Genomic DNA, 288,358 nt, shown 5'->3' with positions numbered 1-288,358 from the left:
TTTTTTTATGTTATTTTATCACATTGCCATGGCAACATCATTTGATATATAAAAAATCAGTTAGCAATTTAGCATCATCAATGTCTTGGCATTATATTGCCCACATTTGGTACCTGTAACATGAAAACCCTGGGAGGAATATTTCAAATTCCAGAGCATGCATTTTCCAAACAATCCATAATGGCCAACTTCCTGTTTGGCAGAGCTTATGACTGTCAGTGTGAAAGTTGTCCGGCTTGATGAGATGTGCTACAGAGCACCCGCTAATGCCCATCTTCTAGATGGTGGTACAGAGCCTCCCCTGCATGCACTTCCTGTTGCCAGTTGGTGGCGCTATGACCGTGACCCACAATAGCTACGTCCATTTGATTAGCCCCCAAGAAAAAACATCCAACAAATTTTTATCTAAATCACACAATGCAGCAGAATATATGAGACACTACCTGTTTGCCTATTTTTGCCAATAATTTAGTGAATTGCCATGGCAACACCATTCGATAATTAAAAATCTGTTCGCAATTTAGCATCTTCAATGTCTTGGCATAATGTTGTCTAAATGTGGTGACAGTCTCATGAATCACCTAGGAGTTTTTAAAAGATCAGGGAATTCAGAGAATACAGTATGTCTGTCTGTCTGTCTGTCTGTCTGTCTGTCTGTCTGTCTGTCTGTCTATCTATCTATCTATCTATCTATCTATCTATCTATCTATCTATCAATTTTAATTGCAATTTTACATTTTTTGCTAATAATTATTTATTGAAAAAATATGTAGATTGAAAGATTATATTGTAATTAAGTTAGTTACCATTTTTATTTATCCATAATCTGGCTTTAAATTAAATTAACAAATGTAAGTCATGGCATTTGGTGTTAAAATAGTCTAAGTGGATTTTGATATAAGCACAGAAGTCATTTAGGCTAATTTCATTGCAATTCTGTTGTTGCATTTTTTTCTCTGTTCACTGTCAAAATAAATAAAGTAAATTAACTTTGCGTCTGCAATCGCACAACTGTTTAAATAGCCTCTAAATTAATGTTGGGCAAATGAGGACATAAATTAAGTTAGAATACTGCATGTTCGACCATAGAATAATAAAAAATTACCAACTGGTTACCAACAAACAACTATTTGTCATGGTTCCGGTATTTGTGCCAGCTCATACTGTTGTTTGTTTTTCTCTCTCCTTCGTGTCTCACTGTGGAGCCGGCACGCGATCAGCATTTACATGGGAAGTGTGATCGATCTCGGGGAGATGCTGATCACAGCAATGATTTATATGCCCTTTACCATCTGCTTCACTCTGATTGCACGCCCTACTTATTCCTTGTGTGTCACCTCTTTATTTGCCCATTTATTGTTCACTGTCATGTTAATTGTGCTCTCTTGTGTAGTTGGAGCATGCTTGTCTGTCTGTTGGTTGCCCCTCTGTAGAGGTGCGGTTACATTTCTTTTTATCATCACCCTCGCCAGTTCTGTGCCCAGTTCATGTGGAGGAGGATTCCTTGGTCTCTGCCTGCGTCTCAGGGACTATATCATCTGGGCTTTGCTTTGCAACACACCAGCTTCAACAGACTCTCTTTGGATTGTTCCTGACTTTCACAAAGCACACACTTATCATATGAACACAACCTTCACTAGCCCATTGCGGTTCGCTGGATTTCAGCCCTCTGTAGCCGGCACCAGGTGTGCCTTATCTTGACATTGAGAACTTTGTTAATAAAACCATTGAACCGTCATCTCTGCTTTTGGGTCCTTGTCCCACCCATGACAGTATTAATCCACAATCATGCTACAACGTCGTCATGACAGACTGGCACTGTTCCGAAGTTACATTGTGGCAATGAATACAGGAATTTCACTTTTCACTAAAGTTTGGTCATCAAATTACGCTGTAGTTTTTTTGGCTATTGGCTAGCTGGAATAACAAAATGGCTGAATTTGCTGCAACTTTTCTAAAATTTTGCAATGTAATATGCTGCATTTCTTGGGGTTTTTTGCACAAGTCATCATTATATACCTCTGTATTTGTGTTAATTCATTTTAAATGCAATTACATGTAAATATTTTAGTGCATAAGATCTGAATATGTATTCAGACCCCCAAAAAAAGCTCTTAAAAATAGCATACATTTAGGTGAAAGCTGTGGGTATTGAAAGACCCTTAATAATTTTTGTATAATAATTTTCTGCCTCAGAGAATTCAGTAAAACTTATCTAAGTTTCAAATAGACATACAATAAATCTGTAAGCTAAAACCACAAATGAGGATTGAATAATTAGGCCTGTTGCCATTATTACATTGTCTGATATTTAAATCTGGTATATGGCCATATACAGCCGCGGCCTGTGCATTTTAAGTCTAGGTCTTCAGTGCGATTCTTGCCATTAATAAAACAGTTTCACAAGGAATAAGATGCCATATTCCTATCATACAAAAGCACAGAACCAAGGAGGTCTAATACCAAGGAAAAGATCTGGCTGTAGATGCCTATTCACTGCAGTGTCGAGGAATTATGTGGAAATTCTGAAGGCTTGACGGGGTGGAGCTCAGACTCATGTGCAGCTTCGACTAAGGAGCATGGCTTCGGGCATGCTGTTTGTGAAACAGTTGTCACACTTTGCTTGTAAGCATTAAGGAATAAATTCTGATTGGAATTTTTTTTTGTTTTTTGCCATTCGTTTGTAGATTACTTAGGAGTTGAAAGCGATTTGAAATACATAAGCAAAAAGGGTCAATGAGAATGAAAGGATGAAAAAATATTTATTTATTAGGCTTGTTATGCCCACAGAGAAGGCTTTGCTGGCCCTGAGAAATCGCCACTGGCCGTATATGAAAAAATATAATTACAGTTCATATATTTGAGCATTTATGTACACATTTAAATTTCACAAGTGTTTAAAAAACATGTTGATATATGAAAATGGACATTTTTTTTCACTGTATATAATTTAAATTTTTATATCAGTAAAAACATTTATAAAAATGTACAGCATACAATTGTTCAGCATATATTACCATTTTCAGATTCGTAGCCTATTGTATTAATAGAACTTCAAATTCTAATCACATTATTTTACACAACTAATGGGGATTTTAAGTGAATGTTCGGGATTCTTCACCTCAGTGGATGTATATATTGAGTGGGGAACAATTGTTTGCATTTTTCTATGGGATTCGACTGGAAAAGAGCTCAAACTCATGAACTCGCAGCAACAAGGAGCACTCACTGCCCATTCACGACTGAGAATTGTTAGTTTGGGAATCATTCAACAATGGAGCACTTTAAATGTGTAATAATAATAATAATAATCCTTAGAAGAACAAAATGGTCTCCGCACTTTCTGTGCTTGGGCCCTAAATATAGCTGCAAGCAGCAATGATGGGCCAAAGCACTATGGCACCATCGCCACTAGGTGGCTCTAGGAAAACAAAGAATGGTGGATTTGAGAGGGTAAATATATGAGGTCTATTTCAAATTCACACAAAATATCACACTTCCTGTTGTCACTTGGGGCGCTACAACCGCATCCCGAAATAGCCACATAAATGCGATTAGCTGACATGGCCAAAGATACTGCTCAAGTTTGATCAAAATTTGTCAATGCACACAGAAGAAATTAACTTTTTTCACCATAAATCTATTGCCTCGCCATGGCTACACCATTCGATATATCAAAAATATGTTCTCAATTTAGCATCTTCAATGCAAGTTCTGAGCGTATCCGATCACCGGTGATCACGGAGAGGTGCATGCCGGTTAGAAATCTGTCTGACTTGGTGTGATATCATGATTACTTATGTCAAAATGTAATCCCAAAAGAGCAAGGCGGCCGCAGTTGTAGCAGGCAGGTGGCGCAGTTGCTTTTTCCAAGCTATGCGAACTGCAAGCACGATGGAAAACTACATGCCGATGACACGGCTTAATGCTCATTGGCTTAAACAACTGTGATGTATTGATCTCTTTTAAAATGTTAGAATTGTTTTATTTCTAATATCATTATTTTATGTGCATAAATTATAAATCATAAATTATGCTAAATTACATGTGAATATTCCCAACATTCTCATTGGATATGTGATTGGAATCATATTTCTGAAATATATAAAATACATGTCTTTATTCAATAAAACATTTATGGAAAGACATGTCTTATGGTGGAATTAAATAACAGGTACATTGAGTATCTTGTTCATCATTTTTATTTTTATTTAAAAGCAACATAATTTAAATTGCATCCACTTTATTAACAACAAAGCACTTGAACGTGAATCATGTGATATCTGCCTTTGATCTCATTGCGGCTAATCCACTATGAGAAGTGAAAACTGTCTGGCTTGACAGCTCTTATTTCACTCCTCCCCTGACTGCACCAGCCTGCTCTCTCTTTTTTAATGCTTTATTATAACAGTTCATATAACAGCAGTAAAGGAAACAAGCATGAAAGAGAAAAACAAAAACATATAAATAACTATGTCAAAGGTGTATTAGAATATTCAAGAGCCGTAGATGCAGGGGTGTCTAAGATGGGTAAAGTTCAAGGCTCTACAGCAGTCCAGAGACTTTGTACGTATCAAGATACTGATAGAGCTCAAATTTAAATTTCCAGATTGTGCTATCTTCTTTGACAATCTACATTTATGTATATAGTTCTTTTTCTTAACATAATATATAGGTTAAAACCCTTTTCCAAAGGTTTATCATAAAAAATAAAACATAAAACTATAAAAAATAAAACATCCAAAGTCATTTCAATCCCAGTGATCTCCTGCACCAACCTGCTCTCATCTACTTTCAAGGCGAGGCATTTGGCATCTCAAACGAGCCTTACGTGGGGTTATCTGATGAAAATGGACTCAACCATTTTATCCAAAACATGGAAAATAGGGGGTAAATGTGGAACATAACCCTGACTGATCCTCTATTTTTATGCTATTGTGTAGCTATTGTGATATGTCAAAAATATCTAATTTCAATAAAATATTGATACTAATGGATTTTTATGCTATCAAAATTGGTGTCTACCCTATCCTGTGGACACATTGTGGACAGTATTTTGACCCCACCCACAAAGCTCTGGCTTTGAATTTGTGATTCAAAGCCAGAGCTCTAATTCAACACAGATCAGACACACAGTGGTATTATCAAATGCGCATTGGATATTTATCTAGATCAATCAGGCCATTAGACCTCTAGTAATGGGTTGACTGGCAGGTCATGTAGGCAGTAGAGTTAGGTTTTCATAGTTACATAAGCTGGCCATTCTCAGTTTCTTTTAAGCGATCCAGAGGAATTATCTTGTATAATTTATGGCAGAAAAATGTAATATGTTTGTTGAAAATGAAAATAGTTTCTGGCTCCCACTGCTAACAGCACTTACATTGTAATAGGGCTAGGCGATATGGACCAAAATTCAGCCTACACTTCTAAGAAACAAGATCTACTTTTCCATCATGTTATTGCAGCAAGATACCATGCAAAGTATTTACCAAAATACCAAAATGTAATTAGTTTGTAGTGAAATGTGATGATTTTTTAAACCAGCTTCAATACCACAACAAATAATAGCCTAACAATAATTATCTTAATTATAAAATAATTAAGTTCTCAAGTTATTATTTAAGAGTAATAAACAGTCAGTAATAAAATAACAAAAGAAAAGCAATGAATAGACCAAACAAAAATGCAAATTAAGAAAACAGTGCTTTTTAACAGCTTCAAGAACAGTATCAAGCATTCAATTAAACATTCAGAATGGATTTGACAAACTATTACTGGTCTTCCCTAAATGAATAATACTTTAATACTTTTATACTACAGTTATACACACGCATGCAAAGTGCGCATCACACACAAGCCTGTCACTCAAACTGCATGCAGCTGTTTTGCTGCTCATCTGATCTTTTATTTCCAAACCATTTCCAAATAAATGAACCATTGTTTTTCTTTTCACTAACCAGGGATGTATTCCAGAAAGCAGGGTTAATTTACCATCACATATACCCTGAACTTTCGGTTGATTAACCCATTCCTTGCTTACTCTGGGTATGTCAGTTCCAAAACACCTGTGAATGGTTAGTTCAATCAACCTCCTATTGGTAACCCAGAATTAACGTGCACATGCGGTGAGTACTTAAAATACATTTTCAATGGATCGCCGATTTCAGGAGTCAACATGGAAACCCGAGGAGAAAAAAAGGAGCTGCATACTTCAACGAATCGGAGTTGGAGGTTTTAATGCATGCTTATGAAGAACATAAGCCAATTATATATATATAAAAAAAAGGTTATACTGCTGCTTGGCTATTTTATTGCTATAACATAGATAGAGTAAATGCATGAGTTTATAAAATTATAAATAACATTTTCTCTTTCATTAAGATGCAGAATTGAACATTGATCCTATTTGGCATGTTGTAAATTCCAACATTGAATAGATAAACATTTACTTTTTGCCCTCCATCAATTGGTTTAGTAATTGGTAGTATTATATTGCCTTATTTTATCAGATGTAATCTTTCTGAAGCCAAAAGAACTCAAAAGTTAAAGTCAAAATTAAACATAAAAACATTCCCCTAAAAGGTGATATTTCCTAAACTATGTAACATATGTACTAATTGGCCAACTTTTATAGTAAGTTTTCTTTCTATTCTATGTAGCCAATAGAAAGAAGGCTGAGGCCCATAAAAAAAAATGGGTGGCGGACCACCACCACCTTCACTCACTCCAGCAGAGGAGCTGGCACTGTCCCTTAATCAAGGGCGACCTGAGGTCGATGGGATTCCAGGTGGCAGTTCATCAGAGTCAGCTACCTCTCATTATATATTGGCTTAGTAAAATGTAGGTGTTGCATATTAGTACTTACAAACTAAGTATTCAGTGTTGTTCTTTTTTTATCCTTAAACCATCAACACTGTCACTATTTAAAAAACAAAGCATTCTGAATGCATTTACTGTCACTGTTTCACTTGTGCGTTGTGCATTATTTATTTTACTGCATATGGTGTATACTGTAATATTCTTAATTGTTTATTAGTTGTATTTGTGTGAGAATATACATTAACTATCTGTAACACAGTTCAATGCAAAGCAGAAGGTGAGAACCAGCTTGACAATAAATAATATTTTAATAACAAACTGAACCAAAAGGACACACACAGGTGTCAGGCAGCTGCCCGTAACTCACTCTCTCTCTCTCTCTCTCTCTCTCTCTCTCTCTCACACGCACTGCCATCTCCAGTCGGTCTTGTCTCTCTCGGGCTTAATCAGCCTTATTAGGGGCCGGGTGTGCAGAATCACGACCTGGCCCCGCCCTCTGCCCTGCCTCATTCCTCTCTCGTTCTCTCAAGCGGGGGAGTCCAGGGAGCTGCCTTCTGCTCCATCTGCCGGCAGGTCATCCATCTACCTGGATCAGGGAGGGGACAAGTGGAGGGAAACAATAAAAAAAAAAAAACGTGCAAACACACCATAATGGTGATGATACCAACTTAAATTATTATATAAATAATATTTTAAAAAAGAGGGAAATGCCAACGCGTGGCGGCAGCAGGAGAGAGAGAGGAGAGAGAGTAAAAATAAAACAATTTACTCCCGGTTCTCTGATACGCTGTAGCTTGGTCCTCGGCCACTCCGCCACCCTCTAGTGGAAGACAACCGTGCCTCCCTGGGAGGATGGCTGGGTGTTCAGAATCACGACCCCACCCTCCACCCTGCCACACTATCTTACTGGTTTCATTTTCTTGCAATCGCTGATTGCAACACATTGTCTTTATATATTGTTTCTGTTTGCTAGACTAAACATCCTTAATAATTAGCACTGTAGGATGAAAATGAAGAGACCACTTGAAAATGCTGGGAGGACAAGACAGGTATAATCATATAATGCATTCCCTTTTGTTAACAAAAGAGATTAAAACTTTGTCAATGTCCTGTTACAGAATATGGCTGGGGATTCCTATACAGAGGATATCTACCTCTACACAGTATTAAAATAATTGGTCTTTATATGTATTACAGACTTTAGCAATCATATTGAATTATTATTTGGTGTTCCGAGTTGCCTGCAATGAGCTTTATAAGGTCCATCTTCAAAGGCAAATAAAAAAAAGTTACATGGAGATGGACCTTATACAGCTTCAAATGGAGGAGTAAAGGCTGAAAATAAAAAAGGCCAGACTTGAAATTGAATTACTGAAGCATCGTCGAAAGGTGGAAATTGTATTTGCCTAGTGATGATTGATCTGTCATTTGTTGTTGAATGGTAAATCAACATATACAAATGTCTTTTTATTACAGGAAATAAAGAAACAATATAAACACTTGACTGTTCACTTTGTGCATTACACATTTATTTTAAAAGTGATTTTGGCAGATCACATCCTGTACAACCCTTCCATCTATTTGGTCCACTGGGTTCACTGGGGTTCCTCTTGACCATCTTCATCAAGAGAAGGGGGGGACTCACGTCTATTATTGTGGCAATGATGTGAAGAACCACACATGCCACTGTGTTGTCACATTCCCTTTCTGGACTGACCCTGAGCCCACGCAGGCACTGAAACCTGGCCTTCAGGATGCCAGTGGTCATCTCCACCTTGGCCTGTGTTCTGCTGTGGGCCAGGTTAAATCGTGTCTGTCGTCCAGTCTCAGGTTCAGGGTAGGGGGTCATCATATAGAGCAGACAGGGGTTCCCTCTATCCCCCAGCAAGTAACCACTGAATATTCTGTTGTTACCTGCACATTGATGCTATGGAATGACTTCCACTTAACATAGTCTCCTTCAATGTCTGAAGGAGCATTAATAGGAATGTGGGTTCCATCACTGCATCCAATGACATTTGGGAACCCTGAAATTGAAAGTTAGATTAGATATATTTTAAAATGATTGTGGATGTGTACATATGTGCAGAATGGATGGAGAGATGAAGTAGTGCTATATGTAACTAAAAAGGTCTCTCATAGAATATCATAGAAATGACGAACATGCCACTCTGTGGAATTCCTCTTTAATGTATTTCCCACATGCTCAGCATCACCCACATCATGGCTGGACTGGGAAGATAAAACGGCCTGGGATTTTACATGGCAACCAGCCCAAAACTTGTTGAGCGGGGGTGGGGGGTGTTCGCTGTCCTTATCGCTGCTCTGTTTTGTAATCCGTTCTGCATAATACGGCGGGTCATTTAAGCTTATCGTGGCCAATTCGGCATGTTTCGCGGACAACCCACCGGCCCTCTCGGTTCTCCCTATGGACAGTCCGCCGGCCCACAGGGAAAATGCCCGGAATGCCAGATTACCAGTCCAGCCCTGACCCACATTATACAAAAAACTCCCTGTGGCAAAAAACTCTGTGTTAAGCGCCAATCCGCAATGTGTCATGTTGGATATGAAAGGTTTCTAAAGATTTGTTAAATAAATTAACGATTCTTGTGAAATATGGTAACAGCTCCCGCAAATATTCATTTTGATACGAAAACACATCTATACGTGGTCTTATCACCCTCTCATGGCGGAAAAGATTTCATATAATCTGTGCTTCCATGTCCACTGGATCTTCTTCAAAAGGGCACACCATACCATAACCTGCTCCTGAGCTGGTTATGTTCATGGAGTAAATTGCTATGGCTACTAACATACCCTGAAAGTTACCTCGTTTTTGGAACCAAAAGCTGAGGATATCCGTTAACTTATCCGTAAATTTACCCAGGTATGTCGCATAACCTGAACACACCCCTGATCTTCTTCGGCAGTGTAAACTAGCCCTATGTCTCCATTCATGTTGCAGGAGAACTTGTGAGCGAGTGGCAGGGCTGGGTTTCTGCACAGCAGAAAGAGAGGGAGAGTATGAGATTGGAGAGATGCAAACACGGTATGGCTTTAGGGAAGAAAAGGGTTGTGTAATGCAGCATCAAACTATATCAATTTAAATGGTATTGTCTCATCCTAGATCGAATATTGCTCGTTTTTGCTTCTAATCAACAGCAAATTAATATGATGCAAATCAAATAAACAAATATAGTTTTATTTTAAACGTGTTAACACTGAATTAAAATAGTAACATCCCTTAGCTTGTTAAAAGATGATTGTTCATACTGGCTATTTATACACCACTAAGCACATTTTACACACATTAAATATACTAACTGCTTAAAAATGTATACTAATCACAAAATACATTTAGCTTTTAGATCACGTGCTAAAAATAATTGAAGCTCTGCAACAAACACAAATATAGAGCATGCATATTTCATGAAATAATAACAAAATATTTGCGCATCTGTATTCTAACATCCATAAAAAATTTATATATGTATTTTCATAAATTCAGATATAAACAACGTCAATTTTACCAAAGACAACATGAGCGCTAAAAAACAATAACAGTTCATCGGTGCCATTGAGTTAGCGCATGCATGGTCACACAATAATGAGGTCACCAAAATCCACTCTGGTGCATGCCCATTATAACATTCAGTATATACTGGATCTAATCCAGTATGTAATTGCGCTACAGGCTGCAGTGAGTACCTCTTGGAAGTCATTCACCAATGGAGCTTGGCTGTAATCTATTGTACATTTCTGGTACTGCTTCTGATCAAGTTCCACAAAGAACTAGGTTAGACATAGACATGGCTTTGATTTTCTAGTATTTTTATATTTTAGTTGATATTTTTATTATATTGTATTTATATAAAAAAATATATTGTTTAGTACATTTTCATTACAATAAATTAAACTTCTATAGCTTGTTTTATTTCACTTTAAAAACTGCTTTCACTTGGACAATAAACTGCCATGGCAACAGTATATAAAATATCAAATATCCCTTTACAGTTTTACATCAGCAGTGTCTTGACATTATTCTAAATAATTTTGAAGCAATTCATGTAAATACAAGATGGCTGTTTCAAAGTTTCAAAAATTGCCATACTTCCTGCTGACAGTTGGTGGTGCTATGACCGTGACCAATATTAGCCACATAAATGTGATCAGCTCCCATTACCAAACATATTGCTGAATTTTAATCAAAATCATACAATGCACACAGAAGTTATAAGGAACTTATTTTTGCCCTTAATTTATTGCGTTGCCAAGGCAACACCATTCAAATCTGTTCGCAATTTACCATCTTTAATGTCTTTGGCATAATATTGCCAAAGAGTGGCAGTCACATGAATAGGAGGACTAGAAAAGGCGATGGACTATTAGTAAGCAGCAAGGGTTAAAAGTGTTTTATTGTTTTATTGTGACCTAGGCAATGTCATTGCTGTTGATTTTATGGTCAGTAATTTTTGTCAATTTTATTATCGTTTTATGCTGATTTTATGGTCATTAATGTTTGAAATGCTGCTATTGTTTTATGCACTTAAAATGAACTTGAAGTCGCAGTGTTTTGAATTATAAACTCTGGCCATGAACTGTCATTGCTGTTAATTTAATATTTATTTAATTCATGTAATGATTAATGCACTTATATCATAAGCTCTTTTTGTTAGTAATAAAGAATGTAATATTTTATTTTTCCTCTTTGTACTTTTATGTTAAAATGATTATCCTACTCAAATGCATGTAACATAAAATAAAATAGATTTAGGTTGAAAGTTATACAAAAGTAATCGGATTAGGTTACCCCCAAAAATGTAATCTATGAGATTACGTTACTGATTGCATTTTTTGTTATGTAATTTGGTACAAATGAAAGAAACTGCAATAGACGAGTCTATAGTAGTCAGTGCTGGGCATATTACTTGTGAATTGTAATCAGGACGAGTCTATTGTAGTCAGTGCTGGGCATATTACTTGTGAATTGTAATCAGGACGAGTCTATAGTAGTCAGTGCTGGGCGTATTACTTGTGAATTGTAATCAGGACCGAGTCTATTGTAGTCAGTGCTGGGCATATTACTTGTGAATTGTAATCAGGACCGAGTCTATAGTAGTCAGTGCTGGGCATATTACTTGTGAATTGTAATCAGGCCGAGTCTATAGTAGTCAGTGCTGGGCGTATTACTTGTGAATTGTAATCAGGACGAGTCTATAGTAGTCAGTGCTGGGCGTATTACTTGTGAATTGTAATCAGGACGAGTCTATAGTAGTCAGTGCTGGGCATATTACTTGTGAATTGTAATCAGGACGAGTCTATAGTAGTCAGTGCTGGGCGTATTACTTGTGAATTGTAATCAGGACGAGTCTATAGTAGTCAGTGCTGGGCGTATTACTTGTGAATTGCTGGGCATATTACTTGTGAATTGTAATCAGGACGAGTCTATAGTAGTCAGTGCTGGGCATATTACTTGTGAATTGTAATCAGGACGAGTCTATAGTAGTCAGTGCTGGGCGTATTACTTGTGAATTGTAATCAGGCCGAGTCTATAGTAGTCAGTGCTGGGCGTGTTACTTGTGAATTGTAATCAGGACGAGTCTATAGTAGTCAGTGCTGGGCGTGTTACTTGTGAATTGTAATCAGGCCGAGTCTATAGTAGTCAGTGCTGGGCGTATTACTTGTGAATTGTAATCAGGACGAGTCTATAGTAGTCAGTGCTGGGCATATTACTTGTGAATTGTAATCAGGCCGAGTCTATAGTAGTCAGTGCTGGGCATGTTACTTGTGAATTGTAATCAGGCCGAGTCTATAGTAGTCAGTGCTGGGCTGTTACTTGTGAATTGTAATCAGGCCGAGTCTATAGTAGTCAGTGCTGGGCGTGTTACTTGTGAATTGTAATCAGGCCGAGTCTATAGTAGTCAGTGCTGGGCGTGTTACTTGTGAATTGTAATCAGGCCGAGTCTATAGTAGTCAGTGCTGGGCGTGTTACTTGTGAATTGTAATCAGGCCGAGTCTATAGTAGTCAGTGCTGGGCGTGTTACTTGTGAATTGTAATCAGGCCGAGTCTATAGTAGTCAGTGCTGGGCGTGTTACTTGTGAATTGTAATCAGGCCGAGTCTATAGTAGTCAGTGCTGGGCGTGTTACTTGTGAATTGTAATCAGGCCGAGTCTATAGTAGTCAGTGCTGGGCGTGTTACTTGTGAATTGTAATCAGGACGAGTCTATAGTAGTCAGTGCTGGGCGTATTACTTGTGAATTGCTGGGCATATTACTTGTGAATTGTAATCAGGCCGAGTCTATAGTAGTCAGTGCTGGGCTTATTACTTGTGAATTGTAATCAGGACAAGTCTATAGTTGTCAGTGCTGGGCATATTACTTGTGAATTGTAATAAGGACGAGTCTATGGTAGTCAGTGCTGGGTGGCACTGACTACTATAGACTCGTCTATTGTAATTGAGCAGTTTCTTTCATCTACATTCATAATGTACATACATTATAACTTAAGAACCTACATAAGTACTAGATAGCACAAAAGTACCACTCTTTACCCTCAATATGAATAAATTACACAATATTTTACGCCGTATTATTCCCATTGCAAGATAAATGCATGAGAGACAATTTCCTCAAAATTATTATAACTAAGCTCAATAACTCAATCTGCATATACCACATTTATAATGTGTAATATATTACTGGTTTTATTACACATTATATATGGCATATTATTCTCAAAATGATGTACTTCCCAATATTAATACTTGCAGTTTTCTTAGTTTTCATTGTGTTTTTGTGAATACACCTGTATGTGGAGTAAATGCGTTTTCATTGCGGGATTGGAACCTCTAGCTCAAGGGGTCTTGTACAGTATAAATTATGTACTGTATAGGTGAATTTTGGCATAGCAGGCAGTTAGCAAGACTAAAGAGAAGATAGAGAGAGAAAATCATATTTTACCATAAAACACTGAGCTTTAAAATGGACACAATGATATGTACTATTACTGACTAATCATCATGAATGATCACCGTTATTCAAATCTGGGCTGGTGGCATTGCATTTGAGTGCTAGCAACGACAATGCTGGTTAGCACAAGCTCATTCCTTACTATAGCCACTATTTAAATAGAAATGCATTTACTTTTTTTACACATATTTTTTTTTCTTTGTTGATTGTCATGTTGAAACAAATTGCCATAGTTGTAATTAAATCATACTTAAATAACTTCAATAGGCCTCACAATTTTAAAGAGTGGACAGCCACTGTTGCAGAGATTACTGTTTCCACAGTGGCAACATTTCTACTAACTTTTCAGCTGATCACACTTCAAGTTGTTGATAGTGTAAAGAGGATAACTTGGGATTTCAGAGGTCTCCAAAATTTTGTGAAAATCATTTATTTTATTATGTCCATATTACTAGCAATCAAAAAATCATTTAAAACTTAAGAAAATCTGGAATGTGTTGGTTATAATTTATATGATTATTGCAACTGATGTGAGATACTACTCTGTATCAGTGGGTGTAGATTTTAAACAGTGGTGTCCTGACCATTGTCCGCCACTGACTAAGAAAATAAAATGTAACAGAAAAAAAACAACAAAAAAAACATGAACATGCAGAAAATAAAATATGTACTGAAAAACAAACTGCTGATATTTATTATTATTTAAAAATGTTGTTCTGAATCAAAGATGCTGGAGTGCTGTCTAGGATCATTCCGGCCCAAGTTAACCTCTGGTAGAGTAGTGGAGACTGATATGTAGATATCATATGATGACTGTGTCTGTTCCCCAATCTACCATAGAAAAATCATTTGTCATGTAGAAAAATATTTATTGATATCAAACTACAAAATTACATGAACACTGAAGATAAACATCTAATAAAGTTTGGGCTACAAAACATTAGAACTCTTTCATCCAAAACATTAATTGTAAATGAAACTATTACAGATCATAGTTTGGATGTGCTCTGTTTGACAGAAACCTGCCTTAAATTGGATGACTATATTAGGTTTAAATGAGTCCACTCCTCAAGGTTATTGTTATAAACATGAGCCTTGCCTGAAGTGTCGAGGAAGAGGTGTTGCTACAATTTACAGTGATGTTTTTGGTGTTACTCAGAGGTCAGGATATAAGTTTAATTATTTTATATTCATAAGTTATAGTGCTTAATGTGACATTGTCTGATATAAGTGGGAAAAAAAATCTCTGTCGCCTTTTGTTCTTGCTATTGTATACAGACCCTCAGGGCCCTATACAGATGTCCTGAGAGAATTTGCTGATTTTCTGTCAGTAGTCACTGTGGATAGAGATTTTATTGTAGGTGATATCAACATTCAAAAAGATTATGAAAATTATACATTGGGTTTAGCATTCATAAATGTTCTCAACTCTGTTGGGGTTAGACAAAACTCTTTGCCATAACCAAATGCTAGATTTAATACTTCTGGAGTTAATGTTGATAATTTTGCAATTCTGCCTCAGAGCAATGATATCTAAGATCATTACCTCATCTCTGGAAAATTGCGCTTAGCAGTTGAGGTCACTCAATCTACAACATGTTACTGATCGTGAAAAAATATTCTTTTGACCACTAAAGATTCACTAATAATCTTCCATATTTGTCTCAAATACTCAGTGTCATACATTTCAGAAAATATTTATGCAGTCCCAGAAAATATAGATACAGTCTTCTCTAGCACTCAATATATTGCCACACCCCTTTGATTGAAGAAAGTTAAAGAGAAAAGCCCTGCACCATTGTGCAGTTATAACACTCAAGTTCTTCAATGAGCAGCTCATATGGAACGCAAGTGGAATAGTTCAAAATTAGAGCTGTGCATGGAAGGATGGTGTCTCCAACTCTATTTAGGACATGTCCCCAGAATTTTCAAGCTGGCAGTTATCAAACTGCTTATCAAGAAACCACAGCTTTATCCAGGAGAGTTGGCTAATTAAAGACCAATCTCAAATCTTCTAAAAATCAAATCTAAAAAATTTAGTGTTCTCCCATATGGAGTGAAAACAGTCTCGAAACCCCCAAAAATACATGTAACAGATCCGCACACAGCAATCTACAAATGCACGGATTAGATTCACACACACACACACACACACACACACACACACACACACACACACACACACACACAAACACACACAGCGATCCACAAATGCACGCAACAGTTACACACACACATCCATCCACAAATGCACAAAACAAATCCACACACAGCGATGCACAAATGCACGAAACAAATCCACATACAGCGATCCACAAATGCACCCAACAGATCCACACACACAAACAGCCATCCACAAATGCACACAACAGTTACACAAACACATCCATCCACAAATGCATGAAACAAATCCTCACACAGCCATTCAAAAATGCACGTAACATCCACAACACACAGCGATCCACAAATGCATTCAACTGATCCACTCACAATAGCTGCCGTCACCAGTATTACTAAGGCAATATTACTTTTCTCCATTCGTCCAGCTTCATTAAAAATGTTTAGCTCTGGTAGGCACTAACGCCTCTCTCTCTCTCTCTCTCTCTCTCTCTCTCTCATGCAGCATTCCGCAGCTCATTTGACGCTTGTTGTGTTTAGTGTGAGTGCACAGTGAGCAAAGGAAGTGCATTGTTGCGTATTGCTGAAATTTTAAATTAAATGTACGCCTGTTAATTCGACATGAAAATGCCATTATACCGCATCGCTGCAAGCGAGCGACATGTAAAAACTATCGTTACTGTTCATAATCAACAAGAATATCACTTCAAGCTTGAAGAGATCTAGTTTTGTCTCAACTCGTGCTGCTCACTCATAATACAGCACCTTTGACAGGAAAGTAAAAATTATATTTGTGTAATGCTAACACAATTACACAGCTGCAGGGTGAAGGGAAGCTTCCTGTAACACCTCTCATCTCCATCTCTCTAGAGTTTTGCGTAAAGAGAATGTAATTTCTCTGCCATCTGAATCAGTTAGTTTTAAATATAAAATTAGGCCATATGTAGAATTAATAATGTACATATTAATAATATAAATACCATAATATTAATAGTATACATGCATAATATTCTAAATATAATTGTATTATCTGGAAAAAAGATGCAGTGAAAGTGAATGGTGACTTAGACTAACATTCTGCCTAACAGAATGAGATTTATGTGGAAAGAAATATATGTGGGTACAACATGAGGTTGAGTAGAATGACAGAAATAACATTATTGGGTGAACTACCCTTTTAACTACCTGATTCCATTTTTGATAAAGGTATTTTCCAAGAACAACAATATACAAGTTAGCACATGACTGCATTACGTCTTGCTGGGAAACAAGCGACTGAAGGCAAGGGCCATAATGTAGGCTGTACACTTATAAGTCCTCCTTATTTTTTCCCCCACCCAAATAATTCTTCCCCATGACCTTGACCCTTTAGGGGCTCAGTATGAAGGCAATGCACCTTAATTTTGGACTGGACTGCTCTGCATTTTACGATAAACTCTTGAAAGACATGCACACACTGAGAAATATTGCTGCCAGCGAAAAGTACAAGATGACAACTGTTACAGATGCAGATGCACCCTCTACTTTGCATTGATCTGCGCCTAGGAAAGGATACGTCAGTTTCATTTTTGCTGGGAGGGGACTGTCCCGTTTTCCACAAGCATGAATCTGGTCACCCTATGTATATGTGAAACATAAAAAAAACTTATATACAGTATATTTGCAGTGAAAATATGCTTCCGTAAATAAAACATAATGAAAAAAAAACCACATTTTGACCAGGTAGTCCACTTTATTAACAGTATATATGCCATGGCATTAAAATTTAGCAATACTGCTTTGACACATGTGATGGCACTCTAGCCACACACACACACACACACACATGCATGCATGCAATAGATCCACATGCGCTAATTTCTGAAATACACGTAACAGAATGCACAAGTATTCTTTTTTCTATGGTCACAACAACACCATCCACAAATTGTTCTATTGGTGTTGAGATGCCAATATATAAGGATCTTCCTCTACATTTATGGCTCTGCATCAGCCAAGGACGGACCAGGTTGGGGAGCAGCCACGGTGGCTCCTTGCTTCATGAAGAAGGAAGTTAGCCACGTCCGCAACATTCTCATGGACATGTTCTTGCAATGAGAACATGACCCTTCCACGAAAGCTTCCTCTGTGTTCTGGCACCCCAAGCACTCCAGACAGATTTCATGGCTATCTGGAGGGGAGATATAACAGCCACATCCAGTAGCACAAATGCAGAAGGACAGCTTTAAAAAGACACTAGGCATTTGCGCAAGCTCTTTTGGAAGGAAATATACTCTTTTTAATATACTCTTTTTGCACCTGTAGACTCAGCCGCCAAAGCACCATGGGAAACCGCTGACTCACTGTTTAGGGATGCTAGTCTCTCCCTCAGTGGACCTGCTCTGCATGGTGGGATGATCGTCTCTCCTTCAGTTTCTGATAGAGGGTGATATCATAGGAAGTGTCTGATTATTTTCTTGCTGACTTCAGGCCTAAAAATTAGCTAATTGCAAGCTTTAGTAATTCCAGCAGGTTGCAATATAATTGCCTTGTAAGTATGGATGGGTATCGTTAGGAATTTCTCAATACTATTACTCAGATTTTTTTTATCAATTGTTAAATAACTGATAAAAATATATAATTTTTAAATAATTTATACAAATATAAATAAATGTAATTTTTTTTAAAAGAATGTTGTTTCTAGATCAAGGGACTGTGTTTGATGTCAATCAAACTGCGCACATGTGGGTCAAGTGAAGACATGTCACCGTCTTTGCTGCCTGCATAGTGCTGGAGAAAATTGTGATGTTTATTTTTTTATTTAGATGGACTTCTCAGCATTGGTAACGTGTCCCACATTAACATAGCCACTCTTTGTCCCACATATGGTTTATTGGGATCTGGTTACCCCTGGTGTGTGTGTGTGTGTGTGTGTGTGTGTGTGTGTGTGTGTGTGTGTGTGTGTGTGTGTGTGTGTGTGTGTGTGTGTGTGTGTGTGTGTGCGTGCGCGTGTTTTTGTGATTTATGAGGACAATTTTGTAAGTTACAAACTGGTAATTACAAGGTTATTATGCTATAAATGTGATTTATGAGGACATTTATAGTGTCCCCATAATTCAAATCGCTTAAAAATCATACTAAACAATGTTTTATTGAAAATGTAAAAATGCAGAAGGTTTTCTGTGAGGGTTAGGTTTAGGGGTTGTGTTAGGTTTAGAGGATAGAATCTATAGTTTATACAGTATAAAAGTCATTATGTCTATGGAAAGTCCTCATAATGATAGGTAGACCAACATGAGTGTGTGTGTGTGTGTGTGTGTGTGTGTGTGTGTGTGTGTGTGTGTGTGTGTGTGTGTGTGTGTGTGTGTGTGTGTGTGTGAGCATGTATTTATCACTTTGTGGGGACCAAATGTCCCCATAAGGATAGTAAAACCTGAAATTTTTGACCTTGTGGGGACATTTTGTCGGTCCCCATGAGGAAAACAGCTTATAAATCATACTAAATTATGTTTTTTGAAAAGGTAAAAATGCAGAATGTTTTCTGTGAGGGTTAGGTTTAGGGGTAGGGTTAGGTTTAGGGGATAGAATATAAAGTTTGTACAGTATAAAAACCATGTCTATGGAAAGTCCCCATAAAACATGGAAACACAACGTGTGTGTGTGTGTGTGTGTGTGTGTGTGTGTGTGTGTGTGTGTGTGTGTGTGTGTGTGTGTCGCGCAGCTCCGAAATGGAGTAGAGAGGCTGCAGTAGCGTGATTATAAATTACACCAAAACATTAAAAAGAACTGTAATGTTGGAGCTTATCAATACTACAGTCTTTAATAATTTAGCACAGGGGCCCGTTTAATACCAGGTTTTGGTACCCATCCCTACTTATAAGGGCATTTATATCTATCTATTATATTTATATCTTTTCTAGCTAAGTGAACGTACTAACGTTATTTAAAGGTTAAGCTAGCTAGCTGCAGGTTTATTTGCTAGTCTACACTAGCTCCTCTCTATCCACATTCATCTTCGCCTGTCTGCTTCTTTCGTTCACTTTTGCTCTCTTTTCTATATTTTGTGCCCCTGATTTTAAACTTTGGGCATTTAGACTCTCTAGTCAGTCCCTGCTTTGCACAGTGCACATCGTGTGTGTTCCGCATATCTGATTGGCCAGGTGTTTTGACCGAAACATTTTCAAAATAACAGTGGGGGGATGGTGTATCAGAATCAGATGAAAATTTGAAATGTGTATTAATGATAAAAATGAATGTATTTATCATGTAAATACATATACATTCTATTTTTGGTGATATAAGTCCGTAAGTAAATTGTTGTGCTTGACCCCATTAAGGGTGAACTATAGACATCTGCATGGGCCCCCCTTGGGCACGGGGTCATCTGTACCTTTTGACTCCTCGACTGCGGGCCTGACCATATGTCCGGGGTGGAGAGTGGCATGCAAATTCCACTCGCCAACTCTTATTGGCCTGTTCTATTATAAGCAAAGGTGATTGGGGCTCTCAAGATCGAACCCCTAGTTTCACTACATCGACACAATGTTGAGTGAGTGACAGACAGGGAACAGGTATTCCATCAAAAACCGTAAGTAAAAAGATTAGCTAATTTTTGGACTAGCACACTAACTTCCTCCAGTGCCATAATAGAAGTGACATGCTGATATGTACAGTACTTTATGCTGTTACAGCAGTACACTTCTACAACTCTTGGTAACAAAGATTTTGCTTTCCCTCTCTTTTTAGGCAGCGTTTTCTTATTCAGTCAGCCTTTTCACACAGACTCATTAATGTAATGGAGGGATACATTTCATAAAATATTTGAAAGATATAAGTTTTGACCTTTTTTAGGCATAACTCAACTTCCTTAACCATTAATTAACTAAAACACTCATATTTTAAGAGAGCGACAATAAATTGACTGATGCTGTGAATTGTTTTACACTATGCAGCCTCTGCAAATCATGCAAATTTCAATAGGCTTAATAAATCCCTTGGTAGAGGTTTCCATCAGTTTAAATGCATAATATTCATTAGTTGATTTTTTTTTATGGCAGAGCTTGATATTACTGGATGTCTGGCTCTGAATAAGCACTGACTGTACACAGATGAAAAACAATCTGACAAAGGCAAAATTATATTAAAACTTTATAAAAACCATATTGATAAGCATTTTCATATTGGTACTAAGATTATAAAAACAAAAGTGCTGATAGTGGTTTATTTTGATAAATTAACTACTTTCTTAAAGTTCTATTAAATCATTTCTATGAAAGGAATCAGTGTATCAGTTTTTTTTCACATATTCTGATTGACTGTTTGTGTTCATTTATTTTTGCAGAAGTACTCAACTCAACTCACATAGTTCATAGAAACTTTCAAGTGAATATGTATTTATCAGTGGTAATATGGTTATATAAAATTGTAATAAATGTGTTATTACAATGTTACAATGAAAACAAATTTCATCCATTTACAATTAGTTATATCAGGAACAAAACAACAACATTTGTAGTATCACAATGTACTAGATTAAAATATAGTAGAATAAAAATGGTCTGCAAGTTATCTCCAACACAGTGCCTGTTCTGAGTCTCTCTTATTTTCTCTTTGGCTAGACAGGACGATTATCGGTCAACACCTACAATATAAGGGAGCCATTAACCACGATGCAGTCAACACAACGAGCACCCCGACCCATGTCTCTGATTGAAAACTTGAGCCTCAGCTGACATTTGCTTTCTCTACCGGCGCTTGAGGTACCGAGCCACTGGAGAAAGCCGCCGGACCTCTGAGCTGCAGCGGCCACTGGCTCCTGAACCTACCTGAAGCAAACGCTTCTCTGTACATGATTTATGAATGCAAAATGTTATTTTAAATATTATTAAACTTTTAAATTTGAATTAAATAAACACATTTAAATGTGGCTAATTATTTGTGCTTTTATAAACTGGTTTATTCATCCAAAATTTTATTTACAAATTAATATAATTATTTATTTCTTTAATCAGCACTCCGTGGCTTCCATAACATTCACCCCACACAGTGATGGTGCCGTTTTTCTAGTAAGATGCCTACCAGTGTGCCCATTGATGAACTGCCTGGATTTGAGAACATAGTCCTGACTGCCTGAGGCTCAATGTTGCATGAATTTCAACTAAGGATGTGTACACAGAGAACACACAAATACATTGCGACTGCTCCCTAAAAAGCTGTAGCCTACCTGTACTTTGCATTCTAAGTACAGTATGTGTAAAGGGCTGCAGTAAGCCCATAAATCATCAACTCAATAAACAGCCTGTACTGTCTCAGTGGAACCAGTAATTTTTCTGCAGCACACAAACAAAGATCCACACACACACACAAAAAGGCAGCTGTGTCTCACTGGATCATTGTTTGCTGTATATGGAATGTGCATGCATCTTAATGGTGGGTTGTGAGCAGAGGAGGAAAGTAAAAAATTACAACTACTCTCGTTACAGTACTTATGTAATTTTTTCTACTTTTTAAATATAAATAAATAATATTACTTTTACTTTTTACATTTGAGTTGATTACAAATTAAGTATTCAACTTCGCTACAGTTATTTTACACTACAATTCCAAAGTCCAAAAAAAAATCCATATTTCTGAATGTTTGGAAAGAAGAAAGTTCTAATCGCTAAATCTGTTTATAAACTAAAACATGCTGTGTGCGGCACCACGGAAGCCTGCAGGGCACAGTATCGTGAGCAAAGCTTGTAGAAAATGCCGCCAGTGTCCGCTCTTCTCTAGCTTCTTCAAGACTTTCTGCCCTGTCAATAATACAAGAACTGTAATACTGTGATATTCGGCATATATCATATTATTCTGGAAAGGAGCCGTTCATTCAGGAATGAGGGAACTGTCTGAACATGTTTAACCACTGATCAAACTTCACTTGCTTTTAAGGTTGGCAATGTTTTAACAGTATCAAACATTAACACAATGTAGTTTGACATGTAAATGTATGTGGGGATATTTTGTTTATGTGCTACTATACTGTTTGTCTAAAACAAACGTTTAAATACCTTAGACAAATACAATTATATTAGTTTTGTGCAGTATGTTAACTTAATAGCCAAAATACTTGGACACACATGAATGAGAATAAACCTGAAATTGGAATGTGTTTGTCACATTGCACATGATGTAGTTTAGAGACATTTATAATGTTACACATGACTAATTCTATTGTAATAAATGTTGTATTCTTAAAAGTTTACATTGCTCCAAGAATCCTCTTGCAGCAATGCAGGTCTTTGGCATTTAGAAGCTGCTAGTTTAGGACCTGTGAGGAGTCTGTTTCTCAAACTAGAGACTGTGATTTACTTGTCTTTTTATTGTGCATCTGGGCTGTCCACTTCCATCTCTATCCTGGTTAGAGATAATTCTTTCAAAACAGTAAGAAAACAGAATTTTAGAAGAAATTTGTTTCTTTTTGTCTATTTTTAATACCAAAAATTGACTTGCAAGTGTAAAGCAACTTGGAAGAATTCAATACCTCATCAAATGAGGCAAAATACACTGTACTGTGAATTCTGCATGGTAGCGCAACCATTTTCAATTGTTCTAATAATAAGAACATTTTCTTGAGTACCAAAATAGCACTTTAGAATGATTTTTTAAGGAATAGATGACACAGTATATGTTTTCCATCATGGGCGAAGAATTATTTAAAACAATTATTTCAACCTGTAATAATAATTAGTAATTAATGAATTTGACCGTATTTGTTATCAATTTAATGCATCCTTGGTGAAAGAATGTATCAATTTCTTTCAAGAACAAAAATGTTTTTGTGTTCTAAAAATGGAAGCATATATACTATATATATAATATCATTTTCATAAAGTAACTTGAAACTTAATTACTTCATTAGTTGTTTTGGAAAACTACTTATTTATTCTTACTTGAGTCATAATATTTCTCAGTACTTCTAGTTATTCTCAGCAGTAATTATCCTTATATATATATATATATATATATATATATATATATATATATATATATATATATATATATATATATATATATGTGTAATAAAATCTCTTTCTACCACTGGTTGTGTTTAGAGGGTGGGTTTGAGTGTAAAGTTTTGTCTACATTGTGGGCAAAAATGGAACTAAATGTCCCCATAATGATAGTAAAACCTCAGATCACAAGGAAAACAGCTTAATCAATATCTTAAATAAGGAGTACGCATTTACAACAAAATATTGATAACTTTTTAAAATTGGCACATGATAAAAACCAGTCGACTAAATAAAATCACTATAAAACAATTTGGAATTTTCAATTTTTTCTCTGGTTATGACATCAAAACTTAAACATGACGTGCATATTGAATAAGCCAAAAGAACGTCAGGAAAGGTGTTTACATGCAGAGAGAATATGGATATTAATTAATAATCAATTATTAATGATTTTTATTTAATGATTTGATCAATTAAGCTTATCATTCGTCGATTAATCAATTTAGCACAAGTGCGTTCAGTAAACATGACAGTATTTAGAGAAAAGACTGTCTATGCAGTCATCGGCCGCTAGAGGGCACACTGCCGCTTGCACGCTGCTTGTCACATCCAGTCAGCAACACGGAATAAAAAAAATCCATATCAACAGATTATTTCAATTTATCATCAAAATGGTGTTTTAATTAATTAAAACTTTATTTAAATGAAAATATAACTATTAATTTTCAACATAATTTTGCATTATTTTTATAAAATTAAGTGCTAGTATACAGAACCTCACAGCACAATCCAAAATATGGCATTGGAGTTATATTTTGTCAATTAAAGTGCTGCATAAAAGAGCATGACAGATGTGAGATATTGCTTACAATTTCCATTGGTTTATTATTAGTAGTAGTAGTAGAAGTTGTAGTAGTAGTAGTAGTAGTAAAAGAGTGAATATTACGTAACTTTACAATAGTGATTATTTATGTCATACTTTTTATTATTATTAAATTGAGCTTTTTTTTAAGTGTTTCTGTGTGATAACTTCTGCAAGTTGCTTTGGAAGTGTCTGCCAAATGTACAATGTAAGAAATGGAGTCAGGCTTTGTAGTAATACACTACAAATTACTAATTACTTCACAAAAATTGTAATCGGTTTACTGATTGATTTGTAGAAAAGGTAATCACGTTACTAATTCATTTACTTTTAAGTTACTTTCTAAAACACTTTTCGTCTCAATTAATTCAAAACAATGTCTAAATGTCCTCCTTGTTCAGAGTTGCACACAAGTCATACACTCAACACCAAATGTTTCTCCCTTACAATGACTCATAAGTGACTATTCAGCTGTCATGTAAATGCAAATAGATGTACAGTACGTATGGGCATTTCATGTTTTAAATGTATTCTACAAACAATATTATTTAAGAAATATGCTTGACCCGGTGCCTGGGGATCTCACCGAGTAAAGACGCTGACTTCCACCCCTGGAGTCATGAGTTCAAATCCAGGGTGTGCTGAGTGACTCCAGCCAGGTCTCCTAAGCAACCAGATTGGCCTGGTTGCTAGGGTGGGTAGAGTCACATTGGGTAAACCTCCTCGTGGTCGCTATTATGTGGTTCTCGCTCTTGGTGAGTTGTGTGTGGATGCCGTGGAGAATAGCGGAAAGCCTCTACACTCGCTATGTCTCCACGGTAATGCACTCATTAAGCCATGTGATAAAATGCGCGGATTGACGGTCTTAGACGTGGAGACAACTGCGTTTCATCCTTCACTCTGTATGTGCTTCATGCTACAAAGTTAATTTGCACTCCGTTCGCAGTCATCTATAACTAACAGAGTGCTGGATGCTGATAATGGTGTTTTCCCTATATGAGCCAAGGAGTAGCTTTAAGATCCATGCAGTGCAGTCGGTGTCAGCACAACACTGTCTCCACACATTCACTAGAGCTCTGCTCACATTTGATGCACGCTGCACATGCAAAGTAATCTATATATTTATCACATTAAATTGCAGCTTTTGCAGTTAAATACTCTCACTAGGACCCATCGTAATTAAAATTTGTATGCTTATTGTTTATGTAATGACATTCATTCGTCAGATGGTCTCAGTTTTTGGTATTGGGCATTTTTACAAGCTGGAGTACGACTACATGAGTGTGGTATCGGATACCAATATCGGTATCGGGACATCCCTAATTTGAACCTACATGTGTATTATTGCAATTACATACAGTATGATCATCCTCATATGCATCATCATAGCTGATCATATGATCAGACTAAACATATGACCAACTGCTTCCCTTTTCACAAACAGAACTATTTGCCACAGTGACATAAAGGTTAAACAGACATAATGCATATAGACACAAATGAAGTGCTTTTATTCTATATCACTTTCTGGGGAACCTCACTCTCTATGAGTCCCAGGTATTTATTTTAACTGATGTCCAATTAATAGGAGGTAATCAAGCATTTAATTAAAAATCCAAATGATGTACAACCTTGAATCATCTAGTGGTTGTGTTTTTCCCTCCTCCCTTTGACTGAGCAGAGCAATAAGTAGGTTTTCTGTCCTTTCACATAAATTAATTCATTTTAACTACCCAGAAAGCCTGGAGAGAAATTTGGCTTGATCTGTAGGTAATTTGTTCCACTAGCAAAACCCATTTCCACCTTAATCTCTCAAAAATAACACAAAATATGTTCTTTTTCTCTGTTAAATGATATTCATGCTTCATTGGTATGATAATAACTTCTAATTTTAAAGCAAATATTGTAATGTTCCAAATTGAGAGTTAAAGTTATATCTGTATCACATCTGAAGGAAAACTAGGCATATTGTCAAACAAATGTGCTCATGTAGCTAAACTGGTGGAGCATGCTGAAAGTGACTCCATGGGTTCGATTAACAAACACATGGGCTGATGAGCTGATCAAATGTATAGCCTGAATGCACTGCACGTTGCTTTGGAAGTGTCTGCCAAATGCAACAATTTAAAATGGAACAAATGGAGTCAGGGTTTGTAGTAATCCACTACAAATTACTAATTACTTCTCAAAAATTATAATCTGATTACTGACTGATTTGTAGAAAAGGTAATCACATTACTAATTTATTTAATTTTAAGTTACTTTCTAAAACACTTTTTGTCTCAATTAATTTAAAACAATGTCCTCTTTGTTCAGTGTTGCACACAAGTCATACACTCAACACCAAACGTTTCTCCCTTACAATGACTCGTAAGTGACTTCAGCTGTCATGTAAATGCAAACAGTATGGACAGTTAATTTTATAAATGTATTCTACATAAATAATATTATTTAAGAAATATGAGTAACCCTCGTAATGTACTTAAAAGTCATTAAATTTGTCAGTAACTTTAATCTGATTTAACTTTCAAAGTAATTTTGATTTGATACACTGTTCCTAAATTGGAAGTCTTATTTAAAGTGACATTCGACTGCAAATATAAGTAGTTCAATATTAAATTCCCATGCTTAGGTTGAATTTGTCTTGTAGTTTGGGGAAAAGACCTTGCTCCATCATAAAATAATTTAAGAGGTCCTAAAACCATGATTTGCAACATTATCGAGAATCCCAGCATGGTGGAGCTAAAACACTAATTATCAAAGATGTGCAGGTTTTATTATACATTTACATTTATGCATTTGGCAGATGCTTTTATCCAAAGCAACTTACAGTGCACTTATTACAGGGACAATCCCCCCGGAACAACCTGGAGTTAAGAGCCTTGCTCAAGGTCACAATGGTGGTGGCTGTGGGGCTCAAACCAGCATCCTTCTGATTACCAGATTACCAGTTATGTGCTTAGACCACTACTCCACCATCACACCACATTATAATGTCAAAGGTGGTAAGCCGTCTCCAAGACAAAATGTTATTTTTACAAGAGCTGGATCTTTTCATTGTGAAGATCAAGAGATAAAAAACATACAGCACTTTCTAACCTCACATCTACAGCCTCAAACAGGGAATCTTTGAGGAAATTGCCAGATGGATGCAACTTTTTTTGAAAGTTTTCGGGATTTTCAGAAAATTCAAAAGATAAAAGTAAGCTTATTGCCAGACCAATGGTAGATGGGGTGAGTGTTTTGCAAACCTGTTTAAAAACAGTAATTTCTTAATTTCCAGTAGAAAAATCATAGTTTACCTTCAAAGGGAACATAAAATTTAATTCGCTGTTGGGAAAAAATGGCTTGCTAAACTAGCTTGCTAACTTTAGGTTAATGAGTATTCAATATTCATAGTGGTGTGTACATTACGTAATCATATTTTCCATCATATTTTGTCTTTATTGAGATAAAATATAAATTAAAGTGGAATTTATTTATATAAATATAGTGCAATTTTACTGTTAAAGCAAAACATTTCACAAAAAGAAGAAAAAAATTAACTTAAAATGGTAATAATATGAGGGATAAAATTTTCCTTGATCCTTTGACATACTGTATAAGAAGTCATTGTACTATAAAAACATACTGTAAGTTTCAGAACTCAAAACTTCCTCCTCACTGCAAAATGCGCATTTGTTGAAACCAAGCTGCCAAAATGGCTAATTTTCTACTTCCTCCACAACGTGATGTTACATTGTGGTAGATCAATGCCCACTTTACATTTAATCAATTCCGTAGCCCACCCAGTAGCGGTGAGCAGTGAGATGGCAAGGAGAGACAGTCATAACTTGGGGTGGTTTGTTAGTACTCTGTGGGTGAGAGAGATGGGTTCAGTGGCAGATACGCTGTACAGTTTAATTGGGTAGCGCAGTTTCGTCACACTATGAGTATTTTAAGTGGCCCACTACTCGGTCAGCCTCCTGGGAAAAGTCCCGGTGCTCCTGATGGCCCTTTCATCCTTGTCTAGCATAATTTGTTTTTCACTTGTTGCCACTTTTCAGACATTCAATTCAGACAGCGTGATTTAAATGTCCAGAAGTGTTCATATACTTTTTTGGGGACATTGCATACATAAATGTAGCACATACATACAAAGACACACTGGTCATATCAACAGTGGGTTCTGTCAGCTAGACACTTGGAATGATACCATACAGTATCTTATACTCTCACTCTAATGCCTCCATTGTTACCCATAAGGCAACAGGAGCACCGATTGTCATACATTAAGGTGCAGCTAAGGAAAATGGGAATCACTCCCTTTAGTCCTGCCCCAGTGCTGAGTTTTGGCACTTCCAAAGTGTCTGCGGATATTTACATTACTTTGCACAGGATGTGTGTGGCTGAAAATAATTGAAGTAAATCCGGATTCAGGGGACCAGAGCAGGATTCTCAAAGCTCAGAGTTAATTCTTTTAAAGCCTGACTTGGACAGTCATGTGTCTGGTAAGAACAGCTTAACATAACTTCATCGTTAACTGTACTATAGACATCAGAGGGCAACTAAAGAAAATCACTGACTAAGTGGACAAAACTAAATTTTTGTCTTGTTTTCTAGTAAAAAATATCAAAACATTCTAAAAACAATACAAGAAAAACCTACTTTAAAACCAGTTTATTTTCTTACCCCATTAGCATTTTTTATTCTTTTCTGTTTTAAGTATGAACCTCACAATTGTTTTTGAAATTCCATAAAAACAAGACTTAATATCTTATGGGATTCTGCTTCTCAAGTAAATCTTATCTTAAGGATGTTTCACTACTTTTACTGGAAAACAAGACAAAAATAATTAAATTATTCTTTGCAATGTTGTTGTTTTCACCAAATGTATTATTAATCCCTCTTAAAGAGAAATACATGTAAAGATACTTTGATTATAGCAAATATGAAAATGTAATCCTTTGGATATTTTTCTGTATCACCATCATAAAGTGGACTTGTAATATCTGCACAGCCACTGACATTTTCTTTACCTAGATAAGGTCCAAAGAGCCAGTGATGTTAATTACATTTAATGCAGAAATGGGAGAATGAGAAATCTTATCTTTTTAATTGTAATTACACTTCCCGTCTCATCTCTTCGACCATTGTGGCCAGTTTGATTAATATTTTTTTATGTAAAAAGTCAAACAATATTTGGCTGAATCTATTGACTATTGTGATGAGGCAGATGAGGAATGAGGACCTAAACGCATATTTTAATAAAACAAAGATGAAAAAGGTAACTCAGGAAACACAGAAACAAAACACAGGGAACCAGGCACAGAATGTGACAACACATGATAAGACTGACAAAGAAACCAGGGCAAACAAGGGCTTAAATACACAAGGGAAAACAAGGGAATGAGGAAAACCTGGGGAAACAATCAGGGGAAAACCAATTACAAATTGAAACTACAAAAGACTACAAAACTAACAGGAACAGGAACGGGGAACTAAACAAGGATTTCAAAATAAAAGTCTAAGCACAACAACAGGGTATACATGAGTTACATATTAGTATCTCTCTTTCCCATTGTGCATCTGCTCTTCAATGCACCTTCTTATAACGTATTCATGTTGTGGTTAATATTCAGATGAGACGCTGTGTAAGTAATTTTATCTAACAGGGGTATGCTCAGTGAGGCTGAAGTCAAGTAATTTTTTTTTATTTTCCTCCACACAGAGTACCATTTGTTAAGGACCCTTGGAAAGGCCCCCATGGAAAGTAAGCAAGACACAATATGTTTATCTTGTGAAAATATATGCATGGACAACACATGGGACCTCTCAGTTTCCATGTTGTGAGGCAATGTCATTTAGTTGTTTAGGAATCATCTCTTGTTAGATGATTGAATTGTTTGTACTTGATGTGTAGAAATATGTGGAGTACAAATCTTTCCTCTTTTCCAAAGATTTGCCTTCCACTCACTGAGACCGACTGGTCATTTATTCTTTAGTCAGCAGCCATATCACCATGCAGCTCTCACCTGGTTGGCCATTAAAGCTAAGCATGGTTGAGCCTGACCAGTACCTGGAGACATCCTGGGGAAAAATAAGATTGCTGCTGGAAGTGGTATTAGGGGGCCAGCAGGTGGTGCTCACCCTGCAGTCTGTGTGGGTCTTAATGCCCCAGTGTAGTGATGGGGACAGTATACTGTAAATAAAGCACTGTCTTTTGGATGGTCATTAAAAATCCCAGGGCACTTCTTGTAAAGAATAGGGGTGTAACCCAGGTGTTCTGGCCAAATTCCCCATTGGCCCTTATCTATCATGGCCTCCTAATAATCTCCATTCCTGAATATGCTACATCACTCTTCTCTACTCACCATCAATAGCTAGTGTATGGTGGGCATTCTGGAGCACTATGGGTGCTGTTGCATCATCCAGGTGGATGCTGCGCACTAGTGGTGGTTTAGGAGATTCCCCCTATACTACACATTAAAACACTTTTGGGTTGAAAATAACCCAATTTGGGTGGTTTTGTTTGTGGTCAAATATGGGCAAACCCAACAGTGGGTTATTTTGACCTAGCATGTTGGGTTGTACAACCAACCCAACTCTATGGGTATGGGTAGTGATTATTTTTTGCTGGGTTGCAACAACCCATTGTGTAGGTAATGTGTTTTAGGCTGTGTATGATGGGTTTGAAAGAACTGTATTCTGCAGTTTTTCTAAATTTATAAAACTAAAACTAAAAAGGTTTACATTGCATTACAGCAGAGTATGTCACAGTTTCATATTTAACTACCTTCCATTATTGTAACTATATACAGTCAAAAAATAGAAAGTGTATTTCATAGATAAAGCATATAATTATATTTTAATTTCATTAATAGCTTTGTTTCAAAAGTACATTTACATTACTACAATTGCACAAGAACACAGTGGCACAAATATAAAAATGTATTATCCGCTTGGTCAAATTAAAGTCTGCAACCAGCTGGTGAAGATAGTGGAGCATAAAACAACTAAAAAGACTAAGATATATATAAACATTATTATGGTAGGTTTGACAACTTTCTTCTTCGTACAAACAAACATAACAAATGTAAGTGCTGTTTAGCATGACAACTAACCATGCAGCAGTCTTATTGAAGGGGATTATGTTCCAGGGAGTTTGTAGACAACAGTGTTCAGAAACTCCCACATTGGTGCGAACTGCTTTGGGAAACAACAAAGTCTTGATGGCACTGACTGTTGTCTCTGAGGCCAAGGACAAAGGGGAAGGGTTTAGCAATCTCAGCCTCCCCCAAGTATTCAACCGTGTTGGTTCCAACCTGTTAGAAACAGAAGAAAAACTTACAAGAATGCATTAGAAGAACATACAACACATTATACATGCATAATGCAGCATTATACAACATCAATCATCATCATTTTATATATCACGCAGCTGACTCAAATTACCTTCTTCTATGCATAAGCATAGACTTTTAAGTCACAAAATTAGTAATGTCACAATGTCCAAAGCCAGATAGTCATTTCATTACTTGTCCGTCATTCCATATACCCTGTCTCTTCATGCCATTATCTCCCTCATGTAACTAAAGTGTTGAGTTGATTTGAGATAAGAGTTGAGCTGATGCATCGAGGGGGAGGGGGGTGCACTGTTTCAAATTGCCCAACCTCTAACCCAGCGACTGGGTTACACAAAAACTACCCAACACTGAGAAAATAACCCAATAAAATGACCCAAACAGCTCAACCCATCATTTGTGTAGAAAAAACCCCCCAGCATTTTTTAGAGTGTATGTAAAGCGCATTGAGTGCTTAGAAAAGTGCTATATAAATGTAAGGAATTATTATTTATTATTATTACATGTAGATGTGAACCAGGTAGTTGTAAATGTTTAATTAGATGTATGTTTGGTTTCTGACATTGTTTACCTCTCAATATTGCTGCTCCATTCTTCCTGTCTTAATTATTTCCTTCCCTGCTGAAAAGACCAGCATAGTCTACGCAATAACTACAGAACATATGGAAGAATGGGTTTATGTTCGTCCAGATTTTGCTGGTTTGATGCTGGTCTAGCTGGTAGTTTTCCTGTTTAACAGCATACTATATACAGTAGCTGCTGAAGTTGGTCGACAAGCATGTTTCTCTCCTGTGATCCTGGTTGACCATGAAACATCAACTTGCTTGTTCAAAGAAACATAAACAATTAATGAACATGCACCTGTGAAACAGTCATTAAGACACTAACAGCTTACAGATGGTAGGCAATTAAGGTCACAGTTATAAAAAACATTAAAAAAAAAGATGCCCAGGGTCCCTGCTCATCTACGTGAAAGTGCTTTAGGTATGCTGCATGGAGGCATGAGGACTGCAGATGTGGACAGGGCAATAAATTGCAATGTCTGTACTGTGAGACGCCTAAGACAGCGCTACAGGGAGACAGGAAGGACAGCTGATTGTCCTCGCAGTGGCAGACCATGTGTAACAACACCTGCACAGGATCGGTACATCTGAATATCACACTTGCGGGAAAGTAGGCTTGTAGGCCTGTTGTAAGGCAGGTCCTTACCAGACATCACCTGCAACAATATCACCTATGGGCACAAACCCACATTCGCTGGATCAGACAGGACTGGCCAAAAGTGCTCTTCACTGACGAGTCATGGTTCTGTCTCACCAGGGGTGATGTTCAGACTCGTGTTTATCGTTGCAGGATTGAGTGTTACCCCGAGGCTTGTACTCTGGAGCAGGATCGATTTGGAGGTGGAGGTGGAGGCACGGTTTGGAGAGGTGTGTCACAGCATCATCGGACTGAGCTTGTTGTCATTGCAGGCAATCTCAACACTGTACATTACTGGGAAGACATCCTCCTACCTCATGTGGTACCCTTCCTGCAGGCTCATCCTGACATGACCATCCAGCATGACAATGCAACCAGCCATACTTCTCATTCTGTTTGTGATTTCCTGCAAGACTGGAATGTCAGTGTTCTGCCATTGCAAGCAAAGAGCCCGGATCTCAATCCCATTGAGCACGTCTGAGACCTGTTGGATCAGAGGGTGAGGGCTAGGGCCATTCCCACAGAAATGTCTGGGAAATTGAAAGTGTCTTTGTGGAAGAGTGAGGTAACATCTCACAGCAAGAACTGGCAAATCTGGTGCAGTCCATGAGGAGGAGATGCACTGCAGTACTTAATGCAGCTGGTTGCCTCACCAGATACTGACTGTTACTTTTTTTTTTGTTCAGGGACACATTATACAATTTCTGTTAGTCACATATCTGTGAAACTTGTTCAGTTTATGTCTTAGTTGTTGAATCTTTTTATGTTCATACAAAGATTTACACTGTAGATAATGTCAACAATCTTGAAATAATGAAAAGTTATTTTTAAAATGTAAATTAAATCACATTTTCTTTAAAGATGAACTAGTAGGTGAATAGAAAACCATTTGCTCTCTCTATGCATCAATGTAAGCAAATTTCACCCAAAGTACTTCAGAAAAGTGTTGCAAATGGAAGCTTGCAGTGGTTCCAGAAAGTCTAGAAAATTAAAAAAGAAAACCTTAACTGTAACACATTTGATTTGCTTGATGACTTTTGAACCCCACTGTATTAGATGACGACATTCACCGACAGTCCACTGCAAATTTACGGAATGGGGAGTGGTTATATGAGTGATTTTCTCCAGATATTTCTAAACATAGCTACTCTTGCATTTGCTCATCCATTGTTTCTCAGACAAATATTTTGGATGTTGCTCAGCCGATCGACACTCTAGAACCAACCTACGTCAAGAATATGTTGGGCTTTTGTTTGATGGAAATTACAAATTAGTACGCTGCTGCCTGTAAAGCTTCCCTCTCCCTTTCTCTCTCAGGGATTCTAATCCAGCGTTTAAAATTCACAGCCATTCATAGTGATCCTAACAGAAAGAGAGCCAGATGGAAGTGGGAGAGGCAGCCAGGCCCAGCAGAACAAATGAAGCTGGAACCACAGCAAAACCAACAAAGGCTATGGTGAAAAACCCATCTCATCAGGCTTCACGGCAACATTCATGCTTATTATACAGCCTCTGCAGCCTGTTAATTTAGAATGTATGTTGTTTTTCAATATATGTAACCATGGGAACGCTTAATATTTACAAATTGATAAAGGGGCCTAAGTTTGGTACATGAACACTTCTGATTTGAATCCAGATGGAACTGAGTTCAAATACTTTATTTCCAAAATACTGCAAAAAATATAGTTGAAGCAAGGAAAATTTACCTTTTTACAAAGGAGTTAACTTGTTCAAAATGGCTTATATTTAGTGATCTAGAAATAGTGCAGAATAATATTTCTTATGCATTTTGTCTTTTTTTTTTTTTTTACATTTTTACAAATACATTTTATATTTTGGTTTAAATTAGATTTTGAATATCAGATGAACAATGTGCACTTTTCATTTACAAATTACTGAGTGAAAGAACAGGATGTTGAGACAAGGACTTGTACTGTATTAGTGGTAAACAACGGAAGTTCTCGGATGAGCACACAAGCCATTGTGACAAGCAACAGACATCAAGATTTTCACAGAAAAATTACTTAAACTTTTTGTTGTTTCTCACCAAAAATTATATGTCTTCAAAAGACTTGGAACATGATGCAAGTGTCTGAACATGGACTACTTTTATATACTTGTTGTTCCTGTTGTAAGCTTTAAAGTGAGGCACTATCTACTGCCATTGTATTCAAAAAGACGGTCTGCGATATTTATTGTGTTCCACATAAGAAAGAAAGTCATGTGGGTTTGGAATAACATGAGAGTGGTTAAATGATGACAGAATTTACATTTTTGGGTTAATTCTTTCTTTAAGATATTACAGACTTTAGTTGTGTGTAATCAAATGCAAAAGCAGGATCAATATCAGTTGCTTTAGTGTAGGCTGCTTTCATTCTTAGTGCTTATCCATCAGTAATTGCTTCAATTGTAGTGCATCATGTTGTCATCAACTCAACTGCCTACAGCAGTGAACTGATGATTCCACACACAAATTGTTCAGACACAGGGGTTGCATTTGCATTAGGGCCAGACTGAAACTGGGAGCAAAATATAAATAAAGGCTTGTGAGAATTCAGGATGGTTAACCAAGGCCATGAAATACCTATTAGTGTTTGTCATTTTCTGGTTTAGATTGCAGCCTGAAAATCGATATGTGCCACATGTGATGTATTAACTACAATTGGTGATGTTACTATTGCACAATTTCCAAGACATTATCTAGTCCATAATCATACCCAGGAACAGGAATAGCAAAGTTCAGCTGAGGTCCTGGTTTGTAATGGAATATAACTCTGATCTGTTTCTATTCTTCATAGACCATGTCTGAAAATGGTCAAATGCAGAGATACAGCCAAAACAAATGGACTGACTAAACCAGGAATTACTGGAAATGCACCTGAAAAGACAGGCAGTGTGACAGCATTCTTCTTAATACACCCTGACTGTTGCAATCATTTGCAAGGTGATCCAGTCTGCATATTTACATTTACATATGGCAAATAACACTCATCATATAAACCAGGTCTGCCAAATAACATATTTGTAGACACTTAAGGTGATTTTCGATTGTGGAAATTACAAATTGCCACCAAATATATAGTCCAATACATGCAATTATAATCATTATAAACATATTATTATTATTATTGTATTTGAAAATTATAATAATAATAATCATAATTAAATAATTTGGTAAATTGGTAAATTAACAAAGGCACACTAGGATAGTTTTACTCTAATTTTAAAGAAATTGTTCACTCAAAAAAAAATGATGTCATAATTTACTCACCTAAACCTGTATGACTTTCTTCCTTCTGTGCAAAACAAAAGGAAAATTTTGAAGCATGTACTGGTCACACTTCCATTCAATTAAAGTGAAATGGGACTGGATCTGTTAATCTCCAAGTTGCCATAAACTATAGGAGTATTCATTAAAATAGTCCATATGGTCATCCCTCATGCATTATCTTCTGAAGCCATACAATAGGTTTGTGTGAGGAACAGACTGAAATTACAGTAATCATTTAATGATAATCTTCCACTTCGCTGAAGCGTTTACGACTCTAATAGTCGTATGGACTATAAAAATTATGAAGGTAATTCAGTAGCAAAACTCGAGAGCTTGCATATTTGGATTTAAGAACTTGTACAATAAATATGTGTATACGTAAATTTAAACTTACACTTACAGCACCGATGTGAAAATGTGAATCATGTTAACTGGGCATGTGTGCGTGCATGCAAATAATTTCACTTGCCTTTTCAGCAGATTCATTCAATGTGAATTACCAAGGAGCAAAGAAAAGACATTTTGCACATTATAAAACAAATTTGGTAACATTATTAACCCGCTTTGTTTCATTTATGTCTGTTCTAATTAATTTGACATAGTTTTCTTTTTTTTTGTGGAGAGCAAGTACAAATGCCAATTTGACCAATGAGTGAGAAAAAATTTGAATAAACTCTGTGAAAGCATGAGAAATTTCTTCAGAAACTTAAGAATTCTGTTTGTTTGCCAAAATTTTAAGATTTTCAATCTTAAATCGGTTTAACATCCAATAGTTAAGCCTTTTAACTATGTATGGAAAACGTAATAAAAAAAATGTTTTCCTCATTAATTCAAACATTCTCAGAAATTTCAACAGATTCAACAGATTCAGTTAAAAATGTTATTTATTTCTTCAAAAACAAATTTTTAAATGGTTTGTCTGTGTATCTGTGTTGTAGTAATCGAGTGTAGTAGTCTTGGTCTCGAGATCACTTTTTGAAGGTCTCGGTCTAGACTTGGAATCGACTGCATTTTTACTCGGTCTTGTCTCGGTCTCAGACAAAGACGACTCTGGATTTTATTTCAAGACCAGTCAAGATCACAACTGCGGGGACATCACTAAATTGCCTGTGCATTGTCTGATTTATTTTTAACAACATAACTGTGATTGGATGTAAAACTCCCTGATTCAAATACAAGCAATAACTTAACTCATTTCTAATTGACATTTTTGTTACTGTTAATGGCTGTCACCCATCCCCGCCCCCCTTCGCACACACTCCAAGAAAGTGAATGTGGGTGACAGGAGAAGAAACTGTCTTTCTGAGAGATGTCAGACAAATCTTCTGTAATATAATTTGGCTACCTAAACCAGTGTTTCCCAGCCACTGTATCCACTTCAATGCCGTGAAAGATTGTCAGGTGTGCCATGGAAAATGATCAAATTCCTCAAAATAAATAAATAAAAGGTTTCCCGGTATTTTAGTGAAGGCATGGAGACGGTAGAACAGTTCTAAAGATTCCAATTCAGTATATTTTTCACTACAAAGTATTTTATGCAACCACTGTCAAACGCAACTTCTCACATGCCCACAAAATTATGCTTCATCATCATAATTGTATTAAAAACTTTCAGTCAGTGAGCCAAATGAATGAATAGAATACAACAGGTGTATTGTTTTACTCAAAAACTAAAAGCTGTTTATTTGTGCAGAGCATAGATTTTTTGATGTTATGAACAGATGTGGCTTACTTGTCACATTTACATTTACATTTATGCATTTGGCAGACGCTTTTATCCAAAGCGACTTACAGTGCAATTATTACAGGGACAATCCCCCCAGAGCAACCTGGAGTTAAGTGCCTTGCTCAAGGGCCCAATGGTGGTTGCCGTGGGGTTCGAACCAGCGACCATCTGATTAACAGCCCTGTGCTTTAGCCACTATGCCACCACCATCTCTCAAGAAGCATAAAAAGAATATGAGAAACTGTTACATACGATTACTAAAAGCAAATTCTCCTGTTTTAAACAAGTCCAAAAACACGGTGATACGATGTGTAGATTCTGAGGTACTGTGATCTTCACCAAGCGCATTTGACATCTGAACTGGTGAATGGAGGCCAGGTGGCTGCTTTCGGGTCATAGTGCCAGCCGTATCCAACCTCTGTTAGTGCGACTTACGTGTTTTTTTCGATTTTGACCTGGTGCAACTTATAGTCAGGTGCAACTATATTTCTGGGGGAAGAGACTCCACTCTCCGCTGAGCGTAACCTGTCGCGACAGCACGTCTGCCATCATGTGGTGGTCACCCGGGATGTGAGAGGCATGCAGCAACCTGAGACTGCAAAGGAGAAGATGGCAATTTATGTACGCTACTGTTGTGGTGCTGTCTGAATGGATCAAGACGTGCTTGGCCCAAACTAGCGGGAGAAATAATGGTAATAATGGTAATAATGCGTCGGTAGGCAGAAGCGAATCCCGAGGCTTGGGTGCTGAGAAAAACTCAAAGCACTAACCTACCTCCGTGCACCCAGCAGGGGGCGGATTAGAGACTAAGGAGGAGGTCCTGTAGGGATGTCTTCAGAACTCATCAGCACTGACCTGCTGGGGCTGGACAGTTGCGGGTCAAATGACTGCCAAATGACAATTTTTTTTCCCGAATCTGTACCATTGTGCGCTGAATACACAACCTGGAAAGTTCAACAAAACACTGCCTTTAACATTGAACCCACCTCAATCCCTGGTTGGCCTTTTCTGGCCCTGAGGAGGCACGATGAAGCCCTGGAAGTTACAGTGGGAATGCAACTGGCACGCATTAGCGGGCCCTCATTTGGTCTGATAGTGGAAATGTGGCTAATGTTTCTGATTAGGAATGTTCAGGATGTTTAAACAAACAGATAGCACCACATGTTTTGATAGCATCACATAAAAACAGTGTTACACTTTTCAGGGAATCAACATACAAATTGCTTACTGTATAACTGTCTCTGCTATGACACTAAAGATAAAAGAAAATATTTTAACAAAAGAAAACATTACACACATCACTTTTAATGGACTCATGTATTAGATGGGCATAATGAACCACAACATCTTGATCTTGTTTTGTCCTTGAGAATATAAAGCAGCAGTGTCCCAAGTACTGTAATTGCTTTCATGAACCATAAGACTTCTTGCTCTCATGTACACTTACTGATCATTGAGTAGGTGTTATTTTGAAGTTTCATATAGTTTTGCTATTCTATTCATACACACAAAACATGTAAAAACAAATCAATCACATGATTTATATCACCTCCAAAGGCAGCACTCAGACGAACTCTTGAGAGCTGGTAAGACTGCAGACTCTGCTTATTGGCAGTTCGGGGCCTGAGCCTAATCTGATGCTATCTGCCAAAACTTTGCTTAAAGGCGTACAATATAAGAGCATCAGCATCTGTCAGATCAATTTACTGGTTCAATGAGTAGGTTACTACAAACACTTACAAGCAGAAAATATGGCAGTGCTGGGCCAAAGCAGCCTCCAAGCATTAATAATACAAGTGGAGAGCAGAGAACGCTATTGACAAGAATGAAATCAATCCACTGAAGCCAAAATAATAAGCTGTTTTATCTCAAACTGAAACTGTCCGAGGTAGACACCTCTTCAATGTACACTTTAGCTGTCAGTGTTGAATTCCACTTTGATTTAGTTCACCGCAAACAAATGTTTTCTGATTTTTTTGTGAATTTTATGATTTTTGGTTTGTGAAAGCCAAAATATTATGGGTGCTACCAAAAATAAACATAAAAGTGCATCTAAATTGAACAACAAAAAAGTTTTTTAAAAAAATCTAAAAACACAATACACATTAAAGGGAATGAAAATCACATAAACTGAAAATGTTTTACTCATGTGCAAAACCCAAATAACTTTCTTATGTGGAACAAATAAGGATACACTGTATTTAAAGAATGTTGTGATTCCAGACTCACTTTAAAGCTTAAATATACACCCAAGTGTCATGCAACTCATGTATCATATTCCAATGTCTCCTGAAGGCATACAACAAACTGAAATGCAAGTTTCTTAAATAGCTCTCCCATATACATTCATGAATGTATGAGAGAAGGCTTACTTGAGAACAACAAGCATCTCTAATATAAAATCATTTTCGGGTAGAACGTTTTGTGTTGTTTCTCAATGAAAACGTTCAGACCCCAAAAAAAGTAGTCCATGCTACTTGTGCATAATTTGTCAATTGTCACTCAGTTTGCTGTTGCACTAAATGACATTAGACCGTTACAGTTTATCATGTTTTCATCTCAATCTGTGTCACGTCATCTGGGTAATCATACAAAGACATACTGAATGTTTTGGTGAAAAACAACCTAAAATGTAAGTTAATTTAAGTAATTAAATCTTAACTTCCTCTAAAGCGCTGCTTTACACATTCGCAAATGCATGAAAGAAGCTTGTTCATAATGGCTCGCACTTAAACCTTGCGAAAGCAAAACAGCTCAAATTCTTGAATGAACAACCCAACAAGACTACAAGATCTATAGTCCACAAGTCCAAACAGTTCCTGTTACAGAGCTACAAACAACTCCACACCCTGAGACAGGGAGGGAGCCAGTGACAGGCCAGTTGAAAGCAGGTGTTTGCACACAAGAAGGAACCACAATCAATGTGTGAAACTTTGATGGGATTGAATACAAAAATGTCCATTTTATTGATGTGTGGTGTGAGACAAAATCAGCAAAGAGGAACAACACAAAAGACAAACTTTGGTGTAAAATGACTTAAAGTGCTTTTATGGTGTGTGTGTTTATTACAGTGGGACCTTTCTTTAACTACTGTGTGCTAACATTAAAATACATACGATACAATGTACTGATTGTGTAACTAAAGGGTTAGATTAGGTTTTGGGTTTAGTTTAGGGTTAGGTTTTAGGGTTGGGTAGGGTTAGGATAAGGGGTAAGGTTAACAATGTAACTACAGATGTAAATTCTACAACACTTATGTACATAATTAGCACACTGTACCAAATGCTTAAGTGCATAGTAGTTAAAGACACCTAATATAAAGTGGGTCCTTTAAAGGAGCTTTCAGCCCCTGGTCACAATGAACTCCAACATAAACTCCCACTGTTCTGATTGGCTAATATCCTGCAGCCCCTAAAATTCAGGAAACACAATCGGACAAACATTATAAAACAAAATTCCAGGGTGTACACATAATGCACATCCAATACATTTCATCTGAATATATTAAACTGTTCATCTCAAGCACAACTGTTAACACTCAGCACCATAAACTATCAAACTGTCATGTAATTTGAAATATTCATGAATTAAATAGTTTACTTAAGTTTTTGAAGTGTTTTAACTGCCTCATCCTTCAATAACAGTTCCTTTGTAAAGCTTGAATCATGTTTTGGCTGTTCACGAGTAATCCATGCTGACATGAGTCGAAAACCCCCATGCACACATCAGTTCAAAGAACGGTGAAATTCTGCACACACATACTGAGGTGCAGATCACTGGAAACACACCGAAATGGTCGAAGACATACATCGTCAAAGACATCCATTGTCAAATACGTATGTTTACATACACCAACAATTAAAAATAGTGCAGATTGGTGAAAGAATGCATTAATGACGTGTTTGTGCTCAAAGCAACACAGGCAACAGCTGAATAAAAGAGAATTGCTTCTCCTTTTCAGAGTTGTAATTTTACACCTCGTCTTTTAACCCTCTACCGCACAGTGTAGCCATATGGCAACATTGTCTTTGTGTTATTTTTTTGGGGGGAAAAAGAAGACTTTAGTTTAGCCAACAATGTGCTTTGGTTAAGTCACATGACATGCAGTACTTTTCTGTGGCGCGATTTCTGACAACCTGCCGGTCTTTAAATTGAAGTTGCTTAAAGCTGACTAAAACGTCAGTAAGAAAGAAAGACCAGACGATTTCACCTAAGTAAACATCATGTCAGGTAAGCTATGATGGCCTATACATCGCTCAAAAATGTTTTTATGAAATTAGTTTTTGGTAAATCGATCAAATTTACAGTATGTTTTTATAGTACAGTAACCTCTAATATGTTTAAATATCAAGGAAAATTTTGTTCTCAATTTCATGACCCCTTTAATAAACAAACTTTATTCATGCACACCATCAGGTTCCATTATATTAGTCCAATAACATTGGGATGTTTTAGAATCAGTGAAAAAGTTCTGCATCTTTAAAAATGTTATGTAACTATTATATTAACCTTGGATAACCAACAAAAAGTATTGATTAGGCATGAAGTTAAAATGGGTGAGCAATGTGGTTAATCAGTCAATATGTGATTGACCTCTCTGAAGTTACATAATTCTACTACGTAGGTACATTGTTCTCTGTCATTATATTACAAAGATGGCATGTGTTATAATCAAGACATCTCCTTTTGAGTTCTGCATAAGAAAGTCACAGGTTTGACTGAATTAATAATGACAGAATTGTCAATTTTGGGTGAACTATTCATTTAATTGTATAGTTGTCTCTGCATATTAAGCTGGGATTGGTAAAGCTGGGAAGCTTTTTTTCTCCTGCATAATTACATGGTTTCATTGTATTTGCTTATTCTATTTTACTTCTATCTTTCTTTTTCTACCCTTTCTAAAATCTCTGGTGGTCCATTTAAGACCTTCTCTTTCTCGCTGCTCAAATTCTTCTGCATTTATTTTATTCCTGTGCTGCTGCTGCTGACAATCTACCTGCATTTGCCTCACTCCCTTTCACACACCCACACACCCCCAACACACCCACACAATCACGCACACACCCACCCACCCACACACACACACACACACGCACACACACACAGACACTGGCAGGTGGTGCCATGCCTTTTCATTTCTACAAGCAGGTGATTAGATTTACTGTAGCCCTTTGGGATTGTCCACTGTATTGCTGACTGTAATTCAATCAAACTCACTTGGTGCCACCTAGATTGTGAAATTGCAGTGCTTGTCAGAGCAGCCTGAGGGCGAAATCAGCAGCATTTCACAAGAACAAGCGGAAGATTTGGCAGTCCATGCGATTCGGATAAAATATTTTGATGTTTTTTAAATATTTTTTATTTAATTAAAAACAGAGGAATTGGTGACATCAGCCAAAAAGGAAAGTCATTCCAGTGGTGGGAGCAAGTTATTATATTTTGCAGATTTTTTATTTCCTTTGAATACTGTGCACCAATGAATTGAGCACAATATGACAAGTAACGTGTATTAAGAAAGTAAATAGGTTCAGTTCTGATTTTATTTTGATTTTAAAGAAAAGAGATGCATTTGTGCATACTTTTTAGCAAGGGGAAAGCAAAATGTATAATTAATCCCATAATAGTTTACACAGTGCTTATTGAGATCATTTTGTGAAAGAGTTCAGAGCAATGAGACAAAACATAGAAATAAAAGTACAATTTGTTCTGAAACTGCCTTACTTTCATCAGCAACCATAGCTCAGTTTAGCTCATCGAGTTTTCCCTCAGCATAATGTCTCTAGTGGGAGTCGCTTTCACAGATAAACATTCACTGTTCCCTCTCGTAACACAAGCTTATTTCATTCAGCAAGATAAGTTTGCTTCTCAAATGCAATCCACAATGGCATGCTTGCAGGGAAGGACATGGGTCTGCCAATAATGAATAAAACCTTTTGTAGAGAATTCCAGAGGCCTGTAATAGTGTGCGTGTTTGAGAGAGCCAGTAAAAATTACAGTTAGAGTTATGAGAAGTAACACATTATGCAGAACAGGGTAAAATCAAAATAGCATAAAAATGTAATATGCATATGAATGTGAGATAGTGTGCACATTATATACAATACCACCTCATGGTGGTGTAAATTGTGATTGATTATTAGCGTACAGTATGACAGTTTGTGTAGCAGAAGGATAATTGCTTGTTTAATGTATTCTGCTATGCATAAACATTAAAGTTAAAAGCTCTCTTTGCATCTGAACACTTGTGTTTTTATTCAACACTATTTCACCGTTTATTTCTTTTCATTGTTTAATGCATGAGATTAGTTGAGTTAGCGATAAACATATATATGATCAACTTAGAGTAAATTTGAACAAGTGATTTTATAAACTGGAAATGCACTGACGAATCAGCCACCAATATTTATAGGCTAATTATTGATCAAATAAATCATTGCATATCAGCCTTAAATGGACTCCAGTGGTTTAATCCATGACTTCAGAAGTGATATTATTGGTGTGGGTGAGAAACAGATCAACATTTAAGTCAGTTTGTACCATAAATTATCCTCCCCGCTCATTAGGTGGCAATATGCATGAATTGTACAAATCGACAAAAACTAAAAAGAAGAATGTGAAAGTTAAATTGGAGCCTGATAGAAAAGAATTACTTAAATAAACTATCATATTGATTCTGAAGATATGGATTAAATCACTGGAGTCTTATAGATTACTTATGCTTCCTTTATGTCCTCTTGGAGATTAAAAATGTTGGTACCCATTCACTTGCATTGTATGGACATACAGAGTTGAGATATTCTTCTAAAAATCTTTGTTTGTGTTCAGCAGAAGAAAGAAAGTCATACACCTCTACGATGGCATTAGGGTGAATAAATGATGAGAGAATTAAATTGATTGGGTGAACTATACCTTTAAGAATTAATTATGGCTAATGGTTTTTGTATACATATTTTGAAATATACATTTAGATACATAATTTGATTAAATTATTATTTGTTAATAATTAATGTTGTATGTATAGTGTCTACAGATAGCAGTTTTCTACATGTAACATTATCCATATACCTCCCAAAATGAATGAAATCTGGAAAATATAAAGAAATGTTCAGTGGAAATACTGAATATTCCTACAATTATAAAAGTAGCTCATGTACCTCTTTGTAGAGGTGGAATTTAATTGTATTCTGGTAACACTTTACAATAAGGTTCCATTCGTTAACATTAGTTAATACATTAGGTATCATGAACAAAGAAAGAAAAATATATTTTTACAGCATTTATTAACCTTTGTTAATGTTATTTAATAAAAAATACAATTGTTAATTTTTAGTTCATAGTGCATACATTTATGTAAACATATACAACCTTTGATTTAAAAATTATTACTATAAATTGAATTTAACATTAATCAAGATTAACAAATCCTGTAAAAGTATTGTTCATTGTTAGTATAAGTAAACCAACATTGTTATCTTATGATAACAAATGGACCTTTATTGTAAATCGTTACCTACATTCCTTTGAAAGCATAATTCTAAAACATAATAATGATTTAATGATGAAAGTTAAAATCGGTTCATATGTTTTCCTGAAAAATTACTTACATTTCTGGTTGTGTCTCACCAAAATCTATCGTTTGTCGCTTGGAATATGATGCATGAGTCGCATGGACTGCTTTTATGTTACTTTTGAGTTTTTTGAGCTTTAAAGTAACGCACTATCCATTTGCATTGAAAAGATGTAAAATAGTGTGTTCCTAGTTTTAACCTGCTATGCATATTCTTCCTTGTATTAGTAGATACTGAAAGACATCAATGCTACATTTTACCATTTCTAACAGCTGTTTCTTGTTACTCTGATGGGGAGAAAGTCGGGTGAGAGTGTGGAGTGCACGGGGATATTCACACGTATCTGGTGGTTACCATTGAATACTATAATACTATAGAATACTATAGAATACTAGATACTATTCAGCATAGAGTAGAAGCCTCGGTTAATTCCCGCCTCACCCATTCACTAATTTTGGGGACGAACTGGCCTGATTTTAAGAATTTATTAAAGGAAATATGTGTGGATGGGTCCTGTGAAATAATGTCTCAGTGTGTGATGTGCGATGCTATGGCTGGTGAGGCAGTGCCAGGGCCATCTAAGTCTGCTCTGCATCAATACGATGCAAGGGAGAGAGGCCCCGCCCAGAAGGAATTCCCTGAGGGGGATTACCCTCTAGTACAGTCACGTGAGGAGTCCCTCAAACACTCGATGGTCAACAGCTCTGCCCTAACGTCGCACTCGCATACCCATACTTTTCAGTTATTAAAGATCGGTTGTATCGAGTGACACAGGACACTCAAACAAAAGAAAATGCAACATAGTTATTAGTACAGAAGAGCCATCGGGAAATATTTTACAGGAAGTTCACCATAATCCGATGGCTGGTCATTTAGGACAAGAAAAAACACTAAACCGTATAATGGCCCATTTTGTTTTGGATGGGCATTCACAGAGACGTTCGCAGATGATGTGCGCATTCCAAGAATATCAGTTGGTGAATCCACCGGCCACCCCAAAAGCACTGTTGCGCCCTCTACCGCTAATCAAGGTCCCCTTTGAAAGCTTTGGCATGGGCCTCATTGGGCCATTAGAAAGGTCGGCACATGGATATTACTTTGTATTAGTCCTAGTGGATTATGCAAAATGATATCAGGAAGCGGTGCCCCTGCGTAACATCTCAGCACGTAGTGTAGTGGAGGCATTCTTCAAAATCATCTCCTGGGTGGTGATTCCGAAAGAAATCCTCACCAATCAGGGCACTACCTTTATGTCACATTCACTACACTAGCTGTACAAATTATTGGGCATTAAATCAATTTGGACAAATGTGTATCACCTGCAAATGGACGGCTTGGTCAAACGGTTTAATAAAACATGATTCGTAAGTTCATGCACGATGGGGTGAGGGATTGGGATAAGTTGTTGGAACCTCTATTATTTGTGGTTTGGGAGGTCCCGCAAGCCTCCACATGCTTCGCGCTCCAGTCTGGGCGTAGGCCACGTGGCCTGCTTGGTAGGAGGGGCCTTCACAAAGCAATTTTGTATGCTCTTGACCTTAGAGCAAACTACACACACTGGGGCAGTTAACACAAAATAATTTGCTCCAAGCTCTAGAATGGCAAAGCCGGCTCTATAATAGGGGAACCCAATTACAAGAATTTGTACCTGGATATAAAGTCCATATATTATAGCCCACCTCAAGCTCTAAAGTACTCATCAAGTAGCAAGGGCCCTTTGAGGTTACACGGCAGGCCGGAGATCACGATTATGAGGTTAAGCAAATAGATAGAGGTGGGACTCACCAAATTTACCACCTCAACCTCCTAAAATCTTGGAGGGAGGCGGTCCCTGTGGCCTTGGTGACAGTAGTCTCATAGAAGGCAGAGCTTGGTCCGGAGGTGACTCTCAAACCTAATCCATTCACCCTGGAACCGTGTGGAGACCACCTCTCACTGTGGCAGCTCACAGACCAAGTGGCCAAGTTGCAAGCAGAATTCAAGGATGTGCTCTCACCTCTACCCGGTCATACAAACCTCATAGAGCACGATATCGAGATCACCTTGGGGGTGATGGTTCTTAGTCAACCCTGTTGGCTTCCTTAGCACAAAAAAAGGCTGTTCAGGAAGAGTTAGAGTCAATGCTTGAGATGTCCGTAATAGAAGAGTTACACAGCAATTGGGCCAGCCCAATGGTTCTGGTACCTAAGAGCAACGGAATGGTCCCATTCTGTGTGGACTATCGAAAAGTGAACGTGGTATCCAAATTTGATGCATACCCAATGCCCTGGATTGATGAATTGCTCGATCGGCTGGTCGTGGCTCAATTTTATTTGACACTGGGGTTATTGGCAGATCCCCTTAACTCCTATCTCCTGAGAAGAAATCTGCATTTTCAACACTGTTCAGCCTACACCAATTTGTGACTCTTCTGTTCGGTTTGTTCGGTGCCCATGTCACGTTCCAGCATCTCATGTATAACATTCTCAGGCCACATACAGCATATGCCAGTACTAATTTGGAAGATATCATAATTTATAGTAATTATTGCCGGTGGCACATGCAACATCTGAGAGCTGTCCTGAGGTCACTGCGACCGGCGAGGCTCATGGCCAACCTGAAGAAGTGAACAATTGGACAGGTGGAAATTTGGTCTCTCAGGTTCAACTTGGTTCATGAGCAGGTGCAACCCCAAGTTAAAAAACTGCCCAAAGCCAAAAACCAAAAAGGAGGTGAGACAGTTCCTGGGGCTTGCTGGCTACTACCGAAGGTTTGTGCCTAGTTACTCTGACGTCACCAGCCCGCTGACTGATCTCACTAGAAAGGGGGCTCCCGATCTGGTCCAGTGGATGGAATCGTGCCAACAGCCTTTTCAAAAATCTGAAGGCTGTTGCCCCGGCCTGAGATGGGCGATGGGGTATGTAGGCATGGGAGTATGGTCATGTGTCTGTTTGTGGGAGAGAGGGAGGTGTTCCTCGTCATGCTGGTTGGCGTAATCTCTAACAGCTGTTTCTTGATACAGTGATGGCAGAGAGAGTCCTTAAAAGCAGCCAAGCATGCCAGAGAAAGCTGAGCGAGAATGACATGAGTGTGCAGCTTTGGCGTCTGTGGTATCTAGTGAGTGTTTTGATATCTCCTGAGTGTTTTTAAGAAGTTTATGTTTATTTTGGAAGTGACTTTAATTAAACTGAGCAAACAAAAAAGCACCGAGAAGAGTGCAACAGCTGTGCAGAGAGTCATAGAAATAAAGAGCCTTGCCTGAACTGTGTTACTGCTCCTCATCTCCTCCTTCCCATACCCGAACATTGACTGTGTTACAGGTACTAAAGATGGTGTTCTCTGTGTTAGTGGTTTTTAATTGTACGTCAGAATCAAACATTTTCAAACACCACTTAAAGTGGAGCTGCTGTGATGCCTTTTTCAGTGTGGTCTTGAGATCAGTAGACCGAGGAATCTGAAGCAGCTACTCATTTCTTCTGTAACACCATGAGCACAGCTATGCGAGCCTCTTTTTGTCTTTGTAAGCATTTTTCTTTTCAGTCAGAAATCATTCTGTTTCTTCAGCTGACATTCCTGAACAAGGTGCTGATTTTGTATTTATGGCTTGTCTAATCTCCAAACTATATGTGCTTTTATAATTATTATAATTGATGGCTATGATGTCATGAGTGAATAAGATGACGTGGGTGTATTGCAGAACATCGAGTGCTGACTTCGGCTGAGGCTGCACACTTAAGAGAGGTGCCAGTTTTCACAGAGTGTGAATGAGTTTCTGTTTCCCATTTTCACTACCTGTGATCTGTCAGTTGGGAAATCTGGTTTCCAGTTGAAGTGGAAAGAAAGAAAGTGAATGGTGACTCAGACTGAACGTTCTGCCTAATATCTCCTTTTTGTGTTCTACAGAAGAAAGAAAGTCATATAGGTTTGAAACAACATGAGGGTGAGTAAGTGATGATAGGATTTTTATTTTGGGTGAACAAAAAAAAAATGGCCTACATGTATACTGTATGTGCAAAATAAAGGCATGCATCTGAACGCATACTTTTATGGCATATGCTGTTGCAGCAGATTCCATAATAATTACATTACTGTGAATAACTTCCTGGAAGAAAAGGGCTTTAGATGCAATCATCTAATTACTAACTAGCTGGATCTGAAGTCTTCATCCTGTAGTCAAGCTACTTTAAAACACTCTTAGTAAATGGCAGGTTACCTATTAAAGGCCTCTCCTTTTAAAAAAAATCACATATTTTTCACTATACTGATGTGCATTGGTATGCTTTCTTTTTTATACTAGTTTCTTTTTTCTAAACATCGTCAAATAACAGATCAACAGTGCCTCTTAGTGGCATTTAGATTTTTTCACTATGACTAACACATTTCATGAATATTTACAGTATACACCCTCTTATGCATTTTACAAAAAAGAATAAGAAAAAAATAATGTATATCATGGAGAATTTTTTCCCCAGCAAACTTTTTTTTAATTTATTTTTTGAACATTGGCAAAAAAATACAATGAATCCCTGATTACAATTACATAGGATGCAATGTGGCTTAAGGCCCCTCTGGGATAAAATGCACTTTTGATTTTATTTTGATTTATCCATGAGGTATTTGCGTGCAGCGTCTAAAGGTTGATTTTGAGTTATTGTTATCTAACATTTAACCACATTTAAAATGCTGCAAATGTATGTAGCTAATTAGAATCTAATTAGAAAAATTTTCATTTATTTTGAGACAAAATACTTATTTGTCATTTTCAGTTTTCTTCAAGAAGATTCCAAAGTTTTCACCTGTCCAATAAGTTAAACCAAGGGTGCATCCCTTAATATGGTTGCATATATGTTTTTTGTGCCTCTGTGTCCAGGAATGGGTCTTGTTTGAAGCACATCTACATTATATGCATGACTTCGTTTACATATAGGGAAATGGTTTGTTAAAAGCAACCAAAAGATTGGTATAATTGTTCATTTCTTTTTAAGTTATTTCATTAAGACTTTTTACTTGTGGATTTTCTATGACCTTCTCTGACCCTTGCTTCTGTATCTATAAATATTCTCAGGAGTATCTAGATAGCTTCCCTTTTTCTTTTTTTACTGTAAATGTTTAGCAACTCATTAGAGTTACTGCATCTGTTGTAGGGTAGTGGAGATTGTTTTGCACAGGGATTAGCAACCTTTTTGACATGGAGTACCATTTTTAATTTTCCTGGTCAATTTATATAAATAAAATAGTCTAGCTCTCTTGTCGTTGCTGGCGTGCCAGTGATTACTCCTCCGCATGCCAATGCTGGCATGCATGCCATAGGTTGCCGACCCTTGGTTTAGCATTTAATCAGGTACACAGGTAGCTATCAAAACCTGCTGGTTGTTATTACCTGCCACACAACCGCAAGTGCTTTCAGTCCAGCTGCAAGGTCTTCAGCCGGGAGCCACCCATCATAGATGTTTCGCCCCCATTAATCCCAGAACATCTACTGTTGGTGGTGCAATGATAAGGGACATCTCCCTTCCACCCCCTGCTGTTGGACACTGGATCCTTTCCATTGCATCATTTATAAGTTGTAACATGCAGACAAGTTCCAATAACTCCCCCATAAAGAAATCCTACCCTAGGTTTCAAGGCCTCTTCCATGCTGACATCTGCACATAGAGTACTACACCATAACCACAGTGCAGCATATAACCTTCCATGCAAACATACATGCCAGTCCGGTGGCTAAGGCTTTGCTAGCCCCACTGATACTGTTTATCCATGCGCAGTTCCTCTAGTTCCAAATTATATGGCATAGCTTCCCATACAACTATACATTCCATCCCGGTGGCTAAGGCAGTACTAGCCAAACTGGCACGGTTTATGCATGCTCAGTTCCTGTAGTTCCATATGCCATAACTTCCCTTACAACTATGCATGCCGTCACAGTGACTAAGGCAGTACTAGCCACACTGGTACGGTTTATGCATGCTCAGTTCCTCTGGTACAGTATTACATATCTTTCCATAAAACTATAACCACCATCCTGATGTCTTAAGGCTGTGCTAGCCCCGCTGGCACCATTAATACGTACTCAGTGCCCCAGGTTCCGTTTAGTTTAACCTCCCAGCCAACCATATGCACCAACCTTGTGGCTTAGGCTGTGCTAGCCCCAGCAACTACCTCAGCATTTTCACAGAAAAACTCTCACTGTGCGCTGCTCTAAAACAGGCTTATCTGCAAAACTAATCTAATTAATGTTAGACAAAGAGAGAGACACAAGTTGATTGGCTACCCGATAACATGTCAAAGGACCTATCAGCTTACACCATGCAAGCTGATTGGCTTACATATAACAAGTTCAAAGAACCTATTAGCTTGTGCCACATAGAGTTACATGGCTGAACTACATTAATTTCTGTCATCATTTACTCACCTATTACTTTTCAGTTACTTATCCCTTTAATCTCTTTATAAACTGTAATATTATGTATCACTTATAATTAACTTAATCTTTGTAGATACCTCCCAAATATACTTCATATTCACTTCTTAGAACTGTTGTATAAAACCAATATCACACTCACAAAAATGCTGTAGTTTTATATATTAGCATGGCTGTGATTATCTGTGGCCAAATCACTGCTCTGCTGATATTCAGAAAAACAGCACTCTTGCTTTTGTGAGAATCAGTTAAATGATATGAAATGAGCTTGATTTTCATATTAACATTCATTATTTTTAATCTCTCTAGCAATATCACTCACATTACCTTTTGTGATCTTGTCATATCAACTCACACAACTCATTTAACAAATGTAATGTATTATTATTGCTCAGACAACAGTTACATACATAATATAAATAATTGATTTAGAAGAGGAGCTGTGTTCCTCCCTCAGATGTTATAATTGATCTAGATATTCATTATGTTGTGAAAGCCATGTAGAAGGCTGCTTGATTGAAGGCTACACCATAGTAGAACAATGTAGACAAGTGCTGTGGGAAATGGTTTGATGATCTGAACTGTACATACAATACATGACTGTTTCCAGAACTGATTTGGATGTTTATAGTACCTGAATAATACTGCCCCCATAACAAAACAGTGCATGTCATTATCGCAGTATACCATACAACTGAATACTGGTACATGTCTGCAGTGAACAAAGAGATACAAGTAAAGAGATACAAAAGAGTGAAGCATTCTACTGCTTTTATACACTGTTGGAAAACTGCTTATCTAATCAGATTACCATTAGATGACAGGAAATAACTGTTGGTAATGTGAAGTTCGACACAGATAAGTATTAACCAGAACTTAGAGCTCATATGTTGCAATAATAAGTGGGCAGCTCATCACATGGTTTATTTTTCAATCCTGGCAGTACGGTTAACAATAGACCTAACATGATTAAAATGCTTACATGTTCATGTGACTGAGTGACTATATATTTGCCTAAACACTCACACTCACATATGATCCTAGTATACAGTATACCTTTATCCTTAAACATATTCATGTGCCATTTAAAACTAGAAAAAACAATGCATTATGGTTGTGGTGGAGAAGTAGTGGTTTATCAGTGGAGATCTTGACTAGTAATCCAAAGATGTTTCAAACCAAGAGGTTACTCTTGAACACAAGAGTTCACAAGTGTTCACAGGAGACGCATTTGAGACATGTTACTATATTTTATATATATATATATATATATATATATATATATATATATATATATATATATATATATATATATATATTTACATATAATTGTTACTATAACTACTGTTATCGTTCAAATTTGTCATCTTTCCTCTCACTTGAGCGGCACAGACAGTTATTAAAAACACTGGAGCTTTGGCGCCACCCTCAGGTATAAGCACTTTATGTTATGCTTTCTCTGATTCTTGCTTTCATTGCTTACCGCCCTTTCATTCAACACTACATTCATCCTTCCTTTTGTAACATGTTCAAGTTCACGTAACTAATGCGTTATTAAGCACATAAATTGAAACTTCAACAAGCGGGCGACTTTTACAGCAAGATGTTCATTCGCAAGGAGAGAAGCATGGATTTTGTGTTCAAGTAAAATTAAGTTAATGTATTTATTAAAAATATGTTATTAATACTAGGTCATAGATACTAGGTCATTGTTTCTGGTTAGTCTGAGTTGGTATGGCAGGCATGTCCTTCTTGTGTTATGCTCTGTCTGTTTTATAGTTCTAACATTAGGGCACAGTGTCTGTTTAAAAAACAAAAGCCCTGTGCATTCAAGTTGAGATGGTTGTCTTTGGTGGTCAGATTAGTTAATAGCCGCTGTCCATTCCAGTGGTTCTGAACTGCGGGAAGAGTGATGTGTGAGGCCTATTATGTTGAAACTGTAACTGGCAATCTTTACTTTTTATTTTTGTTGTATGTCAAAACAAGCTCTTCTTGCACTATGGTTCATTGTATGATTTAATGGAAATAAACATGCTCGGCTCAAAATATGACAATCTTTAATTTGTATCATTTTAATATGTGATATGGGCAATATTACTTTCCTGAATTTAAAACAATTTGGTCAAAGTTGTTTCCATTGACTTGTGGGTTCTAAGGCAACAATTTACATCAATAAAATTTCTGCAACATTACACTCACCCATGTAACATGTTTTGGGCACAGCATTTAATAATGTGTATTAAAAATTGTTGATGCTTGACCACAGCACATGCCTGGTGTAAACTGAGCCTCAGATCTTAAGACATTAAAGAAATATTGAAAGTGCATTGAAAAGTTTACGTGTTTCAACACAAACATAGCAATGCATATCAAAGATGCCATTTTTAAAACCCCTAATACTACTAAATGGGACTTAAGTCTGATATAAGACTAAATCTGCAGTGACATCAGACATTGAATTGCAGCAGAGTTTTACAGTATTTCATTATCTCAGTTTCAGTCAGCAAACATCTGAGGCAACAACAAAAAATATGTTTAAGTGTCATATATGTTCTGTGCATGTTTGTGTAATTTTGAAGTAAAACTTTAAAGGAATAGTTCACCTAAAAAAACATATTTTCTTATCTTATTTACTCACTCTCATGCAAACTAAGATTTATTGAATAATATATCAGCTTTGTAGGTCCATTTATAGTAAAAAGAAAAAACAAAAAGGACTTAAATATTAATCTGTTTCTCACCCAAACTTATCATATCGCTTCTGGAGATATGGGTTAAACCACTGGAGTCTTATGGATACATTTTATGCTGCCTTTATTTGCTTTTCAGAGCTTCAAAGTTCTGACCACCAATCACTTGCTTTGTGAGGACCTGCAGGGTTGAGATATTCTTCTAAAAATCTTTGTTTGTGTTCAGCAGATGAAAGAAATTCACACACTTCTGATGGTTAGATAATTTAAATTTTGGGGGAACTACCCCTTCAATTAACAAAAGACAGCTGTCTACACAATATGTCACTGATTTATGCTCACCTCTTAATTAAATTGTTGTTGTGTCAAATTGATAGATCATTTGAAATGCTTTTTTCTTCTGGAGATTCGTTGTTGGCCAGTGCTTTTGACACTTTGACCCCCAGAGGGCAGAATTTCATGATAATTGGTGGCTGAAGGGGCCTTTTTTCGCTACATACTGTACATAATGTATTGTTGTCTGAACTTTAGAAGCACTTGTAGAACTAACATTGAAAAGAAGTCTTGCTGTTATTTTTGATACATACTGTATGTTTTTTATTTTATTTTTTATTATTATTTATCAGAATAACAATTTTAGTGAATAGTTCAAATGAAAAATGTACATTTCTTAGTGGGTATGATTTTTGAAAATGTATTTATTTATTTATAAACTTATTTTTAAGCGTAAATGGAAAAAAAAAAATACGACTTATTAAAGGCCCCACTATATATTTTATTCACTGTACATATTCTTATATAGAAGGGATCTACAGTCAAGGCAAGTAATTTTTATTTGTATAGCTCCTTTCACAACACACATTGTTTCAAAGCAGCTTTACAGAAGATCAGCATTAACAGAAGATAAAACTGTAATGTCTATAATGTCTTAAAGTCATCATTGTGTAGTTTGCTAAAATACGATTGTGAATTGTGTTTGAAAATAAGAAATTAAATAATAATTGTATTTATAACCCCAGTGAGCAAGACGAAGGCTACTGTGGCAGGGAACACAAAACAACATAGATGTTGGTTAATGGAGAAAAATAACCTTGGTAGAAACCAGACTCACTGTGAGGGCCAGTTCCCCTCTGGCTATCATCATGAATATAATGCCAATATTACTTAAGTATAGTGCAAGTCATGGTTTAAAATTATTAAACTAAGTAAGTATTAAGGATCAGTGTTTAAACAAAGATTTTGTAATGAACTGTAAGATTAATGACTAATGTTTTTGAAGTTCATCATGGATTAACTGCCGAAGTTCACATTGATGCAATTGTCCTTGTTAATTGACTGATGAGGGTTTTTATTGGCAATTAATTGATAGTCTATGTATTTAATTTCAAGAGTGTAGTCCATCATTAGGCCGAGGTGATGCATGCAGAGATCAGCTAGATGCATCACAGTTCAACCTGGCCGGTAATTTCGGTGAGGTCCATCCTAAATCCAATGTTCAGGCAATAGAATATGAAGTATCACATGTCTTATGGTTGGAGTTGTCATCAGTTCATCCTCTGAAGTCCATCGTAATAGACTGAAGTGATGTTTGGCTGGCACCGGCTGCTATTATTCATCATCACACAGCGACACGTAGCAGTGGAGTCCAACACGAAGCAGGGGAATGGAGTTGGATCCAGCCAGTTCTGGCGACCTCAGGATAGGAGTCCCAAGATAAATTAGGTGTATGCCTGGCTAAATAGATTAATCTTTAGTCTACACTTAAACTGAGTGTGCATGTCTGCATCTTGAACAGTGTTAGGGAGACTATTCCATAGTTTAGGAGCCAAATATGAAACGGATCTACCTCCTTTTGTGGATTTTGATATTATAGGATCTATTAACAGGCCAGAATTCTTTTCAGAAGTTCATCATAATGAATGTGATAGAATATAGCGTGGTAGAAGGTCACTTAAGTACTGCAGAGCTTGACCATTCAAAGCTTTGTACATAGTTAACATAATTTTAAAATTAATATGAAATTTAACAGGCAGCCAATGTAATGATGATAAAATGGGGCTAAAATGATTATATTTCTTGGTTGTCGTTAGCACTCTGGCTGCTGCATTTTGAACCAATTGAAGTTATTTTACTTTTGTTTGGTTTGACAATTCCTCATTTACATAGACAAAGTGGTAGCGGTCTGCTTAATAGGACCTAAACCATGCTAATGAAACTCCACAAATACCAACATAATTCTCTAGCCTATTCAAGAGAATATCATGATCTATCGTGTCGAATGCAGCACTAAGATCTAAAATCACTAGAAGTGAAATGCAGCATTGATCAGATGATAAGAACAAGTCATTTGTAACTATGACAAGTGCATTCTCTGTACTGTGATGAGGCCTAAATCCTGATTTAAATTGTGTATATATATAATATTTCTCCGTAGAAATTAACAGGGAGGACACTACATTTTCTAGTATTTTTGACATAAACGGGTGATTTGAAATCGGTCTAAAATTAGCCAGTTCTCCAGGATCATGTTGTGGCTTCTTAATAAGCGGTTTGATAACTGCCATTTTAAAGTTTCTTGGGACATGTCCTAAGGATAGCGAGGAGTTAATAATATTACAAAGAGGTTCTGAGATTACAGGGAATATCTCTTTTAAGGGCTTGGTTGGTATTGGATCTAACAAACATGTTGTGGCTTTTGATCTTTCAATAAGTTTTGTTATCTCTTCATGACCAATGACAGTGAAATATTGAAGTTGCTCATGATGAAAATTATGAGATACTGTTTTCTGTGGTACTGTGATAGATGATTGCATAATTCCAATTTTATTTCTGATTATTTAAATTTTATATGTAAAGACATTCATGAAGTTATTACTCTTGTGCTGCGACGGAATATCTGTTTCTGTTGAGGCTTAATTCCTAACCAATTTAGCCACAGTACTGAATAAACATCTAGGATTGTTGGTTACCACTTATCTTTGAGAAAAGGCCAGTTAGAATTGGGAAACAGAATTTGCATGCCCCTCCCCCTGACGTATGGGTTTAAAAGGAGGGAAGCATGTGTCTGTTGAGACAGATATTTTCTTCGGAGCCGAGTGGATGTGTTTCAGCGAGCTGAGTAAAACCCACTGCTGTTCCACTCACCTCTAAAGAGCATAAGCTGTTGTTGGAAATACGGCGCATTTCTGCGGCTTTTCTCTTCTTCTGCACACCAGTGCATACTATGCCCCAGAATGCTTCGACAGCCCTCTAAAAGAGTATATTTTTGAGTAACATGACCATGGCATCGTTACAGTCGAGGCACTTATTCTTCCAGAGCTCTTGCTCTGTTAAGGGAAGCGGGCATTTGCATACTCAACTACCTCGACGACTGGCTAACCTTAGCGCACTCTCGACAGTTGCTCTGTGCTGAACTGCCTGAGACCAGGCACAGGGGTTCCACTGAAACAATTTCAGAGGCTCCTGGGGCATATGGCATCCTCAGCAACAGTCACGCAGCTCGGGTTGATGCATATGAGACCGCTTCAGCACTGGCTTCAGACTCGAGTCCCGAGATGGGCACAGCACCATGGCACATACCGTGTGAACCTCATTCCCTCCTGCCGTCACTTATTCATCCCTTGGACAGACCTCTGTTTTCTACAGGATCTTTCTTATTTTCTACGGGCAGGAGTCCCCCTTCAGCAGGTGTTCAGACGCATCATAGTTTCTATGGATGCCTCCCAGTCGGGTTGAGGCACCATGTGCAATGGCACCATGTGCAATGGGCTCCTGGATGGGGCCTCGGCTGGGTTGGCACATCAACTGCCTAGAGTTACTGGCTGTATTTATTGCCCTGCACAGATTTCTGCCATTGATCCACGGCAAGCATGTGTTGATTTGCTCAGAAAACACAGCGACATTAGCGTATATAAATCGCCTGGGCGCCGTTCGCTCTCGTCACATGTTGCAACTCGCCCACCATCTCCTCATTTGGATGCGCTGTCACGTCAGGTAACACTCAGCGCACAGGGCACCCTCTGGCATCCACACCCAGGCCTCTGGAACCTTTGCTTCTGGCTCTTGGATGGGATGTGGAAGATCTAAACGGTCTACCACCAGCCATCAAGCCAGAGCTCCCTCTACCAGGCAGCTTTATGCCTTAAGTGGCACTTATTCACAAATTGGTGTTCTTCCCAATCTGAAGACCCAAAGAGGTGCACAGTCAGGGTCAGTGATCTCATTCCTGCAGGAGAGGATGGAGGGGCGGCTGTACCCCTCCACCTTGAAGGTTTATGTAGCCGCCATAGTGGCTCACCACAATGCCATGGATGGTAAGTCGTTAGGGAAGCACAACCTGATCATCAGGTTTCTTAGAGGCACCCAGAAGCAGAACCCTCCTAGACCATGCCTGTTCCCCTCATGGGATCTATCCGTTGTCCTCTCGGACCTTTGGAGAGCCCCGTTTTTAGTCAAACTAAATGCCCTCACCTTGAAGACAGCCCTCCTGATAGCGCTCACTTCTATCAAGAGGGTTTGGGACCTGCAAACGCTCTCTGTAAGTGACACTTGACTGGAGTTCGGTCCGGCAGACTCTCACATCATCCTGAGACCCCAAAGGCTACACCTTTGCATTGCTGTGTCCGGTGATGCTTTGCGCACCTATTTGGATTGCACGCAGAGCTTTAGACACTCTGAGCAGCTCTTTCTCTGCTTTGGTGGACAGCGGAAAAGGAACGCTGTCTCCAAACTTAGGCTTGCCCACTGGATCGTGGACCCATTGCGTTAGCCTACCAGACCCAGGTCGTGCCTGCCCCCTTGCGAGTGTGGCATCCTTGTGGGCAATGGCCAATGGCACCTCTTTAGCAGACATCTGCAGAGCGGCGGGCTGGGCATCACCCAATACCTTCTCAAGATTTTACAATCTCCGGGTTGATCCGGTCTCATCCCGTGTTTTGACAGGTCCGAACACGTAGAATTCAGTAATATGGTGACAACAGCTGGCCGGGTGTATCGCTTGTGCATAGCACATTTCCCCTCCATTGAGGTGAAGACATGCGCTCTACTCCCCCAGTCTAGACTTTAAGTCACAGACCCTGGGTGTCCTTCCTCCCTAGCCCTCTGGCTCTGATCTCAGTGGAGGAATTTCGCAGCCAGACCCACCGCAGGCACCGACTTGCCTGTGCTGGAATAGGTGCTCCACAGGTTCTGATTATTCCAATATCTCCTGTGATGTATTTAAGCGGTATGGTCCCTCTGTCAGCAGACCCGCATCTCCCTTGGGCAGAGCTCACTCTGCCCCCTGGTCACTGTGTTTGTAGAGCTCCTCCCCGTAGAGGCAGGACCTAGACCTGCGCCAATTCCATGTGTGGCTGGTAAACCCATGTGATGTATTTGCCACGTTAACCTCCCTGGTTGGGCAGGATATGGTCTCTGCGGGGTCTTTTCCCCTTGAAAGAATAGGATTGGAAAATAAGGACTTCCCCGATGCATGTTATAGCATTAGATGGCCCCAGCTGCATCTAACACTCCATGGAGAGAAAACGCGTGGCTGGCGCAGCCTGCTCCCAGGCTAGTTACATCGCTTCCCTCCCTCAAGGATGTGGGGAACTATATGATGTCTCTTGGGATGTTGGGGAAAGTTATGTGCAGTCTGATACACCTGCTATTTTTGCACGCAGCAGCTTACTTGCACCTGCATCAGCAGTCCACGTAACACGTTCAGTGGTGTGGCGTTTTTAGATAAGGACCCCTAGAGTCACTACATCGACACAATGTCGAGTGAGTGACAGAAGGGGAACTTCTCGGTTACTATCGTAACCTCAGGGAACAAGATGTTGTATCCCTCTTGCCACAACACAGGGTAAAAGACGACAGAGTTATTTATAACTGATGGCGTAACATTAAGCATTATTAGTTCAAAAGACTTACATTTATATCCTGTCCTCTGAGTAACACTAAAAACTTCACTGTAAATTGTAGCAACACCTCCGCCTTGACCCTTCAGATGAGGCTCATGTTTATAAGAATAACCTGGGGGAGTAGCTTCATCCGGTTTAAGCCAGGTTTCAGTCAAACACAGCGCATCCAAACTATGATCTGTAATAATTGAATTTACAATTAGTGCTTTGGTAGAAAGAGATCTAATGTTTAGAAGCCCTATCTTTATATGATGCTTATCTTTAGTTAGTTTATTTTGTTCAAGTTTGACCTTAATAAAAAACAAATCCAAATTATTTAGTGAGGGTTTTGTGTTTGGTAGTTCTGGGAACAGACAGTCTCTACATGATATCTAGGTTATACAGTCTCTATGTGTTGTAGTTTATGTAACCTGTGTGACATCTCAAGGCAGCTAGCAGATGTTCGGATTAACCAGTTTGTGTGCTTCCTGACATGGGCCCCAGTTAGTCAAATACTATCACTATGAGAAAAATTACTAGAGAGGAGAGCGGCACCTTCCCTGGAGGGATGGTGTCTGTCTCTCTTAAGCAGGTCAGTTCTACCCCAAAAACTCTTCAAATTGTCTATAAATCATATTCTATTCTCCAGATGCCACTCAGACATCCAGCCATTAAGTGACACTAATCTACTACAAACCTCATCCCCACGACGAGCAGGGAGGGGACCAGAGCATATAAAAGTGTCTGACATCGTTTTTGCAAATGCATCTCTTTAAGATTATCTCTAGGGATTTCTGACTGGCGAAGCCGAACATCATTAATGCCCACATTAATAATGATTTTAGAAAATCTACGTTTAGCAATAGCCAGCACTTGTAAATTTTATTTGATGTCAGATGCTCTGGCACCCGAAATGCATTTAACAACTGTGGCTGGAGGCTCTATTTACACGTTCCTTACAATAGAATCACCAATAACAAGGGCTCTTTCAACATGATTCTCAGTGGGTGGATCACTGAGTGGGGATAATCGATTGGAAACCCTAACAGGAATGGGAGAGTGGTGTTGCTTTGCTAAGCGAGTATGCCACAGAGATGACACCCAAACACCCTGCTGTGTGGGCTCTACAACCGGAACTAAAGTGTATGGGTTGCTCTCTGTACTGTCCGCATCTGAAACATTATCTACTGGCTTCTCTTTCTCACTGACCTCCACTAGCATTCGGATGCGTGTCTCTAACTCAATAACATTCTCTGTCAGCCTGATTAATTTATCACATGTGAATCCCTCACTGCTGACGGTAGAGGCTATTGTAAACATGTGACATGCAATGCAGGAAGAAATAACATGAGCGGATGCCATGACTTACCACAGTTGTTTGTTGTTGTTGCTTGTTCCTGAGCTCTTTTTGGCTGATCCAAGATGGCGGCGCGGTAGCACGCAGCGGCCACTCCGGATCCACAATGGTGCTATTTTTGTTAAAAAAGCCCGACTTTTGCAGCACATGGACATCGGAGCAACCGGTGTTCGTGTCTACCATCGCCAGACACTACTAAAATATAAGACTCATACAAAAACCAAGCTGCATGATGACCAGCAGGAGGTGCTACGCGTACTCAGCTTGCTGCGGAGACCAGGCCTCCAGTCCTCGGCGTCGCCTGATGCCGGTGGCCGGGGGAGAGGACGTCATAAGCGGTGTGCGAGAAAGCGGAAGCGCGGCAAGAGGGCGGGGGTTCATGCTAGGCTAAAAACAAACCCTAGCCGGCCGGCTCTCCCGTCTATCCTGCTCTCAAATGTTTGCTCCCTGGACAATAAACTGGACTATATCCGACTCCAGCAGGCTACGCAGCGTGAGTTTAGAGATTGCTGCGTCTTTGTTTTCACAGAGACGTGGCTCAGCGACAGAGTTCCGGATGCCGCCATTCAGCTAGACGGGCTCACTTCGTTTCGTGCCGACAGAGATACAGCTCTCTGCGGTAAGACTCGCGGTGGTGGCTTGTGTGTTTACATCAACACGGAATGGTGCAAGAACTCTATGCTAGTCTCTAGTTACTGTTCATCGCTGTTGGAGCTTGTGACTGTTAGATGCAGACCTTTTTATCTACCACGGGAATTCACCACTGTTTACATAACCGGAGTTTACATTCCCCAGCTTAACGCTAAGGAAGCGCTCTGTGAACTGTATGGGGCTATGAGCGAACTGCAGAACGCTCACCCCGACGGACTGTTTATTGTCGCTGGAGATTTCAACCATGCGAATCTCAAGACAGTGCTCCCTAAATTCCATCAGTACGTGGACTTTGCAACGAGAGGGGCTGAACGCGCTTGATCTTGTTTACACAAACATCCCAGGCGCGTGCACGGGCGGAGCCCCGCCCCCACCTCGGCTACTCAGACCACATCTCTGTTATGTTAATTCCAGCATACAGACCGCTCGTCAGACGCACAAAACCGCTTCAGAAGCAGGTGAAAACCTGGCCAGCAGGAGCCATCTCTGCTCTTCAGGACTGTTTTGAGTGTACTGACTGGCACATGTTCAGGGACGCTGCAACATATGGCGATTCTACCAACTTGGAGGAATACACAGCATCAGTGACCAGCTACATCAGCAAGTGCATTGATGATGTCACTTTCTCCAAGACCATCACCACACGCTCCAACCAGAAGCCGTGGATGACTGCGGAGGTGCGCACGCTGCTGAGGTTCCGAGACTCGCCTTCAGAGCAGGCGATAAGGCAGCCCTAAGAACAGCTAGGGCCAAACTGTCACGGGCAATCAGAGAGGCAAAGCGCACACACGCCCAGAGAATCCACAGTCACTTCCAGGACAGCGGTGACACGCGGCGCATGTGGCAGGGCATCCAGGCCATCACCAACTACAGGACAACATCAGTTGCCTGTGACAAAGATGCCTCCCTTCCAGATGCGCTGAACGACTTCTACGCTCGGTTTGAAGTGCAGAACGACGTGGTGGCGAGGAAGACCACCCCTCCTCCCAACGACCAGGTGCTCTGTCTTACCACGGCAGATGTGAGGAAAACTCTACATAGAGTCAACCCACGGAAGGCTGCTGGACCAGACAACATTCCTGGCAGAGTGCTCAGAGGATGTGCAGACCAGCTAGCAGATGTTCTTACCGACATCTTCAACATCTCTCTGAGCAGCGCCATCGTTCCAACGTGCTTCAAGGCCACCACCATCATCCCCATGCCAAAGAAGTCTTCAGTGTCCTGCCTCAACGACTACCGTCCCGTCGCACTTACACCCATCATCATGAAGTGCTTCGAGAGGCTCGTCATGAGGCACATTAAGACCCAGCTGCCCCCCTCACTAGACCCACTACAGTTTGCGTATCGTCCAAACCGTTCAACGGACGATGCCATCCCCACCACCCTCCATCTGGCCCTCACCCACCTAGACAATAAGGACTCATACGTTCGAATGCTGTTCATAGATTTCAGCTCAGCATTCAACACAATCATTCCCCAGCACCTGATTGGAAAGCTGAACCTGCTGGGCCTGGACACCTCCCTCTGCAACTGGATCCTGGACTTCCTGACTGGGAGACCTCAGTCAGTCCGGATCGGGAACAGCATCTCCACCACCACCACACTGAGCACTGGGGCCCCCAGGGCTGTGTGCTCAGTCCACTGCTGTTCACTCTGCTGACTCACGACTGTGCAGCAATGCACAGCTCGAACCACATCGTCAAGTTGTGACCCACCATCACGACCGTGGTGGGTCTCATCAGCAAGAATGACGAGTCAGCATACAGAGAGGAGGTGCAGCGGCTGACGAACTGGTGTAGAGCCAACAACCTGTCCCTGAATGTCGACAAAACAAAAGAGATGGTTGTTGACTTTAGGAGAGAACAAGGTGAACACACTCCGCTGAACATCGACAGCTCCTCTGTGGAGATCGTCAAGAGCACCAAATTCCTTGGTGTTCACCTGGCGGAGAACCTCACCTGGTCCCTCAACACCAGCTCTATCACCAAGAAAGCCCAGCAGTGTCTCTACTTTCTTCGAAGGCTGAGGAAAGCACATCTCCCACCCCCCATCCTCATTACATTCTATAGAGGGACTATTGAGAGCATCCTGAGCAGCTGCATCACTGCCTGGTTTGGGACTTGCACCGTTTCGGACCGCAGAGCCCTGCAGAGGATAGTGAGGACAGCTGAGAAGATCATCGGGGTCCCTCTTCCCTCCATCAAAGACATTTACAAAAAACACTGCATCTGCAAAGCAACCAGCATTGTGGACGACCCCACACACCCCTCACACAAACTCTTTACCCTCCTGCCGTCTGGCAAGAGGTACTGAAGCATTCGGGCCCTCACGGCCAGACTGTGTAACAGCTTCTTCCCCAAGCCATCAGACTGCTCAATACTCAGAGACTGGTTTGACAAACACACACACACGTGTCCTGAGTTGCACTTTAATTACTGTCACTTTATAACTGTCTGCTACCCCAATAACTGCTATGTGCATAGAACACTATCTCATAGTATGTTATGTTTACGTTTTTTGCACTACTGAGTACTGGTCGGCGCTGCACTGTGTCTATTGTCCTGTTCATTGTCAGTAATTTGTTGTACTGTCCCGTACTTTGCACATGTTTGCACGTGCACTTTATATAGGTATATAGGTATATATAGGTATACATAGGTATTTTATATAGGTATTTTATTTTGTTGTGTTGTCTCATGTGGTCCTGTGTTGGTCCTTTGTTGTTTTTATGTAGCACCATGGTCCTGGAGGAACGTTGTCTCGTTTTGCTGTGTACTGTACTAACTGTATATGGTTGAAACGACAATAAAAACCACTTGACTTGACTTGACTTGACTTGATTAGGGTTTGAGATCGATGTGAATCCCTCATGCAATTGTTTGTTGTTGTTGGTTGTTCTTGATAAGATTGATGCAATATTTCAGTGTAACACAGAGGAGAAAAATGGGTGCACGCTGTAAAATGCACGCAGTTTAATCACGATAAATGTAGAAAGCGTATGCACGTGGAAAATGCATGCAATTGAATTGCTATAAGTGAATAATGCAGGAGAAAATCTGATGCAGGCTGAAAATTGACAGATGTTAAGGATTAAAGGCTGAAAACAGATATATAAGTGATGCTAAAAAAGCTAGCAGACTACAAACAAAGACTTGATCTAGGCACCAGAAGCAACAGGTAAAATACACACAAGTGAAACAGCAGAAAAGCAGAAAAACTTGAAACACACGGTAAAATGACAATGGATAAAAAGACGAACGTATGAGAATAAGAATAAGCAATGCTAAGCAGGCTACAAACACTTGTGCAGCATGCCATCAGCAACAGGAACAGGAAGTCTAGTAACTTGTACAGCAGTAATTCACTTCTTAAATATTTCTAATTCATTTTATGTAATAAAGTTTCTTTGTTTTACATTTTTCAAAATTCTAAACTTTGTTCATTTACAGGTTTTAATTAGATTTTGAATCCCAGATTCAAACATGTATTTCCCAGAATCCCACTCAGAAGTGGGTAGTAACGTGCTACATTTACTGTTACATTGACTTGAGCACATTTTTGGAAACATTTTACTTTTAAGAGTAGGGTTAATAGTGGGTACCTGGGGGCCTGGGTAGCTCAGCAGGTTAAGACACTGACTACCACCCCTGGACAAGTTTGAATCCAGCTAGGTCTCCTAAGCAACCAAATTGGCCTGGTTGCTAGGGAGGGTAGAGTCACATGGGGTAATCTCCTCGTGGTCACTATAATGTGGTTCTCACTCTTGGTGGACAAGTGGTGAGTTGTTCGTGGATGCTGCAGAGAATAGTGTGAAGCTTCCTTATGTGCTATGTCTCTGCGGTTTGTGCTCAACAACACACGTGATAAGATGTGCAGATTGCCAGTCTCAGATGCAGAGGCAACTGAGATTCATCCTGTGCCACCAGGATTGCGGCAAGTCACTACACCACCACAAGGACTTAGAGCACATTGGGAATTGGGCATTCCAAACTGGGGAGAATTCCTAATGAATTCCTTTATTTCTAATAATTTTTTTTTATCTTTTACTTCATTACAATGGGCTACATTCCTTTCGTTACATTACTGGTTTTAATTAAATAAGTTTTAATAGATGCATAATTTATTGAGAGATTTTTGAATGGTACTTTTACGACAGCTGAGCTTTACAGCTGCACTTTGTCACTCGAGTGGAGTTCATGGCTGCAGCAGCAATCGCTCAAAACAAACACTTTCATCATGCAATGCCTTCTTTTCACACCAAGAAAACACGTTGCGATGAGTTTTGGCGATAGTGATCATGTGAGCCTGTCTGTGTGGTGATTCTGTAACTATGGGCTCTTATTATCTCAGTTTCTAAGTATACATTTTTATATCAGTGCTAAAATATATCAGTGTCTACTGTATAATTCCATGTAAACATCTGCATTAAATATAAATGCCTTTTGCTATGCCATTCACGCGTGCGTGGCTACTGGAGTCCATCTCTGCACATGCACACTGGGCAGAAAGTGACGTTTTTTTCTCATGGACAACAGAGAACAATCTCTGAACTTTGAAAAGCCCAACACACTTCAAATACAGAGATACGGTGCAGTTTAAACTTAGTGTACAGAATTAATAATCAAAATTCATTCTACACTGATAATACTGTAACTACACTGAACTAAGAATCCATACAGGACTGTGAAACAGTGACAATAGGTCAACAAAGCATGATCTTGCGTTGTTTTATTCAGAATTACATACTGAACGTAATATTGTTGGAATACTGTTCAAATTTACCATAATGAATTATGAGAAACTGGTTTCCAAACTCCTATTCTAATTGACAGATTCATCCAAATCTAACAAGCATCCTTAAGTGATAGTTCAGTCATAAATTAATGTTCTGTCATCATGTTGTTTCAAACCTGTGTGACTTTCTTTATTTTGTGGAACCCAAAAGATGTTAGACAGAATGTTAGAGACTGACAGTCTTAGACACCATTCCCTTTTAAAATATGGAGGGAAAAAACATGCAGTGAAAGAAAATGGTGACTGAGCATAATATTCTTTCTGACATCTCCTTCATTGTGTTGCATTGAAGAAAGAAATTCATACAGGTTTGGAACAACATGATGGTGTATGATCTCCAATAATAATAATATTATTATTCTGTTTTACATGTTAAATGTGTATTTTGTAATGGAATATTGTAGATTAAGTGTCCATTATGTTACAAATGAAAGTAGCTATTTACTCTTTACGCTACTTTCGTATTCTTTTAATTGGATACTTTTTACTCTAACTCAAGTAAATATTAACGTCATTAATTTTACTTCTATCTGAGTAATTTTTTTTTCTTCATGTAATTGTACTTATATTGAGTGCAGTTTTTGGCTACTCTACCCACCTCTGATCCCACAATATGTTAGAAGTCAGTGCTTCCTAAGTTGGCTACCTGCCCTCTGTATGATCCCTTCACTGCAGAACTCAATACCTCATCTGTCATGAGGGGAGAGAGAAAATCAATACTTATTCAGATCATAGTGCCAGTCCTAATGCTTTCCTCCAGCCAAAAGTACAGTCACAGTGCTCAGCCTGAATTTTTTATCTTCCCCCATTTAGGTCATTTATCTGCATCTGCAGAGGCGATCACCTGTACTGTCATGTTACGTAACACATCCTGATGCACAAGGTTGTCTTGGCATGACAACAGTGTCATTGTTATGAAATAATCAACATCTTAGAGGGGACTGCATTGATTAAGGCAGTGGAGGCCAATTCTCTTATGACCTTTTAAGGTAGTACATTATATGCATTTTTAAACATGGCAAGTCAGTGATTTTTATATTTAAACACAATAAGTCATGTATCATTAATGTAAATTATTAATGTAATGTAAAGTGAGTCTGGGGTGGGTCTATCTGTTTGTCCAACCAATGGTAGACAGGGAAGTACTTAGGAAACCTGTTATCATTTTTGCCATTCTGTTTGCTGTGGCACAGAAAACACACACTTTACCTTTAAGTGTCAGACATTGGTGAAAATTTAGTGGCCCCACACTGACTTTGTTATTTGTACATCTTTTCATTGGTTTCAGACTTTTAAGGTAATCTAGGCTTCTTTTCACCATCAGCTTGCTTTTTCTATCATTTTCTTTGATATAGGATCACAGCTGAGTCTCTAACAGCTTGCAGTGAATCCACTTTGTAAAAATCAGCCCAAACCAGCAGCACAGGGACTTAAATTGAATTTGGCAGTGCTAAAAGTATTTGTGAAGCTGAGGCAGGGAGTTTCACACTGGTTCTAGATCACCAGTAATTTGACCTGATGCGGCCTTCAGCTCTGCGTGCCTCCCCTGGGGTTGCTTCAGCAAGAGGATGTGGTCAGGATCATGAAAGTGTTTGTAGATTATTGAGTAGAGGTGACCAGGGGTCACTTCCCTCTCTCCCCTAGCATTAGAGCATGTGTACATCAGAGTAAGTGAGCGGTGTGGAGTGGAAGTGGAACAGGAAGCGTTGTTTTGTTTTGTTTGTCTAAGGTTGGAGTGTTTGTATTTTCGTTATGGTCACTCCAACACCTCTCGATCAGGAGCATAACACATGTTAAATTGTAAGTCAGTGAGACTTCACCACATGTTAAACACAGTGTTATTAGCAGTCAGAATGAAATAAAAATGGAATTTGTGAAATATTACTTGAAAGACATAATAAAAAAGATAATAATAAAATAAAATGTTCCTTTCACATATGGGAACAAAATCAAAAGGTCAGTATATGTCACTCTCTCCTCTCAAATGAATAGTCTACACAAAATTACAAGCAATATTATCATAATACCAATGCACTGCCCTCATAATGTTATGTCAATTGCATAAAACTTTATTTAACTTAACACTCCTATTGTCTTTTTTTTTATTGAATATTTGAAACATATAATATATTTGCAGTGAAGCCTCTCAACAACCACATCACACCAGTCATCCAACAGATTACCATTCAGAGCGACAAACAGAAGCATCCATGGTCAATGCCCTGCTCAAGATCATGTTGACCGATCTACCACCAGTTCAAAAAAAAAATGTGAACCTGAACCCCCCCAAGATCCCCCCACAGTTCCCCAATAGCTATCCCTCAAACCCCAGGAGAAAAATAAAATAAATATATGCAGTTAATTCCATTCCCCACACCCAAGAACCCCTAATGCACCAACAACCAAGAGAATTAACCCAAAAAAGAGACAGAAGGAAACAACCAGTAATTATACAAATGTCTGTTACATGTATGTGCGTGTTCTTGTATATGTTTATTTGAATAAGAACGTTTGTATATACATGTGTACAAACAAATGCATGGCATCAGCCTCATGCAAACCGGCATAAGTTTTAATAATACTGTCACTTATAGTCATTCAAATTGACTTTTTTGGGGTTTCATTTTAACCCCCCATTCTACCCTTATCTTTGACCATCATTTTATCTCTCACACAACAACTCCCACTTGTCTCCAATTCCACATTCCAACCCCCAGCTTCCCTCAGCCCATCCCATCAATCTCTACTGGCCACCGCCTTTGAGTCTCTAAACAACACATATCTTTCAACAATGCTGTGATGTTTATTGTACAATTTCAATCTATCTAATCAAACAAAATCCACAGATTGCGAGTTGAAAATAAATACTTTTACTAAAAGTATTAGTATATTATATATATTATTATATAAATAACACTCCTATTGTCTTAAGAAACCCTCCTTTTGTCCTTCGAGTCATTATTGACACGTATAAAAAAATCATTAAAAATGCATGAATTCTTAAGTAATCAACGGCACTTAAGACCCCTTAAAAAATAAATGTTCTTTTTTTATTTTGATTGTTAAGATGGTCTTGACAAAGTCACAATGTTTGGTTCCAGTACCAAAAACTATGCAGAATTTATAATGCATTTTTTACCTGTCCCGAGTCAAAATTACCCTAAGACAATTGGAAAGTTAATATATCTTGTGCCCAGACACGTATTCAAAGAATGTTGTAGTAACTGTGTCGATAGCCACTTTTCCAGTTTCGGCCCAGTGCGAGCCAGAGCAGCAATCAACTGGTCAGCTGGGGCCAATAGCCTCGGACCTTGAGCTGCAAGACCAAAATCGATCTGCATTCCCAGCATCAGGACAATAGCCCTGTAGCATTGCCTTAAAACCCTCTCTTAATAACGTCACGCACCCCACCCATTTTACTAGTAAGAGGGAAGCTCAAGCTGAGGTATCAGACTCTGGAGACTAGCTAGCCCTTGAAATGAACACAGATTTATACTGTGCCTGCAATTTTTTTTTCCCCAAACCTGTACTATTGTGTGCTGGATACACAACTTGGCAAGTTCAGAGAGAAAATTCTTAATCACATCTTCGTTCGGCAGACACCACGTCGATCTGACTTTGCCGATTTTCATCAGCCCAAATATTCAGAAAAGCCCTGATTTCATCTACTGACCAGTACTGATGATTCTCCTGTATAGGTAAGCTGGTAGCTAGATATGAAAGATTGTGAAATGTGTGTCTTAGTGCTGAAACTTCTGACCTGACTCAATCCCCAGTTGGACTTTTTGGGCCCAAGGGAAAGGCCATTGGTCGTTGGCCCAGAGGAAGCCCCAGAAATGAAAGTGGAACTGCAACTGGTAATGAAACGCACTAGCACTCTCTCATTTGGCCCGATAGTGGAACATTTTCATATGAAAGCACCTCGTAAGTACACTGGTTTCGGACAGCCTTTGAAGGCATCATAATGTAATGTCTAATGATCTAATACTATTTCAAGTGAGATTTAGACATAACCAAGCAAATATATAGACACTACAAAGCTTATTTCTTGCTACAAATGAAGTCATAAGTTGAAAAAAATAACAAAACAGAGAAAAAAATGACATTTATAAAGTAATTACTCTCTCCGTCAGAAGATAAATGGAGAAAACTATCCAAAACTAGTCAACACCAATAGCTTGTTATGTTAGTTCTTCTACCATCCCAAGAGGCTCACAGAATCAACAGGGGAATATAGCAGAAGGTAGGAGATGAGTGAGGGTGAAATTGAGCAGAATTTATTGAATAATTTTAGTTGCGTCTGTCTCAATGCTCAGTCTGACTTCAACTGACCAGCTCAAACTCAAAAACTTTTACCAAGACAAGACATTATCCTGTGATGTTGAATACCTTGACAATACATTACACAACATAAGATTAAACTGTAAAAAAAATATCAAATTAAAAGTAATGAGTAAAAATGAATATATGTGATGAGCAAGTATATAAGGAAGCAATATGAAAGAATTAAAGACACAAATAATGTACAACACACTCAGGTTGTCTTTAAAACTTATATTAGATTGTTAGATCCATCACATTTGATAGGATATGACACAAATACTGGAAATAGCCTTGATGCCTTCCTATGTCTGTATACAGCCTCCAAAGGAAGAAGTTTTCAGTTTTCAGACACAGCCTTTGTTGGGAGGTATACACATACTCTGGTATAAATTCAGTACATGTACACATGTACAACTGGACAGACACAAACAAACAAGGACATTTAAATTCAATACCATCTATGTTCAGACTTGTAATAAATGCTTTACTCCTTGGCCAAATGTAACTTAAAATGTAATGACAAACCTTCTCCATTCCTCTTACAAGTTTCTACATGACCAGGATCTGAAAGCTTTTACATAACTCACCACACATTTACACATGAACTCTTTGCCTTTGCTGTGAACTGAGATTGCTGTGAGTAAACATTTGCAACAAATTCATAATGCACAGCTTTGCACCTACAGAACCACAGTAAGAAACTGCCCCTCATGTGGTTGTAAGAGACCTGACAATGTTGACATCAAAAGATTAAAAGACTCACTAGACTGAAATCTTAAAAAAAAAAAAAAAAAATGCATGAAAATCTATCAGTATTTGATAAGAAACCAAGATATTAAAATAAACCTAGATATTAACAGAGCCATTCGATTTTAATAACTTAACAGCCATGAACCAGGATTTGTTACTTTCTAGGCATTGGAGGTGGTATTAGGGGATCTTTAAAGAGATAGTCTGGGTTACAATAAGCTCAATCGACAGCATTTGTGGCATAATGTTGATTACTACAAAAATGTATTTCAATTTGTCCCTCTTTGCTTTAAAAATAAATAAATAAATAAATTAAGTATTTATTTAAGAAAGTGAATGAGGCCAATCCGTTAACTGTAAGGGTTCTTTAACACTGGCAGGTTAGTTCGAAAACAGAGCATGGTTTGCATGAAAAATTGGTCATGTGAAAGTTGTCATGTGTACCGGGGTGCGCACCGCGGTACCGAACCCGAGACTACCTGTAGGAGGTGGTCTGAGTTCAATGCAATGAAACTGTTGCATGATTCATGTGAATGTGAAAGCAACTCAGACACAGGTGCACATTCGTTCAGGAGGTAAAGTAACATGCGTTTTAACCAATGACGACATCATTAGTTTCGACAACACACAAGCATCCACACATTCCTGAAAGTCCCAAAAAAGTAATGACACTACAATGACATACAAGTACAATCAACACTATACATACTGTCTGTCTATCTATCTCTACACCTTATAAATACTATATATAAATACTATTATAGATTATAAATTTAGGGTATAATAAGAGATGACAGTGGTGATAACTTCACCTGAGCATGAGTAAGCGTGCACACCGTGCAGTGTAAACAAAAATGCAAATGAATTCCTCCTCAAAAAATGCCGTTTGCAAGCAGTAGCAATCTGCCTTCTCCTGGACATCTGATGAGATACATCATGACATCATTGTTGTTCACTCTGCTGTGCATAATGGCACCAAAAAAAGTTAAAGTTGTGTTCACCATGCGGTTGTGATGACGTAAGATGAACGCAAATGGACTGGGGTTCGATCGAATCAAGTGAGTGTGAAACCAGACCAACGCTGCGGGGGGCACCGGGAACAATCACGCTCAGAATCAGACCGCAGCAAAGTGCCCAGTGTGAAAGCCCCTAAAATACTTAACAGCCACAAGATGTAAAGAATATTGCATGTTAACATGATTTAAGTGTGATAGAAAAAAAAAATATATATATATAAATATATAGACAAGTTATTTTTTTTATCATATTTAACGTTATGCCACAAATGCTGTCAATTGAGCTTAACTTGTATTGAACCTGGAATATTCCTTTAAGAATACTTTGTGTCTATGTATGTGTGCTCTGCCTCCTTAGATCTACACTGCACCAGAAATGAAACATTATTTTGGCTGGCCCTGTCTCCACACTGATGATTAATTCAGCCACTCTGTTGCATAACCATGGGCTGAGAGAGCAAGAAAGGAGTGTAGGATGAGAGGAAGGAAGGATAAACAGAGAACAAGGGAAAACACTCGCTCTTTACAGATATTTCAAACCAAACAGGAGAAAATGAATACATAACTTAAGGAGTTTTGCAAAAACCATCAGCAGCAGCACAAGTAAAGAAAGATTTTGGGATTTAATGTCTGTCAAGTGCAATTCTGTCTAATATGTGTCTGCCCACTACACTCCAACTGCAAAGTCAAACATTTTAAAGCTTCACAAATTTGATTGTGCTATGTGACTAATTCAATAATTTTGTTCAACAGGTTACTGATGTAACCTCTGTTCCCTGATGGAGGGAACGAGATGTTGTGTCAATGAGTTGACACTAGGGGTCACCCTTGGGTGCCCAGACATCTCTGATCTTTTGAGAAAAAGCCAATGGGAATTGACGTGTGCGATTTGCATGCCACTCCCCCGGACATACGGGTATAAAAGGAGTGTCCCAGCAAACACACATTCAGGTTTCGCACTGAGGAGCTGAGCCAAAGACCTATCCATTTCAGCGGTTGGTTCAGTGTTGAGGCAAGAGGGACACAACGTCTTGTGTTACATCAGTAACCGAGACATCAGTCACTCGATGTTGTGTCGATGAGTTGGCACTAGGGGTTCCAATGGAAAAAGCCATAAGAGCTGAACCGGGTTATGTAGACTGGCGGTATGAGTTGGGAAAATCTCTATGTGCCTCGTAGCCAGTGCAGCAAGCCGTCATGTAACTACTCCCAACACACTGGCAGGCATGAAGCGGTACCCTACACCCCGGGAGTGGCTAACTGCTCAGAAGTTTAAGGACTGGCTGGCCCAGCCGTAGCCTTCTCTCTATTATTCTCCCCAAGAAAAAGGAACAAATTGTTCAGCTGGGGGCCATATAAGGTCCATATTGGGGGTGTCCCTCCAAAGAGGAGGACACCGCGGAGACCACACTCTGCTGCGAGAGGGGGGGGACTTCTAAGTGGAATACAACACACGGTATGCTGTATGGCCTCCATCTGCTTTCTTACCGTTGAGAACTGCTGAGCAAGTCTCTAACGGTGTCGCCAAAGAGTCCAACCTGGGAGATGGGGGTGTAAAGGAAACTAACCTTGTCAGCCTCTCGCGACTTGACCAGGTTGAGCCAAAGGTGGCATTCCTGGACCACCAGGGTGGACATCGTCTGCCCGAGAGCACACGCCATGACCTCCGTCGCTCGGAGGGCGGTCCCGGGTCAGGACAAACACTTGTGTAGTTTTCTTAGTGCCATGGCTTAGTGCACCTGTAGGAGCGCCATAGCATGCAAGGCGGAAGCAGCGTGCCCAGCAGTGCTGTAGGCTTTAGCCGTCAGTGACAACGTCAGCCTACAGGCTCTGGATGGGAGCCTGGGGCGACTCCGTCAAGTGGTGGTGATTTGCGGGCACAGTTGCACCGCAACACAAATCATTGAGCCCAGGCAAGCATGACCATCAGCCTGCGACTGAGCTACCGCACCCAAGGGTGGGAGTCCAGCTGAGTCCTCCAATGCCGCAATTGATAACTCATCTTCATCACGAGCCCCGAACAAGATTGCGTGTCCGGCGTAGGATGGACCGGCAACCTCGCTCCAGAGCTTGGTCGGAGCATACGAGCGTGACGGGGAATGAGAGGTCTGATGGGGAATACCCGGCGAAGAGGGTCCCATTGATGTTCCCATGTCGACCCCAGTGCTAACCGACCCCACCCATACCCATAGGTAGAACGACCAAGTCGGGGAGCAGCTGGGGTGGTTTGCCCTCTTATGAAGGCGAGCCATGACCGCAACGTAGCCATGGTCATGTCTTCGCAATGAGGGTACAAACCATCAACGAACACTGACTCCACATGGGTAGCATCCAGGCATGTAAGGCAGAGATCGTGGCCGTCAGAAGTGGAGAGAAATTGACCGCAACCAGGAATTACACACAAACGAAAGGGCATCTGGGAAAAGACGCTTTTGTTGTGTCACTCTTTTAGAGAAATATAAACTCTTTTATTGATTTTTATATTCACTGTAAAAAGTTTGCTGTAATTTTTACAGTAACTTACTGGCAGCTGGATGCCAGTAAGTTACTGTAAAATTATTTACTGTAATATTACTGTATTTTCATTTACAGTATATGTACTGTATTTTCATTTACAGTAATATTACTGTATTTTCATTTACAGCATATGTACTGTATTTTCATTTACAGTAATATTACTGTATTTTCATTTACAGCATATGTACTGTATTTTCATTTATAATTAATTTAATTTAAATGTTATTTAGTTAAGATTTCATTTGTATTTTTTTTATTAATATTTTCCACCTGTAAGAAAATCTAATTGTAGCAACACCCCCCCAACCCCAAAAAAAATCACAATTACTCATGCACATTTTACATTTATTGTCTTTGTTGAACATTTATTAGTAAAACAAGTTCCAATGTATCTGTAATGTAACAGCTAAAACGTACACATTTTCAAAGTGATACAAGCCAAAATCAGTTTGTTGTTACTTTTTAGTAATTTTGCCAATAAAAGTCAACAATCTCTCTGATGAGAGATGCCACAGGGAGATTCAGACTGATGCTTTTTCTTTGCATCCTCTATCCAGATTTTTGGCTGATGTGTGACTTTGATTGCTATTTGGTGCCATCAGGGTTGATTCTCAGAATGAACCTGCAAGCACAAGAAAAAATAATTTATTTCTCATACCAGTAATGTATGCATTTTGGGGTCGATAAAAGCAATATGTACTGAATACCTACAGGTAAAGTGCATAATTAGTTGATGATCCATGACATTCAAATCACTGAATCATTCAAATCACCATTACAACAAAATATATATATTTATGCCGCAACCCTCATTTGGAGAAAAAAAAATCAATTAAAAAAATATATAAAAAGATTTATAGACTCACGAATTAAACTAACCTATATGTGGGAAAAAGTATAGCAATGGGAGAAAACTCAAAGAAAGGCCCTAGCTGGCCAGCACATGCATACCCAGGATGTTCTTACTTCAAGGCAACAATTCTTACAACTGAGCTGCCCTTTTTCAGCCTAGACAGGTTGGCATTACAACAAAATCACTGTCCATTTCCACACCAATACACTTCACATCCCTCATCTACTACATTGATGGTTAATATCAAAATGAGAATCAGAATCAACTTTAATGGCAAAGTATTTGTACACATTCAAGGACTTTGACCAGTTTTTCATTGCTCTCAATGTGCTTACACAGGATTTCTATTATATTTGATCAATAAAATATATATCAAAGTGGATTGACCCCAACCCAAATTAGGAATATAAATTCTGCGCAATTTGTTGTCACACTGTCATTTAACAATTGGTGTTATGCTGCTTTTGAAGTATTTAATGATGTACGAACCTCTGAATAAACTCCAGTGTACTGGCCACCTCTTCCTGGTACTGCACATTGAATACATAGTAGCAGCCAAACGGGACAGCTAATGCTGATGACAAATCTGTTAGCTCCTGTGGCTGGATGATGACTCTGCCCTCCATAGTTAGCATCCATGTTTTTGCTTGGAGAACAGAATCTCCTGTAACAAACACCATCACTGCAGCTTTTTAGTATTTCAGTATGTTCAGCCTATGCGTAAGAGCTTAAAGCTGGTGTTGTACAGACCCACCATCTGATCATAATCTCAGCCATAGTATCAATTAATTAAATTATTTTCATAGCCTTACCAAGTGCAATCACCTTGGGATTCTGGGAACAGTGAAGCTTCTCTCTACATCTGCTGGAGTTGCAGTGACCTAAGTGCAGCAATTAACAAAAAGTAGGAAGAAATTCATTAAATATATAGAGAACATACTTGTGTCTTTCTTTACAAAACTTTGTAATAGGCTCCTCTATAGAGATTATGCTTATATGTCACTATGTGTTATATCTTGTGATACAACCCCTTGACCAGCTCACGTATGTCTGCCTATCTTGCAATTCACAGTTAAATTCTAACAGGCTTATTACCTGTAAAGTTTGATTTTTGAATGATGCAAATAAAACGGACCCTCAAATGCATGACACATGTATACAAAACAGGAATAATCTTTGAAATGTCAAACTATGATCCTAATTACAATCAATATTCTCTAGAAACAGCTGTTCAAATATGCATTAATACTTACATCAGCCAAAAGAAAGAGTGAATCCTCTCTCTCTCTGAAGTACGTCATTGTGGTAATCATAAATGAAAACTGTAAGGTCAAGTTGACAAATCTAGAATTATTCAGGTTGATATGGTGGTAAAACCAGGAAAGCGTTCACAGATAAGTTACATTGTTTGCACACAAATCGCGCGGTCATTTTTACTGTAACCACTAACTAGTTGCTTGATAAATATCAACCACGAAACATAACGTTATGAGAGGCTGCTGATTTAATGGCAACGTTTTAATATTAAAGTCAAATACATTGGTTTAAGCGCCAGTTTCTTTCCTTTGTTTGTCTGCTTAACTTACCGTTACGACGGAAACACCAGAAAAGACAAAAGACACCTCCAATCTGGGACTCGAACACGATCCAGACTACAACCTTGAAAAAAAAAAGATGCACTTGAAAACACTGTCTCATAAAATAATAACAATAAACTCCATTTGAACATCGGTGTTGCCTAACACTCTTTAGTATTTCACATTAGCTATTTGCGTTGAGTTAAACACTCCTCCTCCTGGTTAGCTAACGTTAAAGCGGCAGAGGAACACACAAAAGTTGCGTTTCTCTGTGTTTAACTAAGAGTTTCTTCAGCTAATTTAATTGATATTAACATATTCACCAGTTGATAATATCAACGTTATGACGGCAATCACCGACAACTCCTAGCCAACAGCCAAAAAAACGAGCGCCAAAAGACAAAACGTTACTGTTAATAAAATTTTCTTTAATCAGATGACGCGCGTTAGTATGCTGTTAACATTACAAATCAATACATTTGAAAATGTCTCTGTTTTATATAATTAAATATAATAATACAAACAATATACTAACCTTTTCGATTAATCACCGTTGTAAAATGTCATTCCCAGTTGTCCTTTATCTCACTTTCACCAAACAGCATGGAAATAAATATTTGAAAAGAAATCTCTCTTGCCATTGGTCAGTTTTTTGTGGGCAGGTTCACTACTGTAAATGGATTTACAGTACAGAATTACTGTAGAATTACAGTAATGACCATATATTTTCCCATAATCCTTTGCTATTTACAGTAATGTACTGTATACACATTTTACAGTATCTTGCTGTACGTATTACAGTAAAATACTGTTCAAATTACAAAAATCAGTTACAGTGTATATATATACACGTGTATATAGGAAATATATATATATATATATATATATATATATATAAGGAAGGGCTCTGCTGCACTGCTGAAGCGATCAGAGGTTTTGTTCGTCACAACCGTAGTGTGTTAGGGGGAGAACCGCAGCAATGCACCGTAGAACCAGCAGCTTTCGGAAAAGGAGAGATGAATGGAAAGGCAGGAAGATTTCAGCTCAGAAAATGTGTCTGCTCGGCTCCGAAGAAGAAATCTTAATGTGTGTTTGCTGCAAAACTCCTTTTATACCCGTATGTCTGGGGGCATGCAAATCCCACACGCCAATTCCCATTGGCCTTTTCTCAAAAGATCAGAGATGTCTGGGCTCCCAAGTGTGACCCCTAGTGTCAACTCATCGACGCAACTTTGAGTGAGTGACAGATAGGGAACTTTAGATTTGTATGTATTATTATGTAATCCATGGTATATTTAACAAGAGAAACAAGGCTTGTAAGGTAAACAATAATAACGTAAACATCCTTGCACAAGGACATAGATATAGAAAGAGCATCCTCTATTCCATTTGTCTTTCTTGAGGTCAAATCTGTAATAGATGGCAGTAGACTCAAGGGCTAGAATGGCCCCATTAAAAGCCTGCCCCTGGGAAGTCTGAGGTATCAGTTCCCTCTTAACTGTTACTGCTGTCATGTGGGACAAATGTGATTCCATCTGATGAGTGGTTATGTCAAGATTCCCGAGGTTCATGTTAACACTGTCTATTGTTTTATGTTCAATCACCATCTGGCTGACCAAATGTTTGGACTCATTTACTACATATTTTTACTATTTTGTAAATTTTAGAATACTAGTAAAGTTATCAAAGCTATATAATAACACCATAATTCTTCAGAATTATAAAAGATTTAGTGTAGAAATCAAAGCAAAATTAGCATGCTTTAGTTCCAGTGAACAAAAACTTGAGAAGCAGGACAAAAAAGGGAGGGATAAAATGAAAGAGTGGGAAAGGAGGAGGAGGGTTTGTGCACTTGTGGGTATCTTACAAAACACCCACATCATGGCTGTCTGTAGAGACTCAACCCACAATACAGAAGACAGAGAGATAGAGAGAGGAGAGACTAAAGATTTAATGCACATACCTCTGGTTCTGTATTTCTATGGGAGAAGACTCTGGGCACTTAATACATACACTGCAAAAACACACAGAGAAACCATGAAACATGGTAAGTCACCATTAATTTTACATTTCTTGTGGGTTTAGAAGATTTTAATTGTTGATGGTGTTGTGTTATTAAACTGACATAACACATGAAAACTATCAGTGACTTGTGTTGATTTTGCTGATCAATGAGAATGAGAGCTATGTGGAACTAACATGCATCTGACAATATGATAATACAGTATGAGTGTTTTTAGCATGCACAGGAAATGTTCTTTGCAGGGAACATGCACCATAGCATCTAACTAGCTGAGCTCATCAGTAAAACCTCAACAGATTCAAACTAATGAAATGATATTGCATGCCATTGCTTGAAACAAATTTAATCACAGTGACCACAAGAACAGTAGTGAATGATATTGGGATTCAAGTAGCTGACATGAAATACTTTTCTTGACATGTCCTGTGGTGTGACATGCTATACGCCATCTAAAACTATTTTAAATAGCATTTTATAATTAATATGCATGCTGCTTTTTATTACGTTATTAATTGAGAGACTAAATGGAATATTTGTAATTGTAGTGAAGTCAACAATGGTGTTTAAAAATGGCAAAAGACGAAACACTTCTGAATCTACTTAATTATTCAATAATATATGAAAAATGCAAATCAAAACAAGTTCTTCAATATATCTCTGTTATGATGAACATGCTTTTAAATTTCTGAGTTCAAAGTCATTTTTATATTTTTTTATGGGGCTTAAAGTAAAATAAATGACAAGTGAAAAAAATATATGCAATGAAACTTTTGTTTTTGCTTTGGCATGCTGGTAGCCATTTGATTGTCAAAAACTCCAAATCAAAACAGAAAGGTCACCTTTAGACCCCTAGAAGAAGATATTTTGACATTTTGAATTAATTGGAGTAACCCTAAGAATAATTATGACATGCAAAATTACAGGATATATAAAAAAAACATGTTTTATCTTAAAAAGTTAAAAACTTTATACTCACATGTTTTCAGGATGCAAGAAAAGTATTTCAGTTATACTTGATGGTTCACCACAACATTTTTCAAGTTATTTTTTTTAAGAAAGTGCTACCATTTTTGTATTTAATTTTTTAATTATGAAACCAACATGGATACAAAGATTACATTTCTGTGAATATGATACTCGTGTTTTAAACTATATATTTGAAATATTTCTATATTTTTATTATCTCGAAATCCTTATAAAAAATAAATTAAAAAAAGGTGAAAATGGCAAATGAACTTTCTCATATACATTCATGTAAATTGTATCTAAAAAGAATAATAGATATGTTTTGCATCATCCACCCATATACTTAGCATAATTGAGCTAATTATGGTCTCATCTAACCACACAATGCATGCCCCTTTTTGATCTCCTTACCCCAGTTTATTGTTCTTTAATGTACAAACTTGACATTCACAAAGATGGCATTAAACAATTGGCAACATCTTTTAACTGTATCACAATAATAATAAAAATGGTAGAAGTTGTGCACTCAGCCTGTGATGTTGATATTTTTACACAAAAAGTTAAATAAGCATGTCTCATCCTGTCTCCCAGATTTCATAGAAACAAGAGACTAGGGCGAAGATAATATTGATGTCTAAACGTAATAACTATGAGAACACGAGATCCTGTTGTGGCATGCAAGGCAAGTTCAGATAGCAAGATGTGTGGGAGCACATGACTTTAAAGCAGTTCATTTAAATCCTTAAGCTCAGAAAAGGCAGGGAAACATAGATTTACTGTCAGAGGTAAGAGTTTCGCAGAATATCTGCACAGACATGTTTTCAGAGTGTGTGGGTGTGTGCATGGTGCAAATACATGACTAATGTGGAAATGGCTAATATGATACATCCATAAACACGCACACATAAGCACTGGAGCTTAGGGCAAATTGTATCCTATCTGTTAAAACTAAACTTCCTGTTTCCTTGTTTTATATACTCTCTCTCACACACACATGGTCTCTGCATGTGGGAGGAACAGTTGCCGTTTGCATGGCTTCACCCTGCATGGATAAGTTTATCATACCAACAGAGAGTCAGTTATTTTACTGTTTGTTAATAACTGGGATTTCTGGTTTAAGTCCAAGAAGTTTCACTCTCAGCAGAATGCAACTGCCAGAGCAGGATGTCTTGTAAACACCCGTTTCCTTCTCAATGCAAAAATATATTTATAAAAAAAAAGATAAGCCACATTCCAAGCCATTGTAGAATGACTATTTAGAACTTCCTTTAATGTGCATTGTATATTAAAGGAATAGTTCACCCAAACATGAAAATTCTGTCATTATTTACAAAAGGAGATATTTTAAAGAATATCTTTATTGCTGATTTCCATAAAATAGCAGTGGAGAGTCATTTCTAAAAGCTTAAAAATTCACTCAAAAGTGTCCTAAAAGAAGTCCATGTGACTTTTGTGTCATATTCCAAGTCTTCTGAAGGGAAAATGTCAGTTTGTATGATTAACAGACCGAAGTCGTTATTCACTCAAAATCATTGATCAAACTGATCATTGAACAGAGCCCAAATCAAAAGGGAAAAATCTTGTGTCAGGAAGTCATGACGATTGGCCACGAGACACACAAGAACCAATGAGGTTTGATGCTGTTGAAATGTCTCCATATTTCATTTGTGCTCTACATGATTTGATTTGATTTGATTTAAGAGTCAATAAAACTACGTTTGGGCTCTCCAGCAACATCTGTGGTTGAAAACTAAAATTGCAAGTAACTATCGGAGAAACATTTTTGCATGAGTTGTGTTTCGTCCCTGCTCATTGCGCGGCTGAATCTCATGTTTTGAGGTTACCTGGACATTGCATGTGATCCCTCTGGGACGTTCATCTGCAGAGCCAGTGTTATGATGTGCAATTTTTACTTTGATATTATGTTAATAGTTTCAACATTTATAAATGAGATATTACTTGCTTTGAGGAAGATAAACAACACTTTTATTCACATATTTTTAATATGTTTATCAAGTGTTTTATTCAACACACTTGAATGTTTGTATTGTAATACATATACCATATACTGCATATAAATGATATTCGTGGTATGGCTGATACAATTTCTACAGCCTCAGTGGACAATGCAAGTAAGCTCTAATACTACAACAGTAGGTCTATAAAGTGAACAAAATAAAACTGTCAACTGAAAACACAAAATGAGGATTCAGTAATGATAGGGTTGAAATAAACTAAAAAAATGATATGTGAAAATAATGTGCAAAAATATGCAATGAAACAATTACAATAATAATCAATTTCCTTAATCATTTATATGACAGTAGAAGTAATAATCGAGAGCTGGTTACACACTAAACAAATTAATAAGTGTATTACTGTGCTATGAAATCTGTACATTATAACTAACTTTATATTATTACACCAATCATGGAAAATAGCCTTCTACTAGAAGGATTCTATACCCTTTTAGCATACCTTTAATGGCATTTACACAGACTATCTGCAAAAAAAGAGCAATGGAAAGTGACAACAGCTTGTGCATTTCTACGACCGGGGTAAAGGAAAGGAGAAAACAGCGGCACGCATACACTGGGCCTCATTCATGAATATTTCCTAAATAGACAAAAGAATTGGGAGTAATTTCTGCGTAAAATGGAGCTTCCCGAAAATGTACAATCGGGTCAAGAATGCTTCATTCTCACCAGGGGCCGGATTCACGAACATTTTCATAACTTTTTACTTAAGTTACAAATTAAGAAGGAAATGGTAGTTAATAAGAAATTTCTTCTTAAGAACATTTCGTGAATCTGGCCACAGATTTGATAGCGTGTGTATTTTTGTGAATTTCTAACATTCGTAAAAAGATCACAAGTGGACATTCATTCACAATTATCATAATCCACACCCATGAAACGCCATATTAGGAAGGCTTCAGACTCACTAGTAAATGTGAAAAGGAAGATTTTAACATATGTGCGAACAGTAATAAACGTTTTTTTTTTTTTTAATAGAGAGCATTCACATCGTAAAATACTGATTTAGCAAACACTCGCATCTAAAAAGAAAGTGAGGAACTTCCAGTCATCTTTACTTTCAACAGAGGTTCTTTTGTGAATTAAATAGGCCAATAGGTCAATAAAAAATGTTTGACATGAAGTTTTATTGTAAAAATGTTCAGTTCATGCCGACAGGAGGACTTCTGGTTCAGCACATCGCCAGCATCATCGGAGGAACTTCTCGAGGAAATAGAAGACTGAACCGTGATGTGCTGTCCTTGCAATAGGAAACATTTTCAAAGAAATTGATAGAATGCATGAAGAAGGTTATAAGTAAAACGCTGTAAGATATTACAGATTTAAAAGCTATACGACAGTGTGCTGGCTTTTTCTTTCTTTATTTGTATTTTTTTCCTGTTTATGCACCTGCCTATTATGTGTTCATTTATGGTTCACCGTCTGTCACTCACTCAACGTTGTGTCGATGTAGTGACACTAGGGGTTGCTCTTGGGAGCCCCAAATACCTCTGATCTTTGAGAAAAGGCCAATGGGAATTGGTGAGTTGAATTTGCATGCCACTCCCCCAGACATACGGTTATAAATGGAGCTGGCTTGCAACCACTCATTCAGATTTTTTCTTCGGAGCCGAGCGGTGTTCATTCATTGGATTCCACTTTCATTCCATTCAACTTGACTGTGTATGCTGTTGGATATATGCTGCATTTCAACGGTTTCCCCCCTTGTGCACGGATAAATTGCAGAGAACGCCTCTGGGCACTATGACAGCTAAAAGAGATTATATTCTGAAAGATTATTTTCTTCTAAAAGAGTGGGCACTGACAGAGAGTGTCTTTTTAAAGATGCCTTTCCATCTGTATATAGTTCCTGGTTGCGGTCTTTACCTCTCCGCCTCTGACGGCCACGAATGCTGTCTCACCTGTTTGGGCTACAGCCACGCTGAGACTGAGACCTGCCCTGAGCCATCGTAGTTGATGATTGGTTCCTTGGCTCAGAGCGCCACTCACAGCCGCACCCCGCCCCGGTTCCATTCTTCCCGGAGGTGCACGAGGAGCTCACGAAGTCGTTGCACCTTTTACTGCCCGGACCCGACCTCTGAGCTTCTTCGCTCTCACTACACTCGATTGTGGTATGGCCAGGGGGTACACAGCGATTCCCCAGGTGGACAAGGTGGTTACGGTGCACCTGTGCCCGCAAAACGCTGCCATGTACCCCCTTTGCCCAGCAGTTCTTGGCGGCCAAGTAGCAGAAGGAAGCTATCCACACATCCTGCCCCGGCATAGCTCAATTTCCTGCACCCCTTCTGCTAGTCGCCAAGGGCGTCACCAATGGCCCGGCCATAATGTAGAGACCCCTGCTGGAAGCCCATCGTCCCACAATCCGGTGCCAAAAACCCTAGGAAGGCTTAGAAGCGCCCCTGAGATGGGCGACCCAGGGACGTGGAGACCCGCTGTAAGTTTGGAGGTGGTGGACAGACCACTCCATCCCCCGGTGGAGGGCTGGGAGGAGAATCTTTTGTTCACTTTGAATTTGATTTTGCCGCATGCCCGAGGGGCTGCGGCATCCACATTTTCAAAGAAAGAGCGGTTTCCTAATTCCCTGGGTCACATACCCGGTGTTTACGGCCATTTAGGGTTTAAGGTTTTACAGCCCCTAATTCATAGTGCCAAAGAAAGGCGGTGTGTTGTGGCCAATCTTGGACCTGCGAGTGCTGAACCGGCATCAATATTGGTTCACAGCGATAGACCCAAAGGACGCATACTTCCACGTCTCGGTTAAAAAAAAATAATTTTCAAAATCAAATGCAAACCCATGGCAAGAACTTCTGCTGGAAATATGCAGAGTTGGGAAAAACCCTTACTTTGAAAAAATAAATGCAAGCAGCAAAGAAACGTTTCTAAATAAAAGCTTTTTTCTTTTTCTTTTTTAATTTCACTCATTTAATTATTACTAATTTTTTGCATTACTTATTTTAGTATCAAAATGTTGTCATGGCAGTTTGTTTGAAAGAACACAACATGTTCAGATGTCTTACGCACGATTTACACATGGTCGGAGCAGGTGTAAATTTTGTTCGTACTGACTAACGTTTTGAAAATACTTTCATGAATCTGAAAATTTAAGTCAGACCGGCTTTACAAATTATTTACACAAACATTCGCTCTATTTAAACATTGCTTCAATAGTTAATATAAATTCCCATGATGGCAGCAGCAGTAATTTGTAAAAGAAGAAATAAAAAGTTAAAATATTTTCTTCAAAACTGGGCAGGGATGAGGACATTTGGCCCCAGAGACAAAGCCAAAATAATGGGGTTTGGGGGATCTTTTATGAAAATATTAAAATATTTCAATGAGTTCATCAATCGTGTGTGCTTTGATATGAATATTTAAAGAAAAAATCAACTGTTTGTTTTAAAGCTGAATGACAGTGGTCCAGTATTTGTGTTTGAATATTCTTAGATACTCAAGGGGCATGAGGCCTTGTGACTAAGGAAAGTTACCCCACCCCCCATAAGGCAAACTGTTAAATAATGGAACGTTCTCATGCAACTCCACAATGGTACATGGAATGTCACATTTTTTGTTGTTTTTATTGCTATATTGATGACATATTTAATACATTTTCACAAAAATACGTTTATACATGTCACGTTCCTGTGTTGTCTGGCCTATGTTCTCCGTTTCACCTATCACATTCCATGTCACATTCCATGTCACATTCCTTGTGGTCCGGTCCGTGTTTTCTGTTTCACTCAGCACGTCAAATTCCATGTCACGTTTTCCTTGTTGTCCGCCCCGTGTTTCACTGTCTGTGTATAAAACTACAATTCCCACAATTCCTGGCCTCTCTCACTGCCTGCACTCTTCATTGGTCTCACCTGTGTCTCGTTTAGTCGTCATTGTGTTTGTGTATTTAATCCGGTTTGTTTCACCATTCCCCTGTTGGTCTTTGATGTTTGTGGATGCCTGTCTCCGTGCTCCCCCTGATGTTTATCCTGCCTGTTCTACCTTTCATGTTTTCCGTGTTTCCAGGTTTTAGTGTGGTTTTACCCATCGTGGTCATTTCCTTTGTTCCTGTTTGTTTTGTCTCACTTTGATTTACAATAAAGTACACTGCATTTGGATCCAACCCATTGTCTGCCTCCTCCTGCATCGTGACAGAAAGACCGACCCAATAATGGATCCAGCAGCGGTTTTCACCGAACTGGCCCAGGCTGATCTGACCGTTTGCGAGTACTCACGTCTCTTCTCCATGGTCGCCATCTACTCCGGGTTCGACGACGCTTCCCTGAAGACCATCTACTGGATCGGGTTACCATCAGCCCAGTGGTGGGAAGCGCCAGAACCCGGAGACCACACGTGGAGGGAGTACGTGAGTCTCGTCCTAAAGAAACTCGCGCCCGACGAACCACCCCTCAAGATCCCGGTTTTCGAGCCTGAGCCCACGCCTGCCACGGCCAGCGAGCCAGAGCCCACGCCTGCCACGGCCAGCGAGCCAGAGCCCACGCCTGCCACGGCCAGCGAGCCAGAGCCCACGCCTGCCACGGCCAGCGAGCCAGAGCCCTCGCCTGCCCCAGTCTGCGAGCCAGAGCCCTCGTCAGCCACGGCCAGCGAGCCAGAGCCCACGCCTGCCCCGGCCAGCGAGCCAGAGCCCACGCCTGCCCCGGCCAGCGAGCCAGAGCCCACGCCTGCCCCGGCCAGCGAGCCAGAGCCCACGCCTGCCCCGGCCAGCGAGCCAGAGCCCACGCCTGCCCCGGCCAGCGAGCCAGAGCCCACGCCTGCCCCGGCCAGCGAGCCAGAGCCCACGCCTGCCCCGGCCAGCGAGCCAGAGCCTGTAGCCTCCGACGTCAGCGAGCCAGCGCCTGTAGCCTCCGACGTCAGCGAGCCAGCGCCTGTAGCCTCCGACGTCAGCGAGCCAGCGCCTGTAGCCTCGACCGTCCCTGAGCCAGCGCCTGTAGCCTCGACCGTCCCTGAGCCAGCGCCTGTAGCCTCGACCGTCCCTGAGCCAGCGCCTGTAGCCTCGACCGTCCCTGAGCCAGCGCCTGTAGCCTCGACCGTTCCTGAGCCAGCGCCTGTAGCCTCGACCGTTCCTGAGCCAGCGCCTGTAGCCTCGACCGTTCCTGAGCCAGCGCCTGTAGCCTCGACCGTTCCTGAGCCAGCGCCTGTAGCCTCGACCGTTCCTGAGCCAGCGCCTGTGGTCTTGTCCGTCCCTGAGCCAGCGCCAGTAGCCGTGACCGTCCAAGAGCCAGCGCCAGTAGCCGTGACCGTCCAAGAGCCAGCGCCAGTAGCCGTGACCGTCCAAGAGCCAGCGCCAGTAGCCGTGACCGTCCAAGAGCCAGCGGCAGTAGCCGTGTCTGTCCAAGAGCCAGTGCCAGTACCCGAGCTTTCCAGAGCTCCGCCTTCCGAGCTTTCCAGAGCTCCGCCTTCCGAGCTTTCCAGAGCTCCGCCTTCCGAGCCGTCCGAGCTTTCCAGAGCTCCGCCTTCCGAGCCTCCCGAGCTTTCCAGAGCTCCGCCTTCCGAGCTTCCCGAGCTTTCCAAAGCTCCGCCTCCCGAGCTTCCTAGAGCTCCGCCTCCCAGGCTTCCTAGAGCTCCGCCTCCCGAGCTTTCCAGAGCTCCGCCTTCCAAGCTTTCCAGAGCTCCGCCTTCCGAGCTTCCCGAGCTTTCCAGAGCTCCGCCTTCCGAGCTTTCCAGAGCTCCGCCTTCCGAGCTTTCCAGAGCTCCGCCTTCCGAGCCTTCCGAGCTTTCCAGAGCTCCGCCTTCCGAGCTTTCCAGAGCTCCGCCCTCCGGGCTTTCCAGAGCTCCGCCCTCCGGGCTTTCCAGAGCTCCGCCCTCCGAGCTTTCCAGAGCTCCGCCCTCCGAGCTTTCCAGAGCTCCGCCTCCCGAGCTTTCCAGAGCTCAGTCTCTCGAGTCTTCCAGGGCTCCTTCCCCCGAGCCTCCCAGGGCTCCACCTCCCAAGTCTCTCGAGCCTCCCAGGGCTCCGCCTCTCGAGCTTCCCGAGCCTCCCAGGGCTCCGCCTCTCCAGTCTCTCGAATCTTCCAGGGCTCCTCCTCCCGAACCTCCCAGGGCTCCGCCTCTCAAGTCTCTCGAGCCTCCCAAGGCTCCGCCCCTCAAGCCTCTCGAGCCTTCCAGGGCTCCGCCTCTCAAGCCTCTCGAGCCTTCTAGGGCTCCGCCCCTCAAGTCTCTCGAGCCTCCCCGGGCTCCACCCCTCAAGTCTCTCAAGTCTTCCAGGGCTCCGCCCCTCGAGCCTCCTACGGCTCTGCTTCCAGAGCCTCCTGAGCCTTCCACGGCTCCGCCTCCCGAGCCTCCTAGGGCTCTTCTCCCCGAGCCTCCTACGGCTCCACCTCCAGAGCCTCCTATGGCTCTGCTCCCAGAGACTCCAGAACCTTCTAGAGCTCCGCCTCCCGAGCCTCCTACAGCTCTGCCCCAAGAGACTCCAGAGCCTCCCTCGGCTCCGCCTCCTAGGCCTTCCTCGGCTCCGCCTCCTATGGCTCTACTCCCGAGCCTCCTATGGCTCCGTCTCCAGAGCCTTCTATGGCTCTGCTCCCAGAGACTCCAGAACCTTCTAGAGGTCCGCCTCCCAAGCCTCCTACGGCTCCGCCTCCCGAGCCTCCTACAGCTCTGCACCCCGAGACTCCGGTCCGGTCCGTGTTTTCTGTTTCACTCAGCACGTCAAATTCCATGTCACGTTTTCCTTGTTGTCCGCCCCGTGTTTCACTGTCTGTGTATAAAACTACAGTTCCCACAATTCCTGGCCTCTCTCACTGCCTGCACTCTTCATTGGTCTCACCTGTGTCTCGTTTAGTCGTCATTGTGTTTGTGTATTTAACCCGGTTTGTTTCACCATTCCCCTGTCGGTCTTTGATGTTTGTGGATGCCTGTCTCCGTGCTCCCCCTGATGTTTATCCTGCCTGTTCTACCTTTCATGTTTTCCGTGTTTCCAGGTTTTAGTGTCGTTTTACCCATCGTGGTCATTTCCTTTGTTCCTGTTTGTTTTGTCTCACTTTGATTTACAATAAAGTACACTGCATTTGGATCCAACCCATTGTCTGCCTCCTCCTGCATCGTGACAATACATTTATGAAAGGCTTGAAACATGCTTATTAATAAAGCTAATTTTAGACGGGAAACGTTAATTTAAAGGTGCTCTGGAAGCACGTTGTCCTGTCACAAACATGGTTTAACTGAGCGGTTGGATTCATTTCAGACACATTAAGTTGAATTCACTTCGCATTATTCTCATTTTCTGCAGTGTGTTTTTTATGAAAGACGCCAGTACTATGCATTTATATTGCTGCTCACTGTAGTTCTCTGCTACAGTCTACTGTCATTAAAATAACCGCATCTGCAACCCTGGCCCCACATGGCTAGCAATGTGCGCAGAGCGTGAAAGGGTGTAAACAAAGTGTGTTCTGTAATATAGAAAAATATTGGAGGATACAGTGTTGGAAGATCAGATCTATCTACACCCTACATTTGAAACGGTGAGATGGGGCAACAGATGTCATGATGGAACCAAGCCTGGTTCCGGACCCGGACCATGGTTCACTAATTGGTGACCGCTGGTTTAGTTACTCTACTTTGCATTGTGCCTAATAATGCGCCCTATCCATAGTAAAATCACTGTAATGCATGACCTCTTGTGGCTTGTTGCTTTAATAACTTAAGATGTACACAGTTCTTGCCAGTAAAGTTGTAGTCAAAAACATTGTGTTCATCTGCTAGACAGACAGTTAGAACATATCCCATAAATGATGTTTTTCCAGTTTGACAATAAAGACAACACAAACATTACTGCTGGGGTTTGATCTGTGTTCAGTTATCCTTTGAAGAAAGACACGTTCATTCCTGCCTCCAGAAATTACTCATGTGTGCGGTTACAAAATCTTGTGTGGGTGAGAGATCAGTCGGGGTGTGGAGTACTCAGGCATTCTCAAACAAGGCGTTATTCAGTGGAGTTCTTTCAAGAAGAGAATAAAAAGGTGTTTTATTATCTAAATTATCATGTCAATTAACTGTTACAACATTGACACTTGTTTTGGTACCAGCACCTTATCACAAAAAAGCACCTAGCATATTATCTTTGAAAAACAAATTCCATCTCCTATGAGTTGTTGACGTGCAGACAATTACTGCCTGTTTTTAACAGTTTCAGTGCTGTAATGCCAAAATCACTGCTTATCTGGTTAACACCACTTGCCTTACACAAACTCCATTTTCAGCTGACTAAACAGCTCAAAACTGTTGCCAACAGCAGCACTGAGAAAGACAGATCTGTCCATGCAATAATTAAACATAAAACTTATTGTGGAAAGACTTTTTTTTTTGAGCATCCTGACAAGCCCGACACAACAACAGTGGCTCAACCAATGCCTCAATTTTGGGGCGGGACTATTTGTTTGCGAAACCTCTTTGAAAACATAATTATTTTCGCAATCATGTTTGGTGCCGCTAGTGTTGCAGAAATTACACACTACAACTTTTATACAAACACTTTGTTTGATGTTACAATCAACTGAAATCTGACTAATTTTCTTGCTAACTACAATATAATCTTGTAATACCATTATATTACTACAGCTTTTTCCTCCTACTCCAACCAATATATATAATAAAAAGTATGAAGAAAATAAGAAGTCTTTATTTGATTTGAAGAATGGATTCTTGTCAAAGTAGTAATACAAAGACTGCCATAAACCATTTCTTTCCATTATCATGTTTCTGCTTTGCTAGGCAGGAAAGATTGGAAAAATTATTGGATGTCATCAAGCATCTAGACTCTTGTCTCTGATTGATCTATGTTGTCTCAGTTCAAGGTTCCCTGAAGGCTTAGAAGCCTCTGGAATCTGTTCAAAAGCAACAACCCTTGTTTAAAATCCCTTGTATCTGGGAAATATAGTCTTCATGTCATTTTCATGAAATATTCACAAATACCGTCTCCTCTCTGAGGAAACTCTGACAGATAGAGAGAGCACAATATAATTTTTCCATTTCTAAAAGATGTTAGTCACCCTCATGAAAAATTGGCAAGTAATTTCAGCCCCTATCAATGATTGAGAACACATCGAAGTACAGAGACCACTACAACACTGACCATGTTGGAAGATCTGGGTATAATTAAAAAGACCAGTTTATAATTTAGAAATACTGTATTAACCTATTGTGCTGTTGTACTGAATATCTGTGAGTAATCACAGCCACTCTGAATATTTATATTTGTCTGTCTGAATGAAATCACAAACACAAAAAAGGGGAGTTATACAAATAATGAAGTGCCCAAGTGTTGTTATACTAAATATCACCACTCTTTGAATTGCATTTATGTATGTCCCTTGGAGGACAGGAAGGGAATTTCTTTCCATAAATAGTTTTGCATTACATTCCAATAGATTTGGGTTCTCACACAAAAAGTATTGCACTCCCTTGAAAAACATAAAAGAATAATAATAAAATAACCATGATTTTACTATAGAAATACTGCAGTAACCATAACAGTAGTAGCCATTTTTTTGGTAGCAACCATGTTTTTAAAAACACGTTTATTTACATGTACCACGAATTTACCATGATGTTGCTATAGTAAAACTATAGTACCATGTTTTCTGGCAGAATGATTATAATTAACATTAACACAGTGTTTAACCATGGTGTACAACAAATATCATGGATAAAATATGGTTACTGTATTAAAACTATGGCAAACCATAACATTTGTGGTTATTGTGGTTTTACTACAAATAGCCTACCATGGTTGAATAATTACTTTAGTAAAACCAAAGGGACAATTGTGGTTACTATTGTTTTACTACAAATACCTCAGTTGAACTGTTGTTAATGTAGTAAGATCATAGTTAATTTTTGTAAAAAGCTATTGTGAGGGGAACCAAAATAATTGCAAGGGAACGCAAAGATTATTAACAGGGAATGCAAAACCTACTGAGAGGGAACACAAAACTATTTTTGTAAATAAATTATCTCCCTGTCCTCTAAGTGGTTGCGTACTTATGCAATCAGATTAAAGGGTCAAAGCAAACTGCTCATACTGGATTTTTGGTGTCTCTCATTACCCTTCATGATGTTTCCTAGACAAGCAAAAGTAAAACTAAAAGCTTCAGTAAATGAAGATGCATGATACAGTAAAGGAAATAACAATTTTAATTAATAGTAAAGGAAAGGGGTTTAATATTGCATTTAGCATCAATTGAGAAGTTTGTGAAAGTGAAAGAAATATAATAGAAAGGAATTTCCACAAAAGGTTTTTTTTCAGTCTATTTTCTTTTCATATTATTATTATTGGTAGAAGTCGTGGGAGGAAAAGTAGTAAATTCTAGTAATACAGTGTTATTGTGGTTGTCTCCATTTTCTAACAAAAATTTTGTTATTAGTTCATTGGATTTTTAAAAGATATGGTTGATATGCCGAATCTTAACAGGGACAGATCTGTCTCTTTTTCACTGCTGCTGTTGGCAACAGTTTTGAGCTGAAATCTGAGCTCACACTCTGTCCAGCCAACACACCCATCATTTATCTCAAAACCCCTCCATCCTTCTCTCCTCTTTCTTTATTTCTGCATTTTACTCAGTCTCCTACACATCTTTTCTCCAAAACAGCTAAGGTCAAAGGGCACTGGGGGAGGTGGCAGTAATCAACGTCACTCTCTGAATTAAGCCACTTGCATTCGTTTCCATTCTTTTCCATCAAATTGTGTCCAGATTTAGCTGGCACCTGTTTTTTACTTATTGTTTTGAAGCATTATTATTGTGGTGGTGCTTAGATTGCATTATTAAAAGAAAGTGGGCAATTAAAAACACATGAATGACAACAAATAAGTCTCTACACCACAGAAATATGAGTTATTGGAATATAATATTAGTTACATTAAAGGGATAGCTCACACAAACTAGGGTGATTCATCATTTACTCACTCTCATATTGTTCCAAACCCATATGACTGACTTTCTTCTGTGGAACCCAAAAGGATATGTAATATTATCCAATTATCTCTATCTAATATTCACCTTCAAAATTGAACTGGGAAATTGCAGCCAAACATGTAATAAGGCAACTAATTTCTTTTTGCAAAACTTTTGACACATTGTAATTTTTTGATGTTCAGACTACAACCAACTAAACAAATTTGAGTCCAATATGCCAAAAATATGCTCCCTTTCTGAACAATATTTATTTCATATAAAGTCAAGATATCTGAATTAGGAGAAAGAATGAGAGACATTTCAGGGTGAAAGCAGGTGACTCACCACAGGCTTTGATTTATTTCTCCTCTAGACAATTATAGCTGAAGTCTAACTTTCAAAGGAGGGCATATCACTTAAGCACTCTAAGTGGTCCGTATGGATAAGAGAGTGGGTCAGAAAGTGGTGAGAGGGTGTTGGAGAGGGGTCTGAGTGATGATGGATGAGGAGATGTCCTTCCCTTTGAATTATTCACTCCATTACTGTAATGGCTCTCCCTTCATGTCAAGAGTTTTTATTTCAGGAGTGCATTTACTCCCTACTGCTCCAAATGTGAGCTCACTTTGACTGAGAGCTTGAGTTTGAAAAATGTGACCAAAGCGAGATGTGTGCCACTCTCAGTTTGTGCACAAGCCCAATCTAAGTAATAATATAAATATCCTGCTTCAAAACGTTTCGCTCTGTAACCTACTTTATGTGCAATTCAAATACTTACAAAGATCTGTCCTCTACCCATCTAGTGTAGAGGACAGGGTGGGGTGTAAATTAAAGAAGGTAATGCCTAGAATTCAAAATCATCAACAACTGACCAGAAACAGCAGTCATTTATTGTTGTCATTGATGTAGAAATTGTACATCTGACTTGAATCCTTCACTGGTATCCCAGATACCTTGCAACTCTGCCTCTAACAGAGAGGCTGACTGCGCCCTGTCTCAGATACACTTACTTATTCTAAAGATTTTGTATATCCTTCCTAAGCACTAGTACATTCTCCTACCAATCCCAGGGTCTCGTGCATCGACCGACATATTCACCTATGGATTCCAGGGTATCATGCACTAAGCTCAATGCTGCAGCACTAGCTTCAGACAGTCTCCAGTTTTCCCTTTGTCAGTTGTTATTCGTGGTCCCAATCAGATGCAGCTACTGGAGACTTTCAACTCAACAAAGTTAACCATAAGCTTTTATGTGTTACATTGCATGATCACAACCTACAAAACTTAATTCTGATTGGTTTAAAGCTTTCTGACAAAGCAAAAAATAATCCTGCTTTATGCAGATAAGGTAAAGGACACAAAATGATGTAGTTGCTTCAGTAAATGTGCTTTTCGTGTCGAATTTGCTTTTCAAAACTCTATTGGTTATGTTTAGTGATTGGTTTGGAGTAAGGATGTCTGTTTTTTTTCACCTATCATTTATATTTTGAACACTATCGGTTTGGTTTAGGTTAAAGTGTTATGTTAGGGATGTATGTTTTACTCATTAAAACATCCATCTAATATTCACCTTAAAAGCCTCATCTGATTACGACACCATTTCACTTGCTCTTGGCCCCCTGCTGGACATTTCACTTGGAAACGGCAACCAAGCGTATAATGAAGCATGTAATTTTGGTTTGCAAATATGTTGCCATTGTCACCTAAATTTCAAAAGATCCGGCAGGCATTTTAGGTTAAAAGTGTCTGTACTTTCAGAACTCTGTATTGGGTTGATTCATTTGCAAAGATTATTGGATTGGTGAGAAAAAAATTTGATCATGCCAAAAGATATCTGCATCGATGCACATACAAAGTCTTTTAGCATTATCAAAAATTGTCAAATTGGTAAAAAATTGTTTGATTTTGCACATTTATATTTTGCATTTTAAAACACTTACAGAGCAGCAACATTTCGAATTTGGAGACAATCCAATTGGTGGACACATTGGAAACATGGAGAATGAACTAAAAACAACTCTCGTTGCCTTTTAAACCAGTAACTGATTACACACAAACCACTAGCTAATGAGAGAAAATTAACAGGGGTGCAAAATTCAATGTGTCCCATCCAACAAGCTTGGGATATTGTGAGAGGCTTAGTTCCAGATGGTCATTGTGTTTTTTTCTTGATTAGGAATGATAAGATCACATCTGCTGGTTGATGGGGAAAGAGAGAAATGGCTAACAAGACTTTCCCCCACAGACACTTAGCAGCTGCACACAATATACCATCAATTAAGACTCCCTGACTAGATGATAGATGCACTTATAAGACAGCAGTATGCATCCACTGTCTTTATTCCAGCCTGATGAAATTAATTTATTGTCAGATTTCAAGTCAGATTTCCTATTTAAAGAGAGCCAGGAGTTAAAGGCAAAAGCAATAAAAAATCCTAGAAATGGACAAAGATAATGTATTTTTTCGAAGCTGAATATGGAACCAATAATAATGTATAGTTTCAAAGACCACAAATACTGCAAATAAAAAATACACTATGTAATGGGTGTTATGGTGGACGTCTAGCACTTATTGACACCTAGAGGTGTGGATGTAGCATCATATAAAAGTAAAACTTTTCATTTAATTGATGGCATTGTAGAAATGCACTATTCACAGTCTGTCATTTCATGAGCAAAAATGGATGATAATATCAGGGTTATTGAGATAAAAAATGAGCAGTATTCGTCTGGTCATGTGATCCCAACATGTCATCCCCCAGTAGGCAGCCCACTCCATGTAAAATAAAACAGATTTTATTAGCCACTGGTATGACTAGTCTTCATCTCATGTAAGTATGAATGATTTTTAACATTTAAAAAAGTACTGTACATTTCATAACAGTTGCTAAATGCTAATTTCAAATGATTGAGTGCACCTTCAATTGAGATTAATTCTGCATGTAACAGATTAAAATCAAAACTGTGCTAATAAACCAGAATGCTTTCATGTGAAATTCGGTATCATTTCAGCTAATTAGCACATGAGCTCATACATTAATGCTGCGGAAGTGATATAATGATCGTATGACACATAGCCTATTGTGCGATTGAGAAACATTATTCCCACGGGGTGCTCAGAGACATACAGCAGTATATTCAAGTCCTTAAAAGCGTAATAACGTTTTACTATTTTCTGGAAATCACCTAACACTGTCACCATTGATATTGGCAGTTATTGTTATATTGACAGAGCACTTTATTGAGTATGTTAATGACCATGTCCTGGGACAATACATCTATTGTCCTGAAAATAGTACTACAGATTCTTGAAAGTACCACACAAAATGCAGACATTACAGCCTAGAATATATAAAGAGGGTCATACACTGCATGATAGAGACTTATTTTAATGCCGAAAAAATATATATTCTTAATAGTGCAGTTACACGTCTGTGAGTACCATCTGGCACTCCCAGGTGTGGTAAAGTGCAGCAGTGTATGCTTTGTTTAGACTGCAGTAAATCTTTTACAGTTCAACGGCCCAAACTGGGTCTCTATGCATGCATAGAGTAATAGATTAGCCACGCATTGGATAACGTCTGCTGGCCACACTTTTCTTAAGACATCTTTGTCCAGAATAGATTGACAAACAATGGAAATATGTGATGAAAAGAACCGCACACATACACACACACACACACACACACACACACTAAAATGAAGCCCAATTGTCTATGATAAAGGTTTTTCATGGCTAATTAAGGGAGCTCGACTTTCCACCTCAGTAATATCTAAGCACCGATTAGCTGTGAGCCCCTCCCGCACACGAGCGGCCGCTCTGTCAAGGCTCCCACTGAGCTCAGCTCATTGACTGTATGATAAGGTCATATCATTCTCATCTGTCTCTGGAAACAATGAAACAACAGCCAAAAGCATAAAAAGCCAAAGGCATGTCCCTAAAATCTGAATCAACTACTCATGTGTCCTACTGCTGGGCAATTACAACAGTGTCTACCTCTGAAGTGGAACCAGTGTTACAAAGGCCAAAATCCCAAAATTACGCTTAAAAGATATGTCAGTTGTGTCAGGGCACAATGTCAGTGATTATATTGGCATTAAAAGTAATTCATAAGCTACAAGCATCCAGCAAGTTGATGTATTATTTTATCGGTAAGACCTAAGCAAACAGATGGACAGATAGATACTGTAGGTTTTCTATTGGCTGCAAGACAGTTTGAGGATTTTTTTTAAATAATTTTTTTTTACTTTTAATTGACCTGATTTTACATATAAAAAAAAAAATTATGTTTTCTATTTGTATATTGTAGTTATTTTTAGTAGGGTTGGTAACCATTTTTAAAAATGACCAAAACCAGAAGGAATTTATTAATTCCTTACATTTACTGTATATAGCATTTTTCTAGGCACTCAAAGCACTTTACATATAGCGGGGGAAACTACTCAACCACCACCAGTGTGCAGCATCAACCTGGATGAAACAACAACATTATCTAACCAGCCAATCATGTAGCAGCAGTGCAGTGCATAAAATCATGCAGATGCGTGTCTGGATTTTCAGTTAATGTTCACATCAACCATCAGAATGGGGCAAAATGTGATCTTGGTGATTTCAACTGTGGCATGATTGTTGGTGCCAGAGTATATTTGAGTATTTCTGTAACTTCTGATCTCCTGGGATTTTCACACACAACAGTCTCTAGAATTTACTGAGAATGGTGCCAAAAAAAAAAACATCCGGTGAGCGGCAATACTGCCGATGGAAATGCCTTGTTGATGAGAGAGGTCAATGGAGAATGGCCAGACTGGTTTGAGCTGACAAAACGTCTACAGTAACTCAGATTACCACTCTGTACAAATATGCTGAGCAGAATATCCTCTCAGAATGCACAACACATCGAACATTGAGCTAAAACAGCACAAGACCATGGATAGAGGCCAATGTGAAAATTTGGCGAAAACACCAGGGTTACACCCCTCTTTTGAGAAATTCTCTGGGATTTTTTATAACAACAGAGAGTCAGGACCTCGGTTTAACATCTCATCCAAAAGACACTGCCTTTTTCAATATAGCATCCCCGTCAATATACTGGGGCATTAGGACCCACATCAGCATGGCCTCACTAACACCTGTTCCAGCAGCAACTCCCCAGGATGTCTCCCATCCAAGTACTAGCCAGGCTCAACTCTTCTTAGCTTAACTGGGTAAACAGGCGAGAGCTGCAGTGTCTAATGCTGACTTGCAGTTCCATTTATGGTTCTCGAATGTGCATTCTTCCACCGATGTGGCCGCAACACCTTCTATAGAGCAAAACATTAGACATGACCAGTGCAGTTTAATTACTGAAAGAATGGCTCTTATGAGCCAGTTCTTTTGAATCTATAGAGCAAAACATTAGGCATGACCTGTGTAGTCTGATTTCAAAATGAATGACTTTAATAAACTGGTTCTTTTGAATCTTAATTGCAAAAGATAGATAGATTCCACCCAAAGAATTACTCTTATCAGCTGGTAATTGCAAGTTGTTAATTTCGTCATGTCTGACCTTAAGCATTATATGTGTACTTAAGGTTTGTGAGACTTACTGTAAATCAGTAATTAACTTTGTGGATGTTTGTTGATATGACAATGTGTAGCTAAAGATACAAATTTTGAAATGTGTTGTAATTAGTAGTATTTTAAAAAATGTATGAAAACAATATCTTAAAGGGATAATTCACCCAAAAATGAAAATGATCTCATCACAGATGTGTATGACTTTCTTTCTTCTGCTGAACACAAACAAACTATTTTAGAACAATATTTCAGCTCTGTAGGTCCATATAATGCAAGTGAATGGTGACAAGACCTTTCAAGCTCCAAAAATAACATAAAGGCAGCATAAAAGTAATCCATATGACTCTAGTGGTTAAATTCATGTGTTCAGAAGAGATATGATAAGTGTGTGTGGAAAACTGTTCAATATTTAAATCTCCTCTTTTACATTCTGAAAATCCCAAAGTAATTGCATCGCTTCAAAAGACATACATTAAACCACTTGAGTTGTATGGATTACTTTTATGTGGCCTTTTTGTGATTTTAGGAGCTTGAAAGTTCTGGTCACCATTCATTGCATTGTATAGACCTACAGAGCTGAGATATTCTTCTTAAAAATCTTTGTTTGTATTCAGCAGAAAGAAAGTCATACACATCTGGAATGGTGTGAAAGTGAGTAAATGATGATCCTTTAATTAAAAAGTCTATGTAAACGCACAATTTGCAAGAACATGATCAAATCTGACATTATCTCATCATTTGGTAGCAGGCTACAGAGGGTATTAAATTCAATAAGAATTGCATTTGTTATTTTCAAATATTTCTTCCTCAAAATGACTAAAGAATCATTAATGGAATCGTTAAAGAACCAGAATTGTTAAAATGAATAGGATTGGGAACTGGAATTATTAATTTCCTTACAATTCCATAGCTAATTTTCAGTTCCTCGAGATGTCACCAATTTGTAAATGCTTTTTTGTCTAAACAACTGTGCACTATCTGCACATAACTCAGCGGTGAGTTTAACAACACTCAGCGGTACGTGCAACAGCATCAGCGGAGTGAGCGTGTTTAAGCTTGTCTGAGCTTAGTTCAGTTACACTGCTCTTTAAAACATGAACCAGCAACTTTTTTTTTCTCCCCAATTTCACATGCCCAGTTCAGAATGTACTCTAGGTCCTCGTGGTGGCATCCACTCACAACACAACAAGAGCGAGAACCACATTATAGCGACCACGAGGAGTTTTCCCGTGACTCTATCCACCCTAGCAAGTGGGCCAATTGGTGTGAGGTCAATTTTATTCTTTAGCCAGATCTTAAAAAGGAATTTATGGCCTTAAAAAATATTAATTAAATACCCTGACTATTTTAATGTATACAAACATAAAAATAGTAGGACTTTTAATTGAGTAATATTTTCACTCAGGATCCATACTTTCACTTAAGTATAATTTTTGGAGTACTTTTTACTCTCCTGTATGTTGTTGACGTCAAAGGCCATGCTTCCAATCAAACTCAACAATATTTTGGAGCAAATTCGTCTGACACATAAAAGCATTGGAACTTGAACAAGATGCATCGTGATCTCGATTTTTAAATCCCAAAGTCGATCTTTTACTTTATAGGCAATTCTCTACTACAAGAGAAAATCACTTGCAAACAAATTTCACACTATGCAACTAAAATGTTCATTGGCAATAGTTGTGGAGTATTCAACAGTGAGATCCTTTCACTGCATGTTGAGAGTAAAAGTTTTTCCATGTAATGTGTGTGAGTCCAAAGACGAGATTCACATATCCCATTTGTCTTTGAATAATTTCTCTTTTAATATCCTTTCTGTTCTCTACAGTCAGTTGTTGATCAAAAACAACAAAAATGCAACATTTAATTCTAATCACGTGACAGATGAGATAAATCAGTTTTATCTTAAAAAAAATTAAAAAGATAAAAGATAAATCTGAGTCTCTCTCATTAACATGCACTCATTTACAAACGCTGTTTACAGAAATGCCATCTTTCTTAAAGAGACAGTTCCGTTTTTTAAACACGTTCAATAAATCAATTTAAATACATGTAAAAAATATTTTATTAAACAATAAACATGTAAAAAAAATATATATATATATATGCAAAGTATATCATATTTATTGATGGAATACATGGATTTGTTCATTTCTTATCATTAATACATTAATACAAATACCCTACTCACTAACTGGCCAAAGGGGGTCTATGATATTATGCACTATTACATCTCATTATTACACTGCTGTCATATTATTTTCATAGCAAGTTACCATATTATAAAAACAGCTCATCTGGGATCACAAAGACCACTTAAATCAACATTCAATATTAAAGGAAACGTATTCAACATGCTGTCTGTGCCCTCTCTCCCAAGGGGCCACAGCCGTAGACTGTGCAACCTTTGATCCTTCACACACTTGCAAATGTGCCAGTCCATTGTCCACAGCGACTGCCTGTTTTTACATATTGATTACATTGATCCCTCCACTAAGCACTTACAATGCGCATCTAAAGAATCAATACCATGCCTTCTGCTTTTGTCTTGCTAAATCAAAGTTCAGAGGTGCAATGAAATTAATACTTGGGAGAGACATGTGGAGACAAAACCATGGTAACTGCAATATAGCCTTTTCTTTCATGATTAGCATTTAAGGTCTTCCAAATTTTACAAATATTGCTGTTTCATGGAACACAAAAGCAGATATTTGCTAGCCTCAGTCACCATTCACTTTCATTGCATCCTTTTTACATACAATGAAGGTGAAAGGTGACTGATGCTTAAATTCGAAAAAAATCTCCTTTTCTACATTCTGTTTTATAGAAGAAAGAAAATTATCTGGAGTTGAAACAACACAAAGTAAAGGAGTAAATTACAGAATTTTTCATTTTTGAGTGAACGCTCCCTTTAAATCTTAGAACCTTACTTGCTCCAAAAACCACAGCTCCTCCAACCTTGGTGTTTTGGACCAAGGTGCACATCCGCCAGAGTTGGGATAGAGTTTCATGGCCAGATTGATTATCTGAAAGTCTGCTCTCTTTGTTCTGGTCCCTGTGGTGCTGAATTTGCACTTTCAGATGAATGTATACAGATGCAAAATCCTGGGTGAAGAACATGAGCTGTGTAATGGTTTTTATGACATTGAGTTTATTTTTATGTTAAGATATTTTTATCATTTTCAGAGGCAGTAACCCAAAAGAAAAAAAAGTCTATGACTTTGAATTAAGTACAATAGTTGAGGTACAATTTATGCTAGCTTTTTATCCTTGTGTGTGTGCGTGCGTGCGTGCGTGCGTGCGTGTGTGTGTGAGTGTGTATTTATCACTTTGTGGGGACCAAATGTCCCCATAAGGATAGTAAAACCCGAAATTTTTGACCTTGTGGGGACATTTTGTCGGTCCCCATGAGGAAAACAGCTTATAAATCATACTAAATTATGTTTTTTGAAAAGGTAAAAATGCAGAATGTTTTCTGTGAGGGTTAGGTTTAGGGGTAGGGTTAGGTTTAGGGGATAGAATATAAAGTTTGTACAGTATAAAAACCATTATGTCTATGGAAAGTCCCCATAAAACATGGAAACACAACATGTGTGTGTGTGTGTGTGTGTGTGTGTGTGTGTGTGTGTGTGTGTGTGTGTGTGTGTGTGTGTGTGTGTGTGTGTGTGTGTGTGTGCACACTGGTGGCCAAGATTTGGAATAATGTACAGATTTTGTGTGGCATTCAACTGATGACAAAATACAGTCAGGACAATACTGATGTAAAAAACAGCACCATCACTTTTGAAAAAAAATGTTTTTATCAAATCTATACAGGCCCAATTTACAGCAGTCAGCAGCCATCACCTCAACACCTTATCCTTGAGTAATCATGATATATTGCTCATTTGTTTCTAGAAAATCACTTGCCATTATATCAAACACTAATGAAAGCTATTTAGATTGTTAAATGAAGCTTAACATTGTTTTTGTATTTGTTTTTGATTTGCCACAGTATGCAATAGACTGGCATGTCTCAAGTTCAATATTAGGTAAAAATGACAAAAAAGAAACAGCTTTCTCTAGAAACTCATCAGTCAGTCATTGTTTTGAGGAATGAAGGCTATAAAATGCTTGAAATTGACAAAAAAACTGAAGATTTCATACAAAGGTCTACACTACAGTCTTCAAAGACAAAGGACAACTGACTCTATCATGGACAGAAAGAGATGTGAAAGGCCAGATGTACAACTAAAAATGAGGATAAGTACATCAGAGACTCTAGTTGAACACCTCACATGTCCTCAGCTGGCAGCTTCATTGAATTCTACCCGCTCAACACCAGTTTCATGTACAACAGTAAAGAGAAGACTCAAAAATCAATTTTTGAAACAGAAAACACTAAAAGGAAATGTTAGAGTGGGCAAAGAAACACAGACATTGGACAACAGATAAAGAAAATAGTGTTATGGATCTTAACCCCATTGAACATTTGTGGGATCAGCCAGACCAGGGGTGCCCAATACGTCGATCGCGATCTAGCAGTCGATCGCAAAGGCAATGCTGGTAGATCACACAAAAATGAAATGTACTTTCGTTAAATTTGAATAAAAAGAAATATAATGTCTTTCCATCTTTTTGTTTCTGTCTGACTTGCACTTGACGAGTAAATATTTGTTTATTCAGTTGCCATGACAACTAGGTTTGCGCATACGCGCCTTCCAAGGACTTCTGAGAACAGAGCGTGAAACTTTTGCCTAATCCGTGCAGTAGCATCGCAATTTCGGCCTCTGTTCTCAGAAGTCCTTGGAAGGTGCGTATGCGCAAACCTAGTTGTCATGGCAACTGAATAAACAAAACCTCGCCTGGTCAATATTTACTCGTCATCAGAATAAGGGAAAGGCCCTGGCTATTGTAATCTATTGTGCTGTAGGTGTTTTGGGTTTAGTTTTAAAACTGAATGATATCAACATTGAACATTATTATATATTTTTTTATTAATTAGAAGATGAATTCCATGTAGGGATACATGCAGTAGTCCCAACAAGCATTTTCTTATTTTAAATGAAACTGTGTTTTTTTAGTTGGTAGATCTTATTGAGTTGGTCATTTAAAAGTAGATCATCACACAAAAAAGTGTGGGCACCACTGAGCTTGACTGTAAGGTGTGTGAAAAGTGCCTGAAAAGACAGCCACATCTGTGTCACATTGCAAGTGTTACAGGAAGTGTGGGGTGCAAAGTCACCTGAGTATCTGAACAAACTGACAGCTAGAATGTCAAGGATCTGCAAAGCTGTCATTGCTGCACATTGAGGATTTTTTTTATGAGAACACTTTGAAGTATTTTAAAAACTTCTGAAAAAAAATTCAACTTGTAATAGAATTTTTCACATTATTAATGTCCTGTCTATATATAGTGATCTGTTGAATTACACTTTTATGAATAAAAGTACCAATTTCTTTCCATAAGAGCAAAATCTATACATTATTCCAAACCTTGGCCACCAGTGTATAAATATATATATATATATATATATATATATATATATATATATATATATATATATATATATATATATATATATATGTGTGTGTGAAGTGAATATAAGTGAATATTCTTAGAATTGACTTGCTTTTCTTACAGTAGTCAGCCAGACTGACTGCTTACAAGCTAAATAGCCACTTGTGTCTGTCTAGTCAAAAAGACAGTATCAAGAGTTATTGTGAATAATTGCTTTCTGGAAGGTTATTAAAATATTAAATTGCTTCTGAACTTTAATTTTGATTTTATAAACTTCAACACTTGGACAAAGAGACATGTTCTGCACATTAGGTCAACATGCACTTCTTTTGAGAGCTAGTTAGCAAGTCGTTTATTTATGGTGTAATTGTAGCACTCATGGTACATTAATAAATGCACAAGCTAACAAACTCACACAAAGCAGGCACACTTCAGTGGACAAAGAAACGGACAGAAGGAGGGAACATCAAGCTCCTCTTTCTTTTTCTAAAGGGGTGTTTGCTCAGAGCGGGTGCAGGGCACTTTGAAAATGAGAGGAGGGCGGCAAGGGGAGTCAACTGGGACAAGTGTGTTTGTCTGTGTGTTTGTACAAAAGACTGTGGAAAAACAATTTACAATAAGATTCACAAACGAGAGTTACAAAAGTCTCACATTTTCCATATATTGTATGCTACTTTGTTAGGTTAGGTTAGGTGTATGTGTGCACTGCAAAAAAAAAAAAAAAAAAAAATAACATTTTGTTGTCTTGTATTCTAGTAAAAAATATTTAAAAATCCTTAAATGAATAGGGCTGGGTAACATTTTTGATTTCACAATCTTCATTTGAAGGATCCCAATACTGATTCTTAAAATCCAATATCAACCTTTTACATTTACTTCAAAATTTACTTCGCTTTTGGTTTTGTTGTTTATTATATCTGTTAACTAAATAGCAATTGCATAGTTTTGGCACTGTTGTTAATTTTGAAAACTACTATTTTGTAATGTACGAAGTTAAATGTTTCCCTTTATAATTTACAGCATTAGCTGACAGAGAATTTCTTTCATACGCTAACAAAATGGACAATATAACTGAAATATTTCCAAATGAATCAGAATTGTATAACTGATAAAGAAAATAATTTTTGCAGCATATGACAGCGAAGGAGAGACAGAGAGTGGGAGTGAAAGTGAGTGAGGGTGACAGAGGGGTGCATGCAGCCTATTGTGAGCAGCAGTGAGTTAATCTCTTTAGCGGCACACGTCATATGTAAAGAGGAGTAATGGTCTCTGCCCCCTCTTGGCCCCAGGGGAATGCAAGGTCCCGTCTCCCAGCAACATTTACATGTCAGTTATTCCAAAAAAAAAAAAAAAAAAAACTCTGGGGAGCTGAGTGGTGATAAGATCCGCCCCCTTTGCATGATAGTCTCTTGTCTACACACAGTCTAGTGTATTCACTGGCTGGTTCACTCAAGGACAAACACATACTGAATCACACACTTTTCTTGCCAAGGAGAGTATGCAAAGAAGGTTTGATTGAGGATTTGAAACAAACTAATCATCAGTGGATTTATTTGCTCAGAGTAAGTGTTATTCTACCACCCATTTTATTCTTGTAAGCCTTTGAACTTGAGTGTAATAGTTGAGTTAAGAGAAGTGATTGTGGATTATTAAAGCCAGACAGCCATCGAGATTGTTTACCTGCAGCACATGGTAGGTAGTGAAGTCCGTGCATGTGTCAATGGCCAAGTACACTTACTTTTACTGCATAATTTGCACTTTTCAATGATTAACTGTGCATGCATGCATGTATTAATACAGAAACAATACAGAGCAAACCTACTGCTAAATGTATTGCTTTTCATAATGTTGTTGTGTATAAAGTATTTATGAAAAAACAAGTTAAACAATTCTCTGTGGGAAGGGAAAGACAGTTGTCTTGTTGCAGGGATTTATGGAAGGTGTTTTTCATTGCATATTTAATTAATGACAACTCCGTATTGTGTTTTGACATCATTTGTGAATTTATAATAATTAAAGGCTAGTACTGTCATTAATTCAAAGCCTTGTCTGAAAATAAGTGCATTAGCATTATTGTTGGTATGCCACAAGAAAAAACAATGACTGTGATTAGATCTCTTTTCACTTTAAGAATGGGGGAGGGGGGGCATATTAATCCCTTATGGTGAAACAGATGTGTTTATTTATAAATATGTAGAAGTAGTATGGAATAAACAAATTTAATGGATGGTTTCTGCATTTGCAGAATAAAGCCATGTGAATGATAATTCATTTGTTTGGGGGAAAATATCATTCTGGCAACGATATCATGTTTCCCAGTAAAATATATACATTTTCATTCTTAAATCAAAGTAAGGTTCATGCTTAAAACAAGAATTAATCTCCCACCTTGGCAAGGAGCCAACAAGGTCTAGTTCCTGTATTTTGTTAGACATGTTTGCTGACCGTTAAGTAAAGTAAACACTGAGTCAAATTCTATATAGATTCTATGAGGCTCTTGTTCTGTATTCCTCTAATGACAATAGAAGACATCTCACTATATATCTCAAAATCCATGTTTCACCAGGTTTCCCAAATGGGAATAAGAAGGATCTCCACACAAGGCTATGAGTTCATCAGACCTTTCTCCATCATTAAAATTCTGTAATTACACACCTGCTGCCACTACGACCACCAGCTGCCTTCTCCAGATGTCCCAGGAAAGATGGGTAGTGTCAGCAGTTTGATATCAGGCCATAGCCTCCACAGCAAACACTGCAAAGCCTCTGAGCACAAACTCAAAAAGGGGCTTCATTCTAAAAAAACAGACCGTAGCTTGGATGGCCTTCTGAAGTATGGCTTCTCTCAGGACCAATGCAGCACCAACAACAACTCAAAAGTCAGCTATAATTCAGAAAAAAATGATGACTTCTTTTACATCAAAGTCAACAACAAGCCCCGAGCCGGTCACCAGAACATTAATACATCTGAAGACAGTCAAGGAAGAACTGCTGAGATGGACAATGAGATGTACAGGAGAGGAGGCCCACCAGAATTAGTTCTGCTTTCTGGAAAACTGGAAAAGGTAACAAAATTATAGTTAGCCAGAAAATAAAAAAAAGAGTGGCTTGGGCTACAAACTTCATTTCTGTATACATCTATATTTAAATATATACAAAAAACAAAATGTTCACTCTAAAACAGCCAAACCCAAAATATGCCCCATCTCCCATCCATTGTTATCACACAAAATCAAACAGCATTCAAGTATAGTTTATCTTAAGTAATCCCCACCAGCCCCTGGCACTTTCACTAAGAGCTTAGCATTGTCTGCTCCATTTAATTAAACCTCCAGATTGACGAGGTAAGAATGCCTTGATCTCTCCAGAGATTTGGTCCAGTGGCGGCGTGGCACGTGCAAACAGGCAAGCTCCTCTGCCATGATGGTTCTTGCAAGATAAGGCAACCCAATTTTCCTTGGTTAGGAAGTAAATGCTAAATCCCTGGGGTAAAACTTTTATCCAAGGGAAGAAAGGAAATAACTGGGAAAAACAGAAAATAAATATGAGCTACCAGGTCTAAAAAATTTGACTATACATTTATACAAAAATATTTTTACGAGGCTCGTTGTGCATATCTCAGCATTTTCCTAGATAAATGAACAATAGTGGTGCGACAACAATTATATTTATACCCATTCACATAGGTCACAAATGTAAGAGCAAATTATCAGTTAAAAGATTATCAGTTACTTTTCCTCACACACTTTACCTTGTAACTCACACAATTCTACTTTTGACCCCAGAAAACTTTTAATATAATGCATAACTTATAAAATGATACATTTTAACGTTTGCATTACGTAATATATAGGTACCGTTTGTAATATTTGTATAACTGCGAGGGTTCACAAATGGTTATTCATCGAGACTCTGGAATAAAAAAACTTTTATTGCAATGGATATGCATCAAACACTACTAAAAAATAGCAGGGAATAAAGTGTACAGTGAGCTATGAGCATAAACAGCACAATACATAGATCTTCAAATGATACAATCACTCACATTAAAGTCAAACAAAAATAATCAAACTGTCACTGCATGCAGTATTCTTAACAAATGGAAAATACAGAATTTAGGAATCAAACCAGGGGCCAGATGTATACAATTTCTCAGAAATTCTCTTAAGAATAAATCGGAAGCTTTGATTTTAGTGTCAAACATTTCTTATCAAAAAGTAGGACTTGTGTAAGATTAGGAGCTTTTTATAAAGAAGCGAAAAGTAACTTTCAGCAAAGTCTAAGCCTTATTCTTTAGTGCTGACTGAGGTGACACTTTAGTGTTGGCAAGTAAGGACTACAGTGATGTCTACCAAAACTGGCCGCCCTCAACTACTGAATCAGTTAATAGTGAGCCGGCAAGGGTAATACTTTAAAAACTGACCCAAAACCATTCATGCTTGGGTTGGGTTTATGACCTCTATTGTACATGTAGAATAAGGAGATTTTGGTATTCAAATACAGGCACATCGAACGGTTAACCGCATAACGACCATCCATGCACATCTTTTATAAACAACCCCATTTATAAGCTTGTTCAGCAAAATTGTGCAGTACCTCAACTGATGGTACATGTGAAGAGTTGCACTTGTGATGCAAAGGACCGAGGTACAAGTACTCAAGAACATGTGAGTCAACACATGAGCTGAAAGAGTCAGAGAAGCACAACAAACTGACATGGTTGCTTCAGCAATTTAATTTTTTTATCTCACATTTGCTTTTTCTAGTTAGGTGTAGGGGTCACACTTTATATTAGGTAGCCTTAACTACTATGTACTAACATTAAATACATACAAGACTTTTGTATTTACTGTGTAACTACATGTTGTTCTGCAAAATTCCCACATTTGCTGCTACTGAGGTTGAGGTACGGGTAGGTTTATGAGTAAGGTTAGGGTTAGGATTAGAGGTTAGAGTTAGGAATTTGGATAAGGGTTTGGTTAGGGGTAACGTTAGCAGTGTAATTACAATTGTAATTAAATGCAAGTATTTTAAATGTAATTAAAATGCAACAACATGTACAGTATGTAACAAATGACTACGAACATAGTAGTTAAGGCCACCTAATATAATGTGGGTCCAGTATAGGTTGGTTTTGTTTATATAAAACTCGACAGAGCATTAATCTTAAAAACCTTGTTTGTCTTGGAGAAATTAAACTCAATTTTAGCCCCTCTCAGAGGACATTTTATCTCAGAAGGGCTGCAATATGTGAAAGGAGCCACATAATATCACCACAGGCTAAATAAGAGATGTGCAAATTACTCATAATTTACTAATATATTCACAAAAATTTCATGATGAGGCCCAATGAGAGCATTTCTCTCCTGTAAATATGAGCTTTATACCGCTGTGATCAAATGGTGTTCAAATCCCCTAAACACTCACCTTTCTTTCTTTTTCCTGTCCCTAGAGTGTAGAGATGGCTGTAATCCGACCCACCGCCTTCAAACCTGTTCTTCCCCGCATCAGCAGTTCCTCTGTGGAGACTCATAATAATCTGAGCACCATCCTGGACAAGAGTATGAGTCCTATAGACAGACTCAAAGATCTTCAAGATCCCAAGCTGGAAACAAATTCTGGAACCTTCTCTGACTCGGGAAGGAACTCTATGTCCAGTTTGCCCACGCACAGCATCAGTGGCAGCAGCCAGATGGACAGCCTAAGCACTTCAACTAGCCACATGGTGCGCCATGGAGGCCTGGCCCTAAATGTAGACACATCTCAGAACCCACAAGGGGGTGTAGCGGGGATGAATGGAAATTCTGGATCCGGTTGGATGTGTAGTGAGCCTAATGTGGTCAGTGAAAACAGCTGGGCCAATGGAATTAGTGAAACAAACAGGAGTAGTGAGTCCACTAACACAAACACAAGATCCATTGGTGTACTAAGTGAAAGTTTGGCAGCTGCAATAAGTCTGAACAGAGAAATAACTGCTGCAGCACTAACTGTCTCATCCAATGAGCCAAAGAGTGACTTCTCTGGAAACCAAGAGCTGCTTTTGGAACATAGATATACAGAGCAAAGCTCAGCAAAACCATCAACTTCGAGCGTCTGTGTCCGATCACCAATTTCAACGGATGAATCACTAATACAGCAGCTGGAGTGGAAACTTCTGGAACATGAAACTGAGCTGGCGGAGTTACAGACGAGTCTTGAGGAGAAAGAGTCAGACACATGTCAGGTGTTTGAGGAAAAGCAACGTTATTGTGCTGAGGAGATGGAGGGGTTGAAACAACGCTGTTCTATGAAACTCCGTCAAGTAAGATACTTACAATGTGAATGTAAATATATAATGTCTGGTGTACTGTAAGTGCACTGAAAAATGTAAAGATACTCAAGGTACTTTTGGGGTTTTTCTCATGCCACACCTGTGGAACTCTCTGGGAAACATCTAAATAATGTTTAAAGGAGCCTCAAAAATCAATTTCATGTACTCAAGGTACTTGAAAATAAATTTCAAGAGCCTTTAAAGCCTTTCTCTTATGATGGGGTTACAGAAGGAACCATTGACAGTCCTTAAGAGTTCTTTAGAGTCCTTACAGGATCTAAGATTAAGTTTATCAGTTAATTGAAAGGGTAACTGGAGGATCTCCAGATGGTTCCAACTGTGTGGCCTTTGAGGAACCCCAAATGGTGCTTTGAGCATGCTTACATTTTTACAGTGTGGAAAAAACCAACTAGAAATCTCAAATGTGTACTCATAAACTCAATTTTTTATAAATTTGTATATACAATAACTTACCTTGATAGTCAGACAAGCAGTCCATACACAATAGGGTCCTATGTTTTTTGCAATACAGAAAGCATAGACGTAATCGTGGACGCCAGTAATAAAAACGGAATTAACTACAAAATATGGAATATCACAGACTTCAAATGAATGTATGAATGCAAAAAAAATATATATATATATATATATATATATATATATATATATATATATATATATATATATATATTTAAATCATGATATGTTCTAGTGTGATGCTTAAACCTCAAAAGAACTGCGAATCTACCATCAAAAATAAACAAAAACTGAATATAAATAAAAGTTTCTGCCAAATTAAAAGCTCTATTTAACTAGACGCATTAAATTGAAGAAATTGTGACATAATTACACCACTACTGTATAGTAAAATATAATATTCAATGTAATAGTAGTAATAGTAATAATAATATATCAATAATAATTACATTATAGCAATATCTCACAAGCAAGTGTGCTTTTGTACTGAATAAAAGCTTTTATCAATGCTTTTGTTAATACTGTGACGCTCTTCTGTGCAGCACTGTATTTAACAAAAATAAATAAATAACTACAATGTATTGCAGTTGATTGTGTTGTGAGGATCTGTTAGAAGCATAAACATATAATGCAATGGTATATTATAAAAAAATATATATATATTTTCAATAAAAATTCATTTGGAATTTGGAAAAAAATTAAATGGACCTACTGTCCAGGCAGAGTCTAATGATAGCTTGTGTAACCTGCAGGTCTCACAGAGGGCTTTGAAAGCCCAACAGTTATTGCAAGTCCAGGTGATACAGCTGCAGCAGGATAAGGAACGTCTGCAGAAAGAGGTGGATAAGCTTAATCGTGACAGGGACAGTGCAGAAAGCCAGCTCCGGACCTATAAGAGCCAGAAAAACAATCTAGTACCCACACTAGAGGAGACGCAGTGGGAGGTGAGTGTAATATTCTGCATTGTGTTATAGTGACAAATGTGGATGCATCGATGCAAGACTCCCTTGGTCAATCAACCTCCCTAGAAAGATCATGCTGGTTGACCAGCAGTTTTTTACTGCTGAACACCATGGCTTGCTGGTCTAGTGTTTAGCCCAGCAACAAACTGGGATTACCATCCCTGCTGGTCTAAACTGGCCTTTTTTAGCAGTGATACTCTGTGTGTTTATAAAGAGCTCATTTAAAGGTTGCACAGTTATATTAGGTATTAATAATTGGGGCGATCAGGGTAAAGAGTGAAATATGAAACAATAACAGAAGAAACTTTACACTTTCATGAAATTCTATATTCCCTATGTTATTTTTTAGGTGTGCCAGAAATCAGGTGAGATTTCACTGCTAAAGCAGCAGCTTAGGGACTCCCAGGCCGATGCTGGGAACAAACTGAGTGAGATTGTCAGTCTCAAAGTCTCGCTCAAAGAGTCCAGAAACAAGATGGAAGAGCTGGTGCAGAAGAACAAAGAGCACGAGGAAGCTCTTCGCCAGCGAAGTACTGAGGTTGAGGTATGTGTTTGTTATACTGTATAATAGGACTTTCTTAGCATAGCGGATATGTTAAGCTCTAAGTAATAATGCATGCTGTAAAAGTACATTTGACCAAATTTGATTTTATATAAATTTTTTAAAAAGGTTTGCAAGAATGAGTTTCAAAGAAAGAAGAATGAGGCTGAACTCCTCAGGGAGAAGGTTAGTGTGCTGGAAATGGACATCAAGGCAATGAAGCAGGACCTAGCAATGGCCAAAAAGGGGCAACAGCAGCTAATGACCATGAGAGCCAAGGCTGAGGAGCAACAAGCCAGGATGGAGGCCCTTAGGGTTGGTGAAGCAAAAATTAAAGGCCAGGAGGGAACTGGGGCCAGTAAAACACTCAATGGATGGACTGCAGACACAGATAGCCTACAGAAGGAGGTACAAAGGCTGAGAGGGGAGCTGAAGGAAGAGAAACAAAAGAAACATAAGATGATGAACAGCTTCCAGCAGGAGAGACAAACATGGAATAAAGAGAAGGATAAAGTAATTAGATACCAAAAGCAGTTGCAATACAATTATCTGCAGATGTACAGAAAGAACAAGGACTTGGAGAAGATTTTGAGGGAGCTAACAGCTGAGATGGACAGCAGGACAGAGATGGACATGGACAGTCAGAGCTCTGACTTGAACATTGATAAAATTGTAGCCACAGAGATATAAAGGAATATTTTCACCAATGTGACAAAGGGGAAATTACTTCACTGAAATACAATATCAGACCTTTGATTTCTTTGGCAAGGAACTCATTAAACAAAGGGCACAATCAACAAAGCAAAAATGAAAGGGATGTCACAGGATACTCTAAACTTAAGAACATAACATTTGTACAGATCAACTAAAGTTTTTCCTCTTTTCAGTACGATCACTTTATTGAAACTCTTAGGATGTCAGCCATGTGTATTTCTTGGCAAGTTCTTATAATTAATCTTACATATCCAACCAAAGGCTTTTCCTCCAACTTATCTAAACAATCCTCCACTTCTTTCCTCAAACTTAAGCAATTGTATAGTCTCACTAGAGCAACACAGAGTAGTGAATGTTTCATTTACTCTATTTGATATTTTTGCACTCTCTCTCTCCTTACAAAGTACCCTTATCCCCAATGTCTTGGCAGCCAGGCTTATAGAAAGAATCAGTAAACAGGGATATAGAGTTGCTTATACAGTGACATGTTGTCACATGGTGGTTGCAAAGCAGAAGCACTGATCATAAATGTTTAGATGCATCCCACACAGCATTAGTCTAGCCATTATATATTTCAATATTTATGATGAATTTAAAGTATTTCGTACTCACTCAGCAGCTGTTCAACTGAGCACTTGTGCATCCGGTACTATACTTTCAAAAATTTTAAGGTGTGGTCCAAACAGTAAAACAGCAGTTCAGTCTGTTGTAGTCATGATTAGCAAATTTATGTGGATATGTCCATTTCATGACAAAATTTCATGAAAGATTATAAGACTTGCAGTTCACAGATAAACATATCCTCTGTTGTAGCTTTCAAATTGTGGTTGTTTTATTTTTTGTTTTTTCCAAACTTGCCACACCATGATCGTTCATATGACACACAAGAACCAATGGCGTTTTGCATCAATGATGTCAAGCCTGGCATGAAGCATTTAAAGACTCAATTTTTAAACACAAGAATGAATTAAATTTTAGAGGTCCAGTGTAGGGGAACAATGTAAATGAAAAATGGCTTAAATTAGGTGTTCCTCACACAAAGCTAACAGCTAAAAAAAAACCTGGACTATGGCGCACAAGCCTATGGACCAGTGGTGTAGTTGGAGCCATACCACGTATACGCTGTATACTAACTGTACCGTTTTACCAGGATTGTTTGCATATAATGACTTCTAAGCATCAGTATTTGTGTATACCCTCAGTATACCAAGTTGTTTTGCTGCTTCAGAGGTTCATAATCTACAGTAGTGTTAGCTTCCCTTCTGTTTTGTGAAACTGACTATTTTTTGTTGTAACTGGTGCATTATCACTTAAATTCTACCATTCCCTGCTCCTGACAACTGCTGTCACCACCGTCATCGACTGAGGGAATTCATTGCAGTGAGTGGAAAGAGAGAGACACTCATGCTGAAGAAGTATCAGGTAAAATTCATAAAAGGATCCAGTAAATGCCAGTAAATTTCATAATATGGCATTACATTTAGTTGCATATGTCAGTACTTGTTCTGGAAAAGAGAGAGATTCAGCTAAATGATGGTGAGAAAACTGCAGCACTTTTAATCCAAAAGAACAGGTTTAGTTCAAGTGCTTAACATGATTTTTTTACATTTCCCTTGTGATAAACACTATTTACTGTAAAAACAACCACACTTATCCAACAAGAAATACAATGTATTCATGTTAAGCCTTTTATCTCTCTTTCTCTTTTCTTCCTGTTTGTTATATTAAAGCCTTTTTGTATGTGTTGTCGGGGCCATTGACACCGAACATGTTTTTGCATCCATACACACAACATTGTTTTTCAATGTAAACAAGCTATAGACGGTCCTCTTTAACAGTTGTGCATTGTCTTGCACAGAAGCGCCTGTACATAGTGTATGTACAGAGATTCAGTTCCTCCACTCCATATACGCAGTCTGCATAGGGCACCAACCCCCTCGGTCATAATGCGTTTTTAAAGTGCAAATAGTGGTAAAGGAAAACTCCCCCCATCAGACAAATGCTTCCCACAATGTCTCATGAATTCCAAACCTTGATGTTTTGTTGCTCTGATAAGCTTAACAATGCAGAGGAATATAGCTTGAAATGGCAAACAGTAGAGTCAAAAATTAGATGGTCAGTACTGAGGCTGTTACACAAATGAAAGGCTCAGTGCTTCATCATGCAATATTTTCCAAACCTGCCTTTTATATTTTATCCTTAGAGCTTCCAGGAATTTTTATTTGGTTAGAACAAAAACTGTAAAAAAAACAGTAACACAGAAACTGATAATCATGTTTAAATGGTGAAGGGTGGTTTAGGGGCATATGGCAGTCTTCAGATGCATTTGAATGCATGTATGTGCTGTATATTTTATTTATTTTGAATACATTTTTCTGAATATTTTATTTTCATTTGTGTTTAAACACTATTTCATGTGTTTGGAAGAGGATAAGCACAGCATTTATCCCTAGTGCTGTAACCTGTGAAATAGTTAATAATGGTGTATTCCAGACAACTCAGTCAGATCTCAGAATTCCCCATCTCCCAATTAAAAATAACCACTGGAACAGCACTTTAAAGGCCCTGATGTACTTCCTGAGAAGTTCATCTTTGTTCAGGGGTAAAAGGAAATTCTAAACAGCCGAGCAACAGTATACTGTTTGCAAACATTCAGACACCTGTCTCACTGCTTTGGGAGGCATTTAGAAGAGCATTTAAATATAGGACTGTGGCGTGGGGACATGGTCATGTGTCGGTCTGTGGGAGAGAGAGAGAACGGTAAGGCTTGTCACCTGGTTTATAATTAACCCTAACACCTGTATCTTGTTATAGTGATGCAGAGGGAGACATAAATGGATGCCGAGTGCGAGAGAGAGGGAGAGAGAGAGAGAGCAACCTGAGAGCTGATGTTCCTTATATTTGTATGATTTTGAGTTATCGACAGTTACCGTCATGCAGCACCACCTCTACGCTTGTGGGGAAAGCTTATCAGGGAGCATGTCAGGCTGGTTCTGCCCTGCACACTATGGCAGTGTTGCAGGCATACCAGGCTGACCTGTTGAAGGACCTGAGTGAGGGCAGTACAGTCAACGAGGAGGCGTATTTAGAGCATCGACGAGCCACGGATCTGTCTCTCCGGGCGACCAAACAGACGGCTCGTGCCATTGGCCGGTCTATGGCTGCTTTGGTCAGCAAGTGAGGCACTTACGGCTGAACCTGTCGGGCATCAGAAACTAGGACAAAGTCTTCCTTCTTGATGCCCCGGTTTCACCTTCTGGCTTTTTTGGTGACTCTGTGAACACGGTCATCACCAGGTTCCAGGAGGCAAAAAGTCATGAGGAAGCCTTCAGGCAATTCCTTCATCGCTGCACTCAGGGGGAGGGGCCGCCGGCCACCCAGCCCGCCCCGGTCCTTCTAGAAGGGAGGCTCAAAAACAGAGCGCGGCGAATCACACTTCCCCTCGTAGAAACTAGGGACAGGCTCGCCGCCTTCAGCAGCCCCCAAAGCAAGACCTCAGGACCGTTACCTCCAGGAAGAGAATTTCCTGACAGTCTTGCACCCAGACTTGTGGGGGTAGCCCCCCTTGGGTGAGACATTCACCTGTACCTTACCGATACCCCCAGGAAACCTCTCCATTCCCACCGCCTCTGGTGTTTCGGGAGCTAGCAGTTTCCAGAAAAATGTTGGGTGTTCCGTTGCTTCCTGCAGTAGTCCAGGACGTGGAACACTCGACATCCCCTCAACAGGAAGTGTCAAAATTGATACCCATCTCAGAGAAACTGCCAGCGTGGAAGCTACTGCCTGGTGTTTTCTATGTTGGTCCTGAGAACAGTAGGAAAAGGCTACAGAACACGATCCTCCGTGTTTCAATGGCGTGGTTCCCACTACCATGACACCGGAACAAGTATGTCTACTATGGAAAGAACTGCAAAATCTCTTGGTCAAAGGGGCCATAGAACATGATCCCCTTCCAGAGAGAGAGCCAGGTTACTACAGCAGATAATTCCTGGTTACTAAGAAGGATGAGGAGTTGCGTCCGATTTTAGACCTTCAAGGCTTGAATCGCTCAGTCAGGCGTTCAAGTTCTAGATGCTAACCGTCAAGATGGTCGTGTCTCAAATCCAACATCACGATTGGTTGGTCACGATCGATCTCATGGACGCATATTTTCGTAAAGAAATTCTGCCACAACATAGGAAGTTCCTGAGGTTTGCATTCGGGGGCGAAGCTTTCCAATATCGGGTTCTTCCATTCACAAAGTGCATGGATGCAGCACTGGCTCCTTTGCGACTCCGGGGCATCTGCATTCTGAATTATATAGATGACTGGCTGATACTAGCACAGTCAAAAGAACTGGCATTACAGCACAGGGATATCGTCTTCTTTCCCAGTCAGAAATCTACCTATCTGGGGATCGTATGGAATTCGATCATAATGCAGGCACAATTGTCTCCCACTCGAATTGAGTACAGTCAGAACACCCTGAGCAATGTCAGACTAGGCCAAGGTTGCACTGTTCGTCAGTATCAATGAATACAAGGTCTCATGGCATCTGCGTCCTCGGTGATCCCTTTGGGACTTTTGCACTTGAGACCATTTCAGTTGTGGCTCAAAGCCAGGGGATTTCATCCAAGGTCCCCTAAGGTCATCAACTATCTTGAGTTGATGACTGTATTTCTGGCCCTGAAGTACTTCCTCCAGTATCTAAGAGGCTGCCATGTCTTGGTGTGGGTGCACAACACAGCAGTAGTCTCTTACACAAACCATCAAGGAAGTCTATGGTCACGCTAGCTGAACAGACTGGCACGGTAGATTCTCCTTTTGGCCCAGGGAAAGCTCCTGTCAATCAGAGCAGTTTATATCCCTGGATGCCGGAATGTGGGAGCAGATTTACTGTCCAGACAGAAAATACCGGCGGGGGAGTGGAAACTCCACCCCGAGGTAGTGGAACAAATCTGGTTGAGATTTTAAATAGCAGAAGGTGACCTCTTCGCCTCCCAACAAACAATGTCCCCTCTACTTCTCTCTGAGTCACCCAGCCCCCTGTGTCTGGATGTGATGGCACATACATGGCCCAGAATGCGCCTGTATAAATTTTCTCCGGTTTCTCTGTTCCCGGGAGGCTTGGCCAGAGTTCGCCAGCCAGGGTCCTGCCTCTTACTATTGCGCCACGTTGGCCGAACAGGGTATGGTTCTCGGAGATAATGTCTCTCCTCAATGGCTCGCCTTGGGCGATTCCGGACAGGAGGGACCTTCTGTCTCAGGCACAGGGGACAATATTTCATCCTCAGCCCGAGTTGTAGAACCTTCATGTTTGGCCCCTGAAGGGTACCAACTGAGGGGAACTGGGCTTTCACCTGAAGTTATCAAGACCATTCTAAGTGCTAGGGCTCCCTCTACTAGAAGAAGTTATGCCAATAAATGGGGTGTCTTTGAAAGATGGTGCAGTGCACATAATGCAGATACAGTTAACTGCCAGATTGCTTTTGCAGTTCTGGATTTTCTGCAGGAAAAATTATCAGAAGGCACATTCCCTGCCACTCTCAGGGTTTATGTGGCTGCTCTGTTGGCTTGCCATGCCTTGATTGACGGTATGCCATTGGGGAAACATCCTCTGCTCGCTCGATTCGTTCACGGAGCCATGCGATTAAGACCTCCTGCTAGGACCAGGATCCCTTCATAGGACTTAACAATAGTCCTTGAGGGTCTGGTTGATACCCCCTTTGAACCTCTAGAGTTAGCGTCTGATAAACTTCTGACTCTAAAGATGGTTTTTCTTATAGTGGTTACTTCTCTAAAAAGAATTGTGGATTTGCAGGCTCTGTCTGTCTTGCCATAATGCTTAGATTTTGCCCCAGGAAGCTGAAAGCAATATTGCACCCTCATCTTGACTACCTGCCTAAGGTTTCTTTCTCGGCTGTACATCCGGACACTCTTGAAGCCTTCTGTTCCCTGCCGTTTACAACGCCGGATCAGGAAAGACTTCACGGACTGTGTCCAGTCTGTGCCCTTCAGGCTTACGTCCACCACACTAGCCAGTGGTGTAAGTCAGGGCAACTATTAGTTTGTCATGGGGCTGTAACAAGGGGGCGGCTGCCACCAAGCAGACAATGTCACATTGGGTTAGGGATGCTATTGCCCTGGCCTATGATGCAGTTTTCCTAAAATTTTGCCCAGGTTAGCTATTACGAACCACTGACATGAAAGCAAAAACACCTTTTTGGCCAGATTTTGTTCTAAATAACATAACACCCATTCGTTCTTTGATTTCCTTTGAAGTATATCTGGGCCTTAAATTTTATCAAGCCCAACATCAGTGGGAAGCATCATTTGACGTCATTTTTTAATTGCCGGTGAATAACACCCCCAAGACATGACCATTTACAAACTATACCTATAGCCCCCCTTTCACTGGCAGTGATCAACTTTGATGACTACTTGTTTGATGACAACTTGAGCAAAGTGGAGAGTGAGGAACCTTTCTTTGTTAACCCAGCTAGGACAGAAAGATTCCTTGCAGTAGTGTATCACCACTGCAAAGCATTTAGTCCTTTGTACCACAAAGTATACAGATTCTGATGCAGTTTCAGGCCAAGGTACAACCCACCTTTACTGTTGTCAGCCTATGAATTCCACTTGGCTAGCATAATTCATCATAATTATTTGCAGATCAGTTCTGTAAGGGAAATGGAAACATTCAACAATAATGCTTAAAGGGTTAGTTCACCAAAAATTTAAATAATCCCATAATTTAATCACCCTCAAACACCTCCTTGGTGTATATGACTTTCTTCTTTCAGCCAAACACAACCAGAGTTATACTAAAAAATTATCCTGGCTCTTCCAAGCTTTATAATGGGAGTGAGTGGTACCTTAGATTTTTAAGCCCAAAAAAGTGCTTCCATACATCAAAAAAGTAATCCATATGGCTCCAGGTGGTTACCTAAATCCTTCTGAAGCGAAGTGATGCATTTTTGTAAGAAAAATATCCATATTTATAACTTTATAAACTATAATCACTGGCTTCCCGTAACGGCCATCAGCATGTTCACAAGAGCGTCCAGTTCTGGTGTATGACGTAGGTGTAGCGTAAAGAAGTGATGAATGTGGAAGCGCAGAGGATAGAGGAAGCCAGTGATTATAGTTTATAAAGTTATAAATGTGGATATTTTTCTTACAAAAATTTATCGTTTTGCTTCAGAAGTCCTTGAGGGTGAGTAAATGAATTTTTTATCATTTTCATTTTTGGGTGAACTAACCCTTTAAGTATATGGTAGTAATTTAGCAAATATGTTAATAAAAATCAACATCACTGAATCCTCTAGTGACCTCCAGTGGTCTCAAGGAAAGGTTGCAGATTTCAGATTCAATGTCTAGGATGGGGGGGAAATTAGGAATTTAAAACATGAGATGACAATGCATAACACTTTTAAAAATATAAATAACATGTTGTAATACTAGCATCAGTATGATTACCCGAATTGATTCTGGCAGGATGAATTTTCTGGTTTTCATCAATCCATTTGGAAAATTTTACCTAAAAGGCATACCATCAGTAGGCTCAACTTTCCTCAACTGTCTTTGAAAAATATTAGAATTACTTTTATTTATTATATTTGAAAGCCTAAAATCTGAATTAATAGAAAGTTTCAAAGGCAGCCATTTACCCTTAACCAGCTTTCTTTCTGGGGCTCTAAAAGTTAATCTCTTAAAGCTCTTATTTGATGCCATGATCTTGCAAAATCAATGAAAATCTGAAAAAAAATGGGTGTACATTGTTAAAATTGTATGGTTGTGACAGTGTATGAATTATGATTTATTTTCTTATTCTAAACAACAAACTCACAACCCTTCAATGAAGCTAAGGTGAAGTCAACAAAGAACTGTTCAGACAATGTTATTGTCCTAAACTGACATTTTCTAATGGTTGCTATATAAGATGAAAAGTTAACCCCTAACCAAAACCAAAGAACTTGAACATAAAGCCTAAATAGTATTTGTGTTATTAAAGTATATGTGGCATGCTGTCTACACACACAAAAAATAATACCAGATCGTCCCTCAATTTATGAAAACAATGGAAAAGTGTGTGTATGGAAGTCTGAATATGGTGATGGGGGACTTTGGCGGGGCTGGTAGGGATGCAGTAATTCGTGCAAAAGGAGCCCCAACCAAGTATTGAGTGCATAAAATAACATACTTTTCAGAAGGTCGACATTTCTGTATGATAAATTCTTTATTTTAATATTTTGAGATACTGGATTTTGTATTTTTTTGAGCTGTAAGCTGTAATCATCAAGATTACAACAAAAAAAGTATTGAAATATTTCACTTTATGTATATGATTCTAGAATATATGAAAGTGATGCACCTGTATATAATATATTATTATTATACTTGTTGTTTCCATAACCTCATATTAACTAAGACAATAGTTTATTTGCACAAAAGGTGATTAAGATCATTAAAAACTTTGAAGAAATGCTGATATGTCACAGCACCTAAAATACACACTTTAATTATCTTGTACTTTCATGTACATTTTAACCTAATATTTGTATGTTGGTAAAAAAGTTTTCAGACATGTTATTTTGAGCCATAAAGTGCTTCTTTTAGAGCTGTCTTTAAAAAAAATCCACTCATCACATTTACAGTGGTTTTATATGATTTAAAGTTATGACAATTTTTGCACTTTTTTTTAACACAAAATGTTTAAATTGAGCCATAAAATGAAATTAATGAGCCGGTGTGTTATGGTGTGGTGTTGTGGGCCGGATTTGGTGGGCTGCTCTGGGCCAAAAGTGCATTTGCCCAATATAAGCGACCACTCAAACATAATTTCTTCAGAATTTTCTGACTGAGGGACAAGAACGTGTTGGTCGTTCCTCGAACTGCTGAAGTAGTAGTTTTGCAATATCTCGTTCCCTTCATCTCAGGGAACCGAGTTTACATAAGTAACCGGAAACGTTCCCAATCGATTCAGTTCACTTGACATTGCAATGAACACTATGGGAGTCCCATCACGCCACACTACGTAGCGTCATACCCTAAGATGTACAGTGCCAGGGTAGAAACACTTAAAACAATATGTATATGAGGTCACGGGGCGGCGACTTATTTGTCTTCAAGTGTGTATGAAAATGAATCACATGGTGAAAACCAGATGGAAATTTGGTTAGGATCTACAGTATATGAGTCATATAATACACACAGAATAATTAACCCCTTCAAAACCAGAGGTAGGGAGGGAGGTTTTATTCTATTGGAAGTGCTTGTGACTTGTAGTGGAAGTAAGCTGGATAGCAGCCTACACAGGTGGCTGTATTATAATTATAACAGGCAGCCCACCTGTAATAAGGAGCTTGGGCTCACCCACTGGGTGATGGAATAGTAAGCTCTCTAGACAGACTCACAAAGTGAGGGACGCCATGTTTAGGTTATAAAACCTTGCAAACATGTTCTGCGAAGACCATCTTGCTGCAAAGTATATATTATGTTGGGATATATATATTGTCGGACAATTGTGGGCCAAAGCATCCACTCCCAGTGGGGCTTGGGACATGGAGTACCAAAGAGGGCAGTGGGTTGTGTCCGCAAAGGCAAATAGGTTGACTTCCGCTTTGCCGAACATTTCCCTAATCCTCAGAACCATCTGAGGATGAAGTCTACATTCCCCTGCCGTCAGTCCCTGGTGCGAAAGTATGTCCGCTCCACAGTTCAGATGGTGCGGAACATATGTTGCATATGTGCCGCCCTGGAGATTTATGTACGCTACCACTGACATATTGTCTGCACAGCGCGCCCCATCCCATGTTGGATGCATCCACGGTTTCCATGGTTTCCAAACCATCCATGGTTTTCATCTGAAAACCTAACCTAGCATCACACCCTGCTGATAAAGGTTTAGAGCTGTCCATGGTGCTAGAGCAGCCAGGCATCGGCAAGTCATGATAACGAGCATGCACCCCTGATGGCAGGCGTGACTCGGTACATGGTGTTTGAGCCAGCACTGGAGAGGTCTCATGTGTAAAAGACCAAATGGTATGATGGCGGATGCTGCCGCTATAAAACCAAGCATTTTCTGAAAAGATTTCACTGGATATGCTTTCCCGAGTTTGAACTGAGACAGAGTTCGAACTGTCCCAATACCCTCAATTGTGGCCTACTTAACCACTTGTCTTGCGTATTTCTGGTGTTTGGCCACTAGTGTGCAAGTAGACATGAAGACTGCAAGGTGTGTGGATGTGTTCTATTGCACACTGAGACTTTTTATTGCATGTTGGGACACTCGTAGACTTAAAGATGTTGGTGCTGGTTGCAACAGCTGTTTTTGTCTTTTAACTCAGCTGACGACTGACTGTTATAGTAGTCTGTGACAGTTATATCATATTTAAAATAATAAATAACTGAAAAATATCCATCTTTTCATTTATTAATACACAACTGGTTGTTGGAAGTGTATAGTGCTGTAGAAAATATGAAAGGATACATTTTTATAATGTTTTTATTGTGTGAAAATAATTGTAAAAGTAAAAAAAAATGTCCCTCATTTTGATTTTCAATACTTTTCACATAAACATTTTTTTATGTTGTACTTAGATGTGAGACAAAGGCAGGCCTACATACAGTCTTTTTTCACGTCAGTTTGGGTGACTTGTGTGAATCGTGCTGATTCGAAGAGTTTTTTTTGGGGGTGTCTGTCTGATTATAATTTCACCAACAGTAATTCTGGATTGCATCCACCAAACAAGTAAATAGGAAATAAGCAAATCAAAACACGGCGCGCCAAAACATATCATGCGTAAACTAACGTTAGTGCTTGTTAGCAGATCAAATTATGGATGGCTGTAGCTACATAGAAAAAGTTGTTCGCCTATAATCATGTTCGTTTGCACGTTATGCATTTTAATATTAAATTCCTGACTTGTACAGTAATATTAAACCCTACGTTACCGATTTTCCAATGTTGTTGTTAATGCTAGATTAGGGCTAATGCTAGATAAATGCTGCATGCATGCCCATGGATTTACTATGGTTAATGTGTAAGGAATAATTGATGACAGGCCGTTGAATTATTATAAAAAATAATGCACACCCGAGGTGGTAATGCGGTCACGTTTTTTTAGAGTTAGGAATGGAGGTTTGAGCCACTGATAGCAGACTAATGATGGGGACACACTTACGACTTGCTGAAACATTTAAAGACTGACTGTTTCCATCGACTGTAGCAGGTCTTAAACACCGACTCTGAACACCGACTGAACGCGCTGAACACGCGTTTGGGCATGATCAGTCATAAGTATAAAATTACATTCATAACTGGCTTTAGAGTAAGTGTGTGCCCGGCTTTTATGCAGTTATTAATGCAGTTATTAGAGAGAGAGAGAGAGATGTTGCAATAATGAGACAGAAAAGCATGTGCGTCAATATTATTATTTATGTATTAATTCAATTCGTTTTAATTAATTCGTTCATTCTTGTTTTCTATTATTGACAGTAGATAACCTAATAAATGAAACGCACAAAGCCCTTTTAACAAGTAGGCCTATCAATAATTATTTATTTGTTATATTATCTGGAATAATTACGAAAACCCGTGCAGCAGGACTATTAATTTATTTATATATTCAGTTTAATTTTCTATTTATCATAGATAGGACTATATGCTTTATTTATTAAAATTAAACTACATGTGTCCATTGATTGTGAAGTTAGACATAGAAAATTGCAGATCAAGGGCATGGGGCTGCATGTTTTTTCTTGTTATAAATTGTATCCTATTTTCCGTTATTACAGTTAACAACGCGCAGTGATATGGAACTGTAATGCGGTCAAACCTACTTGAAACTATAGTCGTGCGTTTCCCTGAAAATAATTGCACACCTTAGAACGTTCTCAACCAATCAGAATCAAGCATTCAACAGCCCCGTAGTATAACTAGACATATTGCCCTTGACTTTGCTTACTGTTGGTTAGCTAGCAGCATTGCGTCAAGCATTACTTCTCATAACTTTTTTCTCCATATCCGTGTCCTTGATTTTCTCATAGTAACGTTTTGTTTACGCGATCCTACTAAAAAATTGTTTTGCTATTTTTAAGGAGGTCCCTTTTTAAATGTAAATTGACGCAAATAGACTGCTGACGATGATTTTTAAGTAGCGCAGGGCACTGATGGACCCAAACATTCTACATTTTATGGCAACCCCAGAATGAACGAGAAATATTGCAGCATTTAAACAAGACATTGTGGAAAGGGGCAGAGTGAACTATTTGCACTCCGTTATGATACAGTTTTACAAAAATATTCAACTATTCATTGGCAGAATGAGGGAAATTGAGGAAAGTGAGGCACTTCTTGTGCAACAGATGGATCGAGGCTGTAAAAGCAGTTGGAATTGGTCTTGGCTGAAACTTGAATCTACAATCAAGGTGCATGCAGTCAAACACACATTCATACTGTCTGACTTTTTTAAGAAAATTGAAAAAAAGGGTTGTGCTAAATGCACTCTCTGCATGAAGGAAATTAACTACAGTAACAGAGGAGTGCATGCCCTGTTTGCACACTGTCAGACATCCATACACACAAACAGAGTGACCTCAATCTTATCAACTCAAAGTGTGGCACAACTCCTCCGTAAGGAAGATCCTTTACCAGCTACTCAGAACCAGGTCTCAGCAGCAGAGAAGATCAGGGAAAGTGTTAAGCTTCCAGTGCCTATGTGTAGTCGCATTGCTAATGGAGAGGTGAGTTTGTGTGTGTGTGTGTGTGCGTGTGTGCTTGTGTGCGTGTGTGTGTGTGTGTGTGTGTGTTGAAGACTAGTTAAACAAAAATAATTTTTGTGGAAATGAGTACATAATGAGGACAAAGCAAATGGTGATTAGTTTAAAATTAGTTTAAACTGAATCACTAAATGAGTAATTTATGTATTTTCTTTCTCTATTTACTAGGCAATGGTCCTGGCAGTTATTGCTGAGCACTCTCTACCTTTGACAATGGCACCTGTGTTGGTGGAGTTCAGCCAGTGTCTAGCTGCAGACAAGGCAGCCCTTAGCCAAATTAAACTGTCCCGCACTGCAGCTTCTTACAAAATGGTGTATGGTATGGGCCGTACATTTGCAGAGAAAACATTCTCTAACTTACAACGATACCCCTTCTCTCTGAATGTGGATGAGAGTACCTCCAGTAGTTATAAGAAGGTCCTTTCTATGCTTGTCAGCTACTTTAACGAAGAGCTAAATGATGTTGTGGTTGAACACCTGGGCTCCCTTGAAGTTGTAAAAGTCAGTTCAGCCAGTTTGGAGAGGTTGATGTGTGACTTTTTTCAGAAAAAGGACATTCCTTGGTCGAACCTTATCAGCATAATGCTAGACTCATGCAACGTGATGCGCGGGAGCAAATCAGGGCTGGAGACAAGGATCCGAGAGAGGCATTGTCCCACTCTGCTTGATGTGGATGGTGACTCTTGCCATCATGTCAACAACGCTGCAAAGAGATTTGCAGAACCTTTTGAAAACTACTTGGAGCAGCTCTTTGCAGACATCCACACAGACCATCAATGGGCATCAGATCAGGTATCTGAACATGCATTTAATGTTTTATGAAAAATCAGTTTCTAACTAGTTTATTAACTGTTTTGAGTGTTGCTAGTAATGTAACATATGTTATGACTTGCAGTTGGCTTACCTGAAAGAAATAGCAGAGTTCCTGGACATACCTGCCACCAATCCCCAGCGATTTGTCTCCCATCGCTGGTTGTCAGCTTATGATGTAGGGATCAACACTAAAAGAATGTTACCTGTGTTCAGAGTGCTCTACTTTGGATTTATGGGAAAGCAGGACCAAGAACTGTACAATGAAATATTACAGGACCTGTACAGAGATCATAGTGTGAGTGACAAGGCTCAGCGAAGGGTTGAATTTATTCACCAGGATCTCTGCAAGAAGGGTATGTTTGTGTATGTATGTATATATTGTAAAAGATTGTTATATGGTCAAGAAGGAACTAAAATCCTACTACTGAATCTTAGTATTTAGTAGTAAACATGCTGTATGTGTCTGTCTATGTGAGAGACAGATGAATAAAATGTGTTGTACATCTATACCTACTGTTTTATGGTTATGATTTAGCAGACACTTTTGTCCCAAGTAAATTGTTATTATTATATCTTATTAGCCTAAGAAGTACTCCTACTGTTACAATCTTTGCAACATTTTATGTATACCATTGGTATTGCAAAACTTCAAATCTGCACTGTTATCTATATATTGTATCTTTGTTTTTTGATTTCTTTTTGAAGGAATGACTGATTTGGGGAAGAAAAGGAAGGCCTGAATTGTAAAGAAGATTTGGGTGGAAAACCAAAAAGTGGACCTGAATCTTAGTGTGTACCTTAGTGTCCTCCCAATTTTGAAGGAATACGTGATGGTCTTTCAAGTGAGTATTTTTCTATACAGTATATGCAACTCAACAGAATAAAATGATTCTGATGTCTATTAAAAAACAACAGCAAGTTCAGTTATAAAAATGTGATTTTTATGTTCATTGAAGGGAAGTAAAACCTTGGTTTACAAGCTTCATGACAAGCAACTTGAAGTGTTCATCAACTTTCTTGCCTGCTTCATCAAGCCCGAGCATCTGAAGATGTCGCCAAACAAATTGCTAGAATTGGACTTGGCCAATAACACACTTCACTCCCAGATTTACGTTGGGAAAGTCGCAGAAGACCTGATTGCAGCCCATCCAAAGCATCCGGTTAGTATTTTAAATAAAGTTTACTACTTATTTTAATTTTCTTTCCATTTTATCATTAGCGGTTCAGAACAGGGGAAACAGTATTGAGAAACTTGCCATTGTGCTGCAGCCATGAAACCTGAGTATGAACTCAGGATAAACATGTTTTTTGTATGTTATGTGTTGCAGATAATCATGGATTTTATTGGGAAGGTGACCAAGGTATACACAGCTTGTGGCAAGTACATGCAGAACAAACTACCTCTCAAAAGTAAGACCCTACAGGCCTTGTCCTCCATTGATCCTGTGGTAAGAGGCCATTCCCAGGCTGTTCTTCAGCTGAAAGAGTTGGCTAGGATCATGAAACATTTAGTGCCCCTAGAAAGTGACATCACAAAGGAGATCATTAGGTACAATGTGGACCCTAATATGGCCAAGTATGAAGATGGAGATGACATTGTGAAGTGGTGGGCCCATGTCATGAGTTTGGGGAAGTATCCAGCTCTCAGCCTGGTTATCAGAGGTGCCCTCTCCATCTTCCATGGGCCACTGGTAGACTCCTCCTTTAGTCTCATGGGAGATGTGATTGACGCTAAAAGATCTAACATGAAGATCTCCCCCTTTGATGCAGTGCAGACTGTGAAATATGTCCTGAGGTCTAGGGGCAAGACTGGCATTGGCATGTTCAAAAGAGATGACATCAACATGGGGCCAATTGATAAAACTCTCTGCCGGAACATTAGGGCTGCAGGGAGAAGGGACAAGACCGACAGAGAGAAGAGGATGGAGGCAAAGCAGAAGAGGCAGGCGGAGTATGGCTGCAGTGCTACATGTGAAAGTGCCGAGAAGGCCAAGACCACCGCTCTGGCCAAAGAGAGGCAGACACATCTCAAACATGTTGAAAAGAAAATGAATGCAGCCAGACGGAAGGCCCTGGATACATTGCAAGAGGTGGCCAGGAAGAAGAGGAAGGAGGTGTAAAGCAAGAAGAATAAGTGCTAGATAGTTAAATAAGAGTTTATTGTTCAGAATTAAAAAATTAAATTGAAATTCCAAATTTGTGTCGGTGTATTTGATTTTCAGTATTTCATAATACTCTATGTGCCTATAGGGGTGGGCCGGGGATGTTAGGGGTTGGTGGCAATGTAAGTATCTGGATATTTTCCGCGGGGCAAGAGTGCTTCGATTACCTCTCTCTTTTTTGACCATACATGTGTTTGCATCCCTGTACATACAGTCATACAGCCTGATAACAACAACTGTGCCAAAATCAAACAAAGGGAGTCCAAAACAGACTTTATACCTATGTGTGAAATTCTGAAGGTTCGAACCCTCAACTCTGATTGGATAAGGTGCACAACAGAATGCGTCCCTCAACCATGACATTATCAGGAGTGTAAAAACCACAGAGACCTTTCTGGGCGTTGCTTCCAGCGACAGTATGCACTGTGACTAGTTGCAGCTCTGCTGCTCCCAAGTGAAGCCTCGTTGCCCCAGGAAGTAACGTTCGTACATGAAACTTTGGCCACACAATCTCCATCTCGCTGGATGAGTTGAGATTTCTCCGTTTTCCACCGAACATTCTAATGGATCCAAAGGAGACAGCCAAGCAATCCGCGTCGTCACCCTTTTGCCTACAGAAGTGAAGAAAGAAGATTTCGCTTCCTTCTTCAACCGAGTCGACTTCGGCTGGTTTTCTCCGCCAACCCACCGAGAATCAGCTGCCATACGGTCCGCCGACAGAGCAAGGAAATGGCCTCCCGCTATCACCCGAGCTTCGAGGAACGACAAACAAACACACATTCTACCCGTGTCCTCACGTGACTCAAGTAAGAGGTTTACGTCTGGGCAGAGATAGATTATTATAGTGTGTTATTCTTGTGTTTCAAGGTTATTGATTGTACAGTTTACGGACTGCCGAGTCCACTCATTGCTGCTAATAATACTCAAGGTATTACTGTAACGTACTGTTACCATGAATGAGTTGCCTTCTCTTCCACGATCGCTAAAAAAGGCTTCCGTGCCATCACTCTGTCATCTCTCTCTTGTACTAACATCACACACACACTCAACCCCTCACAAACATACCCGCACACACATTTGGCGAACAGATAACTTGTCGATAGAGTCTAGCTTTGTCCCTAAGTTATCGTATCAGTGTAGACAAGCGTTAAATGGGCAGATGCCATTAACCAGTCTCTATCCCCACATTTGCAGCCACCTTCTCTGGATGGAAAACTCATGTGACATACTCTCCACGAGAGCCACGTTCACCAATTTGTGGGCTCCACTCCTTACACACACACACACAAACACCCATTCACACACACATATCTTCCTCTTATGTATTATAGGCTTATTTGTTACCATATCTAATCATATTACTGTTTAGTTTGTAGTTGGATGTCGGAGGTTTTTTGAATGCATTGTATTGATTATTCATTTATCTTACTGCATGAATAAATATTGTTATACTTTAAAGAGAGGTTTTTTGGTATTGTTCTGTATGCACCTGTGTCAAGGGCTGACAGGGGATGTCAATGCTCGGATTCAAGCCTTCATTGTTCCTCTTTTGAATGTCTATGTTCTTCAGACGTCGATTTTCCTAAAAGAACAATCCTATAATGAGACTGCTATACTACCTGGTTATTAGTCCCTGATTCCAGGGTGGTGGATCCTTAATCAATATTCCTTATTAATATTGTATTTATTTTGATAATTGATAATTATTTTTGATAATAATTAATATTCTATTGATTTTGATAACTGATGGTTATCTTTGATGATTGTTGATTTAAAGTATTAAAAAGCTAATGTTGATTCTAATCAATGTCTATTTGATTTTTATCATTAATAATTATCTTTGATAATTATACAATGCTTTGGCTTGTCATTTATATAAGACGACCAAAGACTGCTTTACGCAACTTGAAACTTAAAACGTATATTTTAAATACATAAAGATGAGAAATACGCTCGAGGAAGCAACCACTCAAGGTAAAGCTCCTCAACCGCCCGTGCAATGATGCAGAGTAACTCATATCACCAGTGCATGCTCCTCACCTTCGCTGGGGGGAAGGGCTGCAACATCCTCCATGGAACATTTGCCATTATCATCATCAGTCATGCCACATACAACAACACTGTGCTCATTCATAGAGTGCCAGAGGTTGTCACATGTGTACTGCACTTGCAAAGACGCTGTGTGGGAAAATGGAGGGGCTCATTGGACTTGCACAGGTCCTTCCATCTCTACTTTGTGGCTCCGCTGTGCTTCCACATGGGGGGGGGTGTCTAAAGGGAATCCCTTCCACAGATGGGTGTCCGTCGAAGGTGAAGTGAGAGCTGATCTAGATGCATAGTCCAGATGAGATGATGTCGGTCTTGAAGGAGAACAATTCTGAAGAAATTAAGCTTGAGCGCCCTCTTATATTGGGCAAATGAGCACCTAAAGGGACGGTGCTCAAACATCATTGACAATCGTAAGATTGGTGTTATGATACAAGGGCTACAACTAGGTTGTGGAAAAGGAATTTCCCCATCGTGTTCAATTCAATGTCAAGTGAACTGAATCAATAGGGAACTATTTTTTTATTGTGGAGTTGCCCTCCTGTGGCAAACCTCTACTAACACATTAGATGCCGAACCAGACTGCTGGTTAAAGGTGCACTCAGTAACTTTTTTCTTTGTGTCATCTTGGACTTAAACTGACACCTAGTAGCTTGGATGCAGCATAATTTCAAATCAATAGTTTTCAGTTTCAGATGCCAAGGTAGAAATTTAGTAATCACAGTCAGCCATGATTACTTTAATCAATGAGTAAAAGTGTCAAATAGCAGGGCGGTTACTGAGATTAAGCGAGGAATATTCGGCTGGTCATGTGATTCTGACATGGCAGCCCCCATGTGCAGACCCTCTCCATGTAGATTAAAACAGCTTTTATAAGTAACATCCTGTTTTTCCCAGGGCAGTCCCTTTTTAAGTGTCCCGACTTATTCTGAAAAAATTGTGTTTTGTCACGTATTTCCCCTCACCTAAAATTTCACTTTTGCCTATGGGGCTTTCACAGTCAAGTGAGTATTCTAATCAAAGGTAGCCAAGGATAAGACTTGAAAAATCACACTGTGTTATTTCAAGTACATGATTGGATTAAACTATCCAATCACAATCCCCTATCAATAGACATCAAGTTAGTGAACTGATTGAAGAGTTCGTTTGAAAGAGCACACAGATATAATTGTGGCAGGGAAAATGTCATGGAAGCATGCATGCACATTTAATGAGGATCTTCAAAAAGAGTTTACATTTCTAAAAAAAAAGGAGTCACAGACAGCTTCGTTAAGTGAGGTGTGAGATTTTTGGAGCTCGCTTTTCCATTGCCCGTGGATGCCGCACCGAAATTAAGCAGCATTTTCATACAAAAAAGCATGTGGATGCTGCTTAAAGTAAGTGTGCCACACCAAGTGTTAGCAATTTTTTTGTGAAGCAAAGTTCAGAATCTGACAAGGTGCATGTAAGTGAAGGACTTTTTGCATGTCATTCTATTGTGCACGGCCATAGCTTTGCATTTCTGACCTGAAAAAGGTCTTGCAGGCAGGCTGGAGGAATCATTCATACCCTCTGACATTAAAAAGCAGTTGGATGCCCTGGTTGAAGCTGGTGACATCCGAGTGGATGATTTCTTTTGTGCAGTGAGAAAATTTTATTCAGCATTGGTGGATTACCTCCAAAATTGGAGCCACTCATTTGAGAACACAGAAAAACTTGACCCTACTGAGGGACATCCCAGAGTGGAAATACATCCCGAGCAGCCTCGAACACTTCTACACCAGAATCCTCTCAGTTTGATTGACGTAACCAAGCTCTTTGATGAGTGGGCATGCGCAAAAAAACATTGTCATTCGTCGCATTACTGAGTGGAACATGAACAAGATGGCCTCATCAGAGAGATGGACAGACATTTTCTATGAGCCATCAACTTCGGAGTCTTAGCCTAGGTCATGGAGTTTGTTTTATGCCTGCCTGGGACATCTGCATCTGTGGAGAGTGCGTGCTCATTAATTAATGCAGCATGGACACCGGATAAATCTTGTCTCAGTGTAACAGTCATGAAGGTCTTAATTTTGGACTGCACTGCTCTGCATTTTACTATAAACTCATGAAAGACAAGTGCACATTGAGAAACATTGCTGCCAGCAAAAAAGTACAAGGTGACAACCATTACTACTTTGCATTGATCTGCGCCTAGGTAAGGATACATCAATTTCATTTTTGCTGGGATGGGGCGGTCCCGTTTTCCACAAGCAGGAATCTGGTCACCCTATTTGTAAAGTTACTGAGTCTTCATTTTAATGTGAGTGGTTATGATTTCCTACATACATAACAAAATTGCAATTGATATCTTTAGGAGTCACATTTTTCTCATGAGGAAAAAATTACTGAGTGAACCTTTAACATTGATATCTTATCAATAACTAAACTGGCTGAATTATAGACCATACAAATTTATTTCTGCAAAACCAGGGCTCTTCCTAGAGCACTCCACCGATCTGGGATTTAAGCAGAGCGGCCGAGATGGAAGCCTCTCCCAAAAAAGCACCTAAAGACTCAGACTGGTCCAGAGGTCTCCTTCCAGCAGGACAATGACCCTAAGCACACAGCCAAGACAACGCAAGAGTGGCTTAGGGACAACTATGTGAATGTCCTTGAGTGGCCCATCCAGAGCCCAGACTTGAACCCAACATCTCTGGAGAGTCCAGAAAATGGCTGTCCACCGATGGTCCCCATCCAACCTGACAGAGTTTGAGAGTATCTGCACAGAAGAATGGCAAGAAAATCCCCAAATCCAGGTGTGCTAAGCTTCTTGCATCATACCCCAAAAGACTTGAGGCCAAAGGTTCTTCAACTACTGAATTAAGGGTCTAAATACATATGTCAATGTAATATTTCAGTTTTTTTCTTTTCAGTATATAAAGCTATCAAAAATCTGGTTCTTGCTTTGTCATTATGGGTTATGGGGTGTAGATTGATGTGAAAAATATAATAATTTAAAGCATTTTAGCATAAGGCTGCAACATAACAAAGTGTGAAAAAATGAAGGGGTCTGAATTCTTTATGAATCCACTGTAAGATTAACATACATTTTAGGAGTTTCCCCTCTAGAAAGAGAACACTTTTAATAATCTATCCACATTATAAAACCGTGAATAACTTGTAAGTTAATAACAGGTCTAAATTCTTATATTGGCTGAAAAATAGAAGTCTATAGTATTGTTATGTGAACCAAGTTTCAAAAGGGTCATTCACTCTCTCTCTCTCTCTCTCTCTGTCTCTCGCTCTCTCTCTTCCTCTGTCCCTTGATAATTCTTTATGTCTCACACAACACTTTATCTTTCTATTTTTCTCACTCTCGCCTTGTGCCATTTTGGGCATTTAAATGTACTGCATACAGTAATATATGTATGTGTGTGGCTTTTGGATCAAATACCCGAGTGTTTGGTTTGCTTGCATGAATTCTTGTATGAACTTCAACAACAGCGTCACTTGTTGCACATTCATTTAAAGTTAAGTGTGCCCTCTAGTGGTAGAGATTATACAGTACGTTGAGAAATGTCGCATTGAAACCTGCCATTAAACAGCTTATACGCATTTCAGCTACATTTGAACGGTAAAACAATTATGAAACCTAAAACAATTCATTAAATAGCTAAATGTAAAAGGAGATGTTCAAAAATATCAAGCCGTTGTTTTGGAAAACAAATATTTTAATGAATAAATGTATGACATTTAACTTTGCTTAAATTTGCTCCAACCTGACACTTGTGAAAAACCCTTGACTTGAGACCACAGTTCACCCTTTCAGTTAAAATCTACCTTCATTATTGATCCTTGCCTGAATATATGCTAGTGTGATATTGTGATCACTTGAATACCCACCACTTATAGCAGAAAATAGGAAGATATTGTAATTTTAGATTAGAGGCAGGTCTGGTCCGTGGATTTGTGGGGCCCTAGGCAAAATCATGAAAATGGGCTCCCTGGTGTGAAAATTCTCATAACTTTAAAACATCGAACATAGAACCACTGCAAACAGGATGAGATGTTTGTTTTTTTAATAGAAATCACTAAAAAAGAATACCAATAGCTTTTGTTCCCAACATGAAGATAAACTCTGCATGCATGCATAAGGGAAAAGTGTATTTTAGGTGGTGTGACAAGTCACCATTTTATCGCCTTATTTTGATCTTATTTTTCTAGAAGTACAAATGAACCAATGTCTCAATTAATATGAAGTCATGGAAACTGCTTACTGGGAAACATTTTAATAAGGTTTGCATTAGGTATCATTACAATGTATAATACAATTTTTCAGCATTTATTCATCTTGTCAATTTATAAAAATACAATTGTTTTTTGTTTGCTCATATTAGTTCATATTGTCTTAACTAATTTAACTTTAAAATGAGTAATTAACATTAACCAAGATTATAAAGTATTGTTTATTGTTAGTTCATGTTAACAAATACAACCATTAAAGTGACAAAATAATAATAATAATAATTTTAGATAGTTTTAATAGTATAGGACACGGCTGACAATGCTTGAACTTCCCACATAACTATGTGTAAATGTTTGTTTAGAGCAACAAAATCAATGAAAACAATAAGTTGGCCAGAATGTGTGCAGAAGTGAATAGAAGTTAAAACGTCAGGGAAAATCAGGTAACTACAGCAATAAAATTACAGATTTTAAATAGGGCCTATAAACACAACACCTCAAAATATACATTTGTAAACAAATGTACAGGATAAACACATCCCTCTTAGAGAGCAGAGATCTTTGCAGATAGAATGGTTTGGTTATTTTCCAGATTAATTGCTCATATGTTCACTCTATGTGAGGTTTTTTGCATCTTTATATCGACAGCGTCTGAATTCCTTCCTCAGCAGATTATTCTTGAGAAAACATGAAAAGCTCTAATGATTTGACAAGCACTGTTTCTGCTATCCTTTATACAAAAGAAGCCTCAAAGTCTTACAGTAAATAGCCACAAAGCAATATTTTTCATAACTTATTTTCTGTGTTTCTGTCAGGCGTGCCCATTAGTCAGCAAGGTGCAAACTGTGTCTAATAGAAATGTTATAAGAAGCTGCGCTCCAGTTCCCAGCAACGCTTTGAGTTACGAATAAGTTATGCAGATTAGTGTGTATGCTTATCTTTACTTCTTGACCATATAGATACACTTATTGTATTAATTGTAACTTTCAGTTATTTGTCTTTTTGTGATTATTCAGTGCTCATTTTATACTTAATACAGTATATTGTTTTTAGTTTTCACCATCATTGTGATTTGTATGGTAAATGATCATGTCCACGCATGTTGCACAATCTCTTTGAGTGTATGCGCGTTAGAAACTATTGAATTGCTGAGAATTACAAACAAAATGTCATCAATGTTTTTGAATCTTATGACTCTTTTGCACTTATTTGCATGGCCCCCCCAGGCACGTCAGGCCCTAGGCGGCCCGACGGTACCACCTGGAGGATGGGCCGGCCCTGTTTAGAAGACAGAATTTACAAAGGTTATTCTAATCTAAGAGTGTATTGAACTAAGTGCTTGAAATCAACATACAAAACCACTGCTTGGGAAACACATATGTAGCCAATAATAGGGGTTTTGACTCAAAATCTTAAATGGTTAGGCCTAGATCACACAAAAATGAAAATTCTCTCTTCATTTACTAACCCTCATGCCAGCCACAATTTTTTAGAAGAATATCTCAGCTCTGTAGGTCTATACAATGAAAGTAAATGGTGATCAGACATTTGAAGCCCCAGAAAGGAGATAAAATCAGCATAAACATATAAGACTCCAGGGGTTTGATCCAAGTCTTCTGAAGCAATCGAGTTGGATTTAAGTGAAAACAAATTATAAGTCCTTTTTTCCTATTACTCTTGAAAGCAGTCTCCTTGGCGATCATTATTTCAAGCTCGATTAAACTTCCTATCTAGCGCACTGCATATGTGTCAAGCACTAGGAAGTGTAATCGAGCTTGCAATCGTGATCGTGGCTAGAGACTCCAATGGCGAGATGCCTGGTGAAAAATGTGTTATATTTTGGTTTGTTCTCACCCAAAACAACTGGATTACTTCAGAAGACATTGATTAAACCAATGGAGTTATATGGATTATGTTTATGATAACTTTATCTCCATTTTGGAGCTTCAAAGGCCTGATCGCCATTTACTTGCATTGTATAGACCTACAGAGCTGAGATATTCTTCTAAAAAATTGTGGATGGCATGAGAGTTAGTAAATGAAGAGAGAATTTTCATTTTTATGGATGCACTATCCCTTTAAAGTTACATACGAATGACCCTTGTACTCTGTCTTTATCCAACATGTAAAATATTATAAACAGTATAGGGTACACTACACTAGAGAACACCAGGCTAGTTGTCATACTGGAAATTTGTCACAACACTGTGCAGTTACTGCAGCACATACAAATCCTCCTCTGTACACTACCATGTGATTAAGTATTCTGGGGAGGTTGAGTAATCCTGTAGTGATAGGGTCACATGTTGAGGTGTTTAGGTGTGTGTGTGTGAGTGTGTACTGAATGGGGGACAGGGAGAGATTAACAATGGCTGGCACTAATTAAATACTTAAGACTTAGCCATAAGTAGTGAACATGCTGACTAAAACCTCAGCAACACTTTGAGACTTCATGAAAAATAAAATAGCAGCTCAAAGACTTTGAAAATCAGATCCCAAACTAAATAAATAAATTGTTTCATTTTATGTTATCCAAATCTATGTGGGTGGGAGAATAATTCCTAAAATGTACAGTATTTCCTTCTTTCTTTCAGGTGTTACAGTCACCTTGAGAAACTACCTGTTATTTTCTTTGTCTCAAATGTTGCCGTAGTTTTAAACAGAAAATCTTTTCAGTTTGTGGAAATGTTTATTGTTGAATAGGGTAGGGGTAAATGTAGCTTACAGGTGGTGAGCTGTAGTTTCTTTTCAAAGAGGGTGTTACTGTGGGAGCTTCTAGAAACTATTTAATTGTTTACCAGCTGAACTAGGCTGAAATTTAAGTGTTATTGAGGGTACATGTTGCATAATGATCATTTATATATAAATGTACACGTAATGCAATGTTATGTTTACACCAACAAAACCAAAATTAAATTAGTTTGATGGTTTCTTACACATTCATTCCACTAAAATTCTTGCTCAAATGAAATTCTGTGTCTGTGCCCACAAAAGGGATAACTCAGGCATGATCATTTGCCTTGAATTGATATGTCAGTTTATATTTGCATTTAAGATAAAATGCAATAAAAATATATTTTGTGTTGAAGTAAATATAACAGAAATGATTAAGTACATTCTACATTGAATAAATTAGTTTAGGCATGAACTTTATAATATTAAGTAAATTCTGCATTTGCACTCAATTCAAACATGAAACAATGTGTGCTTTAGCTTCTAAGTAAATATGATTTATGTCTGTTTGCTATCCCTACAGTGCATAATCATCTAACAATCCTAAGGTAGAAAACCTTTGTTATTTTTATTGGCTAATTTAAGTAAATGTTACATGTAATTGTAAATTGACTTAACTTTTCGATGCTGGTCTTCCCAGCGTGCTTGAACATTTAATGAACTTGCATAGTGTTACTGTTTGCAAGTTGATTTACACCATTTTTATTGTTGATTGTGTTGTTACATTCAGGAACTTCTTGCTTTATTAAGTCTGAAGATTGTTTTCTACTCAAAATTACCTGTTTATCATACTAGACTACATAGTCTATTACATACATAAATATGGTCTGTTAAAATGACCAACAATTTCTGTGTGGAAATTGTTTCCTAGTTTTTTTTTTTAAGTAAACCCCACTCCAAAAAAATATCAACTTACACAAAGTATATTGCGGAATAAAATTACAATGACATGCATTGACATTTGTGCACAGAATTGATCCAACCATATGTAAGCAGTGAGGATTAAATCCACAATGTTGGTACCATATGTTTATGTTCCTCTCTAATTACATTTGTCTATTGTAGGTCCCTAAGTGTGTGAATTAGATAGCATGAGTAGCAGGAGTGGGGCAGACAAATCAGGCACATAAATTCAGGAAGCCAAGCACCGCTTACCCACAATCCTATTATGATATATAAATCTCCAGAAGACCTGGCTAGTTGTAGAGAGCCACTTGGCAATGTGCAGTGGCCTTTTACCACCTCTCATACATGTAAAATTAGGCCATACAAGAAAATAAATCTGTATTGATTTTAAAGTGCCTCCCAATACCACCTGCTCAAACGGCACTCTAAGTGAGCATTGATGTCTTTCTCACTTAAGAGTATAAGAATATGGAGTATTTTAAAAGATTAGTGAACTAATGTCTGTTACATGGAGAACTAAACCCACAGGGGGGGAAACTGAACTAAGCAAGTGCTCCGATAAACAGTTTTCTGGTTTCCTATAATACAAGTAGAAATAATGTCTATTAAGCTTGTAATAATCACTTAGCTGTATACCTCTTTCTGAAATTGTTGTTTTAGTGATGCAGATATACTGCCCTGATATGAACAGCCCCTAGAGAGTACATCAGAATGTAACTGTTTCTACCAGAGCCGTTTTCATCAACAGGTGTCAGAGAAAAAGAACAAGGCATTTGGGAATATGCAATTCAGTGCCCATTCTGCTTTAAAACTTTTGAAAAATTAAACATACTTTTATAAGTTTCTTTATGTTTCATCATTAAAGGAACATGTTAAATATGTTATAAGTCATATACAGTTCAAGCTAAATTACTTTAAAAAAAAATTCAGAGGTCCTTTCTGTTGAATGGACTGTGTCAGGGTGGATAGTAACAGGCTAGTCATTCAGTGGAAAATAAATTAGCCACTACATAGTCTGTGAATGATATCTAAATATATGAAATGATATTTTAAAATGACATTAATTTCCCCTATCTTCCCTTTGCAAAGTGGACCGTCCACTGTGGATGTGCTATGGTTGATCACATATGACTAACCTGGCAAAATAAAGGAAAACATAAAGAAGAAAAAATAGCCAGAAGATTTACACACTTCAAATAACTCTAACATTATTTTGATGAATGGCTGAGATCACCTCCAGTGTGTGATGTAATTTCATGTAATATATTTTGAATTAAAGGTCACAGTATCATGACATAATGGGGAGGACAATAAGTCAAGGGGAAAAACAAACAAACTCCACTTTGAGTGTTAAAATTGCACATTTACCACAAATGAATCCAACGAAATATAGAAATGCGATGATTTAGCACTTATTGTTGTTCAGATGTTTGAATGATGTTATGCTTTGGGGACATCAGGACATGACATAGTTGCAATAAACTAAAATTATTTTAATTACTTATAATGTGACTTTTAAACGTACAACAGTGTGTGTAAAGACCAGTATTGTTCGTCACCAGCTTATGTTGTCTTTTGGGTGCTGGTCCCCAGAGAGGGATGCTGGTGTGCTGGTGTTCCCACCAGGTTTTTAAGCTTGTGTAGATTTTGGTGATGAGTCTGGTGCGACTCCACAAACAAACAAGGTGCATGGACAGCTAGCTTAACCAGCTTTTTCAGAAACACTTTGCTGGTAAACCAGCTTCACAAGCTAGTGAAAAGCATGGCTGTACTGGTCTACCAGCTAGACCAGCACCAAACCAGCATAAACCAGCCTAGACCAGCATGGAAATTGAATGCTGGTTAAGATGGACTATTTGTAACAGGGTGTCACATTATAAATAGGCATTATTATTTTGAACATGCTTATTAAAATTGCAATCGGTTGAAATAAAACATAATAAATACCATAACTAGTACTGGGGCTTAAAAGGCACCAAATTGTTGACCCAAAAAACTGGTTGGCTTTAGTATTGAAAATACTAAACTTGTCCAATGTATGGTCACGGGTAGTGCTGGAGCCTATCCCAGCTGTCTCAGGCTGAAGGCAGAGAAACACACCAGACAGGTGGCCAGTCCATTAAAGGACAACACACACAGACCAATGGGCAGTTTAGGGTCTCCAATTAACTTAACCTGCATGTCTTTTGAACTGTGGGGGAAACAAGATCACCCAGAGGAAACCCACACGAACATGGGGAGAACATGCAAACTCCACACAGAAAGGCCCAGTTGAGCTGCGACTTGAACTCTGGACCTTCTTGATGTGAGGCAACAGTGCTACCCACTGAGCAAATGGATTGTTCACTCAATGTGATTTTTACAGCTTGCTCATTTAACTTATTTAAAATAAGCTAATGCAACACAATTCTTTAGCATTGGGTCTCAACTTAATTTAATTGTGCACAATCCATCTATGTTCACTTAATTCAGTTGTGTTGGGACTATGTGTTGCATCAATTATTGCTGAAACCAGGCAGAGGATTTTCAGTCCCCAGCATGCTTTGCCAGACTACTGAACTTGGAATCTGATTGAGAAACACCCCTACATTTTTAAATTAAGTGTTATTTTAATGTATTTATATGTAAAGTGAAACAAGTAGCCTAGGAGACTTTTTATTGTTGTTTCTGTAGGTTACTATTGTTGAGAAGAGTGGAGCTAATGGTTAGTTCGAGGTTGGGTACATTATTAAAGGGGTCATGACATGAGAAACCAAATTTGCCTTGATCTTTTGGTATATAAGAGGTCTTTGTATCATTAAAACGTCCTGCAAGTTTAATATTTTAAGACGTCCTCCCCATTCTAAACAAATCATTTATTTAATCAAGCTCAAAATACAGCTCGTTCTGGATTCATGGTTAGAAGTGACGTGTCGGTTAGAAGTGACGTACCAGCGTTTGCATATGACCGCCTCCAGCACAAGATAACTACGCTTTAAGCGCAAGACAACTACGCTCATTTCAGTATCGCCGTGCGCCTCACAAGTGTTCAGTCGATGGACAGCGAGCTCTGACAGAGACTACTTGTGCACAGGAAAATTACGATGCCACACAGATGTGCTGTTCCTGGCTGTGGTCAAACAAAACCTCTGAATAAGCTGCCGAAAGATCCAGACGTCAGGGAAAAATGGATGCAGTTTATTTTTTGCGGACGTCCCAGTCACGGCAGTGTTAACTTAAGCGTTTGTTCTGTACATTTTAAGGATGACTGTTTTGAGAACAAATCTCAATATGATGCTGGCTTTGCCAGAAAACTGTTGCTCAAAGATAAGTCCGTGCCGAATATTCTGGGAACAACGACGACGCTAAACTGTAAGTAATCTATTTTAAACTTTAAACTACTTTTTAAAGCGCAATTTCATTCATTATGAATAATCACAGTGTTTTTACTTAGTTTACTTGCATATTGTTCTGGCTGGGGGCGTCAATAATTGATACATAGGCACTGACGTTAGCCAATCATAACAGTGGGCGTTAACACTGAAGTCTTAAATGGAAAACGCCCCCAAAACAGACTGTTTGAATCAGAGGATGAGAAACAGGGTGGGAAAAGGTCATAAATCACTAGATTTTAAAAGTTTTTCTTAAAAAAAAATATATTAATACTATAATTGCACCTAAGGGAACATAATAATACAATAAAAAAACCCATGTCATGACCCCTTTAAAGAAAATAAGTGTGTATTGCTTTTCTCGTGAAGCAAGTAGGCTACTGCGGAATCATTATTATTACGCTTGAATGGGGAACTGTAAACTCTCAACAGCATCATACGTGTTATACCGTACAAAAAGGTAATATGGTAATGTGTTTGTTGCTAGCTAGCATTAAGCTGCGGGTCAGTTGAGTTATTTGAACAGTTCGAATGTAACTTTACGCTAAATAATTTACGTTTATGCTACACAAAGTATTATAGAATATTTAATTTAATATCAAATAAACGAATTTAAATTGTGTGGAGCTAATTTCGACAATTGAATTACGTTTAACAAAAAATAAAACTTTTTTTTTCAGAGAGAGGGAGTAAATAGTTTAAATAGATAAATAATGTCTAATTATTTGACCGGTACAGAGGCGTACAGTTAACATAATCCCAAATCTTTGAAGATTTGATGTGATCATCGTATTACGGAGCAAGGTAATCCACTGACTCCCGGTCAGTTCTCGAGGTCTCCCGTGTCTCAAGCCGGGACTGGACCAAGAGAGAGGTGGAGTCTTTGGGCTTTGAGCTCTAACTCACCCCATGCCAATCCCCCTCTCCACACTTTTTGCCTCCTTTCTCACGCCACACTCGGACGGGACACACAGCCGCGCGATGGAGTCGGAAGGCAGCCAGAGTAACCTGTCCTCATCGGACTCTCCCCACGATCCCTGGTAAAATCATTGCACTGTCTTCATCCGATATCAAAACTTAGCAGACAAGATCGCCAGAGCGAAATCAATTACAAAGTAACTGTAACAAAGCGGGAAAGCGTGTTGGCGGTGTACAGCGCAGCTCACATCCACTCAGATAAGATTCACTGTGAATCACTGTCGTTATGTAAATGTCTGTTTATCTTGATGGCGCTCCTTAATGTCCATTGAATGTCTCTGATTTACATGCAAACGCACAGCACTTTTTGACCGCCCGTATGTCTTGTTTTCAAACAGCAAAATGTTCATCGGTGGTCTGAGTTGGCAGACTACGCAAGGTCAGTAACACTTTCATAGTTTCTAAACATCCCAGCCCAGGAGACAGTGCAATTCGTTTTGTTAAAATAATAAATGTCTTATTAAGGACTAATTAGAATCAAACAACCATTTATCATGACATTCAAACATTAATATCTATTAATCACCAAATCAAGCTCTGATTCTTTAGAATCTCTTAAAAGCAAAAAAAAAATCCCCATGGGTTGCTCTGTAATTTGGCTTGATCCTAACACAAAGGCCATACAACAGGTTTAGCTGAGTGAATGGAGAAAGTTTCACCAACTGCTGTCATGCTGTAGGCTGTGCTCTGTATGTAGGACATGTTGTTTTGAATTACTTTGAGGTATTGTTCAAGGCACAAAACTCTTTATGAACTTCCTGACATTTGATCTACTAGTTATTATCATCATTTAATAGATGCATTTACATTTATGATCTCGGCAGACACGGTAACCTCTTGCATTGCGTGAATGGCTACTAGGGTAATACAGTATGTATGCACCTAATGTGTATTTTTTGTCATATGCATAATGAAATCTAATGAAAAGTCAGACATGACATTTCTAGATGTGTGTATCTGAATAATACATTCATAAGTACAGTGAGTTCTAATGTTATCCAGATTCAGTCTTGTATATTTCACTGCATGATGACCTCACCTTATATATTTTACATCAGACATCTTAGATCATCTCCTATGATGATGTCAACCCTTCATTGTTGACATCATCAAGCTTTTCACCCATCTGAATGTTAAATGTGATAAAAGAAATCTACTTCTCGTCCTTTTTCAGAGGGTTTGAAAGACTATTTCTGCAAGTTTGGTGAAGTGAAAGAGAGCATGGTGATGAGAGATCCAGTTACAAAGCGTTCGAGGTAAGGGGACAAGCAACCTGCCTGGGAAGCCACAGCAAACATACGAAGCCCCTACACAGGCTCTTATTAATGACTGTGTTGTCAGTATACGTAGAGTGGGTGGAAGTGTTGTAATTTTGATCTCTCTTTTGCCTAGGGGTTTTGGATTTGTCACATTTGTTGACCAAGCCGGTGTGGACAATGTTTTGGCCCAGAACAGACATGAGCTGGACTCAAAAACTGTGAGTTTTACACTTAAGTACACTATGCTAACCGTCTACTGATAATCATAGCCAGATTTTGTCAATTGGTACACACACAGAATGTATTTCAACTTTATTAGTTTACTTATTGATTTATCAAGTATTAGTACAAGCTCTTTGAGAGTGAAGAGCCTTGATATGGTGATTAATAATCATTCAGTGATGCGGTGAGGTTTCATGCCTTTTCAGTTTGGGTTTTGGTCCAATAGTTGGAAAGATACAAAATGGAGAAAGGGAGAGAGAAACTTCCCATCTCAGCCTTCCCTGTCTTCAATGAGGTTGTCAGGGAAGCATTCCTATTCTGTGTCAATCGCTATGGTAACTAGGGGACCCGGACAGGGTATGCTGGGAGTTGCTGGGAAGCCTTTGTGGTGCCTTGTCTCAAGGGTGCTCGACAAACACATTAGACTCATGTGGAATTCAGATGTTTCTTACATATAAACAAATCACTCTGTCCTATGATCTTTCATGTCTAATTTTTTAAATGTGTCAAATGGATTTGTTAAAAAGCTTACATTTGTAATGTTAAGAACTGGGCCAGTTTAGATTAATGACATGATTAATGATCCAATTAATGAAATGAGCAATATTCTGCAACAAAACTGATTACCATTATCAGTCACCGTATTACACAAATGGGAAAATAGGAAGCTTTGATGAGTGATTTTGTGTGTTATGGTGCATCTATTTGTGAGAGTCTTTGTCACTGTTCAGAGCAGGCGGGTCCTGGGACAATGGTGCCCGTTGGTTGCCATGGTGACAGTGGAGTCACCCCCCAGGGGGTCAGGCCTGAAGGAGAAGGAAAAAAAACTTTCTCATCTCTGTCTGTCTCTCTCTCCCGCTTCTGAAAGTTTGAACTAGTTCCTCATGTGATTGAAAAACTGCCTTGCACTATGGCAACAGGTAGTACCTGGCAGACCACAATGAAACTGTGTGTTTCTGTACTTTCGAAAATATTCAAGCCTCCAAGTAAATGGTTTGGAATCACCCTGATCAGCCGTTAAAGGGATAGTTCACCCAAAAACAAAAATTGTGTCATCATTCAGATTATCGTGTTGTTCCAAATGAATTTCTGTCATTCTAACATCTCCTTTTGTGTTCCTAGGAGAAAATATTGTTTTTGTAGGTGAACTATTTCTTTTAAGACAAAAATCATTGTAGAGTCATTGTAGTTTTTACTGAGCACTCTGGTGACTCATTCCAATAGTTTGCAGAGGCTGACTGGAATAGCCCATCTGACTCTTAAATGAAACCAACATAACAGCTAGTGAACATTTACAGTGTTTCTCACCTCCAGTCTTCTGGACAGCATGGCCGCTGTGCTATTTTCTAAGTGCCTCCCCCCTAGATAGAGAGGCAGGCAGAGCCAGGGGAACATGGAGGCCTTTGTCCTGCTTTACCTCTATGACTGTGCCCCTGTGAAGGTGCCTTATGGCTGCTCGCCTGGGCCGACTTTAAACTGGAGATTAGCTTAACGAGCTCAGCGATGGGGCAGTGGAGGAGGGGAGGACAGAAAAGAAAGAGAGAAATGTGTGTGGCTTAACACATAAAATCTGAATTTTTAGTCAACAGTCTTGGGACGCACAGTTAAACATTTGTGCAGACAGTGCAGTCGTTGTGTAATATTTTGTGTGCGTTTATAGGTATGTGATTGATACACAATGCTAACAGGTATCCAGCGATTGACCCTGAAGGATTGACCTGGTTTGTCAAATCCACTGATTTAAATAGTTTTGACAGGGACAGCAATTGTTGCTGTTTAAGGGCAAATCTTGGCCAAATATTATTATAATATATTGGAAAAACCTTCTTTAGATTTCATTTATTATGCAAGTATGTTTAGAATGTTTAACACGGTAGAGAGAAAATAGTGTATGTATGCATGTATGTTTATTTTTCCCCAAAAAGGTAAACTGTTGAATCAAAGAAGATTCTTATTCCCTGAGCCACAGAGCAATATTGACAACTTCTTAAAATCACACTCACAGTTAACGCCCAAATTGCTTCTCTATATGGAATGTACATCTGTATTCATGCAATACAAAAAAAAAAGAAAACGTTTCTCGTCATAACATCATCTTCTCTTATATGATGAATTACCTTACCTGATCTCATAGAAACATTACTAAACATTAGTAATTTTTGGCAAAATTATGTTTGCGTGGCTCTTTGGACATATCGCTGTAGTTTCCTGGTAAAATGAACACTAGGGGGCGCTACAACAACAAAGAGTTGTAAAAGTAAAATGGGCTGAAACTTTTAATAAGTTAATAATTAGTCAATTAGTAATATTTAATAATAAGTTAGTTTAAGTGTGAACTTGAACATTTTCAAACATGTATACATTAAATGGGGGTGAATTAGTAAATATTATTTATGATTATGTGTTATTTTTAAAGTGTCATCATTTATTAATCCTAAAGAGAAAATTTTGTCATAATTATTTGCTAATTTGTGTAAATTTCATTGGTAAATAAAATAAGTAAATTCTACTTAAATGCACCCGTTCATGATCAAAAACATTCTCTGGTGTTTGTCACCATCATGTTGTTTTGTTTTATGACACTAACAGTTAGGTTTAATGTTTAGGGTAGGGAGGTCAGTTTTGTTGATTTAAAACTTGCATTTGAGCATTAACCTTAAAGGCGTAATTTGTTTGGTAAACTGCCGCAGTATGTTTAAGGAGCCATGTAATATTTTGCAAAAATGTTGCCAAAGTCACACATTTTCTTGAGATCACTGTCTAATGACTTGATAAAATGCCGGGGGGTCAAGTGTAAAATCTGAATTTTGGGGAGGATGTGTCCCCCTCAATGCCTATTCCAGTTACATGCCCTGGTAAAATGTCTAAAGCAAGCTCATACTGATTCCATTACTTTTCAGTGTCTCTCGTCACTCTTTTTGAACAAAAGAAACTCTAATGACAATGATCTGTTTTGTGTGACCATACATTTTATCCTCAGCTTTCCTCTCATGTGTGTCGGTGGCTGTATGTTGATTTTGTTTGTGTGTGTCTGTTTGTTTGTTTTTGATTGTGCACAGGAGTGGTGGGGCCTCAGCAATGTTGTGGACCGGAGGTGACTATCAGAGTAGTCTAGAAACTAGAGACATAAACCGTAGCTTCTGCATCAGATCTCTATTCAGATTAGCTTAGCCTCTTCATTTTACTCTCTAGATTCACAATGAAACACTGTTACTCGTAGTCTGAATTTGTATGAAAATAATGGGGTGAATCTGGTAAACTGTTGTAGTTTACTTCAGAGGTGCTAGCTCTTTAGTGTAGCTCTATTCGAACCCTCTCATGGTCAGACTAATCATTATTGCTGCAAGAGCTGTACCGCCTTCACTGTCTTCTAGAATTTAACCTCAGTACAGCATGATGTAGACTAGTGTTTGGTAAATAGCTGGACTAGAAATGTATAGACTAATATAGAGGTCTGAGTATCTGTAATATATGTCTATTTTCGCATCTTGCAACAAGTGCTAATCAGTTGGTTTGATTAAAAAAACAAAGATACAACCATTTTTTTTTCTCTCAAATTGCACAAATCTAGTACTAATAATTTGAGCTACCTGTACATTATTGTAATGCACTGAATTACAAATGTAGTTTCTGGGTCTTCAAGGAGCTGGATATTATGAGTGGTGTTTTATGGATCATGCCTAGTGAAGTGCATACATTTTCAGATTTCATGCATTTTAAGTCGCAATCAAAGAAAGAAAGAAAGAAAAAAGGAAGACATGCAAAAACAAACAAACACAAACAAACAACATAGTTTTTTGTTTGGCTGTCAAAAGAGTGTGTGGGTCAAGGATGCTCTGCTGCTTGCGTTTTCTGTGCCTTCTATTGTTTTCCTACCATTTTTCCTCCAAAGAAACATGGTTGTCGTGTTTCTCTGAGTGTTTTTCATGTCATCCGATGATGTTTACTGGAAAGCGGACCCATCTCTTGTCCTGTACACTCAGTCACAGGTGGCCATGGCAGCCTCTTCTGTGTAGTCATGTTCTTCCATTTCCTCTGGTCTCTTATAGAAACATGTCAACTTTTCACCACTATTTATGAGCGTTAACACAGAGACACTCTCTAATTATTTTACTCTTAAAGGGCTAGTTCACCCAAAAATAAAAATACTGTAAGTGTTTACTTGTTCTCATGTTGTTTCAAACATGTATAACTTTCTTTCTTCTGTGGAACACCAAAGGAGAAGTTTAGCAGAATGTCAGAGCTGCTCTATAAAATTGGAGGGCACAAGGAATTGTTAATCTCCAAAATGGACATAAAAGCACCTTAAAAGTATTTTATACTGTGTAAAAGTGGTAACCTGCAGTTGTTATCATAAGGTACGGCTGGGCGATACATTTTCTATATCAATGATAAACTTTAAAGTAAGTTGGCAAAGTTATACGCACAACTAGCTTAATGAATCACAGTCATAAAATCAGCTTGTTAGGAAGTATTAGCAGGCTAGCGGCTACATAGCCCTGCTGTCATGGAAACTGGTAATGAGGCTCAGTAGCCGCTAGCTAGCTCTCTAGCTCTGGCTAATATGATATCGAACAAGACAGCACTAATAATCCAATACAGCTCTCAATTGAGCACAACAGCAACATCAACACCGTTGCTGTTATTTATTTTGTATTTAGCTTAAAAAATGCCATGATCCATAGCACTGTCACAGGCAAGAAAGTGTTTCTCCTTCTAGTGATGTTTGGCAGTTGGCAATCCAGTTTATGGTGCATTACCACCACCTACTGAGATGGAGTGTGAAGCGTTACAAGAAAATATTTCAGTGCAGTCAAATGTCAGCTGAAGATGATTAAGCTGGCAATATTTGATCAAAAAGAGGTCACACACACCATATGCAGGATTAAATCCAAACGTGAGTATACTTTAAAGTTAGCTTACCCTCTGGGGTTGACTTGTAATCGAACAAGTTATGGTTACATTCATTCTTGAGGTCCAACAATCATGTGGAATGCATTTCCTCACCCATTAATGGCTTGAAATGTATATCATATAAATAGCGATATCGAATGATATGACAAAATATTTTTGTGATATTATTTCTGGCCATATCGCCCAGCGCTAACATAAGGTTCTATTTCTACTAGAAGGAGCCCTTAAAATGACCCTTGTTGGTGCAACTCAATGAAACAGGTTGATTCAGTCTTATTAAATCATAATTATTGAGTTGAATAAACACACTTCGATGTTACCACTTGAAGTAAAAAAAAATGTAGGTAAAAATTTCTTTCTTCAGTGTAGGAGTCGACTTATGCAGTACATTTTAAATGAGGAACAGACTAACATTTAAAGGAATAGTTCACTCAAAAATTATAATTCTTTCATCATTTACTCACCCTCAATCCGTCTCAATCTCTTATGACTTTATTTCATCTGCAGAACACAAACAAAGATATTTTGGGATGTATGATGTGTTTTTGTCCGTACAATGCAGGTCAATGGGGTCCAACATTTTTAAGTTGCAAAAAATGAAATAAAGTCAGCAAAAAAGTAATTCATACATGCTTTAAGATATCTTCGTTTGTGTTCTGCAGACAAAAGAATGTAATATGAGTTTGAGACAGCATGAGGGTGAGTAAATGATGACAGAATTTTAATTTTGAGGGAACTATTCCTTTTAAGTTGTTATTCACTGAAACTCTGGCCTTGAAAATCTTGCTTAACAGTTGTGGTCATCATTCACTTTCATTGGACGGGAAAGAGCAGCTTGCACATTCTGCTATAAATAACTCCTTTTGTGTTACATGTGGAAAAAAAGAACTGAGGGTGAGTTTGGAACAACGTGACGGTGAGTAAATGATGACAGAATTGTCATTTTTGGGTGAGCTTCTGTATACTTTTAGTAGTTTATGGTCGTTTTCATAGAGAGCTCACTGTCACTATTGTTGTCTCTATCATGAATCTGCACTGTGTCTCATTTCACATCACTCTTATTCTTTTCACTGCTTGTATGACTACTGTTATTCTCAGACAGTACAAAGTTAATACAGGTGCAGTCAGTGGCTTTAAAACACACAGGCTTCTGAAAGGGCCAAGACAGCAACTAAACCAGAGCTCAGAGGATGTAAACACAGGCCTGAAGATGCTGGGGTTCTTTTAGTGCAGTGGTTCTCAACTTCTTTGACTCCTAGTGGGTCCTGGCCCTCTGGTTGAGAACCACTATTTTAGTGTACTTCTCACTAATGTTCTCATTTACAGTTCTGGGAGTGCTGATGTCAATGTTCCCCTTTCTCCAGAGTTTCTAAACTAGACCTTCTTTTCTCAATCTCTCCTCTAGATTGACCCGAAAGTTGCCTTCCCACGGCGAGCCCAGCCTAAGGTATGAGCTTCTATACATGCGTCATTGTGGCCTGTCCAGTATGGCTGCCTTCCTTAGAAGCTTATAAAGTTATAAGCCATGAGTGGCTGCATTATATAAAGTGGTTATATGCATTTGTTTTAATGAATTTGTTGTGTTTGTATTTTTAATCCATTTGTTTCTAGAAATTAGAGTCTGAACTATCCGTTTTATAATGATTAGTTTATAGTTTTTGTTATGTTGTACTAATATTCACCCTCTCTCATTTTTCAGTTGGTGACTCGGACAAAGAAAATCTTTGTTGGAGGCCTGTCGGTGAACACAACTATTGAAGATGTAAAACAGTACTTTGACCAGTTTGGAAAGGTAAGCTGCCTTTGTGTGAAGCAACTGAAGACATTTCGCGATGATAAAAATCTGTCTTTAAGTGAAGCAGTTCAGATAAAACGAGAGAAACAATTCATTCAGAAGGTGTACAGAGTGAAATCTGAGCCAGTTTGATAGGGAAGCATGAAAGAGGAAGAGAGAAAGGCACAGGGAGACTGAGAGAAAGAGTTGGGCTTGAGTTTGAGAGTTTTTGAAGGGGTGAGTTTTGTTTGCTGGGGAAGGTGGGAGAGATTACTTGAATCTGAATTAATCTTATGGAACAGCTGCTCCTGCCCTCATCCCCCTCCTACCCTGTTACCACGGTGACAGTACCCATCCATTGTCCCCAAGTAATTTAGCGGGCAAAAGGTTTTGTGTTTGGGGTGTGTGTAGGAGAGAAAAAGAGGGAAAGACTGTGTGTTTAGGGGGAGGATGAATGTTCATAACTGAATAAATACAACAATAACCCCAAAAGTTGTGCGTTTTTCTGAAATCTTCTAATCTTTCTTTGAAACATATGCGTCATGGTTTCAGATTGTCAGTGATTTAGGTGTAAAACTTTGGTTGAAAAGATTTCAGCATTCTTGAGCAATACTTGAGTGTGGAATGCAGAGAGAGAGAAGGAGCGAGAGAGGGATGATAGTCGCAGCCACCCGGGGAAGTTGCAGATTAGTTTGCCTCACTGGTCACTTTGTGTGTTGGCCTGGTTTGGACAAGGGATGGAGAGAGGGAGCAAAGAAGAGAGAAAAACAGACACCATTAGAAGCAGCTAACAGAAAAAGGCACACTTTTAGGATGGCTGTACTCATTTATACATTCTCAGTTATAAACGATACTAATTATTATTTGTTAATAGAAAAGTTACTGAAATATTACTACTGCGAACGACAGACAGACAGACAGACAGACAGACAGACAAATTAATCATGGACGGATGGATGGATGGACAGACAGACAAATGAATCACAGATGGATGGATGGATGGATGGACAGACATAGATAGATAGATAGACAGACATATAGAATTAACACAGACAGGCAGATAAACAGAGAGACAGACAGATGATATTGGCCAAAAATTGGCTACTCAGTAAAAGGAAACTGAGAGAGTGCATAGAGTGCTGTTTGACTTTTATATTGGTTTCTCCATTTAGTTTTGTGCACACACATAAAGTGTTGATTGGTCAAGCTGTCCATTCTGGACTGAGGTTTCTCTGACCTTTAGGCTTAAGCTGTTTGGAGATGTCTGTCAGTATACTCACACATACCGTACACACACTCAAACATAAGACAAATACTCACACTCCTTACTTCTAGAATAACCTCAATGGTATTTGAATCTTTATGATCTTGTCATATTTTAATTATTTAATTAGGCAATGTTCACATTCTTTTTTTTTTTTTTTTCAAAGTACTGTATACGGTTAATACATTTCCAGTGTTAAAGAGAGGCGTAAACAAAATCAAGGTGTTTTTAACTGAAAATATAATAGTGTGGACATGGCCTAAGCAGGCCCGGCTCTTGCCCTCTATGTTAGATTGGGCTGGGAGATGTCATAGGTGGGCATCTGGGAAATGGACTACTCAGACAACGTATTTTCATGTCTGGAGAGAAAATGCATAGATTCTTATTATATATATATGTATAAAACAATTCACTTTAAAAAAGCCTACAGTATAATAATTTTGTTCTGTGAAAAGGAGCTCTTGGGTTAATTGTGAAGATCATAAGGCCCATTATACATATATATTCCCAAAATCAAAAATATATATTGAAATTAAACAGATAAACGTTATATATAATCATAAGATAGAAGTGGGCCCGACATCCGTATCCTTGGTATACTACCTACATTATTAAAAGCCTTAAAGCAAAATACAAAGACAATTCAGAGTCCGCAAAGATGCAAGGATAGAGTTAAGAGAAATAATATCATGGATGAATACAGGGATATAGTGGAAGTAAATATATTATTGGCTGATTGATAACATATAACAATAATAACCTAAAATCTGAACATAGATGGAACTGCTTAAAGAAGTAATGATGCACTGTATTATATTCTAAGTTAAAGAATATTATTTCGCTTTGACTTTTCTAATTAATTGGTTAAATGGAAATGGAATTAGCAATTATACTGCGCTACAAATGCAAAACGCAAAATATAGACTGAAATTAGGTCTGCGAAAGACAAGTTTGGCTCATACTGTATGTACAAAATCCACATCAAAATAAATTCAGAGACTGCACATTTTTGAGAAGAATATGAATAAAACATTTTTGTTTTTCTGGACTAATGCTAGATAGATAACAAATAATACATGTATGAATCTCTCGCTCTCTCTCTCTCTTTATCCTAAAGGTGGATGATGCAATGCTTATGTTTGACAAAACAACCAACAGGCACAGAGGTAAATGCCTTAATTTCATTAAATAACTAAACAATGGCAGGTCAATGGCAGCCATTCAGACTCCTCTCCCATTAGCTGCTTCCTTCCTAAACCTAGTCCGATCTGTCTCTGTCTCTTCTCCATGGCCCTCCATCCTGTACTCTTTAGGATAAGTGGTAGGTGAGGAGAGTGATTGAGTAATTAGTGTGTTCGTTAATAGGGGTTTAGGCTAAAACCTCTTTGAATGCCCTGCCCTCCCCACACAGCAGCCTTTCAAACCAGCACAGAGGTAGAAGAGAGGAGACACATGGAGGGATGGAGACAGGGGAAGGGAGAAGCAAAGTCTGTTAATAAAGATGTTAAAATTGACATGTGTTTTTTATAGGTTTTAAATAGAACAGATTAGAAGAGCTCTGAGGGACACTCAGCTTCACAAATATGCAGCCGCAAAGTGGAGAGATTAGGGAAAGAGCAAACAACATATTTATCACTTACATCACTGAATAAACCAGAATACATTAGGTTACACCAACATAACTACTTTTAAGGGTTAGAGCAGGTAGAGATAGGTCCTTAAAGGGACAGTTCACACAAAAATTTTAATTGTCTAATCATTTACTCACCCTCATGATATCCCAGATTTGTATGACTTTCTTTCTACTGCATAACTTAAACTAAGATTTTTAAAAGAATTTCTCAGCTCTTTAGGTCCATACAATGCAAGTGAATGGTGACCAAATTTTTGAAGCTCCAAAAAAACACATAAAGAAGCATAGAAGTAATCCATAAAACTCCAGTGGTTAATTCCATGTCTTCTGAAGCGATCTAATAAATTTGGGGTGAGAACAGACTAAAATATAACTCCTTTTTCACTGTACATTTTGCCATTGCAGTCTCTTGGCAGGATTATCATTTCAAGCTCGATTACACTTCCTAGGTTCTTCTATAGGAAGTAAAATAAAGCTTAAAATCATGATCACCAAGGAGAATGTTGTCAAGAATAATAGTGAAAAAGGAGTTACATTTTGGTCTATTCTCACCCAAAATGGATTATATGCTTCAGAAGACATGGATTAAACCTTTATGTGCTTTTTGGGGCTACAATATTTTGGTCTCCATTCATTTACCTACAGAGCTGAAATACTCTTCTAAAAATATCAATTTGTGTTCTGCAGAGCAATGAAAGTCATACAAATCTGGGATGGCATGAGGGTGATTAAATGATGAGAGCATATTTTGGGTGAACTATCCCTTTAAGGTAACAGTTCTTAAGGTATATGAATTTTAGACATTGTTTATAATGATGAATGAAGTGGAAATCCAAAAGTAAATTGTGATCTGTCTGCTGTTTCTGAATGTCTGGTCTCTTTCTTGCCTTCAGGGTTTGGATTTGTGACTTTTGAGAATGAAGATGTAGTGGAGAAAGTCTGTGAGATACACTTCCACGAGATCAACAGCAAGATGGTGAGGATTCATTATTCTGATACACTGTTTTGTTTGCATCTACTCTGTAACCTATTTTTACAGTAACAACTATAATACCAGTTCCTGTTTTGATTGTATAACTATCTTACATCCTCTTTTTTTTCCATTCATAGGTGGAGTGTAAGAAGGCCCAACCCAAGGAAGTGATGTCACCCACAGGCTCTTCAAGAGGTCGTGCTCGTGTCATGCCCTACGGGATGGATGCCTTCATGCTTGGCATAGGAATGCTAGGTAAGAGTGTGGCTCTTAACAGCCGACTACAGAGATGACTAGTATCCAAGTAATCCAAAGTGTCATGTAGACTCTTCTGCCCTCTGCTGATAAGAGTGTGAAGTGCAGTCTGCACAGGCCAAAAACATAATGTAATTGAACCCATTCTGAATATAGAGAAATCCTGTTCTTTTAATCTACAATATTTAAATAAAATTTAATGAAACTAATATTCAGTAAACTAATAGTAATTTAATATTAATATTAATTAGAAGTAACCAGAACACATTGATATAATATTTTGCCACACTACCGTTTATGAATAGACACTAATTGGTCTCATTTTATATTAGGTGTCTTTAACTACTATGTACTAACATTAAAATACATAAAATACAATGAATATATTGTGTAACTACATGTTGTTCTGCAAAATGATCACAAGATTCACATTTGGTGCTACTGAGATTGAGGTACAGGTAGGTTTAGGAGTAGGGTTAGGGGTTAGATTAGGGTTACGGTCAGGGTTGGGTTAGGTTTAGGATTAGGGTTGGTAAGGTTAACAGTGTAGCTACACATGTAATTAAATGCATGTACTATAAATGTAAGTACAATGCAACAATAGAGAACATTGTATCAAATGCTTAAGTACATAGTAGTGAAAGACACCTAATATAAAGTGGGTCCCACTAATTTGTGTTATATTATTTCCTCACAGGTTATCCAGGGTTCCAGGCAGCAACGTATGCCGGTCGCAGCTATACTAGTCTTACACCAGGATACACATATCAGTTTCCTGGTAAGGCTCAATTCCTAGCCCATACAGTAAATAATATTGTTTAATGTCTCTGTAGACCTTTTCACACATTGGTTTATGACTAGTAACTCTTTGCAGACACTCAGGATTATCGTCAAATATCGAGTTATTATAGCGGATTATTTATTGTGTAATATATAATGATTCAGTATATTTGTTCCAGTATATACAATTTATAGTACATATTATGCAATGGCTTGTTGACAAACAAAAAGGTCCAACATTTAGCAACATAAGTAAATAGTTACTTATATTATTATTATTAGTTACATAGCATTACTATGTATGCTTCTGAATATTATCTATAAGACTTGGTAAAACATATGCTGTCACCCCATATGCACATGCACATGTACTTTTTTTCATGATATTCAAATTCATCCTTGGGATTGGTAAAGGAGAGTCTTTGTAATTGTTCAGTCTCTAAAATTAAATGATTTCCCAATGTTTTGTGTGACCACCTTTGCCTTCAAAACAGCACCAATTATCCTAGGTACACCTGGACCCAGTTTTCTTGGTTGTTGCAGATAATATGTTTCAAGCTTCTTAGAGAATTTGCCACAGTTCTTCAATCTATTCAGGCTGTCTCAATTGTTTCTGTCTCTTTATGTAATCTCAGACAGACATGATGTTCAGTGGAGGGCTCTGTGGGGCCCATGCCATCTCCTGCAGAGCACCCTGTTCTTCTATTCTAATGTTTTCTATTTGCAAAAGTAATGTTTGGGAGTCTAAAATGTATTTTACTGATTGACACATTAAAGCTGAAGATATAAATAACCATCTTAAGACAAATGCTTTTGTGAAACATCTTCAGTGCCTAAAACGTTTGCACAGTACTATATATATATATACACACACACACACACACACACACACATATATATATATATATATATATATATATAGGTATTTTACATAGGTATTTTTTGTATTACAACTGCGTTAAAGTAATTTAAATCACTCTTAAATATAAAAAAACTAAACACAATTTGAAAGGCTGCCTGTCTTGTCAGTAGCTAGTGTCTCTCATGTTTGTTGCACTAAAGACCCTGTAGTTCTTAGCATGTGTGTAGTTTGACCAGTGCTCTTGTGTGTATGTTTAAACAGCTTTGTGTGTTTATCTCTATTCTAGAATTCCACTTAGAGAGGACCCCCCTCCTGACATCACCTCACCCCTCTGAGCTCACAGGTTAGTTCCTCTATGAGTATAACAAGCAGCTACATGTTACTTGGTCACCATTTTCCAATACACAGTATAATGTGCAACACAAAGTGGTACAATTTTACTTTAGCAATAAGATTTCAGTGATTTATAGCTGGTTATTACACTACCAAGAAAATCCTGCATAAAAATTAATTGTCGGCTGTTACCGCACATTATCAGACCAGACTTCCTTTGTATGATGTTAAACTGTGGTCATCATAAATGAATGCTTTTTTAATTCCTGCCTTTTTCAGGCCATGCTGTTCTCATTGAATGATCTTTTATGTTTGTTTGTTTGTTCTGTGTGTACATTTTCATAGCCATTCCTCTAACGGCATACAACCCCATGGCGGCCGCCGTAGCAGCAGCAGCTATGGTTAGAGGTGTGAGAATTTTGTTGTTTTTACATCCCACGCATGACTTCTCAGGAAATGTGCTCACACTCAAATGTGGATTTTCACTCTCTGGCTGTGCCATTTTAAGATTTTCTCTTATTGTAAAGTGATTTCAAAACTGCTGAAGATATTGTAAAATTTCATGTCTAATTTAAAATATATATATATATATATATATGTATGTATATATATATATATATATATATATATATATATATATTTTATTTTGCAGGCTCCACTCCTCGCTCAGCTGGGTTTTTAGGTACCAGCAGTCCTGGGCCGATGGCAGACCTGTATGGAACGGCCAATCAGGACTCAACAGTCAGCAGCTATATCAGTGCTGCAAGTCCTGCACCAAGCACTGGATTTAGCCACAGCCTTGGGGTGAGTCAAAACATGAGCACATCTGACTGACAGAATGCTTTTAAAGGGATAGTGCACCCCAAAATGATAATTCTGTCATTATATAATTTATCATTTACTCAACCTCAAGGCCCTGATATACTTCCGGGGATGTTCTGCTTCGTTCTTCATTCGGGGTAAAAAGAAGTTCTAAACAGCCGAGTAACAGTATACTATTGGCAAACATTCAGACACCCATCACACCGCTGTGGGAGGCATTTAGAAGTCAATTTAAATATGAGGACGAAATGAAAACCTTGTTATCATTGACTTAATGCCTCATTCTATGAGTAGTATTCAAACTTATGTCAGTAAAAGATGCTTTTTTAACCACTCGATGATGATGTAAAGAAATATATATGCTGTAGAACATTTTTACATTCTGAATTCATGACGCTAATGCGCTAACACGCTATATGCCGCCATAATGTGCAGCGGTTACACTGTTATTGTAATTTGTGATGACACTGATACTACTGCAAAGATGAGCGTATGAAAGGGTTAATGTGCAGAATAAAGACAAAAGGATGATGAAAAGAGAGGCATATCTTTGGGCAAATGTGTGAATGGCTTTTGCTGCAGATGGCACATGAGTAAATGTTGACAGATCTTAACTGACTGAATAATGTAAACAAAATGAGCTGTTGGCCTCAGGTTAGGTGGAGCTACAGGTCACACCTACCGATGACATTGCCCAATGGCAGTAGTTCTTCCTAAAAATCCGCCAGGCGAGATGTTACAAACCACCGAAACAAACGCAAAAACAGTCTTTCTGGACATATTTTGTTCTAAATGACGTCACACCCATTCATTCTTTAATTTCGTATGAAGCATATCGGGGCCTTCATGTTGTTCCAAACCAGTATGACTTTCTTCTGTGGAACAGAAAAGGGGATAGGCAGAATGACAGCCTCAGTAACCTTTACTTTCATTGGGGAAAAGACACAATGAAAGTGTTCCACTGAAGAGAGAAAGTCATACATGTTTGGAACAATATGAGAGTGAGTAAATGATGATCAATTATTTGGTGAACTATACTTTTAAGTTACTCAAATTTAACTTGTTGACTCCTAGCATATTTTGTCTTCTGATATTCAGTCAGAGACAATCAATTGTCACATTTTATACCTTGCGAGCAATTTTGTTAAACGTAATTCCCTTTTAATTTTTATTTTACAGGGCCCTCTGATTGCTACGGCATTTACTAATGGCTACCACTGATATGTAATATGAGTAATAGGTACAATAAGGTTCTTTGTTCCTACGTCTTCCCTAAGTCTTAAGGAAAGATTTTTAAAGTGTGTTCTGATTGGTTTCAATCAGATATAATGGATGCACTCTATGTGCCGCAGGGTTTATTTTTATTTTCTCAAGCTGTCTTTAAATGTTTTTTTTTATCAGATGGATCAGCCCTACGCCAGACTCATACTGATGTGATGGCGGCTGCAACACTATTAATGTGATGTGACATATTTACTGTCTTATCATTCTCATATCAACTAACCTCCTCTCTTTTTGCATCTTTCTGTTTATGTTTTTCTCTTAGTTGTTTGAGGTTTTGTCTTTTTTGTGATTACTTTATATACATGCTCCTGCAGGCATGTTGTAGGTTTGTAATTGTAGAAACATCTTTCCACTCTTTAAGAGCAATAATCTGTGTCTGAACTATGGATCTTTGTAGCGTTGAACTAAGACTAAATCGGTTTCAGATGCATTTGGTACATTTTTTACAGAAGAATATAGTGATATCCAATTGTATATTTTGTTAGCTTTGCAACTGGACTTACTACATTGATAATGAAATAAGTAGTAATTTTAACAAGAACATATTTCTCAGACTTAGATTCAACCTTGTTTTAGGTTTTTTTGTTTTGTTTTTGTGTAAAATATTGTACATACTGTCTTTTTGATCTTGGTGAGATCTGTATTCCATTGTGGGATACATCTGTCAGTGTGATTATGAATGAGTTTTTTACACTCAAGAACAACAACACCTGATAGTCTTTGTGTTTAAAAAGTTATGTATTTTTCATGATTTGATGAACTTGAACTTGTTTTATTTTGTTCGTTGTGTTTTTGATGAAAGAAGGCAATGTGAATGATTCAACTATTGAAGGAGTGTGTGTGTGTGTGTGTGAACGAGTGAGTAAGTTAGTGAGTGTGTGTGTGTGTGTACGCAGGTTAAATGCTGGTTGCAAGAGAATGAGTGCATGCTGTCATGATTGAATGTATTATCTTTAGTAAGATGATTTAAAATGTGAATTTTAACCCCCCTGTCCCTCATGTCCATAATTTTACATTACTTTTACCAAGTTTATATACATAACACAGATGCATTCATCTCTTTTAGAGGTTTAAAGTCTTGTAATAATTGGAGAATACATTTCTTTTCATTAAAGATTCACAACTGGTAAATATAACACTAATATAACAACACTGTTTATGAAGTAAACAGGATGACTGTTTATAATCAAAAGTATTATTGGTTCTTGTTTGAAGCCTGACCCTCTCTGAAAAAAATTACAAAGTAAACTTGGAAATTGTGAGGGGAAAAAAACATATTTCAAATATCAGTGACACTTTAGAAATTATACTTGACTTAAAGTTGTATACAGTGAGTCACAGCACACCAGACGCAATGCCTTTTTTATTTACATCACCTGTTGCTGCACCGCATAAGAGATTATACTCAAAACCACCCACACTCTGTCATTGATTCCCTCTTCTGAAAGCAGGCACTGAACACCCCCACATATAAATCTCTATTCCTAATGCATTGGAGGTTTAAAAAAAAATACAATGAAACAAAAGATTTCTATCAGGGTGAACCACATCATACGACTTGTGCATTAAGTCTCCAAATGGTGTTGCATAGGAAATAACGCATGCTAGTCTTTTTCGATACCACACATTTTGTCTGTTCCATCAATAAATTGTTTATTCATTTTATATATTTCTCAAAACATTTTGTTCATATTTAGTAAATTGTGGTTACAAAATGTGACTCTCTCTTCCCTACGTCCAATGATTTCCTATTTAAGTCCAATTCTAAAGCAGATTGATTTGAGGGTGCTTAAAGTAAATGAAAAAATACAATAGCCATACAAGTGCTAAAAATGCTTTATGTGGTAATATCTAAATTGACTGGCTTGATTCAAGTCAAAAATATTATTTATCATGTCAGCAATAACTGGACTATATTAGGCTATGTGAGCAAAACTGTTTTAAGGGTTAGGTCAGGTACAAATAGCTCCTTAAGGTAACAATTGCAGGTTGCCAGTTTTTACAGTGACACTTGCTGTGGGCTGGTAAGCATAAAACACACGATTATTGCTGTTCCATTTAGGGTTTCCACTGCTTTTTCTAAAAATATATATATTTTTAAAGCATTCAATAAAGTTTTTCCATATGCATCATTAAAGACCAAACATAATCTGAAGACTCTGGTCTTCTTTGAGAAAATATTTAAAGAAAATGTATAAATCTGGCCTAGACTACATGTTCCATTTACAGGAAGATTCCACATGTCCCTGCATAGCTTGTATGTAGGTAATTATACAAATTGTTTTATGGGTTTATTATTATTAACCATGTGTATTTATCTTCCACAGTTTGTAATTTCTTGACTGAGTTGGCGAATACACAGTCCTGCATTGATGAGAAAAGAAGAACTCAATTTGGCCACGTCAAAAGTACGGCTATAGTGCTTAAAAGAGATGTGCACTTTGAAATTAAAGATTCAATATTTAAAAAAGAAAAACAAACTTTTACAGGAATATCTTCACAAAACCACGTTTCAAGCTTTTAGTTTAATAAATTGTTTTAGACAAATCTAACTTTAGATTTGCTCTCTTTAGCTGCTAACATCAAGACCAGAATGATCGCAAAGCTTTTCTCCGAGCTCAAAATGTAATTGAATGCCTAACAATAAATATGCAAAGTCAAGTTGAGATATAAAGGTTAAAAAAATACATTGTGAGCAAAATACAGGCCAAGTCAAATAATAATCTAGAAAAATCAACCTTCATGCGTTGGTCCTCTCTTTATGTTGACTTTTGAGTATGTCACTGAATCTTCAGTGCAGGTCACTGGTGGTGCTGGATAATTCTGGGAGGGGGGGAAACAGGCACACACACATATATATATATATATATATACACACACACACATCTGGATACATAAATGTACAAGTGCAACAACTGGCAATAGTATACTGCACTGAAAAAAGTGGTAACATACAATTGCCTCAGTTATTTATTTCTAATTCATTTTAGTCATAAAAACTACAGTAATTTGTCAGGTTTATTAAATAATATTTTTTGACTTAAAGAAACAAGTTAATTTAGATGTTACCACATAAAGCACATTTTGTAGGTTACCTGACCTTTTTTTTTTTTTTTACATAAATAACAAGTAGCAATTAACTAATTAATTTGCTTTCCCCTTTCCAATTTACATTGTTTAAATCACTTAAAGAATACAGAATACCTTATTCATAGTAGAGACCATTTACCTCAGTTCTTGTTTTTACACTGTCTTGAGATTTCGGAAGGTTCAGTGCAGCATAAACAACAGTTTCAGCAGTGAGAGGGCACTGAGATCCACTGGGAGCATCAGCCTGGAAGTGCAGAAATAATTCACAACTTTGGAAAAGAAGCGCATTACTTTCTCAAAGAGCATCAGTTTTGCTGCTTTACAACATTACATAAATAAATAAATGTCAACTCACTAGGACTTTTGCCGATATGAGTTCACTTCTGTGGTGTCCTAGTAAAAGTAAAAAGCATTTATGCTATAAACTTAAATTGACAATGGTTTAAACTAAACGCCATTGCCTAATAAGCCTTGAAGTCACTTAGCCTGAATTTATTTATTTATTTGTATTAATAATGATAAGGTTCTTAAAATCTAAAGACTGTGATTAACCTATAGATATCCAAGTGTAAAATAAGTTTTACAATTTGACTTACCTTTGTTATATATTTGATTGACACAGGCAATGCAGATAATCAGCAGAAGAATACAAAACCCTGACAGCAGTGACCACATCACTGTTTCCACATTGGGGTTTGCTGGAGCTCGCGTAGTCCCAAGTGTTGAATTAGACACTACAAATGATTCAATGTATGAGAAGAACCTGTTAAATATGATTATTTTTGAATATCAGGATATACTGCACTTTGCAATGTTATGGAGCAAAAGAATAACACTTTTTTGCTAGTTGCATAAAACAATCTGTGAGCATTGTAGATTTGTACATGAATGAGAAATTAGAATGAAAATGATGCTTATAAAACAATTATAAAAAAAAAAATAAGCTTACCCACATATACATATGTCCCATTTCCATATTCAGAAGGTCCGAGTATAGGTAAATCTGTCCATGCTTTGCAGTAATATATGCCACTATGATTTAGATGTATTGACTGCAGGTTTAGTGTCGCATTAATACACACAGATCCATACATAGGGAATAGATAGCTAGAACTATATATTGCTTCAGTTTGATTATCTTTCAACCAGAAAACCATTATTCGTTCTACTTTTGACTCTGGTTTAATGTGACAGGTGATGTTCTCATTCGCGCCCTCCTTTGTTCTTACTATCCCAGGTGTTTGCCACACAGAGACGCCTAATCCAGAGACAATGCCTAGCCAAAACAGTAATGCAATTAATTTGTTTCTTTTCATTAAACTACTGCACTAGTACTCCACCACTGTTCCATATAAACATAAGTTGTAATATGGAGAAAAAAGGACAATACATTACCTGTGAAACAGATTATAATGAGAGCAGAGGGACATGTGGTGTGTGTCATTTTCTCTAAACTGCAGAGACAGCATGTTTCACACATTAGCAGAGGCAGGTGTTTTTCATTTATCCTGTGATGCATCCTGCCAGTTGAAACCAAACATCAACTCATCTGCATAGACTGACATGCTCTGGTGAAACCCACAGACATGCCACTTGGGTTGAATCTTTTTATAGTTGTTCTGCCTTTTATCTATTATAAAGATTTTTGTAACCTTCTGTGTCTAATAGAACACTTCCTGTTGTGGTTACAGAAGTGTTGATTTAGCTTTTTATTTAATGGAGCAGTAGGATCTGTTGAGCGTTTTCACAAAGGTTAGACTATACATCAACCTTTGATACCGCTTAGTGATGCATTGGTTTCGTTCTCACGAAACAGTCAAGAAAATGCCCCCGTCCTATTTTTCTGTAAAATCAAAAGAAACAAATACTGAAAGAATCTATATTTTTACATGTAGAAAATTAAGCCTATTTTTAGCTATTAAGACTTCTTACATTTTGACATTATTTTCATGACAGCTAATGATTTTTACCCCCAGACTCTCATCACCACAATACAAAAAGATCATTCTTATGAAACTCTCAACATGAACAAAAAAAATAAAATAAAAATATATATATATATATATATATATATATATATATATATATATATATATATATATATATATATATATATATGGTGGGTCCAAAGGAGGTATAATTTGAAAGCTTAGAATCTGAACTTTTCACATCATTTCTGCATTTATGTTACTTAAACTGTGTTTACCTTCACCAATAGTGTGAACACTGAGAACGTAGTAAACCAGAGTGAGCATTTGCGTCACATTTACAAGGTGGAGGACACACACCCACTAAAAATGCTGAGATTGTTCTAGCAAACTGGAGCACCAATAACGAGATCGCCAGGCAAGTCGCTAATACACCTCTTTAATACAACAGCTATATTGCCAAGGGCTCCAAATTGTTCAATAGCGGTGCTGTTGTTATGCTTACTAGTTACCAGTGCCACATATCACAACAAAGCTGATCAAATTCTGGATTCCAGGATTGGATTTAGTTTGACAAAACTCACCAAATCCAATTAGACCTCATTAGGGTTAAGTGGTATCAAGATGCTCGTTACCAACTTTCTCTATAGAGTTTGATCCCGAGGTTAAGATTCGTTCACGTACGTACGTGCGTGCGTGCGTGTTCACGTGAATGAAGTGAACAGCCAATCGTGTGCGAGACAGCGTGAGTCACATCTCAGGAGAGAGTCAGCGAGATTTATGAGAAAATTATGATAACTTACAAGGATTTACAAAAGTTATAACACAGCACAAGAGGACGTTAAGAAATATGATCAATCAAATCACATTTACACAACAGGAATAATCACTATGAAAACATAAATAATTATAATACTTTAATCAGTAAATGATAAAGAATTTAAAGGCATTTACACAGCAAGAAGAGACGTTGCTTCAACTGCTGATAGAGCATGAAAAAAATCGGAATGTGATGAAAATATTCAAATAGATAATATATTGATGTGAAATTAACTTTATATTGGTCCACAACAAGAACATTCAGGCTTGTAATATTAAAAGTTTAATATCTTGATTTGAAATAAAAATATATATATATTTTTTTTAGTATTCATTTAAATTACTAACTTAATATCATATTAAAATATTAGACATTAATACACTATCAAATAATAAAAATGTGAGCAATTGGAAAAAGAGTCGGTGGTATGCCCTAATAAAGACTTATTTGTTCATTCTTTCTAGCAGCATAAGACACAATAAATACATAGTTGGTGTGCTAGTGTGCTTTTATTGGACTTCAAGTGAAATAATGTATGTTCATGGCATTTCATTTTCACACTTTTCTGATATATCTACAGTATATTGTGAAGTCAATTGATCATTATTGATATAGCGTTAATATCTTGAAATTATATAATTATTTTAAGTTTATTTATTCATAAATACTGTATGTCCTGTGTGGGGAAATAATTGGGAAAAAATTTAAATGTCTTTAAATAAATGCAAGACTGCCAAAAATAAACGTATTGCAATAAATAATTACCATAAATAGCTTATTTTGTAAATGTATAAAATGTTCTCGTTGAACTGCACTTTAAATTAGAGTGAGAGATACTGGGGGGAATGACTGTTATTTTGCTCACAGCTGATTGGTCCAGTATCTGGATGAGATCTCTAATCGGGAACATAACCTGCCTCGGAGCTGGTTAGCTGATTAGTGTATGTTACTATGGTGAGGAATCCCAATGAAAGCCTATCCACTCTACTGGTACTGCAAATTCAGAGTTCACTTAAACTAAGTTTAAACTTATCTAGCTAATTGCTTAATCCTGCTTTGTGACATAGACCAAGAACAATCTTATTTGCTGGATATCCCGCACCGCACACCCAGCTGCCGATCAATCTGGCCATGATTTCGAATGAGCCGATTCCTCTGCCTCACTGTCCGCTGTGTACGTGTTATAGGGATCATGTTCATAATGATGTTAAACCTTTATCACCTTTATTTTAGTATGGCCTATTTGTTCATAGCGAATCAGAGAGTGTAAAAAGCCGTGATGAGTCTATGGGGTTTTGGAAAATATTGTTTGAAAATGTACTTTATCTTTGTAATTCTGTTTGGTGCCACTAGGAGTACAGAAATTACACACCTAACCTTTAAAATAACAAAATCAGGCCTCAAAAAATTAGCGCCCCCAGAGGTAATGGGGGTAGAAATGTTTATTTGAAAAAACTTTCTGTTTATCATAAGATCATAAACACATACAATATTATTTATGAATAATTCTCTGGGGTTCTCTGAAAAATTAGACTATTTTTATTTATTTATTTTCAAATATTTTGGCTGGTTTTAATAAAAAAAAATGCATTGTACATCAGCATCTTTCTTTACTGTAATAAAGAAAAATGACAGTTACAGTAATGAGAATTATTGAAAACAATGGGAATAGATTTTTTTTTTTTTTTAAATGTTCAAAGTGGGCTCAGATTGACTGATCCAATCACAATTGAGATTCATTTGTTTATAGAATATTTGAGATGTTATAAAATGTCAAATGTGATTGAAATGACCAGAAAATGATTAACCCTTTCTGAAGTAGTTATTTTGAGTAAGCATAATCATAATTTGTTACTAAAAAATCATTTTGAAATACAAATAAAAAAAAGAAACATTATTTGCATTAGTTGACAAATTTAGCTTTATAACTATTTTACCTATATCTACACAATATCACAATATAAAAAATTATGACTTTTTTCATCCTAAAATTATGTCGTAGTATCTAATAATTATTCGGTTTTATCTTTTAATCAAGACTTTGTTTCTCCAAATGAGGCGATTTATCACACTATCTTTATTTACTCCATGTGGTGCAAACAGGCCTTCAAAATTTGGGGTTAAATGTGACCAGGAAATTTCCTTGACAGGTTTCCCTCATGCATCTGTATGTAACATGTGATACAGCTTTCATCCTCAGGGCTTCACTGTATGCATTCTTCTCACTACAGTAGCCTGCTATGCGAAAACCATGGGAAAATTGCCAGTGTGCATTTCTTGGCAGCCTTGTAATGTGATTTTGGGGCCATTATCCATATGGCTTTATAAGTTGTAACATTAATACACACTTCTCCCTTTGACAGATAATGGTAATATGGGCAAGCAGACAGACCTTTTTTTCTGCTTGCCTCTCCTGTTACATTTTACATCGTTTCGAAGTCTTGCGCACACATACACTCTCTCTCTCTCTCTCTCTCTCTCTCTACTTTTTCCTCTCTGAAGTGGGATAGTGTTCAGCCCCAATGGTAATTTGGTCATAAGCCATCTTTGACTCACTCAGCTTTCTCATCCATTGCCCCTCACACTTACCCAATCATCTTACATCCCCAAAGAGTGTCTTTTCTTTCCTTTTAGTTTCTCCTCCTGCCTTCCATTCAGTTTCCTGGGCTTTCACCATAGCCTGCTCCTTCTTAACTTACACCGCTCGATACTCCTGGTTTGTTTTGCATCATGAGTCCTGGCAGTCAACGGTCGGACGGAAAGGCAAAGCGCTCTTTAGATGGGAGTGATGATCACAGTTTGGGAAGGGGCGTTGAGGGACAGGGGCCACCACCACTGAAGAATTACATTTTTCTGACTATTTTCACCTGCTTTTGCCCTGCATGGCCTATCAACATTGTGGCATTGTTTTTTTCTTTGATGGTGAGTAGAAAACTCAATTAGTTAATAATTTATAAACATTACATTTTCAATTTTGTAAATAACATTATTAAACAATTGTTTAATGTTGAAAAAAAAAATCAGGATTCTAGTATGAATCTAACTGCAATGAACAGAGAACACACTGTGAAAAGTTGTTACCTTAAGAATCTCTTTCTACATGATCTGACCATTTAAATTACTTTTCATTGGTGTAACCTAATGTATTAAGGTTTTCAATAATATAAGTTCTTTTGGATGTTACTGCATGAAGCACATTTTTTGGTTTCCTTACAAATAAATAGTTATAGCTCGGCCAGCAAAACACTCTGAAGGGCTAAAATGTTGAGTAGTGCAAGAGTGTTTTTCTTAAGTGTTATGTTCTTGCGGGTTTACAGTCCTGTACCAGGGTGTGTATGATACCTGTGGCTTTGAAATCTGACTAAACCTAATGTATTCATATAAGACAGACATATAAGTGTTTGAAATAGACACGCCTTAAGTATCTGTGCAGTTAACTTTGTGGCGTTACCACACATGAATGCAAGACTGCTTACACTCTCACACACATCTCACACACCCTTTCCCACAGATATATTGCAGATGTGCTTACTTGCATGGGGCATGTGAAAGGTGGAGATTATGATTGCAAGAACTATTCTCTTAAAATTAGGTTGTTTCTCTTAACCATGTTTTTACAGCAGATGAAGTAGAGGAAAGTTTTTTCAGTGGTTTGCTACCTGACTTTTCACACCTTAACCTCAAAATGTGAGACACATATTCCCAGCATCTAACTTACACCTTAATGTCAGTACTCTACATGTTGTCTTCATTGTGAATTTAATTGAAATTATATGCATAGAGCACTAGGGTGGGGGTAGGAGGGCTGACAGAATGGGTACACACATGGCCTAAAGTGTGTGGACAGACGAACACCACTCCCATATGTGCTTATTTAACATTTCATTTCAAACAAACCATGGGCGTTTTTAGAGAGTTAATTGCTTTACTGCTATAACAGCTTTGGCTCTTTTTGGATAGTTTTCCACTAGATGTTAGAACACAAGTGCATGGATTTGCTACAATTCAGACATAAGAGTGTCAGTGAGGTCAGATGCTGATGTTGGGTGATAGGGCTTAGCTGGCTCACAGTCTGTCTTGCAATTCATCCCAAAGGTGTCCAGTGGGGTCCTGTTCAGGCCTGGGTTTTGAGCATGCCAGTCACGTTTTTCCACACTGGACCATTTTACAGGTGACATCCTATGACAGTGGCATTTTTAATGTCACTGAGCTCTTTGGTCCACCCCATTCCACTGAAAATGTTTGTCTAAGGAAACTGCATGGCTGCATGCTTAAGGAATTGTTCAGCCAAAAATGAAAATCCTCTCATCATTTACTCACCCCCATGCCATCACAGTTGTGTATGACTTTTTTTCTTCTGCTGAACACAAATGAAGATTTTTCAAAGAAAATCTGAGCTCTGTAGGTCCATACAATGCAAGTCAACGTGGTTTAAATCTTTGAAGCTCAAAAAGCAATGAAAGGCAGCATAAAAGTAATCAATACGACTCCAGTGGTTTAATCCATGTTTTCAGAAGCGATATGGCACATGCCGTGGGCTTTGAGACCGGACAAGCATCAATACACATTATTAAATGCTGTGCTCAATAGGTACACATTATACGGGTGACTGTAATGTCGCGGAAATGTTATAGACATAAATTGTTGCCTTAGAACCCACAAGTCAATAGAATCAACTATCACAGTGGTGAAGTTCATGACAAAATTGTTTTAAATTCAGGACAGTAATCTTGCTCATATCACACAAATGAAAGATTGTCATATATTGAGCCGAGCATGTTTATTTCCATTAAATCATACAATGAACCATAACGCAAGAAGAGCTTGTTTTGACATACAACAAAAAGAAAAAGTAAAGATTGCCAGTTACAGTTTCAACATAATAGGCCTCACACATCACTCTTCCCGCAGTTCAGAACCACTGGAATGGACAGCGGCTATTAACTAATCTGACCACCAAAGACAACCATCTCAACTTGAATGCACAGGGCTTTTTTTTTAAACAGACACTGTGCCCTATTGTTAGAACTATAAAACAGACAGAGCATAACACAAGAAGGACATGATTGCCAGGGTAGGGTTGCACCAGCTCTACGTAAGGTCTCCTTTAAGTTGAGACGTAAAGTTCACACTAAGGACTTAGTGACTACTAGTTAGTTTGTAACTAAGTTGGTGCTTATTTTGGTCACTCCACCTGTTCCTAAGGCAAGACTTAACAAGTAGGTCGTAAGCTCTTCGTAAAGTAATGCATAGTCACATAATATGACGCTTGCCTGTATTGATCCATTAAGCAGCATTCAAATTTGTACACAGAAGTGTTAAAAAGCCGTCAATTTCAGTTTTATCTTGCTACGGTTGATGTTCAAACCTTGTTTGCTCAAGTAATTGTCAGCTGTAATAAATTATATCCCTATTAAAATACGATACATAATAAAAGTAGATTTGATACAGAGTATATTTGCCCTGTGTATATAATAATATATAGGAACTGTATCTAAAATAAATAAGGGGTGATAAATAAATACTAATACAACAGGTTGGAGAAATAGACATTTATTCATTTTAATATCATATATATTGATTGAATGTGTTGAAGCTTGACACTGGACGATGCACCATCAGATTGGTTTCATGCTGAAGAGCCGTTTATTTTCTGTCTCGTAAATGTAAACGAGTGTACATGTCAACATCATCATATATGTCGAATGGACTGAAGCCTGTCAAGCAAAACATGAGCTCATCGATCTCATAAAATTTCAGTCTGTTTTTTTATTCCAATCGTTACTCCTTGCTACTCCTTGCTACTCCTTGCTTATATGGACGGCACGTCCCTGATAGGTGTGGGTGAGAAACTGTTCAATATTTTAGTCCTTTTTTAATATAAATCTCCACATTCAAACAGCACTCCTAAGCGGTCTTCTCTTCTAAGAGATCTTCTTTTGTTTTGCTGAGTCACGTTCTTTTTACATATGGCCACCTACTGGGCAGAGATGAGAATTTATCATTAAAAAAAGGACTTGCATATTGATCTGTTTCACACACACCTATCATATCACTTCTGAATACATGGATTAGACAACTGGAGATGTATGGATTACTTTTATGCTGCCTTTATGTGCTTTTTTGAGCTTCAAAGTTTCAGACCCTGTCGACTTGCAATTTATAGACCTATAGAAAGATCTTTGTCTAAACATCTTTGTGTTCAGCAAAACAAAGAAAGTCATGCATATCTGGGATGAGTAAATGATGGGAGAATTTTTCTTTTTGGGTGAACTATTCATTCAACTTTATGCAACTGTTAGTAATCATGAGTATGGCTGAAATAGCCAGAACTGTTAATTAGTAGAGGGTGTCCACATACATTTGGATATATAGTAGATGCAGATTGTCCATTTCTATATTGAGTTTGTAAGGTAGAATGTAGAATGATTCATGGAATAGACTGCGATTCATCCACATCAGGACATGAAGATGAATCATTGCTACCAGTTGCCTCATTCAGAAATCAATCTGCACTTTTCAAATGGTAGAACCAGTCCAGAGATAGGGGGTCTCAATGGGTTAAAGTGTAGAGGTTTGCAGTCGAGAGCAACAACTCTAGTTTCAGGTTGACTTCGGCACTGGTGTCTCCCACACAGTAATGCTTCAGAGCTTGTACACTGACTCACTGACTACAGCAGCTGCAGCCACCACCACGAAAGCTATGAGAAACTAGAGGAGCATCGCAAATCATGCAACCCAACTCTGACCCCCAGGGTTTTTTAGTTTGAGCTGTATCACTTTCAGCAGCGGTTTTGGCTATACAGTGCATCCAGAAAATAATCACAGCGCTTCACTTTTTCCACATTTTGTTATGTTACAGCCTTATTCCAAAACGGATTAAATTCTTTATTTTCCTCAAAATTCTACAAACAATACCCCATAATGACAATGTGAAAAGTTATTTTTTTAAATCTTTGCAAATTTATTAAAAATAAAAAAAATCAGAAAGTACAAAAGTATCCACAGCCTTTGCTCATCACTTTGTTGAAGCACCTTTGGCACCAATTACAGCCTCAAGTCTTTTTGTGTATGATGCTACAAGCTTGGCACACCTATTTTTGGGCAGTTTCTCATCGGGTTCAAGTCTGGGCTCTGGCTGGGCCACTCAAGGACATTCACGGAGTTGTCCCGTAGCCACTCCTTTGTTATCTTGGCTGTGTGCTTAGGGTTGTTGTCCTGTTGGAAGATTAAACTGCGCCCTAGTCTGAGGTCCAGAGCGCTCTGAAGCAGGTTTTCATCAAGGATGTCTCTGTACTTGCTGCATTCATCTTTCCCTCGATTCTGACTAGTCTCTCAGTTCCTGCTGCTGAAAAACATCCCCACAGCATTCTGCCATCACCATGCTTCACTGTAGGGATGGTATTGGCCAGGTGATGAGCGGTGCCTGGTTTCCTCCAGACATGACACTTGCCATTCAGGCCAAAAAGTTCAATAATTTGTATCTCATGGTCTGAGAGTTCTTCAGGTGCCTTTTGGCAAACTCCAGGCAGGCTGTCATGTGCCTTTTACTGTCGAGTGTTTTCCGTCTGGCCACTCTACCATACAGGCCTTATTGGTGGAGTGCTGCAAAGATGGTTGTTCTTCTGGAAGTTTCTCCTCTCTCCACAGAGACATGCTGGAGCTCTGTCAGAGTGACCATCGGGTTCTTGGTCACCTCCCTGACTAAGGCCCTTCTCCCCCGATCGCTCAGTTTGGCTGGGCGGCCAGCTCTAGGAAGAGTCCTGGTGGTTCCAAACTTCTTTCATTTACAGATGATGGAGGTCACTGTGCTCATTGGGACCTTCAATGCTGCAGAAATGTGTCTGTACCCTTCCCCAGATCTGTGCCTTGATAAAATCCTGTCTAGGAGGTCTACAGACAATTCCTTGGACTTCATGGCTTGGTTTGTGCTCTGACATGCACTGTTAACTGTGAGACCTTATATAGACAGATGTGTGCCTTTCCAAATCATGTCCATTCAACTGAATTTACCACAGGTGGACTCCAATCAAGTTCTAGAAACATCTCAAGGATGATCAGTGGAAACAGGATGACCTGAGCTCAATTTTGAGTGTCATGGCAAAGGCTGTGAATACTTATGTACATGTGATTTTTTCGTTTTGTTTTTTATTTTTAATAAATTAGCAAATATTTCAAACAAACTTCTTTCATGTTGTCATTATGGGGTATTGTTTGTAGAATTTTTAGGAGGTTAATTTATTTAATACATTTTGGAATAAGGCTGTAACATAACAAAATGTGGAAAAAGTGAAGCATTGTGAATACTTTCCGGATGCACTGTATAAAAAAAACGTGTCAATCTTTACATGAGCAGAGATTTAGAACTGTATAGTATCTTTGTCTCACTATTAACAACACTGCAATCATTTCCTTAATATGTTGGTCATTTTCCAGTAAAAAATTCTAAACATCATTTAAATAAGATACTGTTTACTTGACTAAATAAAGTGTGCAAGAAAATAAGACTTGTTTTCAGAGAACATATCCTGATATGCATTATTCCTACCTCAATGGCAAATTTTATTTACATTTTTATTTGGTTTAAGCATAAACCTCACAACATTTTGCAAGATTTTTGTTCCAAAAAAAAAAAAAAAAATAAAAAAAATGATTGATTTAGTGCCAGTGATCTAAGTCCAAGTCTCAGTTTGCTATCTGAGCTTATTAAAAGGACAGAAATGAGACTGGCACCATCACTATGTTCCTCATTGCTGCCTGCTTTATGGACCATAGTGTCAGGTTTTCACTTAGAGACCTGTCACTGCTGTATCTAAATATGCAGATTTCTTTTTTCAATATCTTCTACAGCACCTACATTTTGAGTTTTTTCATCTTGACATTTATTTATTTATTTTTGTCATATTGTGTGAAGTCATTATACCATTTTGATTTCTCAGTTTCTCTCTCCTTCCCTCTCACTCCTTTTTAGTCTCAGAGCAGTTATGATGCAGATGACTATGAAGGAGCTCAGCGACTGGGAAGAAAAGCTCTTCACATGGGAATCGCTTCCTTGATCATTGGCCTCCTGATCATAATGGTCTACTGTATTGTACACTTCACCACGGTAATCATTCGCACAGAGTTACAGGCACACTTTTATAAACATGACTCAAGTCTATATAAGTTGATTTGTCAAATGATCAGTTGTAAATGATACTCCCACATGTCCTATTATTTTTAAGTAACATGATTCATGCACTGTATTGTATGTTGCTTTGAAAATAAATATCTGCCAAGAACACAAATGTAAATTTAAAGATCTTTAATCACCTTCTTTGTTTATATCAACTCAACAGAATGCAATCTGATCATGAAGAGATGACTACAGCTGGAAAATGACACTGTAAATTGGTGGCGATCAGTTCCAGTGAACACAAGAGGACACTGTGAGCTAAACCCAGAACATGGTTTCACTGGGTTGCGCCATGTGCTTGAACCCTCCTGGATTTATAAGTAATCAACATTTTGAAATGGAACATATAAATGGGTCCGATTTGCTAAAAGCATGGCCAAAAGGAGTCTGAAATACAGAAAATCATTTAACATTCATACCACCGCAACAATATTTCAGAGTGATGTCATTTAGTTTTGCGGGCAGCACGATTGCAAGCCTGCATGTTAAATATAATTTCACCTCACATCTTGTAAGTGTATAGAGTTGTAAATTATGTTTGTCCTGAAGCATACCGTACTAAAAGAATGCTTTCTCCCGGCTGATGCTTTAAAAGAAAGAAAAAAATACTTCTATTTTGTATGTATCAGTGTCAAAATAACAAGTTTGACTGCATTTGTTTTTAAAGAGAAAAATAAAAATGTCTCGAATGACTCAATACACTACATATACAAGTGTCTGTCTCAGTTTTATAATGCATTATAGCAGGCGCCAGTGCTCAAGGATATTACTCTCTTTCTTAGTCTTTCAATCTCTTCCCCTGTCCTCGTCATTTAGTTAAATATAGCTAAATAATTCTCCAGACTTGGCAATCAGAGCAAGCAGCTACTGGCTCCAACTGAACATATGCAATGATATGCTAGTGGTGGTATTTTACTGTAAGGGTTTTCAGTGTATCTCATTTTATGGGTTATATTTACAGTAATCATTGTGTCACTACCATCCGTCTCACTTTAATTACTAACTAATGTTTTTTCAGGAGGAGCCACACTGGTTGTCCACATCGCTGCTGTTAACACCCATGTCTGTGTTTATTGAAGTGTAACTTGTCGCCAGCCATGTCATGACACTGGAAACTGGATAGCCGTGAGAATGTTGCAAGATTCTGAGTGACACACATTCTTTATTCAGTTCTTTTTTTTTTTTCACACATTTTAGAATAATAGTAAAGTCATCAAAACTATGGAATAAAAGAAATGGAAATATGGGAATTATGTTGTGACTAAACAAAATCCAAAATAAATCAAAACTGTTGTATTTTAGCATCTTCAAATTAGTCACCCTTTGCCTAGAATTTGCAGACATGTACTCTTGACATTTTCTCAACCAACTTCTTGAGGAATCACCCGGGGATTCATAGAGTTCCCATCTATGTTGGGCACTTATAGCCTGCTTTTTTTATTATTTGGTCCAAGTCATTTTTTTAAATAACATTTTAGTTTTATAATGAAATACATTAATATGGTGGCACAATTATATTATTGTCTACAAAACTAATTTCATACATTCAAGCATATGCCTTCAGATCAAACTATTTTTAAGATCATGCGAAACATTTCAGTCAAGTGTTTCAAAACTTTTGACCGGTAGTGTGTGTGTGTGTGTGTGTGTGTGTGTGTATACTCAAACACAGCTGGCTGACTCATCACAGAACACACCCTGTCCCCAAAATTTCAAAAGAAATATAATAATAATCATTCAAAAGAATGATTTTTATAATTATTAGTATATATAATACAAATTTATAATAATTGTATTATAAAATAATTTTAAATAATATTATTATTAATAATAATTATAAGTATTATTATTATTATTCATATAATTATTATTATATAATAAAATAAAATGAATATATTATTTTTGGATTATATTTTAATAATTATACCTATAATATAATTATATTATAAATATGATTATAATCATAATTAATATAATAATACTCATAATAATAATAATTATTATAGTAAACATTTTATTATAAAGATTACAAAAAATACTACATATTATTAGTAAATATTGTGTACATCCAAATATGAATAGACTATAGGTCTGTATAAAATAGTTATGAATTAATGTTTTATATTCTAATTTCATTTCAGTGCACATTATCTTTTCAGATATTTTATATTTATGATATGATATTATATAATGTCAAAATGCTTGTTTTGAATGTCCTAGTGATAACTAGATCAAATATATAGACAGTTATTCTATAACATTATCATTGTTTAAACGGCATGCATAGACTTGATGCATGGATGTGTTTTCCCTCGTCCTGAACAGCAGGCGGAAGAGGAGGTGTGCTTAACATTTAACCTTTTTTGCAAGACAATGTGAAAATGGCGTTATGAAAGGAAAGAACCACGACCAACGGGCAAACAAAGTTTTCAGAGGTAAGATATTTAATCATCAGGGAAATAACCTCTGTCCGACATGAAACGGAGATACACTGCAGTCGTTTATGTAGGCGAGACTTACACGCAGGGAAAAATTAAGATGTCAAAATATGTCCAAAACAACCTTTTACTTCCTGTGTCTTTATGAGTTCGCCTTCAAATGTAGAGTCAGCTATATTATTTACAATTAATACATCTGAATAAAAACTAGGTCGTTTAGGTGGCGTATTAGCTATCGGTGAATGTTTGCCAAAACATGATTGTCAAAAACGGAGAAAGGTCACTTCTTCTATCGTGTATACTGCCGTGTTTGCAAGTATTGCTGTTGTGTTTACAAGTAACGGCTGAAGACACATAGTCACTAATAAGAGGATTAATAAAAGAAGTCTCATTGAATTGCATGTAAATAATCATCAGCAGCAGCAGCAGCAGCAGCATGGGGAACACGAGCAGTGAGAGGAGCGGAGCGGCTCAAGGGGAGAAGGCGCAGAGACGGGAGAGCCGCGGCGCTAAAGATGGAGCTCGACCCAAAATACTGATGGACAGCGCGGAGGACGGGGACATATTTCAATCAGATGATGCAAAGGTGGTGAACTACAGTAAAGGTGGTGTGGTTACAAGCACGAAAGTAAAACAAGTTTTGGAAATTCTAGAAAAGTTTGGACATACCTGCTCATTATTTTTTACTAAATATTTCAAATTTTTTGAATATTATAAAAGACATAAAACAAGAAGTTAAGCCAAATGAACAGTATTTTTTGCATGTTTATTAACAACAAAAGTTACTGCATTGTCTTACAATGCAAGTGAATGGGGCCAGTTCATATACGTTAAAATACACCGTTTCAAAACAGTAGCTACAAAATGTAAACCGTATTCATGTTAAAATGAACTTAGTGTGGTTTACTGGTGTGATATAATCTGCATTTACCAGGTTACAGGGTTTACCAGTTTTGTGTCGTCATGACAACTAATTTGAAATATTGGGTATAACTTCACATGTTTAGTCAGTGATTTTATCACACTAAAATCCCTTTAACACTTATAATATTTTTATCTTGTGGCTATACATTTGAAACGGTGTGCATTTTAATGTTATAGACTGGTGCCATTCACTTCAATTGTAAATGCTTGACTGTAAATCTGACTATTTTATTTTTTGTAAATTAGGGATGAGATTTTTTTTGTGGTTATCAAATTAATTCTAGAAATGCTGTGGATCCATTTTAAATGTAATGAAACTGGAACATTCCTTTAAATAACACAAATGGAAGTGTGGGAATTATGGAGAGACCAAACCTGCTGATAAGACCAGCTTCAACCAGCCTTAGCCATTTGGCTGGTTTTGGTTGCCCAGCCTGATCATAGCTGGATAGGCTGGTTTTAGAGGGGTTTTTAATCTTTTTTTTTTAATTGGGTCTGGCTGGTCTTTGCTGGTCTTCCAGCCTGACCAGCTAAAAACCCCTCTAAATCCAGCCAACTGACCAGCCTGGCCTAACTGGGTGACCAGCTAAAACCAGCCAATCTGCTTAGTCTTGTATTAGCTGTTTATTTTTTTTGTTTTACCAGCAGTATGTAAGCAAATCTAAATAATCTTATATTTAAGGTTCCTTGAAGTTGCCTCCATTTGCCTAGATTACAGCTTCTCTGGGCTTCTCAACCAACTCAAGTTATTTAGTCCAAGTCATCCATTAAAAAAAAACATTTTAGTTGTATTAGGAAACAACAGCATGTGTGTCCAAACTTTTGACTCAAAGTACAGGTGAAACTCGAAAAATTAGAATATCGTGCAAAAGTTCATTAATTTCAGTAATTCAACTTAAAAGGGGAAACTAATATATTATATAGACTCATTACAAGCAAAGTAAGATATTTCAAGCCTTTATTTGATATAATTTTGATGATTATGGCTTACAGCTTATGAAAACCCCAAATTCAGAATCTCAGAAAATTAGAATATTACATGAAATCAATAAAAAAAGGATTTTAAATACAGAAATGTCGGCCCTCTGAAAAGTATAATCATGCATATGTACTCAGTACTTGGTTTGGGCCCCTTTTGCATTAATTACTGCCTCAATGCGCGTGACATGGATGCTATCAGCCTGTGGCACTGCTGAGGTGTTATGGAAGACCAAGATGCTTCAATAGCGGCCTTCAGCTCTTCTGCATTGTTTGGTCTCATGTCTCTCATCTTTCTCTTGGCAATGCCCCATAGATTCTCTATGGGGTTCAGGTCAGGCGAGTTTGCTGGCCAATCAAGCACAGTGATACCATGGTCATTGAACCAGGTTTTGGTACTTTTGGCAGTGTGGGCAGGTGCCAAGTCCTGCTGGAAAATGAAGTCAGCATCTCCATAAAGCTTGTCTGCTGAAGGAAGCATGAAGTGCTCTAAAATGTCCGGTAGACGGCTGCGTTGACTCTGGACTTAATAAAGCACAGTGGACCAACACCAGCCGATGACATGGCTCCCCAAACCAACACAGACTGTGGAAACTTCACACTGGACTTCAAGCATCTTGGATTATGTGCCTCTCCATTCTTCCTCCAGACTCTGGGACCTTGGTTTCCAAATGAGATGCAAAATTTGCTCTCATCAGAAAAGAGGACTTTGGACCACTGAGCAACAGACCAGTTCTTTTTTTCTTTAGCCCAGGTAAGACGTTTGACATTTGAAGCCCATGTCCAGGACCCGTCTGTGTGTGGTGGCTCTTGATGCAGTAACTCCAGCCTCAGTCCACTCCTTGTGAAGCTCCCCACACATTTGAATGGCCTTTTCCTGATAATCCTCTCCAGGCTACGGTCATCCCTGCTGCTTGTGCAACTTTTTCTTCCACACTTTTCCCTTCCACTTAACTTTCTATTAATGTGCTTTGATACAGCACTTTGAGAACATCCAACTTCTTTTGCAATTACCTTTTGAGGCTTTCCCTCCTTGTGGAGGGTGTCAATGATGGTTTTCTGCACAACTGTCAGGTCAGCAGTCTTCCCCATGATTGTGAATTCAACTGAACCAGACTGAGAGACCATTTAAAGGCTCAGGAACCCTTTGCAGGTGTTTAGCTGATTAGAGTGTGACACTTTGAGCCTACAATACTGAACCTTTTCACAATATTCTAATTTTCTGAGATTCTGAATTTGGGGTTTTCATAAGCTGTAAGCCATAATCATCAAAATTATATCAAATAAAGGCTGGAAATATCTTACTTTGCTTGTAATGAGTCTATATAATATATTAGTTTCACCTTTTAAGTTGAATTACTGAAATTAATGAACTTTTGCACGATATTCTAATTTTTCGAGTTTCACCTGTATATGTTCCATCGTAGTAGAGTAATAAGTTAGGATGCTTGTTATTTATAAGATTTGTTCTTGACATGTTTACTGCTGAGTGTGTGTGTATGTATGTATGTGTGTGTGTGTGTGTGTGTGTGTGTGTGTATATATATATATATATATAAATTATTATTATAAAAAATGTTTAAGGATTTAATATGTAAGGATGTTAATATCAATTACTATTTCATCAGGCCATTAAGTCATCAGGTCTTAAGCTAATTATTGCTAGCTGATGTCTGTTCTGTCTTTTGCATACTGTCAATGTGTTTATTGGTATGATGTCTCGCACCTCTGACTGCTGTGCACACCTCCTCCATCTTTCCTCTTTCCAGGAGTTTCTAGCCTGGCAACAAGATCAGGAATCAGATTGTAAAGCTTCACAAGAGGAAAGGCCCACTGTGTTCCGCTATAACGGTCCAGGGAAAGAGATCTACTTGTCTGGCTCATTTAATAACTGGACCAAAATCCCCTTGAATAAGAGGTGAGTCCTGACAGACAGTAGTAGATCATTAGGATAACATGGAAGGTGGTGTTAATACAAGAAATGCATTAGGGTAATTCTAACCCTGAGTAAATGTAATCCTTCTTTCAAAATTACAAGTGTGAAATGTTACTTAATTCAGGGTACAGCATATTATTAAAAGCCCTTAGTCCTAAAAGCCCCTAGTGTTTTGACAGCAAGAGTGTTGAATTATCCATCTCTGCAGATCTAACACTGCTCTCTTGGCTGCGAAAAACTCATTTAATTCATTAAAGGAATGTTATGGGTTCAATACCAATTAAGCTCAATCAGCAGCATTTGTGGTTTAATTTTTGTTACCACAAAAAATTATTTTGACTCTTTCTTCCTCATTAATTAAAAATAAAATAAAAAGCAATTGCTATGGAAGTGAATGATGCCAGTCTGTAAACTTGAAAATAAACACTCTCTCAAAATGTTAGTCATAAGACATTCAAATTATACATTTTAACATGATTTCATTTTACCTGCGTTATGGTGTTTGTGACTGGCGTTACATTGTAAAAACACCATTCATTAATGTGTAAATCTTTTTAAATTGGCTCCAAACTACTGAATGCACTTTTAAAGATAGTGGGCTACTTCCCATGTGTTTACATATACAACACTACAGTAGGTGTGCAATTTAATGTGAACAAATAATATAGCCATATGTTACACTTAAAAACTTTTAAGTGCCCTAAATGTACACAACGAAATCAAAATTTGCCTTTACTGGAAATGACTGGATAGATGAAAGGGAAAGCAGTAGATATCCTGGTGACATCACACCATACACAATACACATGGAAACTGAAAAAGAGCAGCTTTTTGTGACCATCTTTCACTGCTATTATCATGAGTAGGAAAAGCTAGGTCACGTATGTACTTGTACAGAGCCATGTAAATACAGTCTAAGAATGGCATCTCTTCTGCAGCTGTGCTTAAAGGTGCAATATGTAACAATTTTATTGTAATATTTGCCTTTTTTTGCCAATGTGTGAACGGCTTGTAATACAAAAATGAGCCCTTCCCAGACTTCCTAGGTTGCCTATTAAAGCCTGTAGACTGATTTTCATGCAAAGAGAGTGGGTAATGTTTGCTGGGAAAATCCAAAGGATGTGACATTTATCTGCACTCCCGAGAGCCTCAGTGCTTCTCTTCCGCTATTCAACAGCAACAACAAACAGTCTGCAACACTAGGTAACGTTATCTTAGAGATGAAATCCAGCAAACGTCCGGCTCCCAGCACAACACCGACTCCTACACAAACCCAGAGTAAATCCAAAAATAAAATGTATCTATTTATCTAAATCCCGTCTGGGTAAGCGGGAATGTGATCGTGGTTGAGCGAAAACTAGAGTGAACATCTGCAGGCCATTTGATTCCTGGAGGGACCTTCGTTTGATTTTGGGGATCAAAACCGACCTTGAATTGGTGTTCTTCTTATTGGACAGGTAAATTTACATAACAGCAAAGCATGTGAAATATAGTGCATAAGGATTGATCTGTGTCATTTTAGCTAACTTGATCTTGCCTGCTAATGGTGGCAAATTGCAAGCTACATTGCTTCATAACTTTCAAATAATTTAAGCAATCTTCTCTTTACACTAAAATTCAGGTTAATGTTAATCTGTAATATTCAACAAGGTAATCTACAATAACACATGAAATTAATGCTAGACAATGTTCAAGATAATGCAAAAAGCTCCATTCATTAGTGTACCATAACTTGAAAATATAAACAATCTATTATTATAAAACAATAGTGCATCAATATATCAAAATGTCAGATGTGACAGTTCAATAATAAATTGTGTCAACATATTTATTATGTACAGTTTATTTTATAAACAGCTACTGTCATCATCCACCCAATTTAGCTAACAGCTATTGATAAAGCTGGCTAGTTATCTAACGCAGACATAGGCTATCGTATAAATGCAGTCAATGTATCATGCAAAGAAAAGTGATTACATCAAACTAAAGTCTTGCATAGTCAGACTCAGACCTATATCCACACTTTGTTTTAGCACTGTGCCAGCACCGGAGAGTCAAATATAATATACAGGCTCAAAGTTTGTAGTGAAACAATCATAACTGTAATTTTATTTATGCTACATCATCTGTCAGCGTGATGCTGGTGAATCACGTTCAGTCTCTTTGTACGTCACGTCATTGTTTTGGCCAATGCTCGCGTCCCTACAGCGTTTGTGCATGAGCGCGAACAACAGGAAGCTGGCTGCAGTTCACTTAACGGCCACGTGTGTCATTAATAACAAGGGGTTTCTGAATCTTACATACTGCACCTTTAAGTTGATGCACTTTTCATGTGGGCCAACTTATTTTAAACCAGAAAGTCATTAAATGAGTTTTCATTTGTAGAGATTTGTTTTACAAGTATTCACTTTATGAACCAATGTCCAGGAAAGAATTGTGATTGTTCTTATTCAACCTTGTCATCTCATAGTATCACTTTTTATGATTGTCGAATCTCTTTTTCTGTCTTGCTTTCCCTCACTGTTTTTCTCTCTGTATCTTTTTCCAGTCATAATAATTTTGTGGCAATAATTGACCTGCCAGAGGGAGAGCACCAGTATAAGTACTACGTAGACGGACACTGGACATTAGATCCCAAGGAGGTGTTTTTTTTTTTTTTTTGTAATTTACCAAGGTCACACTGTATTATACAACAACACATTTGAAAGCTTTAATCTGACTTTTAAGTTTCATTATGGTATTCTTTTCCAGCCTGTTGTGACCAACAAGTCAGGTGTCGTGAATAATGTAATTAAAGTGAGGAAAACTGACTTTGAGGTATTCGACGCACTGAAGACCGACTCAGAAAAATGTGCAGACATGTCAGGTAATCAATGTCAATATACTGTACATTTTTCTATCTATCTATCTATCTATATAAATATAAATAATCAATGTATATATAAATAATCAATGTATACAAAGATCTTCACTGGGAAGCACTGAAAATAAGATATTGGTTGTAATCCAATACACTTTGCGCTGTCAGACTTGTCCAGCTCCCCTCCTGGACCGTACCACCAGGATTCCTACACAATCAAATCAGAGGACAAACTGCGCTCTCCTCCCATCCTTCCACCACACCTGCTGCAGGTGCTCCTCAACAAAGATACTGGAATCTCTGTAAGTAATCCTCTGAAGTTATTTTCCTGAACATATGTTAAACTGTTGTGGCATTCTTACACAGATTACAAGTCTGCAAAGGACTTATTTTTTCATCCCGTTCCAACAAGATTCATTCCACTTCTGGAGTGCTACCACAGAATTATACTCCCATGTCCAAATGGTTTCCACCCTCTCCCATTCAATTTATCGCATTTTATCGAACATAATGGGGATTTGTCAATTTTTGTGATCATACAAAAGGTCTAAAGAGACATATTTACATATACGTAATTGATGTCGGCCAGTCAGACACATTGCACACCAAAACACATATGCAAACAGATGAAAACATCAGCCATAAAGACGGTTGTAGCCTGTTCAGAGTATTTTGTCTATATAAATGATTTAAAGGGATAGTTAACCAAAAAAATGACAGTTCTCTCATTACACGCTATCCCAGATGTGTATGACTTTCTTTCTTCTGCAGAACACATAGATTATTAGAAGAAAATCTCAGTTCTGTAACTCCATACAATGCAAGTTGAATGGTGGCCAGAACTTTGAAGGTCCAAAAAGCAGTGAAGGTCCAGAGGTTAACTATAAATCTTCAGAAGCGATATGATAGGTGTGGGTGAGACTATCAATCTCCACTTTCACTTTCTTTTGTTTTTGGCAATTTGCATTCTTCTTGCATATCACCACCTACTGGATATGGAGGAGAATTTATTGCAAACAAAGGACTTAAATATTGATCTGTTTCTCATCCACACCTATCAAAGTATCAAGTTTCTGAAGATATAGATTTAAACACTGGAGTTGTGTGGATTACTTTTATGCTGCCTTTATAAGCTTTTTTGACCTTCAAAGTTCTGGCCACCATTCACTTGTATTGTATGGACCTACAGAGCTGAAATATTCATCTAAAATCTTTGTGTTCAGCAGACGAAAAAAAGTCATATACATCTGGCATGGCATGAGGTTGAGTAAATGATGAGAGAAGTTTTTGTGTGAACTATCACTTTAATGCAACCTGTTTAAATATTATGTCCACCATAACATTACTGTGCCAAAAAACATAATAACTCTAATACCGCTTTCACATGCAAATCCTTGCGCTTGCCACCAGCAGAATTTGTATATTTGACAGTGATTTGAGGGAAGGTGGATTCTTCATCACCGCCTAAATATAGTGTTGCAGTTACCAGTTGTCGTAAGATTAAATGTTCCATTTTGCTTTTAAAGAGATAAGAAAAGCTTGTGGTTGAAAATGATTTAGTGTGAGCAGCTTTAAGCCACATTCACACTGCCAACAGCTCGCAACAACAACAACATTAGCATCATGACCTGATGTCATTAATTTTCAACGAGAGCTGGAGACTTGGGGTGAAATAAGTGATAGCTGCCATTGGCAACTTGATGTGGGCATGTCCAGCAGCACAAAAATGTTGAGAAAAGTTTAACTTTATGCAAATGCAGAGTGACATTATAGGGATAAGGTGGACCTCATTTGCAAGCAAACGTTTCCTCTCCAGAATATTCATTTTTATCAGCTCACTGTCAACATGGTATTGACATTCATTTCTTTTACTAGGGCATCCAGAATTACGAACACTTACAAGTGACTGTCACTACATGGCGTCAGTTAATGAGGTGGTCAAAGTCGCTCGCAGTCTGAATGGCTATAGAGAGCAATGACTTTCACTAATGTGTATGTGTGTGTTTTTAACAGTGTGATCCCACTCTGCTGCCTGAACCAAACCATGTGATGCTCAACCACCTGTACGCTCTGTCCATTAAGGTTCAGTAGCTTTTTTAACTTTAAGAAGTGAATTCTGTAATTAAAGATTATTTTGAATCCTATAGAAATGACCAGTATATTTCAGTTACTGTGCATCTATTTGCTCTCCTAACAGGATGGCGTGATGGTCCTCAGTGCAACACATCGCTTCAAAAAGAAGTATGTGACCACACTGCTATACAAGCCTATATGATCACAATCAGCCTGTGTGAACTCCAAAACGATTCTCTCCAGTTTCTGTCTGATACAGTCTTGTACTGCAAAATGTTACCCATCAAGGGAAGGGACCATACATGTTGAAACTCGTATGTGTCTGTCTGTGTGTCCGTGTCCCTAAATGTCAGGAAGGATGTAAAACGGAATCATGATATCTTCAAAGTTTGCACAACAGTATGATTTGATATACACAGTATATAATTTCTTCTTATGAAGCTTACATTTTTAGGCTTTCCAATATATACTTCAGCTGCATTTTTGGTCATAATTGTGCCTTGGCTGGATTTTTCTTTTGCTTGTACTTAATTGATTATTGAAAATTTCCTGCATATGAAAAGGTGAGAGAAAATAATTAAGGAATGGTCCAATTTTACAAATAAAATGCACTTACAGACATCCCGGTTTGAGCTCTTATTTGTGTATAGTTTAACTACATGAAACATTCACACAGTAAAACATTTAACAACAAATTCAGTAGGTTTCTGAAATCAGTAAGTTTGTTATCATTACAAAGTTATGGATTACAACTGGTAAAGCAGTGGGCACTAAAAATTGTGGGTGTGATGTGATACCAGCAGGTGACAATGCCCTCCTGAGCTAAATTATATAATGGTGGCTATGATGTCTTTCACCACAAGGCTGAGTTATTTTAAGCAAAGCCAAATCACAGGGGAGAGAAACCACTTGGTGCATGGGTGAAAAACTTCACATGGGACAGTTCTTTCAAAATGTTTCTGCTAAAATACTGAACACACATTCAGACACATGACAAAAGAGACTATAATGTATATTTGTAGCAATATTTCATATACTAAAATACTATTTTAAGCATTTCCAAGCTTGCTGAAGCTTTTATTTAGAGTTTATGTAAGGGCCATGCTCTCAGCCGACAGTGCACCGTAGGGTCAAGGTGTAATAGTTCGCTGCAGAGCATTGAAATGCAACTCAGTCTTACTCACATACAGCAGCCTGACATGCATCATTCGACAGATGCCCTATCAAAGGTAGTATGAGCTAATATGACAAGATATCAGAACATTTTGATATTATGATATTACCTGAATGGTTATATTCAGATTGGCATGTGGCACCACTCCACCATGGGTGGCACAGTCACAATAACAGCGAAGTATGTGGTTTCAGAAACATGGGTGCATTTCCCATGGGGTTCGCTGTCCTTTTCTGCATGTCGCGGCACCGTATTGTTGTCTTTTATGCATAACACAGCGGCTCATTCGGCACATTTCATGTACGACCCACCGACCTACTCCGTTCTCCCGATGGCCAATCTGCCCTTGATCGGCCCCGAATTGCGTTGGCCCACCGGGAAAATGCCTGGTATGTCAGATTACCAATCCAGCCATGCTCTGGTGATATCAGTACCTTTTAAAAACTGTTTTATTCTACATGGAGAGGGTCCCCTTATGGGGGCTGCCATGTTAGAATCACATGACCAGACGAATACTACGTGCTTAATCTCAGTAACCGCCCTGCTATTAGATTCTATCACTCCGGGATTAAATTAATCATGACTGGCTGTGAATTGTGTATTTCTACAATGGCATCGATAACTGAAATATATAACATTTTAAATAATGCTGCATGCAAGCTGCTTTCTTGTAAGGCCAAGATGACATATTCAAAAAATTGCTGTGTGAACCTTTGAGTGAAACAAAATTACATCAAATTTAATTGAGTAATTCAATATTAAATTAAGTAATATATTAAATAAAAAAAAAAACGTAATATTTTACGTTTTATTAATTAAATGTAGCTAAAGATTACAGAAATCAATTGAATGGAATTTTGTTATAAAATTGAAATGCATAAATCTTAAAAGGCTAAAATGTTGACATTTACCAAATTTGACATTTGACTTGTTGGAAACGTACAAATTTGGTTGGATTATTTAATTATTTGGAATGCCTTTGATTTGTTAACAGTAAGAAATACAAATAAATCTGCATTTAGTTTATGACTATATGACTCTTGTAGCCTCGATGTATGTTCCCTTCATAGCAAGGAAAGGCTATGAAATGTTTTTAGCCTTCTTTAAATCGATTATATATATATATATATATATATATATATATATATATATATATATATATATATACTGGCCGATTAATCAGTTATCTGCCTTTCCACCACCTATTGTATCAGCAAAATCCATCGGTCGACCGCTACTACATGTGTTCATCTTCCCAAACTGCCACACCACTCCACCATGGGTGGCACAGTCACAATTTTAAAGTTTGGTTGGATCATTTTGCTCTTTCTAATGTCATTGTTTTTATTTGTATATAATAAAAAGTATAAAATAAATAGTTTGTGAATTAAACATTTTACAAATATTTCTTTGTGTCCATCGCTCTTACTTGCAATACAATCTTTACAATATCACACTTACTATTTCTCTCACACACTATGAATGGATCTTTATACATGAAAATAAACTGCCTTTATTGTATATTGCAGGAAGGGGGTCCCTTGCAAGGGGATGATATTATGCAGTTCAGATCTAGGCTTTGTGCAGGCCAGTCAAGTTCTTCCAAACCAGACAAAGTAAATAATTTATTTATGGACCTAACTTTGTGCACAGGGGAATTGTCATGCTGAAACAGAAAATGGCCCTGCCCAAACTATTGAAACAAATTTGAAAGCACACAATTCTCTAAAATGCATGGCATTTTTATTTATTTATTGGTCTCTCAGGCCATTTTAAAAACGTATGCTGACACCTTCCTGAGGACGCTGTCTTGCATACAGTCAAACCTTCACAACATCTTGTGCATATTTGAGAAAACTGAATTCTTGTACCAGCTGTGCAAATGGCAAACACATGCTGATGTTCCCAACAAACAAAATACAATTACACAAAAACACTTGCCCAAAGTTGAATGGAACATTGGTTTATCAATGTGGGCCGTCCATCAAGGTTATAGACTTATATAAATAATTAGCCGCTTATACCTGTCACTGTAATTTGAACCATGCAAGCCTTTTTGCCTCTCGTGGTCCTGACTGTGAGTCTGCCTGCCTGTGAGTATACTGAAAATGTGTCATCAAAATGTATAAGAGGTTATTATATTCATCATTTATGAAATGCTGGAATACAAAATCTGAATAAGCTATAGCAAAAACAGCACATACTCTAGATGTTTCTCACTGGTCTAAATTGAAGACTTTTTGTTTGTTTGTTTTTTGTTAGATAAATAACTTTCAAGTAAATGTTGTAAAAGTACTTAAACAAGATTGAAATCTTCCAAATGGCAAAATTAGTAGTAGAAATGAAATGAAAGTCATCAGGAGACTGATGGATGAAGCAGAAACAAACCATTCATTTTAATTGCTATACCTTTCACAAATATTTTGTTCTAATGGTGTCATTATATGATTTGTATGATTGTATGAGTAATTTTAGTGATATTAATGCTAAAATGTTTAGTGCTACTTGGTGCTATTCAATTGAATAGTGAAGTGAGTTCAGTGTTGGGTGAGTTACTTAAAAATAGTAATCCAAAAAGTAGTCCACTACAAATGACTAATTATTTCTCTAAAAATAGCAACCAGATTACTTTCACACTACCAATAACTTTACTTTTCATTTACTTTCTAAAACACCTTTTCCGCTGAACAAATTCAAAATAATATCTATATTTCTTTATTTTTCATTGTTATACATTAGAAACAAGCATAACAATATAGTATTATGTACTTAAAGTTATTAAATTAAAGTCAGCAACTGTAATCTGATAACAAGAATTTAAAATGTAACGCATTACTACACTTTCTACTAAAAATAAATGAGATTACAGTAACTAATTACTTTATAATTGGATTACATCCGACTCTGTTTGAGGTCTATTTTAGTATTTTTAAGATTTCAATTTTAAAAAGTTAAAAAATCTTTTTGAAGATCAGTCATCAAAGTTCCAGTGTCAAATAACAAACGTGATTTGAGTAATTTGTTGATGAACATAAGACCTAGTTTTTCAATTGACTGTCTATGAAATTAGTATTGCACAAAGCTAAATCAAATTTAGTTTGCACATATATAGGTAGACTAGAGCCATGCATATAGCAATGTCAAGTTCATGAATTAAATGGCAAGGGAAAGCATATCTAAAAAAAAAAAACTTGCTTTAAGTGCCTTTCGAAAGAATGTTACAGTATCCAGTCATAATCTTTCAGAAGTTCATAGACAAACATACAGTATATTAGCTAAACTAAATCAAAGTAGAAGATGAAAGGTGCTAGACTGATATTTCAGCAAACAATAATAATAAAAAAAATTGTTATTTTTTTGAAATCTTTGAAATCTTTATCTAGGACTGGGTAAGCAATATTTTTCTGTGATTTATTATCAATGCAGCGCATGAAAACACAAGGATTGTTCACATAAACCTCTGTCATAATTTAGTCATCATGTTGTTCTTCCAAATCCATATGACTTTCTTCCGCTGAACCCGTTTAACAGAATGTTAGCCTAGGTCACCATTCACTTTTATAGAAAGGATGAAACATGTAATCTCCTTTTGTGTTCCAATGAAAAAAAGACATACAGGTTTGGAACAACATGAGGGTGAGTTAACGATTTCAGAATTTTCTTTTTTGGGTCAACTATCCCATTAATCAGGCATGCAAGTGCATTTTTATTATTGCTTAATGACAAATATAGAATAATTGATTTATTCAATCATTATGAGTGCTAATGAATAAAGCACTGATAAACACTGTTCAACAGTGCTGGCGAGTCCAGACTATCGTGCGCTGTGGCAGTTCAGGGCCATGATCATCTGTACCATACCTGATAGCTGGCCACTACTGGATTACGCAGACTACGGATGCTACTGCGGCAAGGGAGGCTCAGGAGCACCAGTGGATGAACTGGACAGGTTAGATTTACAGGTCAGATTACAATGTGACATTGGAATCACTTGATACAAAATTAGCAAATCAACCAATCACAATAAAGTAAATTAGGCTGTCACTAATGTCTGATCAACCTAAGAACAGAGAAAATTTGTTTGGAAGTTTGTTGATTGTCCAGCCAAATGTGGACAATAAAATAGATTTACTCGGTTTTCTCTGAATCTAGTTGAGTACAGATTATATTCTAAGAGACACAGAGTGTAGTGACTGCGTTTTGCCTTTGTAGGCTGTATTTTAATAAGCAAATGATAAAGTATTGATTTTATATATGTATATATGTATATATTTAGTTATATTTTAGCCTGGATGGTCCACAGTTTGAATGTGGAAAACTGCTCCATTAACCCTTTAAAGCATACCTAGTGTTTTTAGTGACCTGGGATCTCATTCCACCCCCTGTACTTCACCCATTTTTTGGAATTATGCCCACACCTCTTTAGCATTCCTCAACCATTCTCTAAGAATAGTGCAACAAAATAAAAATGGCAAAATTGTAAAACATATATATATATATATATATATATATATATATATATATATATATATTAACTGCTTAGTTACCAAAAGTGTATAAGGACATTAAAGACCGAGATATTTAATTGTGTTGCTTTTATTTTCTCACTTCCATAAATCATATTTATATGGTTATTTAATACCTATATAAGTTTACTATCACATGATATATAATTATTTGTTTATTAAAAGACAAATTAGTACTATAATCATACAAATGACTGCTTATAACATAAATTGTCAGTGCAACAATGGTGAATTATCAGTATTCCATATCCATGCACACATACATATTACACATGCTATTTCTTACACAAGGTGCCACTGTAGTTTCATTAAATTGACTTGATTTACATTTGACATTGCTTTTTGATGAAGAAGTAACATAGAAGAAAACTATAGCAAGTTTAACACATAAACAGTATGATATGACTATTGTCATATGGGTGTATTATAGATGCAAGTTGTGCATTTATTTAGACTTAAAAAGCTCTTGAGAAAATACATATATGTGTAGATTATGTGTTCTGTGTCGTATAATATGTGTTTGACAGTCAGTTGTGTCTCATGATATTTCAGTGTGGAAGTAATGAATCCAGCTCTATATTTGTTGCATTATCTCTTTGATATAGGAAAAATAAACATAAAAATATATTTAATTATTTTCTAATTGTCTTGAAAAAAAATGTAACATTTGACACTATCTGGGCATTTTGTAGATCCATTTGTGACAGACGTATGTGCCAGGTCTCTGAAGACCCTAGTATGTAATAATTTTTGGTGAAACACCCATCCATTTAAGGGTTAAGGTAATTTTTTTCTAAGAATGTGATGAGGAGGAGGGTGGGGCCAGCCTGTGATGACACACGGCCAGCCCTGAATTGGACTATTCAGCCGGGAGGGGGATAAAGACTAGGCGGAGGCGCCAGTTCAAGAGAGAGACGCACACAGCCACATTGCATATGTGTCTGTTTGTCATATGTTGTTTTAAACTGAGTTTTACATTAAACTTACGTTTACTGTTCAGCCGGTTCCCGCCTCCTCCTTGCCCGTCCTTTATATGTTCCAAAGAACTTTTAAAATAAGCATTTGTGAATATTTTAAGGCCACAATTTATTACAATCATAATGCAATTTTAAACATTATTTTCTCAAGGAAAATTATTTGCAAAAGTTTAGATTTTGGCACAGTGGTATCAGTCTTTAGCGAGCACAACGTTTTACACAATGGATGTTTGTCAAACTTGTCAAATGTTTTCTTTATACTTCTAGGTGCTGTCAAGTGCACGATCAATGCTATACTGATTCGTGGCAACAGGATGACTGCTGGGGTATTTTAGACAACCCTTACACTGAAAGCTATACCTTCTCATGTGATTCTCCAGCAAAGAAAGTCACCTGTAATGGTAATGCTCACAGAACGACAGATTACATATATCAAAGAAGACAATTTGCAATCATTATTAGTACATCAAATAAGGACGGACCTTCCACATAATGTACATTTCACAGAAATTTGACATAGGTGCCTTTTTGATTTGTTTGCCCTTGCAGCTGAGAAGAATCGGCCCTGTGAGATGTTCATCTGTGAATGTGACAGAAAAGCATCCGAATGCTTTGCTAACGCAGGTTACAACCCAGAGAATGAGCATTATCCCAGTGAAAATTGCAAATGATCTGGAAAACAACAAACCTGTCATGTTTTAAGATTGTCTATAAGTGCAAAAGCATTGTCAGTACTTTGTGTCATTAAAGATAGCAAAGGTATCTAACAATCATCTAATAGCTTTTTTTCTTTTTTGGATGATTTTTAAAGCTCTTCCTAACTGAATTAATGCATAACAGGTACAGTATGTACCTAAATAGTATATGGAAATGAATGCACCTTCAAATTATCTACAGGTATTTGAAAATTGTTATATTGCTAAGCATAAGCTAGAGAAAGTGCTTGTATTACTCCCAACGTCAAGCTCTAAATTACTCGCTAAGTGGCAAGGGCCCTTTGAGGTCAGACGACGTGTAGGAGATCTCAAAATGAGGTAAGGCAAACAGATAGAGGTGATGCACGTCAAATATACCATCTCAACCTCCTGAAATTATGGAGAGATTCGGTCCCTGTAACGTTGGCAATGGTGGTTAGGAGAGGGCGGAGCTCAGGCCGGAGGTTAACTTAAAAGCCAATCATGTCACCCCGGTCACTTGTGGGGACCACCTCTCAACGTCGCAAGTCACAGAGGGTGCCAGGTTGCAAAAGCAATTTGAAGACGTGTTCTCCCCTCTGCCTGGTCGTACAAACTTCATTCAGCACCACATTGAGACTGCGCCCAGGGTAGTGGTACGTAGCCATTCCTACCAACTGCCTGAGCACATGAAAATAGTAGTTCAGGAAGAATTAGATGCAATGCTCGATATGGGAGTAATAGAAGAAATCCACAGTGATAGGTCCAGCCTGGTTGTTCTAGTCCCTAAGAGCGACAGGTCAGTGCGGTTCTGTGTGGATTATAGGAAATTCAGTGCGGTGCCTAAATTTGACACATACCCAATGTCTCGTATTGATGAGTTTCTCGATCGATTGGGCACAGCTCACTTTAACTCAACACTGGATTTGACAAAGGGTTATTGGCAGATCCTCTTAATGCCAATATCCCACGAAACAATGGCATTCTCCACACCGTTTGCCTGACATCAATTTGTGACACTTCCGTTTGGTTTGTTTGGGGCCCCTGCAAAATTTTAGCACCTTATGGAGTCCTCAGACCACACTCAGCTTGTTCCACTGCCTATCTGGATGTCATCATTATATACAGTAATGATTGGCAGCGGCACATGCAGCATCTAAGGCCTGTTCTTAGGTCGCTGTGACGAGCAGGACTCATGGCAAACCCCGAGAAGTGCACAGTTGGATGAATGTACAGTATCTAGGAGGCAGGTGCGTCACCAAATTTATAAGACTGCAGTGATTGCAACCTGCCCAACATCCAAGACCAAAAAGGAGGTGAGACAGTTTCAGGGGCTGGCTGGCTATTATAGAAGGTTTGTGCCTAATTATTTGGGTGTCACCAACCTGCTGACTTATCTAACTTGAAAAGGCAGCTCCAGACCCAGTCCAGTGGACAAAACCAGGAAAATGCTGCCTCTGGAGGCTGTATGGAGATATGATGAAAATAACGTTCTTTTCTAACTGTTCGGAGACCAGTTTCCTTAAGAGTTCCATTCATTCAAATCATTTAAGCCATTAATTGATTATGCAGCAAAGGTAGCAAGTAAGCTGCCTACGTTTTTGGATGCAGCCCAAGGTAAAAGCACCTCACGTGTGGTATAAGTAAATGTTTTATCCACTATCACTCTGTGTACAGCTGGTTTGATTCTGTATTTTTTGTGTAACCAATATTAATATTATCTTCCATAAGCAATGTAACAGAAACATAATGCATTAAAAAACACTTAAAATATAAAAAATTATGCAAATACTTTAAATATAATATAAATATCAAATATAAACAATTCTTGCAACAACAAAAAAAAAAATACAAAATGAGGAAACATTTTGTATTTGAGGATGTAAAACAGATTGCTTGTATTAAGAGTGATTATCTTCATGTAACAGTTTGCAGATTAAATTGTTCTGCTCCGTGTTGGCCTACAACACAGATGATGTCGCACCTTTTTTAATAACAAGCTGCTCTTCATTTTCTTGACTTGTTCACTCATACTTGTCTGGAATATCATAATTTATAGATAACATGTCAGTGATAATTCCAGTCAGACCTGCTCTCACACTTGAGGGACAAACAGCTCAACCATGACATTCAGGTAGCCTAAAGCATTCACTCTATAAGTAACATGTAGCATGCATGAGGCAAGATAGTTATTGCTTAAGTGGTGTTGCAACATCACATACAGGTGCAAATAATTGAGTTATTTGAGTAGTTACATTTGTATTTTATTTGTTTATTACCATTTAAATTAAGCATTTTTGGGATGCATACTTTGAAATAAGCAACACCGGGTTCAATAAAAGTTATGCGCAATTAACAGCATTTGTGGCATAATGTTGATTTCCACAAAAAAAAAAAATCATTATATATATATATATATATATATATTAGTCCCTCCTTTAAAATAAAAATAGCTGTTACAGTAAGGTACTTACAGAGAAAGTGAATAGGGCCAGTCCATAAATGCTAAAATACAAAATAATAGCCACTGAATGTTAAAATTAACATAAATTTTGTGTAATAAAATCGCTCATTAACCCATCTGTGTAAAGTAACTAAAATGATAACTTCATTGGCATGACTACGAAACCCTGTGATAATCCCAATATAGCATTACAAGAAGTAACCAGGAATATTGCTTTAATTTAACAAAATAATGTATTTTTGAGTATATAAAGGCTTATTGATTCGCTGAATTTGAAGGGTGCTGTTACAGTTTCCGCTACAATAGCCACATCTTCAGTTCATCCAGCTCACCACCAGAGGTCGACATCAACTCAATTTTGCACCCTTGTCATTTTCACAATTGGTAATATTGTATCTTGAATACATTCTATTCTTGCCTGTTTATTAACCATTTTTAACTTTGGAATTGCTTATTAAATCTCTACACATTAAGCATAATCCTCTGTCTTCGTCAGATACTCTACATAGATATGCTAATATATGTTTTTCTATGTAACAATACAAAATAAACAATATTAAAGGAATACATTTTTTATATATATATAAAAACATAGTAAAAGGCAAACACAAAGTAAGCTGAAAATTTTGCTCCCAAAACAGAGAATAAAAAAGGAACAAAATATAATAATATTTCCCAGTGAAAATGTGATCTTGTCACTTTAAGTACACTTTGTCATTGTAGCCTACTAATACAATTTACAAAAACTTCTTAAGTGGACTGCTTATGTTTAATATGTTCGGTTTTAAAATATGCACTATTAGATTGAGGGGGAAAAACGTTAATTTGATTATTTTGTTGTGAGAGTTTGGGAATAATTGGATGGGTCCAGTTCACTGGATTTTACGTGGAGCACCATTATGGATTTAGTCGCATTTACAGTTCAAACAAAAAGAGAAAGTGAACATCTGCTTTCACAAACATCTAACTATATGACAAGGTATAACCAAAGCAGGATTCTTAGAGGGCAAAGTTTCCTACAATACACCTTTCTCTAGTTTGCGTTCACAAATACGATACAGTTCACTGTTACAGTCAGCATCATGCCAGAGATTTTGGCGCACAGTGTCAGTTCCTCTTAGGTGGACACAGGACTCCACACCACCATGAACTGGTTGATCTTTGTCCCAGAAACTGAATACCAATAAAAGTGATGGTTACTGAACATCTCATAGCACACTAAATTCAGAAGATGAAATACTGATCTTGTTCTTTACAATTAAAATGTGACATGGCAAAAGTCAGTATTAATTTAAAGGGACAGTTCACCTAAAAAAATTCATCAACAACAAGATTGCTATTAGAGTTTCTGAATCATTAAGGACAATCACAGACTGTAAACTGCAAGGTTATAATACATGACTGGCAGAGTTCTCTTACTGTGAAGTTGAATGATAATCATCTCCATTCACCCAGGTCCACATCCCCATCTTATCTCTCTTGAGACCAATCCAGTAGTCAGTACTCTTTTGAACAACTCTTGAAATGAAATCCTAAAATAGATAAACAACCATCTGCTATATTTATATGCCTGTTATACATCAAACAAATGTATAATGCTATAACAAAAGATAAACAAAGCAGGATCAGAAGGGTACTCATGGGTTAAACACTAATAAATGCAGTCATAGCAAAAACAAGACTTCACACTGAGCCTAGCTTGCTCAGTGTGCTTAAATAGTCAGTGAAATGGAGAACAGGTGTGTGTGCAATCAGTCCAGGTATGTGGGTTCTGGGATTTGTAGTCCATTTGTTAATACACAGGTGAGAGAGACCTCTGGTGGCAGAGAAGATTTTCCGAGATGGTGTTCGTGACACCTGCATGTTGGTTTCACCACCTCACTCTGATTTGATGGACACATGTTTTTTGGAGGCTTATGTCTCTACATATCAAAAATGGGCATTTCCCAATCAGTGGGCGTTTTCAAACCAAGATGGATGTTTTTCAACCGCTTTGCATGATTTGTCTACTACATTGAGATTCCCTAAATTCATTGGATAGTTGAAAAATGCCCATTCTGATTTGAAAATGCCCACTGATTGGAAAACAAAAAAGTCCCATTATTGTCCTGCAGAGACATATACTTAGTTATAGGTACTTAGACCTATACCACTTATTGACATTAAGTTATACATTACACAACTCAAAATAAAAAATTACTTGAATACACCTCTATAATGATAAACATTTTTTAAATTTCTGAGTTCAAAATTATTTTATCATCAGTCAAAATGATAAAGAAATGAATAAACATGTTCATCATAAGTAATTGTTTTGTGTGAATTGCAATTTCAGTGTAGGTCTATAACTTCATAGATCCAGACAAACAAATCAGCATTACGTTTGTGACCCAAACACCAACATTGATGTTGACATGTCCTTACCAGTTCCTCCTCGCTGTTCACTACCATTAGGTGTGCCCCATGGTTGTGGCATAAAGACTTTGATAATTCCCACGTCCCATACTCGTTTACTAACAAATAGCAGGTGTTATTATAGGGGAGCCAACCATCCAAACAGGGCCCTATAAGAGAACATACTCAAAATTGCTTAAAACATTCAAAATAAATCATGTTTTAAAGTGTTTTAATAAAACAAGTCCAACGTCAATTTACATTTCAATTGCAAAGTACAACTTTCATAACACACTATTTCATGTTTTAAATGACCACATAGGCTGCTTTAATTCCAATCATTATAGAAGTCTGCAAGATGTACCATTTCATACCCCTCTCACCTTTGAATTGCGAGCCAGGGGTAAATCCATCAATATGAAGAAGCCCTCTGCTCTGGTCCCCATGTGAATTCTTGGTGACTTAAAGATGTTAAGTCAACAAGTTAGTTACTCCACCATTAAAGGAATAGTTCACCCAAAAATTTAAACTTTCTCATCATTTACTCAACCTTACTCACCCTGCCATCCCGGATGTGTATGACTTTCTTTCTTCAGCTGAACACTAATGAAGGTTTTTAGAAGAATTTCTCAGCTCTTTTGGTCCATACAATGCAATTGAAGGGGTGCCAAATGTTTAAAGCTCCAAAAATCACATAAGTCAGCATAAAAGTAATCCATACAACTCCAGTGGTTAAATCCATGTCTTCAGAAGCAATATGATAGATGTGGGTGAGAAACAGATCAATATTTAAGTCAATTTTAACTATAAATTCTCCTCCCTGCTCAGCCAACCTCCACTTTAATTTTCACATTCTTCTTCTTGTGTTTTTGGTGCTTCACGTTCTTTAATCATACACCCCCTACTGGGCAAGGGGAGAATTTCTAGCAAAAAATTATTTTAATATTGATCTGTTTCTCACCCACGCCTTTCATATCTCTTCTGAAGATAGGGATTTAACCACAGGAGTCATATGGATATTTTTGGATATGGATAATCATATGGATTTTATGCTGCCTTTATATGCATTTTGAAGCTTCAAAGTTCTTGTCACCATTCACTTGCTTTGTGTGGACCTACAGAGCTGAGATATTCTTATAACAACCTTAATTTGTGTTCTACTGAAGAAAGAAAGTCATACACATCTGGGATGGCATGAGGGTGAGTAAACGATGAGTGAATTTTCATTTTTGGGTGAACTATCCATTTAACACATGAAAATATGCTGAGAAACAATTGACTTTATTAACTGAAGTCTGACTTACAGTTGAGACCTGTTACGATTCCTATTACTAAGAACGAGAGGAGGAGGAGAACCATGAACATGATACAAGCCACTTTGCCTGGACACAGCATGCAAGAAAATTAAGGTAAATAGACATTAAAAGACAAAAGTGAAAATAAATTCATTTAGAAAAAAATTATGTGGGAATATCATAAGCACTATGCAGTATGTAAGCAGTATGTCTAATGAGCAAAAAAAAAAAAAGGCATACTAAATACAGTATTTCATCAGATGAATGTTGAATAGTTTTAGTGTTCCAGATTTCATATTTGACTTTAATTCGTAATTTAACAAACAATTTAATCTAAAGCAATTAATTAAAAACTGAACAAGGACACCTTGGAGTTTGTTGCCCGCACCTAGGGCATTTAAATGTGACAATTACCTTACTTAAAGCATAGGTAGTGAATGGTAGAAACCACTTAACAGACTTTGCTGTGACTATTCAGTGGCTGGCTTTGCTTTGGCTACAATGTTACTATAATTGACTTGCCTTGTTGGAAAAAGGGATCCACCCTGTCAGGATTTCCCTCCACATTATCTGTAGGTTTATTGTCCTGCATTCCTTGGGTTCAGCTTATAGCCTGTTTATCATGGCATAAATGCAGGGACTAATTCAAATGTAATTCGCCACTTCTCTAGAGGTTATTATAGTGCAATTAATCTGCGGAACAGTCGCATTTACACTACATACAAAAAGTGCAATATAATTATTAAAATGAACATATAAACAATAAAAGCTATAATAATAATATAATAAGATAGTTGCTTAATGTTCAAAACTCTTTTAAAAAAATGTATCCTTAAAAAACACATGCTCAACTTACTGATCAACGTGTTCCCTTGAAACACATGCAGTTTCCATAGCACAACATGAAAAGTGAAGACTGTGGAATGGCAGAATGACGCCAGGAGGGCTGGTCCTCTCCTCCCAGCCAAACCAAAGCCCAAAGAGTTTTCTGCCAAAAACTTGTCTCAGTTGCCAGTAATGCATGACAAAGTAGCAATAAAATATAAATATCTTAGTGGCGAGTCAGAAAAACAACTGTGCTTGATCTGCTCACATAACTACTGGCTTTTTAAACTAAAAACAGTAACATATTTGATAAATGCATTTTCAAAAGCATCTCATATGGTGTGTTTTTAATGTGAAGTTGATGAGATGGAGAATATATTTACTATTAGCATTGTTAGCCTATTAGTAGTAGTGTTGTGGTTGTGGTGGATTGTGATGCTTGCAACTATCAACAGCAGCGTATTCGTAATCCTGCTGAAAGAAAGAAAAATTCAGCTTAAGCTGGTTAGATGGTCATAGCTGGTTTAAGCTTGTCTCCCAGCCTGGCCTAGTCATTCTGGTCATCTAGCCTCCCAGACAAAACCAACTGAGCACCAGTTTAACCACTTTGATCTAGGGTGACTCTCTTAAATGGATAGTTCACCAAATATGAAAATTCTCTCATCATTTACTCAACCTCATGCCATCCCAGATGTGTATGACTTTCTTTCTTCTGCGTAACACAAATTAAGATTTTTAGAAAAATATCTCAGCTCTGTTGGTCCATACAATGCAAGTGAATGGTGGAACTTTGAAGCTAAAAAGCAGCATGAGAGTAATCCATAAATCTATATCTTAAGAAACAATATGATAGGTGTGGGTGAGGAACAAACAAATGTTTAAGAACTTTTTTACTATAAATTCTCCTCCCTGCCCAGTAGGTGGCAGTTTGCATGAAGAATTCGAATGACCAAAAATAAAAGATGAATGTGAAAGTGACAGCAGAGATTTATAGTATAAATAAAAAAAGGACTTAATTATTGAACTGTTCCTCGCCCAAACCCAGGGCTGGATTCGTAGTCCATAGGGAGAACAGAGCGGGCCGGTGTGCCTGCCGCGAAATGTGCCGAATGGGCTGTGATAAGCTTAAATGAGCCACCGTGTTATGCAGAAAAGATCCCCCCCCTCACACACACACACACACACACACACACACTTATTATATCGCTTCTGAAGATATAGATTTAATCACTGGAATCTTATGGATTACTTTTATGTGCTTTTTTAGATTAAAAGTTCCACCATAAACATACATTGTATGGACCAACAGAGCTGAGATATTATTCTAAAAATCTTTGTGTTCACCAGAAGAAAGTCATACACATAATGAGGGTGAGTAAATGCTGAGATCATTTTCATTTTGGGGTGAACTAACCCTTTAAAGGTGCACAAAATGCCTATAAACTGACCAGCTAAATCCAGCCAACCAGTTTAGTCTGGGTTTAATCGTTGTTGTTGTGTTTTTCTTTTGTTTTTCTTTTATTTTTTTGCTTTTTTGCTTTTTTCTATCAGGAAATGTAAATCTAATAATAGTGCCTTTGATAGACCTCCGTGTCACTAGGTGGCAGGCTCGACAACCTCTAGCAACAACATCAGCTTATAAACTTCTTCCGTCTTTTTTGTTTCAGGGTCTCCGCAAAAATGGCTTTAATCGGACGTTTATCGCAGAAGCTCTTGAAGTCGGCCGCGCTGACCCAAACCCGTCAGTTTTCAGCGGCAGCTCACGGAGAACAAGCAGGTTATTAGTAAGATGTAATACCTTAAAAACACGCTGCACTAAAAACGAAAGCCGTTATGAACAGCTATAACGCTATACTGTTTGACCTTGCTCGCATGTAACTGGTCAGAAGGACTGTTTAATGTTGTGCTGCCCATATAGTTTGTCGAATGTACGTTAACGGTTTGCGCGTGTAATGTGTTAACGAGAATTTAATGAACAACCTTTGATTAAGACGAAATCATTCTGAATGAGCAGACCAACTAAACAGCCTGTTCCCATGCGAGTTCATCATGATAGAAATGTCTTAACACGTGTAAATCAGACTGGGTGATTATAATATGTCTCCATTTATCATGTGTGTGTATTTAGCCAAGACATGGAAGATCCTGACATTTGTGGTGGCGCTGCCTGGTGTCGCTGTGTGCATGTTGAACATGTACCTCAGGTCTCAGCACCATCATGAGATGCCAGAGTTTGTTCCCTACAGCCACCTGCGCATCCGCAGCAAGGTACATACACTCACTTTTCAAACAAATAAGCACACTTTTACGACTGAGTTCTGTTTAATGTAAATGTTCAGTGGGCTCTGTCCATAGTCACACCTATTGAATATAATTTGTTAGTGAAATGCTGCTTTATATATTGTAAACACAATGTCGCCACAAAACAAATGAAATAATATCCCACAGTTGAACATGCATGAACAATGAAAGACATTTGACAGCTAAACAACTTTTATATACCTATTAAAATGAAACCATTCTGGTTTATCTTGTCATTGGAGCTCTGTGCACTATAAATGAGACCAACCAATGTTTGTCAATGTTTAAAACGATATCTAGAGAGCAAAGTGATCTCTCTAGTATAAATAATTGATTATTGAAAAAAAATATTGCTTGTATATACTTATTATTTGTTTTACTTGATATTTAGCTTTCAAAAATTTGTCTCATGTTTAGCAGACAAATATTATGTTATGCATGTTATATTCAACTTGGATATCGTTCAACAGACTAAATTTATATGTGATGTACAATGGGCCTTATTCATGAAACACTAGCAGAATGCATTAGTATGTAAATGGTCTGTTCAATTGATTGTGACAATCAAGTAAGAATGGTTTTATATACAGTTTAACCACCGTGACTGATCAATAACTTTCTTGTGAAGGAGGAAGCAGGAGCTGGCATACAATCCAAATTAAATCTTTATTTTTTGCACACTTTTCAGTCTACACAAACTTATTGGTTTTCAGCTCAACATAAGCTCACACAGTCAGCTTCGTGTGTGTGTGTGTGTGTGTGTGTGTGTGTGTGTGTGTGTGTGTGTGTGTGTGTGTGTCTCTCTCTCCGATGGTCTGGACTGCCCTTTTAACTCCCTCCAGCTCTCACTACAACACTAAATATGTGTTAGAGGTGATTTTCCCACAGGTGTCAATCCTTACCACTCTTCCTCTTCTGGCCACGCTCTCCACAGATGTCCCTTGGTCACGCCCAAATCACCACAAACACATTTGATTGAAGAAGGCCCATTGTTTAATTATACATAGCTGTTGGTAGGTTTTGAAACTCAAATTTCTGTAAATCGGCCAAGCACACAAGGTTCATGCAATTGATTTTAGAATAGCCAAATATCGGAAGATGAATTGGTCTGTCACTAGTTACAGGTTTAGTTGTATCCCTTTAAATTCCATGTTTATGTCTCTCTTGAATTTTCAATGAATGTACATTTGATGTTGTTATCTTGCTCAAGCAATAAATGTACAACTTTCTGTAGCGTTTCCCATGGGGTGATGGCACCAAGAGTCTCTTCCACAACCCTCACGTCAATGCTCTCCCCGATGGCTATGAGCATCATGATGAGTAAAGGCTGTTAGGAGCTCTCCAGAACTCCACTACAGGGACCATAGGGCTTCCCTGGACCTCTGCCCAGGCCTGGACCACTCCTCAGTTTCTTTCAGTTTACCTGAAGTCTTTTCATTTTGTTGTTACCTCTGTGCTTTTCACACTTGATGTGGAAGTACCTTATGGAAGCAAATACATTTACTCTTACTGGACCATTGTATCAACTTGTCTGCTTAAAATTAACTGAAAATAAAAATATATTGTTTAAATTATAAACCTTGTTCAGAAGTCTCGTTTGAATAGACCTTAGTCAGGGTGGACTTCACATGGAATTTTATACTGATGAAAACGAGCCTGTGAGGGATTGACTAACAGTAGCATTCATTGTCCAAAGTTACTAGATCACATCTAATATTCAAACATTTTTATTTATATTTATGTTTTATACATCTGAATAATTAACACCAATTTAAACAATAGTATAAACATCCTATTATGTTTTCCTTTAAGTTTGTGCCCTTATCGTCTTGAATGGGGAAAGATCGAAATCTCAAATACGGTTGGTCAGAATTATGGTCAAAGAACATATTTTGGATCAGCAGTTAAATATTGCAACAATGGTATTGTAAATTGTGCTGCTTTAGCTCGACAAATTTCAGGCTGGTCCAGCTAATGCGCATGCGCGCTATCAAGTTGACTGACGAGCAATATCTGTATCTAAAAAGGGATTTGCTCTTTTACCTTTAAAGTTTAATTATACTGTGGAAGAAGCCAAACTTTTTTCTCGTGGACCAACTAAAGCACTAGGCAAACGAAGCCTAGAATTAAAATTAATTTGTACTGTTTCAGGCACGGAAGTATTGCCAATTATGCAGGTCTATCAGGATTGTCACATTAACTGCTTTGCTTCTTTCCCTTATTAATAAAGTTGTCACAGAGCCCCTTCCACTTTTGTTGAAAATGTATCTGACTTCATATAATCTGCAGTCTCTCTCCACGCATTTGTCGTGGCCAGGTTGTCTTCATGGAGTTTGTGTTCTGAAGTGGTCTCAGAGCAGTTTGCATGCAGTGTGAAAGCAAAGGTGCAGATTCACATATTCATGCAGTTCCAAACATTTGTAACCACTACACATTATTATTCAAATCCGTGTCAGAAAAGGTGCCAACGTTTCGTCAAATTTGTAGTGAGCAACTTTGCAAACTGTCAAATACACACTCCACGGGACTTTTCCAAAAGTGAGTGGAGGTGGCATAGTGGGTTAAAGCACTGAACTGGGAAGCAGAATGCAGGGCTCAACATTAAGCATTGTCATGTTCTTGTCCTTCAGGCAAGTATATTGGTCAGTCACTAGTCCAAGTAAAAAGGGACTTGTCCTGAGACAAAAACAAAAAGACGTAAGTAAGAAGCCTCCGTTGTCATCATTTACATCTAATAGGTGTAATAAGAATAATAAGAATGCAGTGCAGAAATACGAGTGAGTAAATCATTACTCGCCCTCAAGCCTGTATGAATTTCTCTCTTGAAACTGAAACTAACATTCTCCTGAAAATCTCATTTTGAGTTCCACGGAAGATAGAAAGTCAGACTGGTTTAGAACAACATGAAGGTGAGTAATGATGACAGAATTTACAATAAGATTCCATTCATTAGCATTAGATAATGCATTAGCTTTATTGAACTAACAATGAACAATATTTCACAGCATTTATCAATCTTAGTTAATGTTACTAAAAAAAATACAAATGTACATTGTTAGTTCATAGTGCATGAACTAATACAACTGTTTATTTGAATGTATGAAAATGTATTAAAATACTGTATGTTGGAATTAACATTAAGGATTCGCTGATAAGCTTTTCTGGGTAGGGAGAAGCCACTATCCTGAGCATCAGGACTTCCAGAGTTTCTCACAGGTGATCACTGATGGAGAAAATACACTTCCTGAGCCGTAGAATAGGTTCCATACACGGAAGAGCCAGCAGACAAATGTGGAATATAAAACTAACCCAAAAAAATACACATTAAATATTTGTTATTGACTAAACAGCCATTCGAGCGTACACTCTAACCTGACAATAGCCTCCTGTAGAGTGTCTGTGTGTGAGAAATGGAGTAGTGCAGTGGCCCTCACAAAGGAGCGATCCTGGGGCCCAGCTGAGCATCCACATACATTAGCTATGTCAAAAACTACTTTAAGAACATACAATTCACATAGCATTTGTGTGTCACCATTTAGCCAAAGGTTGTTTTGATATAATGCATTTAATTTGGTGGCGCATGAGTCATAGCCAAACCTGACATAGCCTCCCAACTGAATATTCATTTAGACTTTGTACATGTTGCACTTGTGCATTGGTGCTTGTGCCCATGAGTAGAGGAGCTCTAGTATTTTTCTGCACTTGACTGTGCTCTTAACATATTTACTCTTAGAACAATGGTTTTTGTGCAACTATACTGTCTGTGTGTATGTGTGTAGTTCACTCACTAGTGAGAGTGTTCTGAATGCAATCGTAGTGGGCAAAAGCATAGGGCCCTTGTGGGCCGGGGGTCCCAGGTGAAGTATTCCTCAGGTGAGCCTCAAGCCCATTCAGAGATGCTACGCTGCTGTGATACTGCAATAGAGAAAATATTTTATTGCTCATTCATAATTCCATCTTTCACAGGCTTGCATTTATATAGTACATATATTGTACATAGAGAGTGGCACCAAAAAGTATTGGGACACACTTATAATGAATTTGTGTGATTCCATAAGATAACTACATTTAAATTTTGTTTAGAGATTAAAAAATTTAAATATTCAAGTCCGTCAGATTTTAGATTATAAAACAATTGTACTGTTCAAAAGTAGGGTTGGGTATTGATACAGATTTCCAGATTCCATTCCGATTCACACACTCTCACTTTTAATTAAAAACAAATTAATTTGGATATTTCCGTTATTATGTACCTTATGCTTACATATGAAAGAAACTATCTCCTGGCTAATGCTGTTAATTATACAGGAGACCTTATAACTAAGTACTTTTTGAAAATCTACATTTTACTAATGACATTTTATTTGATTTTCATCATTTCACATTGTAACTTTTTTAAAAAGAACAAATCCATGTATTAAATCAATAAATATGATTATATAGTTCATATATTATATAAAATGTTAATATGATTTAATTGCATAATTTGTACCATTTACAAGTATTTATATTGATTTGTTGAACACGTGCTAAAAACCGGCATTTCTGTAAATTAATACAAATTAATGAGACTTGAACGGCTTTTTCTCACCCATGCTATGCATGATTAGAATTAAATGTTTATTTATTTTTTATCAACAACTGACAGTAGAGAACAGAAAGGATATTAAACGAGACATTATTCATTGACAAATGGGTCAAGTGGATCTCGTCTTTGGACACACATTATACGGAACAACTTTTACTCTCAACACACAGTGAAAGGATCTCACTGCGGAATACTCCACCACTATACTACACAATCACTAAAAATTGTTATTGAAATTTAAACATTTACCGCCCAGTTTCCAAATATATACATTTCAGTTGCATTGATTGAAGTTTGGTTGCAGATGTGATTGATTTCCTCATTTGGGTTGGGCATAGAGTAAATCTATATTTTTATTCAAAATTAAGACAAAAGGAATTTGAAAGGACACTTTGTGTACACTTCTGTTTACAGTTAATAAGGACTTTAAATGTGGTCTGTTTCTCATCCAAAGTGATCATATCAATTTAAAAGACATGGATTAAACAACTTTTATGCTGCATTTATGTCCTTGAAAGTTTTGGACCCCACTGACTTACATTGTAGGGACAAAAACACATACATCCTTCAAAATATCTTTGTTTGTATTCCACAGAAGAAAGTCAGGAGTTTGAGATGGCTTGAGTGTAAATAATGACAGAATTATAATTTTTGGGTGAAATATCTATGTGTTAAAGTACATTTTGGGGCCACTGTTTGTCCAGACATTAAGAAGTTTTGCATAAAGACACCACAAAAACTCATGTGTATGACACACACAAACACACACGTGCTTCTTACCACTTTCTCTCTGGCGGTGGGGTTGGAGCTGAATTCTGGCTCTACAAGCAGGGCTAGTACCAGGCCTCTGACTCTGTGCTGATACAGTATTGTGGGCACTAGAGAGGTGTCTGCTAGGATCTCATGTGGTGGGGAGCCATTTGGGAGGTCATGTTTGCTCTTTGCATTCTCCTTCAGCCTTTGTTCTTCACTACTTGCTCGCTCGTTCGTCGTTTAGCTTCTTCCTCTGTCTCTCCTTGGAATGTGTCATTTTTATTGGTCACAAGATTATAAGCTTTCAGCCTCTTCAGTCCTGTCAATCTGGTTGTCATGGTGAGAGTCATCCATGTGATTCTCATGGAACTGTGATTGATTCCCATTGATCAGGGCTGCACATTCCTGGTTGAGTTTTTGCCTCAAGAGTTGATACTCCCTGAATCCAACTTCTCGTCTACATCCTGCCGTGCATCCTCCTTTCTGTTTAAGCCTGTTAGCCTTCTGTTCTTTCACCTTACCAAAGTTTGTTCCATGTTGTGGCCGTGTGACTCAGGAATGAAATACTCTGATTGGTTCTTAAGACTAGAGTGAAGGGGAGTGTTAACCAGTAAGGGATTGACAAAATTGTATTCAGTATTAGTGGCGCTCGCTAAGGCAAGCATCACTATTACTTTTGCTCTCACTCACCCCAAACTATTAGCTAAACTCTTCCCATCAGAAATAAGATGTATTTACCTTGCAGATGATTAAACAGGCAAATAAAACCAGTCTTGCATTAAAAGGATATGGCCCGAGCCATATCAAAGGGCCAGAATATCTCAGAGACATTGGGGCTGGCTCTTTTGACCTGGCCCAGTAAACAAACACTTAGCAACCCAGAACACTTAAAAAAAAAAAAACAACAACACCTTAGCAACCACTCTGAACACATATGAATTGCATAGCAAAATCTTAAAATCACTTAGAACACCATAGGTACCGCATAGCAACACCCTAGCAACAAACCACCTGAGCATCATGTTGGCTAATTCTGCAAGCACCGCTGGGCAATATGGATGAAATTATATCTCTATATTTTTTATCTTATTGACGGTATTCAACATATTTCTTGATAATTACGTATTTGTTCTGAAATGGCATTAAAAGTGTTTTTGTTTTGTTTTTTATCAGAGGAACCATTATTTAAACCAAACAGCCATTATAGCCAAGAATACTCAAATGTTTAATGCATGAAATAAAATACAAATAAAGGTATGTTTTCCCATGGTTTCGCACTAAATGAACAAAAGAACAATATTGGATCATTTTCATTTAGATGTACCAATACAACAATACAGTTTTAAAAAGCAATTTACTTATTTTTACTAAACGTGTATGAATGAACAGGGTGTGCAAAAACTACAAGTTTGATCACTTTTTGGAGCCTAGTTACATTTTATCATGATACAAAATAATACTTTATTATTATGAGTATTATTTCTGTTTTGTACAATAGTCATATATTTTTGTCATATTTACTTCACCTGGAGCTTTATTTTGGCGGAAAAGTGCTATCTATAATATTAACTTCATCTCCTGGAGAATCTGTTTTTACATTTACATTTATGCATTTGGCAGATGCTTTTACAAAGTGACTTACAGTGAACTTGTTACAGGGACAATCCCCCCGGAGCAACCTGGAGTTGAGTGCCTAGCATAAGAAGGACTCAATGATGGTGGCTGTGGGGATCGACCCAGCAACGTTCTCAGGGTAGGCCTACGACATTAACGCTTGTCCGGGACAAGTGGAATTTTGAATGGGCAAGTTAAAGAGAATTTTTATTGCCCGACCAGACAAGTAGCCCGATTAAAATCTCAATAATGAATATTAGCTCAATAGCAGGTTATTGCGGCGATTGAGCACAGTTTGAATCATTCCCGCACGTTTCACTTTCAAAATGCGGGGAATTCGCTCTATTGCGTCGCCCTCTTGCCTTCATTGTACATATATAAACGGGTATAAACTGTTAATTGGACATGAAAATGGTGTTGTACCACGTCTTTATAAGAGAGCGATGCTATAAAACCATTGCTCCTGTTTACAATCAACAAAGCTGTCTTCACCGCAAGCACGCAACGTTGGAGAGATCTCGTTTGGACTTGTCACATTGTAGCGCTCCCTGAAAATACAGCAAGAAAGGCAGAAATGGAAAAAACGCTTTGTGTAATAATACCGTCTGTAGAGTGAAGAGAAACGCTTAAAACAGACTTATGCACTCGTTACATCTCTCATCTTTCTAGAGCTCCATAGTATCTGAGGTACTTTCTCTACCATGTGAATCAGTCAATTTTAATAATGATATAACAATATTCATAATAATAATATTACTACTATAACATTAATAAATTACACACAATGAAAACATTTAATATGCATATCTGTTTTGAATATAGGCCTACAAGCATAACTGATTTAGCAGCAAGGTTCTCTCAGGATTTCATCTGTTTAAATTTTCAATGTAATTTGTCAATATCAAACAGCTGTTTTTAATGCAACTGGTGAGAACTGACTTGTACTCTCAAAGAGATAATTTACACAAAAATGAAAACTGGGTTACACTTTACAAAAAGGTTCCATTTATGAAATGTTTGTTAACTACATCAGTTAACATGAACTAACTATAAACACCACTTTTATGATTAATCTTGGTTAATGTTCACATCAACCGTTAGAATGGGGAAACATTTTAATTTCAGTGATTTCAACCGTAGCATGATTGTTTATGCCAGATGGGCTGGTTTGAGTATTTCTGCTGATCTCCTGGGATTTTCAAGCACAACAGTCTCTAGAATTTACTGGTGCCAAAAAACATCCAGTGAGAGGCAGTTCTGCAGACAGAAAGTCTTTGTTGAGAATGGCCAGACTGGTTTGAGCTGACAGAAAGGCTAACTCAGATAACCACTCTGTACAATTGTAGTGAGCAGAATATAATCTCAGAATGCACAACACATCCAACCTTGAGGCAGATGGGCTACAACTGCAGAAGACAATGTCGGACACTTTATTATGACCATAGTGTTTCTAATAAAGTTCTCGGTGAGTCTATGTACACACATGCATACACAATCCTTAATCTGGTGAATAAATATGCGTTAAATAGTTTCATTTGTTAAATTTTTAAATATAGAGCATTATAACATCCAAGTCTACTTCATTCAAATTAAGAGTCCTGAAACAAGTAAGGAAAAAATATTTATGAATATTGTAAATGCTGAAAGAATAGAACTAGAGAATCCTCTGTAGGAGGAACATGAATACAAAAAATACAACATTGCAGTTGATTTTTTGACTTTTGGCACTGATTAATCAGTAAAGCCGATATAACTGTCTACCTCTAGCTATTATATATACTATATGTGTGTACATGATATAATGGCCATCAAGATAAAAGGATTGGAAGTCTATGTAGTGGCACCAAAAACGTATTTTGACACTTAAGTCACACTTAATGTATAAATGACATTGCATTAGATAACAAAATAGCAGCCAAGTGCATTTGTTTTAAAGACAAATTGCACAAACAAGCTCCTCTAGCAAACCATCTTACAAAAATAAGTTTGTTCAGTTTTAAATTATAAAATTATAGATTTACTGTTCAAAAGTAAAGTATTTGGACAGTTTCTGATTATCTAAGTGGAACGTGATGAAGTGCACGTGGTGTTTGCCAGGACACCTGTGTGAAGTCTCCAGAGGCCTGTTGGATCAAAGTATGGCAAAAATCACTCCAGAAAATTATTTAGTTCAGAGCTAAATAATTTCTAGCACCGTGTTTCCAGATTACGTTTTATTTTGATGTTATGTGTTATGCCAATACAACGACATTCATACATTTTAAGAATGGTTTTAATGTCAAATACATTTAAGGGCCACTAACTGTTCTCAGATAAAGCGTTTCAAAGTCTACATTCAGTCCAATGGAACAACTGAGGAGTGCTATTGCCTCTCTTTTGGCTGTGGAGCTATTGTACGCGTAAGGCACTTTGGGGCAGAGAAGGAAAGTTTTATGCTTCCCCTAGTCAGAGTTGTTTCTCTTGCAAATGAGCAGCTCGTTGCTGAAGATGCAGATGTTCTGTAATGAGGGTCATTAAGAGTGAGAATAAGAATGGACTGGACTGACAGGGCTCTAGGCGCCTTATTATGCAGACACATTTTGAAAAGGTCGATGGGGGTGCGAATGGCTACTTAAGGGTGCCAAACAAAACCAGGGGGAGGAGAGTCATAAGAAGTCAGAATACAAATTCTCCTGAAGAAACTGAGCTTATTGGCAGAGCAGGAGGATTTAACCTCTCCCGCGATAAGCATCTCTGTGGCGCAGCACCTACTAGAGATGGCCACCGTAACGCACATATTGATTCCTCTGCTGTTTCTCGCTTTCATGGCTTTTCCCATTGGAATACAGTGCCGATCTTTGCGTGCACACCTTCGTAAGATGACATCGTTTCAAGGAGAGCGGAAAATCCGTACTGGTCACGTCCAGAGACGGATCCGTCGCGAACCGGACTCCGAGCGCGACCAGTGTGACCTCCAGAGTGCACCGTGGACGGAGAGCACCACCCCGGTTGGTGACTGGGGGCAAATGTATCGCCTTAAGATATTATCGACGATGAGTGATGGTCCACGTCGTGCTGTTTTCCCAGAGCGACCCCTCTTCCGATTCGTTAGACGGGTTTATCGCTGTTGTCAATTGGGGTACCACTGTGGAAGTGTCAAAGGAATACAAGGGCAAAAAGTTGGAGGTAAGTAGCTCTTTCTTATTGCTTTTTATGAGCAGTTCACAACGAACGCGGCTTGTGCTGAGAGGGGAAAAAGACACAGCGCCACGATAGAGCATATCGCAAATGTCTCCTTTCTTTCTTCAGCAGAACACAGAATATTTCAACTCTGTAGGTCCAAACATTGCAAGACAACATGGTCCTAAACTTTGAAGCTCAAAAATCATATAAAGGCAGCATAAAAGTAATTAATTGACTCCAGTGGTATAATCCATGTCTTCAGAAGTGATATGATAGGTGTGGGTAAGTAAAAGATAAATTTTTTTTACTATAAACCTCAAGTTTCATACAGAAACTACTAAAAACCCTTTTCCTACTGGGCATGGTGGAGAATTTATAGTAAAAAAATATTGATCTGTTTCTTATCCACATCATGTAATTTCTAAAGACATGGGTCATTAAACCACTGGAGTCGTATGGGTTACATTTATGCTGCCTTTGTGCTATTTGAGCTATAAAATTTTGGACTCTATTGACTTGCATTGTGTGGACTTACAGAGCTGAAATATTCTTCTAAAAAGCTTTGTTTGTGTTCTACAGAAGAAAGAAAGTCATACACATCTGGGATGGCACGAGGGTGAGTAAATGATGAGAGAATTAAACATTTTGGGTGAACTACCCCTTTAACATGACACGGCACTCTTGCGAGAGATGCACCGCAATGGTCAAAGACGTACGTTTAGTCCAGTGCATTTACATTGAAAAACAGCGCAGACAGACTAAAAATGCGTTCGATGTAACCGTCCCCTCAAAATGTTATTGTGGAGCTAATACTAGGTATATTTTACTACTTATATTTTTTATAAATATATATGTAACAATACTATCTTAACATCCTTTGTCTCATTCTGATTTGACAAGACTCCAGCATTGAGTTTCTTCTCGGTGAGGACGTGCTGTCAGCACCGCTGGCGAGAGCAGAAGTTCATTTTCACTTTTCAAACCCCCAACACCTCGACATCCAACCTGTGCTGCCCTCATTGGAGAAACGAGGCTTCCCTACCAGGTGAGACATAGAAATTTGATAGATGTAATGAAAATGGGTTGCTATTTTCTTTTAGCACGGTTTTCTGTGCACTGTATGAGTTTTTGAAGATTTAGTCAACCCCATTTTTCTCTTTTTGCAGGTATAGTGTCTGGAAGAGAGATGGGGTACTGGAGCTGAGAGTCGATCTACTTGGCCTTTTTCAGGCACTGCAGCTGGCCATTGGTGGAGCCAAAAGAGGCCCCAGCCTAATGGAAATGCATCGGGTGAGGGGCCTGACCAGACCAGGGGCCCTTGGCCAAAGGGAAAGACCCCCATCCCTTCAAGACACAGCGCCCGTAGAATGGGGGGAGGAGAATGAGGACGGGGAAGCTGCGGCCCCCCTAAAGCCTGCTTTAGAATTGGGACTGGCATTACACTACAGCTTAGCACACAACATCTTACAACCCTGTCAAACCAATGGTGTACAACTGACACATACACCCTTTATTACTTTGGCATACAGATAGCAACAAAACAGCTATACTGAACAGTGTCTTAGGTAATAGGTTTCTGACCACATACTATGAATCACTAGCTCTCCCACTTTGCAAGTTCTTTGTGGCCATAACATCTCTTGCCATTCAGTCCACTAACACCTGGTGTGAATGTTCCCTGGATGGCTCCCTATTTATTCAAGAAATGCTAATGATTCCCATTGTTTTCTGACATTGGTTCATCAACTCTAAAATCTTACTGTAATTCAGAGTGGCTTATGTTATATGGAGCACTATGCACTTCAGCGTGTAAATTCAATTTATTAAATTATGGGTGTTATTTGTGAGAGAAAAAAACTATCACTGTACAGTATAATGTAAATAGTGTATAATTACAGCTATATATAAAAATTTGTTTTGGTTTGTACCTGAGTGTTTGTCCCTCTCTAATGTTTCTTAATGCTGACCATTGTATTGTCTCAGTTATTTAGAGTTTTACTTGGGATTAGTTTTTTATCCTAGAAGTACATTTTATTTAAATATGAATGGGCTGAAAACAAACAAAAATAATGTTGGAAATTTGCAGGCTTAAATGAGAATTCAAGGACAAAAAAGGTTTTAGTTTACATTTGCATTACTTTGTCTTATCTATATTTTTACACTTAAATTTGTGCAGCTACTCACAAATCAAAGCTTCCAACACTGACAAACTACACAACAGAACAAACACCAGGCCATGCAAAATATTTACACAATATTTGTTTCCTTTTATTTTTATTGTAGCGTACTTTGGAGGAAACTCGAATGGTAAATTCTTAAGTAATTATATAGTTTATGGTTAGTTTATGACAGAGAACATTTTAACTTTGTATTAGTGACTTGAATCAGTCCTTTCTTTCATTAGTTTGGAGACATTTGAGTCCTAAGCAAAATCACTCCCCCTCCACACACACCCCACAACCATTTGCCAACTCTCTAATTGAGCCATAACAGTTTCCTGAGTCTTAGTCGCAGCTTTTGTTATATTTAAAAATACAATTTAAATAATAATTAAAAAAAACGCTTTCTCTGCGGGCCTCCTGGTTGCTTGGGGGCCCTAAGCACCCACTTATTTATAGCTAAAAAATAGCCCTGCATTTGAGTCTCCTGTTGTGCAGTGCAGATATTTTGTAGTGTACTATTCGAGATGTTTAGAGCAGAGGTTAAATAAAGGGTTTTGTCCCCAGGGGGCCGCATAAAAGGGAGGTTTATGGAAAATGTAATTAAAAAAAAGTAGAATTTTTTTATTTTATACATTTGTCATTTTTACAGTTTTAATTTGCTTTCTAAATGCTGGAGAGTATTAATTGTGGTTTAACAAATGTATTGACAGCCATAGTCTCTTCTAACCATTGTTGCCTTTAGCTTGCTCACTGGGGATTGTAAGGTAACATTTCTTCTCTGGAACAAAATATCTCTGAAAAGCACTTTACAAAGTTAGTTGAGCGAAAATGTTTCTCTTAAGGTCTATACATCATATATTTCTCTAATACTGATACATGATAACATTTTGTTTTGCTTTATTAAAATATAAAAGCCTATTATTTAATTTCGTAAACATTTAGTCTATAATTTCACAAGTACTGCTGACATAGTCAGTCTTCCCATCGAACGTTACTTTTGAATTGTAATCTGGTACTGATTACAAATTACATGACTAAAATTGTAGTCAGGTAATCTAATCTGATTGCTTTTGGATTACTTTCGTATACTTTCTGACTAATTCTTGTCAGATATCACATGGATTTGAGTAAGCTTGTACCATGTTTACATAATGTTGGTAAATGCATAAAAAAAACAGAATATAGTATTTGTTATGTGTCGGTTTTACTTAAACACTAGTGCTCTGTGGGCTAACAGATCAGACCAGTTATATTTGTGAATCAAAATTTGTCACAAAAGGAAAAAGCAGATTATTGTACAGTTTTAAAGCTGTGCACAAAAGCAATTTACAAAATTAAAACTAACTTTACCCCACTAATGCAATCGGTTTGGCATTTATGAGTGGATTACCGCTCTATCTCTGCAATGGCTGGTGGTGGCTTGTATCAGGTCTGTGTGTGCAATTCCACTCACACCCCCCACCCGACCCCCAACCCCATTTACTGATCATATATCAGCTGTAGACTGATTTTGAGGGATCAATAAATGAATGTTATCATGTAATCCATAAAAAGTAACTGTAATCTGATTATGAGTATTTAAAATGTAATTTAATCTGATTACTTTACTTGATTCTTGTAATCTGATTATGGAATCCAGAATCATTATAATCTGTTACTACCCAGCACTCTGTTTTACGTCACGCTTACTGCTTGCATGGAAAAAATTGGTCTTAATACGTGAATATACATTTGTATACACATCAAATATTTATATGTCAACATTTTAGGATCTTGCTAGGAGATCATATTTGGGGGTCACTGGTATAAAACGTTTGTAAACCGCTGGTCTAGAGAACAACTAGAATCATAACTTTAAGCAGAGATTTGATTACAACCATAATCACATTTTACTACCATAGTCCAGGACACAGTGACGATAATTATGTGTATACAGTTATTACTTTACTATTGTAAAATGATCATGTGTTCATATTTTATGGAACCATACATTTAACTTTAAAAAGCACTAAAAGATCAAGTTAAATAAATATTCTTGTTACATACCATATTTCTAAAATAATATGTCCTATCTATTAAAACTACACTCTGCATGAGGTCGATATGTAACCATTTTTTAAACTGTACCTTGAGATATGGCAAAACTTGCAAATGAATAGGCCAATTTTCACAGAATTTAAAACAGCTTCAGCAACTGACCCCCCTCCCCCCTTATTTTCTCACTATGAGTATTTTTTGTCTTATTTTCCAGTAAAATGTCTTTATTTTGAATATCTATAATATGCCAATTAGGTAAGAAAAAACTTGATTCAAAGGGGGAAACATTCATTTTCTTACCCCCATTGGCAAATAGTTATTTCTTGTTTTAAACAAAAAACCACCAAAGTTTGTTAGATTTCAGTGAAGACATGACAAAATATCTTCTGCCATTCTGCTTCTCAAGTCATTTTTTCTTGTTTTAAGGATTTTTTGATATTTTTCCCAGAAAATAAGGCAAAATACGGTAGAAGTCCTTAAGAAAATTTTTTTTTTACTGTAAAAGTATTTTTTTTAGCTGCCTCTGTCAGGTAAATCTGATGATATACCTGAATGTGTCTGGACATTTTGTGGTGCCTTTTCATGTTCAGTTGCACAATGTTTTCAGACAAATCTTATGAAAAAGACAGCACATATCTGGTGTAAGAACAGCAAATCCCAGGTTACCACATTCATGGAAACAAGGAAGATTTTTCCAATGTGTTCAAGGTGTTTTCCAATGCCTAGAACAGCCAGAAAAATTATATAGTGAATATACATTACATGGGTCTAGTTATGCTGCACAAAATCATAACCAAACTAGTCTAAATCTTTATGATTAAAAAGATCCTTATCCAGTACTAACAAATAAAAAGCCATTGAAATGCATCGGTCAAAAAGTGTGGATACCCTGAAATACGGTATAGCGAATATTACCCAAACTTAAAATATTCAACACAAAATAACCTTCACATGTTCTGCACTGACATTTATATTTCTCTCAAACAATGTCAGCTATGTCTTCATTAGACAAATCTGCATTTCTTTCAATTCTCTTATGGATCTGACACTTCTATTAAATCAGATTTGCTCGTGTTTATATATATATATATATATATATATATATATATATATATATATATATATATTTTTTTTTTTTTTTTTAACTTTATTAACATAAAGTGTATTACATATATATATAAAGTATATTATTTTATTATATTTGCACTATGTTGTGTTTTATATTCGTTCTATGTGACGTTGCATAATAAGACACTAGAACAAAATGAGTTTTGTAAGTGTTGTAATGTTCATTTTCACAGATTGGTTAGACTCTACACTTTGCCCTTAACACGGGTTGAAGCCAAAGTTCCCCAAGAGTGAGGGAGAGAAAGAGAGACTCAGAGCGACAGAGTAAGGGAGGAGGGAATGACGGAAAATACAAGCTGGGGGGAAAAAAAATCACATTTCAAAGCAAAAGAGCAACAGGTGTCTAGACATAATACAGGAGCACAAATAGAGGAACACTAGAAAATATCAATAAGAAAAAAATGAAATCTTCACCTAAATAAGCTCCTTATCTAGAGGAGAGACCACTGAGCTCCTATCCTGAAAGAACAGGTACATTTGGAATGAGCAAATGTAATTTGCAATATTGTTTTGGCTTCTATGTGTGTGCACATTACTACTGTTTGCACACCGAAGTGCGTGTTTGTGTTCGATTGCTTCCAGCGACACAGACAATGATTGTGTTTCCCTTCCCTTGTGTGTCTGCGTACATGAAGGTGCCTTCTTCCAAGATCTTTGACCAAGTCAGGAACAACGGCTGCTGAGACACCAGAAAACGTGAGATGGATGGAGGAGATGGCAGGAGAGCCGGAGGAGAACGAAGTAGCCGACTGTCTGCATTGCAAGAGCAGCTGGTCTGGTCTCTACTGGGCTCAGGGTTATCGAAGGAGTTGCTAATCCAGGCCATGGGAGATCTGGAGAGAGAGCGGGCTTCAGCCGGTGTGGAGAGGGCAGACCGGGCAGATGGAGAGAGCTCGGAGGACGGAGAGATGGACACTCCACCTCCCATTTTCCGTGAGCTGGAGATGCTGCCACCGGAGGAGGCCGCGAGACAGAGAGCTCAAGTTGAACATCTGTTGCAGTAAGTGTTCTGGTGTGCTCTGATACACTTTAAGCAAGTTAAAGTGTACTAACTTCATAATCTAATACGATCTTAGTGCCTAAGATGTTTTACTTAATAAGCAATTGTGCGAGAAAACATTAATAGAATACCTTCTTGCATTAATATTTTAGAACATCTCAATTAAATCCGCTTGTGTAGAGACTGCTGTTGTTTTTCCTTTCAAACTTCCTATCTTCCTCCACAAATACCTGAATAAACCAATTGCTTGTTCTTTTCTCTACTATTCTTGCTCGCCCTCTTCCTCTCCTTTCTACTGCTCTGTTTCCAAACTGATGGGGTGAATATAAAGGAGGTTCCACCTTTTTTAGTTACTAATTACCCACCCTATTCATTATTCTCAGGCCATTTCTATCTTTTTAATAAATGAGCTACATTGACTGGTTAAAATTAACAGAGTGACACAGTGTCCATCTATCTCTCTCTCTATGTGTGTGTGTGTGTGTGTATGTGTGTGTACACTTGGCTATAGTGATATTGTAAAGATAGCACATTGTGAGGTAGCTTTGTTTCCAAATGTCTGACACTTTGGACAATTCATTGATAACTGTGACTTGTGATGAAGCACATGATGCAGTTTATCTAAATATCAGGGGGCTGTGTTATTTGTGAGTGATTTGTATAGGAAAATGTATTGCTTTTGAGAATGTTTGTGTGTTTGTGAGTCTGTGTGTGTTTGTCTTGCATTCACAAGGGTTATTTGCGATCTCTTTTACTGGACTTTGCCCCCTTGTCTCTTGTCTTATCTTTCAGTGTAAACATTGCACCCTCTCTATTTGCCTTCCTCTTCCACTAACCCTTGTCTCATAGTATCTTTTAAAATAATATCTTGATATATACTGTTTTTGTAAATGTTTTCAGTTCTTGACATTTTACTTTTTCTAATGACATGGTAGGGTAATTCTCAGGAAATGAGTGTCCCAGGATGCTAAACTTTACAGGATACATATTTCTGAGCTATATTATTTGATAGATTTTCCTGTTTGTGTTATGGCTGTATTTTTTTATTATTATTAAAACATTGTTTGTGAAAATCAGACAATGTGCATGTCCTCATTCATTACCATTGTGATTGAATGGGTTACATAAAATAAAAAAATCAACTCCACATAAATTTTTCTTTTATCAGCCTTACTAAAAGAATATAGCATTTTAGCTGTTGACATACACTTGGTAATGATAAATAACGTCTGGTATTTTGCATGGCTTTAACCACCATATTTAGGATTGGGGGTAATAGCTTTCGAATCTGTCATTGAAAAACCCATATTTGTTGACCACTAATCTGAATATTTTGGGTGGACACATTTCCCCTATAGTGGTCCTTTACAGTGTATGGTGGTTGAGCAGTTAAGAATAATTTAGTAACATTGTACTAAAAGGGATAGTTACCCAAAAAAGAACATTCTTTCATCATTTACTTGACTTTGTATGGCTTTCTTTCTTCTGCTGAACACAAACAAAGATATTTAGAAGAATATCACTGCCATTATATGTTGGTCCATATAATGCAAGTGAATACAACTTAAAACTTAAAAACTGAGGTCATAAGAGCCATTAGTTACAGAATCGCCCTGAAAATTACCATGTTATCATTATCACCAACACTTCCCTTAACACTGCCATTTTAATATTCAAATATCCGCTTGTCTTGGGATAAAATGAAAGAGTTAGAGTTCTAGCCACCATTCACTTGCATTATATGGACAAACAGAGCTGAGATATTCTACTATCAATATTTGTTTATGTTCAGCAGAAGAAAAAAGTCACACATCTGAGATGGCATTAGGGTGAAAAAAAAAATATTTACATTTTGGGATTAACTATCCCTTTAAGGCATTTGTTGCAACCAGCTGACAATAGTTTAGAGTAAGATTTCTTGGATGTTCAGTAATCTTTTCAAATCAAATAAATTTATACATAAAAAAAATTTTTATTATTAAAATTCTGACTCTTTCTGGCACAGTTTCTGGAGAATGACCCAGTAATAAGCATCCTGCTGTTCTTGTAGAAAATTCATAAGAACTTGTTTAGAAACAGTAAAGAAAATTTTACACCGATTATAATATATTGATTTATTTATTTGTGTCAGAGAAGATTCTTGGCATGTAGCTAAAATGGTGAAGAGCTACATGCAGCAGCACAATCTACCACAGAGAGAGGTGGTAGAGTCCACCGGTCTCAACCAATCACATCTCTCCCAACACCTCAACAAGGGCACGCCCATGAAGAATCAAAAACGTGCCACATTGTATAGCTGGTACGTCAAGAAACAGGCAGAGATTAGCCAGCGTGAGTGTTACCCTTTCTTACTTTTGTTATGTGAGGTTCTGTTATAGTAAGCCTGGGCTAATAAAATATAGGCTTAAAGATAAGATGTCACACCAAATCAAATTAAATCCCAATCCGAATTAACACTGTAATGGTTCTCTCACACTAACCAAAGCAGAATTCACCAATGCCAGTCGAGGCGTTATGTCAGGAGAGGAATCTGGGGAGGATGGCCGAAAGGGACGGAGGAATCGATTCAAATGGGGTCCTGCCTCCCAGCAAATCCTCTTCCAGGCTTATGAACGACAGAAGAACCCTAGTAAAGATGAGAGGGAGGGATTGGTGGAGGAGTGTAACAGGTAAGTGAAGATAAATAATTAAAAAGTGAACTGGGCATCATGACTCAAATTGACTATGTTGGTAAAGTTGCAACCTGTGCAATACCTAGTGTGTATGTATGCTTGTTTTAGAGCAGAGTGTCTACAAAGGGGAGTGTCTCCTTCTCAGCTAGCTGGTCTGGGATCTAATCTGGTGACTGAGGTACGTGTATATAACTGGTTCGCCAATAGGCGCAAGGAGGAGGCATTTCGCCACAAACTGGCACTGGATGTCCCTTACAGCAGCCAATCAGCACCCTCCACAGGCCAGACTCTACCATCCAGTCCTTCACCAGGTAGCCATACCGTTCAAACTAATGCCTATCAATCCATATATTATCTTTGACATGCTGTTATCAATTCAAAGTACATGAAATTAGTAGTGCATTAGTAGTCCAGTAGAGCAAGAAATGAAACTTCAGAGCCCAGCTGCAAGAAAACCCTTAAGAAAACCAGTTGTTTCAGTTGTAAGTGTATTTTCACTAAGGGTTTTCTTAACTTAAAGGGATAGTTCACCCAAAAATTTTAATTCTCTCATTATTTTCTCACCCTCGTGTCATTTTAATTTTTGGTTGAACTAACCATTTAAGGGGTATCTTGCAACTGGCTGCATTTTCAAACTTTTACTTCAGTTCTTACCTTGTGCTTAATCATGAATTTGAACACTTTTACCCACCTTTCTCTTTGTTTCACACTCTAAAGGTCTAAAATACAGTCATTCAGTTGTGTGTGAGAATTTGGGCACAATAAGAAGCTCAAGTGGTGAAGATAGGGGTGGCGGCAGTCATCTGGGAGCCAGTCCTGGCCAGCTAGAACCCAGCCATACACTCTTGGACACACATCACCACAGACCAGTGAGATAAACAAACAGGACACACTTCATCACAAATCAATGACATCTACTGTATGCATTTGGTAGATGGTTTTATCCAAGTGACTTATATTGCATTTCATTGGAATCAAATCCATGTCCTTGGTGTTGCTATTCACCAGATGCTCTAGAACAGGGATGCTCATTACATTACATTTATGCATTTGGCAAATGCTTTTATCTAAAGCGACTTACAGTGCACTTATTACAGGGAAATCTCTTAAGTGCCTTGCTCAAGGACTCAATGGTCGTGGCTGCAGGGATAAAACCGGCAATCTTCTGCATACCAGTTCTGTGCTTTAGCCCACTATGCTACCACCACTGCTGCTCAATCCTGCACATGGAGATATAACTTTCTTCCAGTTTAGTTCTAACCCTGTGGTGACATTCTTGCTTATAATTTTGTAAAGAACACATAAACATTGATGAGCTGGTACAGGGGTGTTAAATTATGGTTGAAGCTAAACTTTGTAGGAAGGCAGATCTCCAGGATCAGGATTGAGCTGTCCTGATATACAGGAAAACATTACACATGCTGTAGCGGTTATTGTATTTAAGGCACATGCAGTAAAAACTTGATTTTGCAATCAATGTTCATGCATGAAACAAGCCTCAAGTTCTGTTTCCTCATCTAGACATCAGGAGGTGGTTCCTTACCTCCTGTTAGTACTCTCACTTCTTTGCATGGAATGTCAGGATCCTCGGCTCCCCCTCCAGGATTGATTATGGCCTCGCTACCAAGTGTAATGAGTCTTGGGGACTCCTCACTTCTCATAGGTATTATACATACATGATGAAGCATAATGATCTGGATTCACAGCTTAAGATCAATCACTTATAAGTAATGGCTAATATATGTATTTTACTACAGGTTTGACATCCTCTCAACCACAGACTGTGATCAACAATGTAGGGGGCGGGTTTACCACCCTCCAACCAATCTCATTCCAGCAGCAGCTTCATTCCACATCCCAGCAGCCAATGACAAATCAGCTTCATAATCACATTGGCTCTAGCTCATTCATGGCAACAATGGCCCAGTTTCCATGCCACAGTAAGTACTTCTGGTAGTGGACATTATTTGCTTAATGATTTTCACAAAAAATACAGACACTAGTGGAATGTTCTGGGTTCAAGCTTGTATTTTTGTTAAGGAACAGACGAACTCAAAAATCAAAATTCAACCCCCTATGACTTTCTTTCTTATGAGGCTCACAAAATATGTTTCAATGAATATTGCGGTTTTCTCAATGCAGTGGCTTATAACAAAAGTAATCCATTCAGCTCATGCATCATATGCCAAGTCTTCTGATGTCATTCATTGAGAAACAACCTGAAATTGAAGTCATTTTTCTGTTAAAATGTTGATGTCCGTGTTCGCCTGAGAATTTGTGTTGTTTAGCATTAACAACAGTAATTCTCTTGTTAACATTCAAGCCATTGTTAATGAGCTTCTCTCGCAGAACTCATGCTCAGACGCAACAGATATATTAATGGAATAATTACATACATTTTGGGATGTTTCTCACCAAAATCTATCAAATACCTTCAGAAGACTTGGCATATTATGCATGACACACAAGCTGAATGGACTAATTTTATGATAGCGAACAAAAAAATTAAATGTTTTCCATTTTGCTTTTTGAGCAGAAACCTGCGTTCCAAATGGTAACCATTTAGAACTAAATAAAAGAACAGTTAATAACATACTTTTTAAAATGACAATACTCTGTGTTAAGGGTGGGTGATTTTCCAGTTGCAGTGTTGCCAGGTCTCGCAAGAGAAATAATGGACCTGGTCTGAAAAACAAGCTGGGACTGACTTCAGCCAAAATAAGTGAAAATTAACACATAAAATAAAATCCAATGTGGGTGAAATATTTGCATAGTAATGATAACAAGCATAGTATACATACAGTAGCCTATATAAAATAACATATTTTTCTCAATATTAAATATATCCCCCAGTTAGGGCCAGTCTATTGCATACTGCAACTCAAAAACAAACACAAAGACACATTTAATGAACCAAATAGCCTTCAGTGGTGTTTGATATAATGGCAAGTGATTTTGTAGTACCAAATTATCAATTTAGTATGATTACTCAAGGATAAGGTTTTGAGTGATGACTGCTAGAAAAGGGGCCTGTCTAGATTTGATCAAAAATGACTTTTTTTCCAATAGTGATGGTGCTGTTTTTACATCAGTAATGTCCTGACTATACTTTGTGATCAGTATAGTTAAAGTACCAATCAGTGAGTTAAAGTACCAATTGCCTTCCAAAACTGCAAAATCTGTACATTATTCCAAACATTTGGCCGCCAGTGTAAGTAGTAATTATATATTTGTCAAAAAGGTTTTCAGCATGTCATGGAATGGTACATCCTTAACGTGCAATTAGGGAAATAAATGAGTGATGCGGCTGTTTCCTTCCAAATAAAAGCAAGTTTTTGTTCTATTAAAAAAGAGAAGCCTAATTGTGTGGTGCAATTCTGAAAATTTACTGCGATAAACCCTTTGGACTTTGCTTTCATTAATAATTTATCAGTAATTTACCAGTTATTACCAGCTTTTACACTACCTTGAATTCTTAAGAAGATGATCCGCAATATTCAAAAACATATCTTTTGTGTTCTGCATAAGAAATAGTAATTCAGGTTTGGAATGACATCAGGGTGAGTAAATGATTGTGAGTAAATGTTTGGGGGAAATATTCATTTACTGCCATTGCATTAGGGGCTTGTAAAAAAATTTACTATATAAGCAATCATCCTTTTAGCGCTGGGACAAGCGTTCTGTTCTGTTCAAGCGTTTAAGTGTTAACATAATTCAGGAACTTTCTCTTTGAAAAAAGCACTTTATGTATAGATTTGACACATTTATTATTAAACTAGATTATTAAACTATTCTATAACACTAGTCTCATGTTAACATGTATAATGTTAAGTTGTTTGCAAAAAGTGAAATTTTCTGGCTATACTTCAGAAACATATATGCATATTTCGAAGTTTATCCTGGTGCAATGCCTCGCCCCACAGACTTCTGCCTCAAATTACTGTAAACACAAGTTGTAATTGTTTTTATATCTTTTTATCTATATCTTAGTTTTAAGCTCAGAACAGTCATTTAATTGTTGTTTCTGATTATATGTTTGCATTATATAACTGAAATAGTGGACTGTGTTTTTATATTCTTTTTCAGCATACAGCAAGGCAGACCTGACCTGTTACCCCTCTAGTCTCCTGTCTCAGGCTATGGTCATCGCAGACAGCAACAGCATTGGGACACTGACCAACCTAACAGCTGTTCGACAGGCATGAACCAAACACACTGACCTACTGTAGGAACTATTCACAGTGAGAGAAAAAAAAGGAATGACGTTTTATACTTTATCCAAAGGCAGCATTCAATAACATTTGAATAACTGCTCCATTAAGCAATTCAAAGCCAAACTATGCAAGAGGAATTGTAGGCTACTTCATGTAATAACTAGGGCTGTTGATTTAAAGGGATAGTTCACCCCAAAAATGACAATTCTCTCATCATTTACTTATCCTCATGCAATCCCAGATGTGTATAACTTTATTTCTTCTGCAGAACACAAATTAAGATTTTTAAAAGAATATTTCATCTCTGTTGGTCCATAAAATGCAAGTGAGTGGGTGCAAGCATTTTGATGCTTTAAAAAGCATGTAAATGCAGCATAAAAATATTCAACAAGACTCCAGTGGTTAAATACATATCTTCAGAAGTGATATGATAGGTGTGGGTGAGAAAGAGATCAATATTTATGTCAATTGTAGCTAGAAATTCTTCTCACTGCTCAGTAGGTGGCATATGCATTAATATGAATGAAAAAAACACAAGAAGAAGAATGTGAAAGTTAAAGTGGAGATTGACTGGGCAGGGAGGAAACTTCTATAGTAAAAAGGGACTTAAATATTGATTAGTTTCTCACCCACACCTACCAAATCTCTTAAGAAGACATGGATTAAACCACTGAAGTTAAATAGATTACTTTTATGCTGTCTTTATGTGATATCTGGAGCTTCAAAATGTTAGCACACATTCACTTGCATTGTGTGGAGTAAAAGAGCTGAGTAATTCTTCTAAAAAATCTTCATTAGTGTTCAGAAGAACATATGGGATGGCATAAGGGTAAAAGAGTAAATGATAAGCACATTTAAATTTTTGGGTGAACTATTCCTTTAACACGTTAATTAGTGATGAATTAAATAAAAAAAATAAAGTGTTAAAAATTAACGCAATTAGTCATGCTTTCTGATCCGTACATGAATTCCATAATTAAAGTACAGTATGTATCATCGGAGCAGTTCAGCTTGAAATACATGTAACTTCATGTTTTCAAAGCCGCATTAGCAGGGGGCAGTCAGTGCTCCTCAACAAACCTTCTTGTGTACTTGACAGCTGGATAAAGTCAAACAGGATGCATGGATCTCAGGCCGTGATTTTTTTCCGCAATATATATTGCAAATCGCAATAAACACATTTACCGTTAATAAAGCATAAACACTGGTTTGACCAGAGAAGAACCTTTGTGATATGTCAGTGTGTCTGTCCGGATTCATTACACTGACGCACATACCACAACAAAATGGGTGCTTCTCAATCGGAAGTCTGCAGCCTTGTTAGGCTGGATATCTCGGCAGCCACATTATCAAGCACCATCGAAGGCCTTCTCATTTGTGAGGACACTTGGAAGACAGCCTTGTTTCACCGCCTTAGTTTGCCATATTTTGAAGGAAACATCGGGTGTATCCTTCATGGCCTTCAGTCACCCACAATCCTTTGCACGTGTCCCAATTTATTTTTTTAAAAAGTGCAGAAAACGAGTCGTGTGATCGGAGAGGTGGAAACCTTTATGGCACAGCATAATCTTTTCAAGTTTTATTCACATTGCAGCAATGACAATATGTAGAAAAATACAAAATCGACAATACAACAAATTGGAAGATACAAAGCACACAAAAAAAGAAATTATATGAATCTGAAAAGCTTTACAAGTTTTATAGTTTTTACAAGTCTAGGGTTCTGGGATTTGTTCATATTTGAAAGGGTTTAAGTATAAATTCTGAGATCAGTGTTTAACGGCATTATATAAAGGCTTTTTTGAGTGACTCTAGCTTTGAGAATCAAACATTTTGCTAAAATATTTAAGGGATTAATGACATTTCTCATTTTCTGAAGTATATGGGTTTTCCAAACAAAGTAAAATATCACATTGATCTAAGCAAGGAGCTCTAAAATACTAAGCATTTGGTTTGCCATGCGCACTTACAAGACTGTCTCATTCTTGCGCTGAATACTAGAATAGGAGCCTAGCCTACAGCCTCTGAAGGACTGGTCTAGGAAGTACACAGCCTTCCATTTGAGAAGCACCCTAAGACTGCATCTGAAAACTAGAAAATGCTGTCTTTGGAGGCTGTATACAGAGACAAAGTTTCATAGAGATCAGTTTCCCTACAAGTTACATTCATTAAAAACGCTGTGGGTTTAGCCATTAACTGATTAGGTAGCAAGTCAGCTGTCTACTTTTTTAGATGCAGTCATTTACCCTGTCAATGATCAGTAACGGCGAAAGGACCTCTTAACACTATTTGTTGTACAAAATAAGCCCAGATGGGACTTGTGACAGAAAAGTACATTAAAGCCCCTGTTATATGCAATGTAATTACCACAGAAGCTCATAAAGTCTTTACTATTACAAAAACGTCTGCAGCACTTTTCACGTTTTGATGCCCTGATGTGAATCATGAAAGCAGCTTTACAATTTTAGAGCATTTCTATCTTTATACTGTGAAAGGCTTTTTTGGGGGGAAATGTTAATAAAGCATCATGTTGTTACATATTGCTTTGTTTTCTTTCCTAGAAGCAAATACATGCATTTTGACAGGAAAAATTTTTATATAGTCAAATTTCACTAATTTTTAAATATGCGATTAATCGAAATTAACTATGAAAAATTATGCGATTAATCATGATTAAACATTAACTTGACAGCACTACTATTAACTTGACTAAGTGTCCTAAAAATGCAGCAATTATGATGCTGAAAACCACTGTGATGATCCAAAAGCATGTACCTAGACTGAAAATAGTGCAGATGGTCCTGTGAGAACATGGCAGATTGACGAAATCAGTTGCAAATCGGATTGCTGTCGATGATTTGCTGTAGGCTGTATGTTCAATGACAAAAAACAAACAAACAATATACTATACAAACAAAATTATATTGACATTTGTTGTCTAATCAGTGCTTTACTCACCTGCCATAATAATGCAATGCATTTCAATCTGGATTATAATATTGTTTTAAATGTATTCTTTTAGTTATGTATTATTTATATACAATTATTTCTATTTGGGGGCCATATTTATATCCGTTTGACAGTCCTAGTAATACCATACAAACAATATGTGAATCTGACTCATTCAAATGACCTATCCTTTCCCTCTCTATCAGATTCTCACCTCAGATCCTGAGGGTCACACAGACACTCCCATTGATGAGGAGTCTTTACAACTGCAATCAACTTCACCAGAGCCAGGTACCGACCTTCTCAGAGCCTGCGCTTATAATATAGTCAAATTCAGTTACATTTCAGGTATTACTGAAATAAAATCAACACTTGAGTCCATCCATCTATAATTCTTTTGAAACACATTTTCAGTGTCTCCAGGCAGCTTGGAGCTCTACACACAGACCCAGACGAGCGAGACCCATCCTTCTCACCTGCTCTCTTCACCAGGGGACATAGACCCTTACATCCCTACACAGATGGTCTCCACTGCACAATAGCTCCAGAAGAGAATCCCACCTCCAAACATTGAGATTTCTTCAGCAGAAAGGAACACTACTAATCCATTTGAGAAAATGAGAAATGATTTTTGTTTTACGCATTGGGGAGAGAAACTGATGACATTTCAAATAAAATTTAAAACTGCCATGTCGCTAGTTGCTGCCTACCTATTCTCAAAGATTTTAGATGTTTGTGAAAACATATGTGAATTACACTCCTGACAAGGATAATTTAGTCTTGTTTAATCCAGAATAATATACTAGATTCTTGTGTGAACAAGATTTAGCGGTCAGAATTTCACTGTAATCAATGTAGAGGACTGGGCATATAAATGTAACTGAATGTGCTACATGTTTTTGTCTTGTCAGTTCGGTAGACGGATTAATGAATGAAAAAGTCACAGTATACTTTTAGTAAAACAAAATAAACTTTAATGACGATTTTTTTGGGGGGCATGAAAACTTGGTCATTCTTGGTGAGAAAAAGGTTTTCTTTGCATTCAATGCAGTCAACTGTTACTGTATAATCGTAAAATAATACATCTAGAACAAGTCATTTCAACTTCTGTTTAAATGCACGATATAAAGTCTCAATCAACATTTGTCCATTCCTCCCTCCTCCAACTTTATCCTTTTCTTTTTCTTCTTTTTTTTCTTTGCCAAATTCTCTACCACAGTTGGTTTCTCATCTGTTCTTTTTCCATTAGATTGTTTCTCCGCTACATTCTCTTCACTTTGCTCTTTCAGCATTTTTCTTTTCTTCTTCTTTGGGACTGTGTCTATATTCTTTTCAGTTTCATCTTCTGTCTGTGGCTGTTCTTTTGTCACACTTTTCTCCTCCATTTTCTCTGTAAGGGGTTGGGCTGAAGGACCGAGGAGGTCTGATAGAGACACAGCAGCTTCTCGAAGCCTCATCTCCATCTCACTGTCGCTGTCACTGCAGAAAGAATGCTAAACAAGATTAATTCACAACACAATACAGCATAATATAAAGAATCACATGAAGTCCGTCAAGAGCATGTCAGGGTCATAGGAGATTTTTTACATTGTGACATTAACATGACAATTAAACACATAACCCCTCATTTCTCAGTACTGAAATAATACTATGGTACAGTTGAATTGCCTGACTTACAGTAAAGAAAATCATTGAGAATAAATAAATTAATAGGGCTGTGAATCGGTTAAAAAAAAAACTTAAAACGGCACGTTTCTGGGATTAAATGTGATAAATCACAGTAGACTAAAACAAAAATTTAAATATAGTCATAAATAAATGTACTTCATACTTTGTCTCGAAGATCTTGCAAGAAATTAGTTTGATTTTAATGATTTAAATGTTAAAATGGTCTGTTTTTCTGCGGACAGAGTTAGACACATTTTTACAGGTATAAATCTTTGATTCAAGTATATGTTTACATGCTATAAAATCCATAGACATGCTGTAATTAAAGGTTAGGCCAAATCTTCTTCCATTTCCAGGTGGACTTTTTTTTAATAATAGAATCACATGGGCAGATTCGATTTATATCAAACTGTATTGGCAAGATAAACTTAAGTGTACATTACCAATGCATTATAAGACACATTACAAACATATATAATCAAATTGAATGCTGCAGCTTAAAATCGCAAAACTATTATTTTCTCTGGCTGCCGTTCAGTCTCTATCACACACACTGGGTCGCGCTCAAGTGGTTTCGCTTTTGACACCGGTTCCGATGAGTGAGTGTTTTCAAGCTATTTGGAGAGATTGGGCAGCTTTCCTGTATCTCTCCCACACCTGGCTCACCACTTGCGGCTGAAGTCTCCATTCTCCATACAGTAAATCCGCTCCTGTGTTTATTATACCCGGGACATATGCTGCGCGTAATGAATAAGCATGCACCGCTTCACAATCAGTTTCTGTACTAGGATGTTCAGTCGAGTCGAGTAGTTACCTCTTGGTAATGTATATATGCTAACTTTAGCAACAGGAAGTAGAGAAAAACATTAGCAAAGTTTCAGAAAGTGGAAAGAAAAAAACAAAAACAGATATTGCATTTATATCAATTTTTAACATGTTAAAACAGTCAACTATTAATTGTAGAAATTTATGAGTTTCCCAGCCTTAAAAATTATTTATTTTTTATCAAAAGTCCCAACAAGAAACAGCACAATAGTAATGGAAAATTAGCAATCTCTTAATGTGAAACGTAATTTCTTTTTCTTTCTATTGATCATGTGGTGAAATATGACCCGGACATGTTTCCGTGGGATTCACCCTTAAAAAGTGTCTATGTACTATCACAAGCAAGAGTCAAACTCACCTAGAGCTGGGAATTGGTCTTCTTTTAGGGGGTGGAGGTGGTGACTGCTCCATCCATTTTCCAGGAACAGATGTTGTGAAAAGAAGGAAACCTTCAGCAAATTACAAGAAACAAGTCTCAGTTCAAAACGGTTGTTGGTATGTTTTTATTATTGTAAAACTGTCTTTTAAAACTTAAATGGCAGTTCCAGATGTGCATTAATGAAGAGAGAAGAAGTCCTTAGCTGAATCTTATTAGTTAGAACATGCAAAATCAACTACTATGAAATATGTAGCAGCAATCGGTATATTATAGGAAGTTGGTCACCTTCTTCATCGTGTTCTTCCTCTCTGATTTCAGACAGACCAGGTTTCTGATCAGGCTCTGAAAACACCTCTGAAATGCACCTAATGTTGTGTGCGTCAAGGAGAGAGTTTGCACTTACAAACAAGAAAATATGTAAAATTGCAAAGAACTGGGATTTTGTCTCACCCGTCCAACAAGGCTCCTAACTTTTTTGCCACATGTGATCTGAACTCCGGGGTTGTCCCGAGCTCATTACCATCATGTTCATGTTTTGAAACGTCTGCTCTGTGTAACAACGTTAACAAATCTATTCACAAAACAAAAAATTCTGAAATCTCAAAGTGAAGCATGTTCAAATTGAACTCACCTATGACTTTGTTTGCTGTTGCTGGCTCCATCTAGGTGGGGTAAAAACAACAAATAAATAAGTTCATGCAACACGTCAACACTAAATTGGCTAGTGACACTATTAACAAGGTAGACAGAAAGGGTACATGGATCTCCTTAAGGATAGTGTGGTACCTTTACTATTGATCTTGACATCCACTGATCCAAAGCTCCACACCGCCTCTTTCAGTTTGTCCGAGTTTTCATCTTCACTGCTGCTTTCTGACATTGTTCAGTTATATTTGTCCGTCACAAGTACCTTATGTTTTTAATAAACAGACAAGAGCAACCCCGGTAGTTTGAAGCATTCACACAAAAAGTTACGACTAGTGATACATGTTACGAATTAATTTGGCTAAGATTGGTTAGCAGAATATTTGCGCCCCCTCAGAAACAACAGCTAATAACGTTGAACGTACAGTGGATTCACATATTTAGAAAATGTAGCGTGGCTGTTAAAATATACACATTTGAGCGCAGTCTTCAGCATGTTCCACATGTTTAAAAAAAAAACAGCGCTGTTCCGTTGACCATTCAGCGCTTTACTGCCCCCTGTTGAACCGGAGCTGAATCACTCCACTGCAGGAACTTCACAAAGTCTTTTCTGTTCATACTGCTTTATTCACTCCCTATATGTATGTATGGCCCTAGTTTGCGTTGTTTTAATTTGTTTTATAAAGATAAATAAATCTGGTCAGATCTTAGTTTGTTTAACATCACTAACCGTTTTCTTAACATCACTAACCGTTTTCTAACCGTGATTCTTTGTTCATTCTTTTTTCAATTAATTTATTTACATTTAGATACATAACTGATTACATTGTAAGAGAACCAATGCTAGCTCAGTGGTGAAATACTATTTTTAAAAATGCAAGTACAGTAAATTTAAAATGTGATATATGGCAGTGATAATACAGATAGAATTTGCCAGAGTTTTAGGTTTAAAAGTGTATTTTTTTTAATTGATTTATAAGCTAAACCATAATTAAAGCAAGGGGAAAATTTAAATGAGAGTGGATAAATCTACTGTAACAAATAATTGAACTGTAATGAAAACAGAAACTATGCATATTTAAATATCTCTTATCTGCATTTCTCATAAGCAATAACTGTATAAATCCTTGTAAACATCCACGTTAAATGTAAATGCCTTTTGCTCTGCCGAATGTGTGATTGACAACTGGAGCATGAACAGACAGCATTTCTGTGCGTGGTGCCCTACATAGGCTGTGAACTCTGCATTTAGGGAGCGGTGGTACTGCATACAGAACTGATCTACATTTTTTCGACACTGAAAACTGTAACTACACTGAACTAACAAATAAAAGCTTAAACCCTTTACAATAAAGATCAGTATTATCAAGATTATCTTTAAAATACAGTGTCCTGAAAAAGGGACGTTTCTTTATTTGCTGAGTTTATATTAACTACATATTAACTACTTAACACTCAAGACAACAAAAAATACATAACTTTTCAATCAGTGCATCTATTGAAATTACGCTGTTCTTTCACTCATTAAAATCTTCAACAAGGGAAGACAATATCAGACCTGTTAGTATAAAAAGAGAAACACTACATACAGAGTTGTGAAACAGCAAACCAAATAGTAAGACACTGTATATGACCGAGCAGTAATAAAATCAGGCGAAATTGAAACTTTGTGTTAATGCTTCCAGACTGACAAACCAAACAAATGCTGGTACTGTGAGTGAAAAACAAAACAAAAACACAATAAGATTGCAGTACTTTAAAAGAATGTGTTTAAATGGCTAAAATCCATCTAATTATGCTGTTAATTAATCTTTTTTTTTTTTACTTAAAAGGCATGTACAAAGCAGGACTTACATCTTTTATTAAATGATTTGATCAATAAAAACCAAATTCATTTGAAGAACTGTCCAAGTAACTTGACACCTTGTCACACTCTAAATTTGGAGGAAAAAGCTTTGAATAAAACAGATAATTTATCAAATGTTTTATTTGTCTCTCTGAACAAAATTCCCCCTGCCACTTGGGACAGAATTCCTATTTTACACAGTATAATACATTGAAAGGAAAAAGACAATAAATGTATTCCAGTTTACACAATACACAACAAATAACATTTTAAAGCATTTGGAATAAAGCAAATGTTATTAATAAAACCACCCAATCAATGTTCATATTCCATTGCCATAATATCAGTCACCAATTTTAAAACACCAATGATGCTTCATTACCTCTTTTAGTAACTCTGGGTTAAAACATCATTTAAATCTACTAAAAAGGGGGAACTTAAGAAGAAATATGGAAGTTGCAGAAATATGGAGCCAAAGCCATAAAACTGAAAAATTAATCATGCCTCTTAGGCTTATCTAATTTATGGACTAAAAGCTGTTTAGCAATTTACTCCTTTGAGGTTCAAGCAAGTCAAAAAAGGCATTAACATAGATAGGTCCATATAACCCACTGCTTTAACAATTGAGTAAGGCATTAAGACAGATATGCAACCACAAATACTTAATAAACTGTTATTACATCCACTTTTTCTTAAGGACACTTAAGAATGTAAGCAAGTCACCTTCCAGTTGAGAATTGACAGTCTGTAAACAGATTGAGAGTTATGAACTTACATGTTTGTAAATGGAGTAAACCCATTTAAAATAGAAAACAAAATGTGGATGATTTGATCGTGACCAATTCAAACATAATATTTAAGATGAGGCCAAGGGTTCAAACAATTATGGTTCGCAATTGCTTTATATATTTTTTTTGTCTCATCCAGTAGCTATACCCAACAGCAAGATGTTCCTGACATGTTCACCTATCACTTTGCAAATCACAGCCACCATTTAACATTGGGTTGAATTAGATCAAAGGTAAACATCAAAGCTCTGAGAGAAGCTAAGTAGCTTGAAAGATGCAGAAGGACACATCCTGCTCTGAGTGAAAAATGTTTTCTGTGTGCACAGTAGTCACACAGCTGAGTGTGACATGAAATGCCCTCATACATGACAAAGACACATGTCCTATTAACCCAATAGTACGAGCGCATAAATGTTCAAATCCACACCGTTTCAAAAGTATAATCAAAAGACGTAAACATTTAGTGTGATAAAATCAGTTACTAACCTTATCTGTATTAATTGCCATGACGACATGATGCAGGTAGACCCTGCAAGCGATTTTATTTAACTAAAAGAATGTTAACACTAATAATGTTTACGTATTGTGGCTATAATTCTGTGTGTATTTAAATGTTTATAGACTTGCCCCATTCACTGCCACTGTAAGCGACTTACTGTAACAGCATCTTTTGCTGATATTTTTTTTTTTTAAAAACAAATAAGGGATGAGTCAAAATTATTTTTCGAGGTGCTACAAATTGTATTGAACCCAGAACATTCCTTTAATAACCATCACAAAAAGTGAGACAGTATTTATTCAAAGATATAAATGGCAGGATTGCTTAATTTTAGCATATTTTGGAGTGAAACAGTAAGTTTTTTTGTGCATTTTATAAAGACCTCACTCAAATATTCAAGATTCAGGTTGGTTACATCTCTTTAGAGATTATTAAATCTTACAAAATCAAGACAAAAGGTAGGTAGGTAGGTGTAGAAATTAAAATACAAAACTTTACAAGTGTAGTTAAAATCTCCTATTTTGTTGTCAACCTAAAACTGGAAGGCAATTACACAAGAAGAGAACGGCTTCACTTTTTGCCAAACCCACAAGTAGATTATGCAGTCTGTGGAATGCAGGAACTTCATGGAGGGATGGTCATTTCCAGTTGGGTGGGTTGATGGTGCCATATCGTAATGCTGGTGACAACACCGTGTGTTGGTAGTGAGGGGTGGGCCTGCATTCGTATTCCACACAAACACTATCCAAGCAAAACTTCACAGTCACTCCAACAAACAATTCTCAGATTCCTTGCTGGCACTACTGGCCTCCATTGTAAGCATAGTCTGCCTTGTTGTGCATGATGAGTTTGTTGTCCACAAAGTAAAAGCTGTCTGATCTGGTCTCGTATGGGTGCTCAATCATTAATCGAACTGCAGGAAACAGAGAAATACCACAGTACACAGAGTTACAAATCTGTTTAAAAGTTCTTGGGTTTTTTATGACACAAACATGTAATGCTGGCTCCTCTATCCGAGCACCAGAGGTCTGAAGTCTGATGGGATAGATGGGATGTCTGACAAAGTCAGGTCAATAAGTGACTTGTAACAGAGCAATTGGTTACCATTTTGTGCCAGATTTTCTTTTTCAGTTAAAAACTGAATAACTTCAGTATAGGCTGGATAACTTTGGTAACTTTAACCCTTAAATACATGGGTGTTTCGCCAAACGTTATTACATGCTCAGGTCTTCAGAGACCCGGCACATACATCGATCACATATGGATCTACAAAATATCCAAAAGGTGTCAAATTTTCAAAACATTCACAAGACTTTAAGAAAATAATAGAATAGAATACATTCTGATTTATTTTGAAGTCGTATTTGTTCATATATCAAAGAGATGATAGAGCAAATCTAGAATAGGATTCATTATTTCCAACTGAAATTTTATGAGATGCAACAGACTGTCAAACACATATTGAGCAACACATAATTAGGGCTAGGTATTGATACAGCTTTTTCCAATTCGATTTCCCTTTACTACTCCAGCCACCATGAAAACTTGGCAGTACAACTCTGCAGATGTTGTTGAACTTTGTATGACAAATTGCTTGCTATTTTCCTCATTTGAAAAGTCACTTTGGATAAAAGAATCTGCTAAATGACTAAATGTAAATATCTATTCATACTGGTATATTTCCATTATAAAGTCCCTTTTGCTTATATATGAAAGAAATGATCTCCCAGCTAATGCTGTTAATTATACAAGGGACCTTCTATCTAGGTACATTATGAAAATATAAATTGTAGTTTTTCATCATTTTTGTCATATTTGTAATCAATCAATCAACCAACCAACCAACCAACCAACCAACCAACCAACCAACCAACCAATCAATATATATATATATTTATATATATATATATACACGATGATATAACACGATGCATCAGAAAATCTATATTTTTACCCACCCCTCCACATAATCTACACATATGTATTTTCTCAGGCAATTTTGAGTCTAAATAGAGGCACAACTAACAACAAGAGTGGTTCAGGGAGCATGATGAATCATTTTCACACATGAAGTGGCCACCACAGAGTCCTGACCTTAACCCCATGGAAAGTCTTTGGGATGTGCAGGAGAAGACTTTACGGAGTGGTTCGATTCTCCCGTCATCAATACAAGATCTCGGCCAAAAATTATAGCAACTCTCGACAGAAATAAATGTTGTGATGTTGCATAAGGTTGTCGCAACAATGCCACGACGAATGTGTGGCGTAATCAAAGCTAAAGGCTGTCCAATGACTTATACAGTATGCAACTTTTTTTTTTTGGCCAAACAGCAGACCAAAGTCGAGTGGGCATACTCCAAAAAAAATAGATGAGGTACAGGGAGTTGAATGAGATCCTGGGTCAGCAAAGACCCGAGGTATGCATTAAAGGGTTAAAAGGCATTCATGTATAAAAATCATACATTGAAGATCAGCAATTTAAGTTGTTTGATTTTTAAATTTCAGAATGTTTACTGGAATAACTGATAATGCTGTTAAAAACTTAAAGCACTGCTATCATATTCTGTGTTCTTTTGTTTTTATTTGTTCTATTGCTTGTAAATTGTTTCTTTGTTTTTACTTTATTTCTGACTGTTTACTTTACTGTTGATTTAAGAATCATCAAATTGCTTTCATACGCAAGCAAAATACTGAAATATACACAAATGAATCAGAATGGAATCAAAACTGGAATCAAATTGTGTTGATATATCTGTATCCATACCCAGTCCTAGTAATTATTTTATGTTACAATCTCACATATTCTAGCTTACTATGGTCAACTACAACTTATACGTTGATTTCTACTACAACTGCAACAATGGCACTGTGGTGCTATCAGAACATTCCCTTTTTTTTTTTTGAGCAACCGATCTAGCCTGACACAGCAACACATTTGGCCAATTTGGGGTTGGACTGTACATTTTGTACAACAAATAAAAGATGGGGGAATATTTCTGGAATCTGTTTGAAAAGAGTGATTATTTTTGAAATTCCACTTGGTGATGCAGAAACAACACACTGGGTTAGCAAAGTATATAGTTTGTCAAAATTGAGAACACTTACTGAGGTCATCTGGGATCTGAGGGAACTCGTAGATATGCTCACACGTGTTCCGACTGTTCGGGATACAGAAGCCAAAGTCAAAGTCAAAGCTCTTCAAGAGGCGGTCTTGAAAATAGTGTCTCTCAATCATTCTGAAGTTGTTTACAGGCCGATCGCCAACTGTAAACTCCACACTGAGAGAATGAGAAAGGATAAGAGATAAGTGAGATAATCCTCTACACACCATTGCATAAACTGATTAAACTTTGCAATACAAGCCCATTGAGTTCAGTTTGTCTATAACTAAACACAAGAGATTCCTGATGCTGTAATTGTTATAAATTGTCTGTTTAATTGACTATCAACTATACTTTCAGAACAAAGTCTGCTCATGTTTACAGCCGTAGTGATAGAATGACTGAACCAAATCATGACGATGACTTATTAATGACTTCTGTGAAATTTGGCTAATAACATTGCTCAAGTATTTGCAGCAGATGACAACACAGCTCCTTTGTTTAGAAGCATGAGATTTATTCCGTCATGATAGAATTTTTTACACTCTGAGGTTTGTTTACAAAGCAGATGAATCCATAAGACAATCCTTATTAGAGAGGTTCTGGGACTTACGTGGCTCCTACTGTGCGTAACATAAGGAATGCCGGCGTGAATTGGTAACGAACAAAACGCCCAGCACTTATGTCAACATTTTCCTCATCGTCCTCATCAATATCTAAAAAATAACATTGTTAGGAAGAGTAAATGAGCAAACAATTCTATTTCGACACACTCAAAAACATTTGCCTACTTAGATTTAAGATACACCTTCAAATTAAGTTTAAGAGTGAAGCTCAAAAATAAAATTATACTCAAAGAACTATTACATTTTTGGTTGAATTGGGTGAAATGTTTGTTCCGTCTCTTGAATTTCACCTGGGTGATTGTCATGAAACCAGTCAATAAAATGTCCTGGTCATATTTATTAATAATACAAATATTTACTTAACAAAAAGGAATTGAATTAAAGCCTGTAAAAGGGCTAGTTCACCAAAAAAAAAATTTTTTCTGATAATTTACCCTAATGCCATCCCAGATGTTTAGGACTTTTCTTTCTTCTGCTGAACACGAATTAAAATTTGTAGAAGAATATCTAAGCTCTGTTGGTCCATCAATCGCAAGTGAATGGTGGCCAGAAATTTGAAGCTCAAAAAAAGCACACACAGGCAGCATAAAAGCAATCCATACTCCAGTGGATCCATATATTCAGAAGTGATATGATAGGTGTGGTTGAGAAACAGAGCAATATTTAAGTCCTTTTGGTTTTTTACAATAAATCTCCACATTATTCATCTTTTGTTTATCGGCTATCACATTACACCATGCAACAAAATATTTTTTATTGTTTTGGTTGCTGGGAATTAAGTTTTATTTCCTAATTGCTCATGCCTCAAAAGTATAGAAAATGGCTATTATTCCCCACAAATTTTGCTTTTATGACCAGGACAGTGATATTTTGCAATGTACCTATTTTCCAGAACATTCGAGATAGATTCATTGCTGAGTAAACTTGGAGTAACTTCTGAAACTCTCCAGTAATATAAATAGTAGTATAAACACAGGAGCCTTAAGCCCACCAGTTCAGTTTAGTTCCAGCTGCCTAAGTGTATACATATCAAGACCTTGCTGGACGTCTTGAAGTATGATGAGTACGGATGGTAGGTCATAGGAGACTTAAAAATCGTGGCATTTCTAATGGGTCTCCAAGGCAGTTTTACCAAGTTTCCCTGCTATCTTTGGCTTTGGGACAACAGGAACACCAATGTGCACTATCACAGGTGGGACTGGCCACAGCTGACCAAGTTCTCTGTGGGGAGGAGCAACGTCAAGTGATAGCCACTGGTGGACCCCCGGAAGGTGCTGATGCCACCACTGCTCATAAATTGGGCCTTATGAAACAATTTGTAGGAGCTCTAGATAAGGAGTCGGCAGCCTTCAAATACCTTCAAGACTTCCTCTCTAAGCTGTCTGAGGCAAAGGTCAAAGCCGAGGTAAAGAAGATCCTGGAGTGCAATGAATTCCCCAAGAAGCTCACTAGTAAGGAGAAAGCAGCTTGGAACAGCTTTGTCACAGTGGTTCAGGACTTCCTGGGCAATCAAAAGGCTGAAAACTATGTGGAGCTTGTTGAGACTGATAAATTCAAGGAGAACATGGGAGCGTACCCGGAGGAGCAAGGTGAGCGCTTCCATCAGGATATACTGGACTTTGAATGCCGCTACCAAGGACAGTATAACGAGAACCTGATGGGACACTACATTTGGGGGCTGATTCGTGAAAGTGATTTACAATATAATCGTAAATCTCAAAAAACGACTTGCTTCTAAATCTTTTACAGTAATTTTTTTGTTACTTTCGTATAAATACATGTTAATTTGGATTCATAAGTAAATTTCAAAATATCACTGTCCTGGTCACAAAAGCAAAGTTTGTGAGGAATAATAGACATTTTCTATACTTTTGAGGCACAACCAATTAGGAAAGAACATTTGAGCATATTGCCAACTACTGAGCATGGAGGAGAATTAATTGTAAAAAAAAAAGGACTTAAAAATGTATCTGTTTCTCGCCCACACTTATATCACTTCTAAAGATGTGGACTAAACAACTGGAGTTTATGGATTACTTTTATGCTGCCTTTGTGCATTTTTGACCTTCAAAGTTCTGGCCACCATTCACTTGCGATTGATGGACCCATAGAGCTGAAATATTCTTCTAAAAATCGTTGTTTGTATTCAGCAGAAGAAAGAAAGTCATACACATCTGGGATGGCAGGAGGGTGAGTAAATGATGAGAGAATTATAATTTTTGGGTGAACAATCGCTTTAAGGCAGTAGCAAGGGAGTACTACTATGATATATAAATTCTATACAATGTAAATAATATAAGCTATAATTTTCTAGCTTAATATGCCATTTTATAGCTAATGCACCATAAAAGTAATCCATACGACTCCAGTGGTAAACTATATATCATCAGAAGTTATATGATAGGTGTGGATGAAAAACAGATCTATATTTAAGTCCTTTTTTATTATAAATCTCCACTTTCACATACGGTACTTCTTTTGTTTTTGACGATTTGCATAATTCATGCACATAGAAGGACACTTTAAAGCAAAACATTTCTTAAATATGTATCGGTTTCTCACTCACACCTATCATATCTCTTCTGAAGATATAGTTTTAACCAATGAAGTCTTGTTGATTACGATTATGTTGATTTATGTGATTTTTGGACCTTCAAAGTTCTGGCCACCATTCACTTGCATTGTATGGACCTACAGAGCTGAGATATTCTTCTAAAAATATTTGTTTGTGTTCTGCATTAGAACGAATGTCATACACATCGGGTATATCATGATGGTGAGTAAATGATGAGAGAATTTTAATTTTTGGGTGAGCTATCCCTTTAATTTGAACACAAACCAATGAAGCATACCACAGTGTGGAGGTTTGGCAATCTCAAAAAGTATTGTGCTAGTCTCCAGGTCTCTGATCTTGAAACGTGTGAAGTCAATGTCGTAGATGTTGTCCTCTGGTTTACACAAATAGTCTGTGGATGAAAAATAAATCATGTATTTTCAAAGATTACATAGTATGGGGAGAAAATAGACTAATAATCTCTGAATTTACACACATACTGTGTATTTAGAAAGCTTTCAGACTTCTGAGACATGACAGGCTAAATCAAACTGAACTAATGAAAACCACAATTCTTGATTTGCTACCTTTAATATAGACATTAAGGCAAAGTTCTCTCTGAAAACTCATTATTAAAAATGCCTGACATGGATTGGCCCTGTTACTATATTAAGTAAACACAAGTATTTAAAGGATGCTGTAACTGAAATGAAATATTGAATTCAGATTATCTGAAGATAAATTAGGTGTCAGTGCGGTCTCCGAGCTCTTACCGCGAGTGACCGCCCGGAGTCCCAAAACTTCATCCGGAGTGATGTCTCTTGCCAGCGCCCGCAGCTCTTCCTCCGTTACAGGCCGTCGGTCCACTTGATTTCGTCGCGATTTCAGTCTTTTCAGAACACCACCTCCGGTTTTCCGTTCTCGGGAAACAGCAGCTGTAGAATCGGAGCCGTTAACGGCGGCGGTCGCCGTTTCGTTGCGAGAGTTCTGGCTGCTCATTTCTCCAAAATTTCACTTGTTGTCGTAACGGTAAAGCGCGAACTGAGAGACCGAGTCTCGCTGCATGCAAGATGGCGTAGCGCGTCACTATGGACAACATACGCTGAAAGCTCTGGCCTTTGATTGGCTGTACGAGTTAGAATGTTGCTATGGTTACCGTTATTGATTTTTTTTCCGGGTTAAGTTTTTTATTATTATATTTTTATTCATTTATATAATCAATTGTTTCGAAATGTGCCGTCAAATGATACATTTTGACTTATCTTTTTTTGACGTAATTTACCTATTACTCAATCGAATTAATCGCACATATCAATATTTGCTGAAAAATGTGGACAAAAAAAAAGATAAAATAATAATTTAAATACTTTAAATAATAAAAAGGGTGCCCACCAGGGGCGTACCTATTTCAATCTTAAAGAATTAAACTTTCAGACGATTCCACTTTGTTGCATAGACCAATACTATTGTTTACAAAAAAATCCAGCGCATGCGCAGTAAGTGGTGGCAAAAAGCCGATAGACTGTTGTGTTAGATTTGACAGATTAGACAATTAAACGAAAGTATGACACAAAGGCATCATAAATACACAACAATTCCTAGCTATACAATTATTATATTGATATGACTAATATCAAACCTGTAATAATGTTCGCTTTATATGTTTGCTGCAAATCAGTGAGTTGAAATGATCTCCTCAGTCCAGTCATGTCTGTTGATGACAAAGCCACAGACATCTACGAGAACCATTTTCAACAAGGCTTGTCTACTGATAGTGGTTTTTTTATCATTAAAGTTAGCTATTATTCATTCAGATTATTGTAATTTTCTATTATAAAGGCATTTATAACACTATAAAAATAACTGAAACAGCTTAACTGTTCAAACAACTAGAAAACAAATTTTTTTCTACTCTCCATTTAACACAAATAATAATGAATCAATACTTTAGAATTTTCTATAGTTTAAAGTTATAGCAAACACCACAAAAACCTATTATTACAAAAAAGTCACATTTAGCTTAGTTGTTATTTAGTGGAGTGAAATATCTCCAGATTAGGTTTCTACTGTATGTCATTCTATACAAAATGACAATATTAGCCTAAAAATAATTTGATTTTATTACGTCCTGAATCCTGCTGTTATTGAAATGTCATTAGTCATGTTTACTCTTAATCCAACTAGCCACTTTCTCTCCTTGTTAAATGAGATTACTGAACAAAACGAACAACCTCCCTCCTCTCCTTCAGTCGGTCAACAGACGCTGATCCTCACTCATTTAGTAATCGACTGGGGAAATGGGGCATATTCGTTCACTTTAATCAGTCTTTACAGGTGGAAAAAAACACCAGCAGTCTCATGCTTTAAACTTTTAAAATCACACATTTTTACAGGGGCTGAGATTAATTTAAGGGGCCTGAAGGCCTCCTAAATAGGTTCTAGCAACAAATATGGTTCCCGCCCTTTTTGAACAATTAATTTCCATTACATTTCCAGTCGCTTGTAATTATTGAATAAGATAATTTTGATTCAGATCTATCTGCTAACGATTTGTTTTGACCAATTTGTAAACCAATTTGACTGATTCACAAAAAAACAAAACAAAAAAACATGAAAAATATCAAGCTGATTAAATATTTTAGAGCAGAGCCAAATCTGAAAATGTACACCAATGAACAAAAACATTATAACCACTCATAGGTGACGTGAATAATGTTGATCATCTCCTTACAAGGCCTCATGTCAATGTCTGGGTAGATTAGATGGTAAGCGAACAATCAGTTCTCGTTGTCAACGTGTTGAATGCAGGATAAATGGGGAGGAGTACAGACCTGAGCAACTTTGTGACCTTGTCAGGGCCAAATTGTTATGGCCAGATGACTGGTTTAGAGCTTCTTTGAAACAGCAAGACATTTGGGGTGTTCCCGGTCAGCAGTGGTGAGTAATTACCGACAGTGGTCTGATGAGGGACAAACCACAAACCAGCAGCAGGATGTTGGGCACCCATGTCTCATCGATGCACAAGGGCAACAAAGGCTATTTCGTCTGGCCCAAATCAACAGAAGGTCTACTGCTGCACAAGTCACAGAAAAGGTAGTTAACAGTTTTGTGAGGAATGTGTCAAAACACAAAGTGCATCACACCCTGCTGCATATGGGGCTGCATGGAAGAAGGCTGCCTAGTCTGATGAGTCCTGTTTTCTTTTACTTCATGTTGATTGCTGTGTACATGTGTGCTGTTTACCTGGGGAAGTGATGGAACCAGGATGCACGTGGGAAGACGACAAGCCAGTGGAGGGAGTGTGATGCTCTGGTCAATGTTCTACTGGTAAACCCTGGGTCTGGCCATTAATTTGACATGTGCCACCTACCTAAACATTGTTACAGACCAGGTACACCCCCTTCATGGCAATGGTATTCCCTGATGGCAGTGGCCTCATTCAGCAGGATAATGCGCGCTGCCACACTGTACACATTGTTTGGGAATGGTTTGAAGAACATGAAGAAAAGTTCAAAGTGTTGCCCTGTCCTCCAAATTCTCCAGTTATAAATCTGATTGAGCGTCTGTGGGATGTGATAGACCATCAAGTCCAATCCACTACTGCTTCACCTCACAACTTACCTGACTTCAAGGACTTGCTGGTAATGTCTTATTGCCAGATACCACAGGACACATTCAGGGGTCTTGCAGAGTCCATATCTCTGCGGGTCAGTGCTGTTTTGGCAGCTCATGGAGGACCAACAGGGTATTAGGCAGGTGGTCATAGTGTTTTGGCTCATCTGTGCATTTTCACTATAGAAATTTCCATGATTTTCCCATGACATTTTGAGGCCTGGAAAACACTATTTAAAAAAAACAGAATGACTATTTGCACCCAGGTGTAGATAAAACCTGCCACACAGTGCAACTATTTGCACCCCAATTGTCTATTGGAAACAATTTGGTTGACAGTGTGACTTCAGTGGTGTGGGTCAAGGATCTCTAAAATACATGTGGGGCATAATACCAGTGTGAAAGTGCCGGGTTCGATTTCGCATTTGTCACACTCTTTTTCCCATCGTTTTTCCTGTCTCCTCTCAATTTTTTCTATAATACTATTCATAACAAATTTATATTTTTTCCTATAGTAATATTTTAGTAACCCTGTTTGTTGATGGAAACCATTGATTTGATGCAATTAACAATTTATTACTACTACAGTAATAACAATATGGTGTTTATATAGTAACCAGGTTTAATTTTGTGGTGTGTAAAACTATGATTTTACTACAAAATTCCATGGTCATAGTTACTGGAGTAAATTAATTGTAATCAATTTATGGTAATTGTTAATTTTCTTAGTGGAAGTTTAAGGTTAGAGGTTGATGTAGTGTGTCTGTGGGACACAAAATAAACACAAAAACATGCTGCAGTGATGCTCATACACTGTTTGATAGTATTTAATTAGCGGTGCAAATAGTATCTGCCACTATTTACACCAGGGTGCAAATATCTGTTATTTCTAGGTTTTCCATGACCATCAGAACCCTAAGTAAATATAATAATTCTGATCATTCAAATACATTACATTATTGTGGCAGACGAGTAACAATACAATACAATACAAAAAGTGGCTTTAAAATTAAATAATTGTACATTGACTGTTAAGTGTGACAGTGATTGTAAAGGCAAATGTTCTATAAAAAAAACAAAAAGTTAGGCCAGTTAGATAAAATAGCACATTTATTAAAAAGAAACCGCATCAATTTGCAGTTCTCAGTTCAGAAGCCTCTCTAGGACAATGGGGGTAACCATTCTGCTATCATTTCACCAGTTCCCGTGTTCTGCTAAGTTCACAGGGAGGAGAGTTAAAGGGGGACTGGTAGTTCAACAGAGACATGTCTAACATTATCCAAGGAACTACATCCTGCGACAACTCAGCAGTTTGTGTGGCATGAAGCAATACACATGAGCTCTTCATGGAGGGCACAATGAAGGACGTCCATGTGGTCTTTGGCTACTGTCCAAGGAGATGTATATTTTGATCAGGTGACAAAACAAAGAAAAACTGAACCACAATGCAACACATTAACCGAGATCAAATCTGAGAGCACATAATGTTAAAGCACATGAGGATGTATTCAAATTTAAGGCAACAGGGAAAAGTACATAATGAAAAACAGAAAACAAAAAACTTAAAACAAACCAAAAATGCTTTAAAAACAAACAAACATCCAACAGTGCAATAATTCCCACTAGTAAATCTAAAGATCCTGAGGAAAAAGCAAATGCTTTTGACAACAAAGTGTCCATTTTTTTAATATTCAACCCATATACTTTGCTTATATTATACTACATAAAAAGAAATCAAACCGTAAATTAACTACTCTCAAAATGATTCAAGCGCTTTCTGACAATCAGTCAAAGTGTCTGTGATATCTGCAAACCAAATCACTGTCATTATAAAGACCATTTCCACAACCAGAACAAATTTCAAGGCTACTCCTTCAAACTTTAACAAGCCATTTAAAAATCCAGACACCCCAATAGTAAGAGCAATAACAAACAACAAAAGAAAAATAACTGTATGGCACAACAAATGTGAACAAAGTACCTTATATACACATTCTCCGTGCAAAAGTTCATAAAGAGGAAAAACAAAAATCATGACTTTGGCGACAATAAGCAAACAACTCTCTCCAACACTCTAATAAATGAAAAAGGTGCTTCATTGTTATCATGAAAGGCAAAACGCTGCCCTCCCATAGTGAGAGGGTGAAAACCAACATAAGTATTTTATTTTATGAAATAATGGAAAAGAGAGGGTCAAGCACTCACACACGGGACACAGACAAACAGTACAGTGGCATGATTGTGTCATTATTGAAAGAGTCAGATGGTTTCAGCATTGTGAGAGGTGGTCTCTTGGTAGCACACAAATTACATTTTAAGGCAAGCTTATGACCAAAACAAAATGCACAAAATTGCAGTTTAGAAATACATGGGTGAAAAATGACATACAGCCATGATCGTATAGACAAAAAGACATAACATATACTAGTCACAAAACATGCTGAGATAATGCATTTTTCAAAGAAATTAAATTGATGAGGTGGAATGCAAATGTTCCCAGATTTGGTTAAAGTTCACTTTCGGCCACCACTCAACAGTCGCAATTATCATTAAATCACAAAGGAGTGCGAGCTAAAAAGACAGCAGTAAAATTAAGCCACTTTGAATACAAAATTCATGCTTCTGTTGAACTATGCATCATTGGACGCAATCAACCACTGGCGACATTTCTCAATCATAGCATTATCAGGAAACACTTTTCATTCTTCCACTACAGCTGATGGTATTGTGTAAATGCACAAATCAAAAAGTTTATTTGGTGGTGTGGTTAAAAAAAAGGGCCTGGAGGAAAACTCAGTGATGGTGCCAAAAAGAAAACATGGTAGTGACAAAAGTCCATGCAATGTTAATTTAGACAATAATGCACATTGACCAATCAAATGAAATGCTTTCCAAGACACATCATGTACCTATATGAGTGGAGAAATATGGGCATTTAAAACTTAAAATAGCACTTCTGCCCAATACAGTCTTAATGTCTGGGACCCAAATGCCAGTTTATGAAAGACCCTCTTTATGTTTATAATTAAAGGGGAACAACTATGCCCAACTTCAGCAGAAAATTGCATGTATTATTTAATGCAGAAGATATGTAGTAATTTTAAGACCAAATTGTCCTTGTGAATGGGAAAAATAATAATTTACAGCTGGAGATTAAAATGTATTGATATGCAAATATGTAATTGAAGAATGGGAAATAAGGTAATTAACAGTTTTTGATGCTTCTTTAAATCATGAAGACAATGAAAGAAGCTGGAGAAATAAAGCTTTGAGTGTTTAACATATCTCCAGATTACCTGCCACTGAGGGTTGTCTCAATAAGGGCTTCAGAAGTTTCTTATACTATTTCTGCCTCCCACTGGAAGCCAATGAACAGCAGATCAATGCTATAGGTGACCAGAAAATACTCCTAGCCAATAATTTTCTATGAATTATGATAGGTGATCTAGGAGTGCCCAAAATCTTCCTATTATCTCTTGCAAGCCCGACGAACCAGGTTTGCAAAGTGGTTTGTCCTGCCTCACATGAGTGTAGGTGTGCATTTATTCAATACCTCTTGGATCTCCTCAAACTAAAACTGATATTATATGTGTACAAACACACACACACACACACACACACACACAAAAATGATCACAACCTCGTATTTTCTGGGTCACCTTTTTCAATGAGGAGCAACCTCTCAAAACTCCACATTTCTGCATGCTGAGTTCGTCAATCATCTTTTGTTTTCTCTCTATCTGTTACAACTTCAATCTGTATAACTGCCTGTCCCCGCGGTTGTGCGTCCCTCCCCCCACCCCCTTCACAGCCTGATGTCAATCGCTTTTCCTCTCCCCCTCTCGTTCACTTGGTTTCCTTTCATAGACGGCAGAGGCAGAAGAGGGTGGGGATGAAGACCCCGAATGCCACTAGTATAGGGAACATCAGGCTGCTGTTATCAGTAGCGTATGGGTTGGGGGTGCGTGGACCAGACCGAACAGGATTCTTGGAAGCGGTGGAGGCACTCTTCTTTTCACCTTCTCCAGCCTCAACCTCATCTTCTTCCTCCTCCTCCTCCTCTCTCTTCTCCAGCCCAGGATGTGGCTGTAGTTTAGGCACATCTGATAAAGTTAGGGAATAAGCCAGAGGTTGTTAGAGGCATCATAGACGAAAACTAAATCATCTTAACAACATAATTGAAAAAACTGAAATACATTTTCATGACTCCATAACTAAAACCATATAAACAAATACATTTTAGTTTTTGATCCTCTGTATATTATAAAATTATAACCTTTACAACCAGCCTTATTAAACATGACAATGCATTAGCAGCATTAATGATATTTAAAAATAATTTATGGACCTTAGTTTTTTTATTATAGTGATTAAAAACGAGTCCCTGGAGGGCCGAAGCCCTGCAGAGTTTAGTTCCAGCCCTGCTCCAAAAATGCCTCATTGTAATCTTCAAACACTCCTGTAGACCTTAATTAACTGCTTCAGGTGTGTTATATTAGGGTTTGAGCTAAAATCTGTTGGACTGTGGCCCTCCAGGAACTGAGTTTGACACCCCTGCAGGGATAGATGTACTCATTTGTTCAATGGGTTTAATATCTTCATGTTGATCATCCAGCTGACGAAACATTAAAAATACATCATGCCAAAAGAAATCCAGCTCCAGAAAACAGGGGTGTTGATAATTAGACATGATCTAGAACAGTGCTTCTCAAACTTTTTAGGCCAAGAACCACCTTCGATCAAATAAGAACGTTCAAGTACCACCTAGTCACCACCAATGTTCACTCAAATATTTTGTTTAGCCTTCAGCAGATATAACATTTTAGCATAGTCTTAAGGATTGTGAGCGACATACACAATGCCATATTTGTTTCATATCAATATTCATGCGAATTAAGCGATTTTGCGAATGAAGCACCGCCTGGCACGAATTTGCGTCTATTCGCATCGACTTTGTATGTAATCGTGCTGTGCGAAACACTCACTTTGCATTGTATGTGAACGCACCATAAGGTCTATAGAGAGTGAAATCACAAAAAGAGATTTCTAGCCAATGAAACATTTTAGAGCGGAGATGAACTAGAAAAGTATTCCCTTGATGTTTTAAGATTGTAATAATGTCCATGACTTGTCCATGCATGGAAATCAGAATTTTAAAATTGGGTAAAGTAAATAATATTAAGTCAAATTCCCTGAAGTTTTGTCATTGTCCCATGATTGTGAGAACTTTGAATATTAGTAGATTGGTACTTGACAGAAGAGGACAGAACTGATGAAACAGAAATAAAGACACCGACATGGTGTATACAGACAAATCCAAGGGGTCCCTCTCACCTTCTAGCTTGCCCTTCATCACATACAGTGCACAAACCTTGGGGTTGTCATAGTAACCCTGTGAACACAAGTGATCAAGACATATATGAATGCATGCAAACACATGGATCCAGTGCAGAAAATATGCAAATAAATTCTAGCATATTCTGGATGGCAGTTGACTTGCAGGGTTTCTAACAGTGAATACAAGTTTTGAGGTGTGCACATGGTCAGACCTGTGGCTTTCAGCTCTTTAGAGTTCTTCTTTGAACTTCAAAAATGTATAATTATTTACTACTTCTCTATACTATCGCAAAAGCTTTCTGAACTCTATTTGGCAGTATTTTGCTATCAAGGAACATAACTTAAACTAACAGCAAACTATCCAACTCAATCAAACAAGAACTTTACCTCTAGTAAAATGAAATGATTTGCCAACATTGAGTTGCATTTCACCAGGTGCAAAAGTGTAAAAAAAGAACAAAAACATTTTATGATTTGTGCATTAACTGACAGATGAGTTAATGCATATTGCTTCCCCATATCCATTATTGTCATCCTGGCTCAATGTACAAAGTTCCTCTGAGATTAATTGCTGGCAGAAACCCCATTAGCCAAACACGTTTGCTGTTCACATAAGAAAAAAGGCAGCAGCTTTGGAATAATCAATAAAATAGCAGTACTAAAATAAGAACTGTTTTAAGCGACCACAATTCGTTTAGACAGAATTTGAAGAAATACTTTGTTTTTATAGATTTTAGAGCACTGAAACAGAAACTAATGTCTATTTCCATTATGTGAATTTGATTGAAAAATAGGGCTGGTGAATCTATAAAAAACTTGATACAAGAAAAATGCACTTTAACATCAAATACATACGTTGTTTCAAAGGTATACTGGAAGCATAGGGTGACATACCTTTACAAACTCTACCATGAGTTTCCCATTAAAGGTGGAAACTTCTCCATGCACACTCAGTTTTCCTCTTTTTATTGAAAATGGCACTATTTCATCATGAGCTGTGCTGTGACCCACACGGTCAAAGATATCCAGATCTTTCACCACAACATGGCCATTCAAACGCACATCAAATACCTGAGAAGAATGAACAAATTGTTTTAAAAGCCAAGAAAGAATAGAGAAAGAGTAGGAGAGGAAATCAAACACTAGGAGGGAATGTCATGTGAAATAATGAAGTTTAATTCATCATTATCATGTTCAAATATCGACTAACAAAAACTACACAAGGACGGTCCTGTTTACACCTGGTGTTAATATTAGACTCTGCTAAAATGTTGTGCACTCTTCAAGGGATATTTCACTCAAAAATCTTTCTTTCTTCTGCAGAACAAAAAGTAAGATAATTAGAAGAATATCTCAGCTCTGTAGGTCCATACAATGCAAGTGAATGGTGACCAAAATCTTGAAGTTTCAAAAGGCATATAAAGGCAGCATAAAAAATTATCCATAAATCTCCAGTGATTAAATCTGTCTTTAAAGCAATTTGATAGGTGTGGGTGAGAAACAGATCAATATTTGAGTCCTTTTTTACTATTAATTCTCCTGTCTGCCCAGTAGGTGGAGATATGCACAAATAATATGAATTTCCAAAACCAAAAGAATGTGAAATTAAAAGTGGCAAGTGATAGTAAAAAAAGGACTTAAATATTGATCTGTTTCTCATTCACACCTATCATATCACTTCTGAAGACATGGATTAAACCACTGGAGTCTGATGGATTATTTTTATGCTGCCTTTATTTGGTTTTTGGAGCTTCAAAGTTCCACCATTCATTTCCATCGAGAGGACCTACAGAGTCGAGATATTCTTCAAAACCTTTGTGTTCAGCAGAAGAAAGTCATACACATCTGGGATGGTATGAGGGTGAGTAAATTATGAGAATATTGTCATTTTTGGGTGAACTATCCCTTTAACATGATCTGAGTGACAGCATGTTGATGCAAGGAAAAGTAAAAAAATGCCTGTAATTTATGTATGCGTGCATGCATGCATGGGATTTTCAGTTAAGACTTTATATTTCTTTTAAAGCCATTTGTAACTGGCAAACTGTAAAACCATTGTTTTAGTGCAATGGATGATTTACAGGTAATCCCTTTATGTTGTCTGGTACGCATAAGGACCTTTAACAGAAAATAGACCATGTTTACTGCCTTCCACTTGTGATTGGATCACCTGAAACAGATCTAAATACCAGATGTAAATATGGTGTGATTTTACGAGGGTTGCAAGCAGTGTAGCAGAAATGCTTACCTTTTGTTGAGACTGAGCGAAGTAAACCTCAGCATATTTCATGACCAGTATGTAGTCTCCCTCTTCCCTGATGGGTACTTCATATCCAAATGTATCCTCGTTGTAGCGTTCCGTCTGGTAGAGAATGTGATCCTCTGGACTGGAGCGCAGTATAGGCAGCCGAACACCATAGTCTGATGCTGGAGATGAGAAAACAGTGCCAACATGGCCAAAAGGTGAATGTGGTAGCAGGTGTACATGCCGGTTTGTGCTTCATATCATAACATGCTGATGAAACGTTAAACTAAAGGACGTTTTTTTGGCCTAATTTTAGTTCCCAAATCTATTTATAGCTAACAAAGAGCAGAGCGGAAAATAAAGAATTTGAAACAGTGGTAGTTTTCTGGCAACACTGACATAATAATTTGACATCTGACAGAAACCCATGGTGCACAATGTTTTTACAGAGCTTTCAAATATATTTCATAAGCCCTGACATGTGCATCCATGCTGTATTCCTCATCTGACTCAGGAAACGACAGACATCACATTTCGAGTGACGGTAACTTCCTGATATGTTCAACAGCCCTAATAACCAGCTACTAATGGACCAAAAACCAATTCCTCCCTTCATAAGTACTATTTAGTATGACTGATTTATGCTTCACACAATAATAAAACTGCAATAAGTGCCAACAAACTAACAATAATACCATCCATTCTTAGAATGCTTTATTTGTACAGTGCTTTTCACAAAATGTATTGTTCCAAAGCAGCTTTACAAAGAATAGTGCCAATGTTTCAGCTCTGTAGGTCCTCACGATGCAAGTGAATGGGTACCAAAACTTTGAAGCTTAAAAAAGTACACAAAGGCATCATAAAAGTAATCCATACAACCCAGTGGTCTAATCCATATCTTCAAAAGTGATATAATCGGTGTGGGTGAGAAACAGACACATTTTGGAGTCTTTTTTTTACTATAAATTCTCCTCCCTGTCCAGTAGGTGGCAATATGCACAACGAAAGTGAATATCCAAAAACAAAAGGATGTGAAATTAAGTAGAGATTGACAGTAAAAAAAAGAAAAAAAAGGACTTAAATATTGATCGAAAGTCATGCAAAATTACTGCATATCTGGGATGGCATTAGGGTGAGCAAATAATCAGATAATTTAATTTTTTTTATAATTTTTTGGTGAACTATCCCTTTTAAGAAAGGCTGCATATAAATAAATGCTAAATACTTACAAAACCAGACAGTGCTGGTATGATTTTCTCCCCCCATCTTTATACATAACATAGACAGCTTATTTATTCACTAACAGCTAACTAGCCTGGACTGGAGAACCAGTTGACTGGTTTTAGGGGGCTTTGAGGCACTTTTTTGCTGGTCAGGCTGGGAGACCATCTTGAATCAGGTTTTATGAGCTGGGAATAGCCACAGCGTCATATTTAAGCACTCACCTTTTCCCAGTTTTCCTTCCAGTGGATCTTTTTTATAATGAATGCCGTGCACGTCTGTGTGCGCGTCCCCGCCGGCATTTACAGCCCAGATGACTCGCTCAGACAAACTCGGGGCCCCGCTCTCAGCCCGACACTCTTCCACCAGCAGCCACACCGCCGCGAGGAAGAGCTGGGCAACACAGCGCACGGTCACCCTCCTCATAGTCTAATACAGTCAGAGGGGGAAAGAGAAAATAAAGCAAAAACTCAAGGTGGAAGAGGCAGTATGTGCGGAAGTCAAACCAGAATGCCAGTGTGTCAAATGCAAGACATGACACTCAAGCAATATCAGCCAATATCGGTCAGGCTTACTGTGCTGTCTCCGAAATACTCCCTGTAGTGGACGGCCGGCTCCGTTCAGATGCTTGACGTTGAGGTTGAACCGTCCAAATCGACGCACATTTACCCGCCTGATAGTGGTAGTTTAGCTTTGGGTGGTTAGCTAACTGACTTCCCCCTTTTCTCTGTCATCAGTGTGGCAGCTGTTGTCTGCAGGTATATTCCCTTACATCTGCACCCCTGTGTGCGGCTCAAGCAATATCCCCTTTAATTTTAAATTTAATAGATGATAGTTCGCAATGCTAATTCTGCGCGTGTATTGATCAATGGAGACGCTTCGATATTTTTAGCGCATGAAATCACAGTAGTTTCTGACCACAGAGGGCCGCGGCAGTAATGTGTGGGTATGTGTGCCGTCAGCACAGCAGGTTGAAGGGATTGAACCAGCGAGGAGTGTCACACTAACATGATGGTTAGCTTCCGGTGGGGGCGGGACTTTAAAATGATTAGCCAATCACATGAAAGCAAAGAACAGGTTCTTCTTGTTGATTTGCTTGTTAAAGGAATCGATTCGTTCAAGGAATCAAATATGACCAATCACAAAAGGTGGAAGTGTCCAGAACCAGCGAATCAAGTGTATCAACTTTCATTTACTTCCTCACATAAATTTGCTGGATTCAGTCCATTGGTTTGTTGTGCATACGTGCAACGATACGTTATAATATAATATAATATAATATAATATAATATAATATAATATAATATAATATAATATAATATAATATTTTATATTGTACTATATTGTATTTTATAATATTATACTATATTATATTTTATTTCATTTTTTATTTATATTATATTATATTCAGTGTTGTGTAAATTAATATAAAAAAGTAATTCATAACTAACTACTAATTACGTCTTATGCATTGTAATTAGATTACTGTACCAATTACGCTGTCTGAAAATGTATTGCTTATTACTAATTATTTTCTAAAACCCTTATCAACCTCGACCAGATGAAAAAAACAAGGATAGACATGAAACTGTTTTTTTAATTTTTTCAAATAAATAATATAAAATCAAATAAATGATTCGTGAACTGGCTAAAGAATTTAAGGGGGCTGCATTTAATTAGAAAACATACATTTGAACATACATTTAGACGTTAAATTGCGATTTTTAAATTCACTGTTGTTTTATATAGACTTTTTCTATAGTCTTTACAGTATTTAACACAATTGCATCAGAAATAACTGTAATTAAATTACAGAAAAATTAAGAGCAATCCCTTACTTTACTTTTTTAACCAATAAGTAATTTAATTACAGTAATTAATTACTTAGTAATGCATTACACCCAACACTAATTGTTATATTATATTATTATCAGGAAGGGAATGTGGCATTAAACCTGTGCCAAGTCAAATATGCTGATCATGGATTGTCTGCTGTGGCGAATATATTACATAATTTTTATTTTATTTTATATTATACTATATTACATTGTATTATATTAGACGTTATTATATGTTATTTATATGTTTTTATTATTACTTCAATTAATTGTATTATTTAATAAATATATATCTTGCACTCCTCACAGCTGTAGTGATTATATATATATATATATATATATATATATATATATATATACACACACACACATACTTTATATAGATATATGTAGCCTGTTTTTAGCACAGGGTGGCAGCATTTTTAGGCCTGTCGTACTGCATCCAGAACATCCCGTCCGAAGGAAAAAGCCCGTTGCCATGACAACACGAACAGTCCGTTCCAGCCGCTGGGAAAGTGATACGCGTTGCTGAATGATTTGGAGAACAGCTGAGCAGACACAAGCAAAATTGTTGCTCCTTGTGTATATAAATAGAAATAATTTAAGCGGAGGTGTAAGCAAACCTTTTGTAAAGTATGCCTAATAAACTGCAACTTAAAAAACGGACAAAGCCTGAAGTAATGAAGCATACACAATTCTACTGATGAAAAATATACTATTGCTAGACACCATATTTTATTTGCTTCATTTGTTACAATGTATTAAAACCACCATATTACATATAAACACTCTTTTTTTGGCATGCAAGAAGTCTGATCAGATTACAATTTAAGACAATATTCTACAAAATGTATAACAATTGTCACACAAACAGGCATAAAGACACTCAATTGAAATAAATAAATCTTCACTCTCTGTTTCTCAAGCATGTAGTTATTTTGTCAGTTTGTATCATATCTGGACACTTTGCTATGAAGCAAACAGGGCATGCCTATGCAGATTAGAATTGTGACTGCTCTTGAAATTAGTTGCCTGACAAATATGTCATGACAACTATAAATAGTGAATCTGATCAAAGCCTTAGTTATCATTTCTAAACTTAGGATCTCCCCAGTTATGTGTTAAAATATCTTAAAATCCATAGAGGTCAAACATTTACTTGGCAACAGTAGTTTCTAAACTATAAAAAATTTTCTTTCAGAATATTTGTTCTTTTTTCATCTTTTACTGTGAGTGAACCTTAAAGGAATGTTCCGGGTTAAATACAAGTTAAGCTCGTCCCTTCTTTTCTTTAAAAAAAGCAAAGTTTAAGTTTGAGTTACAGTGAGGCACTTACAATGGAGGTAAATGTGGTCAATCCGTTAATGACAAAATACTTATAGTTTCAAAAGTATTGCCACAAGACATAAACAATAAGTGTGTTAACATTATTTTAGTGTAAAATCACTTACTAACATTTTCTGTGTAAAGTTAGCCAATATAACAACTTTATTACCATGAAGATGTAATATTAACAAACCCTAAACCCTATTTAAACAACGTTACAGCTCAAATAATACATGAGTTTATCAGAAGAATTCATGTAATTGCTTGTATAAAATTATAAGGATCACGTTTCTGCCTTTAAACCCTTCAAAAATTGGCTCCATTCACTTCCATTATAAGTGCCTCACTGTGACCTAAATATTTGCTTTTTTTTAAGAAAAGGAGGAAGATAAAAAAATATTTATTGTGGTAATCAACATTATGCAACAAATACTGTCGACTAATACAAGATAAACTTGTATTAAACCCAAAATATTCCTTTAACTACGCTGCTCAGTGGTATATGTTTGTTTTAAAGGCAAACACTGTGATGTTAGAAACAAAAACAGTCAAATAATACATATATAGTCAAAACTGGAATTTTTGTCTCACAGTGGAGTAGTTGACCATAACTCATGTTGTGTATAACATATTATCACAAAGTCAATGCATTTAACATGCCAACTGTACACACACACAAACACACACACACAAAGAAAAAATAAAGAGTGGGGCTTTAAAAACACTCAGACATCATATTCTTCACCTAGTTTATCACACAGAGACACACAGGGACAACACATAATGTAATATTGCCATCATTAAACATTGGTACCCTCATTCAAATATGCATGTAAAAAACATATATTGTTTGGTCTTGCATGGTTGAAAGTGCAGAGACACTTGGCTACAGTATATGTGTATTCTTATGTGTACGTGCATGAGTGGTCGTCAGTTTAAAAAGTCCTAAAGAGTCCAGTAGTCAGTTTTTAAACTGTAAAACACTGGCTCAGCAAGGCTTTTCTTGCAGTAGTCTAATACTCTGTCTGCTTTGACCAGCAGGAAGCAGTACAGCATCTCACTTTCTTGTATTGGAGACACCATATAAAAACCATCTTTCAACGGGAGACCATACGCACAAACTCTAAAAAGGACAGAGATAAAAAATACAGACTTGAACTTTAAACTTGAACATCATATCACATAAATGGTGGCTATACATCCATAGTTTATATACATACTAGGGCTGTCAATCGATTAAAAGTTTTAATCGAATTAATTACATGGTGTCCCGATTAGTTAATCGCGATTAATCACATTTAAACACATATACAAATATATGCTGAGAAAGCCCCACATATAACAATAATTCAATACATAATGATTATACATATTTATATCAATATATAATTATACATAGTTATCTTTAAATATTAAAAAATTATATATATATATAAATAATATTCAGATGATTAAAATGCATTAAAGCGGCTTTAGAATACAATGTATTGTTTACTACCATATTATTGATCATAAGTCAATCATTGGCACACAGTTCACAGCAATCTATTTCACAAGTGAATTTGTCAATCAGTTTAAGATTTATTATGAGGGCTTGTTTAAGGACCTGTCAGTGTACACCTGCGTCAGACATGCTTGTGTAGCGTCTCAGCTGTGTTGCATCATAAACATAAATGTTATGTTATGTATATAGTTAAATATAGTTTAATAATTAGAACACATCTTGAGATCCCTTAGTTCGAATTTGCGCTCCAAGTGTTTTGAATGCAAGAATGTAACGCATATCTGTGTTGTTGCTGCTGAAGGGTTGTTTTCTTCACTGTATAAACTGCACGTTGCTCACTCAGCTGAAGTTCACTTACTGCCCTCTGGAGTAAACAGGTGGTACTACAAGCTTGCATTTCTCAAGAATCTTCGTTATCACAGTCCGGGGGCATTGCGATTAATTGCGTTAAATCAACAGCCCTAATACATACATATTCATACATGGTGTTATTGTGATTCTTACCTTCAAAGTCTACTCGGCCGTCTCCATTCAGGTCAATGTCTCTCAGTATGTCCTCCAAGTCTCGATGACCAACCTAACAAATACAATAATGTGTTAAAGACAGATGATTTAAGAATATCCACACAGGTGCACCAAAAACACTCACCTGTTGTCCCAGCAGCTTCCTCATAGCTTCTTTCAACTCTCCTGTGCTTATTTCCCCATCTCCATTTGTATCAAACTGACAGAGACACAAAGAAAACAGATATGTTTATCTCTGTATACCATGGGGTCAGTGTTGGTTAAATTACTCAAAATAAGTAATCCAATACAATGATTAATTACTTCTCTAAAATGTAGTGAGATTATTTTACTGATTACATCATCTAAAAACGAATCACGTTATTAATTATTTTACTTATAAGTTACTTATTAAATTACTTTTCCTAGAAACGTTTCTGGTTTTCCGCTCATTCAAAATGTCTATATTTCCTCCTCATTCATTGTCGCATACACTTCAGCTGTCACAGAAGCACTAACAAGACGTACAGTACATATTAATTCATATTTTAAATGAATAATACAAATTAATTTAGCGGCGGTAATGTACTAAAAATTTATTATTTTAATTGAAAGTCCGTAATTCTAATCTGTTACAAGAATTTAAAATGTAATGTGTTAAGCTACTTATTTACTAAAAAGTCATTTGATTACAGTAACTAATTACTTTGTAATTGGATACATCTGACACGGCTTGTGGTCCAAAAGAAAAAATGCTTCTATTTTGAATTTTTATAATACATTTTTCATACAATAATAATAATAATATATTAGAATAATAAAATTATTATGAATTATTATAATTATTATTAATTAATATTGTCATGGTCCTGTGACTCTGTCAGGCATCATCGTCCCATGACTGTCTTGCGTTTCGTGTGCTGTCTTTGTGTGAGAGCACGGATCTGGTTGTGATTTCCCGCTGTGCACTCTTTGGTCTGTCTTGTTTCATGTCTGGAGCATGACGTCTGAATCCTGACCCTTCTGTCTGGTTCGGTTTTGGAGTCGGGATCCGTACACTCATATTCCATGTCTTGTATCATCTTGGTAGCATGCACTTGCATCAATAATATATATCTGTCTCACACGACAGCAGATGCGCATTGCACTAGCTTTGCGTGCCTGTGTCGCAAGCTGTCTTCATGTTGTGCTGAGGTTCGGTCACTTCTGTCTAAGGTGTCGGGTGTGTGTGTCTTATTTTTGTCACCTGTTGAGTGCATCGTGGCGTTGGCCTTGCGATGTATGCATGTAATGCATGGCATCGCTGTGTTTGGTGTTGCTACGCATTCTCTTGTCTTGTTTGTTGGTTGGCATGAGCGTATATTGCCTTATTGTCTTGGCGATGTGCACTCATGCTATTCGTGTGTTTTGTTATCTTGTGAGAGCAAGTGGCTTTTTTTTGTTTCTGTATCGCTGCGTGTCTCTCTGTCTTACATCAAACTTCACCTCCTTGTTTGCCCATTAATAATTTATTAGTCATACCTGCCCTGTCTTGTTAATCTGTTGATTTCTCTCTCTATTTTAGTCAAACTCCTCATGTTTGCTGTCCAGTGTGAGATCATCTTGTGTGCTTATGTTTCCAGTCTGTTTGTCGGTGTGTTGGTTCGTGGTTTTGTTATTCCCTGTTCCCGTTTCCAGTCCGGTCGTTTGAGTTATTCCCCGTTACCCTCTGCCCCAGCCTGGATACCTTTTCCCCTACGGGGTAGTTTATGTTTGTTTTTCCCCCTTTGTGGGAGTTCCGGTTTGATTTTTGCCCTTTTGTTTGTATTAATAAATTCCTTAATTTTTAACTCTGCATTTGGGTCCTAAGCCTCTGCCTTTCTCTGCAATCCTTGACAAATATAATGTATAATTTAGTATGCAGATATAATACAGTATTTTTTATAATGAATTATATTATCAGCCTGCCAATTTGAGAGAAAGTTGAATTATTGAACAATTAACATAAATGTTAGATTTTGTTAGTATTTGATAGGACACCTTTTGTTAATGACACCATGCACTCAAGTGTTGTTTGAAATTGTAGAGTTTGTGTGAAACCTGATGATCCATGTTTTCCCAGCGTGATCTGAGTATGTTCCAAGAACAACGTGTGTGCTTCAATGGCAACAAAGGAAATGTGTGCTTTGTACAAAGTAGTTAACATGGTCATTGATTTCCAGGTTTAAATTAGATTTTCAATTCAAGATTTTCAATGTGGTCTCACACTTTAGGTCCCCACTGCATTTATGTGCTTGCATGGAAATTATTGTATTCTTTCTCCCTCTCAACTAACCTCTTTAAAGGCATTTCTGAGCTCTTTTATGCCAATCATGTCTGCTGTCTCAGCAAGCAGTTTAGGTCCCATCAACCCTACAAAGTCCTCAAAATCCACATGGCCACCTACTGATAGTAAAATAGAGATTGTAAGTAATATTTCATAAAGAAAAGACATGGCTTGTTATATACGAATTGTGCACACACAGAAACTTACAATTCATGTTGATTTGTTGGCTCAGTTCGATTAGTTCCATCTCAGTGGGCATGTAGCCCATGGTTCTCATGCAGTTCCCCAGGTCCTTACAACCGATAAATCCATCTTTATCTTTATCAAACTCCTTAAAAGCGTCTCGCAACTCTTCAGTCATCAAGACAAACAAAACACATGACCTGCATTTTAATGCATAGTAGTAAAAAACAGGAAAAATTGCACTATGAGTTTTAAGAAAACTCGAGTCCCATGTTTAACATAAGTCTATGGGATTTTTCCAGCCCTTTCATCATCTGAAAATTGCAAGTGTGATCGCTTAGAAAAGAAATAGCACAATTCTAGTAAAATTCATGTCAGTTACAAAAAAGAATGGAATTTTACAAATTGCTATTATAGAAAACAATGGTAGTAATTTAGTTTATGCAGGTTTAAAAGAGTTAAAATAGCTCAATTCATTTCTTCAAGCTACGCACATTGAGTCATCTCATAATAAGGGGTGCTACTGAAATAGCACAGAGCAGAAAACTTACCATCGATCTCCTCTGGTCTCAACTCTCGATTCTGTTACAACAAAAGGCAATAGAGAAAGAAAACATCAAAACGTCAGAAAATGTCAAACATTAAAGGAATAACGACCCCCCCAAATGCAAAACATCAGTCCCTCACAATAAAATGATCATCCAGGCAATCAAGTTCTTCAGGAGATGGTTCCATTACCAGAAAACCTTGATTAATCAGTGTGCCCATTGTTGTTCAAAGACATTCAGGCTGTGAACTTGTTTTTATAGTGGCAAGAAAGAGCAACAGTGTGTTAAAAAGAGGTCACGTGGTCATGTGACAATGGCATTTCTCCAGCGTCACAGCCGAACAGAACAAATCCCAGCAACATGCTTGAGACGTAGAAAAACCAACCCCCCTCCCACCTCCTCACCTAACAGTGACAACCTTTAAAGGCGATAGAGGAAAGAGAGGGAGAAAGATGGAGAACAGAAGCTGTAGCATTAACCATGGGGGAAGAAAAGAGAGTAAACACACAGTCATTCTTGACGTAAGACCAGGACATTTAACACACAGGCATCAACATGCGACCTACATTTTTTTCACAAAAACAAAGGAGCTGAGATTTATGCGATGTAAATACATACACCTACGCTTTTATGTGTACAAGAAAAGCTAAATTGCTTATGCAAGAAACATCAAACATTCCAGGACAAAGTCACACGTACACTGAATGTGAAATATTAAGATTGGTTTTCAAAGCGATATCTCTCTCTAGGCAATATAAAAATCTGTCACATTATATACTCATTCTGTGAGTTCTCATTCTTGCAGAATGAGCTAGTTTCACTCAAATCTTTTAATGTGTTAATGTGTTCCTCTAACACCTCTTCAACTCTGCGAACCCACCGGCAGGTCCAAAAGGGGGCGCTATGGCTTAAAAATACACTTAAAATGTTAAAGGAAGATAACCATAATTTATGTTCCATAAAATTACAACTTCCATGTCACAAATAAGCGAATAGCACTATTTCAATAAATATATACATACATACATATATATTTATTTATTCATTTATTAAGTTACAATTTATATTTTTTACTTCTCTGTGAGCTTGCTTCATATGTTATATCTTAGATGTCCAGAACACAATATGCGGTCCAACAGGAAAAGAATGCTAAAGAAATCATCGGAAATCTACGTTATATACTATTGATGATAAAAATGTTATACATCAAAGGGGAGGATCTCAGATTTTGAATGACACCTAGATTGAGCTTCTATCCCACTCAGAATCTGAGATATTCAAGGTAACAATGGGGGTGTTGCATGAACTGAAAATTAGACTGAATGTCTATGGACGAACACATCTGTGAGGGCTTAAATATGTTAGAGCACCACATACATTCAGATCTGCTTTTTGTGATGGAAAGTGATAGAGGAAAACTAATTCTAGTACTTTCTACTATCTCTATTTTTTTATTTCTTTACTGAGATGTAACAAATTATGCAATATTGTAAAAGTATTATAACAATATTATAAATTAAAAATAGTTAGATCTATTTTATATAATAGTAATTATTATAATAATAAAGGAAAAACAACAACTAGCAAAACTTTTTCACACTGAGAAAAAAATTTAATACAAAAAATAAAAGGCACAGGTCAATTCAGATAGCTACACATTGAGAAGAGTTGGAAATAGTCATGCAAAAAAGAGTTGCAAATCATGATATAAAAAGGGTAATTTAGGAATAACAGTAAATTATGAAATGGCTGATGGTTTAGTAGTAATAAATTGTGGGTGAAAATAAATTGAGAATCAAGCTATTTTATTCCTTTCTAACTCATTCAATAAATTACTAAAATCCGAGTTTGAAATAAAGGATATAAAGAAGGATATAAAGGGTTTCCAAATATTCTCCAAAAAGGACAGTTTTCCTTTCAGAATATATATAAAATCTTTTCCATCGACAAACAAAAGGACATATTATTTATCCACTGTACGATAGATGGCCTTTCCACTTTCTTCTGATACATAGCTATTAGACGCTTTGCTTGAAGTATACACATGTCAATGAGTTTATGAGTGCTGCTACCGTAAACAATATTCTCAGGAAAAATTACCAAGATGAAAATTTCTGATTTCATTGGGAGATTAACAGATACCATCAAAAAATTAGTAAAAGTCCCTCTTTCGAAAACTCCTGCACCTTTGGACAATTCCACATGCAGTGCAAAAGTGTGCCTTTATCAGCTGAGCTTTTGGTGCATGTGTCTGGAGTGTTCTGACAAATTTTGTTTAACCTAACTGGAGTAAAATACATTCTCATAATGCATTTGTACTAATTTGAGATTACTGTTAATAGTTTGTGATTGAGCTTTCATACACACTTTTTCCCATGTATCTAAGGAAATGTTCATTTTTAAATCTTCTCTCCAGGAAATCAATTTGGATTCTGAAGATTCTTTAGAGTATGACTCTAACAATTTAGAAAACATTGTTACTAAGCTTTAGATATGGGTGACTTTGATAATAAAATGTCATTAGGAGTCTTAATGGGTTTTGTAAGCTTTGTACCTTGGTAAATAGAAACATAGCTCCTAAATTGAATGAATTTAAAGAAATGTTTTTTTGGGAATATCAAACTGTGCTACAATCTCCGCAAAGGACATTAAGTAATTTCCTTTATAAAAATCTTTATTATACCCTCTAATACCCTCTATTATACCATAGCTCAAATCCTGAGTCTGATCTGGCTGATTTGAAACTCTCATTTCCCCATATTGAGGTAAAACATGATAAAGTATTTGATTGATCGAAATAATTATGCACATCACACTAGACTTCCTGCGATGGACTGGCGACCTGTCCAGGGTGTCCCCCGCCTTTCGCCCAATGTTAGCTGGGATAGGCTCCAGCCCCCCGCGACCCTGTACACAGGATAAGCGGTTGACGATGGATGGATGGATGGATGGACACTAGACTTCAATTGTATTTATGAGAACAGGGTTAAGAGATACAATATCTTTGCTATCTAGTTGAATAAATAAGAATTCTTGCAGGAAGATGAGTGAACAGAACCAGAATTACATGCTTATAAAGTTAGGACCAAAAAATGAATATTAATACTAATTAATAGTGTAAACAAATAAAATATTTTACATGTATTATTGGAGTCTTTTTTTATTATTACTTTAATTCAAATGAGAATGATTTTTGGCTATTTTGGCACCACAGTACAGATGGTGAGCTTATAAATTTGAGTGTGAAAATGTTAAGAGGTATCCATTACTCATTTTAATTTTAATTTTAAAACTCCTTTATTGTCTGCTGATTCTACATGCATCACTAACCAAGTTTTTTGTGGGCAATATTTACCTGTTTACAGCATCACAATGTGCATGAATGGTGTGTGTGTGTGTGTGTTTCATTTTTCCCATTTTATAAAGTATCTCTTTATTTGAGCTTGCTCATTGACTTTATTCATTTGGCAGATGCTTAACATTTAGTTTAATACAAATTAAACACTTAATACATTTGAGCCGTATGTTTGTTCCCTAGGAATCAAACTCAGGACCTTGGGGTTGCAAGCTCCATGCTAATAGAGATGTGCTATGAAAATAGAAAATTATTTAAAAGGTCATCTGTGTCAAAACATTTACAGATGTACACTAACACTTTTACAGAAACTCTTTTACAAGCTTTTGCCAATGTTGTATAAAGATGACAGACAATCTGTATTGTGTAAAGTGCATAATGTGTTTATATCTATACAGTTCATGGGATTCCAGGCTGCTAGAAAGACATAAAGGCAGGATAAAGGTAATCCATATAACTAATGTGGTTTAATCCATATCTTCTGAAGCGATACGATCGTTTTTTAAGTTTTTTTTTTGTATTTCTTTTTTTGACAACATGATTTAAAGCTCTATTACACTTCCTTGCATGGGCGGTGCGCTGTACACACTTCCAAAGACATGGATTAAACCACTCGAGTCATATGACATAATGCCTTTATGTCCTTTATGGAGCTTGGAAGTTTTGGACCCATTTGACCAGCATTATATGGATATTTGACATCATATCTCCATCAAAATATTTCGTTCTGCAGGCGTGTGGGCCTGATTTAAGATAATACAAACACATGGACTCAGGAAATATTACTTGTTAGTGGTCCAAACACAGAAGGTGGTGGAACGCCCTTATCTTTGTTTAGATTTTCGTATAATTAAAAATGTCCTTCCCTAAAAGTGTCTGTGCATCTGAAACCATAAGTGCAGAGACACGAATCTTAGTGAAATTATTCCAAAGCTCAAACACTCAAAACTAAGCTGTTGGGGGGGCCTTCACTTAGAACGGGTAATTGTGCTGAAAAGCTAGACTTAGCACCACGAATAGAACAGAACGCAGGAGTCTTGAGACCTGTTTTTAAAAGTTAGTTATAAAAGTAATTTTTAACTTGACACAACGTCTATAAAATGCGACAACAGTTTAGAAGCTGAAGTCATCGAAGCTGAATGGTCAAAGCTGCACGTCTAGGTTACATAGGAAAACAATGGAAAAACAGCGTTAACAAATGCAAAAACTTGTTCGAAGTAAACGGCCCCTAATAAGAACATTTACATTTATGCTTGTACGCTTGTACTGAACCATACTGCCAGTCAAAATTCCCTGAGTGATTCCATAGGCTAATGGTCACATTGTTTTCAATTTAAAGAATCCACTTATTCATTTTTTTCCTACTTATTCATTATTGACTGACATATTTGATAGAGGACAGGAAGCTGGATAGGAACACGGCCTGAGTTGGACTCAAACCTGAGTCTCCCATATTAGCCACACTGTTTAGGATGTCAAAGCAGCTACACTAACCACAACGCCACAGCTCATTTTCAGATTTCAAATTTTCAGGCATGGCCAGTATTGACTAATTGACTTAAATCTTCTGAATGGAAAGTACAATCTTAATGAAACTTGGTACATAATAAAAAGATGACCATTTGAGAACATATCAAATTTCACATATCTAATTTTGCCAATAGGGGGAATTATAATTGAAATATCATTAGAAATGTTCAAGTGTATGACCAAGAAAGTTAAATGTCACCAGCTGTAACCTGTTCTACCAAAAATTGGAAATTGTGATCATTTTCTTCCTTTTTTTACAATGTACTTTAAGACAGAATATTGCCGACCGTGGCTATGTTTTTAGTTTTGCCCATTCAAGCACAACCATATGTGTTGTGAATGTCACAAGGTGGTGAGTGTGTGTATGTGTGAATTTGCGCGTGTGTGTGAGAGAGTGAGACAGATTGAGAAAGAAAGCATTCCCATTAATAAAAATAAGCCATCCAGCCAACATTTTCCATTCATTCGTCATAACAGTTTACTGAACACATTGTGTAGACTGGCTCTTCAGATCTATACACTCTCACAGCAACTGTAAACAGAGACGAAGGGAAAGAGAGCTTGAGATACTGTAGATACACAGAGAGAGAGAGAGAGAGAGAGAGAGAGAGAGAGAGAGCATAACAGACACAGAGAAAAATACATAAACTGTATTAACAGAATTAGAGAAAAATATAATTCAGCTACTGTGCCTGCCTGACTGCGTAATACACAAGGTACCTAAAATACTGCACATTTTCAAAGGGAAATTATTGTGATTTGGTAATAAACAGGTAAAACAATATGGTTTATTCAAAAACACAGCCCAAAAAGAAAGACAAATTTCTTAGACTTTGCATTGTGAAAGCAATATCATTGCACAGAAAATCAACATGCCGCTAATGAATGATCGACAACATACAGCATAATTACTGACAAGAACCATCCCACATCATACATTTTTCCCTGTGGTGCAACTTCACTTCATGGGTTCTGGTCCTGTGGAAACCAGGAAGTAATCATGTTCACATAAAAAATAAATTAAATTAAAAATGTACTCCACTGACGGCAAGGTTTAGGGTTTGGGTTAGTGAGTATAGTTAAAATAAAAATACAAACAATACAACAAGTTTCTGGCAGCACCCAGTGGACATTTCACCTCAACAACTCTTCCAGCTTCATCCACTAGGGGCAGTGGTTAGAATTTCGGTAAGCACAGAACGATTTCAGTAGCAGAACTTTCGAACTTCTGTCACCGAATTCACAGTGTTATCAGTCTGTGCAAAATAATAAAGTGATTATCAAAATCTAGACACTTCTCAGATGTTTGACTGAAAGTATCATTTTGTAATGTGAAAGTATCTATACATATATAAGCAACAAGGTATAAGAGGTACCTTATAACCATTTTGGAAAATATTTTGTAAATACAGGTGAAACTCGAAAAATTAGAATATCGTGCAATAGTTCATTAATTTCAGTAATTCAACTTAAAAGGTGAAACTAATATATTATATAGACTCATTACAAGCAAAGTAAGATATTTCAAGCCTTTATTTGATATAATTTTGATGATTATGGCTTACAGCTTATGAAAACCCCAAATTCAGAATCTCAGAAAATTAGAATATTACATGAAATCAATAAAAAAAAGGATTTTAAATACAGAAATGTCGGCCCTCTGAAAAGTATAATCATGCATATGTACTCAGTACTTGGTTTGGGCCCCTTTTGCATTAATTACTGCCTCAATGCGGCGTGACATGGATGCTATCAGCCTGTGGCACTGCTGAGGTGTTATGGAAGACCAAGATGCTTCAATAGCGGCCTTCAGCTCTTCTGCATTGTTTGGTCTCATGTCTCTCATCTTTCTCTTGGCAATGCCCCATAGATTCTCTATGGGGTTCAGGTCAAGCGAGTTTGCTGGCCAATCAAGCACAGTGATACCATGGTCATTGAACCAGGTTTTGGTACTTTTGGCAGTGTGGGCAGGTGCCAAGTCCTGCTGGAAAATGAAGTCAGCATCTCCATAAAGCTTGTCTGCTGAAGGAAGCATGAAGTGCTCTAAAATGTCCCGGTAGGCGGCTGCGTTGACTCTGGACTTAATAAAGCACAGTGGACCAACACCAGCCGATGACATGGCTCCCCAAACCAACACAGACTGTGGAAACTTCACACTGGACTTCAAGCATCTTGGATTATGTGCCTCTCCATTCTTCCTCCAGACTCTGGGACCTTGGTTTCCAAATGAGATGCAAAATTTGCTCTCATCAGAAAAGAGGACTTTGGACCACTGAGCAACAGACCAGTTCTTTTTTCTTTAGCCCAGGTAAGACGTTTGACATTTGAAGCCCATGTGCAGGACCCGTCTGTGTGTGGTGGCTCTTGATGCAGTAACTCCAGCCTCAGTCCACTCCTTGTGAAGCTCCCCCACACATTTGAATGGCCTTTTCCTGACAATCCTCTCCAGGCTACGGTCATCCCTGCTGCTTGTGCACCTTTTTCTTCCACACTTTTCCCTTCCACATAACTTTCTATTAATGTGCTTTGATACAGCACTTTGAGAACATACAACTTCTTTTGCAATTACCTTTTGAGGCTTTCCCTCCTTGTGGAGGGTGTCAATGATGGTTTTCTGCACTACTGTCAGGTCAGCAGTCTTCCCCATGATTGTGAATTCAACTGAACCAGACTGAGAGACCATTTAAAGGCTCAGGAACCCTTTGAAGGTGTTTAGCTGATTAGAGTGTGACACTTTGAGCCTACAATACTGAACCTTTTCACAATATTCTAATTTTCTGAGATTCTGAATTTGGGGTTTTCATAAGCTGTAAGCCATAATCATCAAAATTATATCAAATAAAGGCTTGAAATATCTTACTTTGCTTGTAATGAGTCTATATAATATATTAGTTTCACCTTTTAAGTTGAATTACTGAAATTAATGAACTTTTGCACGATATTCTAATTTTTCGAGTTTCACCTGTATACAGTAGTCAAAGCTAAAATTGTTGCTAGGCATGAAGCCTTTTCATCTATTATTCCAGAAAGTTATGAGAACCAAGACGCACATAAACATAACTAGGGCACTTAGCAAAATGTAAATTAATTCATATTCTTTGCTTTTAGTGCTGCTTGAGGTTTCCAGACATCCGAAGTCATTGTGGCTTGTTAGTTTGCATTTAGAGGCATTCATAGTATTCAAAAATGTATCCTGAAACCTCCAATTCATTCAAAGACTGTATGCCCAGATAGTACACATAACGCACTGGACTTTCTCTGATTAATAAATACAGCTACATCTAGGTCAGTCGGCAAAATTGGGTAACAAACATAGCAAGGAAAAACTGGGGACAAGATGTGCTCAGGTCTCACATTTTGGAGAAACCCAATCAAAATAGTATAAAATATCCCATATTTTTCCCCTCAGTAAACAGGGTAAACATATTAGTTCTTGAGCGTTTAGATATCCTAAATGTTATGTAGGCCTTTTTCTTGAAATTACTGTACATAGGGAATTGGGGCAGTCTGGGGTCTCCTGTTGCCGTATAGGGGCAGAGGATAAATTAATTATAATATAATTTAACAATAGAAAGATAAAGCTCTGCAAATGGAGAGGAGTGTATAAATTAGAAATAAGATCTGCCAAAACTCAAACCTCTCTCTCTCTCAGTGTGCCTGTGTGTGTGTTTGTTTAAGAGATTGGGAGGAGAGTGGGTCTCATTCAGACATGCATATTACCATTCTCACGGCTGCAGGCCCGGTCTCTAATCCAAACAATCATTTATACAGACAGCTAAAGATACCACACACACACACACACACACACACACACACACACACACATGTAGTGTTTCCATGTTTTATGGGGACTTTCCATAGACATAATGGTTTTTATACTGTACAAACTTTATATTCTATCCCCTAAACCTAACCCTACCCCTAAACCTAACCCTCACAGAAAACTTTCTGCATTTTTACATTTTCAAAAACATAATTTAGTATGATTTATAAGCTGTTTTCCTCATGGGGACTGACAAAATGTCCCCACAAGGTCAAAAATGTCGGGTTTTACTATCCTTATGGGGACATTTGGTCCCCACAAAGTGATAAATACACGCTCACACACACACACACACACACACACACACACACACACACACACACACACACACACACACACATAGTGTTTCCATGTTTTATGGGGACTTTCCATAGACATAATGGTTTTTATACTGTACAAACTTTATATTCTATCCCCTAAACCTAACCCTACCCCTAAACCTAACCCTCACAGAAACCCTGATTGACCCTGTACATTAGAGGTTTTTTGTAAGAGTTCAAAAACATAATTATTTCAGGTTGTGGATATGTTACTATCAGCAGGCTCCTATTGCCTTTATTTTGAAATATTATAGCCGTAGATGTTTACAAGCTTAAATGGTGTCAAAACTTAAAAAGTGGATACAAAGGCTAATTAATGATCCTGCATTTTTATATTTTCAATAAAACTTTGTTTAGTATGATGAATTATGGGGACACTAGAAATGTCCTCATAAACCACATTTATAGCATAATACCCTTGTAATTACAGTTTGTAACCTAAAAAACACGCACACACACACACACACACACACACACACACACACACACACACACACACACACACACACACACATGTTGTGTTTCCATGTTTTATGGGGACTTTCCATAGACATAATGGTTTTTATACTGTACAAACTTTATATTCTATCCGCTAATCCTAACCCTACCCCTAAACCTAACCCTCACAGAAAACTTTCTGCATTTTTACATTTTCAAAAAACATAATTTAGTATGATTTATAAGCTGTTTTCCTCATGGGGACCGACAAAATGTCCCCACAAGGTCAAAAATTTCGGGTTTTACTATCCTTATGGGGACATTTGGTCCCCACAAAGTGATAAATACACGCTCACACACACACACACACACACACACACACACACACACACACACACATCTGTGTATCTGTCACACTCCATCCATCTTTATTTTACCCTGTCTTTTTCCCCACGATGATTCATCTTGAGAAAAATAGATGCCCTTTACTGCCTCTCTTCCTCTGATACTTTAATTTTATCTTTCCCTCCATCCCTTATTCAAGCTCTCTTTTGAACTTCAGAGCTCAACACACTTTTAACTGTCAACTCTCATCCTGTCAACACACACAAGCTCCACACGCACGCAAGCACACGCAATGCAACAGGATCACGCAATTTTTTTTCAAGTTCTCAATCGTACACCTTTTTACACCTGTGCACAAACAACTCAAATATTTCACTCAAATATATTTATGTAAATTGCTTTACTGTTGGGTGCAGTCAAATCTACAGACTTAAAAAAAACATCTGTTACAGAGGTAATGTCAGCTTATATCACAAGAGGCAACACGATGATGAAACATTCAAAGAAAATACATAGGAACATTTACTTTTATTTTCCATTCCTTTCTGTATTGCACATAAAAAAATTATGTGATTTGTCACTGAACTTGCCTATGCATAAATCCTGCTGTGTTTGGTTATACATCCTTCTAAATCCTGAACATCATTAAATCAGTTTGTTTACCGTTTCTAATGATTATTATCTGCTCAAGTATCTGCCAATTAATGTGTGCCGGATAAGGAATGCAAATGTTGCCCTCATTGAATGGGAGGAAAATAAAAATAAAAAAAAGGAAAAACAGACATAATGCTCTTTTCCAGTTTTAGGCTAAAATTATTTTGTGTAAAATGACAGTTCTACATTAGATTGCCTTTGTTCTCTTATGTGTGTTTATACTGACAAAGAAACAGACTTTAGCAGATCTAAAGATTCTTTCTCATTTTTCATAAACAATAACCCTACTTCGTATGTTTTTATTTTTTAAGAATAATGTTAATCAAAACCTATTTGTTAGATGAGGATGTAAGTTCATAGTTGTTCTTCAGCCAGATCTTAATAAGGAATTTATGGCCAGAACTTGAAAATAATTCAAACTTTTCAAATTTGATAATAAAATGTAATACTAACAAGAAGAGTACCTGCACTTTTTTTCCGTCCACTTCAAGCACTGAGGAAAAACTATATTTATGCTCAGGTAAAGTTATGAATGCAAGCTAGTTGAACTTTGGAGGACATGTAGACATCACTCTTATTTCTGAGTTTTTTGGAATTAATTGAACTAATTTGGCCTTAAAGATATAGTTCACCCAAGAATGAAAATTCTCTCATCATTTACTCACTCACCCTCATGCCATCCCAGATGTGTGTGACTTTTTTACCTACTGAAACAAACAAATATAGAGAAGAATATCTCAACTCTGTAGGTCCATACAATGCAAGAGTATGGGTACCAAACTTTTGAAGCTTCAAAATGCACATAAAGGCAGCATAAAATTAATCCATACAGATTGAAGAATGTAAAAGTGAAAATAGAGATTTATAGCAAAAAAAGGACTTAAATATTGAACTTTTTCTGTTTCTCACCCACACTGATCATATTGCTTCTGAAGACATGGATTTAACCACTGGATTTGTATGGATTACTTTTAATAACATTTTCAAAGTTCTGGTCACCATTCACTTGCATTGTATAGACCAACAGAGCTGAGCTATTCTTCTAAAAAATCTTTGTGTTCAGCAGAAGAAAGAAAGTCATACACATCTGTATATCAGTAAATAATGAGAGAATTTTAGTTTTTAAGAGAACTAAAAGAGACACCTTTAAAAAGAGCCCTGAAGCTGGTTGCCTTTTTGAAAGTTTTTACCATAATTGAAATTAGTTCAATTAAATCCAACAAACTCAGAAATAATACTGATGTTTTTTTGCAGTGTAATTTCTCACAAGTAGGACTGCTGTTGTACTGAATATCAGCATCAGGACACTCAGGTAATTAAAGACTAAAATTCAGTTCAATAGCATGATTGCAATAGTGATGTTGCTTTTATACTAAAGTTCTTTTAACAAGAAGTTTATATCAAGTAACTTACATTTCAGTCACAATATGGACCATTAGTTAGTCTACATTTATTTCCGCAAACAAAAATAGTTCCAAACAAAGCCAAAGCAAGATCAACCGTTGCAAGTTTGACAAGGAGGAAGCAGTGAGATACAAACAGTCCCATTGCTATGATACTAAATATCAGCCCTCATAATATCCAACTTGTCCAATGAAATTAATGGACTGGAAGAAGCTTTTGTGTGTTGTGTTTAAAATGGTCTTCTGTTCAGTGAGGTACAGTAGCATTAAGAGTTATACAGAACAGCAAAATCAATCAGAAAGAAAACTGAAACCTGATCTCACCTTGAAAACTTCTTAATTTTCAGTCTACAGTATTTATCATACAAAGTGATCATATGTCTTCAGAGACATGACAAACTGCTATTTTATAGAAATCAGCAATCGCAATATAATTGAAAATATTTTAGTTTTGTTAGCATAAGGAAATATGGATTTGGAATGACATGAGGGTGAGTAAATAATGTCTTTAACTAGCATCTTTACAATGCCATGTTATGCATGTGCAAGTGCTGTGTGATTATATCTGAAAAAGTGGGATTTGATCATTACATTTATATATTTCCTACAATATTGACACTATAATAAATAAATAAAAAATCTATTTACAATCATCTTTTCACTTACTCTCTCTCTCTATCTCGCCTTCGCACCCTCACTCTTTCACTATATGGTTCTTGGTCTCCGAGCAGACCATAGCAAGGTCACAGTGACCTCAAAAAACATCAGCAAGAGAAAAACGAGGAGGGGCATTTTGACAATAGATACAAAAACAGATTGGAGGAATGAAACACACACACATATGGAAAAGAAAAAGAGTGACACTAAGAATAGATCTAAAGGGAATGGGAGACCATATCCGGTTTAACGTTAAAGAGATGTATGAAGGGAAAGAGTGGCATTGTCATCCAGGGACATTTTTGTCATTCTCATTTCAACACTCGAAGGCATGCATCTAGAATTCAGATAGATGGATGTAGAATGTGTCACCCCTGTGATCCGAAGCCTATTATACTGCATTTCTGGTAAATTGTGTGTTTACACACACATGCACACAAACAGTGAGAGACTCCAGCATGACTGATTCATAGAGTGTCTGAGGCTGGCAGCCTAAACAACATACTTGCAAACAGAAGGGTTTTTTTTACAGTAAATGTGAGGTGCCAATGAATGCCAATTAAATTCTCCAACAGTTTAGACATGCATGAGACAGTATAGGCAATAATGATGAAAAGTCCACATGCCCAAAAATATAGAAAACCCCATAATAATTGTGGTGGGTCTTCTTTCTGTTGGAAGACTGGGAAACGTACTGTGTCCAAATGTACATTACATTGAACATTAAACAATATAAACAAAGACAGATGGATGGTTAAAGTAAGAACAGCTCTGACCTTGAAGGTGTATCTCATAATAAGCCTGATTTGCTCATGTTTTCTTACTTGCTGGTTCGTTGTTTACCCTTTAATCTAACAAGTGCATTTTGTTCTATTTGTGATATTCACTGTTACGCTGAGCATAGCTCTGACCTTGAAGCCATATCAATTAAAGGGTCTGATCTGGTCTGTGTTTTCCTTGACCTTCCAGTTCATTTCCACTTTTAACTCAACCTGATGGATTCTGACTGAGTGTGAAATGTCCATTTAAAAGCTTCACTGATACCCATACTGTAATTGTCAGGTACAGCTTAAAATAAATGTGTTTGTGCATGTGTGTGGTTTCATAACCACAGCACAGCGTCAAAGCCATTGTTGCAATGCCATCAGATCTCGCATCAGCTTTTGTCATTACACCGTTGATTATTCACAGAATCTGTTTGATTTGGATTTCCTTAAAAAGATTTGCATTTAACAAACAGACATTTTACAGGTTCTATTCATCATCTGTTCAACATCTCAGTGTCTAAAGCTTCACTAACAAAGGATCACCCGCTTTCTAAGAGCTCTTCCTTCTGGCCAAGACCTCCTTTATTATTAATGTAATTGATTTTCAAAGTTCTGTGATACGTATAACGAAGGCAGGCTTCCATAACAATCTAGACAGCCAATCCAAAGAGGGACACATTTAATTAATGACAGCTAACAGTTGTTTACTGTCAGAAAGCATTCAATCAAGAATGAAGAGAAAAAAATCATTAATATCAATGATCGTCATTTAGATAATATTGCTTGTGTCATGCCCCTTAATTAAGCACCTATGTCACAATTACTGTAAATGTACATAAACAGATGCATGAGACACCGCTAGGCTATTGTTGTTTATTGGTATCATATAGGCCAATATATTGTTTATGGCATCCCAGCAAACACAGATGTACGTTATGTCCCCAAATGTTTTCTGTTTGGTTATTTGTTTTTCGGGGACCAACTCCTAACATTTTAGGGCAGTTCTTTTGGAGGGTTAATTTATATATACATATATAACCATAACCTGTGTCACAACCTAATACAAATTCACAAAGAACATCCACTTTAAATATATTTTTGCCTGTTTTAAAGATTTACACATTTCAGTTTCATAACATAATTCCATCAAAATAAATGTTGTAATGTATAACAAAATTAAGTTAATACAATATTTAATATTATATATAAAGTATTTATTTTTGTTTTATTTTATTAAAGATTAAATTCAGTTTGATGGAATTTTGTTATGAATTTGAATAAATGAATATGAATAAAATCGTCTAGGTTACGAATGTAACCTCCGTTCCCCGATGGAGGGAACGAGACGTTGTGTCGGAGAAGCGACACTAGGGGTCTCTCTTGAGCACAGAATATACCTCTGATCTATGAAAAAAGGCCAATGAGAAGTTGGCAGCTAGTATTTTCATACCCCGCCCCCGGACATACGGGTACAAAGGCGAGGCAAATACTAGAGTTCATTCAGGATTTTTCTGAGGAGCCGGAAATGGTTCGGCCACTACAGCGGCTCGGCTCAGCGACGTGGCCGGGAAGGACACAACGTCTCGTTCCCTCCATCGGGGAACGGAGGTTACATTCGTAACCTAGATGTTCCCCTTCTGTCGCTCTCTCCACGTTGTGTCAGAGAAGCGACATTAGGTGTCCAACTTAAATTACGCCATGCGCTGAGCCCTGTACGTGGTCTGACACCGGAGCGGGCAGGTGTTTTTACGTGCCAGACTGACCAGCTGTATCAGACTGCACATACCCTTCCCCAATGCCCCACAAAAGTTGTCGGAATCCTTTTGGTTACCCTGACAGGGGAACAAGGTGATGCTTGCCAACCTGGGAATGGGCCAAGCCTGGCTGGGCCTCTTTTCTCTCTATGTTTCTCGCATAAAGCAATAGACAGCCGGGGCCCTTACACACACTGAGGGAAGGCGGTCTTACCCAATTTCCTATTCTTTCAGGAGGAAAAGACCCTGCGGAGACCACCCCTACCCAGCTGGGGAGATAAGGTGGTGAATACATCACATGTGTTTTTAGGTGACACGTGGAAGTGGCACGGTGGTAGATCCAGCCTCAGCGAGGGGGGAGTTGCTACACACGGCAACCGAAGGGCAGCCGAAACTTACCCAAGGAAAACGCGAGTCCGCTCGTAAGGGGACCATATCGCGGAAAATACACACAGGGGGAGTTCGCGTAGGAGTCCTCACCCTGTGGAGCACCTATTCCAGTACAGGGTAGATTTGAGTACCCACAGTGGATTGGGTCGGCAAGTTCCTCCGCCGAACTGCGGACCAACGAGGGCTAGGGAGGAATCGACCAGGGATTCGAGTTGAGTGGAATCTCCTGGGAAAAAAGACGCACAGTTTTACCTCAAGTGAGGGGAAGGGCGTATATGCAAGCGATTCACCCATCAGCCCATCAGCATGTTACCGAGTTCTACTGGCTCAGACCTGAGAAAACACGAGATGAAACTGACTCAACCCTGAGATTATAGAATCTCGTAAAGGTGTTGGGTGTCGCCCAACCCGCTGCTCTACAATTGTCTGCCAGGGAGGTACCCCTGGGCAGTGCCCACGAGGACACAACACTCCTTGTCGAGTGAGCTCGGACCCGCAAGCGGGGGGGCATGGCCTGAGTGTGATAAGCCAATGAAATGGCATCTACTACCCAGTGGGAAAGCCTCTGTTTGGAGACAGCGTTTCCTTTCCGCTGTCCCCCAAAGCATACAAAGAGCTGCTCAGAACATCTAAAGCTCTGCGTGCGGTCCAAATAGGTACGCAAAGCACGTACTGGACACAGCAACGACGGGGCTGGGTCTGCCTCCTCCCGGGGCAGCGCTTGCAGGTTCACTACCTGGTCTCTAAAGGGAGTGGTAGGAACCTTGGGCACGTAGCCCGGTCACGGTCTTAGGATCACAGAGTGTCTGCCGGACCGAACTCCAGGCACGTGTCGCTGACAGAGAACGCTTGCAGGTCCCCGACCCTCTTGATGGAGGCGAGCACGATCAGCAGGACAGTTTTAAGAGAGAGGGCCCTGAGTCCATCTGATTCTAGCGGCTCGAAGGGAGGTCTCTGGAGGCCCGTGAGGACTACCGAGAGGTCCCAGGAGGGGAACAGGCTTGGCTGGGAGGGATTTAACCTCCGGGCGTCTCTTAGGAACCTGATGATTAAGTCGTGCTTACCAAGGGACTTGCCGTCTACTGCGTCTTCAAGGTGGACGGGGACAGCCTCCCTTCCAACCTCTCTTGCAGGAATAGGAGCACTGACCTAACTGCGCTCCTCTGTTAAAAAAACACCAATTTGCGAACAAGCGCCACTTCAGGGCATAGAGCTGCCTGGTGGAAGGGGCTCTGGCTTGGTTGATCGTGTCTACGACAGTAGGTGGTAGGCCAGCTAGATCTTCCGCATCCCGTCCAGGGACCAGACGTGGAGTTTCCAGTGGTCTGGATGCAGATGCCAGAGCGTGCCCTGCCCCTGAAGGTCCTTCCTCAGGGGAATTCGCCAGGGAGGGGCTGTTGCGAGGAGTACAAGGTCCGAGAACCAGGCCCGGTGGGCCAGTATGGAGCCACTAGTGTGACTTGCTCCTCGTCCTCCCTGACCTTGCACAGCACCTGTGCAATAAGGCTCACTGGGGGAATGCGTACTTGCGCAGCCCCGCGGGCCAGCTGTGTGCCAGCGCGTCTGCCCCGAGGGGAGCCTCTGTTCGGCCATACCAGAGCGGGCAGTGGGAGGTCTCTCGGGAGGCAAGCAGGTCTACCTGGGCCTTGCCGAATCGTTCCCAATTCAGCTGGACCGACTGGGGGTGAAGCCTCCACTCTCCACTAGGCAAGCGTTGTCGTGACAGCGCGTCCGCTACCACATTGAGTTTACCGGGGATGTGAGTGGCAGGCAGCGACCTGAGTTGCTGCTGGCTCCAAAGGAGGAGACGACGGGCGAGTCGTGACATGTGGCGGGAGCGTACGCCGCCTTGGCGATTTATGTACGCTACCGCAGTGGTGCTGTCTGACCTGATTAGGACATGTTTGTCTCGAATTAATGGGAGAAACTGTCGCAGGGCAAAGAAAACAGTCAACAACTCTAGGCAATTGATATGCCAGCGCAGCGGGCCCCTCTCCAAAGGCCCGCAGCTCCGTGCCCGTTGCAAATGGCGCCCCAACCCGATTTGGAGGTGTCAGTAGTGACCAGAACGCGTCGGGACACCTGCTGCAGGAAAGCAGATGTCTGTCCAGGGTTTGAGTGTTTGGCGGCATGCGGGGGTGATTATCACACGGTGCGTGCCGTTGCGCCATGCTCGTCTCAGGAACTCGAGTCTGAAGCCAGTGCTGAAGCGGTCTCATATTCATCGACCCCAGCGGCGTGACTGCGGCGGAGGATGCTATATGCCCCAGGAGCCTCTGGAAGAGTTTTAGAGGGACCGTTGTGCCTGGCTTAAACTTTGCGAGGCATTTCAGCACCGACCGTGCACGCTCGTTGGTGAGACGTGCAGACATTGAGACTGAGTCTAACTCCATGCCGAGAAAGGAGATGCTCTGAACCGGAGTGAGCTTGCTCTTTTCTCTGTTGACCTGAAGCCCCAAGCGGCTGAGGTATTTGAGCACCTGGTCTCTGTGAGCACATAGTAACTCTCGGGAGTTGGCCAGTATGAGGCAGTCGTCGAGGTAGTTGAGTATGCGGATGCCGGCTTCTCGGAGCGGGGCAAGGGCTGCCTCAGCGACTGGCAGCCCTCCTGTGTCAGACCACGTACACGGCTCAGCGCATGGCGTAATTTAAATTGGACCCCTAGTGTCGCTTCTCCGACAAAACGTGGAGAGAGTGACAGAAGGGGAACGTCTAGGTTACGAATGTAACCTCCGTTCCCCGATGGCCCCTGGCGGCATGTGTTTGCGGCAGGGCAGGATGTGTGAGTAGCCTCCGTCTGTTTCTTCACGACTGAGGACTGCTGGGTGGAGTCGTCAGGTGGTGTCGCCTAATGGACGGAGCTGGGAGACAGGAGAGTTTGAGAAAGCGTGCTTTGTCTACCTCCTCAACTGCGACCAGGTCCAGTCCATGCGTTTCCGGACCACGAGGGTGGCCCTCGCCTGTTCGAGTGCAGTTCCTGCAGCACGTCAAGAACAGGACTACCCAAGTGCAAATTTTGGAGTGCCTTGGCCCAGTGGACTTGCAGGAGGGGGCCATGGCATGCAGGGGGTACCGCCAAGGGTAGTGAGAGCGGAGGAGCGAGGAAGCTTGGCTTGCTCAGCTCGTCATGCACGTCCGGGAAGAAAGGAACCGGGGGGGGGGCTGCGTGGCTGTGAGCGGCGCACATGCCCGTGGAACAAATGAAATAGTCATGAGGGGGAGGGGGACGGGATTTCTCCCGTCCAACCTCGTGCTCGCGGGACCCGGGGAAGCATATCGGACCTCTGTGCATCAGGCTCAGTCTGGCCGTGCAGACCCGGAGGTGGCGGCGCAGACGAGTCATCAACATCAGACACCGCTGTAACGCTCTCCGATGGGGGGGGGGGCGGCTGAAGTGGCTTTCTCTCATGACAAAAGAAAGCCCGTGATCGCAATGCTGCCACAGTTATGTTCTCGCACTGAGAACATAACCTATTGGAGAGAAATCGCTCATCCCGAGCTCGGACGGAAGCCAGCAAGCGTACCGGGGAGGCGGGAGGTTCGCGGGGATTTACCCGGCGAACACAGCCTGTCTTTGCCCCCAAATCACCTTCATCGCCCGCGGCGCCTGCCCCAATCCCATGGATCATCGCTGAAATCGAAAAATTTCTGAATGAACTCTAGTATTTGCCTCGCCTTTGTACCCGTATGTCTGGGGGCGGGGTATGCAAATACTAGCTGCCAACTTCTCATTGGCCTTTTTTAGCCATATATACATACAGGGTTGGGGAGTAAAGGAATACATGTAACTACAAAATATAAGTAACTGCATTGCACTACAGTTACGATTTAAATCATTGGTAATTAGAATACAGTTACATTAAAAAAGTATTTTGATAACTAAAAAGATTGCTTTGCATTTTAAAGTCATTTGTTCCATTTAATATTTAGTCCTCTCAGATGGAAAGCATTTATACATATAAATGATGCGATCCAAATTGCATTTGAACAGCAGTGAAACATTTTATTAAGATGTGTTACATTCATACGAGCAGACAGATAAGTACGTTTGAAGTAAGTTTGGAAGCAGAAGAAACAGAAATAAACCTTGTGTAAATTGTCAGCTTTACGCTAAGCTAAAATGCTATTTCTATCCATTTTACATGCACATGTTACCAGACACGATCATATTTCTTTATCAAGAAAATTCAAAAATGAAAATTCTCTCATCATTTACTCATTACCTCATGTCTTCCCAGATGTGCATGACTTTCTTTCTTCTGCAGAACACAAACAAAGATTTTTGAAGAATATTTCAGCTCTCTAGGTCCATACAATATAAGTGAATTGTGGTCAGAACTTTGAATCTCAAGAAAGCAAATAAAGGCAGCATAAACAAAATCAGTACGACTCCAGTGGTTTAATCCATGTCTTCAGAAGCGATATGATAGATGTGGGTGAGAAACAGGTCAATATTTAAGTCCTTTTTTTACTAAATCTCCACTTTCACTCTCACATTCTGAAAGTGAAACTGGAGATTTATAGTAAAACATTTTAAAATATTTGTCTGTTTCTCACCCAAAGCAATTGTATCACATCAGAAGACATATATTAAACCACTGGAGTAGTATGAATAACTTTTATGTTGCCTTTATGTGATTTTTGGAGCTTCAAAGTTCTGGTCACCATTTACTTGCATTGTGTGGACCTACAGAGCTTAAATATTCTTCTAAAAATCTTTGTTTGTGTTCTGCAGAAGAAAGAAAGTCATGCACATCTGGAATTGGCATGTAGGTGAGAAAATTATGATAATTTTTGGGTGACTATCTCTTTAAAGATCTGTACTGCAAACGTTCTGGGAACTAAACACATTTCCAGAACCATGTAGGAACCAAAAAATGGCTTTGAAGGCCCTACCCACTTGTGGCATCTGAAACACAAATTTAAGGAGCCAGAAAAGATGTTGCACTGTGTAAATATAGTTTAGAGATAATTTGAATCAAGCCCACTTGCAACCAATGAACAAGTGACCTCGCAAACCTGAAACGTAATTGATGTGCGTAGGACACAATCTGCACACTATCTTAGGCTATCTTAGCTTGAGTATTACAAAATGTATTTATGGTAACGTTTCAGTCACACGACCTTCGTCAGGCATTTACCTAATCAAGCCCACATGTAAAGTTGTATAAACCGCATGTAGGCAACTCAGGCCTTACCTGTCCAAACACTGAGCTGAGGTATGGGCGCAGGTTGAAATCTGCTTCAGAGGATGCTGCGCTGGAGCGCCCTGATCTCCGGGAGGAGCGGCTGGAGGATGCGGGCACCGGTGAGGACGAGGCGGTGGAGGGTGGACACGCCTCTCTACTCGCTGACGAACCCGGTCGATTACGGTCCAATTGGGATGACTCCAAAAAGAGAGCCGTTTCGTCCCTGCACTCGGAGAAAGATTGAGTTCTGTTGGGCATGCGAGCGGCGTGAGAGTGTTTGGGTCGGGGCTCCTGGGGCAGGTCGTCCCGGGTGGACCGATGGCGGTGGTGGTGATGATGGTGATGATGATGATGGTGGTGGTGTCGTCTGACTGTCTTGCGCTCCCTTCCACCTGGAAGCTCAGACAGGTCCTCCTGACTGTGAGCCGTAGAAAGAGCGTGTCTGTGGGAGTGTTGTGGGTGGCTCTTCTCCGCGCTATTCCGGTTAGCCACCAGTGATGGGCGACACAGGGGTCTCCGTGAGCTCGCATCGCAATCCGCCGTCCAGAACGACTCTTCTAAAGCGGTCTCTGCCCCAGATGACGCCTCTGCTGCCGCTGAACGCGGATGATGAGTCCGACTGGCTCCTCTGTGGTCGGGATGTGGAGCTGCTCTCCTACTCGGTGCGGAGGATCTCAGCAAGGAGGTCGTCGAATCGCTTTTAGGGAGCGTGAAACTCATTTTCAGCCTTGTAAAATGCACTTGAAGGTAAAGGCTTACCTCTGAGGTGTCACATTATTACCGTTCGAATGAAATAAGTCGATCCAGAGTGGCGAGAGTCCATCGAATCCTTCTCGATGGCATGTTGGGCTCAAGAAAATGATGCAGTAGAGATGTTCTCCTCTTGAAGTTGGTGCCACTTGATTGCTCTGGAAGGCGGTGTAGCGCTATTCTGGTAGGACGCGTAGGTAAGGGAGAAAGACGAGGATATAAACCAAAAAAGATAGATAGAGAGTGAGGAGAGAGAGGACACGCAGAACGTATGGTGTGCATCATCAGATGCCGCGTGTGACCTTCAGCCGTGATACACCATGTGATGAGACACAACATCTACATGCAAAATCAAAGCAATGTCTTGATTCAAAACGTGAATGGAAAAGCTACATGTCTCAGAGTTTGATCAAGTTCAGAAACTTTGTGTTAAAATTCTGTAGAAGAATATCTTCAAACAAAACGTCATTTAGGCCTATGTTGACTATCCTCTATGAACATTTCTATCAAGAATGTTACCAAATGTATAGGATGGGAGGAAGGGTCATTCGTAAATTTCAAGCTGCTGGCATGCAGCTCTGGGTACATGAGAAATTACACTATGTGTGGAATAATTCAAAAGTATGGAAGCCCAATTCTGCCACATAAAAAATTGTGCTTTGGTAAATCAAATGAGACATAGTCATAATAATGAGATACTAAATCATAACAAGATGCTAAGTCATAATTTTCAGATTATAATTAGGCTATGAGATACTAATTCATAAATAGGAGATTCTTTTTTATCTCGTAATTTGGATTTTTTTATTAAAAAAATTGACTCTTTAATCTAATGGGGTTTTTCCACTGCACGGTACATCTCGACTCAACTCGACTCTGTTCGCTTTTTGGGGGTTTTCCACTGTGGACAGTACCTGGTACCTGATAATTTTTTAATACCAACTCGGTCGCAAAATCCTGCAGATCACTGATTGGTCAAGGAGAATTGTCACTACCAGCGTCACTGGATTTACGACATACGACATCGACCCACTAGTTTTAAAGTTAGCTACAGTATCGTTTGTTCACACGGCTTTCGAATTGTGAAAAAAGAAATGGCTGTGCGCAAAACCACGCCGTGGTTAGCGATGAGCGAAACGAAAAAGTCTCTCAGGAAGTGTCTCAGCTGTTGGCCGCCCACGGCTACCACCGGACCTACCAACGGTGTAGGGAAAAGGTAAAAAAAACTTAAAAGTGACTACAGAACCATCAAGGAAAAGTGGAAGTGGTTCAACCAAATGGACGCTATCTGAACCGGCGAGCAATGGGAGGGAGAGTGCTCTGGACGCGTTAACTCTATCCTCTGCTTGAAAACTTCACTTTATTTAGTTGATCAGCTACTGGAAGCTTGCTTCTAAAACAATCAGGCCAATTTAACTGTTGCACCTGTGTAAAATCACCATGCAACAACTGCTTTATGCAGCACAATGAGCTAGTAGCTAACAGCTAGCGGTCGTGTTATTGTTTTGGTCAGTTTGTGTCGTGTTTAAAATGATGTTACAGCAGTAGAGGTGCCGCAACTATGATGATCAGCCTATAATTCCACCCATGTTGAGGCACACTAAACTGCAGTGGAAATGCAAGCTCAGAAAAGTAAAGTTAGTAGAGTTGAGATGAGTCGAACTGTAATGTTGTTACGATTCCCTGTTGTCTGCCCCGTGTTTCACATGTCATGCACTACATTTCCCATAGTTCCCTGCCCTCATCACTGCCATCATTGTGTCATTGTTCGCACCTGTTTCTCGTTTGTATCCTCATGCGTCTGTGTATTTAAACCCTGCCTGTTCCTCCATTACCTTGTCGTTCGTTGTTTCAACTGTTGTGATGTCGCTGATGTTCCCGTGTTCCGAAGTTCGCTCCCATGCCTGTCTTCCCGTGTTCATTCCAGCCATGTATTCCCAGTTCCAGTGTTTCGTGTTTTAGTTTCGTTTTACCCATCGTGGTTATTTCCTTTGTTCCAGTCTTGCCTGTTTTCACTTTGTCTTCAATAACACCAACGTAGATCCAAACTCCTTGTCTGCCTCATCCTGCACTCATAACAAACGTTCAGTGGAAAAGTGCCATTATATTATGACTTCTGGCATCTCATAATCTTGATTTAGTATCAGAAACTTTACTTTTTCCCCTCATAAAAATGTCATAGTTATAACTTTTATATCAAAACAACGACTTTGTATCTCATAATTATAACTTTTTTCATTTCAACATCATGACTTTGTATCTCATAATTATGACTTTTTAATTATGACTTTTTAATCGTAAAATTATGACTAATAATTTTTCATAATTTAGATTTGACAAAGCAAAATTTTTATGTGGCAGCAATGGGCTTCCATAGTGAAAATAATTTCAATTATTTAAAATTTGACTTTTAGGCCCTCAGCAGTGTGTAACCTAATCAATAGTCTTTATTCTTTTTACCATGCCTATTAAAATTTTAATTGGTGAAATTAAACAATATACTGTACAGTCCAAAAGGATGCAGAGGCGAAAAAACTAAACAAACTTAATGTCTGAAACATAGGTTATTTAAAATGATATCTTCGTTGACCCCAATACAGCCCCCCACCCATTCATTTACCCTCAGTTCCACAATCTTGAATGTGTTCTCTGCCCCCCTGGGGTGATAAAGTTTTCAGAACGCATCATGCTGAGGAGTCTTCTTCTCTCTCCCACAGATTTTCACTTGATTAAACACTGCATCCTCCTGTGTAGGACATCCCATCCTCAGGCCACTTCATGGTCCATTTATTCCTTATGAACTATAATTGAGATAACCTACATAATACATGACAGACTCAGACGTCCACCTCTGCCTTGCTGATATTCCTAGCCCTGTTTCGGAAAGCCTTCATCCTCACAAATGTCTGAAAACACACAATATATTACAATATATTAATACAAAGCATTTTTAAAGTAAACATATCATGCAGGTAACAATGCAGGTTATAGTGCAAGCTATAGTGTCATGCCTCATGTTAGTTACTGAAGACTCAGAAATTAATCTCTTATCATTGTGCATGTGTAAGTTCAAAGAATGGTGCAAAAGAGAACCTGGACATCTCCTTACTATCCTTTATTGTAATCCTATTTTAACAGTATATGTTTTGGAAATATCCTCAGCATGTCATTGTTTCCATCTCTGAGGTAATCTGCAATGGTCGTTTGTTGGAAATACAGTACTGAATGGACTTGAGACACAGAGTTTTTCCACACTACAACAACAAATTAGAATGTCAAATCTACATATTGAAAGGAGTTGATGATGAAA

The 288,358-nt window shown here is 37.9% G+C and overlaps 16 protein-coding genes and 1 long non-coding RNA gene across 26 annotated transcripts; 9 read left to right on the top strand and 8 right to left on the bottom strand.

The window, feature by feature from the left end:
• Nucleotides 1-77,906: 77,906 nt before the first annotated feature.
• Nucleotides 77,907-78,795, bottom strand: LOC127620719 (uncharacterized). The gene is made up of 3 exons (XR_007967780.1): nt 78,666-78,795; nt 78,333-78,401; nt 77,907-77,960 (listed from the first exon to the last, which is right to left on the bottom strand). It is a non-coding gene; the product is annotated as an uncharacterized LOC127620719 (long non-coding RNA).
• A 1,764-nt stretch (nt 78,796-80,559) lies between these two features.
• lzts1 (leucine zipper, putative tumor suppressor 1) lies at nt 80,560-116,381 on the top strand. 2 transcript variants are annotated; one of them, XM_052094869.1, is made up of 6 exons: nt 80,560-80,703; nt 108,197-108,694; nt 111,082-111,930; nt 113,169-113,360; nt 113,728-113,922; nt 114,049-116,381. In XM_052094869.1, the coding sequence occupies exons 2-6, from the start codon at nt 108,335-108,337 to the stop codon at nt 114,607-114,609; spliced, it is 2,157 nt and encodes a 718-aa protein (XP_051950829.1). In that variant the 5' UTR covers nt 80,560-80,703; nt 108,197-108,334; the 3' UTR covers nt 114,610-116,381. The 2 variants fall into 2 exon arrangements, with proteins under 2 accessions (XP_051950829.1, XP_051950830.1); XM_052094870.1 differs by lacking the exon at nt 80,560-80,703 and adding an exon at nt 107,056-107,192.
• Nucleotides 116,382-127,016: 10,635 nt separating this feature from the next.
• On the top strand, nt 127,017-130,340 carry LOC127621457 (uncharacterized). 2 transcript variants are annotated; one of them, XM_052095050.1, is made up of 5 exons: nt 127,017-127,359; nt 127,564-128,187; nt 128,291-128,561; nt 128,914-129,050; nt 129,165-129,297. In XM_052095050.1, the coding sequence occupies exons 1-4, from the start codon at nt 127,129-127,131 to the stop codon at nt 128,946-128,948; spliced, it is 1,161 nt and encodes a 386-aa protein (XP_051951010.1). In that variant the 5' UTR covers nt 127,017-127,128; the 3' UTR covers nt 128,949-129,050; nt 129,165-129,297. The 2 variants fall into 2 exon arrangements, with proteins under 2 accessions (XP_051951010.1, XP_051951011.1); XM_052095051.1 differs by lacking the exons at nt 127,017-127,359; nt 127,564-128,187; nt 128,291-128,561 and adding an exon at nt 129,537-130,340 and having other exon boundaries at nt 128,937-129,050; nt 129,165-129,368.
• A 14,196-nt stretch (nt 130,341-144,536) lies between these two features.
• Nucleotides 144,537-162,645, top strand: LOC127621472 (RNA-binding protein Musashi homolog 1-like). 2 transcript variants are annotated; one of them, XM_052095097.1, is made up of 15 exons: nt 144,537-144,675; nt 144,952-144,992; nt 145,788-145,869; nt 146,006-146,090; nt 152,414-152,455; nt 152,708-152,800; nt 155,164-155,212; nt 156,573-156,655; nt 156,790-156,907; nt 157,605-157,685; nt 158,836-158,892; nt 159,228-159,290; nt 159,535-159,686; nt 160,884-160,944; nt 161,106-162,645. In XM_052095097.1, exons 1-14 carry the CDS (start codon nt 144,545-144,547, stop codon nt 160,923-160,925), a joined length of 1,119 nt encoding a protein of 372 aa, XP_051951057.1. In that variant the 5' UTR covers nt 144,537-144,544; the 3' UTR covers nt 160,926-160,944; nt 161,106-162,645. The 2 variants fall into 2 exon arrangements, with proteins under 2 accessions (XP_051951057.1, XP_051951056.1); XM_052095096.1 differs by having other exon boundaries at nt 160,884-162,644.
• A 196-nt stretch (nt 162,646-162,841) lies between these two features.
• si:dkey-63d15.12 (uncharacterized) lies at nt 162,842-165,986 on the bottom strand. Its single transcript, XM_052095098.1, has 6 exons — nt 165,474-165,986; nt 165,028-165,354; nt 164,675-164,812; nt 164,434-164,471; nt 164,218-164,322; nt 162,842-163,811 (listed from the first exon to the last, which is right to left on the bottom strand). The coding sequence occupies exons 1-6, from the start codon at nt 165,595-165,597 to the stop codon at nt 163,722-163,724; spliced, it is 822 nt and encodes a 273-aa protein (XP_051951058.1). The 5' UTR covers nt 165,598-165,986; the 3' UTR covers nt 162,842-163,721.
• A 3,408-nt stretch (nt 165,987-169,394) lies between these two features.
• On the top strand, nt 169,395-176,698 carry LOC127621455 (transmembrane protein 233). Its single transcript, XM_052095048.1, has 3 exons — nt 169,395-169,748; nt 175,798-175,932; nt 176,165-176,698. Exons 1-3 carry the CDS (start codon nt 169,557-169,559, stop codon nt 176,174-176,176), a joined length of 339 nt encoding a protein of 112 aa, XP_051951008.1. The 5' UTR covers nt 169,395-169,556; the 3' UTR covers nt 176,177-176,698.
• A 1,619-nt stretch (nt 176,699-178,317) lies between these two features.
• On the top strand, nt 178,318-187,825 carry prkab1b (protein kinase, AMP-activated, beta 1 non-catalytic subunit, b). Of its 4 annotated transcripts, none has more exons than XM_052094406.1 (8): nt 178,318-178,436; nt 178,863-179,025; nt 182,111-182,259; nt 184,826-184,919; nt 185,029-185,143; nt 185,306-185,439; nt 187,151-187,219; nt 187,335-187,825. In XM_052094406.1, the coding sequence occupies exons 2-8, from the start codon at nt 178,876-178,878 to the stop codon at nt 187,410-187,412; spliced, it is 789 nt and encodes a 262-aa protein (XP_051950366.1). In that variant the 5' UTR covers nt 178,318-178,436; nt 178,863-178,875; the 3' UTR covers nt 187,413-187,825. The 4 variants fall into 4 exon arrangements, with proteins under 4 accessions (XP_051950366.1, XP_051950367.1, XP_051950365.1 ...); XM_052094407.1 differs by having other exon boundaries at nt 178,346-178,436; nt 178,860-179,025; XM_052094405.1 differs by having other exon boundaries at nt 178,349-178,436; nt 178,857-179,025.
• A 2,516-nt stretch (nt 187,826-190,341) lies between these two features.
• On the top strand, nt 190,342-194,660 carry pla2g1b (phospholipase A2, group IB (pancreas)). The gene is made up of 4 exons (XM_052094409.1): nt 190,342-190,477; nt 192,183-192,333; nt 194,155-194,288; nt 194,437-194,660. The coding sequence occupies exons 1-4, from the start codon at nt 190,429-190,431 to the stop codon at nt 194,556-194,558; spliced, it is 456 nt and encodes a 151-aa protein (XP_051950369.1). The 5' UTR covers nt 190,342-190,428; the 3' UTR covers nt 194,559-194,660.
• A 1,782-nt stretch (nt 194,661-196,442) lies between these two features.
• si:ch211-170d8.8 (C-type lectin domain family 4 member D) lies at nt 196,443-201,646 on the bottom strand. The gene is made up of 7 exons (XM_052094568.1): nt 201,571-201,646; nt 201,237-201,327; nt 200,724-200,801; nt 199,803-199,880; nt 199,450-199,589; nt 198,445-198,557; nt 196,443-198,198 (listed from the first exon to the last, which is right to left on the bottom strand). The coding sequence occupies exons 2-7, from the start codon at nt 201,304-201,306 to the stop codon at nt 198,042-198,044; spliced, it is 636 nt and encodes a 211-aa protein (XP_051950528.1). The 5' UTR covers nt 201,307-201,327; nt 201,571-201,646; the 3' UTR covers nt 196,443-198,041.
• Nucleotides 201,647-203,155: 1,509 nt separating this feature from the next.
• Nucleotides 203,156-205,383, top strand: LOC127620802 (cytochrome c oxidase subunit 6A, mitochondrial). The gene is made up of 3 exons (XM_052094049.1): nt 203,156-203,316; nt 203,668-203,807; nt 205,075-205,383. Exons 1-3 carry the CDS (start codon nt 203,220-203,222, stop codon nt 205,162-205,164), a joined length of 327 nt encoding a protein of 108 aa, XP_051950009.1. The 5' UTR covers nt 203,156-203,219; the 3' UTR covers nt 205,165-205,383.
• A 314-nt stretch (nt 205,384-205,697) lies between these two features.
• On the bottom strand, nt 205,698-209,418 carry hps4 (HPS4 biogenesis of lysosomal organelles complex 3 subunit 2; the record flags this gene model as incomplete). Its single annotated transcript, XM_052094050.1, has 3 exons — nt 205,698-207,144; nt 207,629-207,755; nt 209,209-209,418. Coding segments are annotated over 3 exons (450 nt in total), but the record flags the coding sequence as incomplete, so codon positions are not given.
• Nucleotides 209,419-212,453: 3,035 nt separating this feature from the next.
• On the top strand, nt 212,454-217,664 carry si:ch211-170d8.2 (uncharacterized protein LOC571755 homolog). Its single transcript, XM_052094051.1, has 3 exons — nt 212,454-213,964; nt 214,865-215,002; nt 215,124-217,664. The coding sequence occupies exons 1-3, from the start codon at nt 213,552-213,554 to the stop codon at nt 215,488-215,490; spliced, it is 918 nt and encodes a 305-aa protein (XP_051950011.1). The 5' UTR covers nt 212,454-213,551; the 3' UTR covers nt 215,491-217,664.
• Nucleotides 217,665-219,403: 1,739 nt separating this feature from the next.
• hnf1a (HNF1 homeobox a) lies at nt 219,404-231,038 on the top strand. The gene is made up of 11 exons (XM_052094046.1): nt 219,404-219,755; nt 219,920-220,284; nt 222,416-222,615; nt 222,773-222,953; nt 223,065-223,267; nt 223,674-223,825; nt 224,478-224,619; nt 224,714-224,896; nt 227,043-227,155; nt 230,326-230,410; nt 230,534-231,038. The coding sequence occupies exons 2-11, from the start codon at nt 219,986-219,988 to the stop codon at nt 230,659-230,661; spliced, it is 1,686 nt and encodes a 561-aa protein (XP_051950006.1). The 5' UTR covers nt 219,404-219,755; nt 219,920-219,985; the 3' UTR covers nt 230,662-231,038.
• Nucleotides 231,039-231,149: 111 nt separating this feature from the next.
• Nucleotides 231,150-234,149, bottom strand: c27h12orf43 (chromosome 27 C12orf43 homolog). Of its 2 annotated transcripts, XM_052094047.1 has the most exons (6): nt 233,778-234,149; nt 233,623-233,653; nt 233,442-233,540; nt 233,277-233,356; nt 232,971-233,061; nt 231,150-231,598 (listed from the first exon to the last, which is right to left on the bottom strand). In XM_052094047.1, the coding sequence occupies exons 1-6, from the start codon at nt 233,869-233,871 to the stop codon at nt 231,256-231,258; spliced, it is 738 nt and encodes a 245-aa protein (XP_051950007.1). In that variant the 5' UTR covers nt 233,872-234,149; the 3' UTR covers nt 231,150-231,255. The 2 variants fall into 2 exon arrangements, with proteins under 2 accessions (XP_051950007.1, XP_051950008.1); XM_052094048.1 differs by lacking the exon at nt 233,442-233,540.
• An 887-nt stretch (nt 234,150-235,036) lies between these two features.
• unc119.1 (unc-119 homolog 1) lies at nt 235,037-244,127 on the bottom strand. Its single transcript, XM_052095142.1, has 5 exons — nt 243,824-244,127; nt 243,349-243,462; nt 240,484-240,586; nt 239,875-240,047; nt 235,037-237,682 (listed from the first exon to the last, which is right to left on the bottom strand). The coding sequence occupies exons 1-5, from the start codon at nt 244,047-244,049 to the stop codon at nt 237,570-237,572; spliced, it is 729 nt and encodes a 242-aa protein (XP_051951102.1). The 5' UTR covers nt 244,050-244,127; the 3' UTR covers nt 235,037-237,569.
• A 3,286-nt stretch (nt 244,128-247,413) lies between these two features.
• On the bottom strand, nt 247,414-256,434 carry mlec (malectin). Its single transcript, XM_052094212.1, has 6 exons — nt 256,041-256,434; nt 255,690-255,894; nt 254,248-254,426; nt 252,894-253,070; nt 251,997-252,054; nt 247,414-250,765 (listed from the first exon to the last, which is right to left on the bottom strand). Exons 2-6 carry the CDS (start codon nt 255,889-255,891, stop codon nt 250,524-250,526), a joined length of 858 nt encoding a protein of 285 aa, XP_051950172.1. The 5' UTR covers nt 255,892-255,894; nt 256,041-256,434; the 3' UTR covers nt 247,414-250,523.
• A 1,596-nt stretch (nt 256,435-258,030) lies between these two features.
• On the bottom strand, nt 258,031-285,286 carry cabp1a (calcium binding protein 1a). 3 transcript variants are annotated; one of them, XM_052093675.1, is made up of 7 exons: nt 284,308-285,286; nt 263,677-263,707; nt 263,150-263,293; nt 262,952-263,061; nt 260,783-260,857; nt 260,638-260,710; nt 258,031-259,752 (listed from the first exon to the last, which is right to left on the bottom strand). In XM_052093675.1, the coding sequence occupies exons 1-7, from the start codon at nt 285,016-285,018 to the stop codon at nt 259,727-259,729; spliced, it is 1,170 nt and encodes a 389-aa protein (XP_051949635.1). In that variant the 5' UTR covers nt 285,019-285,286; the 3' UTR covers nt 258,031-259,726. The 3 variants fall into 3 exon arrangements, with proteins under 3 accessions (XP_051949635.1, XP_051949636.1, XP_051949637.1); XM_052093676.1 differs by having other exon boundaries at nt 262,952-263,058; XM_052093677.1 differs by lacking the exon at nt 284,308-285,286 and adding an exon at nt 263,813-263,938.
• Between the last annotated feature and the right edge of the window lie 3,072 nt (nt 285,287-288,358).

Source organism: Xyrauchen texanus, chromosome 27, assembly GCF_025860055.1.
Source record: "Xyrauchen texanus isolate HMW12.3.18 chromosome 27, RBS_HiC_50CHRs, whole genome shotgun sequence".
Lineage (NCBI taxonomy): Eukaryota > Metazoa > Chordata > Actinopteri > Cypriniformes > Catostomidae > Xyrauchen > Xyrauchen texanus.
This window is presented reverse-complemented; position numbering and strand designations above follow the sequence as displayed.

What these genes read in the sequence shown, in the direction of transcription:
- lzts1 (XM_052094869.1), top strand. Translation starts at nt 108,335, where the DNA reads ATGGGTAGTGTCAGCAGTTTGATATCAGGCCATAGCCTCCACAGCAAA. An exon ending in TTTCTGGAAAACTGGAAAAG is followed by an intron (nt 108,695 to 111,081) that starts GTAACAAAATTA and finishes TCCTGTCCCTAG; the next exon opens with AGTGTAGAGATGGCTGTAAT. An exon ending in AGCGAAGTACTGAGGTTGAG is followed by an intron (nt 113,923 to 114,048) that starts GTATGTGTTTGT and finishes TTTTTTAAAAAG; the next exon opens with GTTTGCAAGAATGAGTTTCA.
- LOC127621457 (XM_052095050.1), top strand. Translation starts at nt 127,129, where the DNA reads ATGAAGGAAATTAACTACAGTAACAGAGGAGTGCATGCCCTGTTTGCA. An exon ending in GTCGCATTGCTAATGGAGAG is followed by an intron (nt 127,360 to 127,563) that starts GTGAGTTTGTGT and finishes TCTATTTACTAG; the next exon opens with GCAATGGTCCTGGCAGTTAT. An exon ending in ATCAATGGGCATCAGATCAG is followed by an intron (nt 128,188 to 128,290) that starts GTATCTGAACAT and finishes TATGACTTGCAG; the next exon opens with TTGGCTTACCTGAAAGAAAT.
- LOC127621472 (XM_052095097.1), top strand. Translation starts at nt 144,545, where the DNA reads ATGCCAATCCCCCTCTCCACACTTTTTGCCTCCTTTCTCACGCCACAC. An exon ending in CACGGCGAGCCCAGCCTAAG is followed by an intron (nt 152,456 to 152,707) that starts GTATGAGCTTCT and finishes CTCATTTTTCAG; the next exon opens with TTGGTGACTCGGACAAAGAA. An exon ending in AACAACCAACAGGCACAGAG is followed by an intron (nt 155,213 to 156,572) that starts GTAAATGCCTTA and finishes TCTTGCCTTCAG; the next exon opens with GGTTTGGATTTGTGACTTTT.
- si:dkey-63d15.12 (XM_052095098.1), bottom strand. Translation starts at nt 165,597, where the DNA reads ATGCATCACAGGATAAATGAAAAACACCTGCCTCTGCTAATGTGTGAA. An exon ending in TGGGACATATGTATATGTGG is followed by an intron (nt 164,813 to 165,027) that starts GTAAGCTTATTT and finishes AATCATTTGTAG; the next exon opens with TGTCTAATTCAACACTTGGG. An exon ending in CAATCAAATATATAACAAAG is followed by an intron (nt 164,472 to 164,674) that starts GTAAGTCAAATT and finishes TACTTTTACTAG; the next exon opens with GACACCACAGAAGTGAACTC.
- LOC127621455 (XM_052095048.1), top strand. Translation starts at nt 169,557, where the DNA reads ATGAGTCCTGGCAGTCAACGGTCGGACGGAAAGGCAAAGCGCTCTTTA. An exon ending in CATTGTTTTTTTCTTTGATG is followed by an intron (nt 169,749 to 175,797) that starts GTGAGTAGAAAA and finishes ACTCCTTTTTAG; the next exon opens with TCTCAGAGCAGTTATGATGC.
- prkab1b (XM_052094406.1), top strand. Translation starts at nt 178,876, where the DNA reads ATGGGGAACACGAGCAGTGAGAGGAGCGGAGCGGCTCAAGGGGAGAAG. An exon ending in AAAATGTGCAGACATGTCAG is followed by an intron (nt 185,144 to 185,305) that starts GTAATCAATGTC and finishes TTGCGCTGTCAG; the next exon opens with ACTTGTCCAGCTCCCCTCCT. An exon ending in ACAAAGATACTGGAATCTCT is followed by an intron (nt 185,440 to 187,150) that starts GTAAGTAATCCT and finishes TGTTTTTAACAG; the next exon opens with TGTGATCCCACTCTGCTGCC.
- pla2g1b (XM_052094409.1), top strand. Translation starts at nt 190,429, where the DNA reads ATGCAAGCCTTTTTGCCTCTCGTGGTCCTGACTGTGAGTCTGCCTGCC. An exon ending in GACTGTGAGTCTGCCTGCCT is followed by an intron (nt 190,478 to 192,182) that starts GTGAGTATACTG and finishes ACTGTTCAACAG; the next exon opens with TGCTGGCGAGTCCAGACTAT. An exon ending in AAAGAAAGTCACCTGTAATG is followed by an intron (nt 194,289 to 194,436) that starts GTAATGCTCACA and finishes TTGCCCTTGCAG; the next exon opens with CTGAGAAGAATCGGCCCTGT.
- si:ch211-170d8.8 (XM_052094568.1), bottom strand. Translation starts at nt 201,306, where the DNA reads ATGCAGGACAATAAACCTACAGATAATGTGGAGGGAAATCCTGACAGG. An exon ending in CCCTGGCTCGCAATTCAAAG is followed by an intron (nt 199,590 to 199,802) that starts GTGAGAGGGGTA and finishes GTTCTCTTATAG; the next exon opens with GGCCCTGTTTGGATGGTTGG. An exon ending in GATTATCATTCAACTTCACA is followed by an intron (nt 198,199 to 198,444) that starts GTAAGAGAACTC and finishes ATTGGTATTCAG; the next exon opens with TTTCTGGGACAAAGATCAAC.
- LOC127620802 (XM_052094049.1), top strand. Translation starts at nt 203,220, where the DNA reads ATGGCTTTAATCGGACGTTTATCGCAGAAGCTCTTGAAGTCGGCCGCG. An exon ending in AGCTCACGGAGAACAAGCAG is followed by an intron (nt 203,317 to 203,667) that starts GTTATTAGTAAG and finishes GTGTGTATTTAG; the next exon opens with CCAAGACATGGAAGATCCTG. An exon ending in ACCTGCGCATCCGCAGCAAG is followed by an intron (nt 203,808 to 205,074) that starts GTACATACACTC and finishes AACTTTCTGTAG; the next exon opens with CGTTTCCCATGGGGTGATGG.
- si:ch211-170d8.2 (XM_052094051.1), top strand. Translation starts at nt 213,552, where the DNA reads ATGGCCACCGTAACGCACATATTGATTCCTCTGCTGTTTCTCGCTTTC. An exon ending in GGGCAAAAAGTTGGAGGTAA is followed by an intron (nt 213,965 to 214,864) that starts GTAGCTCTTTCT and finishes ACAAGACTCCAG; the next exon opens with CATTGAGTTTCTTCTCGGTG. An exon ending in AAACGAGGCTTCCCTACCAG is followed by an intron (nt 215,003 to 215,123) that starts GTGAGACATAGA and finishes CTCTTTTTGCAG; the next exon opens with GTATAGTGTCTGGAAGAGAG.
- hnf1a (XM_052094046.1), top strand. Translation starts at nt 219,986, where the DNA reads ATGGATGGAGGAGATGGCAGGAGAGCCGGAGGAGAACGAAGTAGCCGA. An exon ending in ACAGGCAGAGATTAGCCAGC is followed by an intron (nt 222,616 to 222,772) that starts GTGAGTGTTACC and finishes TAACCAAAGCAG; the next exon opens with AATTCACCAATGCCAGTCGA. An exon ending in GGCCCAGTTTCCATGCCACA is followed by an intron (nt 224,897 to 227,042) that starts GTAAGTACTTCT and finishes ATTCTTTTTCAG; the next exon opens with CATACAGCAAGGCAGACCTG.
- c27h12orf43 (XM_052094047.1), bottom strand. Translation starts at nt 233,871, where the DNA reads ATGTCAGAAAGCAGCAGTGAAGATGAAAACTCGGACAAACTGAAAGAG. An exon ending in TGTCAAGATCAATAGTAAAG is followed by an intron (nt 233,654 to 233,777) that starts GTACCACACTAT and finishes TACCCCACCTAG; the next exon opens with ATGGAGCCAGCAACAGCAAA. An exon ending in AACAGCAAACAAAGTCATAG is followed by an intron (nt 233,541 to 233,622) that starts GTGAGTTCAATT and finishes GTTGTTACACAG; the next exon opens with AGCAGACGTTTCAAAACATG.
- unc119.1 (XM_052095142.1), bottom strand. Translation starts at nt 244,049, where the DNA reads ATGAGCAGCCAGAACTCTCGCAACGAAACGGCGACCGCCGCCGTTAAC. An exon ending in TGCCAAACCTCCACACTGTG is followed by an intron (nt 240,587 to 243,348) that starts GTATGCTTCATT and finishes GTTATTTTTTAG; the next exon opens with ATATTGATGAGGACGATGAG. An exon ending in TTACGCACAGTAGGAGCCAC is followed by an intron (nt 240,048 to 240,483) that starts GTAAGTCCCAGA and finishes TCATTCTCTCAG; the next exon opens with TGTGGAGTTTACAGTTGGCG.
- mlec (XM_052094212.1), bottom strand. Translation starts at nt 255,891, where the DNA reads ATGAGGAGGGTGACCGTGCGCTGTGTTGCCCAGCTCTTCCTCGCGGCG. An exon ending in GGAAGGAAAACTGGGAAAAG is followed by an intron (nt 254,427 to 255,689) that starts GTGAGTGCTTAA and finishes TCTCATCTCCAG; the next exon opens with CATCAGACTATGGTGTTCGG. An exon ending in TCGCTCAGTCTCAACAAAAG is followed by an intron (nt 253,071 to 254,247) that starts GTAAGCATTTCT and finishes CATTCTTCTCAG; the next exon opens with GTATTTGATGTGCGTTTGAA.
- cabp1a (XM_052093675.1), bottom strand. Translation starts at nt 285,018, where the DNA reads ATGAGTTTCACGCTCCCTAAAAGCGATTCGACGACCTCCTTGCTGAGA. An exon ending in TCAGCTCAGTGTTTGGACAG is followed by an intron (nt 263,708 to 284,307) that starts GTAAGGCCTGAG and finishes TTGTTGTAACAG; the next exon opens with AATCGAGAGTTGAGACCAGA. An exon ending in CCAACAAATCAACATGAATT is followed by an intron (nt 263,062 to 263,149) that starts GTAAGTTTCTGT and finishes TTTTACTATCAG; the next exon opens with TAGGTGGCCATGTGGATTTT.